Consider the following 228,997-nt stretch of genomic DNA (forward strand, 5'->3'; position numbering starts at 1 on the left):
ATCTAGAAGAACTAGAATCACAAAACGACCACGGTCAATAGCTGAAGAAATGTCATAATTTACCTTGAGAAGTGCGGAGGTAGTACTGTGACCTTTTCGGAAACCCGATTGAAAATCACAGAGAAAGCCATTGTCAGTCAGATGTTGAGAGATTTGTTCATGCAGAATAAATTCAAAAGCTTTTGAAAGGACAGGGAGAAGGCTAATAGGTCTAAAGTCAGAAGGAGATTTGGGATTAGAAATTTTGGGAATTGGAACCACAAGGGCCCGCTTCCAAGTATCCGGGTAAGTTGAACTTGTAAGGATGTGATTGAAGATATTAGTGAGCACTGGAGTGATCACCGGGAGAAGAATTTTTAAGAAGTCAAGGGAAACGCCATCACACCCAACGGCACTTGACCTGACACGGGAGATAGCATGAACGACGTCCGCTTGCGAGACGCAGCTAAAGCTAAAACCCTCCCAGGGCGCGAGGGGAAGAGAAGGGGAAGCCACAGTCGCAGCGGAAGAAGAGGAGAAAAATGTACACAAATCATGAGCAGTAATGGAAGAACTATCACTAGGTGAAACAGAAGGGCGCAAACCTAGTTTTTTAATGTTGCTCCAGAGAGTTTTTGGGGGGAGCTTTGGATTTAGGCAACTATTAAAGTGCTTCTTCTTGCGATTTTTGATAAGATTACGCACTTTGTTTCGTAGGCGCTTAAAATTAACATGATCACTTGTACAACCAGATCGCTTCCATTTCTTGTATGCAAAATCTCTGCGCTTAATCAGTGACACAACGTTATCGTCAATCCAGGGGGTGGAAAAAGGCGGAATGAGTGAGCGCTTCTTGGGCACAACTCTCTCAAATAAATCATTAATAGTGTTTGTAAAATGTTCTACCTTTCCTGTGGAAGTGGCCTCAAAGTAAATGTCTCCCCAATCCACCTGCAGGGCCAAAGCTCGGGCAGCCAAGCCATTACAGTTTCGAATATCATAAATTATTTTATATTTGTTAACAGGTTTAGGTAGACGTAAATTGTAAGAGGCATAAATCAAATCATGATCCGAGATTCCTGGAAGAGGAGCCTGATTGTGTTGCAGTATCCTCTGAGAATCACAAGAGGGTAGAATCATTAGATCCAACAGTGAACCCAATCTAGTAGGGTTAAAAGGGACATAAAAAAGAGAGCGTGCCGATAAAAGATCAAGGAATTTTTTTGATAAAATACTGTTCAAATGGAGGTTGACATTAAAATCACCCATGATTACAAAATTATTATATGAAAGAGCTAGATCTAAAAAGCTTTCTAAGTCAGCAAGACTCGTCACTGGGGGAGGATTGTAGCAGGAGAACATAGTGATGGTTACACCAGATGATACAACACAAACTCCTATGTACTCAAGCCTACCAAAGGCACCGGAGCAGAGTAGAGAAGATTTAAGGCAGCTGCGGACGTAAATTCCAACACCACCACCCCTCCCCTGACCAGACCTATCACATCTGAAAAATTGAAAGTCCCGAGCACCAACCGATTCCATGGAGTCGGAGGAATTCAGCCAGGTCTCGGAAACACACAGTACCGAAATCGCAGAGTTATACAAAAGGGCCCGCAGTTCATCAATATGCCGTCTAACACTACGGGCATTCATATGAGCAAGGACGGAAGAAAAGCGAGGGTCAGTAGTGATCTGAATCTGGCTTATAGAGAGAGAATTAATTACCACATCTTCTACATCTTCAGGCTGAATCTGAGAAAGTAAAGAAGCATCATTAAAATTAACCCTTAATAAATTATCAGACGAAAAAGTGGAATTCAAAGAATTAGAGAGGGATGACCCACAAAATAAGTTCAAGTTCTTAGAGCAGTTCACAGCAGCAGGCAAGACGTCATCAGAAAAAGTGCTGCCGGAAAGATTAGCGCCTAGATCCAGATTCAAATCATTCGCAACAGCCACGGGAGAAACATCCAATGAGGGGCACTCAGGAGAATTACCGGAAAACGGGGCAATCATCAGCATCAGATCACGGTCAGATGAACATGACTGATCATGTGGAAGACAAACCGTTGAGTGACGAGGAAGCCTCAGGTGCTCCAACACGGTCCTGCCCGAGGGCCCCAGCGGACTTCGCGGCCGTAATGGGCTCAGAAACCGTATCGGGCTTCGGAGCAACGGCAGGATTCGGGGCCGAGGTGGGCTCAAGTCGCCCACGAAAAAGATCAACAAACTCCTTGACCAGGATTCCTTCATCCCAGAAATCATCACTCAATGCCTCCTCAAATTCATCAGGACTAATCCCAACCTTAAAAGAGCCCACTCGTCTATTGGCATCTCTTCGGACAAGGTTAATGCACACAGTTTTGCGTTTAGAGGTCAATCTCGATGACAAAAAATCCCTCAACATAGCTGCAGTGACATCTCTTGCGAGTCGAGAGACGAAAAGCCAGCGCAAGGGGGGCATGGTCACCGCAGGCAGGGGATTGTCACGCTTCATTCGACCAATCACAACAGGAAGATCCCTGCGGGAACGAGAGGGCTGAGTATCCTTCACAGCATCCAGCGCTGGTTTAGGAGACACAACCTTTGGCGTTGGTTTAGGGGGCACCGGTGGGGCAAATACGTCCAAATTCCAGGGTCGAGACACATCATCAGATTCACCAGGAACCGTAGAGCCACGAAAATCCAATGCCGAGGGCAATGGACCAGACTGAGGCGGAGATCCAGTCGCCGATAATACTGCAGCAGATGAATCACGGATCTGACGAAGAAGCGGGCTTAATGACTCCTCCTCATCAATCCCCAAGTCATCACGAGGCCTCCCAGAAACTTTCTTGCTCAAACCCTGGAGTACCCCATTCCTTGACAGGCGCACAGAAGAAGGCCCACGCTCTCCTAGGAAGGTAGACTCGAGTCCGTTAACCGGTTTAGGCAACACACCGAAAGAAGAGGGCCGTGGTGTAAACGCCCAGGAAGACATTGAGTCCAGGCGAAATTCGAGTGCTCGGACATTAGTCCGCAGGCCTAAGCATTCATCCAGTAGAAGACGAAGATGCGAATTTTCGCGAATAAGCGTCTCACAAATTCCCTCCAGCCTGACCAAGCGCACATCAAGAGCGTCCTCTAAAGAACCACCAGCATCATTGTTGCGCTGAAACAGCGTAGATGAATTGCGCGATCCGTGAGACCGATTGACATGGGATGTCACGGAAGTGTGCGCAGCATCATCCGCCTCCTGGGCAGAACAAAATGCGCAAGTCCATTTCACTGTTCCATTCAAAAACGGATCAACGAGCTGGCAAACCTCCGCCCGAGACATAATTCCTGGATTCGCAATAATAGGAGGATCAGTATGACTAGCATGATACCATCGGTGACAAGAATCACAGGGAATACCCGGTTTATTGCGATAGGTTATACCGCCATTGCAGGTAGCACACCTTTGAATTGGCATGATAATAATAATTAGATATCCAATCACAAAATTATCGCCCAGCAAAAATTCGGTTAATCAGAAATATTCGGTAAATTAGAAGCCCCTTGGAAATGACGTGGCACACAATGTGAAACACTTCAAATGTTTCAGTCGTCTAATAAACACTCCAACAGTTACAGTAGTTTGGAAACCCCTCAAATGTTTGGAATGTCTTTGATGTATCCAGAGGCGCCGCGGCGCTCAGTTATAATGGGACTATAAGGAACGTACTCACTCTGGACAAGTAAGCTCCCACACCGAGAGCCACCACTGTGGGCTTAATGGCTTATCAGAAGGTAAGCTCACGGTAATAGAAAGCACAGGTGCCAAACAGCAGCCAGCAGACCAGACCGCAAACACAAACACCCCCACAGAGCAGGCGCAGGCAGGTCAATCTCACCTCAGGGAATGCTCGAAATAAGCTCTCAAACACCGCAAGCCACAACTGTGGGCTAATAGGCTTATCAGAAGATATGCTTACGGATGCTTGAGGCAAGACAGCATTAATCACAGCAGTAGCAAATCAATGACGTCGGGAAAATGACAGGTGCAAGGCTCGAGCCAGCCAGACTTAAAAACCCAAGTCACAGAAAATACAGCCACAGGTGACTGAGTACTCGAGGTGCAAAAGTGTCCTGCAGCACTCCAGAAGAATTTCCACAGGTCCAAGATGCTGAGGACAGGCAGAAAGGAAAATTTTAGGCAAAAATATCGGGAGGTTGCAAAATCACAACAAGAGATACTTAGCTGTAATTCTATAGCATTTAGTATTTATTATAGCATTAGTATTTATGTGCTTCTTCCTGTATGTTTACATACATTATAATCGTATAAAATGAAAAGGAAGTATTTTACCACTAAAACTTGCGAGAAAGTACGAGAATTTGATTCAATGTACAATTTAATCTCACGAAAAATTCGTTCGAATTTGGGAGGTGAGAAATGTCAAAAATACCCCCCGAGCGTTCGAATTTGGGAGACTCTACTGTACGTCTTACAATTTGTTGAAATATAGGTTACCAAATGTTTTCTATGGCACCTAAAGAAGTTTTGAAATATCCATAATTGTTTTTATTAATGCTCGAACGCAAAGAGAGAGCAGTTTTATTTATTTTTTCCAATTTGTGCCAGGGCTACAGGTCAAACGTAAGAGATATCGACTTCAGATCTTCGACGACCCCCCCCCCTATTAGTCAACATTATCTAGGACAGTCTTTTTTTCCACCACACCCTCCCACCCTCTAAAATCATGTTTTTTGGTTTATTTCGAAAACGACTCCTAGGATTTCTTTTATTTTCGAATATGTTTTAGAGATATAGTCAAGACGAATATTTCGTCTTTGGACAGTTATATTCGAAAACCATTTCGATATAGAATTTTAGAAGATCAAAGTTTAACCACTTTGGTGGGCACTTTTTCAACGGATGGATTTGCTTCAATTTGGATTTTTTTGAAACACCTTGAAATTTCCAAACCGACCGCATCGGACTTAATCAATCATATGATTTGATCAGTCAGTATAGTATTTGTAAATTATTAAGCTTTCTCGGAATTACTTTTTTATTTGTTCGATGTTTTATTTGTTGCAAAATTGTGTTTGCTTGATAAAAATACTCAAAAGTAATGCCTGAGGATGCTGTTTTGGAGTATCTGCACATAGAATTGGTGAATTATGTTCTGTCGGACAAAGATGTGAAGAAGAATGAGAATGATTTGTCCGATTTGGAGTATATTGGCTTCACCACTGGCTACAGGATAATAGAGAGATTAACCAGGGAATGGCCGAGATTCAAGGATGAATTAGAAACACTGAAATTTATCTGTACGGACTTTTGGTCTTCGATCTACAAAAAGCAAATTGACAATCTCCGGACGAATCATCAGGGAGTTTATGTCCTCCAAGACAATGCATTCCGTTTCCTCACGAGAATCTCTTCTGGAACACAGTATCTCGAGCATGCACCCAAGTATGTTGCCTTCACATGTGGGGTAATTCGGGGTAGTTTGCTAAATCTGGGAATCAGCAGTACAGTAACTGCTGAAGTACAGGCACTGCCCTCCTGCAAGTTTCACATCCAATTCAACCGGACATGAAAGACGTAAGAAATTTTGTAACTAAACTCTTAAAAGATTATATAAGGAACGGATGTGATGATCAAGAAAGGAGAAGAGTTATCTTGGAAAGTAATTAAATAGAAAGCTTGTTACTCATGCTAAAATCTTTTGAAACCTACTTTTTTTAAACAATTTCTTATTTCCGAATGATTTTTTTTTTAATTTATCAATCAACTTAATTGGTAGTAAAGCGGTATATAACCAAAAAGCATGCGAAAAGTTTATACACGAATAGCTCTTTGACAAAGATGACAAAGTCACGACATATTTCAATCTCATTATTTTGTAAATTCTGAAGATCCTTTCAAAAAGCCAACTCAGATAAATCACTGAGTGCTTTCGGAAAGTTCCTTGGGCTAATCGATAGGCTGGCCTTGATTGTTGTTTAGAATCCGAAAATGAGTACGAGAATTTATCAAATGAGGTTATCATATTCAAACAAAATCTCCTTGCTGTCCACATAGAAAAAAAGAGCATCGATTGCAATGTTCTGAGCCTCGTTAAGTAGATCAAAGATAACACATTTACCACGATCTGTTATAAAATGCCCTTATAGACCCTCAATTGATGACTTTTATGTCAAAAGAGAGATTTAGAATCAAAACACCCTGGATTAATTCAGGATTATTTTCAGTGTATAAACGTATTTAGTGTGACACTTTCTCCTCCAACTTATTCCAATTCTCAATTCTTTCTTTTTAGCACTTTTCTCATGGGTAATTTAATTTTTAAAACACCCCCATGACTATGACTGTAGCACATTTTGCGAGTGCCGATCTTTTTTTTTTACTTTTTTGCCATTTTGTTCTATTGGGGTTCTCTGAGTATTTTCAAGAAGTCTTGGCACGTTTCCGACAGTGATAATTTCACTCTGGGCATCGGGGAAAGTCCGAGGGAGATAAAAGTGAGTTGAGTGTGACATTGGCTACTCCTGGTGCATTGTCCCAGAATAATTAAATTACAGAAAAGTCATGCTCTTCAAACCCTCTCCACATCGCCCTTTTGATCAGGCGGCAACATACAGGGAAATCGGAAAATCCACCTACTGAAGCATCAAAAGTTGCTGTTCAATGTAAAGAGTAATTCATTGTTGGCGGGTGTGAGTGGAAAAATAGTTATAGTTCAGAGAAAAGCGCAATAAACACTCAGGAAAAGTTATACTTTAATGTTCTTGAAGCTCAAAGCTAGCAGAAAAAAATCATTATAACTAGCTTGGGGTATCTAATAGAAACTTGTGCGTATTTGTATATGAACTTCTTTAATCTTCGATTGTTTTGGATATGAATCAAGCTGCTCGTAAAATAATTACCTTCTTCGCTAAAAAGATACAGTTCTTTACACATTTACATATTTAAGGTAAAGTACCCTGTAGTCGGCCGGTTTCTCAACTCGGCCAGTGCGACTATTTATTCAATTTACTTAGATTTGTTATAATACGATCTTACTGATTTAACATTATAAGGTGTATTATATTATAATATATAACATAAATCAGTGAAAATTTCATAGAAGTTGACTATAAAACGTTAAAATATTGGTTAAATACAGTAGACTCTTCGATATCCAGCACTTCGATATCCGGGTGACAGCTGCCAAACACTGGCGGTTGATATATTCAAAATTATTTTCACTAAACATGAAGTTTGTCCAGAGTGAATTAAAGTATTATTAACATTGTATCGAAGTTTTTAATACATAATTGTGATAAATAATGAAACATAAGCACACCATGAAGAAAATTCTCTTTTTCTTTGTCAGACAGAAAATAAATTCACACTGCACAAAATAGAAAAACCGTTGATCATTCAAAAAACCTAAATGTCATTTTGTCCCCCAGTCAGCCGGATATCGAAGAGTCTACTGTAATTCAACTGGCCGACTTGAGAAACCGGCCGACTAGAGGGTACTTTACCTTACTATATAAAAAATTCCAAATTTATTACCAAATGTTCTAGAATGACATTAAATGAACAATATTTAAAAAGGGAATTAAGAAGAATTATTGATAAACTGTGCGAAAATAAATCTTTTTGGACAAAAATTGAATTTCATTAGGCAAGACAGAAATCTACAGCTCTGTTTATCGTAAATCCATACTAATATTATAATAATTCCAACTTATATATTTTACTTATGGTTTTTTCGACCGTATGGATATTTAAGGCAAGTCAAGGTGGGAGTTCGGTCTATTTTTTTGTTCTTCAATTTATTTCATCAGCCAACGTTTCGATCCTGGATGGGATCTTCTTCAGGGCATCAAAATTCTGGGAGTCTTCCACTGGTGATGGATGAGGAAGTGTGGAAAGAAGAATTGGTGAAAAGTAGTGATAATTATCTGATAAGTGTTCTCCCAGAATTTTGATGCCCTGAAGAAGATCCCATCCAGGATCGAAACGTTGGCTGATGAAATAAATTGAAGAACAAAAAAATAGACCGAACTCCCACCTTGACTTGCCTTATATATTTTATACTCCAATATTACTTTTATCTATTAGCTCGCAATTTGTGTTTAATATACTGTTAATATTCATTATAAGAAAATTACTAAAGAAAAATTATTTGGAATATTTCTCTGTGGATTATCATGTGGTCCTATATGATTATAAACTGAAGTAGTAAATGCCAAAAGCGACATTTATTATTTCATGCTAATAAAATTCAATTTCATTATTTGCTATATTAAACAAAATGAAATTTCAGTGGCACGTATATTGAGAATTGGTGACAAGATGAATAAGATTTATAGAAAATGAAGCTTTTTCTGAAAAATTGTGAGATTTACAACATCTAGTAAGTTCGATATTATGACCATTATGACCCATTTTTTAAAAACTAAAGTCTGTTTAATGTCCATAGAGAATCGTGTTTATTTTAGCCTAATAGTCCAATTGTTTATGTTTGAAAAATGCCTGAATGTCGCAGTAAGTAATTGTTAAGAGAATAATGGTATTATTTAGTTAGGGTGGAGTCATCACTATAAGACGTTATATACACTTATAGATAGCTTGCAAAGCGCACTTAATGGGTCAAGTGGTAGAGTACTCGCTCTATCGGCGTTATCACACTTGCACATTAAAATTTTAATGTGATTCACATTAATTGTCGCTTGTGAGCATCCAAGTATGTTATTTGTGTCTTTGAGTCACTTAATATTTGGAGTTTTTCTATTTATTGATAAAAAAGTGGACTTGGCCTGCAAAAATAAGTTTAAATTTACCTAAAGCATAAATATTTTTCACATTAAAAAATTAAAGAGAAAATCGCATTAATTTTTCGCATTAATGCTATAAATCAATTTATATCACATTTTGCGGGCCAAGTCTACCTTTTTATCAACAAATAGATCAAATTTTGAATATAAAGTGATTCAAATACACAAATTACACATTTGGACTCTCACCAGCGACAATTAATGTGAATCACATTACAATTTTAATGTGCAAGTGTGATAACACAATTAGGATTGGATTATTAAGGGCAAATTACCTATTAAATTTTGAAAAATCAATAAAATCGGTTTCTGTTAAAGGTTTTGAAACCCTCGGAAACTGGACTAAACCTCTAGTCTGAAGACGGTCTAAGTGATTCGTCATGACTGTTGCCTCTATGTTTAAACAAGAAAATTGTAAAATTAACGCCTACGCAATCTAATTCGTTTTTTCATTGCCCTGAGTATATCCCCTTTCGTGTAAAAAAGAATTTAGCCGTGTGACACCAATATCATAAATTTCCTTGGTAAATCCCAGCCTTGGTGAACAGGAAAAGCCGGAAAATTTTCTATTATGAGTAGGAGCAGAGGAGAGAAAAAAAAGAACTTGAGAATCACACTCTGATTTGTTCTGTTTCTCAAATGACTCCACACTCAAATAAACATTGTGCCTAAGGCCACAGGATACCGCGTCTCATGCAGAGTCTCATTTGGTGCTCTTCCCTACCTAATTGTGTCTGTGGTGTTTTTCCTAGAGAGCATAAGATTCTAAATGAGCCGTTTTCTGTTTTTCATCACATCCCTCGTGCGCCTCTCCCAATTGTTGTATTTCGAACCCACGGCATGGCTGTTTAAAGAGACGGTTACGATTTTGGTTTTTATTTAAATTTAGCCCATTGGACTATTAGGTGTTGGATCATTTCACTGTCTATATGACGTCATGCCTCCTAATGGAGTTAAAGATGACGCGATTGATTGAGCGAATGATCTTGGAGGTCCACCACATGCGTGTCCACGGTCTACGCAATTACGCCTTGTGATCATCATTCTCTAGCGCCTTCTCCATCGCCGAATAACACCCAGATAATGACGTTTTGATGGGTGTGCGAGAAAAGTGGTTAAGATTTTTTCCTCAAACTTGAGATAATTCTGCATTTTCATCGTGCTTCTCATGTGGATTTTCTGCCCACAAAATAAAATTAGCCTAATCGCAAACCGGGATGAAATGCTTTTCTCTGTCTCATCGCAAATTACGAACAATAGAGATAGAAATTTTATGCTGAGAGAGTTAACACTGTGAGAAATTTTTGGTATGTAAAATAAGAAAATTCTACTGAATCACCCTGCGCTTTTCTTTTTTGATTTTTGGCACAACTTCCAAGTCACCAGAAAACATTAAAACAGTTTCAATTTCAATCACTATTGTAAACATTCTAAAGCACACACATTTGAGATTTTGAGGAGTGAGAAAAAAAGAATGGCGTCAATTGAGCGATTTGATGAAAATATCGATTTAATTCATCAACAATTTCTTCTCCAATGTTCCACAAATTCTCATCTATTAAGCTGTACCACAATATTTAGACATTAACATGATGACTTGTTGTTAATTTATTCCTGTGAAAATGGAACATGTTTTTCCGATAGTAAAATTTATGTAAATAAAGCACCACTGTAATACAAAGATTTATAAAATACTCAATTTTCAACTACAACTGCCGAAAAATTGCTGTAGGGGAAAGTACTCTCCCTTCGAACGTTCATACCTTCGAATAATGTGAATTTTCTTTTGATTTTCCTAAATGATTTATAGATTATTAATTAGCTTATTATCAATTATTTATAATTATGTGATAATCATGAGTCAATCTCTTAGGAAAAGTAAAAGAAATTCACAATATTCGAAGGCATGAATGTTCGAAGAGAGAGTACTTTCCTCTAGTATTTTTTTTGTTTCAAAAAAGAACTAAAGGGGAGAAAAAATTGAATTATCGACAACACTTAAGTACCTTACATTCACTAATGACCCTTTTCTTAATTGCAAGCTCTTCAAAGGAGGTAAAGACAAAAAGTACAGAAGAAGAAAATCACAAGTTTTCGAAAAGAAGTGCAATTTACCTGAATTTTCCTTGGTCATTGTAAAACACTCTTGAAAAACAAAAAACAAGGGGGCTGTAATTGCGAAAGTGATGTACATTTTTTTCTTTGATAAAAGTTTTGAACTAAGACTTGATTTAAATCTTTCAAGTACTCAAATAAAAAAAGTGTTTTTAACTTTAAAACTGATTAAGACATACGTGCCTTTAAATGAAGTATCATTAGCCTTACATTCCAGGATAGGATGTTATCAAAACTAAGTCCGAAACTAAAGTTTACTTTTTCGAATATCAACGCCTTTTTGTACAAATATAGATTTTCATCTGCGTTTTGTCCAAGAGACCTTAACTTAACTATCTTACCCAAGTATCGGAGACTATGTTTAAAAGTGAGCCTGGGAGTCCTTATTTTGTATCCCTATCGCGGCCGAAGTTGTTTAGGTCTCCGAAGATGTATTGCTGACTTGCCGTTCCTTAAAGAGTTCAGGATTTTTTCCGGAAGGATTTTGGCTGTCCTTAGTACTCTAGAGCAGCTTTTGACGACTCACCTCACACTCCTTATATTTAGGGCATCTTTGTACACAGAAAAAATATTTCGTAAAATTAATAGGTAATGGAACTGGTGTGATGAGTTGATTATAAAAATTCCGGTGATCACCAGTGAGAGTTTTCTTCACCTCAAGAATAAAAAATCTTTTTAATCTTGCCCAGAGCTTTCGGTTTGGATATGGATCTTCTTCAGGTTCAGTGGTCGACTAAGACTATGTTTTTGTGATTTCTTGTGGATTAGTTCACTTTGTGGGACTTAAGGAAAAACATCACAGCAGGAAAAATCAGTTGGGTAGGTTTGTATGGAATTTAAATATAATATCATTTCTGCAAAGACTCTTTCAGTGACGTGTTTGGCGCTTTTACTAACAATTTTTCTTTTAAATTTCGTAAAATTGTTCGTAAAGGTTTGTGAATTCCTATTAGGGACTTACGAAATTAAATTATACTGCTTGGTTGGTCAGTCGGGCGTGTGTGCTTCGTCACTGTAATCCAATACTGATTCGATCTGGTTTGTTTTTCTAACTTAAGTTTTTTTTCTCTTTTTAGGTTTTATATTGTCTTATTTTGTTTTATTTTGTCGGACTCGTTGTAGTATTTCATTCAGTATTTAATTTGGTTCACATCCGATAACTAATTTTTATCCAAAATTTAATTGTAGGGTAGAGTCAGTACTTTTTCGCCACTAAGCACTTTTTCGCCACCTAAATTAAAATCACATTTTAAGAGAATTATTGAGTTCATGGAACTACGCAATGAGTGTTACTTCGTGACCTCTAGCCTAACGAATAAGACACCCATATCTTGTGCTTCCCCGAATAGATTATTTGCAAGTTAATTAAAGAAATTCTCGAGAAGCTGAACGGTCATCAAAAAAATATGGAGTTCTTGAGAAACTTGTCAACGCTCAGAGAAATTGTCTTGCATAATTTTATGTTTTTTCTGTACAGCATTTGATATTTTTTCACTGAAAGTCAATCTGTTATTAACTAAACTTTGTTCTAATATCATTTTTAATAATGTTTTCCAAAAAAAATAAAGAAATTCGGATGTGGTGAAATAGGGCTTACTTTTTTCGGCTGCGTAACTACTTTTCGCCACTCATTTTTTTCAAGCATTTTACAAGTGGCGCACCTTGCGGAATTTAGTTGAAACAAGCATAATTTTCAATTGATTTATATCGCAAATAAAAAATGTGCAAAAAATCTTTCGAAATACTCTTATAATTGTCTGGTATCGGTGGTAAATAAGAAAATTACTGAGCCGTGTACTTTTGGGGGTTCTCGAAAGCTGCTGTTTCTTAAAATTCAATTAAAAACAAGTGGCGAAAAGGTATTTACAAGGTGGCGAAAAGTACTGAAACATGTATTGTTGCAGGAAATGTATTTTTTTCAAATAGATACTCATAAATTTCCGTGAAGTCTCCTGGTTCAATAGAGAGGCAATGCTTTAAAGCACCTGTACACAAAATTTCATTTTATTTTGACAAAAATTATAATAATTTTAAGAGTGTCAACCCTTAAGGTGGCGAAAAGTACTTACTCTACCCTATTACTTCTAAGGTATTTTGGACAATCTTATGACTGATTTATAAATCGATTCAAATCGGTCGTGAACCGGTGATGAACCAATAACTAATTTTTGTCCGAAAATCAATCAAATCCGAAAGTATTTTTGAGCTATAGCATCGAAGTCACGAGTTCGAGAACTTCCCTGGGACGGTTTATTACCTCTTATTTCAGAATAAAGGGGCTATTAGCCTTCCGAATGGTTACCCCTTACGATGAGATGAACTTTATTCATTTGGAAAATTTCATCTTAAGTAAACGTGTATTATTGCTTTAATTTGTTTTTCAGCTCTTTCTCAGAATTTAAACCTGGAACTTAAGAAAAGGCAATACAAGCTACATGGAAAACTTTTTGGCAAATAAATGAACTCTTTAAAAATAACAAACGCACCTTATTAATTTTGCCATAGTTCATAAATTATCAGTTGAAAAATGGCAAAAGGTAAAGCATAAATCTACAGTGATTTTTGTGGTTTCTTTTTCATGTTCAAATTTCTCAAGAATTCTCTTCCTTTTCGGCCAAGAACACATGTTGCAATTTATTTCAAACTAGAAATGAGAGAGTAAGAAGGCGCTTCTTTGTCTTGTTCTAGCAGATAATTTTCACATTTGGAACTTCTTCTCCTAAAAATACAGTTTCCTAAAATAATTCTATAAGCCAAGGGGGGAAATTTTTTTTACCAAACTATAACATCCTATTTTTTTTTACTTGCCAAATGATCAGAAAAATTTACCATATTTTAGAGGAATTCATGGCGAAAATTATAGTGTTGAGAGATACTGGCACATGGGAATTTTGGGGTTAATTATCTTATGCAAAAATAACAATTGCAAGCAGATATAGTGAATCAATTAATTTTGAGGAAATTGACCATGTATTAGTTGGAGTATTAGTTGAGAATGGATATGTAAATCTCAATTAACACTTGTTATGTAGGCAATATTTATTGTGATTCTATTTTCAGCATCACACAAAACATCTGCGCTATATCGTACAATTATATATATGGATCCCCATAAGAATTAGTTGCGAGAAAATACTATTTAGCCACTGAGAGAAAAATCATTCGATTTTCTCTTTTACAAGTTTTTACCCAATTCTCATCATTTGGAATCAATCAGTGTTGGAAAGTGATTGATGTTGACGGAGTGAGAGATTCTTGAGCATTTCTATTGGTAAACAATCCATGAAGAACATCTAAGAATCATCAAACTTGTAGTGCTCATGAAGTCTTCTAAATAGCTTTTCTTGTACAGGAGTTATGTTCGGAAATATTGCACTATTTTTTTTTAAGTTCAGGAAGCATAACAGAAATTAGCATGAGTAAAGCAATGAAGAACGAAGGCAGAAAAAAGCCTCATTATATTCTTCCGCCAGCATTGACTTATTAATAGAAAATTCAATCCATTTCGTACCATTGCTTCTTTAATAAAATTTTATGAATCCAATTTTATCCAATTTTATGTTAACATACGAATAATTTCAGATTTTTTATAGCTGTATAAAGCACTGGTAAAAATTGTTTTCACCTTAAATTTTGAATTATTGCCCGTTTGAAAAGAGTCTAACAATTTTAGTAGTGCAGTAACATCATGTAAACTTTATGAAACAAACCCTCGTGGGAATCACAATAATTTTATTGGCTTCCCCATTCATAAATTTTCGTATTTGAACCAATTCGAGAACCATAATTCACTGACACTTGAATGAGGACAATAGTTGAATTTAATAAAATTTTCTTGCCAGAAAGTGCACACAGAAAAAAATAGTCTCAATTGTGATATACTGAACGAGTGTGATTTATTTACATGCAGTCTTCATGGGGTAATAAAATTAAAACGTGTAAATAAACGATTTAATTTTATTTCAAAACACGCACATGTAATAAGAAATATACTAAATAGGAGATACTGGGCCTGTTTATGAACGGAATTGCAGCATTATGGCCTCTCCACATTGGGAACAAATTTCGTCAAAAATTTTGTTTTTTACAGAATTCTAGCGTTTCCACCTACAATTCTACAGGCAATTTCCTTCAAAAAAGAAAAAAAACAATTTATGATAAAAATTGTTCCTATAATGTGTAGAGGCCTTTATGGTGCCATTCCAATAAATAATGCACTTAACTGTTCTCAAGTAGTTCTGCATTATCGACTCTTCTTTGTATTTATAATACAATAATACATAATTTATTTTTATAGAGTAACTATCAGAAAAACGAATTTGTCAATCAGAAATCAAGGCAAAAGAGAGAAGGAGGGAAAATATTATCAAAAATTACGCGATATCAAACTTTTAAGGCACATTATGTACCCAATCAGTCTTTTAAGATTTATAATAATGGCCGAAACTTTAGATGCGGTACAGATTAGTCTTACATCCATGTGTTTATTTGAAGCCCCTTTTAGTCACACAAAATGCTAAGAGAGGAAAATGGAGGCGGAGTGAATTGCAGGCTCCCAAGTAGCAAAACTTGACTAGAAACACAATGTGAATAATGAAGACATCATTTGATCGTTTTTAATTCAACATCAGCTAAATGACTAAAAATTTACTATTTTGAGAGCAACTAAGATAAAAGTAAGTTTGGTGTCGAAGAGCCGACGTCACGGTGACTATCAATTAATCACAAACCTTACCATTTGAATGCCTGAAACTGAATAACTCTCTCTAGATCAGAGATGTGGAAGAACCGTTTCAAGAAGCGTTTTCACCATTGACGTACATGTTTCATTTGACGTTTATTCGGTTTCAACGGTTCTTGCACGCCTCTGCTCTAGATAATTTCCAAAGCTTTCAAAGATAGCTAAAACAGTCTATAACTTCAAATATTTTAGTAAAAAGAAATTTAATTTGGACGGTATAAAAAGTCAAATTTGTTGATGAAAAAATACACTTTGGTTCATGAAACAATATGATTCTGGGTTTTAGAAATATATTAATTTTTTTTAGAGAAAAAAATTAAAAGAAAACTTGTCTGAGAAAAAAAATTGATATGAAAATGAACATTATGGCTCTCACACACCTTTGTGATCAGGAAAATTTCGTCTAATCGGAATTCACATCTCTTTCTATCTCAATTGTTTTGAATATGTCTATCCGGCTCTTTCGGACTTTTCTTCTTCTTTTGAATGTCATAACAAATTCAATTTGTTTAATCTAATTTTGAGACTGACAGAATGGGATACATTTATGCAAAACTTTTCATAAAGAAAGGGACGCGAATTTTGATTTCAGATATTAGTAATTTAATTTAATCAGTAAATATAAAATTCTTTGATTGTAAATACATTATAGTTTGGAAAAATTGATTTCTGGTTGTAAAAGAATAATAATTTGGCTCAGAGAAGATAGTACACTGTGAGAAATCCGAAAAAGTTAAAATAACATTCCGGAAATGTTAATTTTACCCTGCAGTATTGATCCGAAAACGGTGTAAATATTACCCTTTTTAGGTGTATTAGGAGTTAAAGTTACCCTTTTTTCATGTTAATTTTGCACTTAAAAGGGTGTAAAATTAACATTAAAAAATGTTGATATATTTTTACACCTAAAAAGTGTTAAAGTTACGAAGAAGAAAAGTTAATCGCACCCCCTTTTTTCTCAGTGTAGATTTTGGTCAGTAAAAATCGGCCTCGGAAATTTAGTAATGAATTTTATTTTGATGAAAATCAAATTTGAACAGTAAAAAAAGCAATTTGACCAGCAAAAAAATCCATTTCGATTGGCCTAAAAAATAATAAATTTGGTTAGTGGAATATGATAATGAACAATACAAATTAAATTTAGTCAGTAAAAAACAATCAAGTTTGTTGATGAAAACATACATTTTGTTTAGTAAACGATTTCAGCTAGTAAAATTTTTTTTAAAAAGAAAATCTGGGAAAATCTGAGGAAATTTCAGTCTGTAAAAAATCGATTTCGATAATTAAAAAATTGAATTTTGGTCTGTAAAAGAAATTGAATTTGATCAGTAAAGAGAATTATTACCAGTAAAAATCCACATTAAAGCAAGCAAAAAAATTATCTTAAAGAGTGTATTTGGTCAGTGAAAATGTCCTGTAGAAATTCGATTTAGTCATTAAAGGTTCTCACACATATAAAGAGAAATTCACGCATACTTTTTCTTCTCACATGTTTTGCATATGTCTATCTCAATATTTTGCACTTCAAATTCGATTGATTTAAATTTACTTTATTGTGATGTTTAAAAGAAGAAAAAGAAGAGTGCGAAAGACTGAGGTAGACATATGCAAAGCTTTTAAGAAAGAAAGAGATGTAAATTTCGATTTTACGAAGTTTTCCTGATCTAAAAGGGGAAAATGAAACTTTTTGGTTGAATTTTGACCAGACAAGAAATCAATTTTGGCACCGAAAAATTTGATTTGGGTTGGTTAATCAAAATATGGTCAATAAAATGATTGATTTGAAGTAGAAAAAATCAATTTTGACTAGTAATTACATGTACTTAAAAGAAAAATTATTTGAGTCATTAAAAAATGATTTTTTTAATAAAAAAAAAACAGTTATGCAGGGGAATTCTACAGCAGTGTGACAATGTCATACACTGAGAAAAAAAGAGGGTGCGATTAACTTTTTTTCCTCATAACTTTAACACTTTTTAGGTGTAAAAATATATTAACATTTTTTAATGTTAATTTTACACCTTTTGAGGGTAAAGTCAACATGAAAAAAGGGTAACTTTAACCCCCAATACACCTAAAAAGCATAATATTTACACCGATTTCGGATCAATAATGCAGGGTAAAATTAACATTTCCGGAATGTTATTTTAACTTTTTCGGATTTCTCTCAGTATATGACAAATTTAAAATTTGTTTATGTGATAAATTTCGACTCTTATTAGGTACCTGAAGCTTCATAGAGATACTTGCAATAGCCATTCGATGCTTTCGGGCTTTTATGTTGCCCTACTCCCGTGTTTAACTACGGAAAAAACTATGACATTGTCATACTGTTACAGAATGCCTCTTCTGATCAGTAAAAAATCTACATTTTTTCGAAATTGATGTAAGGACCAATAATGAACATTGCTACACCGAGAAAAAAACACTTTTCGGGTGTAAAAATATATTAACATTTTTTAATGTTAATTTTACACCTTTTTAAGGGTAAAATTAACATGAAAAAGGGTAACTTTAACCCTCAATACACGTAAAAGGGTAATATTTACACCGATTTTGGATCAATACTGCAGGGTAAAATTAACATTTCCGGAATGTTATTTTAACTTTTTCGGATTTCTCTCAGTGTATGAGTTTTAAATTAGAGAAAATGTGTTCTGAAACTTGAATTGAATAAAATTGTTAATTTAAGCCTAGCATTCGCAGATTTATTATCCTTCTGAAATTTTCTCCAAGTGTACCCAAAAAAAACATTTTTACTTAAATTCGTCAGTGTCTTTGAAGGGAAGCTCAGGAAGCTTTTATGGATCAATCTGTAAGAATAAACACTACTAGATAAAGCTTGTCAAGCGAAGTCATTGAGATGAAATGAAATTTGAGGATTAGAGAAAACGATCTTGAGATTACTCATTGGTACTACTTGAAAGTTTATTCTCTCGAGGACTATTTGAGTGCAATTGTATTTCCTTGTGTGAAGGAACATTGTCTTTAGAAATATAGTCAGTGGCAGAGGAGGAATGATTGAAATGACGTCGAGAATGGGGATCCTCGAGGAATTCCTGGAGAGGAGAAAATTCTATAAAACATTCATGCGCAGTGATGATAGATTTTTCCGCTGCTAAAGGGACTCTTGCCGGAAAATCCTTCTGCACAGAAACAGTTTGTGAGTGTTGGTTGAACTGAAAGGGTCATTCTTGTATTTTTGGCAATTCTAGGTGATTTTTTTGATTCTCAGTATCTGAGAAAATCCTGAAAAAGTGTCGTAAGGAGATTGATTTCCTGATCTTTTTTCGCGGCAATTGACACAAGACTTGACTTGAAATTTTCCAGCAGGAGGTGTGAGTGAGTAAGTGAGGTGAAATTGCGTCAAATTGACTGAAAATTTTCCCAGCCTGAGGACATCCATTGCGGGTAAGTTGATACTACATTTACAATTAAATTTTATTGAGGAGAAAATTTGTCTGGTTTCACCCAGTTCGGAGAGCATCGTAATTTAAACTCTTAATCAGATTTCTGACAATTTAATTGTGAGTCGATAAATTTCAATTATACCATTTCATCATCCATCGGCAAGAAAGGGTTTACACTCCCCCAATAAAGCTGAACCCTTGGCATAGCGCAATAGTTTTTTTGGGCAAAACTCTCGAGGACTCTCTGAATTTATGTTGCAAATTCTGACTATAACCCAGTCTTCTCTCCAATAACAATGGATAATGCAGACGCAATCATCGATGGTTTTTTTTTCTGGGTAAAACGATGGGGATTTGTGGGCTGCTAGAGGGCAAATTTTCACGATTCACTGACTTCGATGGGATTAATTTTGCCGAAGCAGACATTCACTGTCGGTTATTTATCTTCCGCCCTTCAAGTGTCACAATTATAATTAAATGTGTCACCAAAGTGAAAACCTCATTTTCCACCAACTTCTTTTTCCTGCTTTGTTTTTTTTTTACCACCACCTCCCACAAGGTTTTATTTCACCAGGCGAGTTCCGTGTTATGCTTCTTGCCCACCTTTAATTTTTTTTCAAATCTTTTGAACCCATACACAACACACCCTTCCGTTTTTGGGTTGATTTTCCATTAAATTTTAAATTGCATTTATTTGAGAATTTCCTTTTCCGTCGCTTGGACGGAGGGTCTCATTTCATATACATGTGAATAATTTAGGGATAAAAATCGTGAGCTTTTTGGGAATACTTAAAAAATTTATTAGGAAAAAGCATTTTATGTTGGAAAAAGTTTTTCAAAATAAAACAAAAACTACTTGAAAACTAATTATCTGAAGTATAAGACTCTGGTATATTAACCTGTAACTACAAGGTGTAACGGCGGTAATGTGTCCCATCATTTACCATTTACCGTTTCACAACCGACTTCAATTTGATTCGATTGAATGGATTTTAAGTTAAATACAGTGCCCACTTTCTAATCCGGATCGGCGTAATCCGGATGAGTTATTGACGGTTACATTTAAAATAATTTTGAGGTCATGTAAGCATGTGTGTTCAGCAATGAAAATGAATTATCCTGCGATGTTTTTCTTTAATAAATGAAGTATAATAGCATAGAATTTTCTAATTATATCTTTTATTCTTCTTTAAAATTTTTATACTAATTCTACAAAAAACTCTTGTATTATATTTTCAAGACGTTGAACAAATTCAAAAAAAATACATCAGGTTACAAAGCGGGCACTGTATTAGTTATCGGTTCATGAGTGGTTCATGGGCGGTTCGCAACCTATTGGAATTAGTTTCCTCTTATAAAGAATTCCAAGACCTTTCCAATGAGCCCAAAAGCGATAGCATTCGGTTGAGAAATACGTTTTATAGAGCCTTTTGAACTTAAAAAATTAATACGACATGCTTTCGAACAATCTCATAGAAACGTGATTTTAAAGCAATAACCACAAATAAATTCATAAATGACAAAAAAGACTATGAAAGTTTCTCTAAGCTGCTAGAGAAAAAAATCGTTTTTATTATACTTTGCTTTGGTAGGGGGAAGTGGGGCACCTTTGAATTGGGGCAGCTTTGAATTTGAGCTTTTTTCTCCTATTTTTAAATGAAACTGGACCTTATTATGATATAATTTAGTTCAACAAACTAATTGCGAAGCTAAATTGCGTTATGATGAGGCTCAATTCCATTTAAAAATAGGAGAAAAAAGTCCAATTTCAAAGGTGCCCCAATTCAAAGGTGCCCCACTTCCCCCTATTATATTTTTTCAAAAATTTAATTTAGTAGGGGAGAGTGAGGCAAAATTTGTCAAAACGAAAATTTCATTATTCACTATTTTCTAAAATAAAAGAGACTGAGGCTTGAAATTTTTCTTATAGATAGCCTTCATGAACCTTCTGAAACTTACAAAGTTTCAAAGGATTCAAGGAAGGATTATGTAAAATAAAAAATAATGAATTTTTGAGCCCTATTTTTGGAATATGTATTTGGCTTACAGAAAATATCAATACTGATTAGCTCAATTTAGGCACATTTCTCGTTAAGATAGAGAAAAATTATCTTCGACAAAGTTGTAGATGAATAAATTTCCTATAAAAATATGTCTATTTGATAGTTTTAACATTCGCGAGAGTAAAACGTCATAAATTATCCGAAAACTGACAAAATTTGCCCCAGCAATTTTGAGAATCTCCACAAAATCGACTTTTAGAAAATGTTTAGAAAATCACATTTCTTTCGAGATAGAGGAAAATAGTCTTCTGAAATGTTGTAGAGCAGTAAATTTCCTATAAGAATATATTCATTATAAACCGTTTAAGTTTTCTCAGAGCTCGTGAAAGAATTAAATGTGCGTTTTGACAAGTTTTGCCTCAGTCTCCCCTAAAAAAGAAAAGGAAACTGCGTAAAATTTCGGACAGCTTGCAATATTGGACATTGTTTTGTACTCACAATTCCATAACTTTTCAGTTTCTTTTATATTATGTTCATAAAGTATACTACCAGGTGCGTAGGAACGAAATTTGCTCACAGGGGGGCAAATTTTTTATAACTTTTCAAATTTTTGAACCTTAATGGACTCTACTCACTAGAGATATTTATGTCCATATTAAAGAGTTTTTCCTACACAATCTTATAGACTCTACACAATAGAGAAATTTATGTCCATATTGAAGCAAATTCCGTACGCTTGTGTAGGAAAAACTCTTCAATATGGACATAAATTTCTCTAGTGTGTATACGCCATTAGAGAATTTGCCACAATGTGATCAAAAATACGATTTTTGACGAAAATTGCTCCCAATAATATGTAGAGGCCTTTACATTTAAGAGAAGCTTTTAACCACAGAGGCATATTTGAAAAAGTTTTGTTTTGGTTATATTTTACAAAGGCGCTCTCGAATTCATAAACTTATAATTTTTATTGATATATTGCTTTGAAACTTGAAAATGAGTATATTTTTAAAGATCAATACATGAATACCAAATAACTAGTACGTTTTTCTTAATTTATCACAAAAATATGGCAATATTTTACCAAGTTTTGATTTTGGAGAAGAACAATGGACAATTTTAGCAAATTTTTGAAACAGAGATTGGCCTTCTCAGGGGGGGGCAGAGGCAGGTTAGGGGGGACAATGTACCTCTGCCCCTCCCCGTTGTTATGCCCCTGTATACTACATTATGTTATTGTTTATTAATAATTTAATTTTTATTTTTCGGATATGTTTATTGTTCACAAGTAATTAATTATTTAATTCCATCAAATATTTGGTGGTGTACAAATAAGTAGTCAAGTATTAAATTTGAACAATATTGGTGCTCGCACACCTTTTCAATTGAGTGAAATGTAATCGATTGAAATTGTACCTTTAACTTTTTTAAACTGAAAAAATTTAAATAATCTCCAATTGTCTCAATTTTTCAATAAAAATAAAATATAAAATTTTATTTGAATATAAAATTGAACTTTAAGTTTTATTTTACAGAAAAAAAAAACAATTATATCTGACTTTAGTTTGAGAAACAAAGAACATTTGATCTGTTTTTTTTAATGCAAGAAATTATTGGAAATTATATTGCAAGTTCTTGCAAAGGGAATATAGAAGTTTTTTGTTTTACATTCAATCATCTTACTTAGACGACAGATATTTAAATTGTTAATTTTTCTTAAGTTTTAGATTTTTTTTTACCATAATTTAATATTTGAGTAGCAATAAATTAATAAAAAAATAAAAAAATAACTATAATAAAATGAGTGTAAAATAATAAAAATAATTCAAACTAAATATTCGTATAATATTGCATTTTTGTATTGGTATATTTGGTACAAAACCTTTGGATAGTTAAATTATCCTAATAAAATAAAATTTTGGAAATCCCAAAAATATGGTGAAATTTCATCTATAGGGGAAAGGCTCATAATTTTGACCAGTTTCTTATTTTGGACACTTTGAGGATAAAATTGGACACTAAAAATAAATTGATTAAAATGATGGATTTTTATTCCAATATTTGATGAATAATGAATTCTATCTAAATATTTGTTCTTTTTAGAAGATTTTGACACTAAGTACATTAAATTTTGAATATGATTTGTGTTGAAATTGCTTTGTTGATAATTCAGTGTGAGCAATTGCTTACGAGAAATATGACAGGACTTCGTGTTTACTTCAGTCTTATTTAGCTGTGGTGAAGTACTAACAATATTTTTTCGCTTTTTTTTGAGTGATGCTATTGAATATTCATTGAATATTGTGTTGATTCACGTTAGTGGTGATTTGTACATTTGGCCTGAAGTGAGATTTGACTTGTGAATTAGATTTTTCGTGTGAAAAATGGGATTTTTTTTAGACATTTACCAGTGAGGTGATACTCCTTATTTTGGACAGGTGTCTTTCTATCGAAATTTCGTGAAGTTTTAGCTTTCGTGATGACTAGGTTGGACAAATGCCTGGGGAAACAAAGATCTATGAAAGAGATGTAGTGAGAAAAACCTTAAAAGAGTGTCCCGGTAAGGCCAGGGAACGAGTGAATCCGCACGTACTTGGAGTACCGAAGTCAATTCACTTTAATGAATGATATGGAAAGTTTCCGAGCTTCTTGTGACATTCTACGTGTCTCTTACATGAACAGGAAGAGGACTTGGTAGGATTGGTTCATGAAATGAAGAACAATTGAGGCGGATTAGCTGTCCACCAAATTTACAGCCAAGTTGTCCAAATTAATAACCAAGTTGTCCAAAATAAGAGTCAAATTCACCTCTACATATCAATTCATTTTTAATCGTATTAAAACTAATTTTAGTAAAAATAAGACGATAAATAGCTTGCCAAGTTTCTAAACAACCCTTCTGAAAAGAGAGTAACAGAAATGTCAATTAGTATAGAAAATATTGCACTTCAAACTTGGAACATCGATGTTTATAAGCAGACTGGCCAAAATTATGAGCCTTTACCCTATGCCCTTTAAAATGTAGCTCTTGGCAAACCTCTAGAATATCTCTTACTGTTTGTCCTTATAAAAAAAGTAAAAAGCGAATAACCCGAATAACCATAGATATTGCTGGATTTTCCCACGTCATTTGGAGATCTTCAGGGACAGTTTCTCTTTTCAAATTAAAATAATATGGATTTTCAGGATTTTTTCTAAGGTTTTCAGCTGTTGTTACGAGTCTTCCTCAGTTGGTCAAATAGAATCTTACTAACATTTGAAAATCGTTCTAATTGAAACCCGTATCAAGGGTCGAAAGCCCTGGAGGAAGTCAGAATTTTTCTAATTTGAAAAGAGGAATTTTTAATGAACATCGGAGGATCCGAAAAGTAAAAAAAATTAACAGATGCCTAACCTGAAGAATAAAACAATTTGTGTTACACTCATTAATTTTGCAAAGAAGTTTTATTTTATATATTACTATAAGATTTCACAGAAAAAAGAACCTTTAAAGTCTGAATTGTGTAACCAAGATACGATCATTTTTCATCTCCTTTAAAAAGGTTCCTGGCGAAGTTTCTGGTGTTGACAGTATTACATTTTTGCCCATTTCTTCCGATAAGGCTAACTAATTCCGTGGACCGAGATTTTTCCGCAATCTCACACCGAGTGAGAAAAAGTGTTTTAGCGGGAAGTAGAGGATAGATAAAATGCCCAAAGCACCAGAGACCAAGACAATTAATTCAAATTTAATGATAATGCCCTTTCCACGTCTCCTGGGAAACACCGGTCTTGTTTCATGAAGTCATTTGCGAGAGTGTCACAATTACCCGGAATGACGGAAGGACACGAAAAACACATGGCCAGAGTCTCATATTCACGTTAGATAAAATTATTTCTCATTCTGGGGTTGGCTCAATGTGTGTTTATGGCTGGTGTAGGAGATCCTTTGGAATTACAGTCACTGAATTAAATAGTGGAACTACTGGCCAACTCCTGTGCCAACATCTCCCTGTACTTCAAAATGTAATACGTCCGCCCCCCCTTTCCGCCCACTTCAGTCTATATATCGTTGTGGAAATTCACCTCTAAAATATGAGATTCTAATCTACAATTTGCGTAACACGCCAACGAGAAGTTCTTGCATTACGTGCTAACATGAGAGGGTATTTTCATTTTGATGTCTCAAAATTGAAACCTGAGAATTATTTAACCTTTCCCGAAGCTCAGACATACCATTAACTTTCTGCACAAGAGAGAGAGAATTTTCTATACATAAACAAACACTTTATCATATCAGGCACGATTAAACCGAATAATTAAGGAATCTATTATGCCTTGAGGCCTCAATGAAGGCATTTTCTTTTTCTTTGTTGGATTTTATTCAAATTATTCTGCTTATGATTTAACATTCCAGCTGAATAGTTTCTTTGATGCTTATGGAAAATATTTATTGCGGAGGTTAGTGACTTTTAGCATTTATTTTAGTGAAAATTTTCCATAGAAATAGCTTAGTAATTTCACGTCATTTTGGTATTCTCGAGAAATTAAAAAGAAAAATGGTTTTCTAGATGAATAATTCCATAATAAAATCCAAGAAATGAACTTTCTTATTGAGATAGGAAATGAAAAGATGCATAATTTACATTTTAATTTTCAATGATTATAATGGATTTTAAAAGTTTATAGATTCTAAATTAAAATCAAAATACCGGAAACAGGCAATATTTACCAAACCGAGCTAGGAAAAGGTTCAGAGAATAGTGTATTTTCTACATAAAATTTTAGGGTTTTAATAACACTAAGAGAAATCCGAAAAAGTTAAAATAACATTCCGGAAATGTTAATTTTACCCTGCAGTATTGATCCGAAATCGGTGTAAATATTACCCTTTTTATGTATATTGTGGGTTAAATTTACACTTTTTCATGTTGATTTTACCCTTAAAAAGGTGTAAAATTAACATTAAAAAATGTTGATATATTTTTACACCTGAAAAGTGTTAAAGTTATGAGGAAAAAAAGTTAATCGCACCTTCTTTTTTTCTCAGTGAAGTAATAAAGTATCATTATTCATAACAGAAAACTAAAATTCACACGCAAGACATTGAAAAGATTTTAGATCCGGTTTATTTGTTGGTTGGCGTGAGCTTGAAAGCATTGGAAGTTTAATTAGAATTTAATATGATTAGGTGAAGAGCCCAAATAGACTCAGGCTGATCCTCGAGAATATGTAGACTGCAAAATTATGCAGTGAAAGATTAAGAAAAGGAAATGTATGCAGAGGGCTTATCGATGATCCTAAAGCGGTCTTCAGACTAGAGGTTTAGCCCTGTTTCCATAGAAAACGGGCTTCAGACCTAAGGCTTAGCCATATTGCTTAACTTCTCTTATTTCTTGTGAATTAAGATTTTTTGGAAAACCATCACTTAAATATTGGACAACATGAGAAAGTGATACATTAAATTTTAAAAAACTAATAAAATTGGTTGCTGTTTTGAATTTCGAGATCATCGGGAAATGGGCTAAACCTTAAGTCTGAAGCCGGTCTAGGTCTTAAAATTCTAAATAGCGTGCAATTTGATTTCATTTGTAAGTTACATTTTCCCAAAAAAATTATGATTGATAAGAAAGTAGAACATTTGCAGATTTGGCTAAGCCTTAGATCTGAAGCCCGTATGAGCCCTTACTATGACATTTTGTGATGAACTTTTAGAAAAAATTTACAAGTTAAATATTCTGTAGGGCCAGCTTAAGTCTGTCCAAAGGCCCCTTAGGCCCTTGACACACTTGGGACTTAAGCCGAGAGACGGCTTAGTGGAAAATGATAGTAATGTGGTTTAACCATTATTTCGAATATAATTACGTTAAGTCGTCTCTCGGCTAATCCTCAAGTCTGTCCAAAGGCCCCTAGGCTTTGAAGATTCAGATGACGGAAGTTTCATGCCATTTAATTATTTCCTGTGTTCATTAATAAAACCGACATATAGAGAAACATATTTTAATATCCAATCCAATACTGAAAAAGTCCATGGATCAAATTCGATAAAAGCCGTAGAAAAAAAATCAAATATACAAAACTTCGCTTTGGCTACACTCAAGTCAAGACGATACATTTTTCTTTCAGAATAAAAAATTAATGGAATCACTGGAAAAATTCTAGGCAGAATCGGTGCCTCTTAAAATCCCGAACGTCAAAATTTCGATAGTCAAAATCCCGAAGGCTAAAATTCCGAAAATTCAAAATTCCAAAAAAATCCTATAAGCTGCTTTTGGGATTTTGGCTATTTGGGATTTTAGCTTTACGGATTTTGGCGTTCGGGATTTTGGCTTTTGGGATTTTGACCGGAAACCATGTAGAAAAATAGGTAATTAATAACGGCGAAAAACAAATGGTCAGTAAAAGTCAAAAGTGGTCAGCAGAAAATCAAATTTGATCAGCAAATAATTCGAAATAATCAGCAAAAATTTTCAATTTTGTAAGTAAAAAGTAAAATTTCGTCAGTAAAAAGTTAAATTTGGTCAGTAAAAACTTCGAATTGATCAGTAGATATATTTGAGTTGATCAGTAAAAAATTAAAAATTAATCATCAAAAAATAAAAAAATGGTCAGTATAAAGAAAATATGGTCAGTAAAAAATTAAAAATGAGCAGTAAAAATATTCGAGTTGATCAGCAAAAAATTAAAAATGAGCAGCAAAAAAATTAAAAAAGCAGTAAAAAATTAAAAATGAGCAGTAAAAAATAAAAAGTGGTGAGCAAAAAATTAAAAATGATCAGTAAAAATATCTTTTTGCTGCCTTTTTTTATTTTTTACTGACCACTTTTTAATTTTTTACTGATCATTTCGAATTTTTTGCTGACCAAATTTGACTTTTTACTGCTCGTTTATTCAATGCCATTAATAACGGAATACCAAGATAAATTTAAGATATTGGTTACCCTCATCCTTCTTGCTCGAAGTTTCAAAACTTTCCCTTAAGTTATTTAAATACGCATGGAAATCACTCAAACGTATTCCGAATATTAAATTCCATAACTCATTTTATTAATTAAAATATAAAATTTTATTATGCATTTTAAATTAAATTAAAACTTGAGAGTTGCTATCTTTAATTTAAATCGATTTATAAAATTCAAATCAATTCTAATTAATTTAATTTATTAGTAACACATAAAAAAGTTTATGATAATTAATGAAATTTTATGTTGTTTAATAAATATAATAATGATACAGTCTTTGTGTTATGAAGCGTTATGTGTTGCACACGTCTTTGAGTTGAGCCGAGAGAAGACTTGATTGAATTAATCAAAATCAAATTAATGATTGGACTACATTCCTGCTCTAAAAAAAGTCTTGCCAAACGAGCAAATGGATTTTATTCAAATTTTGTCAAAAGGATGTTACTTACCAATTTGATAAAACTTTTCCTCGCATTTTATATGAAAAATATTCACTGGTAAAAATAAAAGGATCAAATTGATCCTTTTGCAAAGGATGGATCAAATTCGCATGTCCTATTATGAGAAATGTGCATTCAGAGTTCGAAATTTGATCCATCCTTTGCAAAAGGATCAAATTTGGATCAATTTGATCCTTTCATTTTTACCAGTGTTCTTTTGACAAACTTTTAACGAGTTCCATTTGGCCGCCGATTTCACAAAATCGACATCTTTTTCTTCGAAGATAATATCAATAGCGGTACGTTTTACAAATATTGGAATCATTTGATCATTACGTCCACTACCGTCTTAACGTTTGTAGCCAACATTAAACAAAAAGCTATGAAAAAGCTTAATTCATTCAATTGAAAGCTCAATTTTTTTTTATGTGTAGGGGAGACTGGGGCAAAAAGTCACAAATCGAAAAATTCAAAATTCAATATCTTCCAAGGTAAAAAATATAGCGGCTCAATTTTTTTTCTATAGATAGCCTCCATAGACCTTCTTCAATGTCGTAAGTTTCTTAAAATTCGAACAAGGAATTTAGAAAATAAAAAATATCGAAATTTTTAGCCTTATTTTTGAAATATTTTCCTTGCAAAAGATAAAAATTATTACCTACTTATTTTTCAAAATTGATGCACTGCACAGTACTGGTGAATATTTTCTAAATAATTTGGATTCTTTGAATACGAATTCGCTATCTGTTTTAGAATTTCACAAAAGTTCTTTTCTCCAGAAATACTTTTATTAAAAATGGCTACTTGGGGTAAAAAGTAACAAAAGGTATAGAGCAAAAAGTAACAAAAAAGCGAAGCAATTTCTGATGTCTCACGGCGAATTGAAACGTCATTATCATGTCTCGCCGCTCGTTGTTTGCATTGGTCAAACGATTTGTAGTCTTTTGTGTGTTTTTTTCTAAAATAGCTTGAAAAGCGCTTTGCTCGTTATTTCACTTTTCTCGCAGAGAAAACGCTGTTTTACAAAAGTGTAGATGAATAAATTTTCTATGAAAATATTATATGTCCTCTAGGTATTTTTTCAAATTTACGGAAGCCCGTAACGAAGCGAATCAAAATATGATAATATCTCATGCCTGATACTATTTGCCCAAGCATTTGTGATAAGTCACAAAATTGCCTTTTAGAAATTGGCTTGATAAACGTATTTCCTTACAAAATAGAGGAATATTACTTTTCTTATTTATTATTAATTTTCTATAAAACTGCGCTAATTAGAAATTTTTGAACCGCTCGAGCAGCTTGTAAGAAAATAAAATATCCGTTTTGTTACTTTTTGCCCCAGTCTCCTCTATATGTATATGCATAACTACTTTACCGTTATTTATATAATGGTTTAATTGCGAAATAATTTTTAAAATGCAATTTTCCAAAAGATATTAAGTAGAAATTCAATTATAAGAATTGTTAAGTGAAGAAATATTCAAACCTTTACGGCTATCAAAAGACATCAAGAAAAAGCTCAAACTGTAAAATATTATTTCTTCTTAAATTCAGAATGGTGTAACTGCAATTCCGTTTACTAACGAGATCCTTCAAATTGTTATATATGTAAATTTTACAAGGCAAGCACTTAGTCATAGAATTTGGAAGATATTTCTTAGTATAAGATGTTGTATGCAGAATTTGATGGTTCAAGCACATAGATCACATCTCTGCAACATAATTTGTGGCTTTGCAATTGCAGGAAATTCAAGAAGAACCAATTTATCTTCAGTTCCATTCCCCCAATGGCCTTCATGTCGCCAGATGACAACTACACCATAATCTTTCTCCCACGGTAAATGCAGAGAAATACGATTTCTTGCAAACTTCTTTTGTCTTTTTTCTTGCCCGGATGCAAGAGAAAAGCTTCCATGGAAAAAGAAAGGAGCTTTTTCGCTGAATTAAATCTCATATATGAAGTGATGAGGGAGGAAAAGGAAGTGACGATAGTGTGCACAAGTTGAAAACTGTTTCACTGGTTAAATCTGATAAATTCACATCGTGTCTTCAAATGTGAATTGACAACATTGTCGGCAAGTGGATTCCGCAATTTGCATGAATCTACCGGCATTTTCCAGAATAGAAATAATTTTATCTCGGGGGTATTGTGGGTGAAAAACCTCGACCATTGAGGGCTTTTTCCCGGCAACATAGAAAATCTGTCCACTCTATCTTTCTCTCCATCATGAATGAGCGCTTTGGATGTTTCTCAAGGGAAAAATAGCAATACAGAAAATAAAATGTTTTTCATTTTTCTGAAAAGGGCGAATCATTCCAATATCTCACTGACAAGATTTTTACAAAGGCAATTAGAAGGAATTACACCTAAAAAGGCTTGTTTCTAAGGTTTTATGAACATTTTTCAGATTTCCTTGTGAAATTTCTTGTAAATCTCGTGTTTTTGCAGAGTTTCCTCAAAGTTTCGAGGGTTTCACCAATTTTTCGTGTTTATTTGTTTTCGTGATATTTTCGTTCTGTATTTTAGAACTTTCAATGGTATGTTTTTCTTCGAAAAATTTCTTGTACTTCGCGGATATTGGATGACCAGTTGATGGTTACTCGGATTTCACGAAAATTTTCTCTTATTTCCAAACCGATTTTCTTGGTAAATTGGTCAGATTTCTCGTGACCTTCCGAAAATTTGCATGGCTCTCTTCTGATTTACTTTAATTTCTTTTAAGATTTCATGATACTTTTCGGGTTCCGTAATCATCATCATCATTTTCAACCACTTATCCCTAATGGGGTCGCGGGCCTATGACATCCACTTTAGCAGTTCATGCTTGTCGATCTTCCTTCACTTCAGGAAGATGTTCAGGTTCGATCCCAAGGCGTTCCAAGGCAAGATTCTGAATTTGATTCAGCCATCTTGTCCTAGGTCTACCCTGAGGTCGACGCCTCCTCACAATGGCTTGCATAGCTGCACTGGGGAACCTTGGATATCGCAAATCCTTACTTATTTTCTTAGATTTCTCTAGAGATTGTGCGATTCTTATAATTTCACGAAACGTTGTTTAAATGCCTAGGTTTTCATGAAACCTTTTTTGAGTTCTTATGCTTTCCTTAAACGTGTTGAAGATTTCTTTGCTTTCTGAGAAAGTTTTTTTGAGCTTCTCTGCTTTCAAAAAACCCATAGTAACTTTTTTAAAATTTATATTTTGAGTTTTTTATGTATCACAAGAATATTCTTAGTTTTCTCTTTGATTTATGTATATTATTTTTATTTATATTTTCTTTTAGATTGTTGTGTTGTAAAACATGGCTTAAATATTTAGCTTTTTTCGGGAGCTCTTTGGGTTTTGCGAAACCTTTAGAAGACCTATTGGCTTCTAAGAATTTTTTTTTAAATTTCTCTTCGTTCCAAAAAAGCCTTACATAACATATTTTAATTTTGTTTTTGATTTTTTAAGTTTTTATAAGAAAAATGTTCCTAGTTTCCTCTGTAATTTAAATGATTTTTTGTATTTTGTTTCGGATTTTTGTGTTTTAAACATTGCTTTGAGGTTTAGTCTTATTATGGAGTCTCTTTGGGTGTTTGCGAAATTTCCGAAACATTTAGATATCTTCTAGATTTTCAGAAAATGTTTTTTTTCTTTTTTTTTAACTTATCTGCTTTCGTAAAACCTCTGTAACTTTTATTTATTTTTTGTTTTTAGCTAAAGTATCACAAAAATGTTCTTAATTTGAAATATAATTTTTATGATTTTTTTAAAAATTGTTTTGGATCTGTGTGTCATAAAATTAACTGAAAATTTTAGTTTTGCATAAGGATTTCTTTTTAGATTTTTGGTTTTTAAGGTTTTGCGAAACATTTGGGATGGCAGTCAACCTGCAAATATCGCCAGTTTTTAGAAACCACATTTGTTTAGCAAAAGAAATCATTTTGACAATTCTTTTCTTCATTATTATTACTCTTTTTTTATTTTATTAACAAAATAGATTTTTCCCAAAAGAAAAAGGAAAGGATTGTAGTATTCAGAGCCTGACTACCTTCCGCTACTGGATTTCTTTATTTTCTTATTTATTTTCTTTTTTTTTAATTTCCTTATGATATGCGATATTTCGCAAATATGTTTTGAAAGTTTTGAACACTTCCAGGGTTTTACGAATACTTTGAAAGCACTTTAAATAGTTTAAGGGAAACTAGGGTTGTAGTAAACACAAGGTAGTTAGGGGAAAGTGCTCTCCCTTCGAACGTTCTTGCCTTCGTATAATGCGAATTTATTTTGTTTTTCATAATAGATATACATTAAATTATCACGGAATTATCAACAATTGATGATAAACCAACTAATATTTAATAGATATGTGTAAATTTCTTAGAAAAACAAAAATAATATTCACATTATCCGAAGGCATGAACGTTCGAAGGGAGAGCACTTTCCCCTATAAACACTTAATTTATAACTATATTACTTGAACTTATGTCGAGCCGACCATTCCTTCAGTGGACACAGTAGTATCTTTGCATTTGTATAGGTCTCGTCCTCTAAAGTCTAATATCTAAATCTAAATTAAAAAATAGCAGTGTTTACAACTACCTCATGTTTACTGCTGCCCCAGTTTCCCTTATATGGGTTTTATGAAACCAGTCACGAATAAATGTCATGGGTTTCTCTATATGAACTACCCCTTGATTTTTCCCGAACTATCTGACGCTACCCTCAAACCCCTTCACCGCAATATTTTTTATTGTTATGGGGGACATGTCTATTTGGCCGGAAGTTGGCAGACTCTCACAGGACAAAATAAACTACTAGGAAATTGAGCTTTTAAGCACAAAAAAGCCCCCTCGATGGTGTGTTTGCTACTCCAACTACTCTCTTGCCCCTATAATGGCAATCTTTGTGATGGTAATTCACCTAATAAGATGGAGACTTAAGCCTTGATGTATATAACTCGAGGAATCTCTTGAGCTTTTGCTCCCTCATCGAGGATCTCTCATGGCCTATCTTCTATTTATGATTATGTATCACTTTAGAGTGCGATATACTCAATAGTCTCCCTTACGAACTTACGCTTCTTTATGGAGTTGGAGCTTGTCCTACCCCTTTCCGGGAAGGAGGCTTATATTTACATTTATGTCCCATTGAAGGGGTGTCACAGAGAAGCTCAGATGTGCCAAGAAAATGATGGTGATCCTCCAACCCCAAACCCCAGCAAAATGAATGACCTCTGTGCCACCCATAAAATATTTGCAACTTATTCAGACACGGCATAGAGAATAAACAGCGACCTGAGAGTGGGTAGAACGGGTAGAACATAAAAATCATATTTGTGTTATTTACAGCTGTAGCCCAAGCGTAGTTCTTACCCATGAAAGCTCTCAAATAACAAAAAAAGGGAACACAAAACAGATATAAAACTATGGCATCCTTTTTACCATCTTTTTCCCTTTTCTTTTGTGAAACCATTTGTCTCAGCTCCAAAGGTTCCCAACATTCTGAGGAAACAATAAAAAACTGATTAGAAACTCATCCTGAATACATATTCCGGAATATTTCATGCAAAAATGTGAAGTGCAGACGCCGGGGAATTTTTTTTGTGGCCAGGAGAGTTAATTGATATTGCTCCGTGTTGTGCAGAAAAAAACCATGGGGAGCCAATGGGGCGAATCGTGATTGAAAATCAATGAAAGTGATGCACTCAATTATTTATTAGTCATTCATTTATGGTCATAGATTATTTATGGTGTTGCTAATTAAGGGCCCCCGTTGTCATTCGACAGTCCAATTCTGCAACACATTATCAGGGTGATAGTAAAGCATATACTTGGGGCTTAAAGCTGTTTAATGGTGTTTAGTGAGATCTGCAATAATAAAAGTTTCCATATTTCTTTAATGAATCTGACCAAATTAGAAAAAAATGTGTGACTTAATATAACTATTAAAATCGGTTCTGGTTAAAATCGCGAAAGTCAATACGCCGAATGACTTAGAATTCAGAATGGGATACAATACCGAAAAACAAAATTCGGAAAAGCCAAAATCCGATTTTGGCTTTCGGGATTCAATATTGTCAGCTTATTAGGCTAAGGTGGAATCACCACTTCTCGCCAGTACGCCACTTCTCGCCACGTATATTGAAATCGCTATTTTTCACGATTTATGAAATAAATGAGCCGCAAAGTTCTTTGTATTTTTATTGCTGCTACGTATAGAGTCAAAAAAACACTTTTTTTGTTTTGAATTTAAATGTTTGAGCATTTTTTAGAGGAATATTTTAAGCAAGTGCATCGAATCCAATATTTCTTACCAAATATAGTAAGTGTCATGAAACTTTTATCCATCAAAATTTAATTTTTGAATAAATAATTTGCCTATTGAACATTTAATTACATTCGGCGAATACATAAAATTTGTATTTAGTTAGTTAATATTTCATTTTATAGTATTTTAATGTAAAAATGAGCCATGGCGGAAAGTGGTAATATTTTAAAATTGATTCACCACCTGTCGCCATAGCTTTTCAATATGCGACGCTAACTTCAGTTCATAGATTCTCAGTTGTTAAATCTACTTTGTTTACTTTCTGCAATAGTCGCAATAATCTAACAATTTGGTTTCTCAAATGAAAGTGAAGAAAAATCATTTAATGTGAGTAATAACAAGGTGATCATGAGGATAAAGAAATGCTGAATGTATTCTTTGCATAATATTGCTCAAAGTAATCGATTTTGAACTTTTCTAAGTGGATGGCGAGAAGTAGTTACAGAACTGGCGAAAAGTGGTAAAAAGTGGCGACGAAGTGGTTATTTTTGCATTATTAATAAAAATCAGTTTTTTAGGTACTCCCGCGTTAACTCTTTCGCGTCTTTAGGGTAATGTCATGACTCGGGGAAAAAAGTTTTTTTTGGGTATTTACATTAATTGAAATCTATCTGTTCGTGCACGACATCATAATAGAAGGATGTAAGATTCTTGGCTCATTTTCTCAAGACTCCAGTTAGATTTCAATTAATGTAAATAGCCAAAGAGAAACTTTTTTCCCCGGGTCATATATGACCCTAAAGACGCGAAAGAGTTAAATTGTAGGACAATTGTTTTGACGAATCTAGAGCCAATATATCTAAGTAGCTTTGTGTAAAATTTGAGTTATCTGATAATAAGAGGTCAAACGTTATAATACAATTAATCTCACTTTTTCCTAAAAGTGGCGATAAGTGGTTACTCCACCCTACACTTTGAAAAAATTGCCATATGACACCTAGAGAAGAGCTTCTGTCATACGAAATATCATTAAAAACAATAACGCCTTTAATAAACAGGGGTGACATGATAACTTCTTTTCGAGTACCGGCTGTTGATTCTGAAAAGTTTAAACGATAACTGTACTTTTTGTAGTTAATACAAATAATTATAAAAGTCACATTCTATTAAGAATGTCACAATAAATGGCCTGACAATGCGATAAAAGTCATCATTCACTTAATCTAACAGATACAGATTTGTCGATACTGTCGATAGTATCGAAAAGTTATCATTTCACCCCAGCTTTTTTAAAGGCAATGACAAAGAGTTCCCGTACCGAGTCCTGGCCAAACCACCAAATCAGAAAACCCGACAGGAACCGAGGGTATTACAGGACATCCCTCACTGGATTACGTTTTTTTCGAAAAATCACGAAATTTATTAGAAATCTGGAAAGTTTTCGAAAGCCATCAAGAAATCCGGGTAATTTGTATAGGTAGTAGTTTCGTAAACATTTAATATACGAGAAATTCTCGTGTATGCTTGGGAATTTTCGTCAATTCTAGAAATGTTCAAGAGTAATCGAGAGTCTCTATAACTCAAGACAGCCTCCAGAACAATCAATAAATCCGGAAAATAAATCTTAACGAAATCTCGAGGATCTCTGTAGATGCTATGAATCCTTGTTCACGTCGGGGATCTCTTGTGAAAGTGGGGAACTATAAGAACAAGAAGTATCCTCGGAAATCCTCGGGATTTCGGCTAACTTTCGGGTCTACAATCACTGGTAAAAATAAAAGGGTCAAATTGATCCTTTTTAAAAGGATGGATCATACTTGGACCTTTGAAAGGATCACTAGTGTCTCTTGAAATTTTGTATGCAAATTTATCACGTTAGATTATGTTTTATCACGAACTTATTACTGATATCATATTTCTCTCATCTGAGCGAACACCAAAGATGACTTTATCACTGTTTTTGTTCGTTTATTCCGAAGATAAATAAGTGTTAAAATAGGGACACTTTCAAAGGATCCTCGGTGATCCTTTCATTTTTACCAGTTGGATCAATTTGACCCTTTTATTTTTGCCAGTGAATACGAAATTTTCACTTTCTTTTTTTATTTTGTCTTCTTTTGGCGTGTGGGGAAATTCACAACTATACACAGTTGTGTATATTTTATACACAATTATTACACATTTTGTGTCAAGTTACTTAGGGTGAAAGGAACACCTATTGACACCTTACTCTTTATCATTTGGAAAACGGAATTTTAAAACCTACTTAACAGAAAAAGTAGATTAAGTAAAATACGTGATATTACTTACACTGAGAAAAAACGGGGGTGCGATTAACTTTTTTTCCTCATAACTTTAACACTTTTTGGGTGTAAAAATATATCAACATTTTTTAATGTTAATTTTATACCTTTTAAGGGTAAAATCAACATGAAAGAAGGGTAACTTTAACCCATAATACACCTAAAAAGGGTAATATTTACACCTTTTCGGATCAGTACCGCAGGGTAAAATTAACATTTCCGGATTGTTATTTTGACTTTTTCGGATTTCTCTCAGTGTACACTTTATTAAATACTTTTAATCAGGGGGTGACATTAGCTCTGAAAAATGCGACCAGTTTTAGTGTAAATTTTTTCCTGTTTTCGTACACATTTTACGAGATCTCTTCAAAACAACGTAGGTTGCCAATTTGGGGTTTTCGGTTGCCTCTTCGTTATTAAATTGGCTTTTATTTTGTATTTAGTATTTTTTGCTAATTCATTCTACAATGACAGAAAACAACTAATAAACTCAAAAGTTTTTTCGGCTCGCTAGAAACATGTGGGAAATATAGGAAATGTCATGCCCCTGCTTTTAATAAATTTCAACATTTTGACCAAAGTTTCTCTGCATTGAAGAAATGTTCCCCTGTCCCAAAAATAGTAGTTAAAATTTGTAGACATTGGTTAAATATGTAACAAATTCTTGATATATTTTGCAATAATGGTAGAGAAAAATTTAAAAGAATTACAATAACTAACTAATGAAAATGCAAATGTTTAAAATTATATTGCTAATTAAAAATTATTAATTGTGTAATAAATTGTGTTATCTGTAGAGCTAAAATGAAATGTCAATAAGCTCTTCACTGGATACAATTTAATGAGCAGTGTATTAAACCAATATTAAAACATATTGTTAATGACACGCCTCTGACCCTCACCTCTTGCACATTAATTGCAATATTGTGCAGGTAAAACCACAATCATATTTGTCAGCAGTTTTGTGTAATTAATTAAAACAATTGATGGTATTTGTATTGGAAGAAATTAGTGCACAAGTGTTCCCTGAACCCATTCAAATTATAATAGTAAAATAATTTTCAAAAATTATTCGCAATATCCTCTAAATGCATGAAACAGATTTTCCTGCCAATAATTGCATTAAATTTTCTTTGATGTTAACTGCAGAGGGTAAACGGTTTTATAGCAAATGTTCTCTCGCATCAGAATGGAATGGAAGTATTCGTGCATATCGCTAAAACATTTTCGGGGGATAATTTTATTTCTGAAAGCTTTAAAGCTTTGCTCTCATAAAGGGCAATTCCTCAGGTGTTCCCTAATTGGGGGCGGGAGGCAAAATCAATAGCATCAAACTAGTGAGCTAGAGATCCAATTAAGTTCATCAATTTATAGACGCCTCATGGAAACGTATGGAGTATTTATTATCTGAAATGTCTTACACCTGAGCTTTCCTCTTAATTTTCCGGGAGCTGAAGCACGTGGTATTGGGGGTGAATCCTAATCAAACTTGATTGGATTCACCATGTAACTTTTATCCCAATTTTCTCGCCACTTTTTCCACGATGAACTTCTACCCATTTTGGCAGTTTTTCCCTCAGAAGTCACCCCATAAATTAGAAATCAATTGGGAAAAAGCCATAAAATCCAAAAAGTTTCAGTTCCATCGCAGCATATTAATTTTTGAACTTTTCTGCAACAATTCTGGCTTGGGAAATTTTCATCGAGATCCCATATATTTTGAGACATAATTTTAGTGTTTTATTGTGGGGTATTTAAGGGGAAAATGGAGGTGGTTCAAAGTGTTAAACTTTCAAAATAAATTCACGTGGAGAAGGGAAGTTTAGAGAGTCTCACATAAATTTTCCTTTACACACTTCCAACTTTTCCACATTTTACATTCTGAGAGCTCTTTATTTCTCATTCCACGATCATTTTTACTATTTCAGTTGAATTTTTTTTTGCTCTATAAAACATTTTAGTGAGAAAAGAGATAAATTTTAAAAATTTAAAGGGATTTACACTTTGGAGAATTATGAAACAACATTTACCATTAATGTGGAATTATTTATGTGAAGATATGCTTGAATTACGCTTGAGAGATTTTAATATAGGGTGTCCCAGAAATTACGCAAGATTTAAATTGAGCAGCATTTCTGAAATAAAGATTCCCAACGAATAATAAAAATACTACGTGACAGTTTATAGTTTACGGTTATTAAAAATCCATCACTAAATGACTGATCGACGCTTTTTTGTTCTTAAAAAATATTTAAAAAATAATTAAATAGGGTAAGTGTATTAAATTTCGGCATAATTGCATGCAAGCGCCAAAGTCTCAAGTTTGAAATGTAATATCTTTAATAGAAATTGATTTTTTTTATTCCTTCTATTTAAGGAGTGTTGCTCAGAACCTTGTAGACAGTTTATCGTCTTTATTTACTCTAAAATCATTCTTAATACATTTTAAAATGTATAAAAATGTGGACATAGCTTTGGTGCCCTATTTCGACCACCTTCATTCTCATAGTTCCTTGCTCTTCGGGAATTCTTCCAATATCTTTTTCACGTTATCTCGTTTGTCGAAGCTACATTTTTCGTTATTCTTTTGCATTGCATAATCTCTAGAGTACGTAAAATCTAAAAGTTCATGGAAATTCGAGGAACAAAAAAGGTGGCCGAAATTGCAAGCTGGCCGGAATTTAACACACTTACCCTAATTTGGTTCGAGAAGTGGTCAGAAAATTGACTTAATTTCGTCAACTATGAAGAGTCTAATTCAAAAATTCACAGAACTGAATTAATTTTAGAGCCAAATACAATTGCCATCCAAGAACAAGCCCTTAAAATGACTAATAATATTGAAGCAGTGTATTATCTGAAAATTAAGCTGATCAAGCGTTACTTGTTACTGACGCTCGATATCGCGACATGATAACCGAGTAAGCCTAAATCGAAGGATTTGTTCATTAATAATTAATTAATTATGAATTCATTAATATTGAGGACATGTGGATTTAGGAGGATAGTGTGACATGTTATATAGCCTATGAAGGAATGCAATTCCTACATAAGACATTTCCTGATTGTGATTTTCTCTATTGGTCATCAGAATTGGTCCCTTAGATCATGTAATTTTAGACCATTACATTTTTTTATTCGGTTATTCGAAGTCACAAGCCTAAGTCAACAGGCCTACATCCACCTCTGTGCATTAAAAGAGGTCTTTTAACCCTGAATTATCGAAATTTAGCCACATTTGACCAAAAAAGTCATAAAAACCTTAGACGAAAGGATTCATATGCTAGCAAAGCCATGGAGGTTAATTACTGAACGCGATATTTAATACATAAACCCTATCTTGTGTAATTTGTTTTCCAATTTAGAAAAAAACGTAATTGAGAAAAAAAATGTGTTTTTTATTTAATTTAAATCTTGCGTAATTTATGGAACACCCATTATAAGTTGTTTTTGCACCTCTAATTAAATGTTTCTACGAATAAAGCATCAGATCAGCACAAATGTTTCATAGGGCAATGTAGGCATGGTTCGCACAGAGTGAACCTTCGAACAATGTGAATTTTACCTTCGTTTGCAAAGAGCTGAATAACCATTTTTCATCTCGTCTCATGAGATTAATAATAATCTATCTTATAGTTAAGAAAAGACGAACTAGCTCTTTGTAAACAAAGAGAAAATTTGCGTTGTTTGAAGGTTCACTCTGTTTGAACCATACCAATATTCCCCTACCTTTCTCAGAATTTTGTTAACACCCAATTGAAATAAACAGAACAACCTACTTTAGAAAAAGGTTTTGACAAATTAGCAGGAAAACTTTGTCATAGGGATGTTCTATCAGAATTTGAATTTTTTTGCCAAATCCATGGCCAATTGGATCTTGATAAAAGTTTTGTCTAAAACGACAAAATCGGATAGATGGATTAATCTAAATACATAGTTATAGATGTCATCTACAATTATGCCGAAATAATTATCAAGATCGGTTAAGCACGTGTCGAGATAATTGAGGTTACGTGTTATGAAAATTATCTTTCTGACAGTGGCGCCCCTAGAATTGGTCCTACGAAGATCAAACGTTTTAGAATATTTTAGCGCTTTGCAAGGCCTTTAGTTTGTGTCCTATCTCGTCAAAATCGGTCAAATAGCACCGGAGATATGACGTTTTAAATTTCGTGAAATTTGGCCCCATATATCTCCGGTTCTATTGCAACCACAGCGAACTCACGCCGCTTTTTGGAAACTTCATAGTCTAGGCTACAATATTCTAAAATTTGATCAACTTGCATTATGGAGGTTTTGACAAAAATCTGGCATTTCGTTTCGCAATTATCCGAATAACAAAGCGGGAACTGTACAAAAATTTAGGTCAAAATTTTAATTAGAACCGCAGATATAGACCGGTGAATTTTCGATCTTTCACCCCTTATAGCTCAGCTCAGGGGTTATCATTTTTTTTTGATAATTTTGAAAATTTTTAATGCTTAGTGAATGCCGACGAATAATTTATTCGTATTCGTGTAGAGTAGCTCAGAAAAACATACAAATTCTTCCCGAAGCTTTCGGCTCGGACTTCAAGCTACCCTACACCCCCGACGCTCTCCGATTATCATATGAGAAATTTGAATTGAAACTTGTAAACTAAACTTCTTTTCACTCAAAATTGCTATGATGCGACGAATGCTGACCGACGGTGAAAATTAAAAGGTCCATGTGTCTTATCCCTAATGTTAAGATTTTCCTTATTTAATGCTGTATTTGTCAGAATCAAGGGGGAGATATTAGGGTCGGAAGTGGTGTACAGCTGATAATGAAGTGCTTGGAAGTCTTTGGAAGTGAGAGTGCCCGAAAATAAAGTCTTCTCTGGCTAACTTCAAATTTTGCAGACTATACGCAACTTTTAGCTCAGATTTTTAATTCGGGTGGCAGTATAATTTGAAAAAGTTTGTTAACATTTTACAAGTTTGGTTATGATAATGAAATCAGTGGTAAACCTGGTCAGACTACTGCCACGCTGGGCAACGGGCTTGAAACCTTCAGAGACTGGAAGATGTAAGGAAGCATGAAAGAGCTTGTCTTGGGGTTACCAGCCTCTAAGACAGGTTTGAAGTACACCTAGGCCTGTGACCTGTCCAGGTTAAACGGGCAGACCGGGATGGGTTCCTTAATGGTCGCCGCCTTTAGAAGCCAATATTGAGAAAGAAATTGGTTGAGTTGTCGGTTTTGATGAGGTAGTAGATACTAAATTATTGCTCGTATTGATGACAAAAAAATTAATCTGATCCCATCTTTTGATTTTAATGGTTGTGATATATGCTGGTCCGAACTAATAATGACAAATAAGACTTGTATAAGGGCTCGATTGGTCGATGCCCAACTGGGAAAACCCTTCCGCCAATCTGGTGGACCGGTTAAATGTTGCGATATTAAGGTTATAACGCTTAGCTGGAATCTCTTATATCTAAAGATAGATGTGTGATCTCTAAATGACGAACGATAGGCAAATTAGTATTGTTATAGCCTGTGTGGCAGTTACAGGAGTTATCAGAACAGCGCCAACGTCTGCTCTGGAGGTAATGTTGAGCCTGCCACCACTTCCGCTCTTTATTAAGATGGAAGCGAGTTTGGCTGCTTTGAGGTTACGCTCGGCAGGAACTTGGAGGATCGGATGTCATCCGGCGGGACACGCGAGAATACTCGACGGACCTGTCAGGAGGCACCCTGATCTTTTGATGAGGGATGACTTTCAGTGCGAAAGTTTTCCCAGAACACGGATTAACTCTACGATACACACTAGGTCTGAGTGGAGCGACCGCGAGGGGGAAATTATTGAACCTGGAGCGGTGGCATTATTCACAGACGGCTCTCGTGTGGAAGGCTCCTCAGGGGCCGGTTACCACTGTCCTGGGCTTCAGCTCAATGGATCGGTGCCTCTTGGCCGATACACAACTGTGTTTCAGGCCGAGGTTGCTGCCATAGTGTTTGGAGTGCGTAGGCTGATGGATGCCGGCGTCGAAGGAAGGAAAATACAAATCTTCTCGGATAGCAAGGCCGCGATTCTTTCCATATCTGGTTGGAACACGCGGTCTGCTCTTGTCTCCGAATGCCAGGAGGTGTTGGAGGCGACCTCACAGATATGTGAGGTTGGACTACACTGGGTACCTGGACATAGTGGAATTGCAGGCAATGAGGAAGCAGACCGCCTCGCTGTTGCGGGAGCTAGGACAGCTTTCACTGGACCTGAACCAGTATTAGGGCTTTCCTCACAAGTGAGGAAGTCTATTATAAAAGAAGACATGTTAAAGGCCCATCAAACGGACTGGACCGCGACAACTAATTGTCGTGTGTCCAGACTGTTCATGGCCAATATCGATAAAAAACGGACGGATTATGTTGTGGGTGGCAGCCGCTGGAGAGCCCGGCGGGCTGCCAACACTTTAACCGGCCATTGTTTAAAGAAACATCTGAATAAGATTGGCATCCAATGCGATCCAATGTGCAGAGGATGTAATGAGACTGAAGAGACGGTCATACACCTTGTGTGTGACTGCCCCAGTTTGTGTAACTTGAGGCGGAAGCTGCTTGGTAAAGCGGTACTGCCTCAGAGTGAATTACCAGGGATAAAGCCGGCCTGTTTGATGGAGTTCATCCGGAGATCGGGCTGGCTTGACACCCCCTGCCCTTAATAGTGGAAATTTTTCTAGGGGATGCATAATGGGCCCAACACAGAGGCCTGGGTGCAGCGGTCACTTTTGACCGCCCCCTCTTCTAAATCTAAATCTAAATTGTTATAGCCCAACGCAACTATAGAATTAGAGACTGTTCAATAAAGCAACAATTTCTTCCAAAAAGTAAATCTAACTCGGTACAAGAAAGAGTAAAATCCAAAGTACAACTTACTTTGCAGCGGTAGCGATTTCCCTCCTAAACGATAAAGAACTTTCCTGGATCGATTTGTGACAGATGTTGTTGAAAAATGATCAAATTCTAATACAACAACAGCGGAAAAGGTTTTGGATAAAATAGTCAAGTTTGTTGCAAAAGTTGATTTGGAATTATTACAAGTGTTGCTGCAAATTTGATGGAATTCTAGGGAAATTATTTCGGCTACTCCAATGCCATCAAATAAGCACAGTGATTAATTCAGTAGATTCAATGCCCTTCTTCTTAATAAAAAAAAACGTCCATTTTTGGACAAATGAATGAGCATAATCTTACAAAATAAGGCGACAACACTAAATCATGTTAAAGTTCCAATGGAAAATTCTCCAGAACTTAGAATATTTTTCAGGTATTGACCCTTCAAACTATTATTTGCTTCAATCGCTATGACATAAATTTGGTACGCAAAAATATGGACTCCTTTGAAAGCCTTCTAAAACCAGAAAGACTTTTCAACACAATTTCAATAAATTTAGAAACGACAATACATTTTTTAGAGATTCTCTTTCCAAAAGTACCTAGCTTCACTAATGTCTTAAAAAATCCATAGAAAGAAATTCTGTTGGTCGTAAAACACAAATAATATTAAAATATCGTTAGTATGCAAGAATATCTGTCGCTAGAAATTCAATATATAAGTAAAATTTCTTGAGATTTGTTTTTTAATTTTCCTAATTAGACTTTTCATAATATTAAATAAATTATTGCTTCTTAAGTATGAGAAGTGAAAGAAGTGCTAGCAGCATTTTCGGGAGTCTTCCGAAATGCTGGAAGTTTGAAGAGCTCTTCCATATAAATTGTGGAAGTGTTTGGAAGTGGTGTACACAGTTTCACCCTAATATCTCCCCCTTGGTCAGAATAGAATTTAACTCAATGCATACCGAGGAAGCCCACGATGGATTTCCCTCAATATGACCACGAATATTTGACTGTAGGGCATTCTTAACCTAATTCTCTTTTCGGTGGCAGGCATTAAGTAAATTTATAGAGTCTTGTGATGGATAATAAGAACACTGCTGGTGGCTATTTTGACTGATTGTAAGTCAAATGTTTAACGAAGTTTCAGCGCAAAAGAAGACGAATCACTCATTTTATTTTTGCCTTCTAGTCCTAATACATCATGATGGATTTCCGCATAAACTCGTTATATGGTTAGTTTGTGTTCTCGGGGGAAAGATATTCATGGAAAATTCATATTATTATGTTAATACACTGACACACTCTTGGGAGAATAAATTGAGATAAAAATAAATCAACAAATAATCTGATATTGTCTCATTTGCATAAAAAGAAGCCACCCTTCCTCATTGAATGCAACTTCCGAGTGTTTTAGGATTTAGGAAGGGGTTTGGGGGATGAGAATTCCTAAGCAGGAAGCCTTACAGTGGGAAGGGGTTTAATTTCTGATGAAAAATCCAACTGAATATAGGATTTAACCCATAATTAGAAGTTTGAGAGGGTTGTCTTTAACACGTGATTTTTCAGAGTTGAACTTTTGGGGCAAAAATCGTGCTTCTCGAATAATTAAAACTTTTTAATTTTCCATTTGTATGCTTTAAGCCCTTTAAGCACGTCCGTCAGAAATAACCACCAGCTTTCAGAGGGGCTTGTCTACCACCTCAAAATCAAATATTTCTCCGGGAATGCGGTTGAAAGGGTAGCTCCGATGATTTTACGAAAAATTCTTCTCATAAATTCACTCAGGGAAAATTTGCACTTCTACCTTTAATCCTGGAAAAAAGCTCAAGCGATGGTTAAACAGACAGACGATGGAAAATTAAATTTTTGCACGAGGGAAATATTTATCCATGGTTGGGTGTCATGTGTCGGATGAAAATTGCAAATTTGCACATTTTATTTTGGCTTTGATGTTGATAAAAAATTCTCGTGGTTATTTCTGCTATTCCACAGCAAAATTTTCGCTTATCAAAATTATAATGCACCAGCAAAAACTTCAATTTTTGAGAGACAGCTCAGCCATTTTTCCTCCTGACATCAGTGCTTCCGGGGGGGGGGGGGGGGGTACCAATCGAAATGCCAGGAGATGGAGAAAAATGCTTTCCATACAGAAGATTACAGAATGTCAGTCTTGCACAAGATTATCGCATATTGTGGCAATCGGAGTGGAAAATGTGTGGCCTATAAAAGCCTCAAAGTCATGCAAGGGGAAGAAAATGCGACTTAATGTGATTAAAGGAATTATTTTCCAGCATTCATCACACACTTTTCATGTATTTCCCGAAGCTTTTGTGAATTGCTGATAAATGGATTTCTGTTTTTTATTCGAGTGACAAATTAATTAGTGCGAGCACTTTTTAAACGTGGAAAAAATTCAAAAGGGATTTTTACACATTTTGCTATAGTCTGTAAACTGAAAAACCAATTAATTTGCAATGTATCGATTTTTTTCTCCAGATAAATACTGGGTATTTTACGTTAGTCAGTATTTTCCGAGGGATTAAAGTTTTTAGAAGATTACTTCAAGGTATAGATAATACGGAAAATTAAAATACAGATGTTGATGATATTTTTCAAATATAAAATTACCAGAAGTTCTGAAGAATTATCACAAAAGGGTGGTGAATATATTTTATTTCAATAATATTTCCACGTATGATTTAAATTAAATAAAAATTACGAAAAACTTTATTGGATGGATCACTTGTACCAAATTTCAGACATATTGAATACAAGCACCAAAGTCCCATTTTCGAAATGTAATTTCTTTAGGGTAAGTGCTCATAATTTGGGACAGATTTATAATTTTGGACACTTGGACGGTCAAATTGGAACCGAAACAGGAAGAGGATTTGGTAAGATAGGCTCTTGAAATGAAGAACAATAGGCAGGGTATCCTATTGGCTATTAGCTATTAGCTTTTAGCTATCCAAAATTAAAAGCAAACTGTCCAAAATTACAAACAATGTGTTCAAAATGACACTCAAATTCTTTTCAACATAATTATTAATTTTAAACGTGTTAAGATTGATTTTAGTATAAGCAAATGCTATCAACATTTTGTCAAGTTTCTTAACAACACTTCTAAAAAAGACAAGAACAAAAAACTTCAATTTGTGTCGAAAATATTGCACTTTAAGCTTAGGACATTGATGCTTATAAACACCCTGTCCCAAATTATGAACACTTCTCCTAATACAAATTGGATTTCTTTTATTCCTTCTTTATAAATATTGTTGTTTGTATCCCTGAGTAGTTTATTGTATTTGCTTTTTCAAATTTGATTCAAAATGTATTTAAATTTGAATTAAAATAATTGATTTCGCTCTGTGTGCAATATCGGACATCCGTTTTTTTAATCTTTAATTCTTTAAGAAGGCTTCCAAGGATTTTTCTACATTATTTCTTACGCAGAGGCGACACTCTATTGCTTCTTTGGCAATGTTCAGTACAACCTTTAAAAATATAATAATAATAATATTAATAATTGAAAAACAAGAAGTATATCGTATCCCGGTGGCAGCCAAAATCCCGAAAACAAAAATCCCGAAAGCCAAAATCCCGAATTTTTAAAATCCTGAAAAGGATGAAATTATATGGAGGAAAATGTTTAGAATAATTTCCCAAGGCACAGAAGATTTCCCTTTGCCTTCAGCTAGCGCGGATGCAGTCATGGGAGCAGCTGTGACACTTTTAAGAATTCGGGATTTTGGCCTATTCGGGATTTTGGCTTTCGGGATTTTGACCGGGACCCATAATTCAGTATTTTTCAATCAATTGCTACACTGTAAATATTAATTGGATTAAATGTATGATTTCCTCTATACAGAAGTGTCCGATATTGCAAGTTGTGCGAAATTCGGCTTTGTACCCCTATGTGAACATAGTTATTTCTGCTAGTCTAGAATCACGACTTTACTAATCGTTTTGAATTTTCTGATTTCATACAAATATTAGTAGAGAGAAAATAAAGAGATAATATCAGTTGCTGCGTTTTGTTTAATTGTTCTTTATTATAATTGGTCTTATTTGAGATTTCGATACATTTTATTCTCACTCTGTAATTTGATTGCGTCTGCCTGCCACCGAATTACCATTACCAGCCTCTCCAGGTAAACGGCAGAAACCCTGATTCAATGGGCCAAATATGCCACTCATAAAATTGAGTACTTTGTAGTTTAACTATATAGGGTAAAGTGATTTAATTTGGACATAGTGTTAAAAGTTGGACACTTCGCCGGTACAAGTTAGACATGGCTTTTTTCTTGATAAATACAGTACAAAATTTATTTTTAAGCACAAGGAACCAAATTATAAAACTAAAGCATTAAAAATATACAAATAAAAATGAAGTACTAAAAAGCGCTGCCCAAATTGTACCATTGTCCAACTTGTACCACTTTACCCTACAATTAATTTATGAAATAAAAAAAAGAAAAGTAAATATGAATATGTTATCATTCGGCGGTAAAGATGCATGGATATAGTTACGAAGGAACAAAGTTTTGTTAGAGAGGTATCGGGCTCAAGGAATACGTATTGCGGCCAAGGAAAATGTAAAATAATTTTTAAAAAATAATATGTAGTAGAAAATTTTGAAAGAAATGTTTGTAAAAGAAGAGAAATGTTCGTCAAGTTATCATGTTACCATAATGTTGATGAAACAGTGCAAACCAAGCACCTGGCAAGTTGGCCTTTTTATATGGAGCTATTTGAAGCCAATTCCTAAATTGATCTCGGAATCAGCTTACAGTGCTCCAAGGAAAAAAATTATTTAAACAAAAATGTAGTATATTTATCCCTCCATAAGGAAAGGTATTTTATAATACGGAAAAACTTCTCACTTTTTAAATATTTAGCTTTAGCATAACGATCTGGAGTGCAGAAAAATTCCCATACGCATTTTTATGTGAAAGTAAGAAATTGGCTTCAACTTTGAAGGCCACTCGCCGGGGACTAGGTGCAAACTAAATGGGTTATACGATTTACAAGCATTTTGTTACACCTTATTGGGTTTAACAAACATTTACAAACTATTTTACAAAATATTTTATCTCTATTATTTGACCGGGTTTTGTAAAGAGTTAGGTTTTACTGACCAAAATTTAATATTTTTCTGACCAAGTTTAATTTTTTACTGACCAATAATTCACTTTGAGCCACTTTGAATTTTTACTGGTAAAATTTGATTTTATTTTTTGACCACTAATTTAGATAACTTCCCGTTTGTTTTGTGTCAGTTGCAGTGGGCAAATGGAAATTATAATCCGGAAGAAAGTGGTAGTAATATATATTTTAAATCTGGAGAGTTTTCTAAAATTGAAATTCACTTCTTTCTTTCACAAACGTTTTATATAAGTCTATCCCACTCTTTCGCACTCAAAATTGGAATGAACTAATTTGAATTTATTGTGATGTTCAAAAGAAGAAGAACGTGAAAGCTGCTTCTTTTTTAATTATCTGGATTTTGATTTTCGAGATTTTGAACTAGATATAGATAGCATGGACCTATCGCGAACGTTTGAGAAAGAAAGGGGTGTGAATTTTGATTTCATGAAATTTACCTAATTTAGAAGTTCAACTGGAGCCATAACAGCTCAATTTTGCTTTTGCCGGGAATATTTCACTATTTTTGAGCATAATATATTCAATATTCTTTTTTATTATTTATTTACAATATTAGATATTTATAGCTCCAGCACTACTCTTTTAGATTAGGAAAATTTAATAAAATAAAAATTCACATCCCTTTCTTTCTTAAAAGCTTGGCATATGTCTATTCTACTCTTTCGTACTCTTCGTCTTCTTTTGTACATCACACCAAATTAAATTTAGTTCAGTCCAATTTGGAGTCCGAAAGAGTAGGACAGACTTATTCAAATCTTTTGAGAAAGAAAGGAACGCGAATTTTGATTTCACGAAATTTTACCGATCTGAAAGGTGTGCCGGAGCTCTTACCGACTAAATTTACTAAAATATTCCTGCCTTATTTATCAATTGATATATTCATAAATTTTTAAATGAAATTGTTTATACAAATTACATGGAATCTGTTTCAATTTAGGAGTGGATTTACACCTGGTTAATGAACCATTCATATCATTTTCAAAGTAGTATTCAAATACAATATACTCGTAACTGTGTTATCACACTTGCACATTAAAATTTTAATATGATTCACATTAATTGTCGCTGGTGAGAGTCCAAATGTGTAATTTGTGTTTCTGAATCATTTTATATTCAAAATTTAATCTATTTGTTGATAAAAAGGTAGGCCTGGCCCGCAAAATTTGATATAAATTGATTTATAGCATTAATGCGAAAAATTAATGTGATTTTCTCTTTAATTTTTTAATGTGAAAAATATTTATGCTTTAGGTAAATTTAAACTTATTTTTGCAGGCCAAGTTCACTTCTTTATCAATAAATAGAAAAACCCCAAATATTAAGTGACTCAAAGACACAAATAACATATTTTGACGCTCACAAGCGACAATTAATGTGAATCACATTAAAATTTTAATGTGAATGTGTGATAACGCCATAAGAATAACAACAATATTGAAATCGCTCTTTCAAACTTTCAACTACCTCCTAAACGCTTCCTTTCATTTTGCTAGCTGTTGGGAAGTCAATGTAGTGGCTAAGAGTGATTCACCCCTCAAATGAAGATGCTTGTACACACCCTTAAACGCGACAATGTGATTTATGGCTAGTGCATATTTACTGCCGTAGAATCTGTTTGAAGCGCAAGCGCCAGGTGTTTTTTTTTCCTCCTTGGGAAAACAATCGTCAAATGTCTCTCACAGAGTGAAATTACGGAATCATCGACGTGCTCAAGAGGATGGTGGAGGGTTAAGAAGAGCACAAGGTGCTGAAGCAATCGATATAAGATTTGATGTACGATATTGAGCTGTGAAAAAGACACCGAGAGAGGTACTTGGAAAAGGGATGGAGTAAATTGACTTGTGAAATTGCATCCTGCCGTGTGCCAAAACCACCCCCCAAAAATCCACCCTTCGGAAAACCATTTTGCCTCGAATAGATAAATTTTCGGGTGTGCCCATCCTCTGCAATTTCCCAAGGTAGCCCACAATTTTAGCACACACGTTGTGCATCGGCAATATTCTTTTATTTGCCGCCAAAATTGCCTATGAATACAAAATATTGCTTGGTGAGCCAGGGTGGAAATTCATCGACGTGTGCTTCATTCGCACGTGCACGAGGCCCTGCATAGAAATTTTCCACACTATACACACATCCTCTACCCGGAAAACTCCCCCGCACAAATTTTTGGCACACCGGCATGGGCATCTTGACGCTGATTTAGGATGATGTTCTGCACATAATAATTTTGGTTATCGCAATAAACTGCCAGATTATCTTCTCTTGGTTTCACACCGCAAAACAACTAAGAGTCAGAGAGACTGGGAAGACCATGTTTTGGTTTTCAGCAGGTCGATGTCAGAAAAGTTTCGCTTCCAGCATCCGTCGGAGCTGGATGAAATCTTACAATTAAGCAATTCACAAGTGAGCGCTAATGAACCTCTTGAATAATACCTCGAGCTCGAGAGAGACGAACTACAAATATTTTTTCTAGACCTTCTTACTGTTGACTTAGCAATATCTTGGGGCTCTCAGACAATGGAGAATTAGCCTCGATAACAGGTTAGAAAGGTGCAGATTTTGGTAAAGCCGGTAAAGCAATACAGTAGAGTTCCTCAAATTTGAACATTTAGGGTGTATAGATGACATTTCTCACTCCTCAAATTTGAACGATATTATCAAAAATGTAACGGAATTCATGTGAAATGCATATTCATTAAATTAAGATAAATAACTTTAGAGAATATGTATATCAATGTAATTTATTGTGAAATAAACGGAATTTGTTGCGGAAGTTAATATAATACGTTAATATTGAAGGATATATCAGAGAAAAATGGTTCAAATTCTGACTTTCTTCACACAACCTCAAATTTTACATTTTGAACTCAACCGTCCGTCGTTCAAATTTGAGGAGTTCAAATTTAATGGCGCTGGCACATCTTTTCAATTTAGTGAAATCCCGTTAAATCATTGCTCTACCTGCCGATTTTTCTCGGAGGTTTTTTGAATTTTAACGGTATATTCTAGTACATTCAGAGAAAATCTGTAGATTTTCGGTTGAAACTCTTCCGAAAATCTGCAGATTATCGACAGAATTTCTGCATTGGAAATCTGCATAGTCTCCATTGTCTCAACAAAAATATCGTTGATTTATCGAGAAACTGTAGTAGTTACAAAGAAAATGGTAACAAGCATTACCGATTAAACATTTTAGATAACTGAAAAGATTGAAGCAAAAATACTGCATTTTTAAAAAAACGTTCATGGAATGATGCAAAAACACAAATATTAGGTCGACACTATGTTTAAAGTTATCACTTCACTATTCTCTACATATAACACGGCGTCGCAGAATTCTTTATTTTATATAAACACTGTGATATCACGAAGAATCACTCTATTGAATTTTGCAAACTTCAGTGAAAAATATTCCATCTTTTCAGACACAGCTGTCTGGAAAGTCGGGAATGTAGAAAAATCTACAGAAATTCGGCAAAATATCTACAGAAATTCGTCAGAGTATGCACCAGGATTCGTCAGAAAATCTGCAAAAAATTTCTGACGAATTTTGTCCCAAGCCCAAATAAAATTCGTAGGAATATCTACAGATTTCTTGGCAGATTTTCTGCAGAGGTGTAGATATTTTCTGCAGAAATCTTAAAGATATCTGACGAAATTATTTGACGGGTCTATCACACTGAACGTCAAAGCCTATAAACCTTTACTCACACAAATTCATGTATTTTATGCAGAATTTTATTTTGATAATCTTAATTGTCTATAATATTATTATGAGATATTGGTTGAAATTTAATATAGACGGCAAAGCTATAAGCTTTACGAAATATTCAGTATTTTGTTTTAGACACAGTAGGGTTTCTCAAACCTAATTTTATCAAATTCGAAGGACATCGACGCCATCAAATTAATCACAACGAAGGTTTGTGGGAAAATACGGATAGTTGATATTAGGTACAATTTATTCGTATATAATTTATTTATTTTTGTAAATATCGTTCAAATTTGGAAAGTGAGATAAGTCAATTACAACCCAAGCGATCGAATTTGATACACTCCACTGTAGTGACATAATATCATAAATCCGATTAGTAATTTCGGGTATTTATTTAATTTGAAAAAAAAAACATTATAGTAAGGTGCGGTAACCGGATCGTTTTTCTTAGAGTACTACTTAAACGTTTCTTTTTGAACTGATGAAATTCCTTTTTAGTTCTTCTAAATCCACAGAATTATTCACTCTGTTTCATTCAGAAACATAATAGAAAAGAAAATATAAAAAAAAAAATTTAAAAAAATTTATAAAATAATGATAATACTGAAATAAGTAAGTGTTCACTAAGTGGATCGCCTGTTCGCTAATTGGCTCAATTGGTCTTTTAAATGGATCACTCAATTTACAAGAATATTCTCGACAATTCTGAAACTATTCCATGAGATATTCAGTAGTAACCACAGCCCTTTCCAATGAGAAGGACTTTGGCGTGCACATGCTGAGCTCTGGATAACGCTTGAGAAAATTCCTGAACCAAGTATCTCCAGGCCTTTTATTCGTAAAATAGTTTGGAATTTTGAAGGTTTTGAAGGCGCAAATAAAAAGTGGCCCGATCTTAAAAGAGCCGAATTAGCGAGAGTGTACTGTGGCTATAAATGGGTAGGGTCGAAGGAACGTCTGTTCGACAGGGAACCTCTATTGACAATTTTGTCAAAATGTTGAGTATTATTTAATGTGTATAGTAAAATATAAGTAATATAACGTTTTTTTCTGTAATATACATTTTACTATAAACAGAGATGTTCAAATTTCATATCCCAAATGGTACAGAGTAGGGTGTCAATAGGTGCTGACACAAGTTCTTAAAGTGTCTATAGACGTTCCTTTCACCCTATTAGAGATTTTAATTCTTCTTTTTGCATGTTTCAAGATTCTTCAAAGGAAAATAATCTTCAATAGTACCTGGGAGAAGGAATGTGCATTATAGAAACTAAGTCAAATTTAGGGGTGCCCCTATCGATTTAACTAATCTAATACAGCTCCGTAGCTGCTTCTCCAATGATCTTTGAAGATTCCAGTGTTCTCTAGCTTCTCCCCAAACTGAATATTCTTTCTTCCACGTCCGATGGCGACCTCTTCCTGAGTAAAACCACTGCACTTGCATATGTGTAATTCACATGAATTATAGCTAGAAAATGAAAATTTGAAGATATAACACAAACCACAATTAAAATTATGACAAACATTGTTTTTTTTTTGTGTAGCTCAAGAAAAAAAAATGACAAAATTATTGTAATTCAATTAGAGGGAGGTAAGGCTGTATTAAAAATGTTATTTTTCGGTTATTTTAAAAGAAAGCTGGATCTAGCGTAATTTGATTTAGATCCTGGGGTGACATGATAACTCTCTCTAACTAATTGTCCCATCGCTAGTGTCGAGTGTCCATTATGGGCGATCGAGATGATAACCCGCATTTTTTTTCGCTAGTGTCGATAATTCTCGCCACTAATTTATCTACACCTCTAGAGCTGTCGATTTGTACCCTCGAAGTGAAATTTAGAGAAGATTTTACATGTTTTTAGTAAGTAAATGCCCTTATTTATTTTATAGTTATTAAATTTTATTAATATTAAGTATAATTCTTGTGAAATTTTGTTTGTTCTGCGCGGAATAACCTCGGGCAAATTGGATACGAAAATTTATGTTCTATTGATTCTGCACAACCACAAAATATTTTTGGACCATCCGGAAAAGACTTATCAGAGGATGATCTTATTATACTCAGTGATTGAATTCGACACAATTGTCCTGGAAGTTGATGGAGATGTTTCTCATGGATTCGTTCTCGTGAGATTTAATTTCACAGAGTAGGAAATGGTCACATATGCATGTGCTTCCTTCAGATCTTTTGCTCCTCCTTGCCAAATTTAAAACATTACACTATTTGTTCAGTGACTGACTTGCAGCAAGTCTTTGAGTGTCAATTATTGTGTGAGAATGTAAAAGACAAAGTGAAAAGATCTGCGTCAGGCAGAAATTATTATGCATAGATGTGTTTTTTACTTGAATTTCTTCCGGAAGCTCCAGAGTTGTTTTTGTACCGCAATTTTCTCATCCTCGCTCCAAATGAAAGTTAAGCTTCCGAGGCTTCATCAATAGCCCAATTTTCATAAAAATATGATTTATTTGTTGCCTATTAGGTGAGATTCTTAACAATCTCACCTACTATAATCCTAACAAAATTTCATGTCGTCCGATCGACCTCAAACTTGGCCAAAATGTGTTTCAGCACTTCCTGATCACGAATATATATGTGGCTATTTTACGTTCCCGGCCGGCCGGCTGGCCGGCCGGCCGGCCGGCCGGCCGGCCGCTCTTTGGAGCTTAATAGCTCCTAAACTAAAAAAGATATCGACTTGCGGTTTTCGGCAAAGGTTATATATCGGGTGAAAATTGCAACATGGTGCATTGACCCCCCACCCCCCACCCCTCCTTCCGCCATTTTGAAGACCCCCCTTTTTTTGTTTTCTCAATAGCTCAGCCCCTATGGCATCGAGCGGGCTCAAATTTTAGTATGTTATAGCTGGGCCTTAGGGCTTTCCATCAATACCAAACTTAAGGTCCCCCGACCCCCCTGACCCGAGCTATAAGGGTCCAAAAAAAATTTCTTAAAATGGCCATAACTCCGGTTCTAATTGTCAGAATTTAAAAAATGAGGGCTTTTTGGAAAGCTCTCGTGAAATGCCACTTCCCCTTCTAACATCGCAAGTTCATAAAACCACCGCTAGGGGCGCTATTTTTAAAAAGAAAATTTTTAAATCTTAAAAGTTAAATAACTCAAAAATTCCTTATGCGATCGGGCTGAAATTTTAGTATGTTGTAGCCGTTGATTATACCTATCAAACAAAAAAAACCTTAAGTCGATCCATAACCCCTGACCCGAGCTATAAGGGGTCAAAGTTCGAACATTGACCGGCCTCTATCTCCGGTTCTAATTAACATAGCGACCTAAATTTTACCTTTTTGGTTTCGTCTCGATGAGCACTTTCAGATGGAAGTTCAAAAATTCACCACAAGTGGCGCTGTGATAGCGTCAAAATTCATCGAAATTCAAAGTCACTTTTCTCAAAAACGGCATTGTGCAAGTTAATGAAATTTTAGTATGTTGTAGTCCAGTCTAGGACGTTTCCAAAATGGTGCGTATGCGCGCTGTGGTTAAAACAGAACCGGAGATATGAGGGGTCAAAGTTCACAAAATTCAAAAAATCATATCTCCGGTTCTATGTGACCGATTTTGATGAATGAGGGCTTAAACGAAAGATCTCACCAAATGCTACAACTTTCTAGAATATTTGAACTTCGTGGGACCAACACCAGGGGCGCCACAGTCGAAAAACCAATTTCAATATCACATAACCTCAATTATCTGGACTGTCGCTGAACCGATTTTGATGATTACTTCGACATAATTGTAGAGGACATTTGTCTCTACATTTCGTCTATACATCATTTTCCGCTCAGACTACGCTATCACTCCGATTTTGCCGTTTAAATGTGAAAAAATTGATTTTTCCCATAATAACGCTTTGAAATCACTCAGATGCCAATTTGACTGCCTCTACTCCACCAAGACACTTAAAATAGGGGTTTAAATGGAAAGTCCCGCAAAATACAACAATTCTTTGATATAGTTGAAGTTCAACAAATGAACACTTGGGGCACTCTGGATGAAAAAAACAAGTTAAGAAACAAAAAACCTCGCTTATCTTGGCTTCTGAGTAATCGATGAGATCATGTTCTATGGGAAAATTATAGAGTACATTCTGGTCTACATTTCACCCATATATTACTTTTGTGCCAGTTCATCCAAATCCTTGATATTTTGGTTTAAATACAAAATTTGTATAATTTCACGAATTTGATTCAAGATAACTGAATGGCGACTCACAATTTCGGCTCTAAATCGAATTTGCATGCACTCCGAGTTAGCTCACGTTAAGAATCTCACCTACATAAGCCGGTTAGGATTATCTGTCCCTTTTAACTTAAAATTATTAAAATCACTGAAATAACTCCGATCCCAAAATCAAAACAAGCGAGAGTGAGGTTATGTTTCACTGTCCCAAAGTGTCACAATAACGAACCGACAATGCGTGAAGAGCCGATACTTATTTCATCTCATCATTTGGATTTAACGATACTAGAGATTCGATAGTATCGAATCGATACTAGCGAGAGTCAAAGATATCATTTCACCCCTGGATTGTTTTATCTCTCTTTATTACATTGCGTTTTAGTCTAATTTCCTTTAGAATTATGCGAAAAATAGCGCTTTCAATAAACCCAGCTCAATGTAGCCCTACTTCCCCCTATTAAAATTTAATCATGATGAATTCTTATTAGGTGACATTCTTAACAATTTCGGTAAAAATTTTACAGTTTCCGCTCTAAAGTTCCTACTTGTCAGCCCCTTAGCCATGCTCTTTTGCACTTGATATCGGCAGTGTCGCACGAAGCGTCTGCCTGGCTTTTAGTTTTGGGGAAAAGTGCGGGCGTGATGAAAATCTGTGCGGTTGGCATCGCCGTGCCGCCAGTTGCTAGGCAACTCCGGAGGCTTGCGGAGTATGAGCTTCGATAGCATTTTTCACCCGCTGAGTGCCACAAAGTTGCGGCGTCACCTCCGCCGGCGGACAAATTTCGCGCCGTTCCTGTATTCAAATTAGATAATTATGTTTGCATGAATTTTCGCCACTTCAGCTAATTCTGACGCACCAATTTTGAATATGTGGTGGAAAATTGTGAAGCAGATGATGGTCAGTAAGCATGAGAAATTGCAAATGTGAGAATATTCTGGATAAATTGGCAGACCGGTTGGATGATCTCAGCACGGAGGCTGCTATGAGGAGTGGGTGAGCGCATGTCCGGAATTCTGCAATGGTCTCTCACTCCTCCGGCAGTCGGCAGACGGAACAGATTCGGATTCTGTGCTGGTGAAGAAGCATCGTTCTTAGCCGGAGAACCCTGTTCTAGAGACATTTGCCGATGTTATTGTGCCAATTGATATCAATAGCCCATATCATTGCCCGTGGTATGCCCTCCCAGTGAGTTCAGAGTGAGGTGTTCCATCGTATTAACCTGTTCGCGCTTTGCCAGTGAATCTGCGTTTTTTTTAGTTACTTTCTTCTTGTGATTTCTAACAATTCCCACATTTGAGTGGCGAGTGCGAAAAGTCGATGTTTGTTTAATGGTTCAGGTTTTTTTTTTCGGTGTGAGAGAAGCATCAAGAAATTTGTTATATGAAACGAGTTTCTTTTGAGAATTTTGCCATTCTTATGCAGAGGGATTAACTGTGGCAAACTGATGAAGAACATTCAACCCAGCAAGGAGCCTTTCTCCAAGGGAATTTAATTAAAAGAAGGCCCAAGAATGATGAAAAGGTAATTGTTGGAAGCATGAATGGAATTTTTAAATATTTTCACACCCTATCTCTGCGACCTAAGGGAAAATTCCTCCGCATTGTGCAATACCCTCCACCCTCTGCAGAAAATAGTGCTAGTGATGCCAGTGATTAAGTGTCGTTCATTTCGGAAAAATATGAACTAGTGAAATATTGCAGAGCCATAAATCATGGAGCATTTATTAAGGGCAATGGAGTAGTTCTTCCGAAAGTTATGACTTCAATAATTTCAGATTTAAAGCTAGCCATAATACAGGAAATCATACTGGTTCGTGATTTGTGTACTAAAGTTTTAAACTTCTTAAATTTTAATGGATAGGGTAATAATTTTCACTTAATTAGAGTGAATTTTTCACTCAAATTGACATTCAAAATACTATAAAAAGATTAAATAAATTTATGATTTTAAAATAGGGTAATACTGCAATTTAATCAGAGTATTTTAAACTTTATTGGACTTTAGTACAAATTATTACTTGATAACTGAAATTTAGAACTGAATGGAAATAGAGAAAATCCTTGAGAAAACTACTTCTTATTTTAGTATAGTAATGGACCCTAAGCCCTGCGTCATCGAAGTACTAAATAGATAATATTTGTTTTAGTACAACTATGTTTCACAGGTAGTACCAATTTCAATGAAGTTCAAATACTAAATTCTTTTTGTATTTTTGTACAAATCTTAGGTAATGAGATCTAGAACTAAATTAAAATGTTCAAGTTTTCTTAGTACATCACTGTTTTCAAAATTACCAAATGAATTTAAGGTCTACAAAACTCATTGGATTTAATCACTATAAATGAAAGAATGAACTTTGAGACTAAACACCAAATTATTATTTAAAGAAAAATTACAATCCGAAAATATGTAAATAGTAAAACAATGTACTAAATATATTTAAATCCTCCAGGACGTTCATTAGAAATTAGAACTTCAGAACTGAGAGTTACAACTAAGCTATAGAGATAAACATTTTTTCGTTTTAGAACAGTAATGTATTACTGTTCATGGACCGTACCCTAATTCATCGAAGTACAAAAGAAGAAATAAAGAGACAAATGAGTAATATTTGTTTTAGTACATCTATGTTTGGAAGAAGATTGTACGAACTACTCAATAAGATTTAATCACTAAATTCCTGTTGCCCTTTAGTGCAAATCTCTGATAATAATTTCAAGAACTGAATCGAAATTTTCAGAATATTATGAAAGTGATTGAACAGACTCCTGTTCGCTTGATACGTAATCCCAAGAAATTTTGTGTTTTTGCACATAGAGCGACAATCAGAACAAGTGACTCCCAAACCCACAATTTAACCCAAATAGAGACAGGAAAAAATTCCTTCATCCACCAGAATATATTTTTCAGAATGTATTTTCAAAATATGTTTTTAGTACATCAATGTTTTCCAAACTGTTGTCTGATTTTAAGCTTCGCAATTCTCATTGGATTTGATTAGTATAAATGAAAGTCTGACTCAAGAGCCTCTTAATTTTTAGATATTAATAAGATAATTGAACGTTTTTAGTACACTAGTCAAATAAAATCTTCTTATTTTTAGAACTGCAAATGCTTTTTATTACATTAATGCAAATATTGTTTTAGTACAGCAATAGTACTAAAGACATAAATATGACTATAAATATACTAATATAATTTCGAGATGAAAATTACGTAAAAAAACTTCAAAAATTTTCCTTACCATGCTTCGAATTCAAATAGTTTTTCTTCTTCTTGATAGCATTATACTTGTGAGCAAAATGGTTACATTTTCATAACGGTGATTCCAAAACGATGTTCAATATTTCGTCTCATTGAATTCCTGAGAACCTGATATCTTTTAGGTTAGTCTAATTTCTTTAAATGAAATTTAAATTTATTTTCACAAAATATAAAAAAATGAGTACTACATTATTTGGTACTAAAATTTCTTCTAAGTTCTCTTTAAATACGATTTGAGGTACGTTTTATTTTGTGTACTAATATATAATATTGAAGCCCAGTTTATCAATATCGGGATAGTATTGGTTTAGTCTTGGGTTTAGTACTAAATTTGTAAACCTGCACAAAATTGGAACTCTTCCTGTACAGCTACTTTAATTACTATATTTCTTAAATACTAATTTCATACAGTTTTCTTTCTCATGAATTAATTCTGATTAGATATTTGAAATTTGAACATTAAATTAAGTACTAAAATATTTGAACTAAAAGTTTTCTCATGCATTTTTTAACTACTCTCTGTGCTGTTTTTTTAGTATAAGTCTGTGTAGTAAAATTTAGTACTCAAATCCGAATTATCCCGAATTATAGCTTCATAGCAAAATATTTTTAAAATAAATACTTTTTGATATGAAATAAAATTAATTTTTTTTTGAAACATAAATAACATATACAATTATCTATCTATCTATCTCTAATTTATAAATAACTCATTTGCAACAACTCAATTTGAAAAAGTATTTTTTCCATAATTTTTTTCCACCTGATTTCTCGAAAATAGCTTTGTCAAGAAACTTTTGGTCGACAATGTATTTCTTATTGTTTGATGCTGTACTAATTGAAATCAATTTGAAATATTTCACAATCACATTGAAATTTTCAAATCCTCTCATCTGTGAATGATGGAGCATTTTGTCGTAACAAAAGTTTTCTCATGCGCCTCAATCGATTTCCCTTCAAAAACGCACACAGACAAAACGTCCACCCTCATCAACCACTAACGACACAAGGAACCCCTCGCGGCAATTGCATGGGGAACTTCTTGGCCACTGAAGGAATTTTCCCGTCAAAAGGGAATGGCATAGAGATGCCTTCTTCTCTTGCCTGAAAACTCAAATAAAAAACTCCTCACGAATTCCACATACAACTTGTGTCGAATTCGCATCACGCGGAATAGAAAGAAAAAACAACCCCTATCTCATGTTAAACATGCTGGAGAGCTCATGAGTGGCAAAAAATGCTATAAAACTTTTTACTTTAGTGAAACTTTGCTGAGTCGGGGGCCAATTTTGAGTCGCGATTTAGCCACAAGCCATAGGGAAAAGCGGATGAAAAGCCCGAGTGTTTTGCACTGTGAAGGAAAAAAAAAGGAGGCATCCAGAGAAAAACCCACTCAATGGATGAGATGGAAGAAAAGAGCAATTCTTCATTATTCATTTCCTCCCGTGAGACATTTCATTTGTACGGGAAAATACCTCTCATATATCTTTCATCGTCAAATCCTCCATCACACATTTCTACCATTTGCAACGCACAACAATAAAATATCATGCCTAGAAAGACTGATGATCCTGAGGCACATGAGGGATGTGCTGGACATTCTAAAGTCAGCCCCTCGGTCAATTGAAAGCCCATCCATTGTCCCTGGGTGTTTATAGGGTCCATGGGGCTGAGGTAGGGGATAAAAATGATTTTGCTGTCGTTTTTGGGGATATCTTGTCGTTATGAAATACGATACAGTCCCAATTAACGACACGCTGATTCACTCATTCAATTCAAATTTAGACACAAGAGAGATTGAACTTACACCGCCACGTGAACCCCAATAGGTCAGAGTTGATCAGGTTTCTTGCATATAGATTTCGGATAAATGTAGGGGGACGCTTTGATCGTTCGCACATACGCTACCTTCAAACACTTCATATTTCTCCCATATTCCTTTATGAATCTCACATATGGCTATATATTGTAATAGCTAGCCTTAAATCCCATATTTCCTGAAAAAATTGAGAAAAGAAAATGGGGTGTTCAATGATGGCGTGAATCGTGTGCGATGATAGAAACTCGATTGATCTATCTGACAAATCGCAATTAAATTTTCATTTTGCTCTGGAGGAAAATTTAAGGATTTCCTGGGATTTTGTGGGGTGGGATTATGAACCTTATAAGTAAGACATTTTTTTGGCATAGTTGGAGAATCCATACGGTTTGCATGGTAAGGGTAAGCGTGCTACCTTCGGACGATTTATGCTTCGAACAATTAATTTTTTTCAATGTGTTATATATGAATTTAGCCCTTTATAATATTATATTTTAATAGGTGGTTCAATGCCTCAAATTTCCTGAAAAATTCATAGGTCAAATCCATAAGTAACATAAAGAAAAAATTGAATTGTCCGAAACTTGAGTCGTCCGAATGTAGCGCGCTTTCCCCTAGTCAGAAAAAATCACTGAACTTGAACATCATTTTTGTGTGCGAAAGTTCAAAGCCTCCCCCTAGTGCAAGTAATTACAAGAAATATCTGAAAATTCCGTTCCAAAGCATTGGGCCAATTGAGACCGCCGAATTAGATTGATATTGATTTGCACTAAAACTTCCATCTAATCTTTTCGGTTTTCATTACAATGCGAAGATTGAATTAGCTTTTTGGAGGGATAACTCTCAGCTTCAGCCTTTGAAAGAACATTATAAGAATTTTTGAAGCATTAAGGAAGGATCACATTGATCGTCAAATAGATACATTTATTCATCAACAATGTTTTCGAAGTACAGTTTCGTTTTAATAAGATCCCGTGTAGTTTTCAGCGTCCACCGCCGTTTTAGCATTGATGCCCAACGTGTTCAACTTCCAGAGAAAAATGGTTGAAAAGCTCTTTCTCAGGTTGTATATGCCAGTCATGTAAGAATTTTCTAATCGTTTTCAAAAATGTCTAAAATTCTAGCCGTTTAGAAATATTCATTTTTTTCTCGAATTTATGTTTATTTTTTATCATGTTTATAACAAAAAAAAACTTTAGAAGACTTTTGATCCGATGGAAGTAACAGGAAATGGATGAAAACTCTGAACCTCTTTTGATTTTCACAATTTTATCAATTATATTCTCTACGACGTTTCGAGTATGGATGTCCTACTGATCAGGTATCGTATATGGCAGGGAAAATTACGTACAGTTGAGAACTGTCATAGAAACAGTACGGAAACGAAATTCTCTTGGAATGTACATCCGTGTCACCTTCGTGATCCCTTCCAAAAACCGCTCATAGTTCTCAGATGTTGATTTACTGTCCACCACACTGAGTTCAACGTCGAACGCTGCTTTAGTTAGCTTTAGAGAAGTTAAATCTTCCGCGAAAAAGCACCTCAGGGGGAGTGAATAAGTGACTCTCACAATCAGAGTGGACCGTACCGTACGCAGCGATCGGCAAAATTAGCAAATCTGGAGCTAAAAATTGACAGATCGGCAGAATTTTAGCGAAGACTCGGCACATTTAAATGTCAGTACGCTTTTATGAAGTACAGCGTTCGTTTAAATTGTGTGGTTCGTTTAAATTCATGTATCGGAATTTCTACTGAAATTCTGCCGAACAGTAATCAGTTTCATACCAATCTTCAGTCGCTTTTGAGTAGGGCCTCTACGGGTCACTTAAAGACAAATTACATCACATTCATTTATTTTTAACACAAAATTTACAAAGAATACCTTCTTTGATTGTCGATAGACCCTTAACATTGATTGAAATAGTGTTAAGAGGAGTGGTCTTGAAAAAGATTTTTTGTGTTGAGTATGGCAATAATAGCAAGGAATTGCAGGATTCAAGTTTTTTATGTTGGAGCATTTCTATTTTTAGCTTCGTGGTGGGAGATTTTGATCCTAATTGGGATCTTCTTCAGTGGTTGAAAGATCATTAAAGTTCTGTATTTGATTCTTTATTAATTTTCTTCGTTATTCTTAAAATTCTTTATTATACGTTTTATATGTACGTTTAATACTCTTTGTTCTTTATTATTTCCGGGACTCCCTATATTTGAAGTGCTTATAATTTTAGACAATTTCTAATTTTGGACACTTTGATGGTAAAATTGGACACTAAAAATAAATTGATGAAAATTGTGGAATTTTCTTCTAATATTTGATGAATAATGTATTCTATTTAAACATTTGTTCGTTTTGGAAGATTTTAACACTATATTCGTTAAATTTTGAATATGATTTGAGTTAAAATTGCTTTGTTGAAACTTCAGTGTGAGCAGTTGTTTACGAGAAATATGACAGAACTTCGTGTTTACTTCAGTGGTACAGTACTAACAATTTTTCCTCGCTTTTTTAAGTGATATTATTAAATATTTATTTAATATAGTGTTGATTCACGTTTATAGTGATTTGTATATTTGACTTGAACCTGAAGTGTTTTTCCATTGATTTAATCATTCAATCGACTTTGTTTATAATCGGACTTCTTTCTCTTTCGGCTGTCTGGTGCATTTCAAAAGTTTGTTTACAACGATAAGTTAACTTTGTCCATTAATGGAAATATCTTTAAATTCGCTATGACTTTACTTAGTTTTTTTATGTTCTTTATTATTGAGGTTTTTTTGTAGGATTTTTAATTATTATGAACATTATGAGCACTTATGTAAGTTTATTAAAAGTTATGTAGGCGAACAAAATATAGTTCGATCCGATGACATTTTGCTCTCAATTTTCAATGCCAAATGTTCATTTCACGTTAATATGAAAAGTTTAACTGAATTTTATTGTGATTCACTTGATTGTTCGCTTCTTAAAACGAATGTCAGAAATTCGTATCTTTCCGTAGTTGATAAAAATCTAACAAGTATCAATGATCACTTTAGTTAGTAATTCTAGAAAAGTGTATTAACTTTATTAACTAATTGCAGATTAAATCTGGTTCAATGTTTAAAAAAAATGTCACTTCGCAATCTTTAATCTACAAAAATAATTTTTCACTCAAATATCAACTCTACTAAGATTCGATTTAGCTCAAAAATGAGAATATACCGCAAATGACTATCTCTATGACAAGCCTTTCACAACAACCGATTCCAGAGAGTAATTTAGAGAATTTCTGCCACGCACTGAAACCCACAGAAATTTGATACTAAAATCAATATAAATATAACTTTTTACTTGTACAGAGACACCGCCGGTATTATGCACTATATCAAATTATTTTATTGTCTAATCAGCGTGTCTGTGGCTTCGGTAAATTTCTTCGCAAGATAAAAATTGCTGCGCAAATAATTGGATGCCTAGGAATGTAATCTTACACGGATGGAAAAAATCTAAAAGAATAATATTTGTATGGAAAATCGAGATCAAGGCTTTCACCCACTTGTTTATGATCAGCTGAGAAAAAAAATGTCTCAAGCCGATCCTATTGCTTTACGGCTTTTAGTACTGAATTTACATACGTATTTAGGGATTTTATTTGGCAGCAAATATCCCCACAGGGATTTTGCACCTTTCTGGATTCAGGGGGTGGGGGGGGGGGTGGCCTTTGATGGAAGCATCCGAGAGAAATGGCAGGGAATTGGTTATCCGAGAAAGGGAAGAATCTTATCGATTTTTATTCCCAGATTTGTACCATTTCTTATCATTCCTTTACACATGTTTAGAAAGGAGCTTCAAAATTTCTCCACCTCTTCTAGAAAAGATAAAAAAAAACATGCTAACAGAAGCAATATTTTTTAGGTATTGTTATGGAGCTTTCTGCCCAAAGAACACATATCTTAGGGATATATCCCCAATATCTTTTAGATGATTTGTTGTAACAAAAAAAAATGTATTTTTCGCAAGCTTTGAGTATTTTTTTTTCAGAAGCTGCTCAAATATTCATTTTCTTCTGTTTGTTTTCTGGTTTCATTCTGTATATTATGAATAATTTGCAAAACACAGATGTTTAGGAAAGCAATGTGAGAGGACGGAAAAGTCCAAATAAAGTATCTTTAATTGATTTTTTTTAACAAAAAGTTTTTCGTTAGACTCCAAGTTCGACGTAATACGAGCTGAGAGAATTAATAATCTGTATTTTTTTCTGAAAAAAATCTTTGATTTTTTCTTGAGTAAATGAGATAGGTTGAGGAATTGAATGACAATTTACTTTACTGGACTCTACCGTAGATGCGGGTGGGTTTGCACTCCTGTTTTCATAAATTTTTCTTAAATTCTGGCACTTAAAGAAAGTCTACATTGATCCGATCTCTCATGTCGGATCAGTGAAGATCAGTCCTAGACTAGTCCTAGATGCTAGGATTAAAGAAAAGCTTACGAAAAGCGCGGGTGCAAAGTCATCCAAATCTATGTTACCGTAAGTGTAAGGATGCTCTTTACCGATCGGACATGGTAGATCGGAAATCAGAATTTGGAATTTGAAATTTTCTCACTGTTTTAAGTGATCAAAGACAAAAAAGAAAACCACGAAGAAGTACAAGACTTTACAATTGAAAGTACTTCTTCATTGTTTTCTTCCTTTAGCCATTTAAAACTGTTAGGAAATAGCAAAGCATCGAATTAGACATGATTCCAAATTATCCCATCATACCCTATTCTCCGCTTTTAGCGAATTATCTTTTGTATAAGACATTTTGTATAACACGATTGATTAAAAGCAGAGAATTATTTAAAAAAATTGTTTTTATTTTGAGGTGACAGATGACAATCCAACACCTTCTGTATCGATCATTGTAGCGAGTAGTAATTCCCTTATACGGTCTTCATATCTAAGATTTATTTATTATCTAATTTATTATTATTTATTTTTATTATTTATTATTTATTTTTTATTATTTTATTTTATTTTTATATTTTTATATTTATTTTATTATATTATTATATTATTATATTATTGTATTATTATATTATTATATTATATTTATATTATTATATTTATATTTATTATTATCTAAGACCATATAGCTTTACTTCTCTTATTCCTAACCAATCAAGATTTTTGGAAATTTTGAAAAAAAAACACAAAATCTTTTCTCATTTATGATTTCGAGATATTCGGTAACAAGATGATAAATGCCCTGGACACACTTACGACTTAAGCCGTGAGACGGCTTAATGTAATTTTAATCAAAATAATTATTTGACTAAATTCCCATCAGCTTCCTACTAGTTAAACTGCTTCTGGACTTAAACCGTGAGACGAATTAGTCAGAAACTGCCCGGCTAACACATTATGTACTTATTATGTACCTAATAAGTTCTCAACTCAATACTTTAATTTTAAGGAGTTGTAGAACATACAACTACTTAAAAAATATATGAAAATGAGACAAACGTCAGCGCTTTGTGGCGAGTAGTGAAACTAATGTGGTATGACTCGGCCTTAACACTAAGTACTTAATTAAGGCCTTTTCAAAAGTCCTTAACTAAGTAGTTTGTATTAAGGACATAAAAGTGTGTTCATTAAGTACTTAATTAAGGACTTTCGACTAAGAACTTTTTAAGTAGTTACCCCAATGCTTAAAATACATTTTTTTTTAATTCCTCATATATTTTATTTTATAGGAAAGGTTCCGTCATACACTTATCCTCTGTTCTAGTTCATATTAATAAAAAAGCTGGTCTAAATCTTGATGAACCGGACGCATATTTTGTTTGAAGTATAGCTTTAACTGGTACCGGATGATCTCTCCAAATCCCTGTACTAAAATTCGAGTCGTCTGGAACAAGAAAGTCATTAAAATGATGGGTCAAAAAATTATTTTGAAAATCTAGTAAAATTACACTCCCGGAATACGAGTTTTTGGGGCCAGAGCTAAAGGGATGAAATATCAGAGTTTGATACCCTCTTGGACACGTTACACTCCCGTATTATACTCTGGTTCAACTAAAGAGACTAAATTATCAGAATTTAATAATCTCTTAGATAGCTTACATACCAGGATCACGAGCTAAAGAGAGTTTTGAGAGAATATTTGAAATTCTTTTGCAATTCACTTTCCCGGATAGCAAATTTGACGGAACGACAAAACAGATTCAACAAAATTAAAGGCACATGTGAGCAAATTTCATAGATTTCAGGCGGCTAGAACTAAATGGAGGGCTTTCAGTTAAACTTACCAAATAAAAATTGACTTTGCAGATTCCACTAATTCTTCCTTTCGGATAGATTTACCACTAAATCACTAAAATTTTTGTGAATAAAATAAAAATACACGTTTGATTACACTTAGAGGTTAAGTTTTACTGACATGTCATGTTGATCTATCTCTTTCTATCCTATGTTCAAGATGTAGTCATCGCATTCTCTATTCGAGTTTCCTTTTTTTATTACAAGGTGTCCCTACTATCGCGCAAAAAATTCCTTAATTAAGAACTTTATAAGTACTTATTAAGGCCTTATTTTATGCACTTGCACAAAGCTCTTATTTCAGAGCATGGGCAATGCCTTTAATTATAGTATTCTTCTAGTAACAGCTTACTTTATGTTAGCCGGGTGATGAAAATGTAATCAGTTAATTATTTTGATTATAATTATGTTAAGCCGTCTCTCGGCTTAAATCGTAAGTCTGAAACCAGTTTTATATTTAATTTTAGAACCTTTTCCTAGTAAGAAAGTCACTAGATAAAAGTAGGTATTTGACTATATCTGTTAGATGAATACATCGTATTCCAAGGCCAGCAATTGAGAAGGAAATTTAGTGAAAAAAAAGGACAAGAATAAGATGACATATTCAAATTGTGGCCAGGGTTTACAAGATAAGTTTCCTGAGAACAATTGTTCTCTTGCGAAATGTTCTGTGAGAATGCCTTTTGCCAAATCATCATGACGAGAAGATATGAGTAGGAGTTTCCTCGGTGAAAGAATAAGCTTTGAAAAGACAAATTGGGGTCTCTTCAATTTTGTAGAGATGAGCAATATTCGTCTTTCCCAGCAATTCTCATATTGGCTTTCCATGGATGTAGATTGTGGGAAGTATAGGTATAGTGTAGGGCAATTAAATGATACCAAGGCTCATGGTATTTTCATGGTATAAAATCCCAAGTATAATTGGTACTTAGTATGTGTTAATTGTGAAATGTTGGGCCGTTTTTCCCAACTCAGCCACACTGATAAGGAAATCCATGCAGAACCACAAGATGCACACTAGAAGTAAGACACAGTATTAAATTCTTGGACTGATAAAGAGCACCAAGAGAAGAGAAACAATGGTGCGTGCGAAAACTTAATGTGATGTTTTCCGGAATCAGCAGGGGATGGAAGACAAAAAAAAAAGCAAAGAGGGATGCTGGAGGAAAACGAGTATGATATAAAATGTTAAAGTCTCTCTGGGTAAAAAGACACCAATCTCTGGGGACGTGCTTTTTTTCTGCCTCAGGGTTTGGGGTTGTATTCCACCTCCCACCCTTCAAGAACTAAACGCATTTTCACACCCACGGAAAAGCTCTTCGGGGAGGTAATTGATTTTGGGCGCGTGACTGAAGAATCCGGCAGCGACAATTGCCGTCATCGCTGCTGGATTGGGTAATGAAGATCTACAACTGCTTAGGATTGCACTCCGCATGCAAGAAAAAAAATACCAACATGACTCACTTCGTCTAACTTCTGACTTATTCTCCGGGCTCATAATGAAAATATCTCTCTCAATAGCCATTTTTACGGTCCATTGTGCCCATAATGTTTTTAATATCTACAGATCTCCTTGATTTATGGCATGAAAGAGATGTAGGAAAATCCATGGTGGCAGAGGAGAGTAGGTTCTTCGAGAGATATTGCCGAGTTCCTTGTGGATACAGTTTTAAAAATTTTATGCTATTAAGTAATGCTCATTGAGCTTTTAGATTTATGGATCTTCATTTGCACTAAAGTGTGCCAAAATACAAATTATTATTAAGAGGAACACCTTGGTATAAACGGCCTTTGATATACAAATGCGAATTATTACTTAAAGCTCTTCATAAATTCTGTATACTTAGTCAATTTATTGCCTTCACTCAATAATGATACGTTTCCATGAGGACAATAGTGGTCAAAACTAAATTAATCCTGAAGCGCTAAATAACTTAAGATCTTAATTTGAGTTTTCTATCGGTTTGCTCGAGAGGATTTCTTGAGGCAGTCAAATAACGTATTTGCATTTAAGGTAAAATTCAAGCGATTAACTCATACGACAGCGAAATACATTCCTCTCGTTCTGTAATTACCTTTCCTATTTGAGAGCTCTCTCCGGTTGAGGTTTGTTTTTTTTTTACCGATTTGAAGGTGTAAAGCGTGTCCACGATAAAATTGTTCCTAAGAATAATACTATAGAAATGAAGTCTACATAAAGAAAACCTTGCTTTGACGTCCACATGAGCAGATCGCCATCCAAACTAGGGGAGGATGGGGCAGTTTCACCCCTAAATTGCAAAATAGATTTTGCGACCATTTTGCAAAATGATGATAAACAGAAGTAAAACTTTGTATATCCTGTGAATTACAGTTGGGTTTAGGGTTAATAAAAATAATAACAATCATCCTTTAATTTCATTCGTCTATTGTGGAGAAATTCATTTCACTTAAAAGGAATGTGTGAAAGTCCCCCATTGCGGGGCAATTTCAAGATAAATATGAGGCAATTTTTGAGAAAGATAAAACGTGTTTATAGGAAACTTGCGATACCAGAATTGATTAAAATTACTATTTTGAAGTCTTCTAAGACTCTAAAACCTAAAAATATAATCGTTCAAGTACTTTATAACAGAATTTGAACACTAATTAATCATACAGAGAAAATAAAATATCGCTAAAGATTTCCAAGCCTATTTCTCATTAATTGAGCAGTTTTCTTTGAATTTTTATACGAATGAAATATCTTTTATAGTGCTAAGCTAATTCTGTACATTGTTGGGTCATTATATCGCTTTAGAACATGTCGTTTTTAGTATAAAAGTTTTATAATAGTATTTTAAAGTCTTGGATTTTTATAATACTCAAAAAAAAATTACAATATCTTGCTGAAAACATTCTGAAAATATATTAAAACAATTAAATTCATCATTTTTAAGCACTTAAAAAACACTGAAAGATTATTTTTTTAAATTTTTATTATGAACTTTTAGGAAATACTACTTTCCATAATTTCGAACTTTATCGACAAAACCGCTACAAAACGTTTTCAATGATCATTTTAAGTTAATTTTAATTAAAAAAGTAAATTGTTAGACACTGGAAACTTCTCTGTGTGCTTGTATGAAACTGCCCCTCACGAACTTTCGGAACTTAAATGAAAATTGTCAGAACCGTCTTAGATTTCATTCAACGCTAAATGCCTTATAATAATCATAAAACCACTGGTAATTTAATACAAGTGTGTTACTTCGATAGATAAGTGCAATAATTCAAAAATTTTTGAAAATAAGACATTACAAAAACTTTCATTTTGATGCAGTTTTATAAAATCAATTACAGAATTCAAACGAGAAGCGTCACGAAATTAATTATTTTTATGAATATGGATCTCAGTTATCTCTTTAATAACATAATGGTTCTATCCCATTCCTTTCAAAGGGATAAGAATAATATGCAAAAATTGAAACTGCCCCGTCGTTAAACTGCCCCACCCTCCCCTATGTATTTTTTGGAAATTTTTCATAATTTTTGTACCTGTACGTATTCTTACATCCTGTGATAGACTTTGCACAGGATAACTGTCCTGGTAATTGTTTGTAGTCTCCTTTTACGAATGTTTCATCATCCATCAAGATGCACCAGACACCATCTTATCATGCAACCTTCGAGCTTCGAGCTCGTGTTTCAGCTGACTGACTTTGTGCATCCGTGCGATGATCAGTCCATTCCTCTATTTGATTTTGTGCACAAGACTGGAAGAACATTTAAGTTTTTTTTTATACATTTTAGTTTTTAAGTTTTCTTTTTTAACAGATGTCGAAAAATTGTTCTTGTAGCGCCTGATCACCTTTTTCTCCAAATCTCGATCTCCAATACCCCGATTTTTCCCACATCAAGGTTTCTGGGCAGTGGTTTTACTGTCGAGGGATCGAAGAATCACCTTCCGGACAGTCTGGTGTAATGTATTTATGAGTTTTCCAAGGTCTGCGTAATTGATTCCAGGATTTTTTAGATACATGTACACGATCAGTTCCCTTCTCTTTTCCATTGTTATTTCATATCTCAGTGAAAAATGAAAAGAATTTGATGAGAATTTCACCAAAAGAAAGGTAAAAACACGTGTTACATAGTTTATATACAACGGAAATCCGGAGCTAGTGACATCTGTCATAAAAATATAAAATCATTTGAAACAATTTTATCGTGGACACGCTTCATTATGGCTTCGAACATATTTTTTCAATATTCCTTTAATTAATCTGACCTCTATGGCTAATCTTGAGTCATGTATATCCTGAAAAACTTAGGACAGATTCATTAAACGAATATGGGAAGAATGTGAAGTGTTCGAAGCTAGGGTATGTGCGAAGCCTGAAAGCCCTGAAAGCATTCCACTGATGCATTAACCCTTTAACGACGAGACACTTTTTACGGACTGAAAATCAACAATAAAAATTAAACTGAGAAACATAATCAATGATAAGTCTTACATTTAACCTCGGAAAGTCCAACAGAGTCTGATTCGGTGTATTTTGTGCTTCTATGACCGATAGGGACAAAAATAGCCCAAGAATTTAAGTAATTTTTCTGACAATACCAATGAATAATATTTTTCGCTCTAATGAAAAATATTACGAATGAGTACTGTAGTTTTTATTGCCAAAAGGGCTTTGCTTAAAAAAATTGGAAGTATAAAAAATAAATAAAATCAATTATGAATTTGAAAATTTAAAAATTCGCCATTTTTGAGCTTAAATATTTACTACATAACAAATAGATAGAGACTTGCAAAAAATATTGTAGATTCCTTCAACCGTCTAATTTACAATTATGTACAGACGTATGAAAGAAAAATAACTTTGGGTAGTCAGGAAAAATTATTTTCTTTTTGGGACACCGGTGTTCCAATCGTCCTTAACTCTTTCGCGTCTTTAGGGTCATATATGACCCAGGGAAAAAAGTTTCTTTTTGGCTATTTACATTAATTGAAATCTAACTGGAGTCTTGAGAAAATGAGCCAATAATCTTACATCCTTCTATTATGATGTCGTGCACGAACAGGTAGATTTCAATTAATGTAAATACCCAAAAAAACTTTTTTCCCCGAGTCATGACATTACCCTAAAGACGCGAAAGAGTTAAAGGGTTAAAAACTTTACCCAATAAAAACAATCAAAAATTGTAGTTTCAAAGGGTTCAAAACTATCTCTAAGCTTATGAAAATGATTGACAGATGTATGCTCTTGATTATTAATTGACCTACTGACCTCTGCCACTTTCTCAGTATTCCTATGAGTTTAACAACTCTGTATTACAATGTTAATCAATTTCAACTAATTCCATCTGAATTATTCACCAAAATGAACCTCGATGGTATGAGCAACATCTCTACCATCATCCACTCATCTTGATGACTACACCAATGATCTTCCGCCTTATGTAATGCTTGAATAATGATGAGGGATTTATCGTGCAATACAATATGATTAAACCACTTTAACCCTATCCCTGCCAAAGATATATTGGACCTGTTTTGCATGCCAAAGCAATTGGCAAAAGATGTCGGTGGATTAGTTAACTCCATGGAGTTTCTCTGTGTCCAAATTCTTAATCCTTGTTAGTGTTTTTTTGTTCACCGGGAATTCTTGTTAATTTTCCGGAGGAAGAAACTCACGGCCTGTGGAATCGTGATCAGAATTTTCTCTTAATTACATTTCTTTGGGGTTTGCTTTGCTGTGATTTCTCACTCGAGATACATACGGACTTGGTAGGTGAAATTTGCATCTAAAGAGGGTTGTAAATTATTCTCTCAAGAATTAATGGTGTCTTCAAGTGAAGTGCCTCTGCAACACGGAAATTTTGGGTGCGTGCAGAATTTGGGGGTTGAGTTTTGGGGCCAAAATGTGGCAGATCTCGGGATGTTAATGGGCCAACAGCTTGGTCAGAAGCTGGGAGCAATAAGACAACAGTCACATCTTGTGATTTACTATTGGGAAAATTGCTTGAACAAATGTTTCGATATCTCTTGGAAAACCTTCAGGGTATCCTCTCTCGATTATTGAGCCCTTAAATTGAGCTTTCTGCAACCTCAATAAAATTTTCCACCACAATTCATTTTGAGTTTCTTGCGGGTATTTGAGTGTACATAAATTTGTGATAGAGCTAAAGAACGTATTCTTAATAATTTCGTCTACTTTAAGACATGCCATTCCTTTTCGGGGGGGAATTAGTGGACTTTAGGGAGGAATCTTTTGTGCAAAACACCACCAAGTTGGAGTGAATTTTAATGAAAATAATGCATTATAATTCTCCTTGATTTATCTTCTCTTGTGGTTTTCATTAAATCCTTATTTTATCCCAGAGGTACGACGACAGGAGAAAACCCAAAAGGTCTTAGAAAAGTTGTCTTGGGAAAACAAGGACCAGGGAAAATTTAATTTACCTCAAGAGAACAAATTTAACTAGGAATATTCTTCATATTTTTTCCAGAACATCACAATTTACGATGCATGATGATTTTCATTACAAATTCGCTGGGGGAAAGCGGGAAAAGCCTCTTAGGAGCGGGGAGGGTTAATTTATGCTCAAAATGGGTTGAAAGATTCCCCAAAGAGAGGGGACTCTCCCCAAAATACATATGTATCCATGTGCACAAGACATTCAATTACGGTTTAATAATTAGATTACTTATCAGTTTTGTACTCATGTTTTTACCACCCATCTACTACAAGTAAATGTTACACTTGCTCAATGAATGGCAAAAGATAATTGGTTTAAGAAGCAATCCACCGAACAGATGACACAAGCACTTTTCACTTCACCGGGAAATTCAGCAAAACTTTCTGTATATACTGTCGCATTCAAGAGAAAAGCTCTGAGGCCTATGAGATATAAATTATACAGCCTTGGCAAAGAGGCGCCTCTGAGGTGCTTCTGCACCATTTATTTTGCAAGGTAGATAAAATTTATTCATCACACACGAGAATATCCTTTTAAGTATATGAAACTCAGCATGGCACCAAAGGACATTCCTTGGTGCTTCAGTCTGTTAAACAGCAATGTTTTTTTGGTTAATTGAGTCCTGTGCCTGAATTTCTAAATGATAGTTCCTTAAATATTTCCCTTCAAGCAATTTACTCCTAAATGATGTGACATGCCTCTCCTACCCAGAATAAATTATTCCCCCTTTCACCCAACATCCAATACATTTATTCCACTCAGATAATTCAAGACAACTATTCATAATTGATTGAGAAGCACAGAGAATACCGACAATACCAGAATAAATCATGTGAATATGATTAAAATTCACAAATGAAGTCATCTAGTTGCTAATTTTTGTTTTTACACTGTTCATTCTGAGACACATAATATCTTCTGTAATACCATTTGCACGAGTTTCCCAAGTGTTGAATAAAATTTTGAGATAAAAATTGGAATAAATGGGTCGCTGAACGATCCACTATTATCATTCCCATGCGAAATTCGACGGTTTAGTGGCTTCTTTCAAGAGCACAAAAAATCGAAAAAACAAGCACTGAGCAATGTGATTCTCAAGAGGAGACCCATTGAAGCGAATTTTACAACGATATTGCTTTTTGAGAGCTTCGGTTTTGCCAAGGGATTTTTTTTTTGGGAAATATTTGAGGAAGAAAATTCAAGAACAAAGATATCATAGGTTAGTGACATTGTATTCATGTGCATTTATTTTTTAAATTGATTTTCATTTATTTAAAAATGCTTTTGAACACAAAGTTCTTGAAGTAGATCTTGTACATTGAACAATGGATTATACTGTTTCACTGACTGAGTGACTGAATAAGGCTTGGAATCCGAGCCTAAAACTTTCGAAAAATCGATGTCTTTCCGGGCTTGGCTTCAAGTGCCTCCCTTTGGAGTAGGATGGGATTTGGGCAACTACAGGAAAGGCTTAGGGAGTGCTTGATGAGGGTTAGATCAAGGGGTTACTCAAGATCGAAAATTTGTGTCTATATTCCGTTTATTCCATGGAATTCCAATGTGATTCTAGTGTTTCCAAATATGTGATTCTCTGAATAATTCAATTCGGTATTCTGTGATTCTCAATTATTCCATTCTGTGATTCTGTTTATCCCCGATATCTTAGAATTTATCGAATTTCAGATGTTGCTAAATATCATCAAGATAATTTTTGAAAAATAGCAACAGCTACAATGTCGCTATGAAACAGGTTAGAGAAAAAATATCTAGCTAGAAAGCTTTTCACGGCCTCAAAATAATCAAAATAGGGTTAGAATTCAAATTTGAAAGAGTTTTTGAAACTCTAAAACACCAGCATTATCAGTCCATTTTTGATCAAAATTTTCCGCCATTTTCTTCAAGGAAAAGCCTTAATTAAGTTTTTGATTTTAAACATATAAAAAATATGTTTTTTTTCATAATTTCCACGCGAATTTTTTTGTGGAGTGTTTTCGTCTTTGAAAATAAGTTGATATCATAAAAAAAACGACTTGAAAATTAATTTATTGTTTACTTTTAACAGAAAGCTTGTCGAAATCTTCTTAAGAATTTAAAAAATGGAAGGTAAGGTGCTCTTAATCCCTTTTCCTTAAAACATAAATGCTAATATTTATTTTTGGAATTCAATTAAATCTGATTATGTGCTATTTGAACCACTTAAAATCATCAAAATTGGATTGATTCTTATTTTCAAGCATATAAAATTTAAAAACTTTTTTGGTCTCTAAGAACATCGTTTGGGATCCTCAAACTTAAGATTGAATTTCCTGGAACGGAAGGCTACTCAGATACATGAAAATGCTTTTGTACCTTTTGTCAAAATCCTCCAAAATCGCTTAAATCGGCAGTGACTCCCTCGAAAAACAGATCGTAAGTTTCCAGATTGTTTTCCTTTTATTGATTCTTAATTAAGCTCAAAGTCTAATAATTAAGTTTTTTTTACAATTTTTTAGGAAACTTTTGTTCTTTGCTTTCGAAAAAAAAAACGATTTCTTTTGGGGATAGTTCATCAATTTGGCTCCTGTCTTTCTAAAATCCTATCTGAATCCTTGTCTCTAAATAGAGTCTCTTATTAATCGAAAATAATGGACACTTCAAATAAGAAAAAATAAAAATAATGGAAAATAAGAAAAAAATCCATAGAAATCTGTTATGTAGTATGACTTATCTATCGCTGAATTAAGAATGATTCTGTGATTCCATTTTATAACAGTGATTCTTGAAGGAATTGTATTTCAGACCCTATTAGAATCTTACGAGTGATTCCATGGATTCCATAGATTCGAACGAAAAAATGTGTCGGCATTCCAAGTTTGAGTAACCCCTTGGGTTAGATGCCTGCTTCTTAAGCCCCACTAGAAAGACCTTTTGAAAAGTAGTACATAATACCTCATCTTCTGTATCAGATGACGATCATACCTCCCACAATGACCGTAATTCAACACCTGGACCAGGGCGTGACGACCTGCATAGTAGAAATTTCTCCATTTTTGGCAGTCCGTAACCAACAGATTGCTGTACTTCCGTAACAAAGATGGGGGTCTACGTATTCTGAGGTTGTGTGGTCTTTACTATGCTCAAGCTAGGTGTCAAGTTCGTCAGGTTGCTACAATTTTGATACACTTTAGTGTCTCCAGTGGGTCTTCTCGAGTCTCCCGAAACGATTGTTTGGACTAGCCAGATCTGCCAGCATAGAATAACCGGTATAGTTGGAGCACTCTGCCAAGGAGCATAACTCAACGAGCACCGCAAACACCAAATGCTATCTGATTTCAATTTAGCTGAAAACATGTATTTTCAACTGAATTCCACGAACATTTATATGAGCAAATATTTGTAAAAGAACAAAAAAACCCTCTCTCTGATACCACGCAGAATTTTATTTTGTATATATACCTTACCTATCAACCATTTAATTAAGCACTGGGTGGGGACTGAGCTCCGCTCACTGGAAATTCTAAGTTCTTAAGTGATCCAATTATCAAGTGATCGGAAATTCCAGTGGAAAACTAGCGTCAAAATTGCAAAATTCCCCGGAATTTTGGAAAAAATCCACTAAGTTTTCCAATGGAATTTGGAGTCGGAAATTCCATTGGAATCATAGCTCTCCATGTAATTTCAAGTACGATCCACAGGAATTACAGCGTTGAATTCCGCGGTACTTTTAAATGGAAACTCACACGTGAATCGTCCGCGGGATAAGCTGGAAAAAACCTATGGAAAATTCCACTATCTTTCCACAAGGTTTTCTAAGGTTTTTTCCACTATTTTTCTCGAATGTCAAACAAATAAAATAGTGTTGCGACAACATGGAAAATTTATTTCCAAACCTTCCGCAAACATTTTTACTGATTCATGTGGCAATTATAATAAAATTAATTATGAGACACTGCGTTTCGTGTAGATAATAGTGAAGTGATTACATTAAATAGGTCGCCAACCTAAAATAAGATTGATTTTATGTCATTTAATATATATTTTAGGAAAACTTATTTTTCTTTTATAAAATAGTTTTTTATTGCATAAAGTGTTAATTCGTTATTGCTGGTTCAGTAAAACATATTATAATCCTCGTAATATTTGCCATTTCTTTAATATTCGGAAGTAACAGCATGAGGTGCATGTGACAGCTTCATTTTTTCTCGATTTTATTTAGGTGGAAAAATCCACATAAATTTCACGAACATTTCCATGGATGTATTCCACAGAAAAAATCCAGTATAAATCCATGAAATTTTCCTTGGAACCTATGGAATTTTTCAAGGAAAAATACTGGAAAATTCCGGGGATTTTTTCGCTTGTTATTCCTATTCCACTTTCCTTTGCTATGGGGTACTTCCACGCCACTTCAAATCTGCCGCTCTCCTATCAGAGCAACTCTAAATATAGGCAATCAGGCCACAAGAAACCAAAAAATCCGGCCAAACTTCATTGTATCAATGGCCGCAGTATGTACAAACATTAAGCTCTATTAAATGTTAGAACTTAAATAGAAATTTACAAAAAGTATTGCTTATAACTTTCTATGAGATTCAACACGTAACATCATTATATAGGATTGAAAACCTTTTTGAAAATAATTTTATTCTTCTCACTTCACAAAAAAAAACAATTCGAAATTCCGACCACGTCAGCTATATACCATCCTGCTTAGAATTTTTCTTCCAAAATACATTTGATTCATGTTCCTTGGAAAAAAAAGCTCCACAGAGTCTAAAATAAATGCCCCATCAATGGTAAATGTTACAGACCATCCTCAATCTTAATGGGCAAAAAATTCCAGGAATTTCAATGTTTTTAGAAATTTCTGAGGCAGTCCATTGAACCACAGCTGCATTTTTCACAAAAAAACCTCCGCAATATTGAACCCCAAACTTGTCCATTAAGAAAACAGGGGATGGAACAAAGAACCAATTTGTAGGACATAAAAGCGCAATTTATTTCCGTTTGAAACAAAAAAAGAAGGCGCAATACAATCACTCTTTTGGCCCAACTCCCAAGTTCCAAAAAATTCATCCTCTAACGTGATTTTAATTTAACATATATAGCAATTTTCTCTATCTTCAGGGATTTATTTTGCCATAGATCTTCCTGCCTCTTTGGGTTGGAATTTTAATCTCGAAGTAGTATGGGGAAAAATCTGTTTGGCAACTTTTTGAGAAAATTGAGGAGAGTCATAATTTTCTCTTTGAATTGGAATTGAGAAAAAGGCATCCATAGGGCAAATAAGGAGTTGAGAGGGATGATTGTATCCAAAACCCTGTTGATCGATATTTGTGTGGTTTTTTTTCCGAATTACTTGGCACATAGAGATAAATTGAAAAGTGGTCATGGGGGCTATTTTATCAAGCAGAAGAATTTAATAAAATGCTATTTCCACGAAGAAAATGCTCTATCAAACCTTTTCATTCGATTTTGCCCCAGAGGACTTCCAAGTCCTATCGAAAATTTATTTTCCTTTTCTAGCGCTGCTAGTCTCTTCTTTGACTTATAATTGTGAAATTTATCGAAAGGAACGAGTTTATAGGGGAGATTGAAGAAAATAAAGAAACCAGGGGACAGTGGAAAAAAAATGTAGGGACTATCTGAGAAAGTGAGTGGAAATTGTGTACTATAAAGAAAATTGAACATTTTCTTGGGCCACTTCCAAAATTCCCCTTACCATTTGCAATTTGTCTCTTCATTTTCTTTTTGCCTTCCAAATGACCAAGTCAATATACACTGAAACGTAGCCCTCGAGGAGGTTATCTCTGAAGTGAATGATATCGAAGCTCACATGCTTGATAATACACAAGAATTGCATTGCAAACATTCCATTTTTTATTTATCTTTATAGATTTTAATTCTGATAATTGATATGTAAAGATAATCACCCGTACTGAGGTTTAAAATAAATCACGTAAGGGTTAAAATAAGCCACAACGGTGTTTAAATGTACCCTTGTAAAATTATTAGTGTTGAAATGAACCATGTGAGTGTGTCACATTGACACCAACCACCTTACAAAGCGTTTTATCCTCAAATTTAAAATGTGTAAAGTTCAAAAAGTAAAATAATTTTCAAGATAATTTAATTATAAAATATCTTTTTTTTTATAAAATATAATCTATTAGATAGAAGTAGAAATATTCAACAAGCATAGAGGTCTTTTAGAACAAGGTCTTTTAAAAAATAATAACTTTTTATTTGACCTTCAAAAGGTCAATAACGACAGTAGCTTATCTCAACTAACATACTTACAGGGGGTCCCGGGATTATGCATTCTTTCGAAACCGTACAATAACCAAGCGAAATGGCATTCTTCATCTTGATTATTTCCATACCTGCAGGAGAGTTCTTTCGAATAAGTCACAGAAATACCGTAATAGGGTAAAGTGGTACGAGTTGGATATTGGTACAGGTTGGACAATGCAATGGTACAATTTGGACGGGGCTTTTTGTCTTGATAAATTTAGTACTTCATATTAAAAGTAGTCAGAACAAAAAGGTTAAACATCTCTTCAAATTAAATTGCATTATCAATTGTACAAATGATACTGAAGGATACATTTTGCACCGAGATACACAATAAATTGTAAGAATATTAAAAAAATGTGTATAACTAAAAAAAAGTTTTTTTTATGAAAAGTAAGCATATAAGTGTTTTCAAATTTCGCATATAATAAACTATACCAGGGGCATAACATTTCCTATGTTTCCCATATGTATCTAGCGCGCCGAAAAAACTTTTGAGTTCATTAGCTGTTTTCCGTTATTGTAGAATGAATTAGCAAAATATACTAATACAAAAACAAGCCAATTTAATAACAAAGAGGTAACCGAAAACTCCAAATTGGCAACCTACGTAGTTTTGAAGATATTTCGTGAAATGTGTGCGAAAACAGGAAAAAATTTACACTAAAACTGGTCGCATTTTTCAGAGCTAATGTCACCTCCCTGTACTATACAATACATTATGGCGTAATTCAAAAATGATTTTACTAAAATTGGTATCGTCAGCATAATCTCGATATCCCCTGTTTTAAATATTTGATACTTCTTAAACCAAATACTTAATTTTAAGGAATTGTAGACCACTCCTACTTAAAAAGTATAAGGTAGAATGGGGCAAAAAGTCACAAAACGAAAATTTCAAAATTCACTATCTTCCAATACAAAAAAAAGATAGCGGCATAATTTTTTTCCATAGCATCCATAGACCTTCGTCATTATTGTAAGTTTCTTAGAATTCAAACAATGAATTTAGAAAATAAAAAATATTGAAATTTTTACTTATTTTTCAAAATTCATGCACTGGTGAATATTTCCTAAATGGTTAAAATTCTTTGATTACGAAGCCGATATCTATTTAAGAATTTTACAAAGATTCTTTTCTCCAGAAATGTTTTTTATTAAAAACGTCCACATGGGGTAAAAAGTAACAAAAGGTATATGGAGCGAAGAGCAATTGCTGATATCTCACGGGAAAAGGAAATACCATTACCATGTCTCGTCGCTTGTTGTTTGCATTGCTCAGACGATGTGCAGTCTCTTGTGTGTTTTTTTCTAAAATAGTTAAAAAAAAAGGTTTGACTTTAGCTTCAATACACCAAAATGTCATCGAAATGGAACATAGATTAGGAAATAAAAATGGGATTGGTCGTGAATCCAACGAAACTTTGACTGAATTCAACATAGAAGTAGTCGTACGAAGTTACGATGTTCTGAAAAATCTTAACTATTAACAATGCCTTTCTATATATCCCAAGATCATCAAATTCTAGAAGTGTATAGTCCTACTATGTACTTTGTTTATATGGGCATGTATAAATAAAACAATTCAATTCAAATGAGAACAGGCATTATGAACATTTTAAGGTTTAACCTTCTAAGGAAGGGTTCTACTGTATACAGTAGACTCTCGCTAATTCGGCTCTTTTAAGATCGGGCTACTTTTTAATTCGGGCAGCAGTTAAATTTGAAAAAAAAGTTGTTGACGATTTTCAAGTTTGACTATGATTATCGAATTAAGCAAATATGCCCAAATTTTATACGGTATGTCTTAGTTTTGATGTGATTTTGCATTATTAGGAAAATTTAATGCAATTCAAAATAAGTACGAGTAACTAAACTTAATATAAGTGCGCAAATGAACAAAAAATCGTTGCATTTCAAATAGTTTAATGCCCGAATTTCTCTCTATTTCGGATGACATTTCGGTCCCAAATGCCCGAATTTGAGAGAGTCTACTGTACCATCATAACCTGTCCATCGTAAGGCTACCCAGATGCAGTTCATTGTCTCAGAACTTCTTGCGAAGACAATGTTTAGAATGAACCAACAACGGGGTTGATTTTGGTATTATGCCAACGCAAATTTTTCTCTCAGTGTAGAAAGATGTTCTTCTAGAAGCTCCATTCCCAGGAATCGTCTTGATGACCCCTGCAATGAAAAAAAGCAGAGAGACAAGAAGGATGTTGGACACCCTCAAGGTGCATTTTGAGCCATGAGATAGGCAACAGGGATAGAATATAAATTATCTGCTGAGGGATAAAATGAGCCCTGGCTCTTGCTTACTTCTCATTTTCTGTATGAAAATAATAACGTGTCATGTGGAGCCTTATTACAGACACGTTTCACTACAATCACCATCCACAGCTATATTCTGGACATTCTGTGAAAGCCAAAGAGGGATATTTTCCAGAATTTTCCTATTGCATGGCCTTCGTCAAAAGAATTTTGCTCATTCAGCAACTTTTCCCGCATTTTCTGCATGACAAACAACTAATCAGAACTTTGATGCAGAAGACAAAGGAGAGCTTTCCAAAGAGAGCTTTAAGTCCAAACTTACGGCTTATGATGGTTTGTTTAAGAGATTTTCTCTGTAAAACATAAAAGCACCAATATTCCATGACTTAATTGAGTTTTTCCATGCAAAGTCTCTGCCCTTTTGACTCATTTGCCCTGAGGTGAAAATTACACGAAAGCCTTTGCACAATGAACATGCAATCAACATGATCCCATTGAGTTTCTGCCCAAATTTAAACTTCAAAGTTCTTTTTTCCCCGATTATGGGGGAAACAAGAATAACCTAGGGTCTCTTAATGAATGCTTCACAGTGAAAATATTCACGCAATTCTCGCACTCAATCACCAAATAATTTCCCATTTCCACTTTCAATTTTCACTGATATTCCTGTATTGTAGGCCGTCCTTCAGTGAAGGAGAAAAAAAAGTCTCGAGAAACATCTGCAAAATGTCCATTTGTCTGTCGCTCGGAGTCAATCTAGTGCGTAAATGGGAATGGGACTTCCTTCCCGAGATGGGGTTCTCTTTCATCAGCCAAATAGCATCTCTGGTTTATTCCCTCTTTTCTCCTCAAAGGAACTCATCCCTTTTCCGGTTTCCACCTCTTTGACTGTTTATTCTGACATTTTATGAGACTTCTCAGCGGGAATTTTCAGGTATATCTTGAATCCTTTTACTTTCTCCAATGTTTGCCTATGGCAAATATTTTGAAAAGAATTTTTGAACAGGAGATGAGATACTGAAGTACTTGTAATTCACACTATAGTTTAAAGAAAATATTGTTGATGGTATCTTTTATTTTAAAAGGTTGTGATTTATGCACTCAGGGAAATTTGGGGGATTTTCACAATGAAATATTTCGATACATCTAAATTATTAGCAACTAGCTAGAAAATTATCCCTGTACGTAAGTAATATTATTATTCAAAATTACTAAATTTCGAATAAATTGCAAATACATTTGATAAATAACGTATAAAATAAAATTTTAGTAAATCTTCGTAATTTATTACTGCTTGAATTTAAAGAGAGATCAATATACACGATCCAATTTTTTCAAATTTGTTACCGATCTGAAGCTTAAACGGTAAGACCGACTTCAGATCTAAGATTTAGCCCAGTTCCCGATGATCTCGAAATTCTAAATTTTAATCAATTTTATTGCTTTTTCTAGATTTAATGGATCACTTGCCTATGTTGCTCAAACTTAATTGATAATTTTCCCAGAAATCTCGATTGATGAGAAATTAGAGAAGTTAAGCCATATGGCCTTAGGTCTGGAGCTCGTATAAGACCGGATTCAGATCTAAGGTTTAGCCCATTTCCCGATGATCTCGAAATTCAAAATAACAACCAATTTTATTGCTTTTTCAAAATTTAATGGATCACTTGACCATGTTGTCCAATCTTAAGTGATAATTTTCCAAAAAATCTTGATTGATAAGTTATGGTGCTATTCCAATGAAAAAAATGAGCATGTTTTTTTAGCACATTACTGTTCTCAAGTACTAAAAAGACCATGACTGTTCCCACATGTTATTTCAATTAATGTCAGATGGCATTTAGATCGGGGGTGAAAGCTGCTTGCTCGGCGGGAATATTCGAATTCGGATTTCGGTTGGAAAATCGACAAGATTAATTTAATGTTTTCACTTTCATAGTATTTTCTACATTTTTTTTATCACGATTGACAAGATGTAGGGGGAGGCTTTGAACTTTCGCATACAAAAATGATGTTCAAGTTCAGTGATTTTTTCTGACTACCATGCAAACTGTATGGATTCTCCAACTATGCCAAAAAAATGTCTTACTTATAAGGTTTATAATCCCACCAAACAAAATTCCAGGAAATCCTTAGATTTTCCTCCAGAGGAAAATGAAAATTTAATGGCGATTTATCCGATAGATGAATCAAGTTTCTATTATCGCACACGATTCACGCCATCATTGAACACCCCATTTTCACCGTAAATTTTGCACCGGACACTAAAAGTTGCACATCATTGTTTAAAGGGAACTCTAATCTACTTAATTAAACCATTTTTATAAGGAATAAAACATTTTAATATCACTTTTTTGGAACTTTTCTGAGAGATGTTTTATTGACACTAAAAACCATTTTTTTGCTTGATTCTACGAGAATTTCACTCCGGAAACGGTTAAATCTGATGAATACTTTCTTGAAAAGTCCAAATATCACCAAATTTACACGAATCAATAAGTTTTTAAAGCTAAAAATTGACTAAAACTCTGCAAGCGAGAAGACCACACAAGATTCCACCATTCCTCCACGGAGCCGGATATGCACAAAAACGTTTGAATGCGCATCATTGAAGATTTCTCTGTTCCTGCAGCTGCAGGAATCGGGATTTAGCACAGATATTGAGCTTCAGCAGGTGAACAAGCTAAAATTTTCACAAAACAGCTTCTCACGGACAATTTCTTTCCTTTGTCATGCAAAACAACACAATAGTGAGGTTATGTCAAAGATTGTCAAAAAACCAGTTGTAAACTGTATGAGCTTATTGCAGATGTGATTCTTTCATTGCACATTCAGTTTGTGCAAGCTTGAAAAATATTTTTATATCAAAGAAATGCAAAATTGCTTAATAATTACTCAACTGCAGCCTATTTGAGTCAAATTACTTCTTGTTTATCAACTTTACGATTTTTAAGTTTTCCTTTTTAGTGGTGGATCAAATCGGTAGATTACAATAGATGTGAATATGAGGGATCGTATCTAAAATGAAGTTTCCTGGAAAATATCTGAAAGAAGCAGTCTTCTATATGCGATCGATGAATCTGAGTCAAGTTTGTGAATTTTGTTCCACCCACAAAAAGTGCCTGTTCAGCCTAAAAGATTTTTACATAAATCTGATTCCTAATAACCCTTCTACCCTTTGTGATAGTAGTTTTTCAGAAAAGTGATATTAATTCTGCACAATCGTATGAAATATTGCACAGCAAAATTACAGTTTTGGACCTGTTTTTATTTTTTGTTTCCTGAAACTAGGAAAAAAGGATTAGACTCTCAATTTTTTCAGGAAAGATGGGATTTAAGGTTAGCTATTACAATATATAGCCATATGTGAGATTCATAAAGGAATATGGGAGAAATATGAAGTGTCTGAAGGTAGCGTATGTGCGAACGATCAAAGCCTCCCCCTAAGGTTCTTCTCTCTACACAAAAACTTCATATTTTCCCCAGTCCTCGTCGTGTTTCAAAATCACGAAATAGTCATGACAGGAACCGACACAAAAGAAAAGTTCAACCGAAATCCGAATTCGAATATTCCCTCCGAACAAGCTTTCACCCAATCATAATGCCATCTGACATTCAGTCAGTGTGGAGTAACCTGTCATGTCAGCTTGGTGGCGTGATGCAGTTGGATGGCCGGGAGTTGGCAACTTTAACCTCAACCGCGAGTTTTCGCAGGTTTTCCATGAGTTTTCCGTGAATTCTCAGTGGTGAAAAGTCGGCGAGCATCATTAATATTTTTTACTCATTATTTTCCTTGAAATGACGTATAGGAACAGACGTGGTCTTTTTTAGTACTTGAGAACAGTAATGTACTAAAAAACATTGTCACTTTTTCATTGGAATAGCACCATTAAGCCATATGGCTAAGCTTTAGGTCTGAAGCCCATATAAGATTATCAACTTTTGGTTTTTGGTGGCCCTTAATAAACAAACATTAACTCTAAAATTTTTTTCCTCTTTCCTCCCACCCGCCCCGTTTCAAAACCATTTTTTGGTTTAATTCGAAAATATCTCCTACGATTTTTATTTCTTTCGGATATGTTTTGGAAGTAGCGCAGACGGACATATCATTTGGTTTAACCATTCCGGAGGGCTGATTTTTCAACATATTAACTTTTAGAAAGGTTTTGAAATTCCCAATATGACTGCATCGATTCCAATTGGTAATGAATCGGTAAAGTACTGGTAAATTATACTTAACTTTCTTTAATATTTTGTTTCTATTTGTCCGAAAATTTGTGATTCTGTACCAGAGGGCAAACAATATGAAATATCGACTTCCGGTCTGCGATGACCCCTCTATAAGACAATATTGTCTCGAATGGTCTCGAAACGATTATGGTGCACTTTTTAAAATTTTTACAAAATGTTCTTTGATTTTGTTATTGCAGATCCTTGGCATTTTTCGAAGAGTTATTGTGCATTAAATTAAGCAACTTTTAACCTCAAAATTGTTAGTCAGAGATATTAGATTTTGAATTTCAAAATATAATAAATAAATTATTGCATTTAGAAAAAAAAAAACAAGAATTGACCGGTAGGAATGCATTTCTTATTTCTGATCTTTAAAAATCTTTCAACAAGTTTTATTAATCTTATCAAAGACACAAACAAGAAGGATAGTTTTCTTTAGTTTCCTTAATGATTTTTCCTTGGGATCAAGTAAAATTGGCGAGTTTAAAAATTTCTTTCTTTCTCATTTTCTTTCTGAGACTCTGAATCTCATGTCTTGCGAAATCCCTGACTTTATAACAAAACGAGAAAAGAAATGATCACTGATAATGTTTGGAATATGAGCAGAAATCTTTGAGAAAAATCAGAATTTTCTAAGCTACCTCTTCATTCCACGACGTTCATCAGTTCCCATTACTAATTTATATTTCAAATCCACTCTAGCTGATATTTAATTGTTCTAGAATTGTGTTTTTAATCAGTCATTAAAGTGATACTCAAGTTATTGGATGATTTTTCAGCAATGTATTTAATTTAAGAGAAAAGTCAGGTGTAACGATAGTGATTAGTTCTATCTAAACTAAACGGCTAAACCCACCAAAATGATATTTGAGTTGACATCATATTGGGGAAAGTGCTCTCCCTTCGAACGTTCATGCCTTCGAATAATGTGAATTTTTTTCGTTTTTCGTAAGAAATTTACATTAAATTATCACGAAATAATCAACATTTGATGATAAGCCAACTAATATTTTATAGAAATGTGTAAGTTTCTTAGGAAAAATAAATTGAAATTTACATTATTCGAAAGTATGAACGTTCGAATGGAGAGTACTTTCCCTTACTGTGTTATCACACTTGCACATTAAAATTTTAATATGATTCACATGAATTGTCGCTGGTGAGAGTCCAAATGTGTAATTTGTGTGTTTGAATCATTTTATATTCAAAATTTGATCTATTTGTTGATAAAAAGGTAGACTTGGCCCGCAAAATTTGATATAAATTGATTCATAGCATTAATGCGAAAAATTAATGCGATTTTCTCTCTAATTTTTTAATGTGAAAAATATTTATGCTTTAGGTAAATTTAAACGTAATTTTGCAGGCCAAGTCCACTTCTTTATCAATAAATAGAAAAACCCCAAATATTAAGTGACTCAAAGACACAAATAACATATTTGGACGCTTACAAGCGACAATTAATGTGAATCACATTAAAATATTAATGTGCAAGTGTGATAACGCCGTTAAAGAAAAAAATGTTTGGGATAAATATTCGGGCACTTATGAAATGCTTGTAAAACTCATAAATCACTAAAATTCGTAAAAGTTCGTACATTTTCCCAAACTTTATTCGTAACATCTTTACTTGACGAGCTATTTTTGCTCTTTTACAAATATTTGTTCGTACATTTTTGTTTCCTGGAAAACCATACAAACAACTGGCAAAACTTTACGAACACTTTTGTAAAAAAGTACAATTTTTTACGAACTTGTTTGTAGGGTTATACGATTAGCGAACACTTTGTAAGTTCCCAAATAACGAAACATATACGAACAATTTTACAATTTTTTTTTCTATGTAGGAGAAACTGGGGCACCACCAAACACGGGGTACTACCAAACACTAATTTTTAATTCTAAACTACTTGGACTATCTCAACCATTCCTACAGTGGACAAACATCCCTATAGTGCCTATAAATATCTTCAGGTCTTATCCTTTGAAATCGAATATCCGATTAAAAAATCGCAGTGTTTGGTGCTACCCCGTGTTTACTGGTGCCCCAGTTTCCCCTATATTCGTTAGTGTTAGTCTGTGAGATACCTCTTCAGGAAGTGTATCGTAGAGAGGATTAGTATTGAGATTTAGGTCATGTTTTGGATCGTCATAGGGAGTAGATTGTTAGTTGGAACGCTGTGGGATCTGGAGACACCTCTGGTCGTAAAAGGCGCACATCCACGCAATTGAAATAAGGCCTAACTAAATAAATAAGAAAGAGTTACAGGTCATATCTGTGTTTTTTCTCTTAAAATTATTCTAAAACTTTTAGGTCTGCTCTAAAACTATTTGAACACTTGATATAGATAAATCTCCCTTGACTTTTTCGAAACATTGCAAATATGAGGTTTTTGTGAGAGTATTACGAAATTACAAATTCAGATTGTATCGAAGAAATGAAATCTCTCCAAAAATCTCTTTTATATGTCTATGCTCCAGTGCATCGTCATTTTCTATTTTATATGGGAAACCATAATCCTATTGCTCAGTACCAAAAAATGTATATTGCTATTTTATAGAAAAAAAATATTTCGTTTCGGCATAAAAAGAGATTTTCCCTTTGATTCTATCTTTTGCAGATTGGGCCATTCGCTGTTGTGAGCTACGTGATTTTGGGATGAGAAGTGGTGTGAGAATAAATTTGAATCAGTGCTAAATGCTGGAAGGTTCAAAGAACAAGTCTCATTCGGCTGAAGGAGTGATTCCGAGACACTCATGAATTTAAGATGTTTGTGCGACACTGAGAAACGAGTGAGGAATAATGTTTGGATCCAAAATTCGATCATGGATGGAAAATCACATTGGACGACCGAAGAAGAAGGGGAATAAGAACAAAAATGGAAACAGGTAAGCGAATGAATAATAAATCACCTGGATGAGGTATATGAGGGTGGTGGAAAAGATACTTTCACCACTCTTGGATTATGTGACAAAATTCACGTGTTTTATCGCAATTTCTTGAAAGGCTGACAAACCGCATTAGACTTATTAGTTTGTCTTTTAGAGAGGTGAAAAGATATGGGCAATGCTTGTGCAAATATTTCCCCTCAAAACCGTTTATTTCAACCCCCACCTTAAATTGCATTTCGATTTTATTGCCATAACGTGCCCATAAATTTTCCACATTCTCCCCCTCGGAAAATCCACTCAGTTTCCTCACTGAATTTACTATACAGTTGTACCGAGAAAAGGCTAAAGTGTCGAGGATGTGAGATAAAAATTTACATGGTGTTGGCAAAACTTTAATACATCGCTTTCAGGGTAACTCCATTCCATCATTCACCTCATCCACTCCCTCAAATCCTATCATTTGGCTGGGAAAACTCCCACTGGGTTATGTATTTTTCACGTCACTTAAAAACGCGTGCTACCTCCTAAAGAAGCGAATGAGGTGTGGCAATTTTTCCGGGAGTAATTCGTGCAATTTTGAATCAGCATGCTACATCACAATTTTGCCCCAAAATGTCTTCAAGAAAATGTCAAGCTTTTAGTATTATTAAAATTTTTCAGTTTTAATGGGTTACATTTTTAAATTTCTTGAATGAAAGGAAGAAAAAATGCTTTATTGATTCATTTTATAGAGAGTGGTGGGGCTATTTTGAGCTGTAGAGCTCCATTTATAAATGATTTTTCGCATAAGGGGAGGTGGGGCTACTTTGAACAATTTGATTACATTGATATATGATTTTTATAGCACAGTTCTAAAGGAAGCTCGGCATTATAATTATTTTATTTTTTATTTAATTCTTCAATTATTTTGTAGAGCTAAATTAAATAACGTTAATGTCCAGTTTGCTTTAACCCATTCCTTACCATGGTTTTATATATCATACGCAAATTGAGTGATTTTAGATGATTTATTCCTGGACAACTTTTAACAGAATTGCTGTCGGGAATAGATTTTTAGTAACTTTAGTTCTTCAATTACTTGGGAAAAATAGTCCGACAGAGATAGAAATGCATTTTGTTGTTCTTTTTTCGCTTCGTGGAAGGTCATGCAAAATTTTTGCTCAAAATGGCGGACGAAAAATGCGACATCCCGCCGAATTTGTTAAAATTGGCCTCTTTCCTCTTTCCTGATTTGAATTCTAGTTGCCAATTTGTTTTCTTGGATAGTTACTCTATCTAAAGTAGTAGAGTTTCTAATGAATTAAGGCACAGAATTTAAATTAAGTGACCGTTAAGTGTTTGACAGGGGCTCCCCGCGCCCCCTTAATAGGTAATTTTTTTTCTTTTCAAGAAATTCATCTATTAATCTGTAGGAAACTAATCCCAAAATATGAGCATTCTATCTCAAGTATTTCTGGTACATTGACTGAATGGGTTAACACTAAACCTACCAAGACCCGGACAAAATGATCGGCTCAAAAACTTTTTAAAATTGACATATATTTAAACAGTGTAATGTCGCTATCAAACTTTATGAATTCCTTAAAATATGCATGTAATATTTTTTCAGTGCTTTAAATATAATTTTTCCTTTTTTCCGAGAAAAATTTGTTGAGTACCCTACCTTACCACGATCTGTCATTTGACCGAGCGCGCTCGGAAAAGCGACAAAAAGGGTCGGTAGGTTTAGTGTTTAAAATACGTGAAAAATCGGATATCAATGTAGACCAATTACTCACAGTAGCCCCACCTCCCTCTATTTAACATTCCATTACATTCATTTAATTACATTATGTTATTGCCTGTTAAAGCCTAGCCTTCCCCTACTGAGCTATAAAGGCTTGAAGAAATTCACAATCAAAAAGGAAGTTGTGAAAAGTGTTTTTGCATTATTAAAATGGTACTTAAATGGTGGCTGAGTTAAAGTTGCAACTGAAGAATTCACAATCTGTTTTGAATAAATAACGATAAACATGGGTTATATATTACGAGCTTTTATATTGACACTTCGGAGAAGAAATCTTTATCTTAAAGCTCATTGAAAATATAAAACAACTTTCAATAAAACGAGAATATTTTTATGATATTGAAGTTTAAATTTATAAAAAAATATAAGTAAAAACACATATGGGATAACTTTAAAAAATAAAATAAGTTTAATGTTTACAGCAGTGATAAATGGTACTATAAGAGAAAGCGCGCTAGCTTCGGACAATTCCATTTTTTCTATGTTACTTATGGATTTTTAAACCATGCCTAATTTCATGAAATTTGAGGCATTGAAATAACTTTTAAAAGTAAAATATTTTAATGTATCAAAAGTAGTCAAAAGTAGTCTGAAGTGGTCTGAAGGTAGAGAGCTTTCCCCTACTAACTTTTCCCTTCGTAGTTTTCTTTACAACTTGACTAACTTTAGCAAAGAAATTCAAGCTTCCAAAGCAAATAATTAAAAACAAGTGGACTTAATTAGATTTTATGGTGTGTGTCTTAAGTTCACTACGAACTTCACAGCAATTTCTCAGTTTTACTTTATTATGAGGTAAACCTCAAATTTACTGAGAGGAAACATCTTTACGGTCAGTATGTTATTCAATTTATATAATAATACCTCCGATATGCTTCTTAGATAAGGAAAATTTTATGAAATCAAAATTTCTGTCCCTCTCTATATTGAGTACATTACACGCAGCATAGGGGAAACTGGGGTACCACCAAACACTTTTGAAAGATGCGCTTTTGACTAAATTTTCTAAGAAATATATGAATTTAAAAAAATGTTTCTTACCCCATGTTATAACCATGGGTATAGGCTACATATTAATGCATAAAAGAATGATGTAAAACAATGAAATTTTCCAGAAAAAGGAAAATTGTGTCACCATGTATTTTTCGATTTCTTTCAACCACCCGGGGTACCACCTAACATTTTCTGAGGCACCAGTAAACACCTCTTTTTCTCACCCATTGAAGTTATTTTGGGCATTCACCACAACTCTTAAATATAAAGAAAATATTAACAATCTGAATAATTCTCAAAAAACACTGCAACATTTAGAGTAAATGACTAAAAAAGCAGAAAACTAAAGCAATGCACAACTAACATATTTTTCCATTGACTTTTCGTCATTTTGACAACAATCGACTTCTTTTTGGTAAGCAGCGCCACTAAATCTTAGCGAACATTTTACCTAAACTTCGAATTTTGCACGCTCTTCAGATTTGTTTTTGATAAAATCGAAAAATAACCCGTCAATTTTTGATTAAAAATTCATTTAAAGCAAAATCAGGTTCATTAAACTATATTTCTCTCATTTCTCCTGAATTTTGAATGAAAATTCAATGAATGGATATAAATTTCGGAAGTCGAACATAAAGGGTGTGCCAGAGTAAGAAAGATAAGAAGAAAAATTTTGTCATTCAAGCTACGCTCGCGACATCTACAATTGTGAGACATTTGCCTGTTTGGTGGTGCCCCAAACACTGTTTTGTGATTGATATTATATTCTCTTAAGAAAATGTGAACATTAATTTCTTAAGTGGGGGTCCGTGGTGCAATTGGTAAGAGCGTTCGGCTCTTGGGCGGAGTGACCCCCGGCTCGACTGTCACAGTTGTGAGTTCGAGTCCCGCCCGGTGCAAATGATTGAAGCGTCTGAATGGACTTTTTCACGAAACATTGTAAACTGAATAATAAAATATGTAAACTGAACAATGTACAAAATGGCAATAGAAACCCGGTACATCGAAATAAAATAAATAAATAAATAATTTCTTAAGTAAATACAGAAATATTGTCCCAAAACATGTAGAAAAAAACTGGTGTAGTGAAATTTTATGTAACTTATTTTAGTTTTATTTTCCAGGTAGATATATAGATGACTAGAATTATCAAAATCTCACAATTTTGCAAAAAAGATTTTCATTTCTGAACTACTTGAACTATGTAGATCATTCTTTCGCTGGAAAAGAATCTTTATAGTATTTATGATTTCATATAAGTCTCATTCTCTAATGGTCTCTGCACACTAGAGAAAATTATGTCCATATTGAAAAGTTTTTCTTACACAGTCGTAGGAAATTTGCTTCAATATGGACATAAATTTCTCTAGTGTGTAGAGGCCATAAAATTTTATACCTATTTAAAAATCACAGTGTTTGGTGGTACCCTTGTTTGGTGGTGCCCCAGTGTTCTCTATATACCTATATCGAACTCATTTTCAATCAAATTTACATTGAAATTGTGATTTTCACAAAAAGTAGGGCGCAAGAAAAGGGTAGGGGGAGGCTTTGAACTTTCGCATACAAAAATGATGTTCAAGTTCAGTGATTTTTTCTGACTACCATGCAAACTGTATGGATTCTCCAACTATGCCAAAAAAATGTCTTACTTATAAGGTTTATAATCCCACCAAACAAAATTCCAGGAAATCCTTAGATTTTCCTCCAGAGGAAAATGAAAATTTAATGGCGATTTATCCGATAGATGAATCAAGTTTCTACTATCGCACACGATTCACGCCATCATTGAACACCCCATTTTCACCGTAAATTTTGCACCGGACACTAAAAGTTGCACATCATTGTTTAAAGGGAACTCTAATCTACTTGATTAAACCATTTTTATATAGAATAAAACATTTTAATATCACTTTTTTGGAACTTTTCTGAGAGATGTTTTATTGACATTAAAAACCATTTTTTTGATTGGTTCTACGAGAATTTCACTCCGGAAACGGTTAAATCTGATGAATACTTTCTTAAAAAGTCCAAATATCACGAAATTTACACGAATCAATAAGTTTTTAAAGCTAAAAATTGACTAAAACTCTGCAAGCGAGAAGACCACACAAGATTCCACCATTCCTCCACGGAGCCGGATATGCACAAAAACGTTTGAATGCGCATCATTGAAGATTTCTCTGTTCCTGCAGCTGCAGGAATCGGGATTTAGCACAGATATTGAGCTTCAGCAGGTGAACAAGCTAAAATTTTCACAAAACAGCTTCTCACGGACAATTTCTTTTCTTTGTCATGCAAAACAACACAATAGTGAGGTTATGTCAAAGATTGTCAAAAAACCAGTTGTAAACTGTATGAGCTTATTGCAGATGTGATTCTTTCATTGCACATTCAGTTTGTGCAAGCTTGAAAAATATTTTTATATCAAAGAAATGCAAAATTGCTTAATAATTACTCAACTGCAGCCTATTTGAGTCAAATTACTTCTTGTTTATCAACTTTACGATTTTTAAGTTTTCCTTTTTAGTGGTGGATCAAATCGGTAGATTACAATAGATGTGAATATGAGGGATCGTATCTAAAATGAAGTTTCCTGGAAAATATCTGAAAGAAGCAGTCTTCTATGTGCGATCGATGAATCTGAGTCAAGTTTGTGAATTTTGTTCCACCCACAAAAAGTGCCTGTTCAGCCTAAAAGATTTTTACATAAATCTGATTCCTAATAACCCTTCTACCCTTTGTGATAGTAGTTTTTCAGAAAAGTGATATTAATTCTGCACAATCGTATGAAATATTGCACAGCAAAATTACAGTTTTGGACCTGTTTTTATTTTTTGTTTCCTGAAACTAGGAAAAAAGGATTAGACTCTCAATTTTTTCAGGAAAGATGGGATTTAAGGTTAGCTATTACAATATATAGCCATATGTGAGATTCATAAAGGAATATGGGAGAAATATGAAGTGTCTGAAGGTAGCGTATGTGCGAACGATCAAAGCCTCCCCCTATTCAGTCGCACAAACTTAAGAAGGGCAATGCCTCTGACACTCTTACAGGCCGTAAAAAATACATTTGTTGTATTGATATATTTTTACCCTTATAAAAAAAGATTAAGACACTAATTTAGAATGATTTACGCTTAATATATTTTTTTTGATTTTTCATTTTTTTATGTATGGGAAGTTGGGACTCATTTGAGCAAATCATCATTTTGATAATAATTACCTAAAGCCGTCTCTCGGCTTAAGTCGTAAGTGAATCTAGGGTATAAGATGGATGTTATAAATTCATTCACATCACTATTTTGGGTAAAATCCAGTTCTTAGAACGTGTAGAGTTAGTTTTTTGTTCCTCAAATTCTTATGATTTTTTAGTTTATGCATACTCTAGGTCTAGAGATTATACAATGCAAAGAAAATTAAAAAAATGTCGCTCCGACGAACGTGATGTAGAAAGGCCATTGGAAGATTTCCGGAAGGACAAGGAACTACGAGAATGATTTTGGCCGAAATATGCCACCAAAGTTATGTTTATATTGTATTTTTATTCATTTTAAAACCTATTAGGAATGATTTTAGAAAAAATGAAAACAATAAACTATTTACAACGTTCCGAGCAACACTCCTTAAAAGGAAGTAACAAAAAAAATCAATTTGTATTAAAAAAAAAATAGGGGAAGTGTGCCAAATTTCGGCCAGCTTCTAATTTCGGCCGCTTTGAGTATAATTTCGGCCATGGAAATAAATTAATTAAAATTATATATGTTATCTTGGAATAGTTAATGAATTCATTTTGCCTTTAAATATTTATTCATTTTAGGATGTATTAACACAAAGACCGTTATATTTAAGGTTTAATTAGAATTTAAATTGCGTTGTAAAAACTCAGTGTGGAAAGAGTCTTACAAAAAATGTGACAAATCGATTGTGTTTCTAGCAGTCTTACGATTTGGAGTGAAGTGCAAGAAGTTTTCCTTCGGTGTTTTTCATGAAAATTGATTAGTTTTCATTAAAGATTGATTCTGTTTATGTTAATAGTGAATCAATCTTTAAATTTCGGGTGAAATTTCCCAGCTGGATCCTGTATTTCGCGTAAAAAAGTATATACTTTGTGAGCGTCTCTCCGGTGAGGTAGTGTTGCCTATTCCGGCAACATCTTTTGCTTTCCTAAATTTCTTATTCATTTTGTGTTTTTTTTTTCAATTTCTGAGTTCTACAATGTCCAGAGAAAAAAACCATAGCTTCTATGAAAAAGATTATGTGGAAAAGGCATTGGAAGAGTTCAGGAAGGGCAAATTGCTGCGGGAATCTGCGCGTAAATTTGAGATGCTACTCTTCAGGTCTTCAGGACAAATTACACGGAAAATCTCAGGGCTTGTGGGTCATATAAACGTATTAAACTAAATATTAAACTCGTTTCGTTTGACGTTTTAAAATTTTTTATCCGTTGCGTTACAAAAGGTGGCCAGAAAAAAGGTGGCCGGAATTTCACTCAAAGTGACCGGAATACTACCCAAAGCAATGTCCACATTTTTATTAATTTTTCAATATTTTAGGAAGTGATTTAAAGAAAACAAGGATGATAAACTAGTTTTAAAGGTTCCACACAACCTTCCCGAAAAGGAAGTAACAAAAAATATCAAAATGAATTAAAAATATTGCATTTCAAACATAGGACTTCGGTGCTTATATGCAAATATGCCGAAATTTGGCACACTTACCCTACATTTCAAGCTTGAGGCTTTGACGCTTGCATGCAACTATGCCGAAATTTGGGTCACTTATCCTAGTCTGTTCGTTAATTGGTAATTTAGTCGACAGGACTACTCCAAATTATCAAAAAGCTGTGGGCAGTCAATTCTGGATGAGTATTAATGATAGAAAAGCATCTTTAGTAACTTATTTTTATGTAATAACCCCATCGGAGCTATCCAAGTGGATCTCGTGGATCTATGACTTAATTGGATACGATTACTGTCAAAGAAGAAGTCTCCTCTTAATTGGTTGACTGATATTTCATTAGATATTTCAGGGACATCGGGTCTGTATTAATAACCAAAGTGTAAACAGAAGATTATAGAAGTTTTCAGACGACTCAATTACAGCTGTAACCAAAGAACTTGTAAAGTTGTCTGATCCAAAAATAGATGTATCAGTAACCCGCCCCTATCTCTGCATATTTCATGAAATTAAATTTGTAGACTAAGCACCTTGTAGACTTATCTAATATTAATATTCCTAAATTTTCACCTCATATTGTGATAATATTTTTTTTCTCTACTCGCTAAGACGTGGTTTAGCTGCTGAGAGAAATTCCTCCACTTTCTTATCCGATGTTGAGCTTTTTGCCCAACATCCTCCACACATTACGTGATTCACGGATATGAAATTTCTCACCCTCGAGGGTGGTAAAAGTTGCACGGCAGTTGGATCCCAAGAAGAAAGCTCATAATTTATCTGTTGGTCTTGATCGTCTCGCTTAAGTTTGATTCACAAGAGCTTAGGACTTTAGGGATGTAGGAGAGAGATTTTTTTTTTATTATTATATATATTTTTTATGGGTGGAAAATATCTTTAGAAATAGTGTATGTATTCTGGTCTTTTTCTTACTTTCAGTGGCAATTTGGCTGCGACAAACACCCCAAATGGACACACGAAGAAAAGCTCACATCAGGGAGATTCAAGCATTGGAAGTCCAGCACGACGACGTGAAGTCTCCCCAATTCAGAACCATGTAAGTTACCATCCATTTTGGTAATCTTATCATTGTCTTTTGCGATAACTCCCGGAACAAAAGTTCCCTATTTTGGGGGTTCTCTGTCTATCTTGCACAGAGGACAAATGTTTTGGACTGTTTTGTGAGTTATTCTTTCTCCACAACACCATTACACATATCTCTTTGTCACTTGGGGGCACAAGAAACAGATGAGAAAAGACAATAGAATGACAGAATGTCATGCAAAAGATGGAAAATTCGCCTTGTTTAAAGTTTAATTTTAATCTCGTGGGAGGACTCCTGCTATTTCTGGGGGATATCTCTCCCAGGCGTAGGATGCCAATTTACATCCTCCTAAGACTTTGTCGTGTAGCTCAAAATGGGCCCTCGAGACTGTCACCAAGGGTTTGGCTTTGGAGGAATAATAGAAATTATTCAGGAAGGACAAAGACACAATACTTTCTCTACCCTGAAAATGCGAAATTTATATGCAAAGTGAGGATTTGTTGATTGTGAAAGCTCCCAAGGCAAAATCCACCTTCTCATCCTTCCCTTAAGCTTGTCACAAAACTCAAAACTACGTTAAATAATACAGTAATGCACATGATAAATTACACATCAAAGGTACAACTCATCTTTTGTATTCCATCTAAAAACTATAAAATTATTTAAATGTCTCAGTTCGGAATATTTATATCTGAGACATCCTGCCAAAAGTATCCCCTAAAATAAGCAAATGGTAGAAAAAGTTCCAGCAAAGCTTGTCTTTTGTCCCTAATTTGGTTGGTAACAAGTTGAAGGTATATGACAGGATACCTTCCTGAATATTTTTCCACAAGATATTTTTAGAAGGGATGGAAATCCCTTCAACAAGTACAAATGTGTTGTGAAAAGTTTTAATAGAAAATTTCATTCTTCCAGTTGAATTGTAAAATCTCCAGGGGAGACATTTAACCGTGAATTCTAAGCTCGATGTAAGACTTATACTTTTGATTCCTACGCAAAGTGACATTGTTATAATTTTAAAGTTTCTTTTGGTACTCAAACAAAATTAAGGTCTTTGTTTCAATGGAACTTTTCTTTTAAAAGATAATTTGTTAGAAACAATAGCTCGAATTTGAAGACAATTTTGAGGACATTATAGCCTACTTACAGTTGTTGTTATTAAAAAGCCTGCAGGATCTTTGAAATTAATTTGATCCTTAAGCAAAGATTTATTTAAAAAAAGGGGTAGCAAGGGTATCAAAGCGTCCTAGCGGTCCCAGGTTTTGCGAAATGCTCGAACTCGTGACTTAGATGCTATACCTCAAAAGCATTTTCACATCATTTACCATTTACCGGTTCTTAACCGATTTGAAAGAATTCATAAATCATTCAAAAGACCATCGAAAATTGTTTTAAAGTAATAGAATTTATTGATAAAAAATTGCAACATTGAATTTAAAAGGGCAATAACTCTGGTTCTAATTATCAGAATTTAAAAGGTGAGGGCATAAGCTCATATGTCATGCCACTTCCCAAGTTTGTAAAATCACCGCTACAGGTGCTATTATTAAAAAGAAATTTTATCAATTTTAAAAATTAAATAACTCAAAAACTCTATTGTGCATCGAGCTTAAATTTTAATATGTTGTAGCCACATATTATACCTATCAAACAAAAAGATACTTAAGTCGCTCGGTAACCCCTGAGTGCCCTGACCCGAGTTATAAAGGGCAATGTTCAAAAATTGACCGGCCTATGTCTCCGGTTCTAATTACCATTTTGACCTAAATTTTGTGTCTCTTCGTCTCGATGAGCATTTTCAGATGAAAGTTCAAAAGGTCACCACAGGTGGCCCTATGATAGCTTCAAATTCAAACTCATTTTTCTCAAAAACGACATCGTGGTTCTAAATCAAATTTTAGAATGTTGTAGTCTAGTCTAAAGTTTACGAAAAATGGCGTGAGTTGGCTGTGGTTAAAACACAACAGGAGATATGAGAAGTCAAAGTTCACGACATTCAAAACATCATATCTCCGGTGCTATCTGACCGATTTTGGCGAATAAGGGCGCAAATGAAGGGCCTCATAAAGCTCTACAATTTTCTAGAACATTTAAACATAGTAGAGCCAACTCTAGGGGCGCCACAGTCGAAAAACCAATTTTCATAACACATAACCTCAATTATCTCGATTCTTTCTCAACCAATTTTTATAATTATTTCGGGATAACTGCAGAAGACATTTCTATCTACAGTAGAGTCTCTCAAATCCGAATATCTCAAATTCGAACTACGTTTGAATTCAAAATGTCAATTGTAGGGTTATGGTAAAAAAAAATCCTGTTGTATATGATTGAAAATCTTATATCTGGGCTACTTCCTGTATATTTACACATGTTATGATCGTATAAAAAAAGTACGTCACCACGAAGATTTGTGAGAAAGTGCACTGAAAGTACAATTTAATCTCACATAAATTCCGATAGTTTTGAAAATATCGTTCGAATTTGGGAGATGAGCAATGTCAAAAATACCCCCCCCCCAAAGCGTTCGAATTTGGAAGACTCTACTGTATATTTCGTCCAAACGTCTTTAGTTTTGCTCAGATTATGCCATCTGTTCGACTTTGTCGTTTTAGCGTAAAAAAAATTTTTTTTACCACAAAAACGCTGCGAAAGTACGCAGGTGCTGTGCTGATATAACGGCTTTTACTCGAAAACTTTATTAAAAACAGGGTTTAAAAAAATGATCAATTCAATCATTAGGTGTGATTCCTTCTAATAACACTATTCTTTGATATTCCTGTAATTCGTCACATGGACAAAATGCCCGCTGTGGTCAGAAAACGTGTTCCAAAAAAAAATTAATTATCTCGGCTACCGAGCAACCGATAAGATCAAATTTTGGAGCAAAATTGTTGAGGATATTCTGGTCTATATTCTACAATAATCCTCCTGTCAGTTCATTTACATCCTAGATATTTTGATAATAAATAAAAAGTTTGCAAATTTTCAGATATTTGATTCCAAATTGTTGTATAATATCTCTCATTTTCAAATCGAACTTGCATGCAATCCGATTTTGCACACGTTTAGAATCTTACCTACAATAATATCGGCTTCAGACTGGACGTTTAGCCCAGTTCCCGAAGGTCTCAAAAATCTTAATAACAAGCTATTTTATTGATTTTTTAAAATCTAATGAATCATTTGCCCTTAATATTTAATCCTAAACAAAAATTTCCTAAAAAAATCATGCTTGATGAGGAATTAGGCGAGCTAATCCAAATAGCTAAGTCTTTAGTCTGAAGCCCGTATAAGCTGATCTAATCTTATCACTAGCTTATTTTGGTTCCTCTGGAGCTCAATAGGAATATTTTACGACGATACTATTAATTAGTAGAAATAATTCAGTCGAAAAGACGAAATTGAGTGAAAATTAAATTTTTACAAGATTTTTGTTATAAAATTTAGCGTAAATCTAGGTATTTATAAACCCTTTAAGGACGATTTGGTCACCGGTGACCTAAAACCAAAATTTTTCCTACGGTTATCTAAAGTTATATTTTGCTCAGAAAAAGTAGAAAAAACATGATTTTTCTTATCCTCATTTTTGACCCTCTCGTCCTTAAAAGGTTAAATCGAAGAACAAATTTTTATGACATAATAAATTTTCATTAAAAGAAACGAATAATCTCTAAAAATTATTATATAAGGATAAACCCTATGCAAAAAAGAACTAATTATGAAACAAAATAAAATATGATACCGGAAGGTGGGGCAGATTCAAGAACTCATGACTTTCAGTGTGGAATTTGAGATAATGAATTAGGGTAAAGTGGTACAAGTTGGACAGTGGTACAAGTTGGACAATGGTACAATTTGAACAGGGCTTTTTGTCTCGATAAATTTAGTACTTCATTTTCATTTGTATATTTTTTAAGCTTTAGTTTTATAATTTGGTTCCTTGTGCTTAAAAACAAATTTTGTACTGTATTTATCAAGAAAAAAGCCATGTCCAACTTGTACCGGCGAATTGTCCAATTTGTAACACTAATTCCAAATTATATAATTTTACCCTAATTGTATGGAAACTGTGCTGTATTTTTTCAAAAATTTCAAAATCCAAAAGAGCTGGACTGGGTTAGCTACAGTAGAGTTCATATTGCTTTAAAATGTCCCACCTTCTACCGACTTTCGACAATATCAAAATATGAGAGAAAATACAAATTTTAAGGAAGTGTTTTCCAACCCATTTTCAATTTCAAACGACAAATATTTATGACCAGAAAGATGCAAAATATAAATGGGCCAATCCATCTCAAGACGACCATAGGGGTACCCTTCATGGTCTTAGATGTTTCTGAATTTTACATATGTTAAAGTACACGATAAAATAATATACCCCTATTTTTTTTTTCGTCTGAAAAAAATTCCTGGCCGGAGATACATGGCGTCAAAGATGGCGCCTCGCGCTTCATTCCTCAATTGTGATTTTTAGCAAATATTTTAAAATGCTCTATTTCGGGAACGGGTTGAAATTTCTTCTTACTCTTTTTTTTATTTGAAAGATAATTTTATACTCTTTAAAACGATATACTTGATTTTGCATTATCTGCTTAAGTTTTTTTGTAACGGTATTTTAAAAAATTTTTGAAAAAATTTAAAAAATAATTTTTCTCAAAAACCCCATTCTCAAAAATTTTGATTTTTTTACTGTTGATCAGTAACATTGAGTACTGTATTCCCTGAAAAGGCGAGCTTCCACTTTTGCACTTACTTTTTTTTAAAAATATTTGAAAAATTACCATATTTTCAAAATTAAAAATAACCAGTTCAACTCAAAATTTTGAGTTCAACTGTTCAGGGAATATAGTACTCCACAATACTTATAAACAGCCAAAAAATCAAAATTTTTCGAAACCAAGTTTTTCAAAAAAAAATTTTTTTTTGAGTTTTAAATAAAAATGTCTTTTATTGACAAAAATAAGCCTTTAAATCATATTAAACACATGTACTAATTATGTTTTTTGTTTTCTTTTAGTTTTTCAAAAAAAAAAATTTGGAAATTTTTTTGGATTATTTTTGAAAAAATAAAAAAAAAATTTTTTGAAATTCGGTTTAAAAAAAATCTACATATTGACACATGTATCAAATGTATCTTAAAGTTTGATTTTTGTCAATAAAAGACATTTTTATTTAAAGCTCAAAAAAAAAATTTTTTTTTCAAAAACTTGATTTCGAAAAATTTTGATTTTTTGGCTGTTTATAAGTATTGTGGAGTACTATATTCCCTGAAAAGTTGAACTCAAAATTTTGAGTTTAGCTGGTTATTTTTTATTTTGAAAATATGGTAATTTTTCAAATATTTTTAAAAAAAAGTAAGTGCAAAAGTGGAAGCTCGCCTTTTCAGGGAATGCAGTACTCAATGTTACTGATCAACAGTAAAAATATCAAAATTTTTGAGAATGGGGTTTTTGAGAAAAATTAAATTTTAATTTTTTTCAAAAATTTTTTAAAATACCGTTACAAAAAAACTTAAGCAGATAATGCAAAATCAAGTGTATCGTTTTAAAGAGTATAAAATTATCTTTCAAATAAAAAAAAAGAGCAAGAAGAAATCTCAACCCGTTCCCGAAATAGAGCATTTTAAAATATTTGCTAAAAATCACAATTGAGAAATGAAGCGCGAGGCGCCATCTTTGACACCATGTATCTCCGGCCAGGAATTTTTTTCAGACGAAAAAAAAAAATAGGGGTATATTATTTTTACGTGTACTTTAACATATGTAAAATTCAGAAACATCTAAGACCATGACCCCTCGATTTGCGATTTTTTCGGTCGTTTTGAGATGGATTGGCCCAAATTGTGTTTTAAAACATAGTGCAGTCCATAATTTAAAAGAACATATATTATCTTCATAAATATTTCAATTTGTGAAGTGAATTATTCTGCAAATAGATATTTCTCTTCGTGACAGAATCAAATTTTATCTTGATAAACCCCACAAAAAGTCCTTGGCAAACATAAGGAAAATTCGCACCAATTTCATTTTACTGGCTTGAAAGGCGATTTGGGAGTGATAAAAGGACTTTTAGCATAAATTTTTCATTGCACCATCTTCATCACAATTCCCAGATCTAGAAAACAATCTTAAAGACGAACACCGAGACATTGTTTATTAAACACAGCTATTGTTTTATGCAAAAATCTGGGGAAAAACCACAGAGTATCGCTTGGAGGAAGTAATTGATTTATTGAAAATGGATGTATCGGTTTGGCTTTCCTCAGCCGCAAATTATTTGTCTTTTCATTGTGGGCATGGAGGAAACAAATTGGAAATAGTTTTGTTTACCCGGGAGCCGTCGAAGTGCTCTAAAACTGAAGTGGATGGATTGGAGTTGCTCATGGTTTTAAGGGATTTGTTTTCGCCTCTCTGAGCAATTTCCATTCCATGGATTGTGTTTGCTCAAGTCTCCACTCAGCTTGATTGTTCTGCCAAGGCATACATATAATGGTCTTTTTTCTGTCCCACCCACACCCTACATATTCTTCTCTCTTTCAAATATTAATTTCCGCCATATGAAAAAGTTTTATTGCTTTGCCCCCCTCAAGCTACCCTCCCCAAAGCCAATCCCATGGAAAGTTTCAGTGGGACAAAAATGCCAACCAACCGTACGAGATATATCCAAAACTTTTCATATATTGGGAAATGAAAACGCTTCTTTTGTGGACGCAAAAAAAAAAACATAACTTTCGTGTTTTTTTTAGGAGAATGAGATGTAATTGAAAGTTTTTCTTCACTGAGATACCCTCGTTTTTCCACCACATTAACCAATATTATCAGTTTGTTAGACACTACTGCGATAAAATTAGTTATAATAACAAATTAAATTTGTTAAAACTGAGAAAATCAATAAGTTAAGACATTAGGGTTATGACCAGCGCACAATAACTTTTGTTTGTAAACATGTTTTTAAAATTTCCTATGAGAATGAGCGAGATGACTAGATCTAGATCTCACTCACTCTCATTGAAATGTCAAAAACATATTTACAAAACAAAAGTTATTGTGGGTTGGGCATAATTAATGTTTGTATAAATCCTGAAATAAATTATAAAAAAATATTTTATTTGTAGTATAATTTTTTAAAACAATTTTGTATACGTGACTAATCATTTGTAAGATTTACAAATCATTAACCATTTATTTACATTAAAAAAAAATATTTCGTGAAATTGTTCGTGAATGTTTGTCAATTCCTATTGTAGACTTACGAAATGCTCGTAAATCGCATAATCGACAAACAAGTTCGTAAAAGTTTGTACTTTTTCACAAACATTGTTCGTAACATTAAACGAACATTTTTGTACTTTTACAAACATTTGTTTGTATATTTCTGTTTGTCTGGCAAAAACTTACGAACAAATAGAGATGGTAAAATTTCAGAAATTTCATAGCAGTCGCCATCTACTTTAGGCAGAAATTCATGAAATTTCTTGAAATTTACCAACTCTACGAACAAATGATAAAATTTTACGACTCTTTTTTGTATATTTACGAATATTTACAAAAGATAGTAGATTTAAATAATTTTTCTTTTCCGTGCCTACGCCTTGGATGCAAAAAAAATCAGGCAACAAGTCGTGTGGGCTGGCAATCTCCACAGGAAGTAGCCATGTCACCACATTCAGATCATTTTGGATACCGTCAGATGGTCAAATCGAGTTCATCGCCCAGAAATATGCCTCGCAAAACCACCCAGCCATCTACATATTCCAAAAGTGTCGATGATAAGAGTCTGGGGAAGGTTCCGATGCCCTCAAATCCCTTCTGCAAGCACCTTAGCAATGTGCCAGAGATTGAGGGTCATTCTAAGAGATCTACAATTGCTGCCAATTTATCTTTCAACTCATCTTCTTCCCCCTTTGCCACAATGTCCTTCTCTACTTCTTCGGCATCTTCAGGGGCATCCACAGATCCCAGCATCCACAGAACTCTCCAACCATCTGAGGTGAGGAGTGGCAGGTCAATTGAGCGTTTCAGGGGTAAATGCACAGATAAGGAGAACTTGGGGAAGAACGCAGATTTTGAGGTTTATCCCAGTGGTCATTATGCAAATCCTCAGGAGGAGGAAGGGCGCTACGGGAAGATTTTGCCACGAAAGAACGACGACACCCTCGACAGGTACGATACTGTTAATGCCAATGTTCACCTGGAGGCATGTCTCCGGGGACCGGTAAAGAAGAATCCCACTTTTGGTGCCATCTTGAGTGCCGGAGGACTCAAGGGTACAATTGTAGAAGTGAACAGGAATATCCTGAGGATGAATCAGCAGCAGAGGTGCACCTCAAATGGCCTAATGCCCCCCACGAATCACCTGGCGCACGTCATAAATAGCCTGTCTTCACCTGAAAGTGCCTACTCCACTGGCTACTCCACCGACGGCACATCGCCAGGTGAGTATTCTTCCTTTGTCACGTTTTAATGGGAAAACTTTTCACGAAATATCACCCCCCGGAAGCTCCAGACGACCGATAAAGTCGTCAGACTTTGAAAGTTAGCTTCAGGATGTTTCAGATTAGAATTAGTTGCTGTAACGATATTAAATGCATATATCCAGGAGATATTACGTCAAGTATTTAAGTCAGAGTTGGATGGTCAAATTAGGCATTCAGTTTCACGATATTTTCATAATGTTGATTTATTTCATCCCTGATCTAAATATTATTCTTCTAGATTTTTATCCCAAAACATTTTATTTTCAGGAATTTTACTCAAGTCATAAAGCATTTTTAAAACAAAATAGGGAAGATACCCAAGCAGCAAAAACTACAGGGTGGCTGAAAAAAATGCAACAAACTACAGCGCTATATTATCCTCATTTTTTATTAAACTTTTTTGAAATAAAGAAAAAATAGTAGTAAATACATCAAAATTTTAGAATATTATCGGTTTTATTCAATACGATCTTATTTTGACTTAATTATGGTCTTAAGTCTGTCAGAAAATGCATCGTAGTTTGCACGAATGTCAGCCTTCTGAATGGCCTGCTATTCACGAGGAAGGGCTGCCTTCAGCTCATTGACACTTTGCTACTTTTTAGTCCTAACATTGACCAACAAAATGCCTCTTTTGGAGAAGTCAAACGATTATGCATCCAAGAATTGTGAAGCTTATTGTTTTCCCAAAATGAAGTGCGAAACGTTTTTTTTAGCCAAATTTTATTCAGAGTGTGATTTTTGCGACGTTGTCGAGTCTTGATCGAACTTCTTACTAAAATTTTTGTTTGTCCACGACTCCAACACTCCTTCCAGGACAATTTCCAGAAACACATTGGCATTCGTTTTGACGGTACAGCATAAAACCCCCAGTAAAAAGCTATAATTTGTCTGCAAGGAAGTCCAGACCTTCAAATGAGGTGGTCCTTGACTTCCGGTGGTCATTCGAACGTCTAAATTATCGTATCATCTTTCCTTCAGACAGACACAATTATTTTGTTTGAGCATTAATTGTTCAATTAAAAATTTTTCTTATCAGAAAAGATGACATTTCTGAAACTGACCATGAACGTGCAAGCGAATTTACTCCTTCGTTGATCGAGCATAACTTCTTTATGAGGATCGAAAGTGTCTCTTTCTTTTCAGGATTTTAAGGCTTCATATAGAGGTCCTTCAACAATATTTATTTCATGATTATTTGCGATCTATGCGTCTCAGAGATCGTTTGTTTGCAGATGTGACGCAGATTTTGTTCAATTTGTTTTTTCATTTTAAGAACGATGACTAGGGATGAAGCAATTTTTTTAGACCTAAACCAAAGCATTTTAAAATGCTACTAATATCCCTGTACTTAAGTTATGTTTCGAAAATCGGAAAGTTTAGTTACATTCCAGTTTTGAAGAGCCCTAACGACAGCTGCTTCCGCATTTCTTGCAAAATATAGCGACATTAAATTGTCACGTTTGAGTTCCATTACGGTTTAAAAAAGTTTTACAAAATATTATCGAAAATGATTTTGTAAGCTTTTAACCAATAAAATGAACCACCACTATACAAAATATGAAACCGCTATCACCAGCGGTTTGACAGCTATGCCCTCTGAAAGTTGTTGCATTTTTTTTCAGCCACCCTGTAGTCCTTATGATACAAATTTTTGTAAGTCTGACGATCTGACGTTTTGACTTACTTAGACTTAAAGAAGACTCATCAAGAAGGAATACAAAGTCAGATTGTCCTGCCGATCATATTGCCGAACCACCGGCCAATCTTGATTTTTAATTCTGAAAATCGTAAAGCACGTAATATTTAATAATCACCGCAACGTTGGCACTATATCACTAAACTTACATAGATTAATTTCTGTCAAACTACTAAAATTTTAGTCATTATAATGACGTATCTTTAAAAATGTGTAAAACGTCTTCATGAACTAATATCGTGCCTGTCACTGTGTGGTATATTACTTGACCTATGACAATTACTTAATATCTGAAATTTTGAACCTTTTGCATCAACTATGCATAATTTATTGTTCAATCTCATAAAATATTTTCAGTTCTCTCTCATTATCTGATTGATTAAAAATTGAAACGCTTTAACAGCTGAATATTCAAACGAAGAATAATTTGAATTGTACCACAGATCAGCGTTATTCCAGAGTTAAAATTAAGCGAGATTAAAATTATTTATTTGTATGCAGAACCGTGAAGTTTCTGATTTTTTCATATTCATCAATTATTTCATTCGATTTAGAAAGTGTCTACGATTCTTTAAATGGATTTTCGATTATTTTTAACGAAATAGCTACAGAAATCCTCTAAAATGAAGTGGGAATCAGCACTGGGTATGTGAAGAACGTATTATAGTGGGTCCTGGGATTATGTACTTCGGGATTATGCACCTGATGGGATTATGTATACACAATTATGGACGTTTGCCTACTATAGGTAGTCCAAAAGGAGAATTCTATAACAGAATGACAATTTCTTAAAATAAATTTTCATTTAAATTTAAGAATAGTTTAACATTGTGGGCCAACGAGCATCAAATGGCCATACATAAATATCGTTTTTGGATTACAAAAAACAGGGTTGCAAAAAGAAAAGTTTTAAAAAGTTATTTTTTGTATAACTCTTTCCAGCTGGTTTCTCGAACATAACATTTGTCAAGAAACTTATGATCGACACTGTATGCTTTCTGACATTTCCATTTAAAAATTTTAAAAATTCATCCGATGGGAGCTGATTTTCTGAGATAATATTCTCTTAAACGAAATATTTCCTATTAATGGTAAAACAGTACTAGTAGTCGAACGAACATTTCTTTTTATTTTTAGGAGATTTTGATACCAAAAATTATCGTTTTGGCGTGTTTTATACGACGTTTTGTTCTGTAAAGTAAGTTACAATCAACGAAACAAAAATCCTTTTTCAAGTATGAGTGTAATACATCTGCTAACAGCAATTTAGCAATTGCTAACAAGAATTTTTAAGTTTCGTAGAATCTACTCCGAGTAACCGTGACTACCACAAAGAAAGTTTTTTTCAAAAAAAATCTCTCAAAATCAAGTCGGATGGCTGAATTTTTAAAAAAATTTAAATGAAAATTTAAGAAAACATGGTTTCAATATTGTATTCTTATATTTTTAGTAGCTGGAATTTATAATTCATAACGTTCATACACTGAGAAAAAAAGAGGGTGCGATTAACTTTTTTTCCTCATAACTCTAACACTTTAGATGTAAAAATATATCAACATTTTTTAATGTTAATTTTACACCTTTTTAAGGGTAATTTTAATATGAAAAATGGTACCTTTTACCTCTAATACACCTAAAAAGGGTAATATTTACACCGATTTTGGATCAATACTGCAGGGTAAAATTAACATTTCCGGAATGTTATTTTAACTTTTTCGGATTTCTCTCAAGTGTAACGCAATTCAAAATCACTGAGGCCATTTACATCGTCGCATTAGATTGAGATTTGTTTAATTTTTCTCGATATAAACGGCAAATCCAATACGACCCCTCGTATTGAATTGGATTGGATTCAAATTGTCCCAATTGTCCCAAAAATTTTCGGAGCGCGCGAAGAGAAATTCGGAGTTGCATTTGACGTTAAACTAACCTCACTTTGTGTTGTTTTGTCGCACAAAAATAAAATTTTCAGGACTTTTATTTGTGTATTATGCGAGGGTATGGGCGACGACAATCCAGTCTCAATCTAATGCGACGATGTAAATGGCCTCACTGACTTCAAGGGAAATAAAATTGGATTCATTTAAAACAAAAAAATTACCTATATTAGAAAAGACTTTAAAAAAAAAAATTAACCAAATTGCTTTCAAAATCAATTCTTATTCTCTTCGATTCCGTTCCTTCTTCAAATCTTCAAAATAATTTAAATTTCATGAAAATTAAAATCCTATCTTCATAAATTAGTACCAATTGAATTACTTTATACTCCGTAGCCTAAATCCGTGTCGACACTCATTTCCATTGACAGGCATTCGAAACTCTGCTGAAGATTTTAATTGAAATTGATTCCCAATTGACTACTTTAATTGGCCATTTTCAACTATCTGGCCACAAAATTACAATATTATCTCAATAGTCCGACATCGAGGTGCATTTGCGATAAAAAATTGCGTTTGAGATTGCGGTGCAGATTCCATTTTATTATAGCAAAAGAGCTCTTGGTGTTTTAATTTAGCGGATATAATTTATGAAAGTGAATTAAATGGCTTTAGTCTGGGATGGTGCAAGTATGATAAACATGTTTACGCGAAATGCTAAAGAAAGGGATGCAAATTTAAAATGTGCTATTCCCTCTGGTATTTTTATATCCATTCCCAGGCTATGCAAAAATAACAAAGAATAATTTAATTTCCTGCAGGATAGAAGGGTTTTAGTGTTCGCGATTTTAATATTCTAGCAATAATTCTGAATTGTGCTAGATTCGAGATTGTGAATTCAAGAAAATTTTAATTGATGTCAATGGTTAAAGCCGGCTTTCGCATTAAGAGTTTGTGGGGTGGTAAAAAATTCATTGCTCTTTTATGCTAATGGTGACTTGGCTTGAGAATATTCGTACAAATATTGCCAATGCTGAATTAATATTTGAATGTGCGATAAGCTGATGGATGAAATGATGTTATTTTTGGAGAAAACCAAACCCAAGCGGCACTTTTAAATATTGGGAATCTGATAAATAATCGTGATATCTCAAAAACGTATTTCTATAAACAAAAGATATCCTAGCTATGCTGTAACTTAATTCTGTTAACTTATGTAACTTAATTCTGTCAATATATTTCTACCTGGTGGTTTATTTTGATTAAAAATTAGAAAAAGTTTAAATTAAATAAAATACAAGACAAATAATGTTTTTAATATTTCGGTTATGATTTAAGTGGGTCCCTGGTTGAAATACAAATGCCAAAACCCTGAATTGTCGAGAGTGTCATAGTTATATTCCCGCGATAGCACCTGCGCTTGCAAGAGGCACAAAGAAACTTTCTGTGTTTTGAGAATTATTCCCCTATTAAATATAGCAGAATAAAGAGTGTTGAATATAACTTCAAATATCTTGAAAAATTACCAAATATTTCATACGAAATTAAGTTATGCCAACGACAATTTAACGTGAAAATAACTAAAATAATTTTGAATAAAATATTATAAAAATACAAGCATACTATATAACTGAAATATCTAAATCCTCTAAAAACTTCCATAGGGGAAGGTTTTGCAGCTTCGTAAAAGTAGATTTCTTTTCCAAGTTACTAAATAAATTTCATCCACGGACATGTAATCTAAAAGCTAGTCCTACATCTCACATTTCCTAACAAACTTGGAAGCCTAGGTCTTTTTTTCCTGGGTTCAAAAGGCAAAAATAAAAAATGGGTATAAAATCGTAATTCTGATGTGTAATTTATGCATTTTTGCACATTGCAAGTTTCTTTTCGAAAAAGCAACTATTCCAAGTTATAGGGGGTTTATTAGGGTTAATATTTACCGTGAAAATCTCTTGCTTAAAGGGGGTCGTTTTTGTGGGTGGAGGAAAATTCATAAAAATTACCACCCGTGCAGCTCAGGAAAATTGAATTTTGCAGCTTCGTAAAAACATATGTCAAAATTATTGACCACCGAATTTGAAAATTCCTCACTGTTTTGGGTCACACTTACGCACGCCGCTCGGGATATTTGACTCATCAGAGATTCCACTGAATAGGGTGAAAGGAACGTCTATTGACACTTTAAGAACTCGTGTCAGCACCCTATTGACACCCTACTCTGTATCATTTGAGATATGAAATGTGAACAGCTCTGTTTATAGTAAAACATATATTACAGAAAAAACGTTATATTACATATATTTTACTAGATACATTAAATAATTTTCAACATTTTGACAAAAGTGTCAATAGGGGTTCCCTGTTGAACAGACGTTCCTCCAACCCTAAATTCGCAAGAAAATTCGGATACTAAACAATTTTCACTACACTATTGAAAGACAACACGTACTTCCCCATCAAAATGAGACTTCATCAGATGTTTTTATTTCACTTCTGTCAAATTAAACATTAAGCCTGAATCTGCTTATGGTAGGTGTGATTCTTTCATTGCACATGCGGTGTGTTTTGAGAATTTTTCATCCAATTTGCTTTGTTTTCAAGCGGAATTTTTCACATTTTACTTTAAATTAATCACTGGTAATTCTAAGAATCACTGATGTTCAAAAAATGTTATGTAAGACAGATTCGAGACGTTAGAGAAAAAACAAGGATTACAATAGGTGTGATTACTACTTTTTGATTTGTGCATTGATGAAACTAGACTGCTTATGGTAGATGTGATTCTTTAATTGCCACTTCGATGTATTTTGAGTATTTCTCATTCAATTTTCCTTGTTTTAAAGTGGAACTTCCCACATTTCACTTTAAATTGGTGGCTGTCATTTTTTAAATCAGTTACGTCCGAAATATGTTCTGTAAGACCCATTGGAGGTATTAGTGAAAATCCGAGGGTTACATTAGGGTGATTGTGAGAGAATCATACCTAACCAAGCTCTTAACTGACTGTCAGAATGCAGGGAAAAATGGTTTTCCGACTATCAAAAAACATGTGTTAGAAAACTAGCTTAAAAATGATTTTTAATGTGTGATACCTCCTATAAATGGTAAAAACAAGTAGATGAAAGCTCTATCTAAGTAGTGATGCCCAAATTTTTGTGTGCGGTGTAATGTTTTCGGGGAAAATGAGGCCTACAGAGGTGGAAAAAAATGGTACGAAGCTGAGTTAACCAGGGCACCTTCGTAAAAAATGCCGCTACATTTTCATTTTCCTGTTGAGGAAAACCCAAGGACTTCCAGGAATTTTGTGAGGCAGAATTAAGAGCCCAATAAATAAGATTTTTTTTGATATAGTGATATAATTGATTCGGTGTGTGTGGCATTCAGTAAAAAATCTTAAATCTTGGACTCCTTTTTTAATACGAACCTTGAAAACCTTCCCCTATATGTTTTCATTATGGATAATACAGAGGCTTCTCGACATTTCATTTTTCCATACGTTTTTGCATAGAGGCACTGAAGACTATTGGCAAGTTTTTTCCTAAAGAGAATTGACTTATCAGTCTGATATATTTCGAAATCGTACATTAAACGCTATCTAAAAATACATATTTCATAATGTTCGCCAAAATTATACAAGAACTACGAGCAAATTTGTTTAAGTTGCGTTGCAATATCTGTAAAATTTTTACAAGGAAAAGTGAAAAATAGCTTCACTTTTTTATTAGGCTTGATGGGCCCCTGGATAATATGTATTTTGACCATTTTGTTACTGAAAGAAATTGCTGCTTGGGTATCAAGTTTACGGGTAAAAAAAAAATGTTTCCTCGGGAAAACAAACTCATCGGATATTCTGAGCGAAAGATGAATATTTCCACTCATGGCCTGAATTCTCGTTCTGGTGCCTTTGACATCAATAGATAAATCTCTTAATCCGATGAGAAAATGTAGAAGCAATTTGATGGCACTGCCAATGCTCGTCTTGAGGGGATTATTAATATTTCGTGCGAAAGGACTTTTCCCCGGCCAATTTTCGCCTTCTTCCGCCTTACATCTTCTTCTCTTTTCCTTCTTGTCCAGGAGCCTCCTATACACCGGAGTACTACATCAATATGCGAACGGGAACCCACTACTTTCCCAAAGGAGCCAATGGCATGCTGATCGAATCCAATCGATATAAATACGGCGGTCTCAACAAGATTGATGAAGGAGGCGCCAATAGCAGCGGATGTGAATCCGTGGTGAGTATTTTCTTTGCCATATCTTAAAAAAAAAATTACCGGAAAATCAATAATTCGAGAATAGTATTCGGTCTCTTGGCTAAAAATAACGAGCACGAATCATTAAAAACTTTTTTTTCTCGCTCAATCATCAATAAAATTCTCTTTGGGATTTTTTTTTTGATTAAATTAACCCCTCAATTCTTTCGGTGAATTTCATCCTGAATATTCCAACACGAAAAATATCAATTTATTTCCAATTTATGCAAGGTTATTCACTGTAATTTTTTCATTGGTTTTCCGCATTTTCCGCTTAACCTCTCTCGCCCATCTGCTAAAAAGGTTTTAAGTGAAAACAACATTTTCAATATTTCCATCAGAGAAAAACAACCACTTGATAATAAAATCGCACGTCCATTTAGCTCTGATGTCAATCCTGTCGTTTTATTATTCCATGCAGAAAATGCACATTGACTGCTCCCAACTGACAATAACTTTAATTTGGGATTTGTACATTTTTTGTTAGTCGGAAATACGTGTGATAAAATTCCAACCACCCGTTCTCATTTGCTGATTTTTTTTTTTTGAATGTCTGCCACTGAAAAATTATTAAACTTTTCCATTTGTCGGGAGAGGTGAAAGTTTTTCCTGCATTTGAAGTGTTGGAAAAGTTGTCGGGATGGAGGTTTTGGAAAAATGCTTCTAACGACTTTATTCCCAAAAATCCCATCAATCACACTCACCCCTTTGGCAATTAGAGGAAATCTCTAAAAACAGCGATAACTCAATTATCAATCAAAGAGGGAAGTTATTCGAAGAAATGAGACTGATCCCAAAATTGCACATTTAATTTGTCTGCAGAAACAACGACAGAGGAGGGTCATTTCACTCTTAGAAACACTGTTAGTTACACTGTTAGAAATAGCATGAGATTATCTCTTTCTACAAGAATGTGCAATCCTAAAATGGTTTGTTTTTGCGGTGAATTATACTCGAAGACTTATGATGCTATTCCAATAAAAACAGGAAAAGGAAATATTCTCTTAAACATTTTTTTAGTACACGACTGTTCTCATGTTCTTCTGCATTATCGACTTTTCTCTGTGTTGGTTCTTGCCACAACTGTTTGGTGGATAGCAGGGCGAGGACTGGCAAAACAGTCGAGACAGGAACCAACATAAAGAAAAGCCGATAATGCCGAAGCACATGATAACAATCGTGTACGTCGTGTACTAAAAAAAATCTTAGGAAGAAGATTTCCTCTTTCCGTTTTTCATTGAAATAACACCATTACGTATTGAAAATAACCAGACTACCCAAGGAGCATTTATCACCATAAATGAGTAGAGATGTCTGATATCTATACGAAAATTATGACGAAGAATTTACAAATTTCTTCTATATAACCGCATAAAACAGGCCCATATTCGGGTGAATGGGGAATTTTTATACCCGAAATATAACAATTTTTTATTTTATACCTAATCAAGTCATGCTGTACGGTAAAATGTATTGATTATGACTAAATAAAATATAATCACTCTGTAATACCAATGGTATAACTGTCGACTGAAGAACTTTCATTTCTTGTCCATTTTTCTTTAAGACTTGCTCAAATATTTTCCTGAAATGAATAATTATTTATCCTCAACGATTCAGTCACATTTTCTGTGTCTCGTGCACTTTTATCGCGTATGAAAGTTTAATGCAATAACTGTTTTCCGTTAGAAGATTAAATATTAGTGAACAAAATTTCATTCCCGACTTGAAATTCTTAAGGGAAAGCCGATAAATTAAATAAAATATTACATCATTTAAATCAAACTATTTTTCCATAATTTGCACTTACTTTGTAAAATTTAATCCCTTCTATCTATATACTCGATTTTTCTGCATACGCTGGCGCACTTCAGAACTCTAATTAATGTGAGACATCACTTTTTTCACAAATTTTCACTCGCAGATGAACTTCTGCTTAGTAAACAAAGCAGAATACGACAATCTAGCAGCGTCATACAAAAAGAAGACAATTTGTATATAACTTGTGTCTTTTATGGAACAAATGTAACTAAAATATATCAGAACATGATATTCATACAATTTCACGACATTATGTGAACATAATGGCATGAATGTGTAAGATAAATATACTTTAGAAATATTTGACATAGTTTTATACATTTTCACTCAAAAATAGATTATATTATGACTTGTTTATAGATCAAAAATGTTTGGTCGTAATTTTAAGGGAAAATAACAATATTTTAACTGAAATTTATCAAACAAAATGTATTATATGTATTAATAGAAAATAACTGATATTTTCTATACAATTTTTAGTCAAGTTATTACACTGGCATTCAACGCTCATAATTTTCATATAATTTACATCCATTGCGTTCATACATTATATTTTTAAGAAATAGCTCGATTACGTTGAAAATATGTTGGTAACATTTGAAACATACATTATTTGGATATCAAAAGGCCCCTTGGGTATGATACGCTTCAGTGCGGCATTCATACGCAATCGACGTACATACTCTCAATGAAAACACCAATTGAACTTTTTTTTCTAAAAAGTGGGTAAACAGGTCTACCACTAAAGGTTCACCTTAGATGCCGATCTATGGAGAATGATCGGCACAATCTTCTGATCTACCACTCTCTGTTTACTCGCTTCTCATACTTATTCACCTCTGGTAAAACTACAACCGTAGATACTTTTTTCTCAATTTCGTTTATTTTCTTCATTTTATTACAAATTTCGTCGAATTTTTCCTAACAGAATTGCACAGATACTTATTTGCAAAGATTATATTTCGTCGGACTATACTTCTGAATGAACCATCCGACATATCAATAATTTTTCTTCTCAGATGATGTCTTGAGAAAAACCTTTTAAACGTTTCACTTAAACTCTTCAGATAGGACAAAGGCTCATAATTTTGACCAGTTTCTTATTTTGGACACTTTGAGGATAAAATTGGACACTAAAAATAAATTGATTGAAATTATGGATTTTTATTCCAATACTTTATGAATAATGAATTTCATCTAAATATTTGTTCTTTTTGGAAGATTTTAACACTAAATACGTTAAAATTTGAATATGATTTGAGTTGAAATTGCTTTGTTGAAAATTCAGTGTGAGCAATTGCTTACGAGAAATATGACAGAACTTCGTGGCTTACTCCAGTCTTATTTAGCTGTGGTGAAGTACTAACAATGTTTCTTCGCTGTTTTTCAGTGATATTATTGAATATTCATTGAATATTGTGTTGATTCACGTTAATTGTGATTTGTAAATTTGACCTGAAATGAGATTTGCCTTGTGAATTAGATTTTTCATTTGAAAAATTGGAAATTTTTTAAGACATTCACCAGTGAGGTGGTACTTCTTATTTTGTACAGGTGTTTTTCTCACGAAATTTCGTGAAGCTTTGGCTTTTGTGATGACTAGGTTGGACAAATGCCTGGAGAAACAAAGGAGCATCATCTCTACGAAAGAGATCTAGCGAGAAAAGCCTTGAAAGGCTTCCGGAAAGACCAGGGAATGCGCGAATCCGCGAGTACTTGGATTACCGAAGTCAACTCACTTTAATGAATGATATGATAAAGTTTCTGGGCTTCTTGTGGCATTCTACGTTTTCCTTACATGAACAGGAAGAGAACTTGGTAAGATTGGTTCATGAAATGAAGAACAATCGGCATTCTGTTGAGGCGGATTAGCTGTCCAAATTTACAGTCAAATTGTCCAAATTAATAACCAAGTTGTCCAAAATAAGAGTCAAATTCACCTCTACATATCAATTCGTTTTTAAACATACTAAGACTAATTTCAGTAAAAACAAAGACAATAAACCCTTACCAAGTTTCTAAACAACCCTTCTGAAAAGATAGTAACAAAAAAATCAATTAGTATTAAAAATATCGCACTTCAAACTTAGAACATCTATGCTTACAAGCAGACTGTCCAAAATTATGAGCCTTTACCCTAATTGAATAAACTTTCTGAAGTACAAAATTTGATTTCAGATTTACGGGAACTGTACCAAATTTCGTCCAGCTTGCAATTTCGGACACTTCTCTATTTCTCAATTTTTCATGAATTTTTAGTTTTTTTCTTACTTTATTTAGTTATTTTATTTTTTGTAAAACTATCAGAAGGTAAACATGTTTGCCACTAACGGTTCACTCTGGGTACCAGTCAGCCGATTATGGAGGCTGATCGACGCGATCTGGTTATTACTTTTTCACCTCTGGTAGAAGTAACACTGTATGCATTTTTCCTCAATTTCCTTCATTCTCCTTTATTCATAACAAATTCTGTCGATTTTTTTCTGGCGGACATTTAGTAAAAATCAGCGTGGCTTGAGGACTGAAACCTTCTTTTATAATTACGACTTTCAATGTGTCCGACTTTCAGCGCTGTTCGACTTCCAGTGCTGTCCGACTTTTAGAAAATTAACCTTCAATAAAAACACAGCTTTTCAGAGTATCCTTAATTTTAGGAACATCTTTGCGTTTTTCACAAAGTGTATTTGCAAAAAATGCCAAAAGAGAAGTAATAAGCGCTAAATGTCGTAAAGCTCAGACTAAACGGAAGGCTCAGGTGTAATTCGATTGCAGGTGATTCTTGCAATTTTTAGTGGCTTCCGTCTGTGATATCCTCCCACATAGGTAACTGCTGGATGCAACTATTGCAATTACTTTTCCTCTCAATTGCACCTAAAGTGCCAACCAGCACGTACAATTAGGGGAAACCCGTCTGCAGACAAATTATGACAATTGTAATCCTCTTAGACGATTTGAGGTGCAATTAGAAGTAAAAATCCTTTAGTGTTCACTACCACTCGAGTCTCACCTTTATGTCACCCCCGGAAGCATAAATCCACCCTCTATCTTGGCCACTTCTTTGTCCTCTTATCTCACACTGGCCATAATTCACTCAGACTCTAATGTGATTTACGAGCATTTGAGGTGAAATATCAAAAGCTGGGAGTGTATTGATGTCCAAGAGGGTTGGGAAATTGATTGATTCACGCCTGAGTGGTTAAAAATTGATGTAAGGGATGATTCTGGATATCTCGAAGGTGGGCAATCATCGTCGAACTGAGAGTTGCCATCTGGATAGTCGTGCTCCTGTGGTTAGATGTCCGGCTGAGCGGAGCAATCAGACTAATTATCTCCTGAGAAACAGCCTCCCAGCTGCTCCAATTCTAGCTGGCACTAGTCCAATTCCCATGCAGAAGAATCTAGCCGTGCAATCCAGCTTGAAATGCATCGAGTGTAAGTTTTACTCTATTACTTTTACCCAAGAAACATTTTCTTATACTCCTGATAACCCGTCTGTATTAATATTTGAGAACATCTTACATAAAGAATTTAAAAAATCCTCTGAAAAAAAAAGTTTTGAATCGTACATTTTCTTTAAGAAAGCTCATAGAATTCTCAGGACATAGCAAAACCATTAGCTTACTATTGAAGGTTTAACGGGTAAGACCGCCTCCAGACGGTCTTCACAAAAAACACATTTACAGCGACAATAAGGTTATATTTATTTAAAAGTGCTATAGTATCCTCGGTAATAGTCTTATAATCATCTCTTAAAAGTTTGTACTCATTTTGACTCTTCGTTTTCTTGCTATTCTCAGTTTTGTGTGACAGGCCAGAGAAAAAGCAACAAAAAATATTTGTGCAAAAAAAATCATTTCCAATTTCCATAAAAATACCGATTTTAAGTTATCTGACTAAAATAAGTTTATTTTTTACTGAAAGATATGTCATACTACTTTGTATATTTTATTTAAAAAATTTGAAAAAACTAAAAATGTGAATTTTAGAAGCAAAAAGAGTTTCAAAAAATTTTTATATTTTCTCACCTAGCGACTAAACTAAAAGAGATAATGAAGAATGGATGGATTTTTCGACTTTATTGGATCATAATTATCCTAGAAAACATTGTTTTTTCGCATATTAAAGAAAACACCGTTAGAGGGTTAAGAAAATTGTACATCACATTTTGTCGTTTGTTCGTATTTCTTTGTACAAATTGTACGACAAAACATTACGAATAATTAACTAAAATGTACCTGACTTCTTTTCGCAAATATTATCAAAATTCGACAAACTTTTACGAAATATTTACAAAAATATTTTTTTCTATGTACTTTGCTAAATTCAAAATTTAGGAAGTTATTTTCTGACCTTAAATATGGCTTAAAATAAAGGATTTTTCCCAAGGGGTAACTCATCTCTATTTTTAATTACAAGAGTTTTTGGTTTCTCGCGTTTCACGATGAAAAAAAATGGGTTTCTGGGTTTCACGATACCATTTTAGGTTTCTCGAGCTTCGTGAGGAAATCCACGGGTATCTTGGACTTCGCGATTCAAAAAGTTTTAATTTCGTTCTAGTTTTGCTATGCAATTCTTGAGTTTCTCGGGTTGCGCGACACAATTTTTAGATTTATCAAATTTTGCGATACAATTCTGAAGTTGCTAGGGCTTTGCGATTCAAAAAATTATCGATTTTTCGGGTTTCACGATGCAATTCTTGGGTTTCTCGGGTTTAGCGATACAAGTGTTGGGTTTTTTGACTTCCGTGATTCAATTCTAGGGTTTCTAAGGCTTCGTGATGCAAGAAATTGTTTGTTTCTCGGGTTTTGCAATGCAATTTAGCAGTTTCTCGAGTTCCGCGATACAATTTTTGTATTTCTAGAGTTCCGTGATGCAAGTCCCAAGTTTCTAGGGCTCTGTGATGTAAAAAATTGTTGGTTTCTCGGGTTTCGCGATACAGTTTTTGTATTTCTCTGGTTTTGTGATGCAATAAATGGGTTTCTCGGGAATTGCAATACAATTTTTCGGTTTCTCGAATTCTACGATGCAATTCTTGGATTTCTTGGTTTCTATTTCGGATTTTGCGATGCAATTTTTGGGTTTCTCAGGTTACGAGATACAATTTTTGGATTTATCGTGTTCCGCGATGCAATACTCGATTTTTTATTGCTTCGCGATGCAAAAAGTTTTTGATTTTCGGGTTTTCCGACGCAATTCTTGGGTTTCTCGGATTGTACGATCCAAAAATTGGGTTATTCGGGTTTCTCTTTGCATTTCTTAGGTTTCTGGGGCTTTGTGATGTAAAAAAGTTGTTGGTTTCTCGGGTTTTGTGATACAGTTTTTGAGTTTCTCAGATTGTGCGATGCAATAATTGAGTTACTCGGGTTTCGTAAAACGTTTCTTTTACAATTGACAAGGATTTTTCAATATTAATTACCCCTTGAAATTTTCAGAAATAATAATTTCTCGATAAAGTAGCATTTTTGCTACTTGGGGCACATTTAAAGAATAGTTTAATTGAACTCACTCTCTCCCACACCTAGCTCCATCGCCTCGTCAACGTTGTAGGATTAGGACAAATCCCTGGTTCTCCACAGCCACCCAACTTGAGCTCCCCAATGGGGTGCACAATTCAAACTTTCTGAATCACCGTATCGATCGTGACAACAGTTCCACATCATCTGGCGTCAAATCCAGCGCCAGTGATGCCGGAACTGACGAGAAATCCGACAAGAACAAGTGAGAGCTATTCAAATGCTTCAACTTCTGCAAATCCATCAAATTGCCATTGTCTCCCTTTCTTCCCGCCCAGAAATCCAATTGACTCTTCCGACACGGATTCAAGTTCGTCGACTGAGATTGAGGTGAGCCGTAGGACCTTTTCACCCAACACCATCCGGAAACGCAGAGCTGAGCTGGCGAGGTGCGATACCAATGGGCTGAGGAGTGCTTCCACCCAAAATGGGGCTGAGAGCGATGAAGATGCCACCCTCAATGAGATGATGGGGAAATTCGACGAGAGCTACGTTTACGAGAAGGAAACAGACATCCTCAGGTAATTTCACAATTTCACATCCAACTCATAAAAATTTTCTTAATTATTCATCAACATTAATTGCGATGGAGAATTTTAAAACCTGAGAATTTGTTTCTTGGATTTATGCAATTTTTCTTGACAAACTTTCAACACCCTCTGGCCCATGAAAACATTTTTTTCCGGCCTAAATTCCAGATTGTAAATGACAAGAAAAAAGAATATCCATTTATCCTGGAACATACTTTTAGATTACTCCGATGGTGTTCCTATTGCGATGATTCGGGCTGTGAATCCATCAATCAAGAAGTTTCAAACAATATGAAGGAATTTTGAGGGGTGAATCCTCGTGTGAAATTGGCCGAGGGATGCTTTTCATTAATCCAGAAATTGCCTGGCACAATTCAATTAATGTTTAAGCTTTACGGTTTCCTTTTGGTATACAAATTTACAAAGTTTTAGGGAAACGAGGAGGATTGGCTTAAAAAGTTGGGAAAAAATTGAATAGTCGAATAACGGTGATTATGTCGATTTACAAAAGTGTCAATGAATAAAAATGACTTTGAATTAAATTGAAATCAATTAATGTTGTGTTTTTCTTTTACTAAAGATTTTTAGTTAATAAGATTAACTACATTTTTTTTTATTTAGAGGTTAATTGGTTAATACAGGGGAACCTAAACTAACTGAAAAATCACTCAAAAATGACTAAAATTCAGAATTCAATTCTCGACATTTTCTGATTTACAATTTATTTTAGATTTAATTTAATTTCAATTAAAAAAGAGTATAATAAATAGTAAATATTAGGTAAATCGTTATCATGACTTAAGAATGACTTAGAAAACCCAAATAGCAAAATCTGACCACATTGGTATGAATTAAGTAAAAATATAATTTTCTTTTTTTTCTTTAATATTGTCCTAATGTTACCTTCCAACATAAATTAAAAGTTTTTTTATTTTTTAAATTAAATTAAAGTTAGAAAATTGAAATAATGAAATGAAGAACGGATTGAAAAATATATCTGATAAGATATAAAGTCCACAATATTAAAATAATTCTCATTGATCTGATTTGTTTCACTTTAATTTAAAAAATCGGCATCGTCCCTATTTGAATTTCGCTCAAAAATCACCTAAAAATTTGATATTTGGCTGGCATTCACGCACGAACGCAATTGCGCGTGGGTCACTACCATAAAAAGTCTTGTTGGATAGGCCTATATTATACAAAAAAATATTAGGTCGATCCGACTTACAGACCACCCACAACACACACTTATAAGTACGTCCCTACTTGAATTTCGCTCACTGTATTTGCTTCATTTGATAATCGTAATCGAACTTGAAAAATGTCAACAATTTTTTTTCGAATTTAACTGTCGCCCGAATTCAAAAGTAGCCGGATCTTAAAAGAGCCGAATTATCGAGAGTCTACTGTACTAAAAATTTTTATAGTATGCTGATAATGTAAAACTGGAAGATATTTTAACCTTTCATTTCTGCAATGAAGCTATAAGTCGCAATCATAAGAGTGGGATCCTTCTTAATTTTAGATCACACCTCTTTAAAAGCCAACCTAGAGTTACAGTAGAGTCTCGCTATAGTCCATATTTGGTTTCAAATTTGACACTTGGGTCGCACTATAATCCATGTAATATTTTAAAATTATCAACGATTTTTAGTATTGAAATTGCTCGACGGCTTCCACTTTCTTTGCGATTGTGCTACTTGTCCTTGCTCTCTTCATTATGGATCACAATTATCACAACTACTTAATACAGTTTGCCAAAAATATTAAAATAATTATGCATGTCGCATACTAAAAAACATAACCTAACTTAAAATCAGTGTTTTGAAATCAACGGTCGATAAATTGTGGACTATAGAGCGATGGCCTATAGCGAGACTCTACTGTATTTAATTTAAATATCTAAATGATTTTAAATTAAATTCAAATTAACTACTTACTGTCGCATGACAAAAAATACCATGAAATTGACCAAACTTTGCTACTTGGGTCTATTCTGAAATAAACCTCTATAATAACTTAAAAAAAAATAGCTCAAAATTAGATTGAGAAAAGAAACACATTATTTAAATGTATTTTTAAATTTTCCTTGATTCAGGGAAAAATGAAAATTAAACATAAAGCAGTAAAAATGTGGTAAATACGACGTACCAATGACATCTAGAAAACATTTCTACAAATAAGCAATGATTTTAAATTCGAAATTACCAGAAACTTATTTCTATTGAGATTTTTTGGAATATTGTTTAAATATAGTGCCAGTGAAAAATCGATCGAGTGGAGCGAATGGTAATACAATTTGGCAGCTGTTACAAAATCTCCCTCAATCACAATAACTGACCCGATGCACTATTCCCCAATTCATGAATTTTTTACTCAAATGGCAAATACAGAATAACGTCAATATTTGCTATTCACAGTGATTCCGACCCAACGGACTGTTGTGCATCGGATTTGGACACGGGCCAAGATGCAGGGGACGAATGTGACACAGATGAACTACTGGAGATTGATTTCATTGATACGGGCTCCATTCAGGAAATTACAGATAAGGACCAAGCGCGAAATACCGGCAGCTGCTCCTACCATTCGTATCAGCAGGACAAGAGGAACACCAAGATGCGTCGTAGTCAGAAGCATCTCGAGGATTCCACCAGTAAGAGGCGGAAGCGTTTTGTGCGCAGGAAGAAGAGTTCAGATCGGAATCACAGTCACAGTTCTAGTCTCAAATCTGCGCCAATTTTGGCGCCAAGGGGATGCAGAAGTGTGGGCGGGACGCCAGTTTGTCTCCGGAGGAATCAGTCTGAAGAGAGGAAAGCGTGAGTTTTCTGTTTGTTTTGCGAATAAGTTTATTTTTGGTGAAAAGATTTTCTTTTGTAGACGAGAAATCTCACCGCTTTCCAATCGATCCAATTCTCTGACTTTCACGGAAATTCATTCGGTCAGGAGTCGTTTCCTGACCATTGCTGAGAGTGAGAAAGCTCTCATAAAGGCAGATCTCGAAGCTGATGTCAAGTACAAGCAGTTGATCCATGAGGCAGAGACCATTTTGGTATCCATGAAGACAAATGGACTCCGTGAAACTCCAACTCCTAGTCCTTCCAGGAGAATCTGCAATCTTCCCACAAATAAGAGGGTTGAGATGTTGAGGAATTGCGAAGCTGATCTAAAGAGAGAAACCCTCAAGACAACCTCTGGAAGATCCCATCCGGAAGCTGTGGAGAGTCAGATGGAGAATATTGTCGTGAATAAGAGACTGGAGATTCTTCGTTATGAGACAGCTTCTGCTCCGAATAGTCCCAAATCCTGTCGCTTTTCCCCTCGGAAAACCCACATCACCAACTTCATTCAGCAGAATGTTTCCCCAACTGAGATCCTAAGACGTAAGAATGTCCCGGAACCTGTGAAAGATACCCCTGAAGTTAAACTTCCGCCTAAGATCACCGCCAAGCAAATCTTCAGTCCTCCGAGGTCTCCAACTCCCGTTCGACGACGTATGAGGTCTTCCCAGATGTCCAGGGTATCGATTGATTCAGATTCCGACACTGATGACAATTCCACTAGACGGGAGATGAATGGGAACTGCGAGGTTGCTCCCAAGAAGCCTGAGAAGCAGAGCAAGAGCAAGATACTCAAAGATTTGGATCACTTCAATCGGAACACAGTCAATGGGAAGGAAAAGCCTCCACTGATGTCTTTCCGATCTGTTGATATTGGGAATGTCGATGAGATTGCCTACTGCCCGCAGAGTGAACCCTTGAAAAGGAAAATCTACACCGGGAGTGCTTCTTATGACAAAATTCAAAAGAGCTTAGACATGGAGTCCGGTAAGACTTATAATTAATTTGATTTAATATAACTACGGATTGCAATATTTTATTTTTAATCCCATATTAGGGATTTAGTGTTACTGTGTTATCACACTTGCACATTAAAATTTTAATATGATTCACATTAATTGTCGCTGGTGAGAGTCCAAATGTGTAATTTGTGTTTTTGAATCATTTTATATTCAAAATTTGATCTATTTGTTGATAAAAAGGTAGACTTAGCCCGCAAAATTTGATATAAATTGATTTATAGCATTAATGCGAAAAATTAATGCGATTTTCTCTTTAATTTTTTAATGTGAAAAATATTTATGCTTTAGGTAAATTTAAACTTATTTTTGCAGGCCAAGTCCACTTCTTGATCAATAAATAGAAAAATCCTAAATATTAAGTGACTCAAAGACACAAATTACATATTTGGACGCTCACAAGCGACAATGAATGTGAATCACATTAAAATTTTAATGTGCAAGTGTGATAACGCCGTAAACTCCTTAAATAAGCTCCTCTTCAAGGAGTTAAAAATATATTAAAACATTGAAGCATTTTGTAAAAGGAAAACTAAGAATTTTGTTCAAATAGTCAATTGATCAATCGTAGACGGAGCTCAAATAATTCCACATAAAAATATAGGCCACGCCCCCAAAAAATATTTTTGTAAAATGTAACGAAAATATTGTGATTATCAAAAGAATTTATTTAGCACTTGGGGTGGGTTAATTTTAGTAACTTTGGGGATTAATTTTAGTAGCTTTCAAGATTGATTTTAGAATATTGAGGGGATCGATTTCAGTAACGTGAACTTAGAGTAGAGTTGAAACAACTCTATGTGCGAATTGAATTAACTTGACGGATATCGAAGTACTTATTACTCCTTCACTGGTAAAAATAAAAGGATCAAATTAAACCAAATTTGATCCTTTTGCAAAGGATGGATCAAATATCGAACTCCGAATTAATATTAACATAATGAGAACATGTTTATTTGATCCATCCATTGCAAAAGGATCAATTTGAGCCTTTTATTTTTGCCAATATTGTAGATGTTAAATTTCATCTCGATTGAAGTAGGGGAAAGTACTCTCCCTTCGAACGTTCATGCCTTCAAATAATGTGAATTTCTTTTATGTTTCCTAAAAGACTTACACATAATTATGATATAATTATCAATAATTGATAATAAGCTAACTAATATTTAGTAGAAATATTCAAGTCTCTTAGGAAAAATAAAAGAAAATTCACATTATTCGAAGGCTTCAACGTTCAAAGGGAGAGTACTTTCTTCTATATGCTTAAATGTTTCGATTTAAGAATACATATACTTTATTCAAGATGATCTTGGTTTGCCAAAGTTCAGAGGCATGTGCAGTACATCATATGCGAGTATTTTGAAAAATGGGGACCTCGAGATGGAAAAAAAAAATAATAAAGACAATAAAGAAATAAAAGAAAAATAAAAAATAGACTTAATATTGCAAAATCTGACCATTTTGGGATTTGAAAGAGTTATTTTAACACTTAAAAAGAGTCATTTTTACTCCTAAATATAGTTATTATAACTCCATTTTCATGTAAATTTTAGGACAAAAAAATGAAACAACTCTTCTGAATATTACACCTAAATAGAAGTAAAATTAACTCTAAGATAAATCGAAAATCACAACAAAAGAGTTAATTTAACAAAGATTCGAGAAAATTTTAGTCGTTTTTTTCTGAGTAAGTTTATTTTTTAGGCATCTAGTTTTTTACATAGTGCCCTTACGAGCATTTATTCTTATCAACAAAGCCAGAAAAAAAATATTCCGCAAAAAACTTGCTTAGGGGAAAGTACTCTCTCTTCGAACGTTCATGCCTTCGAATAATGTGAATAATAATAATTGATAATACTAATATTTAATAGAAATATGTAAGTTTCTTAGGAAAAACAAAAGAAAATTGACATTATTCGAAGGCATGAACGTTCGAAGTGAGAGTACTTTTCCCTATTTGCTTGGTTTCGGGTACTGTATCAAAGATGAAATACGTGTTCATTAAGCACTTCATGGCCTCTGTAAAGTTTTGTGCTGCAATGATGCACAATTTTACGCAAAAACCCGCCAATAAATTCAGAAAGTTCTCAAATGCCACAGCGAAGATGCGCGTGTGCATCAGAAAAAGTTGCCCGGAAGACCAAGGATTACCAACAAAAGGATCGACGGAAGGTTGACTCAAAAATTGACTTGAAAATGCTAGATAAAGTCATTATTTCTGAGGGCCACCGACTGATTGGAGGAGATTTTGTACTGCAGCAAGACAATAAGACAATGCTCCAATTCATAAGGCCAAAATCATCACTAAGTACTTTAGGACAATAGTACCATAGTGTTTTGAAATGGACACCACAAAGTCCTGACATCTCTTCCATTGAAAATTTGTGGACAGATTTGAAATGAAGATTTCCGAACAAGAGCCAAGGTCTCTCAAGCGTTTGAGGATTATTATCTAGGGAACCTGGCTCCGTTTCTCGAGTGATATATGCCAACCGGTGGCAGCCAAAATCCCGAAAAGGCCAAAATCCCGAAAGCCAAAATCCCGAAAACCAAAATCCCGAAAGCCAAAATCCCGAAAACCAAAATCCCGAATGTTAAAAATCGTGAAAGGGATGAAATTATATGGAGGAAAATGTTTAGAATAATTTCCTAAGACACAGAAGATTTCCCTTTGCCTTCAGCAACGCAGGTGCAATCGTGGGAGTAGCTATGACACTTTTAAGAATTCGGGATTTTGGTTTTCGGGATTTTGACTTTCGGGATTTTTGCTTTCGGGATTTTGACTTTCGGAATTTTGGCTTTCGGGATTTTGGCCGGGACCCGTGCCAACAGCTCAGTATGTCTCTTTCCGATCGTCTGGCCTGGATGTCTCAGCGAGATTTTTGGACACAGCGGTTATTGAATACTTCTGTAGAAAATTGTCGGGAAGATTACAGATGTGTTTTCAGAGAGGGGCACTCTGTCCGGATGCGGCAACACTATTTGTGGAGTTTTCAAATCAAGATCAAAAACTATCTCTTCTCCAGAGCTTCACCACGATCCGTTCCTACCTCAGTTCCTCCCTAGCCACTGAGGAAGACACGGAGTCGAAAGCTCTGGAGAATAGGTCTTGATCTCGGATTGAAAACTTCACAAATAGTGTTGCCGCATCTGGACGGAGTTCCCCTTCTCCGAAAAACATCATTTTGTGGAACCCTAAAATACTTCTTTTTTTTTTTAAATTTCATATGTTAAAACAAAAATTTAGTTATTTTGAATTAGTGAAATAATTCATGCGAAGTCTAAAAAAATTATTTCCAAAAAATAAATCAGAAAAAAATTAAACATGTTTATTGTTTTTGAGAAGACACTGTAAACTTCAATATGAGATCCACTCTATCTAATTTCTTATCAGTCAAGAAAGGAAAACTGGAGTGTACTCAAGAGTCTAATGTTACCTTCCCGTAAAATAATAGGGGAGACTGTGGCCAAAAAGTCACAAATCGAAAATTTCAAAATTCAATATTTTCCAAGAGCGGCTTAAAATTTTTACCACAAATAGCTTCCATAAACCTTCTTCGTTATTGTATGTTTCTTCGAATTCTCACAAGGAATTTAGAAAATAAAAAAATCAAAATTTTTAGCCCTATTTTTAAAAGATTTTCCTTGAAGAATATATCAGTTATTGCCTATTCATCATTCAAAATTTGTACACTGATGATTATTTCCTAAATGACTTGGATTCTTTGAATGCGAAGCAGCTATCTATTTTAGAATTTTACAAAGATTTTTCTCTCTATAAATCTTTTTATTAAGAACGACCACTTGGGGTAAAAAGTAACAAAAGGTATGGAGCAAAAAGTAAGAAAAACCGAAACAATTTATGATGTCTCACGGCGAAATGAAACATCATTACCAAGTCTTGCCGCTTGTTGTTTGCATTGGTCAAACGATTTGCAGTCTTTTCTGTGTTTTTTTTTTTCTAAAATAGCTTAAAAATCGTTTTTATCGTTCAATTAAAAAAAATGGTGTTTTACAAAGGTGTAGAGAAATAAATTTCCTATGAAAATATGTTATCTAGGTATTTTTTTTTAATTTACGGAATCCCGTAACAAAGCGAATCAAAATATGATAATATCACATGCCTGATACTATTTGCTCCAGCATTTTTGAGAATGGTCACAAAATTACTTTTTAGAAAACGGCTCGATAAACGTATTTCCTTACAAAATAGAGGAAAATTACTTTCACAAAGTTGTAGAACGGTAAATTTCCTATAAAACTACGCTAATTAGAAATTTCTGGGGCGTTCGAGTACTTTGTAAAAAAATAAAATATCCTTTTTGTGACTTTTTGCCCCAGTCTCCCCTACTACGTAAATAAACTACTGCATTCCGTAGATCTCTCGCTAGTTTTATTATAAAGCGATAGTAACAATAATTTTTGTTTAGAAATCCCAAAGAAAGCCCTTCTGCACAAAATATCGTTGCTGAGGAAAGAGCGTCAGGGACAGAAGGCCCCAACTGAGGCCCTTCCCGAAGCCAAAGCCAAAGTGATAGATCCTGAGGAAGAAAAATCCGGTGGAAATCAGAAGCGTCAGCTGATTTTGCACACAATTGAGGATCTCAAGAGAAGCCTCGAGGATCAGAGCATAGAACTGTGTGGCCTCAATGATCCAGAAGAAAAGGCCCTACTCTAACTTCCTCCCTATAAACATGGTAAAATCGCAATTTTCCCTCCTCTTTGAATCTGTTGGAATGAGAAATGTTATTGAAACACTGATGAAACATGAAACCCTTTTAGTTGAATTGACTTCGTTAGCGAAAGAAAATTGTTTATTGTTGATTTTTCTTTAAAAAAAAAAAGAAGCAAATTTGAGAAGAAAATAAAAATTTTAATAATTAAGTGATTGTATGCGAATGTAAATTTCTCAGGAGAAATTTTCAGAGAATTTTTTTTAGAGAAACTCTTTGATGCATCTTTTAGTGACTTCTCCTAGAGATCTTTCTTCTTAAAAAAAACTTAATTAAGGATACTTTCTTATCATTCAACTAGTTCTTATTAAAGAAGAATTAAGAAAAAAACACGTAAAACATTCTAGTCTATAGTGGTCTTTTAGTCAGATGAAAATTTTTTGATAAAAGAAAATCTAGTAAAAGCTCTTCAATAGTGTTTAGGAGGAAAGACATAAAATTTACCAGTTTGTATACTTTACTCAAAAAAAAATTTAAGCATTAATTTATGAATTAACAAGTAGAAATGTCCATCCACTAGAACTGTAGTCCAGTAACATTAGATTAGTTCTTAGATCCATTAAAGAATTAGCCAAAGTCACTCGAGAGAAAAAAAAAACCTAATCAATATTTGTTTGATTGACTGTGGAATTTTTTTTATTAGTCTCTATAGTTTCCTAAATTATTCTTTTTTAGTAGACCTGTAGCTATAATTTGACCACAAAGCGCATGAACTTTATTTTTTGCAGACATATCTTGTCCAATCTTATGACTAAAACACCCCACCAAGCCACTCAACTAATTTATGCAACACACTACGGGTTCAGCGAGCTTAAACTTGTATTAACTTTAAATGAAAAAGAAACCTACTAAATTTTGCATCCTACAGATGGTACCATCATGTGATAATTTCATTTCAACTGCATTTTCTTTCCTCACAATGTCCTACTTTCAATCAAACAATATATTCACTAAAAAATAACTAACTAAACACTCTAAAAAAATAACCAACAAGGCAGAACAAGAATAACCCATAAGATAATCTACTCTTGCTCAAAACTATTGCCCATAACAATAATAGTTGATTGAAACAATAATAGTTGGACAACAAATCCTAAAAGAACAAACACTCAAAGCAAAGTATATTTTGCTAAGTATACAAGAATTATTGAAATATTGTCATAGTGCATAGAATTTTTGAAATAAAAAAAACATAAACAATAACTAATTAAATGATAATCGTAATTTTTCTATTACGGGACTCTTTTGTAGTTATTTGGCCTACAATAAATTTAATAAAAATAAAATTTATCGTATTTTATTTATTGTTTGAGAATGAAATGTTTTGGGAAAGTGATACTGCGAGGATTGGTAAGTACTTTTAACATCACAATTTTGAGATTAATTATGCAGATTTGTACAAATACCAATTTCAGCTTTATTAACTTTAATTGCGTTTGAATTAAACATAAATAAAACTGATTTGTGAAACTCAAACATCGAACTCTGTAGAGAGAAAGAGTTAATGGACTGTCTGTTTAATTGTTGATTTAAACTGTCGAATGTAAATATAATTAATGTTATAACTGAGTATTTTATGAAATACTCAGTCGTTCTATACTATAATATACTAGGGTGGAGTAACCACTTATAGCCACTTTTGGGAAAGTGTGAAATTAATTTGATTATAACTTTAGAACCCTTATTATAAGATAACTCAAATTTGACATAAAGTTACTGAGATGTATTGGCTCAACATTCGTCAAAAAGTAGTACTCCAATTTAACGCTGAACTACTTAAAAAACTGTCTTTTATTAACAATGCAAAAATAACCACTTCGTCGCCACTTTTTACCGCTTTTCGCCAGCTTTGTAACCACTTCTCGCCACTCTCTTGAAAAAGTCCAAACTCGATTATTTGGGCAATATTATGCAAAGAATACATTAATCATTTCTTTTTTCCTCATGATCACCTTATTATTACTCACTTTAATGAATTTTCTTCACTTTTGTTTGGGTAATCAAATTATTAGACTGTTGCAGAAAGTAAATAAAGCAAATTTTACAACTGAGAATCTACGAAGTGAAGTTAGCGTCGCCTATTGAAAAGCAATGGTGAAAGGTGGTAAAATCAATTCAAAACATTACCACTCTCCGTCATGCCTCATTTTTACATAAAAATGATAAAAATTATATTAAATGAAATATTAATTAACTAAATACGAATTTTATGTATTTTACGTATGTAATTAAATATTCAACAGACAGATTATTTACCCAAAAATGTAAATTTTGTTCGATGAAAATTTGATGGCACTTGTTAAATTTGCTAAGAAATATTGGATTCCATGCACTTGCTTAAAATATTGCTCTAAAAAATGCTCAAAATCTTAAATCCAAAACGAATAATTATTATTTTTCGACTCTATACGTAGCAGCAATAAAGATACAAATAACTTTGCGACTCATTTATTTCATAAATCATGAAAAATATCGATTTCAATTTAAGTGGCGAGAATTAGGGCATTGACGAGAAGTGGTGATTCCACCCTATGTTCGAAATTTGATCTATCCTTTGCAAAAGGATCAAATTTGGATCAATTTGATCCTTTTATTTTTACCATTGTACTTGTGTTTACACCCATTGACCCCAAACAGAAGTAGATTTTGATTCTCCAATAGTGTCTTGGATAAAAATTAAATGAAACTCTTTTTGCACAAAAAGTCGTTGATGTTCGAAGATTTCAAATCCAATTTCGAATTTTCATGCTAAATTTTCGGACAAGGTGGGGAAAATTTATTAAATATCACACTAAAAAGCTCGCAAAAGAGTTACTCAGTGATTATGGAGTGATTAAGTAATGGGACAAGAACAGTGAGGGTCGTTGTTCTGTTTTATTCCTCACAACAATATGAAGACCGTCACATTTCAACACTTAAGCACTTCGAAATTCGAACAGAATGTATCTCAGCAACCTTGCGGAATTATCTAAAAGTAAGGAAGTCTCTTTTTTGGATCTTCAAATAGATTTTCGAATTTTTCAAGATCTACTTCTGTTCGGAAAGTTTATGGATCTTTAAATAGATTTTCGAATTTTTCAAGATCTACTTCTGTACAGAAAGATTGGGTATCCTCACATTCGAAGGTACAAGAATCACCCGGAGTTGTTAGGTTTTCCTTTATTTTCCATGATTCCTTTAGCCCCTTTATACCCAACGCACAATCACTTTTGTTTTGTAAACATGTTTTTGACATTTCAATGAGAGTGAGTGAGATCTAGATCTAGTCGTCTCGCTCATTCTCGTGGGAAATTTTGAAAACATGTTTACAAACAAAAGTTATTGTGCGCTAGTCATTAGCATATAAGTTTTTAGCGCATGTGTTCAGGGAAATTCTCTTAATAAAATTAAGTTAATTGTATTTAATGTCAGATTATTGCGATTTCACCGCAAATTTAGAAGTATAGGGAAAACTGGGGTACCACCAAACACGGGGTAGCACCAAACACTCATTTTTATTTCTAAACTACTTGGACTATCTCGACCATTTCTTCATTGGACAAGTATCCCTTTAGTGCCTATAAATTCCTATAGGCCTTGTCCTCAGAAGTCGAATATCTGATAAATCGCAGTGTTTGATGCTACCCCATTTGGTGGTGCCCCAGTTTCCCGTATGCTAAAACTTAAATTCTGCCGGCACCTTGCCTTATAAAAAGCCATTAGACGACCCCGGGTTCAAATATTGCCACCGGGTCCCATAGGTATTCTTCAGTGATACATTTTCTAAAATCTGAAGAGCTTCCCAGGAAAATTAAATAGGGTAAGTGTGCCAAATTTCGGCATTGTTGTATATAAGCACAGAAGTCATATGTTTGAAATGCAACATTTTTAATTTATAATGATATTTTTTGTTACTTCCTTTTCGGGAAGGTTGTGTGGAATCTTGAAAACTAGTTTATCATCTTTGTATTCTTCAAATCACTTCCTAAAATATTGAAAAATTAATAAAAATGTGGACATTGCTATGGGTAGTATTCCGGCCACTTTGAGTGAAATACCGGCCACCTTTATTCTGACCACCTTTTGTAACGCAACGGATAGAATGTTTCAAAACGTCAAACGGAACGAGTTTAATATTTAGTTTAATACGTTTATATGACCCACAAGCCCTGAGATCTTCCGTGTAATTTGTCCTGAAGACCTGAAGAATAGCATCTCAAATTTACACGCAGATCCACGTACCAGTTTGCCCTTCCTGAACTCTTCCAAGACCTTTTCCACATAATCTTTTTCATAGAGACGATGCTTTTTTTTCTATGGGCATTGTAGAACTCAAAAACTGAAAAAAATAAATAAAATGAATAAGAAATTTAGGAAACCAAAATGTGTTGCCGGAATAGGCAACACTACCTCACCGGAGAGACGCTTACAAAGTATATACTTTTTTACGCGAAATACAGGATCCAGCTGGGATATTTCACCCTAAATTTAAAGATTGATTCCCTATTAACATAAACAGAAACAATCTTTAATGAAAACTAATCGATTTTCATTACAAACACCGAAGGAAAACCTTTTGCACTTCACCACAAATCGTAAGACTGCTAGAAACACAATCGATCTGTCAAATTTTTTGTAAGAATCTTCCACTACTGAGTTTTTACAACGCAATTTAAATTCAAATTATACCTTAAATTTAACAGTCTTTGTGTTAATACATTCTAAAATGAATAAATATTTAAAAGCAAAATGAATTCATTGACTATTCAAGATAACATACTTAATTTTAATTAATTTATTTCCATGGCCGAAATTACACTCAAAGTGACCGAAATTAGAAGCTGACCGAAATTTGGCACACTTTCCCTACTCACACTGGAGTTTCACCAAAGCAACTTTAATTAAAATTTTATTCAAAATTGAATGAATTTAATATATTTTTTTTTAATTTTTATTAGGGATCCATCTGGAAGATGATTTGCCCGGAATTTAGTATTGATATTTTCTAAAAAGAATAAATCTTTTTAGCTAGAATATACTGCCCAACTCCACCCTCAAAATAAAACATAAACAATTGAGCAATAGTTTAGTGGATATTTTCTTGCAAAATTTCGAAGGAAGAGATACTTTGTAAAGGTGCATGCAGTACATGACGATCAATTTCAGAGCCTTTTGTTGAGGTGCAAATATTTGTGCAATTTGCAAAGGTGGAAAATTGAGGTCATCCGAAGAGAGCAAACGACAAAGACCACCCCCATCGTCAAGCTTGCAGAACAAATGTGCACAAAGCTCCTTTCCGCAAATTATCCTCATCCGTCGACCGACCTTGACCCTAATTTTCCACACCAGGGAGATAGTACCAAGTATGATAGTGGAACATGAAAAAAAAACAGCAGGAAAATCATTGTATGTCTTGTGGAATATAATGCTGTTTATTTCAGTTTATTTTCTTCTCTTTCTAAATATACGCTTCATTTTCATTTTTTTTTTATAAATTTATCAATTTCTATCTGGCATAAGTCCACATCCCTGTCCAATTTAAATTTTGTCCGCTTCACTTAATCCAATCTGGCTTTTCTTCTCCTGCCACAAATCTTCTCAATCCAAAATTTCTATTTCAAGCTCCTCTCTTCACTTTTCCAATTCCTTCTTGTTCAATCTTGGCTTTCCTTAGAGACATGAGATTATATATAAGTTTACTTTCTTCTATATAATGTTAGTTTAATAGCTTTCACTTAATTTGACAATAAATTGTTAAGTACTTCAAAGAGTGGTTTATTTCATCCATATATATAGTTTTCTCTTGTTGGGATCATAAGATGTTACATCGATTATTTTAGTGTTTATCAATCCTTCTCTGGTGACAAATTTGTGCTGGGAAATTAAGGAAAAATGTCTCTGAACTTGTGGTTGGAGTGAAATGGGCTTTTCAAAAGTTTCTATTTTATTTATTTTATTATTTCTCAGCTGCATTTTTTTATTGATTAAAACACTCCAATGTTTTATTATCTTTGGAATAATCCATATCCAGATATATACATTTAATATTGTTATTAGTCCATCCAACAATTAACAGTCAATATATTCTTCACATTCCACAACATTTACATTTTTGGTTTTTTTTTGTTTTGGGAGGATTAATTATGTCCTTTAAGTTTATTTATAAATTGTTTCACTTTAGGGTTTTACATTTATGTGGTAAAAGGTTTCTTTTTTTTTTAAATCTCTTCTACAGACTGGCTTTCTTAGAATCTCATTTCTCACTGTTAAAATGAAAGATTTATAATCCTTTGTTTTCGGGAAAAAATCTAATTGAGAAAAATTTTGATATTTTTAGGTCTTACAAATTGACTCGTTTTAGAGACCAATGAATTGAGATTTATCAGTCTTACAGAGAGTCTGAAGACATGGCGTCAAAAGGAATCTACGTAGATGCTTAAACGGAAAATTCTTTCTCAATTTCCTTCTAAATGGTAAAATGTTAAAGTTGCCCATCTCCTTCAAAAAACTCCTGGCCATTTATTATATAAAATTATTCCTTTGTTTTAGGTGACTTGGAAGTTGAATCGGGCTTACTCTGCTGCACAACTGTTACATTGGCCGGAGTTGCTGGTGTTGGATCATCAAAGAAGAGCGGATTCTTCACCTCCATCTCGCCAGTCTAATTCAGAAAAACAAGATTCCCATTAACTATATTACTCAAAATCATCAGGAACCAACAAAAGGAAAAATCGATAATACAGAAGCACCTGAGAATAGTTAAATGCTAAAACGCATGTTCATAATTACTTACAGGAGCTAGTCCAGGACATTCGTAGACTGTGTAGTCTCCTTCTTCATTCTCATCGTCACTGTTGACATCCGACAGTGACCCATTCCTCTCACCGTTTAGGCTGTTCTCCATGGCTATTATTTGCTGCTTCTGATGCTGATAGTGATACATTTGAGCACTTTGTGCCAGGCGGCGGTCTCCGGATGGAGAAACTTCCTTGTTGGGGCCAGTGACTCCATAGGCAGGATACTCTACATCAGCAGCAGCTTTGGCCTTCTTGTAGAAACTAGAAAAGAAGAAAGAAGGATCTTTAGAAATCCAATGAAGCTGGAAAAGCTTTTGCAGCCTCCCGGCTAACACAAGGTAAGCTGTTACTAGCCTAATGCAATAATTAAATGCATTAAACAAGCTCTTAAATAATAACTTAGTCCAAGTACATAAATTAAGTCCTTAATAAGTACTTATTAAGTACGTAATTAAGGCATTTTTTGAGCGAAAGTAGTGACATCTGGTGACAACAAATGGAAACTTGATTAGAGAATGCGACGGACACATGTTAACCATTGGATAGGAAGAGATGAAACAAATTTACATTTCAGAAAAAACATAATCATAAAATGTTATTGCACACGTGAAATATTTTAATGAAATATTCTTTTAGTGATAAATTTATAAATAGTTAATTACCGTGAAATAAACAAAGTATAATTTAAAGTTCGAGAAGAAAGTGTTGGCCCGGGCAACATAACAGAGCTGAGGTAGCAATGTATTTATCTTAGCAATAAGAAGCAAAAGTGTATTTTTATCTCTTTGTGAAATAAAAACAAATTGAAGAATTAAAAATAAATGTTTTCTATGCATTAGGGTAAGTGCTTAAAAAGCGCGTAGTAGAAAGCCCTTAATTAAGTACTTAGTAAAAATACTTTTCATGTCCTTAACACAAACTACTTAACTAAGGACTTTAATAAGGGCCCTAATTAAGTACTTAGTGTTAAGGTTGAGTCATACCATATTAGTTTGACTACTCGCTACAAAGCGCTGACGTTTGTCTCATTTTCATATATTTTTTAATTAGTCGAATGTTCTACAACTTCTTAAAATTAATAAGTCATTAAGTTAAGAACTTAATAACTACTTAATAAGTACTTAATGTGTTAGCCGGGCTGGTTCATTCTCCAGGTTATATTGTCTCATCCTGTCCAGATGAGATAATCTTAATTGTGCATGTATTCTACTAACTTAATGCATTTGGTCCTGGCTATACAACTTGCGAAAGAGCTTTTCCACCGTTTTGCTCTGGAGGTTAGTGCAACAACGCTAAGACGACGGTGGATGTCATTGACTTATTTTAATATCCCTATGCTGCCACTGTCTACCACACCCTACTCACAAGAAATTTATATCGAAAGTCAATGCAAATGTTAAATAAATGCATAAAAATTAAATAAAAATAAGTGGCGTTTCAGAGAATATTAAAATGTTGTAATTTTCTTTTTTTTTCTTATTTTGGGGCAACATTAACTATGCAGAGGATGGTTAACGTAGTACAAATGACACGACAAAATCCTAAAGACTATAGGTTAGACATCCTCTACCGAAGGATCCGCAATGGAATATGAATTGAGAGACTAATTACCAGTTTATTCATTCTAATCCTAAATAGGTAATTACTGCATAGAAATCACAGAATTCCATGAAATTGAATATAATGCCCAACGCACAATAACTTTTGTTTTGTAAACATGTTTTTGACATTTTAATGAGAATGAATGAAACCTAAATCTAGTCATCTCGCTCACTCTCATAGGTAATTTTGAAAACATATTTACAAACAAAAGTTATTGCGCGTTGGGCATAAACTAAACAGCAGCTTCACAGGTGCAGAAAGTACACTTTTTAGCTCAGATTTTTTACAATATCGTCTTTTGTGGTCATAGGTGAAATCCGACCTCGTCAGATCGGGCCCAAATTTTGCATTTACACTTCTAGATCATGAATATCATATGCAGTGCCTGCTTCGTTATTCGGATAATTTTGAGACAATATGACAGATGTCCGCTTCGTTATTCGGATGGATTTTTTGAATTTGTTCAACGTCTCAAAAAAATAATACAAGTTTTTTTTTGTAGAATTAGAATAAAAATTTTAAAGACGATGAGAATTCTATGCTATTATACCTGATTTATTAAACAAAAACATCACAGGATAATTCATTTTCATGGTAGAACAGACATGCATACATGACCTCAAAATTATTTTAAATGTAACCATCGATAACTCGTCCGGATTACGCCGATCCAGATTAAAGGAGCGGGCACTATAATGCGCTAAAAATCGATTATCATGGACGGTCCGTCCGTCCGTCCTGTCCGTTCTGTCCGTCGAATAACCACTTCTTCGGAAAGAACAAGCGGTTTTCGGCAAAGGTTAAATGTCGATACACTGAGAGAGAAATCCGAAAAAGTTAAAATAAGATTCCGGAAATGTTAATTTTACCATGCAGTATTGATCCAAAATCGGTGTAAATATCACCCTTTTTAGGTGTATTATGGGTTAAAGTTACTTATTTACTATAACGACTATAACTATAACTTTCTGAACACCCCAATTTCATCTGAATTAATTCACAGTTCAATTAATGGAAAAATCGGTTTTCGAAAATTCGATGTCGAATAATTCAAAAACTAGATGATCTAGGTCGTACTCATCCTTGGATGTTCCCTGACCCGAGCTGAGCTATAACCAAAAATGTTTTAACTGGACCATATTTTTGGTGTTTATGAATCGATTTTGATGATTTTTTAGTATCTCAGATCAAATATATATACTCTATGTCGCTCCTTGGAAATTACAAGGGGCCAACTCAATCTGAGCCATTTTTCAGGAGACAGCATGAAAGATTAAACCTTGCATAAATAATTATATCAATTAAGTATGTTAATAAAAACAATTTAATTTTTTTCTATTTGTATGAGCATTATTATAAACATCGAAACATACATATTTTTACTTTTCAAAATATGTTTTTTTATGAGTTAGCTCTTTGTCATTCTAAATGATGCGCAGATTTTCATGAAATTAGAATGACACGGGATCAACTTGCTTGAGTTATGGTGCTATTCCAATGAAAAAATGAGCATGTTTTTTTTAGTACATTACTGTTCTCAAGTACTAAAAAGACTATGACTGTTCCCACATGTTATTTCGATTAATGTCAGATGGCATTGTAATCGGGGGTGAAAGCTCGCTCGGCGGGAATATTCGAATTCGGATTTCGGTTGGGAAATCGACAAGATTAATTTAATGTTTTCACTTTCATAGTATTTTCTACATTTTCTTTATCATGATAGACAAGATGTAAAGTTATTCTCTCTGCACAAAACTTCATATTTTCCCCAGTCCTCGTCGTGTTTCAAAATCACGAAATAGTCATAACAGGAACCGACACAAAAGAAGAGTTCAACCGAAATCCGAATTCGAATTTTCGTTCCGAGCAAGCTTTCACCCGATCACAATGCCATCTGACATTCAGTCAGTGTGGAGTAACCTGCCATGTCAGTTTGGTGGCGTGATGCAGTTAGATGACCGGGAGTTGACAACTTTAGCCTCAACCGTGGGTTTTCCCAGGTTTTCCATGAGTTTTCCCGTGAATTCTCAGTGGTGAAAAGTCATCGAGCAGCATTAATATTCTCTACTCATTATTTTCCTTGAAATGACGTATAGGAACAGACATGGTCTTTTTTAGTACTTGAGAACAGTAAAGTGCTAAAAAAACATGGTCACTTTTTCATTGGAATAGCACCATTAGTTCCTTGTTTCAAAAAAAATTGAACGATAAATCTATTTTGTGCCCCTTGACTTCAAACAAAACCGCGCAAGCAATCATAAAGAGTAAAATTTTGAAAAACTTTTCTAATAACGAAATTTATTGACTCATATCATCTGAAATTTTATTAAATTCTCTGTCTGAGTGCATTAAAACCTCAAAATCGCCAAAAAGTGAGTTGGCCCCTTGTAATTTCCAAGGAGCGATGTATTCTTATATCCAAAAGAACAAAGACAAAATACTTAAATTCTTCATATAACAAGAATTCCACGTAAGCATAATTGAAAATCATAAAATGACTTCCTACTAAAATGTCTCAATGAATTTCCATTTTCCATGGATGAATTTTCCCTCAAAAAGCCTTTGGGGCAACTTGCAAATTAATTGATCGACGAGACTATCTAATCTACCACATCAATCACAGCTCTGTATCTTTCTAATAAATGTCAGATTATATTTAGGGCTTGTTTATTTACATTTCAGTGTTCTCTATCCCCGTTTAATAAAATACTATTGATTAATGTTGAAATGCAATATTTTGTATCTACTTGTCTAAGACCATAAGTTGCATTTTGCAGTCTAAGTGCTATGGCTACATCATGTATTTCTCAGATGGTATCATAAATATCTTTTATACAGAGTCCTTGAAAGAATCCATAAAGAATCTGTGTAAGTGATATCAATGGAGAAATATGAGGATTCTTGAAAGGAATTATATTCACATACATAGCCATATCAAAAACATTTCTTGGTTGGAGCACGTTTCCAAAGCAAATAACATATCTTTGAGAGATGAATGCATTCTTAGAATATATTCCGGACTATATAATTTGAATATTTCCTTTTGAGTTTCCACCAGTATATTGAGTTTATGTAGAACTGATGGAAAATCATTATTCCAGCTTTAAATTGAGTGTTTTAAAGTTGATATGAATTTGTGAAATGGAGAGTTTTTGGATATTAAGGTGGAAAATTCAACTTAAAATCTACATTTAGAAAAAAGTAAAATTTAGGGGGAGTTCGGGCTACTCTGAGCTGTGGAGCTAGATTGTTATACGACTTTTCCGCCTATTTGTAAATGAAAATGGTCCTTACAATTATTTCATTTAGATCCACAATTATTTTGTGTATCGAAATTACATCACGTTAAAAAAAACCATTTTCCATTAGAAATATGAGAGAAAATCGTATAACAGTGTAGCCTTACAGCTCAAAGTAGGTACCGTTAGATGCGGATAACTCGTAAGCTTGCTTATCGTAAGCTTTTCTTTAATTCTAGCTTACTTTAGCTAAGGATTCTTTTGATTATACACAGTAAAAAAAATTAATACTATTATAGTGTGTAATCTTTCACACCACTATTATAGTGTTAAATTTGGAAAAAGTGTTTAATTTAAAATTGTTTAATTTAAAGTTGTTGAATTTCAAGATGTTGAATTTGAAATTGTTGAATGTAAAAATTGTTGAATTTTTATGTGTAAATTCAAAAATTGTTGAATTCTGTTTATTGTTGAATTTTCTTTTCATTTCGAAGATTTTGATTTTTTGCATTTTTAGACATTTTTATTGGTTTTTCCTGTACTCGGGATCCCCCCTAATGCGAAATGATTACATCTGATTCTCGGATCTTCACGATATACTTATTATGCATATAAATATTTGATGTTCTATATGACTTTTGTCCAATGAAAAGCATCTCGACTGAAGTATAAGTCTTAATTGGAAATTCAACAATTTTTACACAACTTTTGTTTAAAAATTCAACAACTTTTGTTTCAAAATTCAACAAATTTGGTTGAAATACACAAGGCTTCACACTATAATAGTGTTAAAAATCATGATAAAACTATAATAGTGTTAGTTTTTGATCAGGTGACAAAAAATACTATAAAGTTGTGTATTTTTCCACACTATAATAATGTGAAAAACTGTAATAATAGTGGAAATTTTCAGAATTTGTTAAACAGTTTTAAATCACGAAACATTGTTGAAAAATTTTTATAATTATAACAGTGAGAAATTTTACACAGATCGCAATTAAATAAATAATTTATCCGATTTCACACTATTATAGTGTTAAAATTTTACACATTTTTAAATTAAACAACATTGTTGAAAATTTTTCAACTATAATAGTGGTCATTTTCAATCACGTGACAATTAATTACCAAAATGTTGTGCATTTTTTAAACATTTTTTAATTAAACAACTAAAATGGTCGATTTTGCACTATTTTAGTTGTAAAATTTTACACATTTTTTTTACTGTGTAATTGAAATACGATAACTTACGTGTACCATCCGATGGCTACTGCAAGAAGGCCAACGGTAATAGCTGCACTAACCCCTGCTACGAGGGCGACTACGTACATTCCAACGGGCGCTTCAATGTCCATAGGCTTCTGGATGACATCGTGCCTTACCAGGAGATTGGGGTCCAGGACACTGCCCCCATTGGGCATCCCATGGCTTAGTTTTTGCAGCAGACCCTGCATCTCTCGGGATACATCGTCATTGCTGGCATCTGGATCGATCTGCTTGAGTTTGGGATTTACATTGATGGGACCCTTGATGCGATAGTAAGGAAAGTCCTCTCTGTGCTCCTCCAGGGACACATCCTCATTCAATCGCACCGGTAGTTCGGAGTCTAGGTCGTAGAATCTGGGGTCATTGGGTCCAACTGCGAACTGGTAGGGCTCATTGAACTCATGATCCTTCATTTCTGGGAATTGATATGTGAAGCCCGGCTCAGGTGCTTCTTGAGGCACCTGAGGAACCTGATGGTTGATTGAAGGATCCAGCTGGTATTCAACCACCTTCTGCTGGAATCTACGTCTTGCTTGCTCCTCAATAAAATTTAGTATCTGCGCAAGGTAGTTCTCATCATCTGAAGTGGAAGAAATTGGTAAAGTTTCTGTAAGTTTATGCCTTGAAAATAGGAAATTTTCATGAAATTCATTGTCTGAAGAATAATCTTTTACAGCGCTAAATTCATCCCTGCTTTTATTTAAATATTCCAAATCAATAAATTTCATGAAAGCTCCCTTATCCAAAAATTGTGGGTTCCGCCCCCACAAAAGTTTCTTCTTACATGAGTTTGAAGTTATTTTGGTGCTTGGTGCTCTTCGAAGACCTGCAATGGGAAAATGATAGTCACTATTTAGAATAATATTTTCTCCCCCAAAGAAAAAAAAATCACTTTTCCAGATTTATGTGACTGTTTTGGAGTTGTATATCAACCCTTTTCTGTTGAATTTATTGGTCTTTTATGGGGACTAAGAAGTGGAGCACCAACTACTAACTTTTCCAAAGAGGGATCCTTTTCAGTCTGTGGATGGGGGGTAGGAAAAAGTTTGGTAAATAGGATTTCCTATTTATAGAAAATAGCGGAAGCAACACACGAGCTATTTTGTCATATTACGTGCTTTTCAATCAAATTGGGAAATAGCTCAATCAGTGGTTAAAGTGTTACAAGACTTCCCTCCAAGTCGCGAACAAACAAATTGTGCAGAAAAATTCAATTAATTCCTCATCATAATGATGGCTGCTTAAGAGAATAATAAAGCCAGAAAATGGCGGCTCCATACAAAAACCCAAAATTAAAAGTGTATCAAGTCTTACAATTTTTGAGATATTTCCTTGAAAATTTAACTGAGGGTAGTTTTTTATATTATCTTTGAATTCCCTGTTTTAATATTATGAAAAACTGTTTTGCTTTCGTAATATAATTTTCCAAACATTCGTATACTTCTAAAACATGCCACAAAGAAGCTGCATTATCTCCTAGAATACGAAAGATAGAGAGGTATATTTTTTTTTAATTTTGCTCCTAAAGACATGCTCTACAAAATGCCTGTTTCACTTCTTTCACTTTTCATACAAATTTTCCAAGTATTTTTCAATTGAAAATTGTCCAAAAAATGACAGTTTTCATTGCATCTTTGTACCGAGAATATCATTTTTTCCGAATTAATAATTATTTTTGTACCAATCTACATTTCATTAGCTTTCAAATGGTACATTAGAATTGGAGAAACTCCTAATAGTTTTTTTGCAATTAAATTTTAAACAACATGCTCCAAATTGGAAATTTTCATGAGCTTTTGATAGCTTTCCGAACTTCCGAGAAATGCTACTCAAAATTGTTCAGCAATTCGCCACAAGATTACGCGTCGCATTTTTCACCATGTCTTTCCTTTTCTCTCTGACCTTCAGCACGCCTGCAGTTTTTTGCGATCAGGCGGAGGAGAAAAAAATGCAAAACAACAAAACTCATCCACTGTGTGAGAAATCTTATGAATTACAGCTGAGCGAATTTTTATGATTTTCACGATCAGTCTCGTTGTTTCAAAAAATTGTAGAAAATCGTAAAAATTATGAATCGTCAATCGTCATGGGCATTTCACAAAACCAGCTAATATCGCGGTGACTACATAATATGCCGATATAATTTTTCTCGGAGAAGAAAAAAGTCAGTGATAAGCCTAAATGGGCTTATGCTATGTGTGATTCTTTCATTGCAAATTCGAATTGGGGGCAAAATCGAAGTCCAGATGACCTTATGCTAGCTGAGATTTATTACAGGAAACCTCGAAATGCGTGCAACTCGAGGTCGTTGAAAATTGAAGAGTGCAAATTCGATTGTCAGAAATGCACAAAAATACATGTAAAACTTTTATGCCAAAATGGCTCAGAAACTATTCCGCAATCCGCGAGTAATACTGCGATCTTCAAAAATCCGCGAAAAAATTCACGGTCCGGGAAAATCCACAATAAATTCTGGCGGCTGCGTAAATCCGTCAGAAATTCTTCGGTCCGCAAAAGATTCCGCGATCCGCGAGAAATTTCGCGGTTCGCGAAAATTCGTGAACGATTCCGCGATCCGAGAAAATCCGGGAGCAACACCGCGATCCACGCAAATACACGAAAAATTCCGCGGCCCACTAAAATCCACGAACACACCGCGATCCGCGAAGTTACAAAATAAACCTAAAAGTAGCGAAAAAGCATAACATGATTTCGAGATTACAATAGAAAACCCGATTTTGAAATGGAACTTTTGTGAAGGAGAGAAAAAATGAGACATGCATGTTTTACGCATATCTTTGTCTCTAAAAATTGATAAAAAAAATTAAATTTTCAAGTGACAAAATTTCTATTTTTATTTTCTTCATAGTCCAAAATTTCTATTTCTTCAAAGAACACGTGCATTTGACACATTTAAAAGATAGGGGGAAACAGGTTTATTTTTTGGCCTTTTTTTGGTACGGGAAAGTACTCTCCTTTCGAATGTTCATGCCTTGGAATAATGGGAATTTTCTTTTATTTTTCGTATGAGACTTAGGGGAAAGTCGTCTGCCTTTAAATGCAGCAGCCTTTAAATGTTGCGATTTTTTCGTTGTTCTCAAAAGCATAAATTATATTCTATTAACTATTAGGTAGCTATCCATCATCCTCACAAATCATCAAAAAATGGAGAGCCTAGCTCCTATTTCCTAGATGCTAGATAAAAAAAAAATGAAAATGAGCTCTAAACTGTAATTTTGATGCTCCACAAATCATGTGATTTTTCATAGTAAAAATCATTTTACAAATAAATCTTCCATTGTGACACATAGAAGGTTAATCAGGCTTAATATTTCTGTTAATACATTTTGGTTCAGATGACACAATTTTTGTGGGTGGCAAAAATTTGCAAATATCACCCTGCAGCAGCCTTTAAATGGTAATGTCGTGTGCCTTTAAATCCTATCTTTCCATACATCAAAACATGTGAAATCGAACTCCTACTTTTCTCTGACGAACGTCATACAAATAATTATAACCCGCTATCTTGCTCCGGCCGGGATGTTTCAAGTTGACAATTGTCAACTTCAATGGCTTTTTCTTCCAAATTTTCAAGTGCAAAACAGTGCTTCAGAAAAATGTGAAGAAAAGTTATTGTTTAATGTCTTTTGACTGCAGTGATGATTTTAGTGAGTGCGTTAGGCTTCAATCTAATCATTTATAGCCCATTTACTTTTATTGATTTGATATTCTCAGTGAAAAAAAAACATTTAAAGGTAGCTGCCTCGCGTTTAAAGGCAGACTATGCCAGCTGCCTTCATACAAATCGACATCACTTTTTTAATTTCCTCAGAAGGAAAAACTGAGGACTTGCAAATGGTAAATGAGGTAGTCATATACGCCGAATGAACAAGAGAATTTTTTGGTGTAGTAGAAAATAAAATCCATTTTGTGGATTCTTCAGAAACAAATCTTAAATTTGGAACTACATTTTTCGTTTGAAGGCAGACGACCTTCCCCTACACATTTCTATTAAATATTAGTTAGCTTATCATCAATATTTATGATTATGTGATAATTATTTATAAGTCTCTTAGGAAAAATAAAAGAAAAATCACGCTATTCGCAGGCATGAACGTTCGAAAGGACAGTTCTTTCCCCTAACCCTTACGATTCGAAATTTAAAACTTTACAATCTTGGCAGGTCAAACTAATAAATAATTAACATGACCTTTATTTTTCCTCCATTCTTTCCAAAAACCATGTTCTTCTTGGGAATCTTTAAAAACGCATCCTGCGATTTTTTTTATTTTTAAATATGTTTTAGAGGCCGACTCGGTGATAATTTCATATAAGAAAATACTGTTGAATCAAAGATTTTTCAAGGTCAAAGGTTAAAAATGCTCTATAGAGAGCGTATTTTTAAACCGAATAGAGTGACATTTGGTATAGTTCCAATGATTATGCAATTTCTTACAATTCTGAAAAGGGTATAATTTTTTATGAATCCATATAATAAACCAGTTTGTGCCTTCAAGGAGTAACAAAAAGATTTTCAATATTAGTAACTAATTTGTTCCGAAAGTCACCATCGCAGCAAGAAGGACGTTAAATTTGTGGCATTTTTCAAGCTATAATATTTACGGTTTCACTTTTTTTTTATTCGAGATTGGCGAGATTTTTCCCCTCTTGCTACCAGCACTGGCACCTTAACTATAGACCTTAACTGTTAGACGAAACGGACGAGATCTTTTAAATTGCATTAATTTGTTCCCGATAATTGGAACAAAATGTCTATATTTTGGTTCCGACTTTTAGCAACAAATTTGTACTTTTTAAGAGAGGCAAAAGGATTCCCCATATTAGTAACGATTTTTGTTCCAAAAATTAAATCGTCCACGGACACCGAAAATTTTTGAAACGAATATGTTACAAATGTAGGAATAGTATTTTTATAAAAAAAAATCTACAAATTTGTTCCTGACAGTGGGAACAAAACAGTAGAGCGTAACAAAATTTTATTCCAACTCACAGATCAAATTTGTATAAAACGAAATCTACTGAAATTTGTAGGTATTCCACCGTATCGAAACGGTTCTAAAAGAAAACTTTTACACAATTGTCACTATTCTTAACAAAACCGTAAAGAAAAAAAAATATTGGAACGAATAAATATCTTTTTTAGGTACATATTTGTTCTGTAACAAATTGTTCTAAAGAAAATTTTTAAGAAATATTTTGGTCAGTGTCCAAAAGTTTTTACTGTGATTGTGCAATTTGCTAACAATACTACAATTGGACTTCAGATTAAAATTAGTTATAGTTTCATAACTGGTTTATTATATGGATTCATAAAAAAATTATACCCTTTTCAGAATTGTAAAAAATTGCATGACCTTTGGAACTATACCAAATGTCACTCTATTCGGTTTAAAAATACGCTCTCTATAGAGCATTTTTAACCTTTGACCTTGAAAAATCTTTGATTCAACAGTATTTTCTTATATGAAATTATCACCGAGTCGGCCTCTAAAACATATTTAAAAATAAAAAAATCGCAGGATGCGTTTTTAAAGATTCCCAAGAAGAACATGGTTTTTGGAAAGAATGGAGGAAAAATAAAGGTCATGTTAATTATTTATTAGTTTGACTTTCCCGTACCAAAAAAAGGCCAAAAAACAAACCTGTTTCCCCCTATCTTTCAAATGTGTCAAATGCAATTTGTCCTTTGAAGAAATAGAAATTTTGAACTATGAAGAAAATAAAAATAGAAATTTTGTCACTTGAAAATTTAATTTTTTTTTAATCAATTTTTAGAGACAAAGATATGCGTAAAACATGCATGTCTCATTTTTTCTTTCCTTCACAAAATCTCATAATGCATCGCAAGGCTAAAAATCTGCCTTTGGGTTTTCAACCTTTTCAATGAGTTTTTTGTGTGCTCTGGGTCTGGGGAGCGCTTCGGAGAAAAATAGACAGACGATGAGCGTGAACAAAAAACAGTAGAAAAAACGAGACAACTGATGGCGCGTGATGCCTCTTTTCACCACCAGGGGACATCACGGATGCTTTGAGTAGCTCCGCGAGAGCTTGAATCTGGAGCTTTTTTTTCCTTGACGATGCTCTTAAGCGAGATTCATTAATTAAAAAGCATCATCATTTCCAATAGAGTGATTTGCCTGCTGCGTAATTGAATTAATCTTCTCAGATATTTAATTAAACGATATGTTTCATTTGACAAGATTTTATCGATTTATCTTCACAGGATAATGTTTATGTTGGTATGAATTTTTCATATTCAAATGAGTCTTGCCTATGGTCTAGTATATAAAATCGTTATTTTTAAATAAATTAGCTTCATTTCATTATCGAGATTATTAATAAGCAATTAACGGCATTAAGAGTGATGTAAAGTTTAACACCGACAAGAACTTTAAAGGTTTCTTGATATAATTTTTAACAAGTTTATAATTCAAATCAAATTTTGAATAGGGGAAGTGCTTATAATTTTAGACAGGGCGCTTAGAAGCATGAATATCCTAAATTTGAAGTGCATTATTTTCAATACTAATTGATTTTTTTGTTACTCTCTTTTCAGAAGGATGGTTTAGAAACTTAGGAAGCTGTTTATCGTCTTTGTTTTTACTAGTATTAATACGTTTGAAAATGAATTGATTTGTTGTAACTTTGGACACCTTGGTTGTAAATTTGGACACTTTCCTTGTAATTTTGGACAGCTAATCCACCTCAAAAGGATGCCCATTGTTCTCCATTTCAAGAACCTATCTTACCAAGACTTCTTCCTGTCTATGAGAGGGAACCGTAGAATGTCACAAGGAACATGATAACTAATTTTAATAGGGCGTACGATTTGTTCGGCAATTGTTAACCCAGTGGATTGCCAAACCCATCAATCCTTCATTCCTATGAGACCACCAAGCCTTGCTGAAGGTGCTGAAGGCTCTTTTTGGTATTCTTATAGGCATGGCAATTACCATCAAATTGATTGTTACGGAAACTCGCAAGAAGCCTCCGACAGGACGGACTTTATGACAGAGACCTAGGCTACGTTTTCGGAGCGAGTTGACGGAGATTCGCCAGATATCGAGGAGGTTAGTGCAAGAGGTTCGGTCCCTTGAAAGGACATGTTCATGACTTAATATCTGGTTTCTAGCCATGCAGTGCTAGGGGAAGTGCCCATGCTTGATACCATTGAAAGCTTCGTAATGACTGAACTTTTCCTATGTTTCTCAATAAACGTGACTTCGCAATATATTTTTAAAACTGGCCACTTTTCCATAGTTTTTAAAATATGGTTGCGATAAGTCACATATATATTGTGAAACATAGAAAATTTAATAATTACGAAGCTTCCAATGGTATCAAGCATGGGCGCTTTCCCCTACACTGAGAGAAATTCGAAAAAGTTAAAATAACATTCCGGAAATGTTAATTTTACCCTGCAGTATTGATCCAAAAACGGTGTAAATATTACCCTTTTTAGGTGTATTATGGGTTAAAGTTACCTTTCTTTCATGTTGATTTTACCCTTAAAAGGTGTAAAATTAACATTAAAAAATGTTGATATATTTTTACACCCAAAAAATGTTAAAGTTATGACGAAAAAAAGTTAATCGCAGCCTCTTTTTTTCTGAGTGTACTTAGGGATGAGAATACTGCATGAAATAAAGTTAATTAAAAAAAACTAATATATGATAACAAACTTCTTTTTAATTTATTTTACAAATGAAAAAGAAAATTAATTAATTCGTTTCTCTTTATTCAGAGCACGGGTGACCTTTACTTTAATTGTTTCACTTAGGTAGTGAATGCTGTACGCTTCAATTTGTTTTTGCAAAAAAAAAAAATAAAATGTTACTTAAGGATTTAAGCATTAATTTAAAGATTGCAATTTAAATTTAAATTAGTTAACAATTTCTTGCATTATTTCTCCGAAGAGAGTCAAAAACCTCGAACCAAATTCACTAGCGTAACGACAATAATTTGCATGGTTATAGTTTACTTTAGAGATAATTTCGTTTTTTGTTTGCAAAGAGCGGAAAGTGTCTCGGATGGAGGGAAAGTGGTGTGCTGTATGAGATAATTTGTATGCCACATTGCTAAATTTCAAGTTATAAGTAAGTCAACAATGAATTGAATAGAGAGTTCAAGGTAATCTGTCTGGTTTCTGGTTATTCTCATGAATTTAATTAATTGTGTAGGAAAATTTTATAAAATGCGCGCGTTTCGCAGGTGAGCAAACTGAGCAAACATGCACGCGTTTTCAAATTCGTTCGCCAAAACCAAATGTCGCACACAATTTATATTTTTCTTCAATTTTATTTGCTTCTTCTCACGTGTAAAATTTTCCGATTATTTTTAGTCACTTTTTTCGGCTGAATTATAGTGCAAATTTTATTGCAACGTGTAAGTTCTGGAACCTACCAAAGATAATTTTATTACTCTATCGATATCCTATATGTAGGAAACGTTAATGTTAATGTTAATATCAGAACAAAAGAGTCTTCCTATTGTATACGCAAGCTCATACAAAACCTGACATAAGAGTTAAGTACCAAAAAATATTGAAATAAATTTTTTGAAAGAAAAAAATCTGAGTTCCTGAAAAACCTTCAAAATAGTTTATTAATTATTTTAGAAAATAAGCCTAAAAGTTAGGAAAGATATTCAATCTCATTTAATTTTAGTTTAATCAATTCGAAATAAGACAAACGAGACAAACTGTTCTATGTACAAGAATGGCCCCATATAATAATATTATTAATGAAGAACCGGTGAAAGTCATATAGATTCCGTCTGATACTTGATGAAAATATTCAAGGCAAGGTAGGTGTTCTAAATTCCGGCCGGCTTGCAATTTCGTCCACCTTTTTTGTTCCTCGAATTTCCATGAATTTTTAGTTTTTACATACTCTAGAGATTATACAATGCAAAAGAATAACAAAAAATGTAGCTTCGACAAACGAGATGACGTAAAAAGTCATTGGAAAAATTCCTGAAGGGCAACGAAGAGAATGAAGGTGGCCGAAATAGGGAACCAAAGCTATGTCTACATTTTTATTAATTTTAAAATCTATAAGAATTATTTTCAGAGTAAATAAAGACGATAAACTGTCTACAAGTTTCAAAGCTATACTCCATAAGAAGAAGGAATAAAGAAATCAATTTCTATTAAAGATATTACATTTCAAACTTGAGACTTTGGCGCTTGCATGCAACTATGCCGAAATTTGGCACACTTACCCTAATGGCCGTGTAGTCGGCCGGTTCCTCAACTCGGTCAGTGGGATTATTTATTCAATTTAGTTAGATGTCCTATAATATGGTTTAACCAGTCTAATATTATAAGATCTATTACATCATACATAATTCAAACCAGTGCAAATTTAATAGAAATTGACTATAAAACGTTAAAAAATTGGTTAAATAATTCCACTGGCCGATTTGAGGAACCGGTCGACTACAGGGCCTTTACCTTAGCCCCCATAAAACTTGCGGGTTGAGGTTCTTTGCATAAATTTCTCTTTACCTGTTCCTAAATTTGTGCTAAATTTTGTGGGATAACTGTGGGACTTTTACTCCTTTAGTCGGATTCCTGGAATGAATCTGATCTCTAATGGCTCTAAGAGCTCTAATGGATCTCTAAAGGGGCACACCTTTTAGATCAAGAAAATTTAATGAATTCGAATTTCGAATCCCTTTCTTTCTCACATGTTTTGCATATGTCTATCTCATTCTCTCGCACTCTTCTTCTTCTCTTAAACATCACTCCGAATTCAATTTAGCTCAATCGAATTTGGTATGCGAAAGAATGAGATAGTCATATGCAAAACATGTGAGAAAGAAAGGGTTTCGAATTTCGACTTCATGAAATTTTCCTGATCTAAAAGATGTGCCGGACCCATAAGGCAATATATTTTAATAGGCAGTCTCAAGTCAAGCATTTTTTAGAAGGATAAGGTCAGATCCGTTAAAATAATATGGGAAAAATATAAAATATTCGAGGCCAGAGCCAGAGTGCATACGAAGTCTGTAAGCTTTCCCCTATTGGAAGATGACTACTTACGAAGGACGCTACTTATGACAAAATAAGCTACGCCTTCTTTAAAAATTCTACTTTTACAATTCAAATGCTAAAAGAGGCGTGGCTTATACTTTTATTCAATCAAAAAAATCTTTAGGGTCTTTCTTAGATTGAAATGGTGGAGTAGTCCACTTTAGAGGTATTAGGTGAGATTCTTAACAATCTCACCTACTATAATCCTAACAAAATTTCATGTCGTCCGATCGACCTCAAATTTGGCCAAAATGCGTTTCAGCACTTCCTGATCACGAATATATCGACGGTTCCATTCCATACTATTCTATCTCAGAATGACAACATTTCAGGAGAGCCATTTGAATTTGGCGATTTCCTATGCTGCCCGTGTAATTTTTTTCGAAAAAATTGAATATCTCGTTACCCGAACGCCGGATGACCACCAAATTTTCACCAGTTGTAGATCTCGGTCCCAGGAACAACATATCTCTCGGAGTAATATAATTCTAAGTCGACTTAGAATAGTATGGAATGGAGCCGTCGATATATGTGGCTAATTTACGTTCCCGGCCGGCCGGCCGGCCGGCCGCTCTTTGGAGCTTAATAGCTCCTAAACTAAAAAAGATATCGACTTGCGGTTTTCGGCAAAGGTTATATATCGGGTGAAAATTGCAACTTGGTGCATAGACCCCCCACCCCCCACCCCTCCTTCCGCCATTGTGAAGACCCCCCTTTTTTTGTTTTCTCAATAGCTCCGCCCCTATGGCATTTAGCGGGCTCAAATTTTAGTATGTTATAGCTGGGCCTTAGAGCTTTCCATCAATACCAAACTTAAGGTCCCCCGACCCCCCTGACCCGAGCTATAAGGGTCCAAAAAAATTTTCTTAAAATGGCCATAACTCCGGTTCTAATTGTCAGAATTTAAAAAGTGAGGGCTTTTTGGAAAGCTCTCGTGAAATGCCACTTCCCCTTCTAACATCGCAAGTTCATAAAACCACCGCTAGGGGCGCTTTTTTTAAAAAGAAAATTTTTAAATCTTAAAAGTTAAATAACTCAAAAATTCCATTGTGCATCGGGCTGAAAATTTAGTATGTTGTAGCCGTTGATTATACCTATCAAACAAAAAAAACCTTAAGTCGATCCATAACCCCTGACCCGAGCTATAAGGGGTCAAAGTTCGAACATTGACCGGCCTCTATCTCCGGTTCTAATTAACATAGCGACCTAAATTTTACCTTTTTGGTTTCGTCTCGATGAGCACTTTCAGATGGAAGTTCAAAAAGTCACCACAGGTGGCGCTGTGATAGCGTCAAAATTCATCGAAATTCAAAGTCACTTTTCTCAAAAACGGCATTGTGCAAGTTAATGAAATTTTAGTATGTTGTAGTCCAGTCTAGGACGTTTCCAAAATGGTGCGTATGCGCGCTGTGGTTTCAATAGAACCGGAGATATGAGGGGTCAAAGTTCACAAAATTCAAAAAATCATATCTCCGGTTCTATGTGACCGATTTTGATGAATGAGGGCTTAAACGAAAGATCTCACCAAATGCTACAACTTTCTAGAATATTTGAACTTCGTGGAACCAACACCAGGGGCGCCACAGTCGAAAAACCAATTTCAATATCACATAACCTCAATTATCTCGACTGTCGCTGAACCGATTTTGATGATTACTTCAACATAATTGTAGAGCACATTTGTCTCTACATTTCGTCCATACATCATTTTCCACTAAGACTACGCTATCACTCCGATTTTGCCGTTTAAGTGTAAAAAAATTGATTTTTCCCATAATAACGCTTTGAAATCACTCAGATGCCAATTTGACTGCCTCTACTCCACCGAGACACTTAAAATAGGGGTTTAAATGGAAAGTCCCGCAAAATACAACAATTCTTTGATATAGTTGAAGTTCAACAAATGACTACTTGGGGAACTCTGGATGAAAAAACAAGTTAAGAAACAAAAAACCTCGCTTATCTTGGCTTCTGAGTAATCGATGAGTTCAAGTTCTACGGCAAAATTATAGAGAACATTCTGGTCTACATTTCACCCATATAACACTTTTCTGTCAGTTCATCCAAATCCTTGACATTTTGGTTCAAATACAAAACTTGTATAATTTCACGAATTTGATTCAAGATAACTGAATGGCGTCTCCCTACTTCAGCATCAAATCGAATTTGCATGCACTCCGAGTTAGCTCACGTTAAGAATCTCACCTACATAAGCCGGTTAGGATTATCTGTCCCTTTTAATAATAATTGAATAAGCTCCAAAAAACCCATTCTTTCCTCTTTTGATTATTGATGAAATGATTAATAGGGGAAAGTGCCCATGCTTGATACCATTGGAAGCTTCGTAATGACTAAATTTTCTACATTTCACAATATATATGTAACTCATCGAAACCATATTTTAAAAACTATGGGAAAGTAGCCAGTTTTTAAAATATATTGCGGAGTCACGTTTATTGAGAAACATAGGAAAAATTTAGTCATTACGAAGCTTCCAATGGTATCAAGCATGGGCACTTTCCCCTACAGCGTTGCTGTATTTTTGAGGAATAGGAAAACAATTTATTACAACTTTAAAACAAACTTAACTAATTAATTTCCTCTAAGGTAGGGCAACAACTGATATTACAACTCAATATTAAATTGCAGTTTGAGCAACAAAGTTTATTGAACAATTTGCCAATATCTAAACTCAAAACATTCTACTGAAATTCCTGTTAATATTTCAGAACGAACTGATGGAAATTGAGGTGAAACTTCAATGAAGTTCTCGTGAACTTTTCAGCATCCAATGTATTTTCATTAATTAAATTATTAGATTTTCCAGGAACTCATAGTGATGGCGTATAAGTGTGAATATTTACTGAAAAATAAATATTTTATCACCATATGGATGAACTATATTCACTTTATTCGATTTTGATTGGCATCTCCGGTAATCATTTTCAGATCTAACGACCCTCTCCTGGGGCTCTTAAGTACCATGGCAAAGGGGGTTTCACGGGAGCACTCCTCCGGAGGTTTGGAATAATATTTGCATTTTATTGTCTCTGAGATAGTAAATATAACACATTCAGTACGACACTCTCGAGGTCTCTGACGATCGTAAAAGTCCCCATGGGATGGGGTATAAAACCAACAAGAAAATCCATCACGCACAGACAAAGAATTTCAACCAGTTTTCCTGCTGTTCTTTTTTTCTCTGGATTTGTCAGTGGAGCAATATGGGTTGTCTGGGTGGAAAAATTCATTTAATTTTATTACCATGTTCCATTGTTTTAGTCTAGCGATAGTGCTAAGAAAATTAACTCAATTGCTCGCAATAATCGCTTGGAGTTGGGGGAAAAGCTTTATAGCGAACATATGGAATGTTTTTCTTAAGCATTTGAGAATTGTTGGAAGTAACATACGGATGAAAAAAATATTTCGCAGAGCTTAGAAACTTTGAGGAAAGTCTTCTGGTGTATCGATAAATCAAGTGTCAATTGATACTTCTTTGAATGTGAGATGACTTGTTCAAATTTCCTTCTTTGGAAGAAAATTCTCCCTAGAGAATCCCTTTCGTGTCATATCTACGCCTCAGAATTTTCATGCACAAGTTGCAAGAAGGAAAAGCTGGTCAGGGAAGGTGAGGGTTGAGTATTGCTCACCTGGAAAGAAATCGTGCTGGTTGATTGCACCAGACACGTATCCAAGTCCCAGCACCAGAAAAATCACTTCACACACTAATTTCCACCACATTTTTCCACACGAATTTTCATGCCCGCCATTATGTTGCGAACTACCGCGACTGACGGAAAAATCAATATCTGCCCTCCATGGGCGACTCTCGCACACACACTTGGCTTCAACAGCTCTCCTGGCTCAGAGTTCCTGAGGAAGTGGCTTTTGGTTGCGATGACTCTGGCCAACCGTTCGTCACACGCAATCGGTGGACACTGACGTGGGACGTTTGCTGTCCTAGGACGTGCTCGGATGGGCTCGGGGATGGAGTGCGTGGGTGGGATGTAAGAGTGTTGAAGTCGCGTGAAGTCTTCAATGAATGAATGTTCTTAATGAAGCTCTCCGACCCATCCACTGCCTTTCCGGCGCAGCCGCACTGAGCTTGAGGGGCGAATCGATTTGATAGCACCTCGGAAAGCTGAAAGAGGAACAAACATTAAGGTGATGTCACATGGCACTTGTGATAAGCCGTTTACTGAATAAAACACCTGCGCTTAATATGACGTGGGTCTTACATTTAATGACTTGTACAATAGATTCAAAGTGGAATAAGAAATTTTATTAAAATTCTGCTACGATTTTTCTTAACCCATTCCTTACCATTGTATTATACATCATACGCAAATTGAGTGATTTTTGATGATTTATTTCCTGGGCAATTTTTATCCGAATTGCTGTCGGGAGTGGATTTTTAGTAACGTTAGTTATTCAAATACTTGGGAAAAATAGTCTGACAGAGATAAAAATACATTTTGTTATTATTTTCTTGCTTCGCGGAAGGTCATGCAAAATTTTTGCTCAAAATGGTGGACGGAAAATACGACATCCCGTGGAATTTCTCAAAATAGGCGTCTTTCCTTTTTCCTGATTTGAATTCTAGTTGCCAATTGGTGTTCTTGGATAGTTACTCTATCTAAAGCAATACAGTTTGTAATGAATTAATGCACAGAATTTAAATTCAGTGACCGTTAAGACGTGTGTTTGACAAAGGCACCCCGCCCCCCATATGAGATAAAAAAATTTTCTTTTCAAAAAATTCATCTACTAATCTGTAGGAAACTAACCCCAAAATATGAACATTCTATCTCAAGTATTTCTGGTACATTGACTGAATGGGTTAAGACAACAACTTTTCGCTTTTAAGTTATAATTCTTGCGAGCAACGCATAGGGGAGACTGGAGCATCAGTAGACATGGAATAGCACGAAACACTGATATTTAATCTTGCCCATTTGTTCAGTGGACAAAGGATCCCTGCTGTATCCGTGAATTGATAGGTCTCATCCTCTGAGGTCTAATATCCTAATTACAAAAAGAGGAGAGTTTACAACTACCCCATGTTTACAGCTGCCCCGGTTTCCTCAAACCAGGATGGATTACAGCAACCCCCTGACAAATTGCCTGAAATTTGAAGTCACTTTCTCATACTTCGATTTAAATTTATATGGGATATTTTTGCACTCGCTACCGCTATGCTAAATATTTAAAAAGTGAGAAGTTTTTCCGTATTATAAGATACTTTTCCGTATGGAGGGATAAATATACTAAATTTTTGTTTAAATAAATTTTTCCTCGGAGCACTGTGAGCTGAGTCCGAGATCAATTTAGGAATTGGCTTCAAATAGCTCCATATAAAAAGGCCAACTCGCCAGGCGCTTGGATTACAGGATATCGTGATAGACAGGTCAGGTTTTCCCAACTAAGCCATCATAGACATTGCATTGACATAGCGTTGATGCGTGTTGAATGGACTCCCAGGAAACACCGAAGCTATTACAACCCGTACTCCTGGTTTACCAATACCGACTTCCTCCATCTCACTTGTGCTGATTTTGCTACAGCAATTTTTCAAATTTTAATTTCAACCATGGTCAGGTTGTTTGATCATCCGTGTGAACGTGGCTACAGAGCTACAGAACCAAAAGTTTTGATAGCAACCAAACGTTTTCTAGGAACACTCTCATTGAGTTCGATCTCAACGCTTATTGGTATAACTGAGTTAGGTTTTTCAGGACAATCTGTCCTTCCGGTGAGCGTCGGAATTTGTTGATCAAATCCTATGAATCAAACACACAATTTTACCAGAGCTTTCGACACTTATGTCCGTTCGCTTTGCAAAAAAAGAAGAAAATTAGCTACTAACCAAATTCAAAACTGATGCATAAGAAAATAGAGGAATTAGTGACAAAAATCCTAAAGAAAAGACCAACCAATAACCACTGAGGAAGACACGATAAGTGTCAAAAGCTCTGGTAAAATTGTGTGTTTGATTCATAGAATTTGATCAACAAATTCCGACGCTCACCGGAAGGACAGATTGTCCTGAAAAACCTAACTCAGTTACACCACCGTCGGCTACCCCTTTAGACCACTTATAGGTATAAAGTATAATTTCTTTAAATTCCCTCCAAAACTGACCTGTTTAAGGAAAGGCTTTCAGGCTTCGCACACCTTCTGGCTTCAAACACATCATAATTTTCCTACATTCTTTTAATAAATCTAACCTTATTTTTTCAAAAAATGTGTAACGTAAGACTGGCTATTAAAGTTATGTTGATATTAGGTCAGATTCGTTGAAAAAATATGAGAATAATATTAAATGTTCGAAGCTAGAGCGTGTTTGTGAAGCCTGAAGGCCTTCCTCTACAATGAAGTAATCTTAAACAGAATATAGTTTTTAATATCCAGATTTCTGCACTGTTGCAGACCGATAAGACTTATCTTACCAATTATATAACCTTGAAATAACCTTGAATAATCTTTCTAACGATTTTTCAAAGTTAAAACATAAATTCAGTCCTACAGAGCGAGTTTTCTAATTTACTGAAACAAGTACCTATATATGATCACTTTAAAAGTTTCGGTATTATCGGACAAGTCTGAACCGGTTTAAACTGGTTATGAACTGAATATAAGCATATTATTTAGCAATAACTTACGTTTTTATTCGAAACATAGGTAATCAGATGTTCTGTGAATGGATTTAAATCCTATAAAAGTAGGAAAATATAAGAAAAAAATAACGAAATAAAAAACGTGTTTACTAAATTATTGAACACATTCTTTTATTTATCATTTTATACATCTAACAACTTCTGCAAAAAGCTGGGTACAGAAGCTGATGATGAATTTAAAATCAAAAGCTCTTTTTTATTCCACAAGAGCGCAATTTAAAATCAATAAATGCCTTGATAAGGCATAAGATTTGCATATATTCAAGGTTTTCTCTTGCCTTCCTACATTTAATTTTTCGTAATCATATGAGATGACTATATCAGTTGAAATATCAATAATCAAACTTTTTTTATTACATTATCTCATTGAAATAAACTTTAAACTTTCTTTGTTTTGTATTATTTTTCCTTCCTCTGGATCAAGCGCAAGTTTAATTAGGACACTTTTCACTCAAAAATTTTCTTTATGTAAAATTATATTTTTTCTGTAGACAGAGAACCACAAAATATTAGACTGGTGTAAAAAAAATTAAAAAAAACAACATTTGAAAAGACTAACAATACTCTAATCGCGGACTTTAAGCACTTTTAGTAAATTAATAAAGGAAATGCACAAGAATTTTATATAGAAATCACACAACGGAAAGACTGTGTACTTTATTCCAAGAACAGCGATCAACTGAAATGATTCTGCGATTTTTTGATCAATATTAGACACCTTCACAGTGTAAAATTCCGCTTATCTCGACTGCACACAATATTATAAATGTATAATAAATATATATAATAAACAAGTGGAAAGAGTAGTCATAGTAAAGTCGACATTAGTTCACCAATATGATCACTAGCATGTCCTATCCACCATTAATTAAAAAAAAAGCTGTGTCGATCTACTAATGCTAATGGCTGCAAGGAAACCACAATGTTATGACTACAGACATAATGGCTTTCATTTATATCAAAAATGACATTGAATGATTCCCAATATTTTTTTCAAGGTCAAATTCTAAATAGCTCTAGATAGAGCTATTTTTAAACAATTTTGGCAAATATAAACTCATTTAAAAGGTCTTGGAATCCATGAGATGATTAAACCTATACCTAGAAATTATAAATTATTAACGAATTAATACTGAGCCATTTCACTTCGTTCCACTTTTCCGCTTATTTAGGCCCTTTTTTTTAAATGATCTACAAATCGATTAAAATCTGTTGTAATTCGATAAAAGTTTAAAAAAAAAAACCGAAATCCTAAGGACAGGGACCATTCTTTATCCTTGAAATTAATTGTTATAAAGCTTTGTTAATCTAGACCAGAGGTGAGCAAGTACCGTTTGAAACCGAAGAAACGTCAAACAAAAATTGTACGTCAAATGTCAAAACGCTACCTGGACAAACTTATTTTGACGTTTATTCGTTTTCAAGTTGTTCTTTGTTACCTTTGATCTAGACAAATAATGTGAAACTTTTTCATGCGTAATTATCTGTGTCACAAATTCGAGTAATCTGCTATGTTAAAACATTTTTCCATAATTTAGTCTTAGAGATAAAGAGAGGAATTTTTTCAAGAACGTTTTTAACTTGACGGTTTTATAGCTGAAGTAGTTATTACACGAAATTTAGGAAATACAATTTTTTGTATCAATTAGAAGTAACTAATTGTAATCGAATTAATTTGGCATTAAAATGAGACCAAAAATATGTTTAAATTGCCTTAATCTGGAATAAGAATAATTTCCTTCCCATTTTTTTGTCGTGAAGGTTGAAATCGAGTCTAAGACGGCGACGAAAAATAAGATAATGTTGCACAAATTCACTTTAGGAGAAAGGTGCTACATTTGGACGACACAAGATTTGAAAAAATCATCCTTTTCAATATATTTTTAATGAAAGTAAAATTTCTCAAAAGGTCTATGGGGTTATACCCTTTAAGAACATTGGAGAAATATTGAGTTGTTCGAAGCTTGAATCGGCTGAGAATAAGGCTCGCTTCCCCTATAAAATAAATGAAATATTTTGGATTGAATATTTTACAATGCCTAATCTAAACAAATTTCGTAGATAATTTTCCTTTGAATAACTTATTTTTTAATATATTTATTAATGTCCTTTTTTTTCATATACTACACAAAAACATTATTGTACCTATTTTTCTAAATTGACAACTAATTTGACAAGTGATTGATAATTTTCAAACTTAAATAATTTGTGATTCAACGGTTTTTCAGTTATAATGGTATTTTGGAAAATATACTCTATTGACAATTTTCTCTACAGAATATAACCGCTTTCCTCTCTTCTAATACCTTTTCTTAGGAGTCCCCCTGTGCGGGAAATTCTCTCACAAATACAGTCTCTCCCCCGAAATAATCATATCACTCTCAGTCCAACTTGATAGTCTCAGTCATTTTGCCATCAGTTTCACGCAGATTTTCGGAGGTGAACCACCTAAAGAAGTTTCGAGGGGAAAGTATCAGTTAAAAAGTCCGGAAAATTCAGTGAAAACTGCAAGAAAAGTTCTGTGCGTGGGAAGTTCTTCAGTGAAATGAAAAGTGGTGCATTGTTGGTGAGATTCGTGGCCTCACCTGCGTGCCGAAGGAATTTCGCTTCCATTCAACTTTCACCCCACTCGGCGCCTCCACTGCATGGATGGCCCCTGAGGGGAAATGGGTCAATTTTCCGGTCTGGAAACACTTCTTGCATGACTTTTCACACGTCAACGCGACAGGTGAGTTATTTAGTTGGACGTTTTTTTCCCAAATAAAAAAGTCTCATGCGAAAATTATCTTATCACGCTGCGTAACTAAACATTTGTGGCACTTTTTCTCTTCCGCCATGGAGATGAAATTGAGTCACAGGTTTTCGGTGTGATCTTGGGCTTTTTGCCAATAAAGTTCCTCTCATCTCAATGGCTCGTCATTCAGCTGATCTTGGTGAACATGCTTACCAATTAATCTTCATGTTTGGTCTTCTTGCCAGAGAACACAAAACACGGAAGGCACTCCCATTGCTGCCCGGATCGATAGTCGAAGAGTGGCATTTTACGATGTGGAGGAAAATGGCAAGAGGTAGGTGGCATGTTGAAATTCCTCAGTTTGAGATTTGCGATGGAGGTGTGTAAATAAATCCAACCAATCCGACGATTAGATTCTACTCTCGTCACTGATTACGAGACTCACGGTCATGGTCGCACTACATCAATCAGAAGACTCACAAATTCCCGCCAAGATCTCGCTAAATGCTATTTCATGCGACGCTAAATCTTTTAAGTTAGGTGTTGAAAGATCCCAGCTTCTGTACTTCATATTGAAATTACAACTCATCTGATCGAGCATGAACTTTAAAAGAATACTTATTATGACGTTAGAAACCGATGAAAAACGGGTTTTCTAGACTTAGCGTTAGTTCTAGCTGAGAAAATTTCATCATTGATGGTTCAAAGGATAGGGGAGACTGGGGCAAAAAGTCACAAATCGAAAATTTTAAAATTCAATATCTTCCAAGATAAATAAGATAGCGGCTTAAATTTTTTTCCAGATAGCCTCCATAGGTCTTCTTCAATGTAGTAATTTTGTTAGAATTTGAACAAGGAATTTAGAAAATAAAAAATATCGGAATTTTTAGACCTATTTTTGAAATATTTTCCGTGCAGAAGATATCAATTATTAGCTACTTATATTAAAGCAGCAAAATTTTGTATCATCATTTCTAAGGTTTGTAGTACGGGCTTCAGACCTAAGGCTTCGCCGTATGGCTTAACTTCTTTAATTCCTTACCGGTAAAGATTTTTTTGAAAATTTGAACTTAAGATTGGATTAGTAAGGGCAAATGATCAATTACATTCTGAAATAGATCAATAAAATAAATTGTTATTTAGGATTTTGAGAGTTTGGCTTTTGAAATTTTGACTTTCGGAATTTTAGGCGGATTGGAACTGGACCTTACCGATATTAATTTGGTTTCACAGGTCAATTCTCAATCTAAATTGTGTTATAAGCCAAAATCGTTACCAAAATAGATTACCTAAGACAGCCTTTTCAATTTACAACTTCATAGTTAGCTCAGAACGATCCCGATAGTGCCGCCTCTGCCACGATGATTTATCCGGTGGCAGCCAAAATCCCGAAAGCCAAAATCTCGAACGCCAAAATCCCGAACGCCAAAATCCCGAAAAGGCCAAAATCCTGCAAACCAAAATCCCGAAAGCCATAATCCCGAATGTTCAAAATCCTGATAGGAATGAAATTATATGGAGGAAAATGTTTAGAATAATTTCCCAAGACACAGAAGATTTCCCTTGGCTTCCAGCAAGCGCGGGTACAATCGTGGGAGTAGCTATAACACTTTTAAGAATTCGGGATTTTGGCTTTCGGGATTTTGACCAGGACCCGATTTATCTCATCTTAAAAGCATTTCTAAATGTACAAATTTAAATAATCATAATCGGATTACAGGATTTATGGCGATTCATAAGTTAAGTCTAAACCGAAAGCCTTTTTTTTTAATAAAAGCATTTCTGCTAGAATATTATTTTCAAGCTCAAAACGTAATTTTCTTCAAGAAATGCTAATCAGGTATAAGAACGTTTGTCAAAAGTTGTCAAAATCGGTGCAGAGCCGGATCAAGTAACTGAATTTCCTAAATTTTGATCCCCTCTTCTAAAATCTTAGCTATGCTCTTGTAACTAATACCCTAGAGACATTATTATAACTTAAGCCGAGAGACGGATTAGTTAGGGGGAAATTGGTGGGAATTTAGTCAAATCATTATTTTGATTATAATTACGTTAAATCGTGTCTCGGTTTAAGTCATAAGTCGCATTAGGACCACCGATAATCTCTCTTATATCCTTCAGATAATTTAATTATAATTTATTTAAGTCGAAAAGCAATTATTTTCAATTAAATGAATGCAAAAAAAAACATATTTAAAAATTTAATTTACAATTAAATTTTAAATCGACCTACGTCAGAAGGACAGTAATGCCCTATACACACTTACGACTTAAGCCGAGAGACGGCTTAGTGAAAAATGATGGACATGCACTTTGACCATTATTTCTAATACAATTACGCTAAGCCGTCTCTCGGCTAATCCTCAGGTCTGTCAAGGCCCTAAAGTTTCCTGTAGTGAATCCCAACTATTATAAACGTACCTGGGCTCATCGCTAATTCACATGTGACGCTAAACGCGTTAAACTATTTTTTTGTCGTCTTAAGCGACAAGTGCACGAACTTTGTCAATTAATTCAATAAAAACGCGCTAGATAAGCATCCATCAATGGTCCCTATTTTGGCTCCAGGCGCTCCAACACTTCCATATTTGTGTTCAGAGGCAAAAAAAGCCCAACATCGTCAACAACAATTTGATTCTATTTTTCAAAAGCATAGTAATATGCAAAGCAAATCTCTGAGTCTGTGTTTTGCCAATTAATTATCACTCGCAGTGTCTTGGTGAGGGATTCTATAAAAAGACACTTGGGCTCTCCAAAACTTCCCAGTCTCTTTTGAATTTTCTCTGTGGGATCACCAGTCAATTTTTCCTTCTTTCAATCAGCCAATATAGACCAATTGAGTGGGGTATCTGTTTAAGAAACCAGCACTTTGTCTAGTGAGTGATTTTTGAATAAGATGGAAAACGGGGAAAACGGCTTTCATAAGGAAACTCAAGAAAAACCAACTGCACTTCAGAGGGAGAATTTTGTGAGGCTTCTGGCCAAATTTTTGAGGTATTGAATTTTTGGAATTCCGTGGTGTGTTCTATTTAAGCAATGATTTGTCATTAATCCAGGGAGTTTACTTCCGAAGAGAAATGTGATTCATTTGCAACTGATAAGTTTTCCCATAGAAACACATTTTTATCAAACCGAAATTTTTTGTGTGATCAGTGGTGTGATACGTTGCAAATTTCTAAAGAAAGAACAGATTATTAATATTTTATATTTAAAAAAAAAGTTTCAATAGTCTAAAGTCTGCTCTTTATAGTTGTCAAACTTAATGCTTTATTTGTTTCACAATATCCAAGTGAAAATTATTTAAGAAATTGTATGTTCTAAACAGTTTTTTTGAATATCAGAACCGAAATTTTAAAATTATTGAGAGTTTTTGTAATTTATTGCTAAATAAAATAATTTTTCATTAACATCGTGCGTCTAAAATTTAAAAAAAAATTGTACTAAAATAACGTTTACACAGATTATTAATTTTTAATTATCATGTTTTATTATGTTTTACCTGTAAATGATAAAAACGTATAACAACAGAAAGAGCACTTTGTGGATTTAATTACTAAAATTAAAGGTTTCATTACTGAATCTTTAAATGTAAGTTATTTACAAACGTGTACTAAAATTTTAATAGTGTGTAGGGGAGAATGAAGTACTTTTACAGACATCAGCATTTTTCTTGACAATCGTTTTTTCTCATAATCTACTTAGTTCTTTGTCCCCTGTAACGCATGTTTGTGAAACAAATTTATAATTTTCGAACTTGTGCTAAAGAGTAAATAACAAATATTTTAGTACATCATATTTCTTGGAAAATTTTTTAAGCAGATGTTTGACTTAGAATTTCTCAAGCATCTAGAATGCAGTGCTGAAACCTATTTACTATGGATATTGCGCATTCTATTATGAGTGTTTTAGTACTTATTAAAAACTGAAACGTCTTAGAGAAATTTGTTAAGAATTAAATCAGTAAGCAAATAACAAAGTCTTCTTTGTGAATAAATTGTGAAGAAAATGCTTAAATTAGACTGAAAGGACTGATAATCATTTTATTACATCTGAAAATATGTGTCAAATGTGATTAAATAGGGATTTGTTCAGTATTCTTTGCTAAGCCAAACTAGAATATCTCATTGTTTCCTCTATTTTCCCACTTTGCTACCGTTACTGTTCATATTTAAGTTTATTCTCTTTGTACTAAAAATTCTTCATGCGTTACTGCCGCACTTGGAAGTTTTTAAGCATTGAATGTAGGCACTAATATGAAATAAAATTGAGAATTTCTCAGATTAGACCGATTGGACTTACAAATGTTTCAGTACATAGGGTCAGAGGAACGTCTGTTCGACAGGGAACCCCTATTGACACTTTTGTCAATATGTTGAAAATTATTTAATATATCTAGTAAAATATAAGTAATATAACGTTTTTTCTGTAATATACCTTTTACTATAAACAGAGATGTTCAAATTTAATATCCCAAATGGTACAGAATAGGGTGTCAATAAGTACTGACACGTTTTCTTAAAGTGTCAATAGACGTTCCTTTCACCCTATAGGGAGGTAATATAAAACAGCCCACAATCTAATGTATCTCCGACTCATCAAACACTTATTTGTTTACTGAAGTTTAATTAATACCAATATCCTTGTACTAAAAACCCGTAACTTTCATTAGTTACGGAGTTGGTCACAAGGTTTCAATGAATTTATTTCAATTGAAAGGTTTTAGTACAGAAAAGGAAGACAACATAAAACAGCACACTGTCTAATTCAGCTCCGACACTTCTTATTACTTATACAAATTACTTCTTATAACTGAAGTTTAATTAATTTATCCTCGAACCTTTGTACTTAAAACTCAGTAACTTTTTCTATAGTGGTTTGAAGTTTGTTAAAAACATTTAGAAAGCTTATTTATCATTTCAAGTCAAGGATTGCATTGAATTCATTTTAAAAGAAGTTTAATTATTTTATCCTCTATCCCTGTACTAAAAACTCCATTACTTTTCCTGCAGCGGTTGGGAGATCGTCAACAGATCTCAGAAAGTCCATTTATTATTTCAATTGATGGGTTTTACTGAATTTATTTCCATTGAAAGGTTTTAGTACATAAAGTGAGACAACTAAGAACAGTTCGCTGTTTAATGCAACCGCGATTTCACCATGATTTATTTCTTATAGCTGAAGTTTCATTGTTTTACTCTGTATCCTTGTACTAAAAACTCCTTAAGTTTTTCTGTACTGGTTGGAAGCCTTGCAACAGCATTTAGAAATCCATTCACACAATTTAGAACAGCTTACTGTTTAATTTATCCTCGACTCCTTTAACAGTTACTTCTTTTAATTAAAGAAAGAGTAATTAATTTATCCTCTGTCTTTGTACTAAAAACTCCGTAACTTTTCTGTAGCTCTTGGAGGCTTCTCAACAGTGTTTGGAGAGCTCATATATTATTTCAAAGATTAAATTTTTACTGGACGAAAAACAGCTTAGAACTAGCTGTACTAAATACTAGCAAAAGCTGTACTAAACCTATATCGTATAGAAAACTTTTGAAACTTAAAAATTATACAATTTCTTATTATAGATTCTTCATTTTGTTATTGATACATGATAGGTTTCAACCGGCTTCAGATATTATATTCTCGTAAATCAATTTGAGCGAATTGCCTCCACGCGTAACTCTCTAATTTATGATGAAATATATGCAAAATATTGCTGTACTAACTCCATAAAATGATGCATTGCTATCTTTCCAGCCAGAGAGAAAATGAACAGAAGAACACAGAAGATGTCCTCTTCGATATGTTTCGGAATGAAGAGACGGGGATGCTGCCCATTGGAAAATTCCTCGCGGTAACCGTCAAATATCAATTTGCATCCAATTCTATTTCAATAACTCGCTCAATTTGCAGGCACTCAGAACATTTGGTATCCGCATGAATGATCCGCGAATCAGTGAGATGATGGAAAATTTGCGCAAAGTCCATCGACTAGCCAATTTTGAAGGTGGTAGCCCAGAGACCCAGAACTTAAATCGCGAAACATTCAAAGCGTAAGGAGAGATTTTGTTTTTTCCCCCCAAATAACACAAAAAAAATTTCAATACTTTAGTGATAATTGGCCAGATGATAAGACTAGATCTTCAACAATATTTGCAGTGTGGTGGCTGAGAATATCGTGCTAATTGCCAGAGCATTTAGACATCAATTCGTCATCCCTGACTTTCAGAGTTTCTGCAAAGACATAGAGGAGATCTATTGGAAATGCAAGAGTAACATGGATGGCAAGGTAGCCAGCTACATTCCCCAATTGGCACGTGTCAATCCCGATTACTGGGGCGTCAGTATCTGCACGATCGATGGGCAACGTTTTGGGATCGGGGATGTTAATATCCCCTTCACACTTCAGAGCTGCAGCAAGCCCCTGACTTATGCCATTGCCCTGGAAAAGCTTGGCCAGGAAACTGTCCACGAGTACGTTGGCCAGGAACCGAGTGGCAGAAATTTCAACGAACTCGTTCTAGACTACAACAGTGAGTTGAAAATTTATTACGCAAAAATTTTCCACATTAGCCCAATTAAAGATCTCCAAAAGAGGATTATTTTATGATATTTGCCACTTGTGACCCTTCTGCTAATGCCTAATTGTAAATAAACATAATCTCAATTTGGCAAAAATTTAATGATCCCCTCCAATTTAAATTTTCAACAATCAACAAGATCAACAATATCATCAAACATCCATAATTTCCCAGTACTAATTTTAACGATCAACGAGATAATAATTGTCGAGACACAAAGCACTTTAATTCATGATACTAACATTTAAATCAATCAATTTTGGAAGCTCAAGCCATAAAAATTCATTTTCAATGTCAAGATCGTAAACCATTTTTTTTCCTTAAGTGATAGCGAAAAATCACAGAATTTTCCACAAGAAAATTTTATTGCTTCTACCCAGGGATTAACCTATAATCCAGATAAGATCGACCTTCTTGTTTGCACTACAAAAACTGTCTCAAAAATTCATCTTCCGGAAATATTTATTAGAGCACGAAAAGCTTGACTTTTTCCTCTGGGTTTCTTGCTGCTATATTTAGTGAAGCTATTTGTGTCAAAGAGCAAATATTTATCTGCTAAATTTAATTGTTGGTGGGGGTCTAATTATTTAATGTATGCACAAAAATTTATTTGTTATTTAGTATTTCTCACTTATTTATCTTTTGCTTCCGTTCAATTGATTTTCTGGAGGATATTCCAAATAGAAAAAAATTGAGTATTGTAAAATATTCTTTTGATATATATTCTATTAAGCAAAAGCTGTACTAAAAATTTTTAATAAGCAAATTTAAAAAGATGACAAGTCTGTTCAGTATTATCAAGCATTTGATTCGGTTTTATTCAAAATCCTATTTTATTGAACTTAAAAATAACTCTGTACTAAAAATCAAAACTTCTTGTACTAAAAGACTAAAAGCCATTTTCCACTGGGAGAACTATAAAGGGTTCTAAAATATGAAATTGTAAAATTTTTGAAATGTAGGCTTTAAATCGCTTGTCACAATTTAGAACACTTAAATCCAGTGAATCTTTATGCTAAAAAATGTTTTACTATTCTTAAGAATATGATGAGTTCCCATCTACCACTTCCCTCTACGTAAAATCTTCACTTGATCCTAAATTTTAGTACAACTTTTGTAACCTGGAAAACTATTATAAGTCTCAAGTAAGTCCTTATTTCACTCTTCTTTTTTATTATTTAATTTATTATGTAACCATTTTATTTGGTTTTATTCAAGCACCTTTCAAGAAATTCTGTACTAAAAATTTAAATTTATTTTACAAAAAATACCGCTTGATTTTTCTGGTATAATTTTCCAGAAATAGTGAAATTATAATAATCAGGAACTAAATTCAAAAGTCAGCAAATAACAAATATTTTCTGAACATTATTTACGATTTAGTACAGGTTCGTGGATATGCTTTTAATACAGTTTTCAGAGATCTATTGATCTATTCAAAAGTATGAATCAATACGTTATTCCACATTTATAATTCCATAAAGAAAAAAGTATTGTTCTAATGTTTATGCTTTATTTATTTTTATTTATACGTAGTGAGGATAATTCTGTACTAAATGTAAGTGCAAGTGGGATTTGTATATTTGTTCTAAGCATTTTTCACCAATTTCTTAATTAGAATATTTCAACGTCCAAAGAGAACTGTACATTGAATTCCAAATTGACAACGTTAGTTTTTTAGTACAGAATGAATTTAGTTCCATTTAATATTTTGACTTTTCATACTTTAAAATTATAAAAACAAATTGTAAACAATCATTATTACAATAATAATAAATATATTATATGTTACATCTATCCTTTTTCCCGTACTAAAAAATGAATACAAGTAATACAGATAGTCTCGCTATTATAGTCCATATTTGGTTCCAGATTTGACACTTGGGTCGCACTATAGTCCATGTCATTTTTTATAATTATCAACGACTTTTAGTATTGAAATTGCTGGACGGCTTCCACTTGCTTTGCGATTGTGGTACTTGTCCTCGCTCCTCGCTCTCTTCATTATGGATCACAATTATCACAACTACTCAATAAAGTTTTCCAAAAATATTAAAATAATTATGACAACATTGCATGTCGCGTACTAAAAAACATAACCTAACTTAAAATCAGTGTTTTGAAATCAACGGCCGATAAATTGTGGACTATAGAGCGATGGCCTATAGTGGGACTCTACTGTATAACTGAACATTTTCTTTAAGTTCTAAAGTGCTTTGTATAACTGCCAACTTGCCCTCAAATTGACCATTTTGACCCAAATGTCCTCTATTTGACCTTTTCCTCCTTTGGAAGCTTTGAGGACCAAAAATGTAATTTTCTCTATCCATTTTGAAACCACATAACAGTCGTGACAATAATCAACCCAAAGAAAAGTCGATAATGCAGAAGCACATGAGAACAACCATGTACTAAAAAATAAGTGTTCAGGAGAAAGATTTCCATTTTTCATTGGGAATGGCACCATAATACTTCCATATACCTTGAAATCATCATTGATATTTACAAATTATTTTTTCTTTTTATGAATACATCATGCTCATTATTTCAGAAAAACCTCATAATCCAATGATAAACGCTGGAGCCATCCTTGTTTGTTCCCTGCTGAAGACTCTGGTGAAGCCAGATATGACTCTGGCTGAGAAGTTTGACTACACAATGCAGTGGTTCAAGAAGATGTCTGGTGGTGAGAACCTTGGCTTCAACAATGCTGTCTTCCTTTCAGAAAGGGAAGCTGCTGACCGAAACTACGCTCTGGGCTTCTATATGCGCGAGCATAAATGCTATCCTGATAAGACAAACCTTCGTGAGTGCATGGACTTCTACTTCCAGTGCTGCTCAATGGAAGCCACCTGCGACAGCATGTCTGTTGTGGCTGCTACCCTCGCCAATGGAGGAATCTGTCCAGTGACCGAGGAGAAAGTCCTGCGTCCAGAAGTTGTCAGGGATGTCCTATCTCTGATGCATTCCTGCGGCATGTACGACTATTCAGGGCAGTTTGCTTTTAAAGTTGGCCTGCCGGCAAAGTCAGGAGTCAGTGGGGGTATTCTCGTGGTCATTCCCAATGTGATGGGCATCTTCTGCTGGTCACCACCGCTTGATCCTCTGGGGAACAGTTGCAGGGGACTGCAGTTCTCCGAGGAAATTGTGTCAGCCTTCAACTTCCACCGATATGATAATCTGAAGCATGCCACCAACAAAAAGGATCCCCGGAGGCATCGGTACGAAACCAAAGGACTTTCTATCGTCAACCTGCTTTTTTCTGCTGCCAGTGGTGACGTCACAGCCCTTAGGCGGTAAGAATTGATTTAAAAGTTCTGAAAAGACGATTGTTACATGCCAGTGACCTTTAAAAATTCCTTTTTTTCATTTTTCAAGGTTTAAATATTAGAATTTTGTGTTTAAATGCTTCTTTATTCATCCGATAATGAAGAATGATCGGCGCCGATCAGCTGTCAGAGCGGTTCATCGGCGCCAATTAGCCGATCTGCCACTCGCAGTTCACTTTCTGACCAAACTTATTCATACCTTGTGAATAAATATTCCATTCTTAAAACCTCCGCTTTCGAATGAAAAAGCTTAATACACCTGCCTCAAATATTGATCATTTTATAAATATTCAAGTGACTCACGCTAGTATTAATCATTTAGCATTAATTAGCTGAGGCTGTTAACTCATTTACTGCAAAATAGCTAAATAAATGATAAGCAAATTCGTCTTAATTAATTGATAACCAGGCTATTGCCCTGACTAATGAATTCCGAGATAATGTGTGTTATCAGATCATTCTACTTATCACTTAAATTATTTTTCCAGGCACAAGCTTTCGGGGATGGACGTGACCCTGGCAGATTACGATGGTAGGACAGCTCTGCATCTAGCAGCAGCAGAAGGTCACAAGGACTGCGTGATGTTTCTCCTGGAGCAGTGTGGAGTCCCTCATGGTCCTCGGGATCGGTGGGGCAACATGCCAATTGACGAGGCAGAAACCTTCGGTCACCATGGCATCGTGGATTACCTCAAGTCCTGGGCTGAAAAAGTGGAGAAGCAAAGGCTTGAGGAGCATCGCAAGAATGGTGATGCCGAAGAAGTAAGCCTACAGAATTAAGTGGCTGTCTGTAGTGAGTTTTCTTTATTTTAATTTTTCCTTTAACAGCTTCAGCGATCTCAACATTAAAAAGCTTCTATCGTGTGTTGCTTCTTTTATTTCAAAAAAACACTTAAATTTTGCTTTGGGTGTCCTAAAATTTGGGAGCATTTTCTAATCTTCTGTCCATTCTAGGATATTGTACGCACAGGAAAGAAGGATGTCCCACTGGGGGAGTACGACAAGAGTCCACAGTCGAGTCCCCTGCCTCGAGATGATACAGACAGTCGTGGATCAATGTTCTAAAAATCTCAATTAAAGTTCAATTAAATGTACTTATGGCATAACGAAAGACAATAAATTCTATGCTGAGATAATGAAAACCATTTTGCGTTTTAGTACTTGTTCTAAAAGAGATTTCTGATGATTTCTCATGAAGATCAAATTGATTTGTAAGAAAGCCGAGTAGCGACATCTACTCTGAAAAAAAAAGTTTCGTCAAATTAACAAGAAAAGTTTGTCAAAAAGATATTCTTTCATACACAGTAAAAAATAATTACTACGATTATCGCGTGTAATGGGAGAGCATTGATAATTGTAGTAAATTTGCAACGATTATCGTAGTAAGCAAAGTTGAAAAGCAAACAAGTTGAATTTTCGAAGTTGAAAAGCAAAGTAAGTTGAATTAACCTTCAACAATTGTACTGAAATTACACAAAATATAAAAAGAAGAAGAATGAGTTCAAACGAAATTAGTTGAAAGTTGAACTTTTTGCTGCGATAATCGATTGAAAAATTACTACGAAAATCGAATTGATTCTATTACACGCGATAATCGTGGCAATTTTCAATCAGTCAGTTGAATGAAGTTTATGCCATTTTGTTGCTTCATTTTATTACTATTATAGTAATTATTACTACTATTTATTGTACGTAGGCCATTACAGAGAGTTTAATTTTACTAGTTTTGCAATCTAAATGATTCTTTTTCAATTGAAAGTTGATTTTTTTAGTGGTTTGTAATTCGAAATTTCAACTAGTTCAATTCAACTAATGGAATTCAACCTGCCAATTTCATTTCGTTTTTGCTGTGTACAGAATATGGAAAAGTTTTGTCAAATCGGCGGCCAAATGAATCTTGGTAAAAGTTTGTCAAAAGGGTGTTTTTCCATATATAATGCGAGAGAAAGTTTTTTCAAATTGGTAAATAACATCCTTTTGACAAAATTTGAGCAAAATCCATTTGTTCGTTTAACAAAACTTTTTAAAATTTTTTTTTTCAGAGTATCCAGTAAAGTAATGACCACCAACAGACCTTAGTCAGTCTCAATTTAAAACACGCACCCTGTAGGTTAAACTACACGGTAAAAACTTTTGGACACTGAGCAAAATATTGGAACAAGTTTTCCTTGGAACAAATTTTTTTAGAATCAATTTGTACCTAGAGAAGATATTTCTTTGTTGCAAAAAGTTTTCTTTACAGTTTCGTTACAAAATACAGTTACAATTTTGTTAGAGTTTTCTTTTGGAACCGTTTTGATACAGTGGAATGTCTACAAATTTGAGTTGATTTCGTTTTATACAAATTTGTTCCTGAAAGTTGGAATAGAATTTGTTGCACTCTGATGTTTGTTCCCACTCTCAGGAACAAATTGGTACATTTTCTTTAAAACAATATTATTCCTACATCTGTAACATATTTGTTCCAAAAATTTTCGTTGTCCGTGGACGAGGTAATTTTCTGAACGAAATTGTTACTCATATGGGGAATCTTTTTGTTCCCATCGTCGGGAATAAATTTGTGTAAAAGATTTCGTCTTACAGTTAAGGCATATACTTCAGTCGAGATGGATTTCGGTGGCGAAACTTCATAAAGAACATCAAATAAGAATCAACTTGAGAGTGTTTTATACAGACGAGTGCATGACGAAATCATATGCGAGTGCTGGCAGCAGGAGAGGAAGGGAATCTCGAATTAAAAAATTGAAACCATGTAGCACGAAAATTTCCACAGATTTGGCGTCCTCTTCGCTTCGGTGACGGGTTACTGAGTGTGAGAGAAGGGATACGATTGTATACTATACGAGCTACTTTTTAGAACAAATTCGTTACTAATATTCATTATCTTTTTGAGTCTCGTAAAGTAAACAAGATTGTGCCAAAAATTATGGTGTCTGTGGACGAGCTAATTTTTGGAACAAATATGTGCCGAAATTTTTTACAGTGTAAATAGAATTTTTTATGATGTTTAAAAGAAGAAGAGTACGAATGTGTAAAAGAATTGAGAAAGACAGAAACGTGAATTTAGATTTCTTGAAATTTTCCTGATCTTAAAAGGTAAGCTGAAATCGTGAAAGATTAATAGATGATCTCGTAAAGAAAAAAATGTGAAATTATGAGAGCGCGGGGGGCCACTGTCAACGGCTGTCAAGCACGCGTCTTAACGGTCACTGAATTTTTTTCTTAACAATGATTAATTACAAATTCCATTGATTTAAGATATAGTGACTATACAAGAAAAAATAATAAATAAATTGGCAACCGGAATTAAAATCAGGAACGATAATGAAGGAAAATATTATCCAAAATCGATGATATATCAAATTTTCCGTGCATAAGTTTGTTACTGTTGTTATTTGTAGTTAAATAGGCTTTAACACTTGGAAGGACCCTAGTGGCAGCCGCTGTCAATTTAATTTTCAATTTTATTCTTTATAGTGAAGAATATATCATTTCGCCTGAAGGCCTGATTGAATGCGTGCAGAATTTATCTGGCTATTTTTTCGTTATAAAATTTTTAATAAAAATTAAATATTAATGTAAATATATTGCAAAAACAAAAAAACTGCACTCGGAAGGACCAAGTGGCAGTAGCTGCCATATGCATTTTATATGGCAGTTTGACGTTCTGCAGATGTAATTTTCTTGATTGTTAGTGTATAAAAGCCTTAAAAGAACAAATTGAAAGTGTTTTTGCAAATTATTGAGAAGAATTATGGGAAATATTGAATTGGGAAATATGTATGAAATATGAATAATTATGGGAATTATTCAATTTTTCTCTTATTTACCAAAGCTCAAAATCCATTTTGTTAAGCGAAGTTAATAGAAAATAGTTAATAGTATTAACTATTGTTCATATGTAGAATTTTTGCTTTGAAAAATAAGAGAAAAATTGAAATATTCAAAGGCTGCCGCATTCAAAGGCACACCACTTTCCCTGACGCCATGATTCTGATAAAGATGAAAACATCGAATGGTTAAAAATCTTTAGATACAGTACCCAAGGAGGTGAAATTTCTGATTCAGAGACCAGAAAAGAACTGACTGAGGCTCCGAATGTTAAAATATATGTAAAAATATTAAAATATTATGTAAAATCCGATAAGTGGCAGCGGCTGCCACTTGGTCCTTCCGTGACACTTTTAGTTAAGGTTCTTCGAAGTGTTAACGAAGAGGCTTCTATGGTTATTACTGTTTCTAATTAAAGGTTTAGAAAAAAAATAATTTAAATTTTTCATTATATTCATAAAATTAAATTAGAAAAAGTGATGCAATATTTCATCAAATTGGAATATTTTCAAAAACCGAAAAGTAATTCTAATTTTAATTCATTGAAAAAATAATAATTTCTGAATTTTCAAATACAACTATTGTTGATGCAAGCGACCCTGAATTATTTTCAAGATGTTAAAAATGGCGGGAAACTCTTGGCGGGAATAAAAATTGACGACCGCCGTCAGAATTTCGCCGCGAAAAAAATGTCGTGCCGTGTTTTGATTCGTAACGTGGGTGGGAATTTTCTCAATAAACTGCCCAGGAATTCCTGGAATCTGTTTCCTAGGCACCTGTGTACCCCTGCAGGAACCCCTCCAAGTGGTGATAATGAAGAAAAACTGGGAGGATTTGCCAAAGCTTTCAAAAAATACACAGAACCTGAGGAGCAACTGAGTCCCAAACAAGATCAGGCTTTTCCTGCTTTGCTGAGGAATTCTAAATTTATGGATGTGAGTTTCTTTATTTGAATGGTTTTGAGAATGTTTTTCTGATAATTGTTGATGTTTTTAGCTGGGAGATGCTGAGGGGAAAGTCGTTACCGGGAGGATTTTTCATGTCGTCAATGATGATCTTTACATAGATTTCGGGTGGAAGTTCCACTGTGTCTGCACTCGTCCTGCTAAAAATGCTTCGTAAGGAGATTAATCTTTTATATTTTATATTGGAAATTGAGGAGATATTCGTTTTTCAGGGATTATGTGAGAGGAGCCCGTGTTCGGCTGCGAATCAAAGAGCTGGAGCTCTCTACGAGGTTTTTGGGATCAGACAAGGATATGACGATCCTAGAGGCTGATTGCCAACTCCTAGGTCTCATGAATTCACCTGCCTCATCTGCAAGAGCATAGTTTCTTGTAAAATAATAGTTTACTAAAATAAATTTGTATTTGAAATAGAAAACTAGGTTTTTGATCTGGAAAAATGCATGAAAATAAATAAAAGTAAATTAAATTTATTTGGTGCAGATTTTCTGTAGGAAAATTGCAGGAAATACGATAAAAATGGTAATTATTTCAGAACAGGGCTTTTTCCTGGTGGCGAATTGCGGCGAAGTATGCTTATGTCAAACAAAATCACTCATAACCTCATTCTCAGTGTATATTTTGCTAAAAGTGGAAGAAAATGACTGAAGACGGTGAGAAAAAGGAGATATCTCCTGCTCCGGCTAAGAAGGAGAAGCCCAGTAGGAGAGAAAAGCGGAAGAAAGACAAACAGAAGCCTCTGACGAAGGTAAAATGCGCCTTTTAAATCCATTTCGGACCCTTTTTCAATGCTTTTTTTCCCCGCAGGTGGTTATCCGGAGACTTCCGCCGACTATGACTGAGGAAATGTTCAGGGAGCAGATCAATCCCATCCCAGACCATGATTACTTTTATTTTGTCCCAGCTGATTGGACACTAGGATTGAATTCTTCCTGCAGGGCGTACATAAATTTCCTGAAGCAGGAGGATATCTTCATCTTCAAGGATAAATTCGATGGATATGTTTTTGTGGACACAAGGGGAGCTGAGTATCCGGCTGTGGTGGAATTTGCACCATTCCAGGGCCTGCCGAAGAACCGGGCCAGGAAGCGCGACAACAAGTGCAACACAATTGAGACTGAATCCCACTACCTGGCTTTCCTGGAGACCCTGAAGGGAGACACTGGGGAAGCTAAGGAATCCAAGCTGGAGTTTACGTATCAGTTCAAGGATGACAAGAAGATCAAGTCAACGCCACTCCTGGAGTACATTGCCAACAAGAGGCAGGAGAAGCGTGAGGAGAAGAAACGGAAGATGGAGGAGAAGCGTCGGCAGCGTGAGGAGGAGAAGCAGAAGAAGAAGAACCAGGTGGCCAAAGCCATTCCGGCGGCAATTGCTGAGCAGGAGAAGGAGGGAGACGATGAGATCATTGTGCGCACAATTAAATCCCGGACGAATGATAAGCGCGGAAGGAAGGACAAGGAGAAGGTTCAGGGAGAACTCAAAGATGCCAAGAAGCAAGACAGAGCTCCTCTGGATGAAAAGGCCAAGGCGGCTAAGGAGGAACGGGACAGGAAACGTGCGGAAAGGGATCAGCAGCGGAAGCTAGAGAGGGAGCGTCGAAATGAAGAAAGAAAGAAGGAGAAAGCCCTGGCCAAGGCACAAGCCAAACCTGCCAGTGATGCCAATTCGCCACCAGCTGAAGAAATCAGACGGGAAGTGAAGAAGTACAGTGAGAGGAGGCGAGAACAGAGGCAAGAGAAGAAGACAGAAGCCCAGGCAGATCAGAAGAAATTGGAAGGAGAAAAAACAGAGCAAGCTTCGGGAGAGACTCAGCAGCCGAAGGATGATGAGAAACCGGAAAAGTCCAATCGCCAGCTAAAAAGGGAGAAGATGCGTGAGGAACGAGAGAAGCAGAAGGAAGAACGTCAGGCCAGGAGGATCCGGAACAAAGATCGTCCATCGATTCAGATCTATCAACCGGGAAGGAGTCGCTTGTCCTCCCTCTCCAAGAAGACCTCAGGAGACGAACAAGGTCCTGAGGATTCAAAGAAAGACACGCAGCAGCCGTCCGAAATGCCCCCAACTCCCCCTCCGGAAGCCCCAGATGCCCCTGAAGTCCCAGAAGTCCCAAAAGAAGCCCCTGATGAAATAAATGAAACCCCAAAAGAAGAAAATGCAGGAAATCAATAAAACCTAAATTCTGGTTAATTTATTCATCTTTGTACACTCCTCCGGATCAGTCTCTGGCCCTGCGTGGACCCCTCAAGTTTTCTCATAACTCAGGAGAGTGTCCCGATTCCCATTCTCTTCTGACGGTTTCTCGTCGGTCAGAGAGATTTTATGGCTCTTCTTGGAACCCTTCTCATTCCTCCGGTGGCACATGTACAGCAGGACCACGAAGAGTCCCAAGCATCCGATGATGGAGAGGGCCACAATCATCCATGTTGACGTGGCTTTCTCATTCAGCACTTTGGTCTCCCGGATAGCATTACATTCATCGAATTCAGCAGTTTCCCGCGTGGAATTCCCCATGTCTGGACAGTAGATCAATTCTGGAAGAGGGATCAACGATTCCAGGTCAGTGTGATTTTCTTTAAATAAAATACACTCAGTCCCGGGATTATGCACATTTTCGGGACCGAAAAAAAAATGCGAAATAGCATTACGCATCGAGAAAATTTGCATACCTGCAGGGGCTCTCTTTTGAATAAATCGGTCGTAGAACGAATTTCGCGCGGAGTAACGGCGTTATCACACTTGCACATTAAGATTTTAATGTGATTCACATTAATTGTCGCTTGTAAGCGTCCATATATGTTACTTGTGTCTTTGAGTCACTTAGTATTTGGGGTTTTTTATTTATTGATAAAGAAGTGAACTTGGCCTGCAAAAATAAGTTTAACTTTACATAAAGCATAAATCTTTTTCACATTAAAAAATTAAAGAGAAAATCGCATTAATTTTTCGCATTAATACTATAAATCAATTTATATCACATTTTGCGGGCCAAGTCTACCTCTTTATCAACAAATAGATCAAATTTTGAATATAAAATGATTCAAACACACAAATTACACATTTGGACTCTTACCAGCGACAATTAAAGTGAATCATATTAAAATTTTAATGTGCAAGTGTGGTACACAGTAAAAGTATAGTCAAAACAAAGATGTTCAACTGTTTAATAGAAATGTATTCAAAAACAGTATTTTTTACGGCCAGAGTTCTTCAATAAATGGTTAGAATATTTAAAAATTTAACCTTAATAAAAGTAATTAAAGTTTTATTCTGAAAAGGAAGCAAAGTGCTTTCAAATTTCGCGCAACGCAACAGTATACATTCAGGCGTATTTCAAAAATGATTTCATAAATTGACTCCCAATGGTAGGCAATCTTGTTATGAAAATGATTTCCTTACTTGGTTGAAAGATAATTCCTAATTTTGAGGTTATATATGATCTAACCTCGAAAAGAAATATAATAAAAAGGAATTTATAAACTCATTTTACCGTGACGTGAAACTTAAATTTATTATTAAAAAGTCTGCAAGAAATATCATCATTTTTTTTTTTAAATAATTCACGAACAGTCAGCCCAGTCAGCGATTTATCGTGTTTGAGGTTAGAATTTTTTATTTAGAATTACAAAGGAATTAAAACGTTTAACTCAAAACATTTTTTTGTCGTTGTAAAATTATTTAAAACGAATTCCTTGATATCAGATTAAAGAATTTCTACGATTCCTCCACTTCTTTAAATTTAAAGATCAGGCTTGTATCTTTCGCATAACCACAAACTTTTCGAATTAACCGATTGAACCTATTTTTTAGCCAAATAAACTAATGAGACCAATATTTTTTTTTCTTGATGAGATTTAGAAGATTTATACAACTTCAGTTTTCGGAAGTTTATTCAGAATTGAAAAATCCAAGTTTTCGAAAATCATTTTAGAATTTCGACTTCACAAATTTTAGTGCGATTTTCACTACCACTTTTTTTGGGGACGAGAGTACCCATAAAATTTGAACAAGTTTTTTTTTGAAAATTTAAGAAAAAATTGTTTTTCGAATTTATGTAATCTGTAATTGTTAGTTATCATACTTATTGGCCCCAAGAGGTTTTTTATTATTCTGGTCTAAAAATATAAAAAAAAAAGTCAGGATATCTGCAAGGAAGCAGAAAATCGAAAATTCATGATTTTTGACCAAAAATATCTAAGCATAGGAGTTAATTAGAATCCTGCAAAAAATATCCTAGATTTGGACATCCTTATAGTTTGTAATTATGCAGAAGAATCGTATTTTTATCGATTCTAGATAGTCTAAAAAAAATTGTTGTTTCCATGGTTACCCAGAGTCCCAAAGGAGACAAAAGAGTTAAAGTGAGTTTCAAAAATCATGGATTATCAAAAAATTAACTCGAAATTCCTTGTTAAAAAATTTGTTATAAATTATTCTTGAAAGACAAAACAATCAGCATATTTTTCTTTGAAACAAAATTTAGTATGGCTGATCTTGATTTATTTTAGGCTTATTGGGGATTATTGATGGGGTTTACGGACAAAATTGCGTATCAGGAAAAAACATCAAAGGGCAATTTATATTTAAAAAAAAAAATGGTAAATTGGTTTAATCCAAAACAGCGTTAAAAAAGTTCTATCAAACCAAAAAAAAAAAAAAACATTAAAAGCTAAGAAACCGAAAAGTCCAGGAAAGCATCATGAGTCTATCGAAACTTCAGGATTTTGTTCTTGAAAAACACAGTAAAATTTTTTTTAAAACCGAAGAAACTTTTACAAGAATTGAAAAATCGAAATATCGAATTCGTATTTACGAATTAAAAAATTTATATTTGTTAATAATGTATCAATTTCTTACGATTGATCAGGATGCGAAAGATTTTGATCTAGTTTCTTAACCTTGCTGAAAGGAATTCTCAGGAATTTCGAATTCGAAAATGCGAAAAAAACGGTCGAACCGGTCGAACTGGTCGACTTGAGGGCACTTTACCTCATTTAGAAAAAACCGAGAATTTCGAATGTGAACTCTTTATATAAAATTTTTAACTTAAAATTCAAATATTTTGATTAAAAAAAAGAATGTATAAATGTAAATGAAACATTTTTAGGATTGCTAAGAATTCTTAAAGCGGTCTTCAGACCAGAGGTTTAGTCCAGTTTCCGAAGATTTCAAAAAATTAAATACCTAGTAATTTTATTACTTTTTGAGAGCGTAATAGGTTAATTATCTTTAGTAATCCATTCCCGAATTAAATTTTGCCAAAAAATCGTGATTGAAATCGAACAGTTACACCATAAGGCTAAGCCTTAGGTCTGAAGCCAGTATAAGATCCTGACCAAACCTTGAATTTAGTTAATTTCTTAAACACCGAAAATTTCGATTTCGAAAATTTAAAACGAAATTTTTAAAGTAAAAAATTTATTTTTTGAATACAAATTGTTTGTGTCTTAGTTCCTCGCATTTGCTGAAAATTGCTAAACATGCCAACAATTCTGATCCAGATTTAATTTAAATAATTATTTTAAAAACTTTGAACTTCAATTTTCTATACAGTAGACTCTCCCTCAACCGGCTCTTTTTCAATCGGGAGAAAAATTATGTTGACAATTTTCACGTTTAATTATGAAGCTAATTTGCTCAAATTCGGTGTAGTTCTTATTTTATCGTGATTCTTTATAATTGAGCACTTTTTGTGGAATTTACAAAGGCTTTGATGCCCAAATCTATCGATAAACCGGATGACATTTTGCCCCAAATGCCCAATTGAGAGAGAGTCTACTGTACAAAATTTTGAACTAAAAATTTCGAATTTGTGATTGGGGCTTTAAGTTTTTGTGACCCATTTTCTTCGATCTCTTTGTTTTCTTCCGACTAATTTGCAATTTTTGCAAACAATTAAGACTTTAATGGAGTTTAAATTAGTTAGACTCACCCTCAGCTGAACTATCACAGTTGGACATGCCATTCTTAATGGCGATGGATCTCTTGCGCATGTAGAAGGACATCTGTTGACATGCACAAGGGCTCATTTTGGTATTGTTTAAATCTACGGTTTTTAAGTTGCACAGCGAAGAGAATTGCTGTGCCTGGATCTGCTGGAGAGGATTCGAGGACACGTTCAGATGCCAGAGATCTAGAAGAAATGGGAATTTTATTTAGTAAAGGTTTTTGAATTAATGGGATAGGTTTTAGTACCTGGAAGTATGCCAAAGTCTGGAACGAAGTTTAGCCTACAATCGGCAATGTTTATTAGTTGCAGAGGTGCTTTAATGGGCTTCTCCACTGCCTGAAAATTGGTGGATAGGTCAGTAATCTTGGGGATTAGATAAATAGAAGTGTCTTTGGAATAGGTCGTACTTGAAGATCCATTGGTAGGTCATTGAGGTTGTTGCTGTAGATGTAGAGATTTCTCAAGAGTGGAAGACTAAAGAGTTCCACAGGGATTGTTGTTAGGGCGTTGTAGGAGAGATCGACGGCCTCTAAATGCTGAAGAATTGAAAATGTCCCCGGTTCAATGGTTTGAATCATATTGTCGGCCAGATACAAGTACTGCAGATCGGTGTATCGCCCAAAAGATGCTGGACTGAGATCTCTGATCCGATTATAGGAAGCATCGAGAATCTGGAAGACAATGAAGAGAATCCCATTTGCACGCTTAATTTTTTTTCATAACATTCTTCCGCCTCATGAAGATATCTCCATTTTTGGGGGCTTCTTTTCGCTTTCTTTCGCTATGACCTCATCTCTAATTGGACCTAATTGCTTTGTATTTTTTTTATTCCTCTGCTCGACGTTCAACCAATTGACCTCCTCAATTGAAAGATTGCGCCCGAGTTTCTTGGTCTTCCCAAGTATCGCACAGAAAGAGGCATCTCTTGTGTGAAGATCAACAATATGCAGTTGGAATTTGCAATTGAATTTATTGCGATATTTCATTTCATTGAAAAATCCATTTTAATTTGTTACGCATGCAGTTTTTCTAACGGATTGATAAGGAGTTCTCATATCGAATTTTCTAGGATCAATGGTAGTTTTTTTTTCTGTGGGAAGCCCATGTATTTTCTTATCAACAAACAATAGCCCAACATTTTATCTACAGAAATATTAAATAGAAAAAAATGCATTGCTATGCAACTATTTTTATCTGGAAGAAATGGTAAAGTTCCAGACGATAAGCTTCCAAAGAACATTTAGGAAAAAATCTAGACCAAGGGCAATTAATAAAGAAAGCATTTCAGTCGCTCAAATAAAGGGTTTTTCTTGTCTCTTTACTAACATTTTAGGTTGTTTATGAAATATTAAAGTTATGGGGAGTGCAAAAACTTTAATTTCATAAGTAACATCATTTTTATATTACTCGGGTTTCACATATCTTATCCTATACAGAGCTATTATACTAATTAATATCAACAAATTAGCCAGACGAAGATATTTTTTTTTAATTTGAATTTATTTCATCTCATTCTTGATCTTTTCCACCCCCCATGCGTTCGCCGCCGTCTTAGCGTTGATTTCAAGGTCCAGGATTAAACGATGGAAATATCCTTTCTCTGGTTGTATGTTTCGGTTTTACAACATGTTTTACATTTTCATTGGGGCTAGGTCAGTTAAAAAAGAGAAAGAAATGTTGCCAAGCTAATCTAATCAGCTGTATGGCGATTTAATTTTAATCTAATTTCATATTACAACTATAGGGGAATGTCGGCATGGTTCTCACAGAGTGAACCTTCAAACGATTCGAAATTTTCTCTTTGTTTGCAAAGAGCTAGGTCATCACGTCTTAGCCATACGATAGTTTATTATTAACCTCATAAGACGAGATGAGAAATGGTAAACCAGTTCTTTGCAAACAAAGAGAAAGTTCGCATCGTTTGAAGGTTCACTCTGTGCGAACCATGCCCACATTCCCCTAGATTTTCAGGCTTCATACACATTGTCTTCGAACACTTTATATTTTTTCCATATCTTTTTAATGAAAAAATGGGTCAGATTCACTAAAGGAATTATAAGAAAAATATGAAATATTCGAAGCCAGAGTATGTGCGAAGCTTGAAAGTCTTCCTCTATTCGAAATATTTTTTGGTCAAAATAGAAATTTTTATTTAATCTGATTTATGTTTAATTGCATTTTATTTGCAAAAAACTTCTTATTACGGGTGTCTTATACATGAGTTCAACTTCATTAATTTCAAAGCAGACCACCTGTTTTTGGAGAAATTTTGACATAGGACAGTCGGACAAAAATAATTAATTCTTTAGAAGATTGTAAAATATTCAGTTCTCTTGCTATTTGGAAATTAGAACTTTCGTGAACCAGCTTAAACCTCCAGTCTGTAAACCGGCTCAAGCGATCTTCGGACTAGCTCAGTCTTTATTGGTTTTTTTTTTAGAATCTAACAAATCTTTTGCCTTTAATATTCAATTCCTAATTCAAAAATTTTCCAGAAAATCTTGAATAACAAGAAATTAGAGGAGATAGGTCATATGGCTAGGTCATAGGTCTCAAGTCCGTATAAAGGCCCAATTGGACTGCAGCTGATACAGGCTTCAGACTTCAGACTTACAGTTGAGTCATATGGCTGAACATTTAAGTTCCTGTCATTTCTAAACCTACCAAGACCGGTCAAAATAAACCAGTTTAAACGGTACAACGTCGTAATCAAACTTTATGAATTTCCTAAAATATGCATCAAATATATTTTTTAGCGTTTCGTTCTAATTTTTTCCTTTTTTTTAATGTTGAGCGCCCTGAAAAACGAACAAAACGATCGATAAATTGTTCAGTGCTTAGCACAAATGATCTATTATATTGTGCAAAACCAATAAATTTACTGCTGAACAAAATTTTCAGATCTTCAGGAACTGGGCTAAACCTCCAATCCGAAAATTGATTGATTCTCGAGGATCCTAAGCCCATAAAATATCGCAGGTTGGATCAGCAACTGTGCTAGCTGCATTTGCTTTGTGTGTGCAATCGTTGCAAACGCCGCACAGCGTCATCTACTATGCCTACAATGCATTATCAACTAAGCATCAGCCCAAAATATTATACAATAAGACTTTAGACTTAGGATTAGAGGTCCTTGGCATAAATTTCCCTTATCTCATGCCTTTTTGCCAAATTTTACTATTTTGAACCCTTATGTGGATTTCAGACTAGAAGCTTATACGGGCTTCAGACCTAAGGCTTAGCCATATGGCTTAACTTGCTCTAATTTCTTATCAATCACGATTTTTTGAAAAAATTTGCCTTAGGATTCTCAAAAAGCAATATAATTTCTCGCTATTTAAGATTTTGAGACCTTTGGAAACTGGACTAAGCCTCTAGTCTGAAGAACAGTTTAGCCCACTTTTTAATGTTCTGAAACCGGAATAACCAGCATTTTAAGTGGTTTTTCAAAATCTAATGGATTATTTGCTTCTAACGATCCAATTCTAACTTATAATTTTACAAAATCCGACAAGAAATTAGACAAATTAAGCAAAATAGCTAAATCTTAGGTCTGAAGCCCGTATTAAGGTCTGTGAACTAGAACTTTAGTCCAGTTTTCATAAGTCTTGAATTTCTAAACGGCAAGCAATTTATCTTTATCGAAAAACTTAATTGAATTTTTTTAAAAAAAATTTTTGATAGTTAAAATATAAGAGGGATAAATAGAATCTGTACTTAAATCTTTTTTAGTACAGGCATGTTCAAAAAACTTTTAATTTATCCACTTTGCGTATTCTCTTATTCAAAATACTTTAAATTGAAAATGTATGTATCTATTCAAAATATACGATGTGTGCTACTATTACGTGTAATGCTCAACGCACAATAACTTTTGTTTGTAAACATGTTTTCATAATTTCTCATGAGAATGAGCGAGATGACTAGATCTAGATCTCACTCACTCTCATTGAAATGTCAAAAACATGTTTACTAAACAAAAGTTATTGTGCGTTGGGCATAATGCCCAAAGCACAATAACTTTTGTTTGTAAACATGTTTCACAATTTTCTATAGGAGTGAATGAGATGACTAGATTTAGATCTCACTCACTCTCATTGAAATGTCAAAAAACAATCCCCTGGCAAGTTGCCTGAAATTTGAAGTCGCTTGCTCATACTTCGACTTAAATTTATATGGGAATTTTTTTGCACTCGCTACTGTTATGCTAAATATTTAAAAAAAAAATGAGAAGTTTTTCCGTATTATAAGATACATTTCCGAATGGAGGGATAAATATACTAAATTTTTATTTAAATAAACTTTTTCCTCGGAGCACTATGAGCTAAGTCCGAGATCAATTTAGGAATTGGCTTCAAATAGCTCCATATAAAAAGGCCAACTTGCCAGGCGCTTGGTCAAAAACATGTTTACTAAATAAAAGTTATTGTTTATTGGGCATAATGCCCAGCGCACAATAACTTTTGTTTGTAAATATGTTTTCAACATTTTCTATGAGAGTGAGCTTGATGACTAGATCTGGAATCTCAGTCACTCTAATTGAAAAGTAAAAAACTTGTTTACAGAACAAAAGTTACTGTGCGTTGAGCATAATCAATATATCAAAATAAGGTATTTGTTTTTATTTTCAAAAAATTTTGATATTTTATTTTAAAGATGTTCTGGCGTCTACACACTAGTAGAATTTTTTTAAAAATGCCTTTTTAAAGAAAATTTCCCCTATCCTTATAGGAAGAAACGTCAGATTTTTTTAAAAAGGCATTTAAAAAAAAAAAATGTACTAATGTGTAGACGACATTAAAGGACTTCATTAAAAACGTTTTTATAAAATATGGGGATCATTTAGATTTAGAACATGATTGTACTAAACAAGGGTTCCATACAGATCTCGCCATACTATCAAACTAAGTATCAAGCATCCCGTAAACGCGTAAATCTAAAAAAGGAATAAATCCGAACTCGCATCATAATCTGTGTTAAAGCTTCATCAGTCAATTCCTTTACAAGAAAATTGGTCTTATTGGTCTTCTTCGTCTCCTCTAAATTTATTAAAAAAACCATCTTGCAATGAATCAAACACGATTTCGGACTATCGAGCACCAGTCTCCGCAGTACAAATTATCTTGAAATTGTCATTAGAGTGAAGAGATCATGACCAAATGATTCTCACCTCCATTGATCCCTTGAGATTTTGCGGGATCTCCTTCAAGTCCAATTTGGCGCAATTGTAGCCGATTCGTTTGAAGACCCGCTCCAAGTTGCATTTCTTGGGCACATCGAGATCCGTAGCTCGAGGGGTTAGGGCCAGGGAGAGGGGCAAGGCTGATATAATAAGGCACCATCCGAGAAGGCCCCTTGCTGCCCATAAGTCCTTCATTGTGACCAAGAGAGGCTCCTGCAACAGCACACACCGTCAATTAAGGGCCCCCCTCACACCACATCAATGTTTTGCCAAGTAATTTAGCTGCAGCAGAGAAGAAAAAAAATGCATTTTCACTATCGTATAATTATCATCTGATTGTGCATATCATTGCGTTTATGCAATTTGTCGCTTTTTGTCATTTTGGTCGCGGATCGTCAAGCATTCATAATGCATTTCATGGGATATATCCAGTGATTTGTCTTCTCCATGAACTCTGGGCATAATTTAGTGTTGTTCTAAGGAGTGGCAGATATCCCTTGCAATTGTCAATTGTCGCAAACAGCAATTGTGCCATCGTCAAAACATCAATAGTTGATCAATTTTATGGTGTCTCACATTGTCCACAAAAGAAAAATTTGCATTTTTTCGCTACGCTTCAGAAGATTTTCCAATCAAATTGGTGATCAAGGGAACGATCCTCTTGGATGATGAACATGATTTTCACGTTCAACGGACTAAATTCAATTAACCAGAATTTATTTAAGCATTTGCTTTAAATTCGTTTGAAGTGGAGTCTTTGAACACGAAGAGCTGGACAGAATGTATACACAAAATTCTACCCACAATGAGATGTGATCAGGAAACGCCAATTAAGTGAGATTTAAACCGTCAAGCAAGAGCTTGGAAAATATCTACTACGGTTTTTTCCTCTCTTTCCACAAGAAAATCTACTTTACCAATTTTTTTTATTGGACACTTTCTTCACAATTTCTTTACACTTTCACTCACTCGATGAAAAGAATAACTTAGCTTTGGGGTAAAATCTCCAGAAAATTCATGAGTCAATAGACTTTTATGATCACTGAAGTCTTCTTTCAACTGCGCCTTTAGGAGTGATTCCCTCAGAAATTCTCCAAGCAAACTGATAAGATAGTTACCTAATGATAAGACGTGTTGTTTATCGAAGTGATTCAATTTGGGGAAGAAAAGCACTTCACATGTTGCAAGAAAAATCTTTTGCACTTGTTCTTATAGGTTTAACCCACAAGGTTCAGGGGTTATCGATTTTCTCAAGACAATCTCAATGCGCTTCCGAAGCTATTCTCGTACTGAATTGTGATCAGCAGCTGGAGTTGCTGGCAAGAGGACAGTTGAGACTCCACTAAATTGAAATTTATGTCTCGGCCAAGGGGCCCAATGAGCTGTGGATGTGTCGGTTGATGGGAGGTGGTGATACATTGTTTTTTTTTTCTAAACTTACAAACCAACACTGAAAAATATTTCTTATCATAAGACTGTGTCACTCAGAAATTTCTAACTAATCCCATGGAATGTTTTTTTTGGGCTTTCTTTTTCTCCTTTTACTTCAGGATTTATTTAAAAAGAAAGATTTGGTCAAAAAAAAAATTTTTGAGACTAAATTAAAATTTTGCCGGTAAATAGAAATTGAATAAAAAAAATTTTATCGGTATTTTAGTAAAATCATTAACAGTAAAATTTAAAAAATAATTTTAAATACACAGCAAAAAAAATTTTGCTGCTTTACCATGATTTTCAATGTAAATTTTACATTAAACATGTAATTGTGTGTACTAATACACATTTGTGTAATTTGTACACATTTTGTCTGAAAACTGTGTAATTTGTACACCTTTTATTTGAAAACTGTGTAATTGTACACGAAATATGTAAGAAAATATACAAAACTGTGTAATCATTCCCAGTTGATTATACGATTTGCAATAACATAAAATTTAAATTACACATATTCAGATTACACGTTTTGTTGAAATACATAATTTGTGTAACTTTACAAGAATAATCGTGGTAAGAAAGCAAACTAACGATTATCCTTGTAATTTTTTTTACTGTGTAGTTTTGATCTGTAAAGGAAACGATTTTGGTCAGTAAAGTTTTGATCTGCGAAATTTCAATTTTGGTTAGAACAAAAATTATCAAAAACTGTAATATAGAAAATATTACTTTAACTAGTATTTAAGATGGGACCAGAAAACAAAAAAAAAACACTTTATTTTCCTTTTGACAAAAATTTACATGAGAATTTTGTGCTGAAAATGTTTTATGCCTATCAAATTTGATTTTTTAATGACCGAAATTCGCATTTTACTAACCAAAATTGATTTTTATGACGAAAATTGATTTACACATACTGGTCAAAATAAATTTCTTATTGACTACAATGGATTTTAACGATCATGGTCGAGATTAAGAAAATTTCATGAAATAAAAATTCATATCCCACAAATATAGGTTAGGACTGTAAATCAGTAAATTTAATTAGTAAAAAATTACCATCAATTAGTTAATAATTCGAAGTAAGAAATAATTAATATAATTTGGTCTGTAATACCTACGGCACATCTTTTAGATTGTGGAAGTTTATTGAAAACAATATTCACATCTGTTTCTTCTTATTCTTTCGCACTCCAAATTCGTTTCACCTAATTTGAATTTTTTGTGACCTTCAAAAGAACAAGATGAGTACTAGAGAATGAGATTGACATATGCACTAGGTTCGAGAAATAAAAGCACACGAATTTCGACTTCATGAAATTTTCCTGATCTAAAACATGTTCCGGAGCTTCCGGAGTCAAATTTGGCCAAATTAGGTTTCTATAACTTATTTTAAATTAACAACTGTTTGATTCGAATTTGTGACTAATCAAATTGATTCTTTTACTGACCAAACCCATATTTTATCGACCAAATTTGATTTTTTGCTGATCACTGTTACTGCTCATTTTTTCTAAAGTCTTTAATTTATACGATTACCATATTACATAGAATGAAAACTTTTTATTTGCTCTTTCCTAATAAATCTTACGAATAATATCACAGTTTTTTTTATTGCTGCAGTACACCTTTTAAATCAGGAAAATTTTATAAGATCTAAATTCACATCTCTTTCTTTCTTAAAAGCTTTGCATATACCTATCCTGTTCTTTCGAACTCTTCTTCTTCTTTTGAACATCAAACCAAATTAAATTTAATTCAGTCCAATTTTGAGACCGAAAGAGTGGGATAAATTTATGCAAATCCTTTGGAAAAGAAAGGGACACGAATTTTGATTTCATGAAATTATACCGAGCTAAAAGGTATGTCAGAGGCATTAAATTCCAAATTGCATAACTGATCCAATCTGATCTTTTGTTGACCAAATTTCGATGTTTTTCTGAACGGTATTGCGCCTTTAAAACTAGATAAGAAAGCAAGGCGTCAGAGCTTTATGAAATATTCGAACATGGAAGTTCTAGTTGAGCATTAATTTTTGAAATTAGTATAATTACCCAACGAGCACAGTTAGCTAAAAACGGTAGCGTTTTCAGCATATTTTCGCTGAAAACGCTGTCTTTTTTTGCTAAATGTGCTCGCGAAAAATTAAAATTAATAAAATATTTCATAGCACTAGACAACAGTGATTTATGGGTTTTCATAGAATTTTTTATATTGTTTAGGTTCAATTATTTACGAAAATAGGGTAAAGTGATATAATTTGGAATTAGTGTTACAATTTGGACAATTCGCCGGTACAAGTTGGACATATCTTTTTTTTTGATAAATACAGTACAAAATTTGTTTTTAAGCACAAGGAACCAAATTATAAAACTAAAAAGCATTAAAAATATACAAATAAAAATTAAGTACTAAATTTATCAAGACAAAAAGCCCTGTCTAAATTGTACCATTGTCCAACTTGTACCACTTTACCCTACTTACTTTTTTGAATTAATTTTGACATTTTTTGGTACTTAGGTGTCTCTATCTTTGATTCTGCTGAACCGATTTCGTTCTTTACTAGGAGAAAGTCGAAAACTTTTGAATAGTAAAAAAATATCTAGAATAAAGGAAATTCATCAAAAATATACCAGAGGCGCTGTAGCATTATATATGTCAGAACTCTCAGAGTCTTAGACATTTTCAATTTTTGAGCAACTTTCACTAAAGATTTCACGACAACCAAACCTAAGGGAAGAGTACCTGCGATCGGCAGTGTTCCTCGGATCGTCAGGTTATTACCGTATTGTTACTCCAAATCAAATGAATTTTTAAAAATTATTAGCTACTTTTTACCAATTAACTCTTACAAGAATGTACTGTACTGGCGCTTTCCGTGAGACACATGATTGAATACGTGACGATCCGAGGTACAGATTACAATTTTGCAATTACACCTAATTATTTATTAATTTATTGTAAAAATTCAAAATTCAAATGCACAGGTATATTTAAACGGATCACTAATATATCAATTAGCATGCACAAAAATACCAAATAGTATTTTGAGGCTTATATTTTCCACTAAATATCGAGCATGTCTCTTAACATTCCGATCCGGGGTGCTCTTCCCTTATCTTTAGTAATTTGTTTTGTGAGTTTATTAGATAATTTTGTTAGCTACATTTTATGTAATTTCTTTAAATATTTAAAATCAATTTTTATTTATCTTTTTTATTTAATTTTCCTAATAATTTATTATTTTTTATTTCTTTTTTAAATACTTTTCGCTCTTTTTATATTTATGAATAAATTTTTTAAGAATAGAGTTGCATTTAGATTTGAAATATACCGAAGTTTAAGGTAAAAACCATTAAAATAAACAATTTTTATTGCAAATTCAGTTATATAAAAAAAATAAACAAGAATATTAAAAAACTGTAAAAATTAAAATTTAAATAAAAATAAAAATTAGGAAGAGTATGGCAGCTTTGAAATAAGGATTTTTCTACTATGTTTAAATGGAACTGAGCCACACTTACTGTGTGATACTTGACTTTAAATAGCTATAAACTTACCTGTGCTTGAAGAACGTTCCTTTTAATTCTTGAACAAAAATAGCTTCACCAGACTTTATTCTTAAATCCCCTTCCAAACAACTTAAAATGCCATTTTTAATACCATTAATAAGTATGCAAATAATTTCCCATATCCAAAAATCCAGTGTTTATTTGCTTTTGAATACAATTGGAAGCTTTTAACGGCATTTTGCCCATCTTTAGGCGGTTTAGTAGACTTTCATTGAATGCTCAAAGAGCATCGACAGGTCCTCCTCTGTTTGCTCCCTTGGGGCCATTTTTAAAATTCGCTCCTGTGGCAAGGTTCCTTTCACAAGGGCAGGGATGTCATCCTTTGAAAATCCCAAGGCTGTCAATCCGTCTTCGATCTTGAGGTCGTACATGTATTTCTGGAGGACTTCTGCCAGCTTCCGGCCAGCATCTTCACGTCTAACGTTGCTGACGTTGGCCCCGAGTAGAGCTGCAGCTTCCAGGTGTTTTTCTGGACATGTAGGGGCTGTGAAACTGAACACTGCAGGCCCTGTCATGACTACTGATAATCCATGAGGGATTATGGGATGATCTCGATCGTAGCCGGCGGGAATAAAAGATTTAACGAGTCCGGAAATTGGATATGATAGTCCGTGACAGAGATGAACTCCGGCATTCCCAAACCCGACTCCTGCAATTGAAGCTGCCAGGTGCATATTGGAACGAGCTTCCAGATCGTCAGGATTGAAGACTGCTGACCTATATAATTAAGTTTAGTAGGAATTTTTGGTTTAGGCTTTGGTTTACTTGCTTGAAATATTTTTTAATGGTTGATAGAGCGTATCTAGCCCAAACGTCTGATAGGGGATTGCTTCCTTGATAGACGGGTCTTAGTTTAGGATTCGCAGGAACAGGACCTCTTTCATTGTAAGGTACAGCTGTGAAGCTTTCGAGGGCATGGCAAAAGACATCGAACCCAGCATAGGCCATCACTCGTTCTGGTAAGGATAGGGTGTGTAGGGGATCAATTAGTCCCAGCATAGGCCTCAGGGCCTTGTTAGAAATACCAGTCTTCACATGCAGAGGTTTGTAGTCGAAGACACAAGCCGCAGTAGCTTCTGATCCCGTTCCGGCAGTTGTAGGGACAGCAATTAAAGGTTTGAGGGGATTTGTTGCTTCCTTGGATTTTCCAATTGGAGAATTGACAAAGTCCAGAAATTCTGCTTCAGGATGAACGGCATACAAGTTCGCAGCTTTCGCTGTATCTATCACAGATCCCCCTCCAATGGCTACATAAGCATCAAAATTCCTCTTCCTGGCATAATCTATAGCTCTTTGGAGGCTCTGATCTGTAGGCTCTACTCGAACATCTTGGAAGACTTCATAGGTGATCTTATGCTTTGCCAGGGAGTCGAAGGCTGTCCTTACTGAAGGCTTATCCACGAGATTTTTATCAATCAACAAGCAAATGTTCTTGCTTCCGAGATTGGTAAGATCAGCTCCTAGTTCCCTGGTTACTCCTGGTCCGTAGCGAATTGTTGAACTTGCCATCTTTTAAAAATTAATTTCCATTGAAACTTGAGAAGTCTCAGATTAGGGAAGATTTATGATTCCTACCTCGAAAGCATTGTCTTTGGCTCCCCTTCCAGCTTCTGAAGAATGACTTGGACATCGACATCTGAAAGGGAATTAAAGGATCTCTATAATAAATTCTCTCAGGATTTATTGCGATACTCACGATACTTTGGATATATTTTGTAGAAGATCCAACACTCTGCGCCTTGGAACCATCTTTTGACAAGCAATCTTTCACCAATACCAATTCACTTTCTTGTTGAACAAGTTTCTTATCGGATGAGGTTTCCCAAGGTGAAGAAAGTAATGGAATATTTCAAGACTTTCACAGAAGTTAATCTCTTCCTTCTCTTGATCATCTGCAAATGTCCTACCTCACGTAAAGTTCTTCAACAATATCAAAGATCTCTTTGATATCCTATCAATTAATACATAGCAGGGAGTGCCAGAATTTCCCAGAGAAATTCCAGCGTCATAATAATGTGTTATTTTGTTTAATCTAAAATGCTATAAAGAAAAATTCTGCACGATTTTACGTGATAAGTAAATGATTTTGCAAACAAAGTCCAGACTGATACGTATTTATCAATTTTCGTTTAATGTTTTTAATAAAAACTAAGATGAATTTCGTCAATATCGCAATAGTCGGCGTCTTCTGTGCTATAATGACATGCTCAGTGCAAAAACCGGCTATTTTAATAGAAAGAAAATTGCATAAAACGATAGTCTATTTTTGCTCATAGCAGCTTATAATCTAGAAGTATGTATTATATTAGATAGATAGATATATTTATTCATCAACAATGCTTTCCAAATACAATTTCGTTTTAATGAGATCCCGTGTATAGTTTTCGGCGTCCACTGCCGTCTTAGCGTTGGTGACCAACCTCCGGAGCAAAACGGTGGAAAAGCTCTTTCTCAGGTTGTATATGCCATTCATGTAAGAATATGTTCGACTTTTTTGAATGCACAAAATCCCAATAAGAAAGAAAAAACAAAAACAAACGATTCTGCTCTATTGAGATTGCACTGTTTAAACCATTGTGCGAGGTTAAAAATGACTAGCTTTTATACGGGTTTCAAAGCTAAGGCTTAGAGATATGGCTTAACTTTTCTAATATCTTATAAATCAAGACTTTTTGGAAAATTTTGGCTTAGGATTGGATTATTAAGGGCAAAGGACCTAATACATTTTGAAAAATCAATAAAATCAGTTATTGTTTAACCCTTTAACGACGAGACAGTTTTTACGGTCTGAAAATCAGTAAAAAAATTAAACTGAGAAACAATCAATTATAAGTCTTACATCTAACCTTGGAAAGTCCAACAGAGTCTGATTCGGTATGTTTTCTGCTACTATAAACGATAGGAACGAAAGTAGCCTAAAAATTTAAGTAATTTTTCTGACAATACCAATGAATAATATTTTTCGCTTTAAAGAAAAATATTACGTATGAGTATTGTAGTTTTTATTGCCAAAAGGGTGTTTCTTTTTAAAAAAAATTGGAAGTATAAAAAATAAATAGAATAAATTATGAATTTTAGAATTGAAAAATTCGCCATTTTTGAGCTTAAGTATATACTATATAGCAAATAGCTAGATACTTGCAAAAAATATTCTAGATTCCTTCAACCTTCTACTTTACAATTTTATGTACAAATATAAGAAATAAATAACTTTGGGTAGTCAGGAAAAATTTCTTTCTTTATGGGACACAGGTATTCCAATCGTCCTTAAAGTGTTAAGTCTGGACGGTCTTACTGAGCTGTAAGCCATTTAGGACAGTATTATTTGATTAATAAATAGTCAGCCAGGACATCTTGTACAAACTCCGATATCACTTAAAAAAGCCAAGGATAAGGTTACTTTCAAGAAAGATTAGCTAAAAGCTAAATTTATTTTTTCAAAATTTTTAAGTAAAATTTGTGAAAGAGTTTTTTATTAATTATCCGTTCATACACATTGTTAGTTTAAAGATTATAAAAAGAACGCAACGTTTTACGACATCTTTCGTATTTAGATTTAATAATAAAATCAAAATCTTTCAGTGTAACCGGTATTGTGATGTCTTGAATCACTTATTAAAATTCATCAAAAAGTTTGGATACGGATATAGGGATCTAGGCCCGATCTCTACCATGAGTTCAAATTTAATCTTTTCCGGAAACCTCAAACCGGTTATCTTTAACCGTTTTTCGTCACAAACATTAGCAGTATAGATACATGAACAGTGTTTTAGTGGATTGAACAGTCTAATAAAGGAATTAAGTAGATAAACTCCCTTCGGATGCCTTGAGGGTGCAATCCTTTCGGGATTCTTTCTAAAGAATTTTGTAATTTCCTGTACTGAAGGGATTGCAACCACTGACGCATCCGTAGTCCTCGATTAATTCATGTCCTTGATTAATTTGTGCTATTGATACCGTCAAGGACTTATAATATGCCACGGGTGTAACAGGGAATACTTTGCCCTTTCCCCTTAATCAGTTACGCGTCCCCTACGATAGTCTTTCTTCATTCTCGAATTAGCAAAAATTTTCCTTGCTTTTTGTACATTAAATCCTGTGGGCCAGGTCCTGTGTATCTCCTTGAATAAATCAAAATTTAGGAGTTCATCATTTAAAACGTTTAAAACTTTTAAAATTAGCGTATTTGAACGCATATTCCCGGTGGAATAAACCCCTATATTAGACAAGCTTATTAGGGTGTGTTTCAACAAGGAAAAAAATTTTTGGCATTATATTCTCATGGTGCTGTATTTGATGAGTCTAGAAAGTTTTTCTTCGACGACCTATGATCAGACGCCGTTTAGAGGTGTCTGAACGACCCTCTCTGTAGAGTAAAATCAGAAAAATGTTCTACAGAGAGGGTCGTTCAGACACCTCTAAACGGCGTTTGATCATAGGTCGTCGAAGAAAAACTTTCTAGTCTCATCAAATACAGCACCGTGAGAATAGTGCCAAAAATTTTTTTTCGTTGTTGAAACACCCTAATGCTTATTTTCGTAATCAGATAATTTCGAGAAACTCTTTTCCAAATTTTGAATCCGACTGAGGTTATCGTAGATGTCGGGTAATTTTGCACTTTGGGTATGACTTTAAGCAGTCTTCAGACTAGAGTTTTGGCCCAGTTTGAGAAGGTCTCAAAATCGTAAATGGCAACCAATTTGATTGATTTTTCAGAGTCTAACAAACGGTCATTAATCCTTAATAATTTAATCCTAAATTACATTTTTCCAAAATAATATTTTAATTTATAAGAAAATAGTGCAGTTAAGCCAAATGGCTAAGTTTTAAGTCTGAAACCCGTATTATGCTACTGCTGATCGTTAGCTTTTCTTTTAATCTAATAATGGGAACTGGCGCGATTTTCTTGCTAAGGAGTGTATCCGGTGTTCGCCAGTGGGAAAAGTGGTCACCCTAAGAGGAAAACACTTTTTTGGTCTTGCCCAGAGATTCCGGTCCCAATATGGACCTTCTTCAGTGGCTGAAAGGGCATCAAAATTTATTTTGCAACATTTTCTTGTTTTTACAAAGGTTATTTTTGGACAACTTCAACATTCACTCGACTAAATTGTTTTTTCGCAGCTTCTCAGGGATCGGTCGATTTTTGTTGGCTAGGAAAATCATCACCAGCAGGATGTCAGTATGGGGGGTCTTTTCTTGTGAAAATTTCTCACTATTTCTTGTAATATTTGAATAGGTTTGGAAAAATCGTGATACGACTCTTTATGATGGTTTTTTCTTTTTGCTACTTTCTTTTGTCTCCAACTGAAATCTGGTTTCTGAAATTTTCTTTTAATTCTAGCCATTCTAACACTTGAAAATGATCTTCACCTATCGGACTTCGTAGATTGGATCGGTGAAGTCCATTTTAAACGTGCAAAATACCGGTCGGATTTTCTTAAGTGGGAAAAATTAGGAGGAAATAGGCCGTCACTACTAAAGCCCAACTATATTCCCCAAGAGACCCAAGTCTCCACGTCGCGTCGTTCATCTGTGACGTTCTAGATCGGACTGAATCTCTCAGCACTCAAGTTATAGGTGCAATGACAAAGACCCAGCAGATAATGACACAATAGCGACTTAGATTAGGTCTCGGAACGGATTTTAATAGTAACATTTCTAATGTCCGATACACTTTTACTGGGACTTATAGGAATTTTAACGGACTTTAATAATCAGCAATGAAAGATACATCGAGCAGGATATTTTGAAATGTGACAATATGTTTCTCTTCGGGTTTTTGAAATAGAAAAATAATTAATCGAACTTACATTTACTTACTTAGACCTCGTTCCATATTTCTACAGTAGACTGTCTCTCAATCGGGAATATGGGGCAAAATGTCATCCGGTTTAGCGATAGAATTGAGCGTCAAAGCCTTTGTAAATTCCACAAAAAGCGCTCAATTATAAAGAATCACGATAAAATAGGAAGAACTACAGCGAATTTGATCGAATTAGCTTCATAATTAAACGTGAAAATTGTTAACAAAATTTGTTGCCCGATTGAGAAAGAGCCGATTGAGTGAGAGTCTACTGTATTTAGTAAATTGGGAAGCACTATGCCTCGTAGAAGTTACTAACCTCGGGATCTTGAAGATGTCACTGGAAGGTCCCAGAAGAACCAAGTTTTAAAATTAGTCGATCCATTGGAAGTTGATCACTATTCTGGATAAGAACTTAGTACATGTTAACTTACTAAGTCTGATGAATAATTTTTAAAGGACCCTTACTCAAAATTAAAAGATCAAAGTTCTTTTAAGTAATACGTTTTATTTCTTCAAGAAATCCACTCGAAGACGATACAAAACCCAAAAATATTTAAATACTTTTAGACTAGTTCTAAATATTCTCAATTCAGTATAAGTTTAAAGGGGGTTTCTGTTTCCAACATAAATGTTTGAAATTTCTTTTTAGAATACTCCAACCTCTTGGAATTTTCATGAAGGACAGCAATAAGCTTTCTCAAATATACTTTATTTCTCTTAAAGAACTCTTACTTTTCCTCTGTATCATTTTATTTAAAAAAAAATAGATCTTGGAATGGCACATTAAGTGGTGGTTGGAGTGTTATGTAGGAAAAGGGGTAATTTTGATGCCTCTAGCCCAAATTCTCATTCATTCTATCCAAGAAATTACATTGTTATAACACTAAATACTATCAAATGTTTCAGACACTACGGGTATAGATAATAAGGGAATAATAAAATAAAATAAAAATGTGTATTATTAAGCTGCATTCAAGAACTATGTTCCCTTAGGCCAATCAAGGGAACATGTAAATTCTATTCATTTACACAATTCGTTAGGGTAGGGATAGGGATAGTAGGGGGGTAAGGGTCTTTTTATTTTGGGAAGCTGCCATCAATCCTAGCTTTGTGATGATGTTACAAAAAAAGGGGAAAACTCTTCAAACCCATTTGTCAGGGTGTTAAACTTGAACTTGATTGATGGGCTGGTATCGATTGACTTTAGGTGTTGGGGGACCTCGGTTTATGTCTTCGGACAGTTTTTGGTAGACGATTGAATTCTTGGAGGCCAACAGAGCCTGACGGTATCTCTCACCACGTTTTCTCATCAGCATCGAGACCAACTTTCCGATCACCATGAGCATTAGCAGGGCGCTCAGGACTACAATAAGTATCGGCCAGATGATCATGAGGCGTGACACTACAGTTGGAGCAGATCCATCTTCATCATCTTCATCTTCTTCGTCGTATTCCTCGTCCGAATCGCTTTCTTTTCCTGAAAATAGTGACCGAATTGCAGACTTTGTCCTTCTCTGAACTTGAGGTTACTTTCTTACCGAATAACTCACCCTGCATCTTCTGGATAATATCCAGTTCTTTGACAAAGAGGTCCTTCTCCTTAACGTCTTTGTCATTGTCGATCATCTCGGCATTTTCATCGATATCATCATCCTCGTATTCACTATCGTAGTAATCATCATCGTCATCTAAACTCTCGGAGTCCTTGATCTTGGTTGAGTCCACTGGCTTCTCTTTCTTCGGCTTCATCTCAACTTCCTTCATCTTGGGCGTTGTTGTGGATTGAACTTCAGGCACCTCGGGTTGATAATTGGTTCTCTTGCAGGCTTTGTAGACAATCTTCTGCCATGTTTCGTGATTTTCGCTCTTTGGATAGTTCAGGAGGAGTTCCAACTTGGCACTTCGTCCTTGTTCGAGACTGGCATCACCAGCCTTTACGTTTCGCTTAGTCAACCAGGTAATCAAGGTCATGAAGTCAGCATTGCAGTTCAGAGGATTGTTATCGATATCCAGGACGCGGAGTCCACTCAGGAACTGGAAAAATAAATTGGTTATTTTAAAGATTCAGCGTCGAAATCTTTGGTAAAGAATCCTGTGTGTTTTTCGTGTCCCTGAAAAGAGAAACACCACTGCCGCGCCCGGAAGGAGGTGATCTCCCTGAATCTTTAAAATTCTACATAACGTCAGTTACCACTCGAATAAATTGGTTAGTTTAGGATATCAGAAATGTGAGTTGCATATCAGTTTCGTGCTGTTATTCTGATTAGACGGTCAGTTGTTTTCAGGTACTGTGATCGGCTGTTCAGTTTCTTCAGTTAATCTGATTGGTTGATCTCTTTCGTTTGATTACTCAGAGCGGTTTATCAGTTTCTTTGAGTTTCTTATGATTCGATGATGAGTTTCTTCAGTTACTCTGTTTGAATGATCAGTTTTCTTGAGTCACTCTGATTAGGTGATCAGTTTTCTTCAGTAACTGTAGTAGGATGATCAATTTTCTTCAGTATCTTCGAACGGCTGATCAGTTTTCTTCAATTCCTCAAAGTTACTCTGATCGACTCATCACTTTTCTTCAGTAATTGTGATAGACTGATCAGTTCTGTTCAGATAGTGGGATCGGCTGATCAGTGTTCTTTACTAACTCAAATTAACTGATCAGTTTTCTTCAGTTACTGAGTTGATTAGTTTCCTCCAGTAACTACAGTCGGCTAATCAGTTTTCTTCAGTAATTCTGATCGACTGATCAGTTCTTCAGCAATTCTGATCGGTTGGACAGTTTTCTTCAATAACTCCGATCAGATAATCAATTTTCTTCAGTTGCCCTGGTCTGCTAATCAGTCATCTTGAGTCCTTCAATTCGGCTGAATACTTTTCTTCAGTAATTATGATTAACTCATCAGTTCTGTTCGGATACTGTTATCGGCAGATGAGTTTCTTTAATTACTCTGATCAGCTGATGAATTTTCTTCAGTACTTTTGATAAGTTGATGGGTTTTCTTCAGTTAGTCTGATCGGTTGATTAGTTTTCTTCAGTAACCTTGATCAACTAATCAGTTCTGTTCGGATACTGTGATCGGCTGTTCAGTTTCTTCAGTTAATCTGATTGGATGACAGACCGGCTTATCAATTTCCTGGAGTTTCCTATGACTCGATGATGAGTTTCTTCAATTACTCTATTTGAATGATCAGTTTTCTTAAGTCACTCTGATCAGGTGATCAGTTTTCTTCATTTACTCTGATTGATTGGTCAGTTTTCTTTAGTAACTCTGATAGACTGATCAGTTCTGTTCGGATACTGTGATCGGTTGATCAGTTTTCTTCAGTTACTGAGTTGATTAGTTTCCTCCAGTAACTACAGTCGGCTAATCAGTTTTCTTCAGTAATTCTGATCGACTGATCAGTTCTTCAGCAATTCTGATCGGTTGGACAGTTTTCTTCAATAACTCCGAGCAGACAATCAATTTTCTTCAGTTGCCCTGGTCTGCTGATCAGTTGTCTTGAGTCCCTCTATTCGGCTGATTACTTTTCTTCAGTAATTATTATTAACTGATCAGTTCTGTTCGGATACTGTTATCAGCAGATGAGTTTCTTTAATTATTTTGATCAGCTGATGAATTTTCTTCAGTAACTTTGATAAATTGATTAGTTTTCTTCAGTAACCTTGACCGACTAATCAGTTCTGTTCGGATACTGTGATCGGCTGATCAGTTTTCATCAGTTACTGAGTTGATTAGTTTCTTCCAGTAACTACAGTCGGCTAATCAGTTTTCTTCAGTAATTCTGATCGTCTGATCAGTTCTTCAGCAATTCTGATCAGTTGGACAGTTTCTTCAATAACTCCGGTCGGATAATCAATTTTCTTCTGTTACCCTGGTCTACTGATCAGTTATCTTGAGTCCATCTATTCGGCTGATTACTTTTCTTCAGTAATTATGATTAACTGATCAGTTCTGTTCGGATACTGTTATCGGCAGATGAGTTTCTTTAATTACTCTGATCAACTGATGAATTTTCTTCAGTAACTTTGATAAATTGATGGGTTTTCTTCAGTTAGTCTGATCGGTTGATTAGTTTTCTTCAGTAACCCTGATCGACTAATCAGTTCTGTTCGGATACTGTGATCGGTTGATTAGTTTTCTTCCATTACTCTGGTCGGTTGATCAGTTTTCTTCAGTAACCTTGATCGACAAATCAGTTCTGTTCGGATACTGTGATAAGCTGATCAGAGAACTGAAGAAAACTGATCAACCGATCAGTTTCGTTAAATTACTTTGATCTCTTCATCAATTTCGTTCAGTTACAGTGAACGCTGTGAGTGATTCATCGGTGACGATCAATAACTCCAAACAGCAGATCTCTTGATCAGATCCGCAGTTAATCGATCACATGTTCACCCCTTCTTACAGATTTTAGTACAACAATTCATTATTCAGGACTTACCTCAACCTCGGTGCGTCGGATTGTTGTGATTTCGTTGTTGGACACATTGAAGTATCGCAGACGCTTGAGAATTTTAGTACCCTTGCCCCTGAGAGTGTTATCGCTCCAAAGCGTTCTCAGGTCACAGTCACTAATGTCCAGTTCAATGAGGTTGTCAAGGGGTGAGAATACTTTAGCAGAGATCTTCTCGAAAGTGTTTCCAGCGAGGATTAGCTGTGAAAAAAAAACATATTTAGTATAAGTGATAAAAGCTCTCGGAATTCAGATAGCATTTTACTAATTGCGACGCAATTAATTCTCACGTTTGTAAATAAAGTTGGAAGGGAACGTGAGAAGTGCAATTAATAGTCTATTGTTAGAACTTTATTATTTGGGGTATTTATTTAGCACTTAAGATTATCAAATTGAGATCTCAGGAATTTACCTTTGTCATTTGTCGATTGTGCAGGAAGACATTGTCATCGAGGTTTTCCAGCAGATTATTGCTTAGATCGAGATCCTTGAGTTTATTGAGGTAGCTGAAGACTCCAGGATCAATATTGACCAGATTATTCCATGCAAGATTGACTCTGGTAAGTTCAGGCATTGTTGAGAAGGTATTGATGCCCAGTTCGTTGATATCACAATTGGACACGTCCAAGTGGTAGATGTTGAAGCTTCCTGTAACGGACTCAAAGCCATCCAGGGGCAATTTCTTAAGACGAGGATTGTCGCTGAGTTTAACAAAGTCCAATTGTGTATTTGTGGCGAACATGAGAGCAGGGACTTGTTCGAGATCGTTGAAGGACAGGTCAATGTGTCGGAGGTTCTTCAGGGACATGAAAGCCGCTTGGTTGATCTTGCGGATTCCGTTGCCCTTAAGGATGAGACTGTTGAGTCCTTCTAATCCTTTGAACATGTGAGCGTTGATTGTGCGGATTTTGCAGTAGCTCAAGTCAAGCTTCTGCAGATCACTGGTGACAAAGTCTACTGAAGTTGAAATCTCGTTGTACTTGAGATGAAGCATGGCCAGGGCAGTTTTCGTGAAAATCTTCTTGGGGAGATCAGCGATGGCGTTGAAGGAAAGGTCCAACTCCTCGATGGTTTCTACTTTTTCGAACAGATTTGCAGGAAGGGTCGTCAAACGGTTCTCAGCCAGGTTGATGAAGACGATGTTATTGAGCTCATTGAAGGCCGTTGGGAGAAGGCTCTTCAAGTTGCAACGGGATAGGTCAAGCTCCTCAATTGAAGAAGACTGCAAGGAAACGTTTTCCAATCGTTTAAATTTCAAATTCAAAGTAAATTGGCAGATTAATAGATTCTATGTCGAAAGTCAAATCGACAACTCATCGAAAGTCAAATCGACAACTCATCGAATGGAAAAACGTCAAGTCAGTGTCACTGTCAAAAGTCAAAAGGATTGGTGTTAAGAATTGGCTATATGGACCCGAGTGAGTCCGACAGCCTTACATAAAATAGAAGAAGAAGAAGAAGGTGTTAAGAAAATTCCTAATCATTGGTCTCTAATTGAAGCCGGTTACCTTTAGCATGTAGTTGGTGTAGGGTGAGGGTTTCTCTTGCATGGCGCTCAGGTCGTTTCCAGCCAAGGTGAGGAGACGCATCTTGGTGTTGTTGGCAAAGGTATCAGGGTGGATTAGGTTCAAGTTGGTGTTGGTGAAGTTAACTGAATAGAGATCTGTGAGTCCTTTGAAAGCTGATGGTGCGATGAAGCCAATAGTGCAGTTGGAGATCTTGATGGACACCAGCTGCTTTAGCCCAACCTTCAGGAAGAACTCCTCTCCCAGGATGATGGGGTACTTGGGACCTACATCAATCACTTGGAGATCAGTAATATCTGAGCTGAATTTCTGGATTTCACTGTCCAGGCGACTGCAAGTGGCCACAATGTAGCTATTCATATTCTTCTCGCAGACACAGTCTCTTGGGCAAGGAATCTTGATGTCATCTATTTCGTCGTCATATTCGTAGCTATCATCATTCTCAATGGTATTCTTGGCATTGTCGTCTCCCTTAATGGGAGTCAGTTTGAATTTATCTGTCCTCTGGGTGCTGGATGGTTTCTCTTGAGAATTCCAGTAGTCATCTTCACTGGACTCGTCGTAGTCGTACTCATCGTCGTAGTCCTCCCAATCGTCGTCATCTTCGATATCATCAGCAGTTTCGCTGACGTCCTTTAAGTCGGATTCGTCCTTCTTTGCAACTGGAACAGCAGCAACTGAAAAATAATTTCGACAATGAGTTCATAGTTCCCAACTTCAAGAGGTTTCAATAAACTCACCAGTTGATGAAGATGGCTCCTCTTTCCTCTCCGTTACCAGCGTCTCTGGGTTTTCGCTGACAACTGGAACTGGTGAGGGTAGCATTTTATTGAACATGGGATCATTGGCTAGGGGAATCTTGGGATCTCGCGTGAAGGTAGGTATCTCCTCTGTATCAACGGCTTTTGTGGCCTCAGTCGTTTTCACCGCCAGGCCATTCGTGACTGCAACAGTCACGAAGAACACCAGCAGCCATATTTGGCGCCCCATTTTACCCTGCAACAAGAAGATCCAAAAAGTTATTATCTCAAGATAGTGCAAATGAGTGTACAATGATAAAATTTTCACAATGAAGGTCTCCACAATGGAAGTTATATTTGAGAAATACCAATGCAGAAGAAGTATGGAATTCACAACTTTTTGCTCGCCTATCGAGAGTCATGTTTGCTGACTCGAATGAAATGTAAATAACTCAATAACTTAACTCTAGGCGATGTTTCGAAAAAATCACGTAATTTACAATTGATATCGCTTTGTTTTGCAAACTCTGGTTTCAAACTCACACCGTCGGATTTAATTTCTCCTCACAAATGTGACTCAAAAAGGAGTTGTAGAAAATAACATTTGCTGTTATAAGAAAGACCATCTTACTGATGCAGGTGTGCAAATATTTGGCAGAGTCAGAGGTGTTAATACCCTTAGTTTCCCTTTCTGTGAGCAAAGTTATTGCGAATTTTTCTCGTTATTTTTTCGTCCAAATATTTTTTTTTGTTCACAATCTTATCAATCACTTCTATCGAAGCCTCAACGTCAATTGATAAAGGCGTATTCCGTGATAAATGTGCTTAGGTCACAATTCATACACAAAGTGCTAATTATTCAGAAGAAATTGATGGTATCATGCTTTTGAATCAACTGCAAAGTTAGATGGGCGTTCACTTGCATTTCTGGTTTGTCCGTTTGAGTTTGTTAATTGATTTAGTGACCAAATAGTCAGAGACAGATGTTGACTTGGGCATGACTGACCTCATCGCAAGTTTGAACTAACAGTTTGGCTTTAAGGGATTAGATGGTAAATTTACCAAATAAAGATTTGAACGAACCTACAACATTATTTCCAATACAACATTTCCCGTGAAATTATAAAACGACCACATGTAGGGAGAGTTAGGGCAGTTTTCGACTTAGACCTTGCCACTGTACTAAAAAAGAGTAGGGGAAAGTACTCTCCCTTCGAACGGTCATGCCTTCGAATAATATGAATTTCTTTTACTTTTCCTAAGAGATTTCTACATGATTTTCACGTAATTATCAATAATTGATTATAAGCTAATTCATATTTAATATAAATGTTTAAGTCTCTTAGGGGAAAGCTTAAAGGAAATTCACATGATTCGAAGGCATGAACGTTCGAAAGGAGAGTACTTTTCCCTAGTAAAGGTCATGAAATTCTGAAGGCTACAACTTATCTCAGGTCTTTTACTATTATTAATTATTATACGACAAATATGCAGATCACAATTTATCCTATTCATAAATATAATTTCATCCAACAAAAGTTCCCCAATGAGGAATTTTTACACTGAGAAATATTGGATTTATTTTAAAATATGAAATTAAGGAATCGATCTGATTCATATAATTAATTTTAGTAACAAAAAATCCATTTGCAAAAGCAAGCTGAGAATGTTATTTATTGAAATATTTTTAATACGCTTTTGTTAGTCATAATCTTAATCATAATTTTAGATATTTTATTTTAAGTATGATGACGTAAGGCAGGGTGCTTACAGAAAAAATTATTTCGGTAAATTGTTCGTAAACGTTTGTGATTACTAAATGCTCATAAATAGTGTAAGGCAGACCGGGGTAGAAGCAGTCAAAAAATAAATTGTTGTGTCAGATTACTCAAAAATATGATATTAAAAGCTTCGGAAATCTGTTTTAGTGTGAAACGTTTCTAAATATTGAGCCTTTTTGATAAAATCTCATGAAATTTTCAAGTTTAACGTTAAGATAATACAATAATCAACTGTCAAAATTTTGACAGTTGATTCTTGTGTCATGTTGATTCTTACGTCAAACTTGACGTAAATATCATTTTAAAAAAGCCTCAATATTTAGAAACATTTCACATTTAAAATGGAAAGTAAATCAGTTTTCAGAGCTTCGGAAATCCGGAAAGTGATTTAATTTCCGTTTTTAATGTGAACTTTTTCTAAATACTGAGCATTTAGTCCAGAGGCGTGCAAGAACCGTTGAAACCGAATAAACGTCAAATGAAACATGTACGTCAATGGTCAAAACGATACCAGAACAAACATATTTTGACGTTTATTCGGTTTCAACGGTTCTTGCACACCTCTGCTTTAGTCCTTCGATTATTTGAATAATATATCTCGACAAAGATAGTAATACATTTTGTTGTTTTTTTTTTTACTTCGTGGAAAGTCATCCAAAGTCTTTTGCTCTATAAGTGACGTACGGAAAGTTTGACATCGCAGCGATTTTGATAATATTTTCCCACATCTTCTTTCCTGATTTACATTCTGTATCCCTATTTGGGTTCTTAGATAGTCACTCTACCTATATTAGTTGAGTTTGTAATGAATTAATGTAAATAATTTAAATGGCTCTCCGCGCCTTCAAAATAGATTTAACTCTTTCGTCTCCTTTGGGACTCTGGGTACCCATGGGAAAAAGAATTTTTTTAGACTATTTAGAATAGATAAAATTCCGATTCTTCTGGATAATTACAAACTATAAGGATGTCCAAATCTAGGATATTTTTTGCAGGATCCCAATTAACTCCTGAGCTAAGATATTCTTGGTCAAAAATCGTGAATTTTCGATTTTCTGCTTCCTTGCAGATATTGTGACTTTTTTGATATTTCTAGACCCGAATAAGGAAAAACCTCTCGGGGCCAATAAGTATGATAACTAACAATTACAGATTACATAAATTCGAAAAACAATTTTTTCATAAATTTTCAAAAAACTTGTTCAAAGTTGATGGGTACTCTCGTCCCCAAAAATCTAGAGGTCAAATGTAAGGTTATCCCGCCAATGTCCGCTATTTGCTTTTTGACACCAACCTTGTAAGAAAATTCAAGCGGGAGCGAAATTTTTGTCAATATGGTCGATAATTTTGACATTTGGCAGCGAAGGAGATTGCTTTCGGGGAAGTTTTTCCTATTCTTCCAGATTTTGGTGAATTCTGATTGTCCAGGAAGTGTTTTTTTGGCTCTTGAGAAAGCTTAATGTGTCTGCAATAACATCCTGTTGAGAGAAATGTGTGTTAAAGTGTTATTCTGTGAAATATTTTGAGGAATCTGTTGGCAAGCAGGAGCTGGGTGTCCTTTTTAGCACTTCCTGGACATCACAGAAGATACTGGTCAATAATTCTTCTTGTTTTAGTGATCAATATTGTAAAGGAGTCATTTGACACGCAAAAATAATTCACAAAATTGATATTATTGGCTTTTGGAAAATTGAAGTTTGTCTCCTTTTCGTTCTTTTGGGGACGAGAGTTCCCATGAGTTTTCCAATTTCCCAGAGGCGGAGAAAATTCTTTCTCTATAAAAGTATCATATTTGACCACTAAGACTTACAATAGAGTGAGTTTTACTCAAATTCGTTCGCTGGATTTGTTGTGGTCCGGAAAGAGTTAAAAAATTTCTTTTGAAGAAAATCCTCTATTAATCTGTAAGCTGTAAGGAACTGATTTCAAAATATGAACATTCTATCTTAAACATTTTTAGTACATTGACAGAATAGATTAATAAAATACTATGTAATAAATACAAACATGACGATAGTTTGCCTAATAGTTGTTATAATTCCGAAAAGCCGAATTTGATAAGTTTAACGATTCCGAAAGCAAATAGCTGACTAAATTTTGAAGTCTGGGGTACAAATAAATCGTCGGTTGCGTCTATCTCTGTCGTATCTGTAATTTCTTTTGTGTTAGCATTTGACGCAAAAGGGGACGTCTGTATTGTAGCTTGCACCAAATGCAGATACAAAAGAAATGCAGATACAAAAGAAATGCAGATATGACAGAGGTAGACGCAACCGACGAGATATTTACTGATAATTTCAATCAATTTTTAAAAATTTTAAGACTGCTTTTTAGTTGTTTTAGATCTCGTTTTCTAATAATTTATTTTTTATCTAATACTAAAAGTTCAAATAAAATAGACTAAATTGTTTGCTTATTTCTGCTGAATTTCAAGCGACACTCGCGATTGTGTTAGTGATCGGTCACTTAATTTTCATTTCTTCTAAAAAAAAAAAAACAGTTTGCAAAGCGCAATCTTGCAATGAAATATAAGTCAACATGAATCATACAGGAAGGAGAGTGTGAAAAGATGTATAACACAATACCTCGATAACAATCCCCTTTGTTGTACTGTTTATTTGAAATTTAAGCACTATTTCTTTCAAAATCCTTATCAAGACCTGCAATTTCTAGGATTGTTATTGTTAATTTTATCCCTAGAGAAATTATTTCATATTTAACTAAAAAAAAGCTAAAGCTTTGATTGAGCATCGGAAAGCTTACAGGCTTCGCACACGCTCTGTTTTCGAACACCTCATACTTTTTTCCATATTCTTTTAATAAATCTCGCGTTTTTTCCAGGAAATGTGTTTTTAGGCTAGCTATTGCAATATAATGTCATAGATAGGGGAGGTGGGACTTTTTTCAGCTGTGGTGCTACATTGTTATACGATTTTTCGCATATTTCTAAAGGAAACTGGACTTTAACTTTAACATGATGTAATTTGGATAGATAAAACAATTATTGTAGATCTAAATAAAATAATTGTAAGGACTAGCTTAACTTAGAAATAGGCGAAAAAATCATATAACAATGTAGCCCCACCTTCCCCTAACTGAAATTCATTATAGGAATAGAAGAAAGCGCGTTTCCTTTTCTGGAAATTGGAGGTATTGGACTAGCTATTAAAATATAATATTATAATGGATCAAATTAATTAAAAACATATTGAAAAAATGAGTTGTTCGAAGCTTGAGTCCAAAGTGTGTGCGATGCCTGAAAGCTTTCCCTTTTTCTTTAAATTTGATTTAAATTGATTAGTATTTGATAAGGTTAATTTTAGTTCCTCTATCACTCGCTGGTCCGTTGATCATTCTTTCTCATTTTCCTATTTATTCTGGAGTTTATAAATATATTTTTCTTATGATTTTTAGAAATTTTTGAATTTTAATAATTTAATTTTTGTATTTTTATTAAATTTTCCATAGAGAAGCTTTAAATTCATTAAGAGCTTTTCAAACCGTTTTAGCAACCGTACATTTACCCAATTTATACTTAAATTGGTTTTGCTTGAAAGAGCTATCTCTTGTTGCTTTTCTTAGTTGAAGAAAAGAATTCTTTGCATATTTCGCTTCGCGTGTAGAGAAAGTGCTGTGTCAAGAACTAACACTTCCCCGATGGACACATCACTGACAAATAGCATAAGAATGCTACATGTGGTGAGCAAGAAGAGCTTTTCTCTTAAATAAATTTTTGTCGAGTGCATAACATCGAAAAAAAAAAATAGTCACACTCAGCATAAGAGTCATTTGACATGCAGCAACAGAGATTTAATAAAATGAGTTAAAAAGAGATGGATTGAACCTCCAACATTTTTATGTTAATTCCTACGAGAAGTTGGAAAACCCACGCAATTGTCTCACCGCCTTTTCGTTCTGGGGATATTATTAAAAGAAAAACTTCACCATAAGAGTGTTGTGCATAAATAATAGAAATGGAACTGAGGGAGAGAGAGATGCATCCAAAAAACACTTGAGATTTGAGCCTCTGGGATATGAGGAGTATCTAGACCTCGGAGAGAGAGATGATATGAAAACAGTATCCGGGATCCAACACTCTTGTATCCAACATGTAATTCGACACGCGGTGAAATTTGTTCTGGGAGACAAACGAATTGGAAAAAAAATTATCATTCTCATGGGGCTTTCTAATGAAAAATCACGGGTATCGGTAAATCACGTGGGTGGTGTGTTTGAGGAAGAATAATGAGATTTTTCACCTCAGATTTAGACGACAATCGCTGATTTTTCCACTTAAAACAATGGCGACAAAGTCAGACGGAATCTCTCATAATCGATCGTACGTGAGAAATTGCAATAAATATAGGAAAAAAAAGTTTGAAAAAGAAACAATGGGAGTTTATCAGTTGTTTTTGCTTATATTTTTCTCCCAAGCTCGTTCTAATTCTTCTGGCGGTTCTCTTGCCACTTTTGTCCAATTATCATGCACATGTTCGAGCAATTTTTTTATTCCATGATTAGCAAATATATACCTGGGAGCCAGGTTTAATTGCAATTAAAAAGTATCACCTGTCAGCAATCGTCAGCTGGTGGGCTGGACACTTCTTATTCCTTTGTGTTTCTTTTTGCACTCTCTTTTAAATATTGGCTTCCGGCACTTTTTTTTCTACGTCAGCATTCCAGAGACATCGTACAATTGCCATTGATTTGTCAGAGAAAATTCGAGCTACCCAAGAAGGTGGAATAAATTACAATTGATCATGGATGCTCAACGGTTGCGAAGATCACCAAAAGATCGCGATCTTTGCCAAAAATGACGAATGACAAATCTTTTTGGCACAAGACACAGACACTTTATGCTATGTTTGAGTGTTCGGATCACCATAAATGGCTACATGGACTGAATAAATGTTTTAGAGTATTGCTTAAATACATTACATTTGCTTTTATACGGATTTAATTACTTGTAATTTATGTAAAGTAATAAAAATTGATTAGGGGAAGATCAGGGCTATATAACCATCTATTTCGAAAAGAGTTTTAGATTTTTTGTGCAAAACAATATATACAAACCTACACTGAGAAAAAAAGAGGCTGCGATTAACTTTTTTTCGTCATAAGTTTAACACTTTTTGGGTGTAAAAATATATCAACATTTTTTAATGTTAATTTGACACCTTTTAAGGGTAAAATCAACATGAAAAAGGATAACTTTAACCCCTAATACACCTAAAAATGGTAATATTTACACCGATTTAGGATCAATACTGTAGGGTACAATTAACATTTTCGGAATTTTATTTTAACTTTTTCGGATTTCTCTCAAGGCATCAGACCTAATGTACTGGACACACTTACCGTAAGTGCGAGTAACTTTGACACCCTTTATTCGTAAGATTCTCTTTACTTCTAGAACTTAAGTATCGTTTTTACCGATCCGATCTACCATGTCTGATAAAGACCATCCTTACTTTTTAGAACTAAAGAAAAGCTTACGAACAGGGGAGTGTCAAAGTCACCCGCACTTACTGTACGGCTTAAGCCGAGACACGGTTTAAAGTATTTCTAATCAAAATAATGATTAAACTACATTCCCATTACTTTCCCATTAAGACGCCTCTCGGTTTATGCCGTAAGTCTGTCTAGGGCATAAGGGTAAGTCATATATTTGCCACATTTGCCATATAACTTAACTCTTTTAATTAATCATGCAGAAATTTTAAAAACCTCTAATTGTACTTTTAATTTAGGATTCTGAGACCTTGAAGAACTAGGCTAACACAGGCTTCTGACCTAAGACTAAAATAAATATTCAAGATTTTTTTGGAAAATTTAGGGATATTAAGGGTAAATGGTCCATTAGATTTTGAAAAAAAAATTAAATTGCCTCTTAATAAGGATTTTGAGACCATAAAGAGTTAAACGTCTAGTCTGAAGACCGCTCAAATATCCAGTCTAAACCCCAAAATAGACATAAGGATCGGCTTAGGGATCAGCTCGGAAAATGAGAATTGGTGTCAATACACTTAGGGATCAGTCCAAAATTTGGAGGATCAGGCTAAAGCCATAACAGACACAGGGATCGGCTTAGGGATCAGCTCGAAAAATGAGGATTGGTGTCAATACACTCATTGATCAGCTCAAAATTTGGAGGATCAGGCTGATCTTCTAAATTCGTGAGGTCTAGTGAAATTACGCGGATTAGGCGACATCAGCACCAGTTTAGAAAATAAAAAGCTTCATTTTGGGTGTTTTTGGGTACTTTTCGAACGTTTCGAACAGTCAATTGGGATGAAAAAACATGAAGTGTAGTGCTCCAAGGGTGGAGTCATCACTTATGGCCGTTATACACTTATGGAAAGCTTGAAAAAATTTTAACTTCTTATCAAAACAAATTTGGAAAATCACAAAATTGTTAATCATATCATAAACTAATAATTTTATGATTTTTCGAAATCTGTTTTAGATAAGAACGGTTTTTTTTTTCACACTGTCTTTAAGTGTATAAAGTCCATAAGTGATGACTCCACCCTATCTGTATGGAAAATTCACTGATATTGCACTTAAAAAGTCTTTCAGTAATCAAAGTGTTGCAAAGTGTACGCATTTAGAATGAATTTTTGGTCTGAATCCACTATCTATACACCTTTAATTGAAATTTAAGCTAAAAACGCTAATACTTGATCCTAAATTTTCATTTAGGGCTGATCTTTTGTCCTCAAATTTTTCCAGCTGAGTATTTTCGAGGACCAGCCTGTGTCTATTTTCGGTATAAAACTCACGTATGAGTGAGGCTTTGTAAAACCTGTATAGCTTTGGATATTGCTTTAGTTGGAAAGCCCAAAATCAGTTTCAAGTTTAAAAATTTTTGACTAATGATCCTATCGCTATCCATGAAGGCCATTGAGAGAAGATCTCGATCTCGGGGCAGATGTAGGACAAGGTGGCTGAATCAAATTCAGGATCTAGCCTTGGAGCCCCTTGGGCTTTAACCTGAACGGCTTCCTGAAGAGGCGGACGATCGACAGGCCTGGGGTAGAATGATAACTTTTCGACACTATCGAATCGATACTATCGATAAATCTATATCTGTTAGGTTAAGCGAATGTCGACTTTTTACGCATTGTTGGGCCATTCATTGTGACATTCTTAAAGGAATGTGACTGTTGATAAATATCTATTAGTTACGGGAAGTCCTGGTATCGTTTAAATTTTTCAGAATCGACAGTCGGTAGTATCGAAAATAAATTATCATGTCACCCCTGGGCTCTTAACCTTGATATCATGAAATGATTTTGATGACTAGGGGGGTGATATTATCTCTGAAAAATGCGACCGGTTTTAGTGTAATTTTTTTTCTACTTTCGTACACATTTCACGAGATACGAGTATCTCCAAAACTACGCAGGTTACCAATTTTGAGTTTTTGGTTGCCTATTCCAATATTAAGTTGGCTTTTATTTTGTATATGTACCTTTTGTCAATTCATTCAACAATTACAGAAAACAGCTAATATAAACTCAAAAGGTTTTTCGGCATGCTAGAACCATATGGAAACACAGGAAACGTCATACACCTGAAGATAATAATTCTATCGCTTTCCTTAATTTATTGCACAGCTTAGGACAAGGTCCAAGTAGCAAAATAACGTTCTAATAAAAACAGAACTCTTCCTAAAGAACAACTTATCAGAAGTAATTCTACTTCCGAAAATATTATGTAATTTTCACGTTTTCAATAATTGTTGGCGTTCCGAGTGATGATAAAAATTAAAACCAAAATAATAAAGAATCTCAGCTATTACAGGGAATTTACGTATGAAATGCCAATAACATTTTATTGCGATATTGTCTTCAAGTAAATATTAATGTTGCGTGTTAATGACTTTTTTAATCATTTTTAGAAATTTACTGTTATTTAATGAAGTATTAAAAAAAATAATTACAATAATTAGCCAAAGAGTTTTTTTTAGTTTCATGTAAAGGTATTCCAAAATTATGATAGTGGTGCGTTACGGTTTTAAAATTTATTTTATTTAAAAAAAAATTTTCTGTTCGAATTTCGAAATGTCTCAACTGTCAAAATATGTCAGTCTATACTTTGTTATGGTGAATAAGGGAAAGTACTCTCCTTTCGAACGTTCATGCCTTCGAATTATGTGAATTTCTTTTATCTTCTCCAAGACATTTATACATAATTGTCACGTATTTATCAATAATTCATGATGAGTTAACTAATAAATTAATAGAAATGTGTAAGTACCTTAGGAAAAATAAAAGAAAATTAATATTATTCAAAGGCATGAACGTTCGAAGGGAGAGTACTTTCCCCTATATAAACAAAGAGGCTCGAATATTCCTGTACCATCATTAAATCCCTTCATGATCACTGAGTAAATCCTTTAAAAGTTTCTTACTACATAAATTTTAATAACTTTACGTGAATTTTAATTACGAAAATTCGAAATTATGTTTGATTTTTAGAACGTAAACGAAATTTTGTGCAAATAAACACATATTATGATTTTAGTTGAGACATATTTGAAGTATGCAACTCTGAGCACACTGAAAGTAAGTGTAAAGCGGTCTTCAGACTAGAGGTTTAGCCTTGTTCCCGTAGGTCTCAGAATCCTAAATGGCAACAAATTTTATTGCTCTTTCAGAATCTAATAGGTCATTTGTCTGTAATAATACAATCCTATAAGTTAAATTTTCCAAAATATCTTGACTGATAAGAAATTATAACAGTTAAGCCATATGGCTAAGCCTTAGGTCTGAAGCCGGTATAAGGGAGGGTATGATAGTTTCATGCATTACTTCAGAAAGGGAAACTAACGAGACATAGTTAATTTAAATATGGTTTCGAAAACAAGTTTTTCATGACTGCCCCAACCTTTCCTTATATTAAATTATCGTACAACGTTTAGAGTCCATCGAAAATTATATGCTATGTTCCAGTACATCGAGAATTTAAGGTTTTCAGAATTATCAGAATCAATTATTTTCCCAAGTGTAATATAAATGTATTTAACTATCGAAAAAGACTTTTACTAAATCTAACTAACAAGAAAAAAAATTATTGTGACCACATTTTAGTCTAGACACACTTTAGGGTATTATAACAGATGACAGGGAGATTTTATCCCAGACACGAACTACTATGGGAGATTTCAAAGACTCTCTGGATGTGCAGTGGAAAATTGTGAATTTCCAAAAATCCCCGTTTAAATGGGCCTACTCAGGCACTGTAAATTTTAGAGCTCAAGAAAAAAGAGTTTAGAACTAAATATTTCGTTTCAATTGAAAGTATTACTTTGTCACATAATTTTGAAGAGAGTATTTTATTGGAAAATGGTGTAATATAACATCATTGATCATTTCTTCTATTCTTTGACAAAGCTTGTCCATTGGCTTTGCCAATTCATGCAGAAAGTGCATACCATAAGACTGCTATGCAGAGGGATTTTGAGATGATGGCTCTTGAGCATCAAAAGGCAAAATGGAAGATGAAGAAACCATTTGCACCCATAAAAAAAACATAAGAAGTGGAGGAAGAAGAAAGGTCTGTTGCATGTGTATTATAATCTCTTTTGTAAGAAAGGGCCTTAGACGATTCCTCAGGACGGGTCTGGTGGTATTTGCCCCGAATGCTGGAAGATCACAGACTCTTGCCAGAGAGAGAGAGATCAGTCAACAGGGTCTGGGTTCGTGTGTGTTCTTCTTCCCATTCTTAGAGTAAATAATAACAATAATTTTGCTCCAGGGACGCATTGGCGTGAAACCGTTAGATGTTTATTAGATCGCATAAGATCACGAGTCTGGTGAGGAATAATGACGACTCTGGCCATTTTCTCTCACACCATACTAATCTTAGAGCCATTGGGATCTTATAGCATTCGACGAGACTCACATTTTAACTTCAATACCGTCAATTTGATCTTATGTACAGTTCCCAACTCATCTTTCATGCTCATCTGTCTCTCCTCATTACACCGTCATCTGCAATTCTGCACCATGGCTTTTCTCTTGAACTCAATGCCTTTCCTACAGCATTGTTCAATAAAATCTCGAATTTATTGCTCAATGGTCTAATACCACTTCGCCTTTTTTTGTTTTGTTTTGTAAACCTAATCATAAATATATCTCTGATCCATATGATTCTAAATATTTCTGCAATATATGGCAAGCCTAAGCCTGTAAATTAACAACAACAATAAAGAAAAAAATCATTAAAAGAGATGAAATAAAGTTCTATAACAACGTAAAGAAGAGCTACAGTTCCAGATGTGTTTAAAAATTCAACAAAACGTTCTGCGTCATCATATCGCAATGGAAATGTTTTATAACAAATAAACTAGCAAAAAATAATGAATGCAATTAAAGCACACGAGTATTTGAAAACTTCTTAAAATTGTTGCTATAATGAATAGAATTATTCATCTTTTATAGCTCAAACAGCCTAACAATGTCACACGATTTTGAATATAGTGGCACAGAATGTTTAAAATATTTATACGGCATAATTTACATTTAGAATTTACTAATAAGAAAATATTGTCAAGTAATATTGAATATGTACACTGAGAGATCCGAAAAAGTTAAAATAATATTCCGGAAATGTTAATTTTACCCTGCAGTATTAATCCGAAAACGGTGTAAATATTACTCTTTTTAGGTGTATTATGGGTTAAAGTTACCCTTCTTTCATGTTGATTTTACCCATAAAAGGTGTAAAATTAACATTAAAAATGTTGATATATTTTCACACCCAAAAAGTGTTAAAGTCATGACGAAAAAAGTTAATCGCAGCCTCTTTTTTTCTCAGTGTATAAAATTAACACGATGAAACTGAATTACATTGGTTGGTTCATGTCATTGGATCTTTTTAAAAAGATATTGACAATATATAATATTACAGTACGACTCTTAAAGTACAGTTTGTTTGATACTTATATTGCCGAACTTTTCTAAAAGTTTTTATTTGTTAATTATATTAATTTACTCGTTTAAACTTGTCTCAGGTTCTTCGCTAACTAAAGGACTTTAAAAATTTGACATTAATCTAGAACTTTACAGCACATTTAGTAGTGCTTATAAATATTCTAGCATCCAGAAAGTAAATATAGGGGAAAGCGCGCCACCTTCGGATGACTCAAGCTTCGAACAACTATTTTTTGGAAATATATTTTGGCATTGAATATATGAGCAGTAAAAAGTTAAAATTGATCAGTAACAAAAAAATTTGAAACAGTGATATTATCGTCCAAATTTTGGCAAAGGGAAAATAAAAGGCTTTTCACTCTATATGGAACTATTTTAAATGTTAATTATATAAATTTGGCCCATTTTTGTAAAGATTTAAGTTTTTTACTGACCATAATTAGATATTTTACTGCTCATTTTTAATTTTTTACTGCCCATTTAGAATTTTTTACTGCTCGTTTATTTTTTGCCATATATTTTTAATGTGTTTGATGCATTGTATTAATACATAGTTCGATGTCTTAAGTTTCCTGAAGTGAGCCGGATCAAATCCATTAAGAACATAAAAAAAATTTAGTTGTCCGAAGGTAGGGCGTTTTTGTGTTGTTTTTTATCTAGATTTTATCAATAAAATTGGAGACGTAAAATGCATAAGATCAATAACTTGTAATAGATTTTGTGTAAACAAAATTGCGTAAATTAAAATATAAGATTTGACAGTGTAGGTTAATATAATATTAAATACAAAATAAAATAAAAAAATACATTTTAATTATTAAAAATTCTATTCTTTTTACACGTTTCGTGTACTGTTTATTTGTTTGAACATTATAAAGAACATGCACAAAAATTAAATATTTGTGTAAGTGTACATTTAAAATAAAACGAATTTGTTTAGGAAATGTGTACATGTACAGTAGGAGTCAGTTGAGCAGCTTTAAAATTCAGTTTTTTCTTTCATATTTAAAAGGAACTGAGCCTTATCATCATATAATTCAATTTCATATAAATGAAACCTTTCCATTTTAGTACAGTTTGATGCATGATATATCTCTAAGACGTAAAGAAATTTGACACTACAATTTTAAATTTTTTATGGGAGATTATGAATCATATTTTAACACACAATTTAAAAATTTAAAGACTCATGGTTTTATTTTAGAATCAAGAGTGATATCGAAAATACAAAGATAAAGATACTGCTGTACATTTTTCCTTCTCTTTGATTTTATGTTGTTTCATTTATAGCCGTGCGATTTGTAAAGATTTTTAAAAATCATTTCACAATGTTTAAAATTGAATTAATTTTTCAGATGCATATCTTCGTAAATTCCTGTCTCGAAAAAAGATATGGCAAAGTGTCCCAGCTTTGCGGAATGCTCGAACTTACGAGACAGAGATCAAATTGATTCATAAATCACAAAAGCATTTGAAAATCAGAAATTGGTAATGAACGAAATGATCATTTTAGAATGTTCTGGGATGAGTTACAAGCATATGGATAAACAAAAGGATGTAAACACGAGAAAAATAAGTAATTCACGGATATTTAACCGATTCATTATACTGATTTCAAGATTTCAAGACCAGTTTAAACTTGGACTTTCGAAAATTCGAAATGGTGATATTTTTATGTTACATGTTTGTTACGTTGTATGTGGCATGGAGGGGGGTGAGGAGAATATAAATCCATAATAATGAACCTTGTGCCGATTTATGGTGGGGTCTTCCTAAAATCCGAAATTTGTATCTTTTACCGTTTCGTCTCTTAATGGGCAACAAGCTTACGGATAGAAAAGAAGAATATTTAAAAAAAAACATTGGTTATTTACGCGTACATAACCGATTGATAACCGATTGCTACAAATGCAATCAGGTCGGAAACTTCAAAACCTTTCCGAAAAATCTAAATTTATCCAAATCTGTTGAAAAATAAACCCTCAAAGTAGTAAAAACGTTTTCCTTCAAAAATTCAAGATAGCGATTTTTTTAGGTCATAGGTATATTTCGAGAAAAATCGAAATACATGGTTTTGGACGGGCTAGAGGGGGATGGGAGGATCAGCGAAGACTGTAAGTTGATATCTCTTGCCATTAAAGTTCTAGAACGGTGGAAAGTTGAAAAAAAAAGTTGATTATATAACTGCTCTCTCTTTGAGTAAAATGTTGTTTACCTAAAATGTGCGAAAAATAATAATAAAATCTTTATAGTCAAGAATAAAGAACATAAGACAAAAAAATAATTAATAAAAAACTATCTCAATAATAGACAAATGTAAAATGTCTTTGATGTATTTGAATATAATGTTCTTTTTAAGGATAGTACGCAAGTCAATCTTGAAACTGAAAGGCATATTTAGGATTTTTTTGACAACACATTAAAGTTTATTTAATTCAAACTCTCAAGGACAAAAAAAGAGTATTTGAACAACACTATGAAATTTTTTTTTGGAAATTAAAAGACTAATAATAACTCCTATGATCTATAACTTTGATCTTAGCCGTGTGATGGACCGTCGGTGTAGCCCTTTTTCAGTCAGTCAATTAAGGCCGTTTTTCGATTTGCAAATTAGTCGTCTGCCTTTACTTTTTGCTTTATACCTTTTGTTACTTTTTACCCCAAGTGGCCATTTTTACTAAAAGGATTTCTGGAGAAAAGAACTTTTGTGAAACTCTAAAATAGATAGCGGATTCGTATTCAAAAAATCCAAATTATTTAGAAAATATTCACCAGTGCATCAATTTTGGAAAATAAGTAGGTAATAATTGATACCTACTGCAAGCAAAATATTTCAAAAATAGGGCTAAAAATTTAGATATTTTTTATTTTTTAAATTCCTTGTTCAAATTCTAAGAAACTTACGACATTGAAGAAGGTCTATGGAGACTATCTATAGAAAAAAATTGAGCCGCTATCTTTTTTGCTTTAAAAGATATTGAATTTTGAATTTTTCGATTTGTGACTTTTTGCCCCAGTCTCCCCTATATGTAGTCAGCCATACAACAGTTTACTATTAGAAAATAAGTTTCTTAATACTAATTAAGCAATATAGTAGTACAATTTTATAACGTCGTTTTATATTCTTTATAACTTTTTCTTTTATATTATCTTTATAAGTGAATCAAAAATTAATTGATAATCTATATTCTTGAAGCTGAAGTCCTAAAGAATCCAAAAGGGAAAGTTCAGAATTTAAAATAATTTTGAGATAATGAAAATTATTATCTTAAATTATTACTCTGATGTTATTACAGAATATCCAGATGTTTTATAAGATTTTAGAAATATATATCACTAAATTTTTCAATTAAAAGACACGATTAACTTCCTCAAATACTATTATATATTATTCCAAATGTTTATTCTAAACTTCAACTATTGCTTCTCTGTAAATTGACTTAGGCGCCAAAGCTTTGTCAACAACTAATGCAAAAAATTAGAACACCAACACAAGTCTGTCCAAAGTAAAAAAAAAAGAATAATCGCAATATTTTATTTCAATATTCACTGATGATATCATCTCAAAATTGTTCATAGTTTAAACAGTAACTTTTTGAGGACAAAGTGCGACCGGTTAATAGCTCCTTATTAATAAACATCGCACTCAGCTCTAAAAATTTTCTTTGTTATCTCAATTTCTCTTTTAAATATTTATTTTGGAGAAGAATTCTTTCAATATCGAGTCAATGAACAACCCTTGAAGATAAATGATCAGATGGGAGAAGTTCACCTGTCTGATCGGCCAATTTGAGACATTTGGTGAAATAGTTTTGTGTGCGTGGATTTTGTGGTAAGATCGTGAGCGAATTTGTTGGAAAAGATCGCAAATGGTGATCATAAGATGGACATTTCGGTTTGAACAATCACCTTGACGGCATTATAATAAACAAATAAGCTGTGAGAAAACCAGTGAAGTCTCATATTTTCCTCACCATTTCATAGCTAAAATACACATTATGTCCAATATGATTATTTCTAGGTCCATGAGTAAGACAGAGAGCCAGGTGAGGGAAAGGTGTGTATGTGTGTGAGAGAGAGGGATGAGTATAATGTGGAATCACACCTTGATATTTCATGTGACATCACGAGAAAATTCAATATTAATAATGAAGAGCTTTTTTGAACGGGTATTTTCTTGCACATTTTTTGGTGTTTCAACATCTTCAAGTACTTCTTGTTGACATGATTGTGCCAAAAGAAGAAAAGGGTTGAAGAGAGGTTATGATGGAAAAATTAGGTGTTTGTTTTAAGCCCAAAAATTTACTTTATAACACCCAACACACCTCAACTGGAGAGATTCAAGAGTGATCGTGTGGTGTATGATCCACTGCATGATCATTCGATACAGAGAGAGTTTCTTCTGGAGGTTGATTTATTTGAGTATTTGTCGGAAAAAAATTGCATCATCAAGGTATGATCTTGTTCACGAAACTTCCTTTAGTTCGGACCAATCAATCACGAAATTTGTCTAGCGGAAATGATCAGTGAGTTATCAAGACTGCGCATTTCTTTATCGCTGGAAAACTTACAAGAGACACACAAGAAACGTAGAATAATTTATCAGGCAAACGAGTAAATTCAAAATGGCGCCATACTATGTACTTCAATTTTATTTAATTTACCTGGTGGTTTAAGGTGAGTCTCTTGTAAGAACATTGAGGTGTCTAGTGGGGTTCTTTTTATTTCGCATTTCTACTGGTATTCTAAGTTTCTCTGTTCCACTACTCTCTGAAATCATTATATCAATATGTGACACATATCACGAATTTTGTACTGATGGAATATTGAACAGAAATTTCGTGAGACTGTGTGAGACAGAAGATAAGAGTTGTGTGGATGGAAAATATAAAATGATATATTTCATGTGAAATCGGTGGGAAGATGTGAGAAAAAAAGGGGACACCGAAATGGGAGTTTTCGTATTGGAACGATCATGATCTGTTGGAGTGATCGTTCATGACTTTCAGTCCAGACACAGAGTCAGGAAGTGATCAAGGCATAAGTGTCCTAGTGACGGCCTCTTTGCAACATTTCGTTCACGGTTATCACCACCATGTTCGATAGGGTCCTTTAGCTTTCGTTACCCACCCGCATCGCGCACGTTAGAGGGTGTCATCCCCCCCGAAAAAGCACTCGTGAGCAGGAAATTCTCACGGTAACTCACCTTGTTGGCAAAAATATCCAATTATCAGTGTGAATTCACTTGACGACAAGTTCAGTGTACGATTTAAAGCCCCCCCTTGAGAAACAAAGGGCTCTTTTGTGTTGCGGCTGCAGCGAAATGGGACGCGTATTGTCAATTTATTCCACTCCACACTCTTGCACCACTTTTCACTTTGATGGCAATTGTTCACTCCGGAGACGGTTAAAGGCACTACCTCTTCGAATCACACCTGTTGAGTCACTGGAACTTCGTTCTTCGCGGCTGGAGCCGAAACTCCACTAACTACACTAACTTCACATTCGCCGTCTCATTTATACTACTTGAGCACTTTTTGGCTCGTGGAAAATTCCCTCAGTATGTGTAATAGTACAAGACACTAAATCTCCCTGGAGATATTACCTATCTCTACCTAGAACAAATTTTTGCGCAATTTTTTGCACAATTTTTGGAAATCGCGCCCTCCATCAAGATTACCAAACCACCCAACTCCGGCCTCACCTATTCCCAAAAATTAACCCATTTAAACAAAAGACCAAATTCTCAATATTCTTCCAATGTGTTGGAGGATTCACCATCTCACTCTACCCAGCCAACAAATACCATCTCAGAAAACCCCATCTGCTTACGTTCAATTCCATGAAATACAACTACATAGGTGAACATAAATTTTCAAGAGAGATCACATAAACAAATTCCATGCTTAGCAAATGGAAAGCATAGAATTGCCGCCTAACATCCACCAAAAACATCTATTTTTGACCACATTGGTATTTCCTCATCCTATTGTCTGCCTCCGCTACAGGGAATCCTGATGAAAAAAAAGAGAGTGTACTTGAATGACAATTTAAATTCTGGGATTTTCCAGGAACTTAAGAAACCACAGAATATCACTTTCGATCGAATGATCGATAAGTCCGTGAGAGAATTTTCTACTTAGTTGTTATTGCACAATTTTGCAAAAAGCACCACAATTATTCTCAATCTTTTCAATATTTCCTTAAACGACTAATACATAAATTATACCACGTTCCACGGTTGAAACTTGAATAGGCACAAGAGGCGCCGGAAAGTGGGCAAAAAAATACTTCCTATAAAGCTTCTCGTTGGAGCGAAAAGGGGTATTCAAAAGGGAAGATTGAGTACATGAATCAGAAACATTAGAAACGTTGCATACGTGTAGAATGCAAACTGAACTACTCTCAACAATAAATTTTCGGGGACGCAAAGGTTATACACTGAGAAAAATTGGGGTGCGATTAACTTTTTTCCTCATAACTTTAACATTTTTTAGTTGTAAAAATATATCAATATTTTTTAATGTTAATTTTACACCATTTCAAGGGTAAAATTAACATGAAAAAGGGTAACTTTAACAGTTAATAACCTAAAAAGCATAATATTTACACCGATTTCGGATCAATACTGCAGAGTAAAATAAACATTTCCGGAATATTATTTTAACTTTTTCGGATTTCTCAGTGTAGAGTTTTAAAGAGTTATATAGTTAAGTTATAGATCACCAGGTGCCCTGGTTCACATCCCTTTAAGACCATCAGAAACTCTTTGATATTGAAGGTATTCGAATGACATTCAGTTAGCTTCACAATCCTAAATTTTGCGATGTATTGCAATAACGACTGTAATAAGAAATTTTACGTTGCGGTCTAGATCTCTCTAGAGCAGAGGTGTGCAAGAACAGTTGAAACCGAATAAACGTCAAAATAAGTTTGTTCTGGTAGCGTTTTGACCATTGACGTACATGTTTCATTTGACGTTTATTCGGTTTCAACGGTTCTTGCACGCCCCTGCTCCAGAGGATATTGTCTTGTTTTTCTTATTTTTCTATCCCTTACTTCTACATTTGATTAAAACAGTAGGTGATATCCTTATCGTGAGCTGAGGGCAGAAAAATGTTGGAAACGGTCTCCAAGATATGGGACATCGGTTTTCACTGGGTACCTAGATACAAGGGGTAGCGAGGAAATAAGAACTGGACCGTCTCGCAGTAGCCGGGGCAAGGACCGAACTCATAGGCCGAAACTTATTGTAAGGATATCTTAGAAAAAGAAAGTAGAGAAGGTCACCTTGTAGGAGGCAGCCGCTGAAGATCCCCGCAGTCTTTAACCGGTCACTGTTTTAACAAACATCTGAATTATCTAAGACTGACTCAGCTTTTCTAATACCAGACCAGTGTTGCTAGGTAAAACTGTGATTATCGGCGGATATTTAGTAAGGACAAAGTCACCTTCCTTAATGGCATTTATCCCGAGAAAACGGTCTGGCTTGATTCATAGATGGAAAGGCATACATAATGAACTTGAATGGAGGCCCGGGTGCAGAAGTCCTATATAGTACCAGATAGCGACTCAGATAGAAAGTTATATGGGCTTCAGACCTAAGGTTTAGCCATCTGGCTTAACTCCTCTAATTCCTCATCAGGCACGATTTTTTAGGAAATTGTTGTTTGGAATTGGATATTAAGTACAAATTATCCATTAGATTTTGAAAAATCATTGCAATTGCTTGTTATTTAGATTTTTGAGACCTTCGGGAACTGGGCTAAACCTCCAGTCTGAAGCCGGCATTAAAGAGAATATAATGTGTAAAATATAGACTAGAATGTTCTCTGGAATTTTTCTAAAGGACCCGGGGAAAGTGACAACTTATCGATATTAAAGAATCGATAGTATTCTTATCTCTAAGATTCTTAAACCCATATCTCTAAGATTTAATAATTGTCGGTTTTATACGCATTTTAGGCCATGAATCTTGATAATTTCTTAGCTACAAAAAGTATAGTTATCGTTTCAAATTTTCAGAATCAACAGTCCATCTTATCGAAAATGAGTTATTGTATAATGTTACCCATCACTGTTCTTATCGGCTGCTCAGGAAATGAGATACCTTTGATGCGAGTGACTTTTCCCCCTACTCTTCGTGAACTTTTCTTTAATTCTAATGTAAATAGAAATAAAATAGAAATAAAAATAGAAGTAAAAATAAACGCACAATAACTTTTGTTTGTAAACATGTTTTCAAAATTTCCAATGAGAGAGAGCGAGATAACTTGATATACATTTCATTCACTCTCATAGAAAATTTTGAAAACATATTTATAAATAAAAGTTATTGTGCGTTGGGCATATCCTTGTACTGCTGCTCCAAAATTAAATAAGTTTTGGATCGCAGTTTTATCATCGCAATGTCTCTTAACATTCCGATCCGTGGTACCCTTCCCTTACGTAATTGTCGTTTTGAAACGATACCGGAATGGTCAATACGAATTGGCTGGGTTTGGTTATGCTTAAATGTGTAATTTTACACATATTAAACTTCGGAACTTAAATAAATTGACACGTTTAAGGTTCTCTGTAAGTTTTCATGAAATTTTTAAAATCTAATCCGCAGAGAAAATCACAATTGAAGAAACCAAGGAGATCATTCTAATTCCCATGAAAAAGTAGACAATTTGAATTTTTCTATAAATATTAACATGAATGTCTGTTGACAAATACGAAAGGAAACATCATAAGTAAATGACTGACGAATGTTGTCATTACCGGTGGTGATAGAGCCTGAAATTTTAGTCACGTAGAAGATCCACCCAGTGAGATGGGCGTCCTAAAGAAAGTCGGTGCAACAAGGAATTCAGTGAAAATCCCTGAAGAATATATTTGTGACACGA

At 34.3% G+C, this 228,997-nt stretch overlaps 10 protein-coding genes across 21 annotated transcripts; 6 read left to right on the top strand and 4 right to left on the bottom strand.

The window, feature by feature from the left end:
* Positions 1-5,047: 5,047 nt before the first annotated feature.
* LOC129800476 (trafficking protein particle complex subunit 6b-like) lies at positions 5,048-5,552 on the top strand. Its single transcript, XM_055844880.1, has one exon. It carries the CDS (start codon positions 5,082-5,084, stop codon positions 5,550-5,552), a length of 471 nt encoding a protein of 156 aa, XP_055700855.1. The 5' UTR covers positions 5,048-5,081.
* A 13,248-nt stretch (positions 5,553-18,800) lies between these two features.
* On the top strand, positions 18,801-132,961 carry LOC129800477 (uncharacterized). 4 transcript variants are annotated; one of them, XM_055844881.1, is made up of 12 exons: positions 18,816-19,051; positions 90,137-90,404; positions 98,797-98,914; positions 106,517-107,339; positions 115,038-115,198; positions 120,274-120,469; positions 122,560-122,755; positions 122,829-123,071; positions 125,504-125,902; positions 125,964-126,910; positions 131,373-131,639; positions 132,404-132,961. In XM_055844881.1, exons 2-11 carry the CDS (start codon positions 90,319-90,321, stop codon positions 131,618-131,620), a joined length of 3,417 nt encoding a protein of 1,138 aa, XP_055700856.1. In that variant the 5' UTR covers positions 18,816-19,051; positions 90,137-90,318; the 3' UTR covers positions 131,621-131,639; positions 132,404-132,961. The 4 variants fall into 4 exon arrangements, with proteins under 4 accessions (XP_055700858.1, XP_055700856.1, XP_055700859.1 ...); XM_055844884.1 differs by lacking the exon at positions 18,816-19,051 and adding an exon at positions 57,973-58,447; XM_055844883.1 differs by having other exon boundaries at positions 18,801-19,051; positions 131,373-132,961.
* On the top strand, positions 42,475-43,674 carry LOC129801106 (uncharacterized). Its single transcript, XM_055845868.1, has one exon. The coding sequence runs from the start codon at positions 42,475-42,477 to the stop codon at positions 43,672-43,674; it is 1,200 nt and encodes a 399-aa protein (XP_055701843.1).
* A 4,104-nt stretch (positions 132,962-137,065) lies between the features above and the next one.
* Positions 137,066-161,973, bottom strand: LOC129800479 (uncharacterized). The gene is made up of 6 exons (XM_055844885.1): positions 161,852-161,973; positions 158,266-158,756; positions 145,343-145,384; positions 144,544-145,138; positions 138,448-138,712; positions 137,066-138,315 (listed from the first exon to the last, which is right to left on the bottom strand). Exons 2-6 carry the CDS (start codon positions 158,354-158,356, stop codon positions 138,187-138,189), a joined length of 1,122 nt encoding a protein of 373 aa, XP_055700860.1. The 5' UTR covers positions 158,357-158,756; positions 161,852-161,973; the 3' UTR covers positions 137,066-138,186.
* Positions 161,974-163,693: 1,720 nt separating this feature from the next.
* On the top strand, positions 163,694-175,072 carry LOC129800480 (glutaminase kidney isoform, mitochondrial). 7 transcript variants are annotated; one of them, XM_055844888.1, is made up of 9 exons: positions 163,704-164,020; positions 164,272-164,360; positions 169,778-169,874; positions 169,934-170,073; positions 170,180-170,553; positions 173,153-173,897; positions 174,419-174,692; positions 174,759-174,791; positions 174,885-175,041. In XM_055844888.1, the coding sequence occupies exons 1-8, from the start codon at positions 163,838-163,840 to the stop codon at positions 174,777-174,779; spliced, it is 1,923 nt and encodes a 640-aa protein (XP_055700863.1). In that variant the 5' UTR covers positions 163,704-163,837; the 3' UTR covers positions 174,780-174,791; positions 174,885-175,041. The 7 variants fall into 7 exon arrangements, with proteins under 7 accessions (XP_055700862.1, XP_055700861.1, XP_055700863.1 ...); XM_055844887.1 differs by having other exon boundaries at positions 163,694-164,020; positions 174,759-175,072; XM_055844886.1 differs by lacking the exon at positions 174,759-174,791 and having other exon boundaries at positions 163,694-164,020; positions 174,885-175,072.
* Positions 175,073-178,430: 3,358 nt separating this feature from the next.
* LOC129800483 (28S ribosomal protein S28, mitochondrial) lies at positions 178,431-179,136 on the top strand. The gene is made up of 3 exons (XM_055844897.1): positions 178,431-178,696; positions 178,758-178,879; positions 178,939-179,136. Exons 1-3 carry the CDS (start codon positions 178,451-178,453, stop codon positions 179,090-179,092), a joined length of 522 nt encoding a protein of 173 aa, XP_055700872.1. The 5' UTR covers positions 178,431-178,450; the 3' UTR covers positions 179,093-179,136.
* Positions 179,137-179,298: 162 nt separating this feature from the next.
* LOC129800481 (regulator of nonsense transcripts 3B-like) lies at positions 179,299-180,920 on the top strand. Its single transcript, XM_055844894.1, has 2 exons — positions 179,299-179,474; positions 179,534-180,920. The coding sequence occupies exons 1-2, from the start codon at positions 179,367-179,369 to the stop codon at positions 180,896-180,898; spliced, it is 1,473 nt and encodes a 490-aa protein (XP_055700869.1). The 5' UTR covers positions 179,299-179,366; the 3' UTR covers positions 180,899-180,920.
* LOC129800482 (toll-like receptor 3) lies at positions 180,892-191,205 on the bottom strand. Of its 2 annotated transcripts, none has more exons than XM_055844895.1 (6): positions 190,977-191,205; positions 189,847-190,140; positions 185,084-185,347; positions 184,922-185,012; positions 184,659-184,859; positions 180,892-181,260 (listed from the first exon to the last, which is right to left on the bottom strand). In XM_055844895.1, the coding sequence occupies exons 2-6, from the start codon at positions 190,051-190,053 to the stop codon at positions 180,971-180,973; spliced, it is 1,053 nt and encodes a 350-aa protein (XP_055700870.1). In that variant the 5' UTR covers positions 190,054-190,140; positions 190,977-191,205; the 3' UTR covers positions 180,892-180,970. The 2 variants fall into 2 exon arrangements, with proteins under 2 accessions (XP_055700870.1, XP_055700871.1); XM_055844896.1 differs by lacking the exon at positions 190,977-191,205 and adding an exon at positions 190,776-190,947.
* Positions 191,206-194,976: 3,771 nt separating this feature from the next.
* Positions 194,977-196,816, bottom strand: LOC129800485 (probable hydroxyacid-oxoacid transhydrogenase, mitochondrial). The gene is made up of 4 exons (XM_055844899.1): positions 196,561-196,816; positions 196,440-196,500; positions 195,634-196,373; positions 194,977-195,581 (listed from the first exon to the last, which is right to left on the bottom strand). The coding sequence occupies exons 1-4, from the start codon at positions 196,611-196,613 to the stop codon at positions 195,062-195,064; spliced, it is 1,374 nt and encodes a 457-aa protein (XP_055700874.1). The 5' UTR covers positions 196,614-196,816; the 3' UTR covers positions 194,977-195,061.
* A 4,339-nt stretch (positions 196,817-201,155) lies between these two features.
* Positions 201,156-226,308, bottom strand: LOC129800486 (toll-like receptor 13). 2 transcript variants are annotated; one of them, XM_055844900.1, is made up of 7 exons: positions 225,313-226,308; positions 207,386-207,641; positions 206,628-207,322; positions 205,532-206,341; positions 205,108-205,320; positions 202,209-202,704; positions 201,156-202,147 (listed from the first exon to the last, which is right to left on the bottom strand). In XM_055844900.1, the coding sequence occupies exons 2-7, from the start codon at positions 207,633-207,635 to the stop codon at positions 201,834-201,836; spliced, it is 2,778 nt and encodes a 925-aa protein (XP_055700875.1). In that variant the 5' UTR covers positions 207,636-207,641; positions 225,313-226,308; the 3' UTR covers positions 201,156-201,833. The 2 variants fall into 2 exon arrangements, with proteins under 2 accessions (XP_055700875.1, XP_055700876.1); XM_055844901.1 differs by having other exon boundaries at positions 202,221-202,704; positions 225,313-225,895.
* Positions 226,309-228,997: the final 2,689 nt, after the last annotated feature.

The sequence above is a fragment of the Phlebotomus papatasi genome, chromosome 2, assembly GCF_024763615.1.
Source record: "Phlebotomus papatasi isolate M1 chromosome 2, Ppap_2.1, whole genome shotgun sequence".
Lineage (NCBI taxonomy): Eukaryota > Metazoa > Arthropoda > Insecta > Diptera > Psychodidae > Phlebotomus > Phlebotomus papatasi.

Coding starts and splice junctions, on each gene's coding strand:
- LOC129800486 (XM_055844900.1), bottom strand. CDS start 207,635: ATGGGGCGCCAAATATGGCTGCTGGTGTTCTTCGTGACTGTTGCAGTC. Junction 206,342..206,627: donor ACACCAACTACATGCTAAAG/GTAACCGGCTTC, acceptor GTTTCCTTGCAG/TCTTCTTCAATTGAGGAGCT. Junction 202,148..202,208: donor GATGCAGGGTGAGTTATTCG/GTAAGAAAGTAA, acceptor CACTATTTTCAG/GAAAAGAAAGCGATTCGGAC.
- LOC129800476 (XM_055844880.1), top strand. CDS start 5,082: ATGCCTGAGGATGCTGTTTTGGAGTATCTGCACATAGAATTGGTGAAT.
- LOC129800483 (XM_055844897.1), top strand. CDS start 178,451: ATGTCGTGCCGTGTTTTGATTCGTAACGTGGGTGGGAATTTTCTCAAT. Junction 178,697..178,757: donor GGAATTCTAAATTTATGGAT/GTGAGTTTCTTT, acceptor TGATGTTTTTAG/CTGGGAGATGCTGAGGGGAA. Junction 178,880..178,938: donor CGTCCTGCTAAAAATGCTTC/GTAAGGAGATTA, acceptor TTCGTTTTTCAG/GGATTATGTGAGAGGAGCCC.
- LOC129800479 (XM_055844885.1), bottom strand. CDS start 158,356: ATGTGGTGGAAATTAGTGTGTGAAGTGATTTTTCTGGTGCTGGGACTT. Junction 145,385..158,265: donor CCAGCACGATTTCTTTCCAG/GTGAGCAATACT, acceptor TTCCCATTGCAG/GTCTTCGAAGAGCACCAAGC. Junction 145,139..145,342: donor CAAAATAACTTCAAACTCAT/GTAAGAAGAAAC, acceptor CTTCCACTTCAG/ATGATGAGAACTACCTTGCG.
- LOC129801106 (XM_055845868.1), top strand. CDS start 42,475: ATGACGAACGATAGGCAAATTAGTATTGTTATAGCCTGTGTGGCAGTT.
- LOC129800485 (XM_055844899.1), bottom strand. CDS start 196,613: ATGGTTCCAAGGCGCAGAGTGTTGGATCTTCTACAAAATATATCCAAA. Junction 196,374..196,439: donor CCAAAGACAATGCTTTCGAG/GTAGGAATCATA, acceptor AATTTTTAAAAG/ATGGCAAGTTCAACAATTCG. Junction 195,582..195,633: donor ACCATTAAAAAATATTTCAA/GCAAGTAAACCA, acceptor TTAATTATATAG/GTCAGCAGTCTTCAATCCTG.
- LOC129800477 (XM_055844883.1), top strand. CDS start 90,319: ATGTTTGGATCCAAAATTCGATCATGGATGGAAAATCACATTGGACGA. Junction 90,405..98,796: donor AAGAACAAAAATGGAAACAG/GTAAGCGAATGA, acceptor TCTTACTTTCAG/TGGCAATTTGGCTGCGACAA. Junction 123,072..125,503: donor AAGGAAACAGACATCCTCAG/GTAATTTCACAA, acceptor TGCTATTCACAG/TGATTCCGACCCAACGGACT.
- LOC129800482 (XM_055844895.1), bottom strand. CDS start 190,053: ATGAAGGACTTATGGGCAGCAAGGGGCCTTCTCGGATGGTGCCTTATT. Junction 185,348..189,846: donor ATCTCAAGGGATCAATGGAG/GTGAGAATCATT, acceptor ATTGTCTTCCAG/ATTCTCGATGCTTCCTATAA. Junction 185,013..185,083: donor ACCTACCAATGGATCTTCAA/GTACGACCTATT, acceptor ACCAATTTTCAG/GCAGTGGAGAAGCCCATTAA.
- LOC129800480 (XM_055844886.1), top strand. CDS start 163,838: ATGAAAAGTGGTGCATTGTTGGTGAGATTCGTGGCCTCACCTGCGTGC. Junction 169,875..169,933: donor CCATTGGAAAATTCCTCGCG/GTAACCGTCAAA, acceptor CTCAATTTGCAG/GCACTCAGAACATTTGGTAT. Junction 170,554..173,152: donor ACTCGTTCTAGACTACAACA/GTGAGTTGAAAA, acceptor TCATTATTTCAG/AAAAACCTCATAATCCAATG.
- LOC129800481 (XM_055844894.1), top strand. CDS start 179,367: ATGACTGAAGACGGTGAGAAAAAGGAGATATCTCCTGCTCCGGCTAAG. Junction 179,475..179,533: donor AACAGAAGCCTCTGACGAAG/GTAAAATGCGCC, acceptor TTTTCCCCGCAG/GTGGTTATCCGGAGACTTCC.